The following is a 243,793-nucleotide window of genomic DNA, read 5'->3' as shown; positions in this document are numbered from 1 at the left end:
ATGCACACAAGTACAGTTATGTACATGCTATGTTGCATAAAAGTATAACAGTACACTTCCTATCTGTAACCTCAATTTCAGGGGCCTGTACCCAGATTCTCTTTTAAAATGAATGCATGTATAGTCATCTACACTAAAACATCTACATATGAACAGATATTTGAATGTAGGTATAACCATGTATGAATAGGACTTGAATCACTCTAATCTATCTCACAGGGTTGTTTCAGTGCTAAAATGTTGCTCTGGGCTTTTGGGGAGGTGTGGGGTGCAAATATCTCTGTGTTCCATGTCCATGATGTTCTGTCAGGATTTAGTTTACTGTATATCATTATGCATTATGTCTTTCTTCCTCTCCCCAACTCACATTCTCATACACTTACATCAACAGGAAGGGGGGGAAAACACTATCACTGCCATGAAAATCAGCTTTCAAAACATATTCTCATCTATTTTGCAAAATTGCTCTCATATTTCTAGTTAAGCAAGGTCACATATACTGCACAAACAGAAGCTTATTCTCCAGCATTTCACCAAACAATTTTGCCACTCAGCTGCAAAGAATAAAAAGCCATTCACTATTTTTAAAAAAATTAATTTCTTGAAGAACTAACAAATGGAATACTTTATTTCTGCTTTGGTCACTCTCTAAATCCATCTCACTAGTCCCTTCTGACCAGTATTTGACATTACATCATCATTTCCCTCATAATGCTAAACAATAATACCATACACAGTACACTTTTCAAATGGAAAATACAATACATACATACATACATACACACACATATCTCATTCATATATGAGAGATTAATTTTCTCTCACCTTCTATCGTAAAACAGATGCATATAATCTAAGAACAGACAGTATGCTAACACTAAGTTGACATATTTAAAACCTCAAAAATAAATAATTATATACAAGGGAGGTGATGCTATGCCAACAGAATGAAAGATTTACACTGGGGAAAAAGTGACAGAAGAAACAGCACTGAAAAATATATAACTGAAAGACATAGTTTAAGATTACTACATAGTAGTAAAAGCAAAGGATATTCTTAATTTAGTGAAAATATAAGGAAATTGTACATGAATTTGATGGATAGGCAATGGCTTGGATTTAGTCAGGAAATTTATACTTTAAAAAAAATCTTATTGAACTGCATTATTTTATTTCATAACAAAACATTTATGCAGAGTTTAAGAAAACATGTACTTCTCCTTCTTTGCCCCCCTATTGGCTGAAAAATATCTCACACTAAAACCCACATTTTGTAAGTGATTAAGAAAGAAATTATATATATATATACAAGTTGAGTCAACGTTTAAATATAAATGATCTTTCTTTATAATGAAGCTATTTTATCACATTAGACTATGAAATAATTTGAAGTCATCAGGTATCATTTAATTCATAAAGAATGATCCACGACCCATCTGAGGTGAAATACTTGATTTAGGTTAATTTAATCTCAGTGAAATCTAAACAGAGTCTCAATAGTTGGCAATTCAAGTACTTCACTGTAACTGGACAAAATTATTTGGACTATAAACATGAAGAAGTTCTTAAAACACGTGATGTAGAAGGAAAGCATTGCAACTAATTATAAGAACTTCAAAATGTATATTGAAGAAGCACGCATACATCATTTTTTGTTACAATGTGGTAGTAGTAGCAGGCAGTAGGGGATTCCATGACCTACCACTTGCAACAGGAGTCAGAAAAAGAAAACGAAAACTGGAGAAGGAATGGAGGAAGTTAAGAGGCAGGGTTATTGAAAGGGCAAGTGAGAAGCAACAACCACTGTTTTATGAGTGACGCTAATTTGTTTATATTTATTTTAACTACAAATTTTATCTCAGTGAAAAATATATGTATTTACAACATATTTCCCCTGTAAAGATAAGACATGCTGTCTCACATCCAGACTAATGCTGCACTTGTGTAAACAGCTTGTGCTAGCTCAAGGATGTTGCACCAGCTAGTTCCATGAAGTCAAAAGCTTACATGCCATACTTGTTTCATGCTAACACAATGCTGTTGCACTAGCACAAGGATGTAGCAGAAAGAAATGCACAAAGAAATGAATGTCTGCTCAGAAGATGTTAACATGCTACACAACACTGGCTGCCAGTCTATTTCTGGGCCCAATTCAAAGTGCTGGTTTTTAACCTTTAAAGTCCTAAATGGCTTGGGACCAGGTTACCTGAGAAAGCAGCTTGCCCCATATGTCCCTACCTGTACCTTAAGATTTTCTTTGAAGGCCCTCCTCCAGGTTCCCCTGTCAAATGAGGTGGGGTGGGTGGTTGCGCCCCATTTATGTAATAACCTCCCCAGTGAGGTTCACCTGGCTTCATCACGTTGTTCTTTTAGATGCCAGGTAAAGATCTTTTTGTTCACCCTGGTCTTTAAAATTTGAGTTTTCAGATTTGATCTGATTTTTAGCTAATTTTAAAATGAGTTTTTAAGCTGCTTTGTATTGTATTTTGTATTTTCACTTTTTTGTCTGTTATAATTTAATGTTTTATGTGTTTTTATTGTATGTTTTAATCCTCTGTTGTGAGCCACCCAGAGAACAATTTGTTATGGGGCAGCTAAAAAATAAAGTTTATTATTATTATTATTACAACTTTGTATATGTCCTGGAGAGGGTCTCCCTCCAGCGGTTGTATATTGCAAAGCACCACAACTTTGCACATATCTGCAAACTTTTATTTAACATATTTATATACCACTCCAAACCTATCTCTCTGGTCAGTTTACAATAAAACAGCCAAAATTAAAACTTTGTTAACATCTGTAAATCGAATTAAAAGCCTTATTAAAAGCCTGGATGGACAAATGTGTCTTAACTGCCTTCTTAAAAGTTATCAGAGATGGGAAGACACTTATTTCAACAGGGGGCACATTCCAAAGCCTCGGGGCAGCAATGGAGAAAGCCCATCCCTGAGTAGCCACCAGACAAGCTGGTGGTAACTGTAGACGGACCTCCCCTGATGATCTAAATAGGGGAGAGGCTCATAACAAAGGAGGTGTTCTCTTAAATATCCTGAACCTAAGCTGTTTAGGGCTTTATGGGTTACAACCAGCACTTTGTATTTTGCCCGGAAACATTGGTAGCCAGTGCAGTTCTTTTAGTATAGGTGTAATGTGGTCTCTTTGAGCTGACCCAGAGACCAACCTTGTTATGGCATTTTGCACCAATTGCAGTTTCCGGACTTTGTACAGAAGACCATAATCAAGTCTGGAGGTTATCAGCATATCCACTACTGTGTTGAGGTTGTTTATCTCAAGAAACAGATGCAGATGGAGTATCAGCTGAAGCGGACAGAAATAACCTCTGGCCCCTGCCTCAAACTGAGAGGTTTGGATCCAGAAACACTCCCAGACTGCATACCTGTTCCTTCTGAGGAAGTGAAACTCCAATCAGGATAGGCAATTCAAAGTTGTCTCCTGAGTTCTGACTCCGCACAATAAGTTCCTCCATCTTATTTGGATGGATTCAAATCCAAATTATTTGGATTCAGTCTCAGTTTGTTATCCCTCATTCAGCCCATCATTGTCTCTAGGAAGATATTTAGGGAACTTATGCCTTTTCCCTATGAGGTTTGGGTATCATCAGCATACTGATAGCACCCTGCACCAAAGTTCTGGTGATCTCTCCCAGCAGTTTCATGTAGATGTTAAAAAAGCATTGTGGGACTCCATACTGATGCTCTTGTTTTGAAGAGTAACAGTCTCCAAGTGATACCATCTGGAATCTGCCCGAGAGGTAGGAGTGGAACCACAGTAAAGCAGTACCGCTCACTCCCAACCCGCTCAGATGCTCCAGAATGTACCATGGTCGATGGTATTGAAAGCCACCAAGAGATCCAAAATGACCAACATAATCAATTCCTCTGCCAATTCCTAATAGGAGATAATAAATCAGGGCAACCAAGACAGTCTCAACCCCATAGCCTGCCAAAAAACCAGTTTGAAATGGATCTAGCCTATTGAGATCCATAGATACATGCATAACATATACATTTAACAATACTCTGTCTCCATAACAGTTTTTAGAAAGCATGTTAAATCTTAGCGTTTTACCCAGGCTTTTATATGATTGTCTCTGCTGCTGCTTCTTTGTATTTTGTGCTGCTTTTATGCTTGTGTTTTAAATTTTTAATCAGATTTGTTTTAGATTTTTAGCTTAATATTTTAATTGTGTCATTTTTACAATCTTGTTTTTAAATTCTGTGTAAACCACCTTGGGATTGTTTTAATGAAAGGTGGTATATAAATTAAATAATAAAAATAAATAACCCCTCTCTTTGTGCTAGCACAGCACTAGTCTGGGTGTCAGCCCTTGCTATCCTTCTTGCAAGCACAGCACTTATACAGGAGGTTGCACAACTTTACTACATTATCATCTTGCATATGCACAACATTTTCTGCTGTGCTAGCGCAGTGTTAATCTGAAGCTCCTCACTGGCTCTAAATGTGTGTATTGCAGCAACAGGCTGCAATTCAAAACGTTGTTAAAATCTGGAGGAGTAAAAATGTGAATGGCTGTTTAATGTTGGAGGATGGTGGTAAAAGTGTTGTTCTGAAAAATAAATAAAAAATAAAAGTGTGAAAACTCAGCTGCTTCTGTGGATTGGTGCATTTGAATAAATTTTTCAACTGATTTTATGCAACATGTCAATGAGCAGGATCCAGACTAAAATTCTGCTTGAATTATGTTCTGCTAGTGCAAGGGAGGAGGAGCGATGTTCACCTATACTCTTGTCTGCTGTCTCCAATGCCCCCTAAAAACATATTCCTGAGAGACCTTCAGGGACATAATAGGGCAAGGGAACACAGGAGGCTTCAGAGGGAAGCAGAGGGAAGCAGAGGGATCAGTGAAAGTATCCTCTCCCATCTTGTGCAAGTGGAACATACTTCTCCAAGCAACATGTTGATGCTACTTATTCTCTACACTGATACACACACATAGGCAAAATGCATAAATATGCACATGTTAACAACCAGAGGCTCTGATACATTGATGTAGGTGTGGTTTCATGCACACATGGAGCTCCTACATCAATAGGCTTCCCACTGACTTAAATTAGCTCTTTGGTCTGAATGCATCACAGAAACTGGCTACACAGTTGCTCTTGATATTGGAATCAATGGGTAAGCCTTGCTCATGCTCCATCCTGGCTATCTTATACATGTAAAGGAACTCTTGGATCAGGTAAACAATGTGAAAACTGTTGCATTTTCATCCATTATATTCAATTAATGAAAGTTTAACGATGATACTTTGGGCCTGGCACAGGAATTCACTTATCTGATAATAGATAGGAAAGGTGATGTGTTTTATTGGACCAATTCTTTTTGCTCTCTAACAGGGCTGCACAATCTGCCCTCCTGCAGATGCTTGCCTACAACTCCCATCATCCTTGACTACTGGCCACTGTGGCTGGGAATGATGAGAGATGTAGGCCAAAAATAGGTGGAGGACCAAAGTTGTGCAGCCCTGCTCTAGAACAATGCAAACTTTCAAGTTACACAAAACTCTTAATCATGCACCTCTAAAAGTAAAGAAGTACAGACCTACATGACAGCTATATCTGTCACAAAGTTATAAATGTGGCCCAGACTTAGCAAAGAAAATCAAGAGTGTATTATTTGAACACAGTTTTGCTTTGTGCCAACAGGTGCAATTAATTCACTAATGACAGGGTTTCCTTGTCTGTGGGGGGAAACCAGCAAAAAAAACCCCACCAAAAACTGTGGACGAAATACCCAAGAAGAAGGAATTAAAAATAAATATATAGCTTGTAAGTAAAGACATAATCAACTGAGAACTACTTCATCTAAAAATGTTGCATCCAAAATCTTGGTAGTATGCATTTAGTTTTCTTTCAGAGTTACAAGTCTCATTTTAGTGCTCTAGGATCTTCTTAATTTTTAAAAAGGTACAGATGGGATCAACACACAACTAATATGCTAATAGGACATGGCAGAAATCTGACAATTGAAGAAGGGTCAACCTATGTTAGTGGAGAAAACTAATTAGATGTTAGATTCCTGCAACAGTATGTGAGAGGGGGAAACCCTTTTTGATATGAAGTTGCTAAAGAAATGTTGATATAACTGGACAAAGCACAAGCCTTGGTAAATATTTATTTCATTATTCAGTTACCAAGTCCTTTCTCCATTCTGAAGCCTCAGGCCGTTTGTAAAATGATGATAAAAAACTCAAAACTTTGTGCTGTGGCTCAAGGTGTCCGACATGATAATGTTTTTATAGAAGTTGTCAGAATGAGTACTGTAGTACCCCTTTACTTTGTCAATAACCTGGTGAACTGGGATAATTGATGTCTGCTCCGTGTCCACTTGGATGTATTTTGGTGAAGACTTGTCATGAAAAACGTTGTCTAATAAGAAAAGGAAATCAGAAGTCAATAATTGCCAAAAAAAGATTCTTTCTACAGGCACTTCTATAGTACATGCCATGATAGATACAAGTTAAACTTTTAAACTTATCTCTCTCTTTTAATTATTACTAAGTAATAATTAAGAAATATCAATGGCCTATTTTCTGACTAAGAGTTGTGCATCGGGAATGCTTCCGTGTGTGCATTGAGTGAAGAGACTATTTTTACAATCCTTTTTTCTCTCTGCAGCTGCCTGTGCCTCCTGAAAATATGTTCCTGAAGCTTGCAGGGCCCTCAAGGAAGGCACAGACAGCTTTAGAGGGAAGGGGTGAATGCTGAAAATGGCTCCTCCCTTCCATGAGAGTATGGAAGCATTCTTCATATACTATACTAGTTTGGATTTGACTAATGGCTACTAGCATGACAGATATACCAGTGGAAGCAGGCTCTTTGTCTACATGTCCTGCTTCTGGGCTTCCCATAGGCATCTGGTTGACCACTGCCGAAAACAGGATGCTGGATTAGATGGACCCTTGTTCTGATCCATCTGGGCCCTTCATATGTTCTGCTCAATAAACTGACTTTTTTCTGCTGGAGCCGAGTTCTTATATGAGAACTTTTTTGCTTGAATTTTGGTGGAGGGGTTTTCGGGGGGGGGGCAGAAAAGCCAGACTGTCTCTTCATTGTTGTTTTCACCACTGCCTGTTTCATGATGACAGCACTCCTCTTAGCAGCTGTGGGGGGTGGCGGTGGCAGTGATTTCACAATTTCCCCCCAGAAGTGCAACATGTCGTAGAATTATTATTATATACTGCTTTCCCATTAAACAGTTCTCAAAGCGATTTACAAAGAAAAAGAATAATAAGATAATTCCTTGTGCTGTGCTGAGGCTGAATAGGGAAAGTTGCTCTTCCCCAGCTAAATATAAAGGAATCTGGAAGGTGCCTCTTGCCCAGTTAAGCAGAGGACATCGTGTTGGTCCAGCTCCTTGGGAGAAAAACATGGTAGGTACCAACCTGGTCACTTGGAACAACATGTTGCTGCTGTGAACACTAAAAATGCTTCTTTGCACCTACCTGTCTGCCCCCCCCCCAAATAAATACATGACCCTTTAACATATGTGAATTGGGCTTCACAGGTGTATGTGGGGAGGACGGAAACCTAAGTTTATTTTATCGTCCTTGGGTCAAGTCAAGTCAAGTCATGTTTATTTACGGTCATAGACCAAAATTTAAGGCATAGTCCTTGGTTCAATGTAGTTCCCCGTTCCTATGCTGACATGTAGCTACTGAGTCAGATACAGAGTGTGAATATTATTACTTTCGCTGAACAAGTATCCTCCAGTGCACATTTTTGGTACAAATATTGAGGATGTTTGTACACTGTTTGTACCCTTCCCAATGTCTGTCCTTTTAATGCCTGTTCTGCTGTTTCCCATACCATTTTTCCTTTTTGTTTCCCGAACTGTGATCCTTGCCAATCTGTAACCACATTGTGATTGAGAGGATGTCATGATTTCACATAATCAGTCAGATCTGGAGACATGGCAACATCATAAAGCCAGTTCAAAAAGATGGGAATACTACCTGCTTCCCTGAATTGGTTTTGTGACAACTTCACAATATTTTGAAAACCAATTCAGAATAAGAAAGAAAACACTGCTGGTTTTCTTGTTAATTCTGTCAGAGAAACATCTTAGTAGATAGCATCACTATTTCAATTTTCAGCTGAAATCACCTAGAGATATTCTTAGAATCACCAAGAATCTTAATCATTTTAATCCCATTACCTGTGTACAATTCAGAACAATGGCTGACATGTCTTGCAGGTGGTTCAGAACCACCTGTGCCACTGTGGGGCTCTAAAGTCCCCCCCCCGCCCGCTTTTTAAATTGTAGCTGTGTGTGTTCTTATTTTTAGGTTGCATTTATTGAATTTTTATTATTGTTTTTATCTTTTTGTTAACCACTCTGGGGTCTTAGGATGAAGGGTGGCATAAAAATAAATAAATAGCTTGGCTGCTTCCATTCCCAAGAGGGGCTGCCCCTCTTCTTTGGAACATTCTTCCCCCTAGATTTGTTCAGCTCTCGCTGCTTTTAAGGCCCTTCTTAAGACCTACCTGTTTCACCAGGTGTTTGCCCTTTAATTTATTTTATTTATATATATTTAATTGCGATTGGTATTATTGTTGTCCACCGCCTACAGCCTTTGGAGGAGGTGGTATATAAGAAAATTTTAATAAATAACTAAATTATTTATTCCCAATAGAAGTAGCGCATGACATGTGATCAGGCAAGAGTCAGCAGTACAGGTCATACTCTCTTGAGCAGCATCGTTGCTGGTTGATTTAGAGTCTCACAGTGGCATGGGTGGTTCTGTACTGCCTATGTTACACAGTAGGATGTGTCAGCCAATATTATACCGACTCAATGGCACACTTTACCTTTTAGAAGAAATGGCAAACTAGCAAGTGTATTTACTGGCATAAATTCTAACCTAAATATTGCCATTAGGTGGAGCTCAAGTAATGAGCATTAAGTATGTCAATTAAGCATATTATATTTGCAATCACCTAGCAAATAAGATCTGGCTTTAATCATTAGTTATGACTGGGCATAAGGCTTCTACAATAGATGCTATTTTTACCATAATGTATTCCCATGTTTTTACTGGGAAAACAATAATAAAATTATACATTTCCAAAAACATGTTCAGTTCCGTTTCCACATGTTCCATTTCCACATGTTCATAAGCTAGACAGGTCATTAGTATTTATTTATATTTATGTAAACCACTTTGAAAACTTTTGTTGAAAAGCAGTATATAAATATTTGTCATATAAACAAAAGAAAAAGGTAAGTTTATCAAAAAGAATTTATGATAATGCTGAGCTATAATGAAGCAGAATTTAAAATAGGCATTGCTTTTGATCTGCAAGTGAAGAAAAGAACAAGCAGCGCAGAATTTTATTTTCTTTTAGTTTCTTGATAGAAAGAAAAGGCATGCTGAAGCATAACAGAATTATGATTTTTATCAAGCAGATGAATATGTTCAGTGATACAGTACATACAAACCTATTCTCCTTGCAAACATTCAAATATTGCATGATCTTCTGGCTCATGGTCTATTTTTTCTCTCAGTTACCTTTGAAAAGGTTTGAAAGATGGATTTTTTCATCTCATGTGATTTCTGATATATCAAATGTGTATTTTTCACAAATAAATTTCTTTGAGAAATTTCTATTTGAAATCTACTGAGAAATGTGAATCTAGCCAGGAAATAGCACCATAGGAAGTACATGTTAAATAGCACCAGAAGAAATACATAGGTGCTATAGGTCACCATATATGACCATAGGAAATAGCACCATGTTTGCAATTAGAGCATCACTGAGATTTAACTGCTGCACTTGAGCTTTTTCACTGTATATAGTGAACTTTCAAAATATCTTGCTTATCCTTATGTTGTATATTCAATATGTGTTGAACCAACACACACAAGAAAGTACTCATGTTAATTAGAAATAAAATATCTAATTCCGTTTGTAACGGCAACTACTTTAAATGACTAGAAAAATATGTCCTTGCTAGAGAATTCAATGGCTCACATTGTTGCTACTGGTGCAGAAGTATAGTGTGCAAAGCTCCTCTGCAGCATTTAGTAATCCAGAGTTGTGCTCTGTACACAGGAGGGTGTGTATGCGTGTTTTTTAAGCAACCCCCCCCTACCCCAGAAGTGCTTCCTGTGACCTGGAAGTAGCTCCCTCAAGTTTGCACAGCCCTCAGGGATGGGGTAGCAAAAACTGTGTCTCCTCCATGCCTGCAGCTCAACTCTGAATTACTAAACAGTGCAGAGGTACTTTGCATGCTGCGCCTCTGCACCTTTAGTGACAATGTCAGCCACCAAGATTTTCTTGGCAAAGAATTATTAGGAATTATGTTTTTCCCTTTTGTCTTTGTTTTAATAAACTAAGCACATGTATTTTGAGTAAAAAAACAAAACCTGTGAGTGACACTTCTGAGAAAAAATGAATTTGTGTATTGATGGTACACAATATACCTTTCATGGTACACATTTTAGAAGAGTAAGCTGTTGGAAGAAATTCACATTGTTGAAATAAGAAACAAACTCCAAATCCAGTTCTCTTGCTGCATATTTGCAGAATACAAAACTGTCCTGAAAGTTCCCGAGATACATCATTCTCATGCACTTGACAGCCAACCAGAATCTGAAGCATCTTTGTGTGCTGAATCACAGTCAATCAGAATTAATGACAGAGGAAGTTGCACAGTACAAAATGAAGCAGTATGTATGAAAAGTCCTTTGTGCCAATCAGAACTTCATGCAAGTGTCCTCACACCAACTTTTGGCAATCATGCATTCAGCCAAGGTGATGTACACATTACCTTGTACGTTCCACCTCTGATGAGGAAATGTTCTTAGAAGACATTATCTATACCACAAACATGAGTGTCTGAGTCAATTCCAGGGAACAGAAACTAGTTTAACAACCACTATGGAGATGCAAACCTACTATATTGTTTAGTAAAAATGTGCTTAAATATTGGTTTTAAATCAATATTCAGCTGTACAAAGATCAGGATCAAAAATTATCTAGCTTCATATGGAATGAAATAACATTAAACGAAACAACATATTTCAGAAATTGTGCAAAAAGTTAAATAATAATAATATTTTTAAAAAATCTTGTGTGCACAATGCCAAGTGATGAGTGAGTGTTTTACATTATCCTATAATGTAAAACACTAAGCTATAGCTTAATTAAGAAAAGCATATAAACATATGTTTTAGTACTTTGGGATAGGGATGAACCCGGACCATTCCAGAGGACATTCTGAAGGCCTCCGGACTGGTCCGGACATGAGGGCGGTCTGGCGGTCCGGCATAGGTGTGTGCGGCTCTTTAAGGGTGGGGGAGGGTGTACTTACCCCCCCACCGCGTTTCCCTCACTGGCGCATTCGTTATGAAAAGCTTTTGGGGTGGCAGGATACCTCCCTGCCGCCCCTTCCCCCAGTCGTCGGCAAAAGGCTTCAAAAAGCCTTTTGTGCGTGTGCACGTCGTGCGCGCACGTCACGTCTCTGCGACGTGTGCGCACATGACATGGAGACGTGACATGTGCACGTGACGTGTGCACACTCAAAAGGCTTTTTGAAGCCTTTTGCCGACAACTGGGGGAAGGGGCGGCAGGGAGGTATCCTGCCGCCCCCAAAGCTTTTCATAACAAACGCGCCAGTGGGGGGGGGGTAAGTACACCCTCCCCCACCCTTAAAGAGCCCCCCACATCTGTGCCGGACCGCAGCTCTGCGGTTCTGTGCACATCCCTACTTTGGAATCTTTGACTCAGTATAAGACATATAGAATTATGATATATAAATGCTATATACAGTTTGGCTGCAATTAGTGGAATGAGATGGGGCAATAACTCTGATTTTTGAACTTTGGCACAGAAGGCTTTAACTTTCTTATTTATTTACAAAATAACATCAGCATTAGTCACCACAGCCCTGTTTAGTCATTTGTTTGTTTAGAATGAAGGCACATGGGGTGGTGGTGGTGGTGGTGGGCAGACTCCACCTCAATGCATGTGCATCCCAAATGCATACAGCTGTATGCCAAGCATCTCAATAGAGATATTCTAATGAATGCATGTAAGTTGAGGACTAACACTTGCTTCTACTATGCTAGCCCATTCCCCATGTGTATTCATTCTACATGGATGAATAAATGATGACTGCAATGGGCTAAAGTGATAAGCAGGAAAGTAAAAGGAGCAACTAGTAACATTTAGTCAAAAAGCCAATGGTATCCATCTGGTTTATTTGTTTAAGTTAAACCTGGAAATATTTATATATAAAATTAGTACTATTGAGGTCTAGATGCTCTCATGTTTACACACTTCACTTGCAGTTGCACTGTATCAGAGGCACCTTAGTTACATAGGAAATGACAGCACTACTGATAAGTTGGAATGGAAGGGAAGAAAATATCAGTAGGTTCCCCTCAAATTGTGAGGCCACCCAAATTGTCCAAAATTCTGCTTTAGGCAAAATTCATCAGTAATTATACTAATAATAGCTTTATCACAAAATAATGTCTGAAATATTAAGCCCAAGGTAGTAAGTGGAGAAGTACAAGATGTAATCAGTGATCGACATCCTGACAAAGTTGCTTGTCAGAAGCCCTGTTGAAATTATGTAGTTCTTTAGATTAGAGGACTAGGTTTTAAAATGTATTAAGCTAAGATTGTCAAGAATGGCACATTTTAAATTTGAAAAACAGAATTCTGGGCATGTGAAGAAGGTGGCTGTCTGCACACCAATCTTTCCACAAACAAATCAATTCATATACACTAGTGTGGAACACAGTATAGAACAAGAATGGTCCAGTAGCAAACAAATGCACCACAACAGGAGGTGCTTTTACACAACAATGAGGTTAATAAAACAAACCAAAAAGGTCAAACAGTACAACTACAGCCTTGTAATTAACGTACAGGAAAGTATATTTGTTATGGTAAAGGTAAACTTCATAACCTACTACATTATTCTTGATGACATTTTCAAATAGCAAATGTCAAATCAGCCTTATGACACAATCATTTCTGATATGAGCTCGCAAATCTCAGGAACTCTTGACTAGTGACAAAACTTCATTCTTATTTCCATTATTAAGCAGTAGATGTTAACAGCCGAAGTCAACTGTCAGCTTTTGCAACTGCATGGGAGAAGATCTAATGTCCTTACCAAGGGATATAATGAGACAACAGTGGTTGTTACTTTGGGGACATGGGGACAGGTCACAATGTATATCAGTTCTCATGCATTCATTTCTCCTTTCAATGCCACTGGTAAGAGCACTAGGTCAATGCAGCAGCACTCAGTGGCAGAAGCTGGAAGTCTGTCAACAAGCCACATAAATGTTAATGGCCTTCATGGTGCACAGCCTAACATGGGTGGTAGTGATCCACCTGCACTGCTGTGGGCTTCTGGTGAGGTGCTGGTGGTGTTGGGCATTTGTGCAAGAATGCAAATATTTCAAGAATCCCACAAGCTCTGAAAATATTACTTAACTCAGAAACATGTCAAGCAACATGTTTCTGATCTAACATGTTGGAAACAATGGATATAATGCTGTGCAACTGCCTGAAAGCAGTTTTAAGTCATTCAGCAGCAACGGCAGCAATGGTGCCTCATCAGCAACAGCGTTAAGATTGCCTTTCTCTTTACAAAGCAGCCTCAATGGGTCCCTAATGCTGATGTTCTGCTGTGCAGAATGTCAGCCATTATTTTCAGCCTTGCTTGTATGGAAACTGTTGAATAGCTACAAATAAAAATCTAAGTAACAATGGCAATGATAGTTAACATATAGTTCATATCCTGTATAAACAATTATCGTCCAGTTGTTACATTCTTCATAAACACTTTAAGAACTTCCACTACATTTGATATATATTCACATGCTTGCTATTCCTTTGTAGGGATGTGCAAACAGTTTTGGGGGTTCAAGGTTCTTTGAGGTTTTGGTTCAGGGGTTCGACCCTCGAACAACCACCCCCGGTTCGGTCCGGAGCCGGACCAAACATCTCCCATAGTTCAGGGGTTCATGGACTAAAAATGGTTTTTAATTTTTTTTAACCTTCTACTCCTGTCGGGGGAGTTCCTGAAGGTGGTGGTGGGACTCCACTGAGGTTCCCCATACCCCTTCCAGCCTTCTAAATCACCCCCTCGCTGGTGAATCACCTGAGCCATGCAGAGGCCATGTGCACAGGCGCCCAGTCCCCAACATGGCCACCAGACGCTGAGTGAAGGCCGAAAACTGGCCGAAGAGCACCCGAAATGGGCCGAGGGGGTGTTTTAGAAGGCTAGCGGGAGGAGGGGGGACCCCCGTAAACCCCCCTGCCTCCTTGAACTCCCCTGAGGGGAGTAGAAGGTAATTTTTTTTTAAATTGCGGTCTGCAAACCCCCCAAACCTGAACCAACCCGGAGCGGGGGGCGGTTCGAGGGAGTGCCAGACCAAACAGGGCCAGCCAGCTTTTTGTGCACACCCCTGTTCTTTGCAATGAAACCTTATCTACAATGTAAAATAAATGATCACAGGTTTGCCATATTTCAGAAATGACTTACCAGAATGGCTGTTCCTTTTAAGGAAGGTATTGGATGTGGATTTTGATTTAGACGTCAAATAGGTTGAATTGGAACCAATAGAACTGGAAGACAAGGATTTCCCCAGATTGTCTGAGCTCTTTTTAATAATGTTTGTTGCTGTTTTGCTCCAGTCTGAAAATAAATGAATACGGAAGCTGTTGGTAACTTTACATTTGCTTTGAATAATTTTCTGTGGATGGCTTTAGACATTACACAGAGGAAGAAACAGAAGTCATTTGCACTTTTTTCTAATTCTGTTTAACATCCAAAAGGGAAGTTGTGAATTTCCCCTTGGTGGGATGTGCGAATATCCAGGTGTGTATATTTGTCCACAATGCTTTGCGTGTTACACAGGAAGCATGAGTAACTTCTATTTAATGGGGCCAAAACTGACCTGATTGAGGGCAGTTAAAAGTAGAAATTTATGAACAAAAAGGCACACATAATACCATTAACTTGAGGTGAATTTCACTGCTTATGATAAACGTATGTAGACTTGAGCAAGATATTTTTTCTAAGATACTTCATAGCCAAATTATGTTTTCTAATCTTATTCCACACGCTCATATTGAAGGATATGGTGATCTTTGGTAAAAACCATTCCAAAATATTTCATGCCTCTTACTCATAAGCCAGACTCTCTTCTTTGCCAGCATTCAAACATGCAGAAAAAGCTATTAAACCACACAAAAACAAGCCAGAGGAAAATCTCTGTCTGTCCCAGTATAGAAAACAGGGGGGAAGCTCAGGGTGTTTAAACTTCTCTAGTATTTGGCGCATGGCCATTAGTTCCCCTGGATGGAATGAAGGCACAACCAGCATATTCTAAGCTATGTAAGCAGTTTTTAAGGAGTACAAGGCATAGTCTAGAGGCTCAGTGATGAGCACAGCCTCCTGGTAATAATACCACAACAGTGGGCCCTTTTAATATTGCTCACTTCTAATGATTCATCCCTTCCTGGAATTACGTACAACACCATTCTACTAACCAGTAATACCAGGCTTAATTAACAAACCATAAAAAACATTAATGGATTCCTATTGGACACAGGAAGCTATTTCTGCTTTCTCCATACAATTGCCCAATGGGAATTTTGTTGTGGACTTAAAATGAGGATCCAAATTTCACCCTCCAACAAAGTGCTTGGTCATTTAGGCTTTATTTTCCAACATCCCCATTGACTGCAAACTATGCAAAGAAACAAAATTTCTGGATATAATCTTATTCTCAGACTACAAATTATATATCTAGGTAACTAGAGATCATTTTTCAGTCACAGCCTTTACCTGAGTTGTCTGCCAGCCTGAACCTGCCACAGCAGAGATGTCGTCTCCACTGTTTCTGTACATTTTCTTTCATGGCACAGTGGAATATAAATATAAATAAACCTAAAAGCAGGGCAAAAGGGGGAAAATAAATTTAAAACTCTTAAAAATTGTAAATAAAATGATCTTTCCAATTGTTGCTATTTAACAAATAGCTTCCCAATGCTTCAAGCTCTAAATCAATGTGTATTTGTGAAGCATATGGCTGTGGCATTATGTAGCCTCTGTTTCTCTGATATTGATATTTGCTGCAATATAAAAATATTAATATCAAAATTCAATAGTTAAAATCTATGGAATGCTTGGGAAGACATGTCCTATTTACTGTTCAGTGTTCCAGCAGTTAAGAACTCAATTTTAAAAAGGTAGACAAGCATAAATATTTACTAAATACGTTTATACAGAATTTCAGGTGTCCACAAGTGTTTATGATTTTGGATATGCTTATAATACATGCTGATATTATTTAGTGATAGGTGAACTCCCCCAGGCCCCAAAATAAATTGCATTGGAATAAGGTGAACTATTAACCCCAAATTGAGAACTTGCTCAGTTTATTTCTGACCCAGTCCCATTTTATTTCTGAGCCCATACCCAGCCAGTCCCCAAACCCCCTGCTCCTACCCATCCATCCACCTCTAAACCCTAAGCAATTCTTTATTATCTTCAAACCTTGAGTACTGCTTTTGATTTTTTTCAGTGGTGGCCATGCAAGTGGAATGGAGGAAGTACTAGCAGGTCTGGGAAGGATAGTTTTCCAAGGGGCTACATTTCCCAGGGCCCACTTGTCCCTGGTGTACTGGCATAGCAACCACTTTCTTCCTCCTGCTTGCTTCCACCACTGCTAGAACACCCACATGAGTGAGAAAGGTTTTGAGGATTGTTGGTGAGTGGGTGGAAGTTTAGGGCTTGACTGGGTGAATGGAAGGGGAGAAGGATGGTTTCTGAAGCAAATAGTCTATGAGGCGGGTCTCACAATCAGTGAGACCCACTTTTGCCGGTTTTGCGGGGAGAGCGGGCTAAGCCCACTTTCCTCGCAGATGATCCGGGCAGGAGCCCTGGGTGGCCGGATTGGCCACCCACACAATTGCTGGCTCCATGTAGGAGCCAGCGGGGGCTGGGGGGAGCGGGATTGTCCCCCAGAAGCACCAGCATGCCCTGTACGAGCATGCAGGGCATGCAGGCGAGACCCCCGGATCCGGGAGGTGGCTTTTCGCCTCCCCTCCAGGGGTCTCCTCATGAGTAGCCGCGACGCGGAGCCGCACCGCAGCTACTCACGATCAAAGTAACTGGGTTTGCGGAGCGCTCGCTCTGCAAACCTGGTTTTAGGGGAGGGGTATTTAGGTGGGTTAATCGCCTGGGAGCCACCGGGCTCACTTGCAAGCCCGGTGGCTCCCATGATCAAGCAAATTCGGGCTCAGCTCCCCTAGCCCAATTTTGGCTGATTGTGGGAATAGCCCATATATCTTTCACAACAGCACAAAATTTACATTTTTGGAGCTTATATTATTTATTTATTTATATTAGTTATTTATATTATTTATTGATTATATTTTTATACTGCCTCATCCAAAGACTCTGGGCAGTGCACAAGTAAAATACAAAAACAAACACTATTTAAAACAAACAGATTAAAACAATATAAAAACAAATTTAAAATAGTTCAGAGCCATATAAAATCAATTTAAAATACTTTAAAAAAAATTTAAAAACTTTGGCAATCCAGGCCAAAGAAGTAAGTCTTTAGGGCCAACAATGAGTCCAAACTGCAGATATCTGCTGGGAGTGAATTCCACAGGCCAGGAGCAGCTACAGAAGGTTCAGCTCCAAGTTGCCATCAGACGCGCCTGTGGCAACTGGAGCTGGACCAATCCAGATGACCTCAACGTACGATGGGGATCATACAGAAGAAGGCACTCTCTAAGGTGACCTGGACCTAAGTTGTTTAGGGCTTTAAAGGTGATAACCAGCACTTTGTATTTTGTCTGGAAACATACTGGCAGACAGTGCAACTGTTTGAGAACAGGCATAATATGGTCTCTTTGGATCTCCCCAGAGACCAGTCTGGCTGCCACATTTTGAACTAACGGAAGTTTTTTTAACTACATAGTCAAGTCAAGTCAAGTTTTATTTACGGTCCTAGACCAAACAATCCATGCATGCAAACAGCAGAACAATTTATAGAAAACTCTATAGGTTCTCATTATACATCTTAAAAGCAATATAACAAAATTTGGCTACGGAGTTAAAATTTAAAACATTTTCATCAGAAAGTAAGTATTTAACAAGTTGTTCAGCAGATCGATCTGTCTGTTTACAGACCAGAGGTAAAATTAAGTGCTCCCTGGGTTGCCTATGTAATTTACAGGATAATAGAATATGCTCAATAGATTCTATTTCCCCACTGCCGCATCTGCAGTAGCGTTCTTCCAAGGGAACACTACTGTATCTCCCGGCTAATAATGCAGAGGGAAAAGAATTTGTTCTTGCCCTTGTAAATGCCCACCGGAATTTGCTGAGTGTAATATGGGACAAATAATTTGCTGGTGAAAGATCCCATCTAGTTCTTACTCCTTTGTAGAATTCTGTCAAAGAGGCCCGGTTATTTTGCAATTCAATATCTGTCAAACGCTGTTTTACTATTCTTTTCACATTTGACAAGTCTAACTCCAGCAGTTGTTCAGGGTCTATTCCTAGAGCAGCAAGCTTTTTGCTAACTACAGTGCACCACTGCGGTTGTGGGTTTAACGATAGAAACTGAGGAATTAGGCCCACCGGGCGTAGGTGGACTCTCAACCAAAAGTAAATAATTAAAAGCCAGGCACGAGATTCAATCTTTATGAGGCCGGCCTCCATGCGCAGTGTTACATTTGAGGTGCATCTTGTAGTCCCAAAGATAGCTCTCAAAAAGCCGGATTGAATTCTTTCTAGCATGTCAAAGTTTGCATAAGGTCCCAGTTGGATCCTGTATAAGAGCTGAGGGATAACCTTTGCTGAATACAGTTTTAAAGCCGCAGGAATGAAACCTGCTCCGTGTTCTGAAAAATCTGTTAATTGCCACCACACTGCGTTTTGCTGAGTCAGCTACCATTCTCATATGTGCCACTCTCCCAGCATTTTGTTGAAAAACCACCCCAAGATATTTGATTTGATTGACCTGTTCTAATTTGTGTCCATCCAAGGTCCATGTAAATATCCTTGGTTTATTTTTAAAGCACATAATTTTAGATTTATTATAATTGATCGTCAAGTGTTCCTCTTGGCAATAAGATGTTAGAACATCTAAAGCTCTTTTGAGCCCGACCCTGGTTTGAGATAAAATAACCGCGTCATCCGCATACATCAGGATCGGGATCTTTTTGTTGGCTAATTTAGGTGCGTGGATATCAACATTTTGCAGCCGATTAATCAGATTGTTAATGTACAGATTGAATAAATAAGGGGCCAACACACACCCTTGCCACACACCTTTCTCTGTTGGAATTGAATTGGTGAAATTGCCGGCAGTGTCCAAACGTACTCTTAAAGAGGAGTTCTCATGGAGCTTGATGAGCAATAATAAAAGCCTTTGATCTATAGATGTACTAGCCAATTTAGTCCATAGTAGACTCCTTGAAATTGAGTCAAAGGCCATTTTAAGGTCCACAAAAGCGGCAAACAGTGGTCCTTTATGGACCCTAACTTGTTTATCCACAAGTTGTTGTAAAATTAAGCAATGGTCCATAACCGATCTATTCGGTCTAAAACCTGCTTGCTCATCATGGATTATATGCTCCTGCTCCATCCAAGAGCAAAGTTTTACACACAGATGTTTGGCGTACAATTTACTTATTATATTCAAAAGGCTAATTGGCCTGTAGTTAAAGGGATCCTCCCTATTTCCTCTTTTATAAATCGGGACCACCATGGCTGAGCCCCACTCCTGAGGGAATTGTGCAGTTTGGTCTATATAGGTGAACAAAAGAGCCAGTGCTGGGGCCCACCAGTCTATATGAGCCTTTAATAGTTCTGGAGGGATGTAATCGTTCCTGGGTGTTTTTCCACCCTTCAGCTGCATAATTAGTTGTTCTACCTCATAGGTGGAGACTGTAGGCCAGGAAGGTAAAGTATCTATATGTAGGTCAATCTGGGGTTTAAATGTGTGGTTGCTATAAAGTTTCCGAAAATGTGATTCCCATAATTCAGGGGCAATTGGACAGGCCCGTTCAGAGTTCACCTTATTTTGGGATAATGAAATCAGCTTCCAAAAATTTGTTAAATCATTTTTCCTAGCTGCTTCTATCAAAGATAGCCATTCCTTTTGAGTTGCAATCGATTTCTTAGTTCTAAGAAGAGCTTTATACTCCTTTTTCTTTTTAGACAGTTCTAAATGTGTATGTGTAGATGGGCAGAGAATAGCATATTTTGAGAGCATGACAAGATGCCTTTTTGTCCTTATGCATTCTTGGTCAAACCACTTTTTGGTATGGCCAGTTTTCTTTTTAGGTTTGGCGTGATGATCTTTAATTAGTAGAGATTTAATTGATCTTGTGAGAACCTCATACTTTTCAAGAATATGGGCATTTTGGTCTCTTTTAATCAGTGCATCCAGCAGCCCTTCCTTAAGTGATTCTCCGTTCTTCGAGTTAAACCATTCGGAGAAAACTTGATTAATTTGGGAATTCCATTTGATTCTGGGAGTCCCATCAGTGGCCTGTTGTGTAAAGGGCATAACTCTAGAACTCATATCTTGCTTCATGAAGGTGTAATTTAATACTAAAGGATAATGGTCACTTTCTGGCCTAGCTATGATGTTAAATCTGGCTATTGCTTCAAATACATCTCTAGAAACTAATGCATAATCAATAGTAGATTGATTAGTGCCCCGTTGGAAGGTAAATTTTCCTGGGCAATCCCCAGACGCAGTGCCATTCAGAATTAATAAGTCCAGTTTGTTAGCCATTCGGGCTAAACATAGCCCTGCAAAATTGCACGTTGAGTCTAGAGAAACACGATTAGATAAACCAAGTTCTAACTCATCCAATGGGGGCCACAAAGAAAAACTTCCATAAAGTGAGACATCATTGTGACCTAGTCTCGCGTTGCAATCTCCAGCTATAATCAGAGGCGTATTAGGGTATTCATCTATGAGCTTAAAGATGTATTGTTCAATTTCTCCCCAGAGTGCCTCCGTCTGTGAGATGCAACTCTGCGTTGGGACATATAAGTTTACACACAGAAAGCTGGTTTTATGATCAGAGACCAGTATAGCCATAGCCCACTCCCCAGGACAAGATACCTTCACCACCTGCGTATTAAAGCGTGAGGTAATAAGTATACCAAGGCCTCCCAATGGTCTACCAGCCTTCTTACTAGCCAGAGCTGGCCTCGTGTAAGAAATATAGTTTTTGAGCTTTATTTCACCTAACCACCATGTTTCCTGTAAGATTATGATGTCAGACTTAGAGAGAAAGTTCAGGAGGTCACAATCTAAAAGTTTAAAGCCCCAACCATGAATATTCCAGACGATTATTGTAGCGGATTGACAAGCCAGGTGTGGAATAGGATGTCAGTTTTGCCTGGCAGTGTCCCCGACAGTGTCTCGTTCCACCAAAGTTTCTTCTCCTTCAGCGAGCCAGTCCCTCAAACCCAGTTTGGATGGAGATTGAAGTAGAACAGAGTTGAATTGAAATGAATGCTCTATAAGCGGAGATAGTAATTCCATAGAAACATTATCCAAGGGACTATTAGGCTGTCCAGTTGAGTTCCTGTTAATTGCACTCAGCGCTTCTATTTGGGTTGAGTTATTGGTTGAAATCAATGCATAAAACTCATCCAAATGTGGGTCAGATGATAGTGGTATCGCTGGAATAAACTTACCAGGATCCAGTGTTTTAATGGGTGTTCGTTTAGTGGCTGAGGATGTTATGTCCAGTTTATCCTCAGCCACAAGGAGTTGTATTTTCCTTGGTGTAGTTGTTAGATAATCACCAGGTTGTGATGGATCGTTCCTAGGGTTGGTGATTTCAGAATGAGGATGGTATTGAGTTCCGCTGTGTTGTTCTGAATAGGGAGTAAGTTGTGTACTTCCCTCTCTCAAAGGGGAGCTCAGCCTATTCACTGTTTCGTAACTCGTAGAACAGACTGCATCTTTAGATCTAGTAGGTACATAGGTACGTTTGGGGCAGCGGACAGTAGAGTTATTGAAGTTCCTGCTGTCTCCAGTTGAGCATTCTATTAAGGATAGCGTAATCAGTTGGGAAACATCCCAAGGTCCTGTTAGGTACTCAAGATCTCCTGTTGTCTCCGTTGCTATAGATGTAGAGGATGGACAAACTTGGGATTGCTTATCTACAGATTTTGAAGTAGATTTCCCCATCCTATGCTTTTTAACCTGAACAAAATATTTGTCCAAAGGAGTCGCAATTGAGGGTTTAGAAAATACTCTTTTAGGGAAGATTCTCCACTTATGCAGAAATTTCCTCATCCTTGCCAAGGATGCAGGAATTAGATCATTTTCAAAGGATAGTAGTAACTTCAGCACGAGGGGATTCCTTGTATGCTGCCTCTCAAATTTCTTAAGGTCCATAGATTCCTCCTCAAAACCCAGCAGCTGCGCCAAAGATTTTTTGATATTATGCAATTTATCCCAGCGACAAGCATTATGTCCATCCAGAATGATAATGAGTTCACTCTGGCAGGGTTGGAAAATATACCCTACACCAGGTTTAGCAAACAAATCATCAGCTATTGGGGAGCAGCAAGTGGTATCTGCACCAGTGAGTACTGTATGAGAACATGCTTCAGCAGTAGCAATGGGTTTAATTTGCCTTGTAATGTTATTCAATTGATTTACTTGTTCATTAATCTTATCCAGTTTCACATTTACTGTAGAAAATCTCTGAAATAGGCACAACAAGGTTTCAATCATTAAAATAAAGGATTTTAGACTGGGATCGGAGGCTGAGTCAGCTGCTGCCAGATTCTTTAGCATTGTATCCACTTCAGTGGTACCATTCCCAGCCAGTGGATTCGCCTGTGCGGGGGGCGTAAGTGATGAAGGAATTGAGATCCCAGAGATAGACAAATTCAAGGAATCCTCAAATCTGTTAACGTTTCTATTTCCTGGATTGATCTCATTTATCTCGTTTAACATACGTACTGGTGTCTGCTTCATAAGAAAGGAATCTAGCTTTGTTTGCGTATACGCTGTAGTTAGTTTGACTTCAGCTAGAGAATCGTGCAGCTGTTTCTTGTTAGATATGGAGCGTTTCTTATTACCAGTTATCTTCCTTTTAGTGCACTTCTTTCTCATTGTTTGGCCTCGCTTCATACTTGCTGTTTAATTATCTCCTCTATTGGTCATATGCTGTCAAGGTCAACTTTTTAAACAGTCCCAAATCTTATTCAGCCATCCACCGTCCACCTCGTTGAGCACGGCCCCCCCGGTAGCAGGCTGTCTGCCAGCCGGTCAACTTCAAACTTCGTATCTCAGCCTGATATTACAGTCTTCTTCAGAGTCCAGCCTCCTCAGCAACCCCAATTTGCTAATATTTACAGCAATACTGTTAAGGAGGATTAAAACCATAAATAAGTCTTTAAAAGATTAAAAAGATTAAAATACAGCTCACAAGACGCTGATGAGACTGGGAGGGAGCTGGAAGCCGGAACCGGAAGCATACAAAGGCAGCCCCATGTAGAGTGCATTGCAATAGTCAACCTGGAGGTTACCAGCTTGTCCACATCCTCAGGCATCACAGATTGAAACTGATCCAATCTAATACTGCAAGAGGGACCAAGTCAACCTGAATACAAGAGATTTTGTCCACAAAGAACCCATTAAAGGCATTACAACATAACACAGTCTCCAGGGACTGGTTCAAACTAGAAGGAGCCTGAATCAAGTTTCTCACAACCTGGGACAACTCCATTGAATGTGAACCTGCAGAAGCAATGCACGCAGACCAGGATTTTCTTTTGCTGCATGCACCGTTTCCGCATAAACCTTCAAATGGCTCTGTGCTGTGTCTTGTCAAATTCGAGCCAAGTTTTCTTCCACTTGTGTTCCAGTCACCTACCTTACTGCTTCAGACCTCACAACTCCTTTGTATACCAAGGGGCCATTTTTAAAGCAGATCAGATCCTTAGGAGCAATCATGTCTACTGCCCCGGTGAGTTCCATGTTCCTACCAGGGCATCGACAAAATCACTGGCAGCACCAGCATTGAAACCCTCCAAGGCTTTTTGATTCCTATTGGATCCAGCAGCCTTCTCAGGTGGATCATCTTAATAGGTCTACCACCTCTGTAGGGCTGGGTTGTGGGTGTAAAACCAAACTTAACAATTTTCTTCTATATAATTTTATACTATCCAAAGAGACAACATATTTGTCTCTTTGGAAAGACAATAAAAATCAAATCAAATCAAATCAAATAAATAAATATTTGCTTTTCTGAATTTCAGGGGTTTTGTTCATGACTTCTTTTGATTTTGTTGTTAAAAATGGGAACATTTTATAAATGATAAAAAAGTTTATGGTCATGTATAAGCATATGCAGGAATATGTATTTTGTTTTGGCATGTGTGGTCTTGCTTTTCAAAAGTTTGTATGTTGAATGTGCATATCCACAAATTAATCTAATTCTGCTTCTGCTGCCAAGATAGGCTGAAGGCTTGGCTTTAATTCAGCTGTGTTTGGCTCACACAGGGATAAACACAATTAACAAAAACCATAATGTTCCAGGCTCTTAATCTCATTAAACGGGCAGTGGTGGTGAAATAAGCTGAACACAGACATTTGCAATGTGGGAGATTAATGCAATTTGATCTGTATCAATTTGACATTGAAAGCAGAATATAGGTATACTTTAGCCTCAGAAAAATACTAGTTATCCAGCATTTACTGACAATATTTGCTTACGTAATATGGAGATGCCACATTCCAGCCCCACAAAACGATATTATGCAGTATTCAAATTGCTTATGAATACCTTACAGACAAAGTTTCAATTCAAGAATTCTAAAGTATACCTAGGAATTCTATACTACACCCCATAGCATTAGGCATTAAATTTCAATTATCCCACACACTGGCTAAGCATTCCACAGAATACCAGTAGCTGAAATTGCAATGTATGGAACTATTGGCATCTTAGACTACTGCAGTTTTCCAAGTGGAATGAAAACCTGGTTAAATTTAGCAGGAATTCCAAAATATATGGAATTGTTATTGTGATCTGTTGCTGAACAATCAGTTTGAAGTGGGCAAGGTTTTGTGAAACACAGGCTAAATGCCAAAGTGATAACTATCTTTTTGTGTTACAAATAACGTTCTATGACAATTTAAGTGCCGTTCAGGTTTGTCATGTTGTAATGAAGAATTAATGTTAAAATTAATACTGACTACATGGTTGTGGTTTAGAAAAGTACAAGTTATGCATTAATATAATTGATAAATAAATTGTTATTTTAATATATTTATATATTTAATAACTCCCCCCCACCCTGTTTTATTTATAGTAAACTTTGCCTGCTCCAATCCACATAATTTATAGGAATAACATACAATGCCTAGGGACACACATAATACCTTTTCTCATATTTCCTAAAACTTACTTAGAAATCTGTAGAATTCCTAAGACTTAAATACAATGCAACACACAGAATTCTATAGGATTCCTAAGACTAACTGACATACAACTAGGTTGATCACCTAATACAATTTTCAGTTGGACTTGTTCTCTGCTTAACACCATTCACCAGTTAACAGAATTCCTACACATCCCATAGAATACCTGATTTTTGTATTTATTTATTGAATACATTTGTATACCACCTACCACAAATAACAAAACAAAACAAAACACAGCCAAAAATTTAAATCATCCAAACAAATTCAATTTAAAACAACAACAAAAAATCAGTAAAAATTCAACTAAAAGCCTGGTGCATCTTTAATTCTTTCCTAAAAGCCATCAGGGATGGAGCAGCTCTGATTTCAACAGGTGTGTTCTGCAGCCCTGGTTCTGCAACTCTATAAGAGAAGGTTTGCCTCTTAGTTGCCATCAGGTGAACTGGTGGCACCCTCAGACGAACCTCCTTTGACAATCTTAATAGGTGGCAGGGTTCATAATGAAGAAGGTGTTCTCTTAAATACTCTGGGCCAAAGCTGCTAAGACTTTATAGTAATATAGGACTTTATAGTAATAACAAGCACTTTGTATTTTGCACAGAAACCAATTGGCAGCCAGTGTAGATCTTTCAAAACTGGAAATATGGTCTTTTGGGGACATCCTGGAGACCAACCTGGCAACAGTATTGTGCACCAACTGCAGTTTCTGGAATACATGCAAAGACAGCCCCACAGAGAGTGCACTGCAGTAGTCAAGCATGTGCACCACTGTTTCTCTTCTAGGAAATTGTGCAGTTGGTATATCAGCCAAAGCTGATAGAAATCACTCCTGGCCACTGTCTCCAGCTGAAGTATCAGAGAGAGGGCTGGATCCAGAAGTACTCCCAAACTATGTTTCTGTTCCTTCTGGGGGAATGTAAACCCATTTAGAACAGGCAGATCTATCCCATCTCCTGAATTATGTAAAAAGACAAGTTGCTTGCCTGTAACTTATGATCTGGAGGTGATCTGTTGCCAGTCATGAGAAATGGGTTACTGTGCCTGCACAGGGACCTCTCAGATGGATTAACTAGCTCCTCTTTGGTGCCCCTCCCTGCCGTGCACATGCTTTGTGCCTTCCTTTTCTCGGCAGTCGGGCTCCATTTTGTCCCAGTTTCTTGAAGATCCATCTGATGATAGATGATCCACGTCGAGGGATTCATTGACCAAGTAGGTAAGTCAGTCTTCTTGTTAGAATGCTGCAGCGGAGAGGTACAGGCGGGTCTCATGACTGACAACGGATCACCTCCAGATCATAAGTTACAGGTAAGCAACCTATCCATCTGGAAGTGATCCATTGTCATCATGAGAAATGGGTGACTAGCCAGCTTTATCTCCATGGCGGAGGATGCAGCCATTTCACCCACTATTGAAGGATTCTCTTGAGTACCTCTCTTCCAAAGCTGGCCTCCGCCACCATAAGTAAGTCTATGGCATAGTGCTTAATGGAAGGTAAGTGTGCAGACCATGTGGCAGCTGCACTTATTTATTTATTTATTCGATTTCTATACCACCGTTCCAAAAGTGCAAAAGGTGCAAAAAGGCAGAATGACTTTGCCAGCCATTATGCTACGACAAAATAGAGGCCAGGTGGGCCCGTAGGGACACATTAGCTAGGCCTGCTTCTTTCAGGCTGGTTAAATATAACAGGATCTGACTAGTAGAGGCTTTAAACGTATGGAAACCATGATCTGTTGCGTAAACAGCGAAGCGCTTCCATTTACTCACATAAGTCCTTCTGGTGGAGGCTCTACGAGACTGTTCTGCCTTTTTGCACCCACTGTGCCAGAAGTTCTTGTGGGGCATTTAATCTTTACCCCCCAATAAGACACCTGACTGAACAATGGAGCCTGTCTCTAGTCTTGGCCTCTCTGATGGAAGCCTCTTTTGAACCACTTTCTGAGGCAAGCCTACAGAAGAATATTTTTCAATAGACCTTCCACACCGTGAGTTGCAAGCTCCACGGGGATGGATGTAATATTTCCCCCCGTCTCTTGACAGTAGGTCGGGGTCCAATAGGAGGTGGCAATTGTCACTCTCCATCAGTCTGAGTAGCGACGCAAACCACGGTTGGCGAGGTCACCATAGTGCCACCAAAATAGCTCATGCATTGTCCTGTATCAGTTTTCCCACTACTCTGTTGATCAGGGGTTGGGGGTGGGGAGAGACATATAAAGAAGGCTTTCCCCCAGGGATCCTTGCCCAATGCCCGCTCTGGAACAAAATCATGGAAATTTCTTGTTGGCGGCCGAAACATGTCCACCTGAGGAACGCCCCATCTTTTTATCAGTTGGTCTAGGCATTATTGTCTCAGTTTCCATTTGTGATGTTGCTGGTTTCTGAAAGTCTGCTGAGGTCATCCACCAAGATGTTTTCCAGTCCCTTGATGTTGATAGCAACTAGGAAAATGTTCTTGGATATGCACCAATCCCACGACAATGCCAGAGCACACAGGGAACGCAACACCGTGCCACCTTGTCGGTTTACATAGGTGATCGCCATAGTATTGTCCATTAGTAACTGCATAATCGTGTCCTGAATCAAGGGAGCAAAAGACTTGAGTGCCAGATAAGCTACCATCAATTCCAAGAAATTGATGTGCATAAGTTGTTGTTGTATTGTCCACAGAACCTGTACTTCATGGGTCCAGCAATGGGTTCCCCAACCCAAAAGGGAGGCATCAATCGGGGAATCGAAAGCAACCCCACTCAGAAGGTTCTCTCTTATTTTCCACCATGCCAGAGATTTTAGAACTTGAAGAGGGATGTCCACCAGCATCCCTTGACCGTCAACGTTCAGTCGGAACGATCACAAGTATCACAGCTGAAGAGGGCACATTCGCAATTGAGTGTGGAGAACCATGGATTTGCATGAGGCCATTAAACCCAGCAGCCTCTGGATCTGATCGGCTCGTTACTGGGGGTGATCCTCGAAGTGGCATACAAGGACGCAGATTTGCTGGTACCTGTCGAGAGGTAAATAGGCCCGTTTTGTTTGAGTATCCAACATGGCCCCATGAAGTCTATCGACATGGTCGGTTGAAGTTTGGACTTGTCCCAATTGACTTGAAGTCCCAAGTCTTTCAGTAATTGTAGGGTGAATTGGATCTGAGATTGCAATTTCAATCTGTCGTGGTGTACCAAGAGCCAATTGTCTAGGTACGGAAAAATAGTGATCCGCTATGTTCGTAAATAGGCAATGATCACTGACATACACTTGGTGAAGACTCTTGGCACTGTTGATAAGCCAAAGGGCAGTACTCTGTATTGGAATTCTAAATTTCCTATTGCAAATCTCAAGAACTTGCAATGGTTGTCCTGAATTTCGATATGAAAATACGCATCCTTGAAATCTAACGTGGCAAGCCACTCCTCTTTGGCTAGGAGCAGAAGAATTCCCTGCAACGTTGTCATACGGAAATTTCGTGTATCCACATATTGATTCAGGTTGTGGAGATCCATAATAGCTCTGATTCTTCTGTCCTTCTTGGGGACAAAGAAACAGCATGAATAGAAACCTTTCAGTCGGTCTGTCCACCACACTATATCACCTTTTTTCAACAGGGCATGCACTTCATGCCAAGGCACAGGGCCAGGGTGTGTGTGTGTGTGTGTGTGTGTGTGTGTGTGTAGTCTTGATGCCCTTGAAACTTGGCAAAGTTATGAACTCAATGGTGTAACCAGTGTTGATAATCCTTAAGACCCACTGGTTGGATGTTATCTTGTGCCATGCTGAGGCATGACTGGCCAGTCTGATGATGTTGGGTGGCAAACGAGTTGGTATTGGAGGCATGCCATTGACCGTCAGTGCATTGGTGTTTAAGGCTTCGGCCGGCGATGATGGTGCAAGCAGTGGACAGTCTCTGAGGTCAAAGAGACTGTTTGGTACTGTCCTTGCCAGTACAAGGGCCTTGGTTTTTATTTCGTTGGGCATAATCCTTTTTTATGATAAGTTTTAAAAGGCTTCCTAAAGTCTTTTCGGTCTTGGTATTTGAAACTGGAATGCGGACAGTTGTAGGATTGATAATGGGAGGAGCCTTGGGACGAGTCAGCAGCAGTAGAAAAGCTCTTAGCTGTACATTTTGTTTTTTTTAGTGTTTCCATCATTGCATCTGTGGATTCGCTAAAAAGGCCTTTTCCATCGAATGGAAGATGTTCAATTCAAACATTGTAGATCGCAACCAGGCATGGCACCTGAGAGAGACCGCAGTAGTCATTGTTCTAGACTCAGTCTCTGCCAAGTGTTTGAAGATGCTTAATTGTTGTCTGGTGAGGTCACCCGATTTATTAAACATTTCATCAATTTTTTTAAAAAGGTCCTCTGCTTTCAGTGTGGTAAGGTCCTTGTGGAATGAGTCCCAAAGACAATAATTATAGTGGTCCATGCAGGCCGCATAATTCACTATGTGAAAAGAAAGGCTGGCCATGGAGTAGACACAGTGCCCAAGGTCATAGGTTTCCTACCCTCTTTGTCAGAAGGGGTAATATGATGTTGGCCAGATTCATTCAATCATTCATTCGATTTCTATACTGCCCTTCCAAAAATAGCTCAGGGCAGTTTACACAGAGAATCAATCAATAAATAAGATGGATCCCTGTCCCCAAAGGCCTCACAATCTAAAAAGAAACATGAAATAGACACCAGCAACAGTCACTGGAGGTACTGTGCTGAGGGTGGATAGGGCCAGTTACTCTCCCCCTGCTAAATAAAGAGAATCACCACGTTTAAAAGGTGCCTCTTTGCCAAGTTAGCAGGGGTAACTTAGAAGATGCACAGTCTATAACTAAAGAATTCGGGATGGGATGTTTTAATAAATAGGAATTATCTTCATCCTGTATGCGATAAAGAGTTTCTAAATGTTTTGATGTAGGAGTGGATGTTTGCAACACGTCCCACACAGTTTTAGGTGCTTTAGTAATAACCGGCAGCATCGTCAGAGCAATTGGTTGTGTAGATTGTACAGCTGCCATCATTTTATAAATGGGGTCTTCGAGGTCGGTAGTAGGGCACTTGACCTGCAGACCCAGCATTTCTGCCATTAGCTGAATCATTTTCTTGTACTAGTTCAGACGTGGAGGGCTTTGGTGCAACATCTGAAGGGGGATCGGAAGGATTTTGTGGGATGCCACTGTCACAATCCGTGTCCATTTCAGAGGACTCCGAAGAATAATATGAATCATCATCAGAAGATTCTAAGGGTGCACCCTGGGGAGGTGATTCTGCTGGGCAGGGTGGATCTTGGATAGGTTCAAGGGGTGCAACTGGATGTTGAGGAGGCAGCTCCATGGTGGCCATGGGCAGGTCCAAAGACACTGGCCGTTTGAACACACTGGTTCAGAACAACCAGGGCTCCAGACAGTTTAGGAGGTAAAGGTACCAAAGGTTGTACCGGGGGTACTCATTGTGGAACAGTCCCCGTTGGTTGATGTGGAAGCAGGCCCTGAAGTATACGTTGCGTCTTCCACAATTTGAACTCTGTCCAATCTAGTTGTGCCACTGGTGAGATGTTATGATGAAAACCACATGCATGGATGGGGTCTTTTTGAGGCACATTTTGTGCAGGGGAAACAAATGTAGGCGTTGGTTTCCAAGTCACTGTCTGAAATCTAAAACATTAAAAATCTGTCTGAAGTAACGTTTTCTTTTCTATAAACTGAGGAACAATGAACCAGAGGTCTCAATGCATCAGTGGTCAAAAAGAAACTGAGAAATAATGGTGCCCGGCTGCTGAGAAAAGGAAGGTACAAAGCACGTGCATGGCACGGAGGGGCGCCAAAGAGGAGCTAGTTAATCCATCCGAGAGGTCCCTGTGCAGGCGCAGTAATCCATTTCTCATGATGACAACGGATCACTTCCAGATCAGTGAGGTTGTTCTCACAACCAGCCTAACCCGGGTAGGGTTAGGTTGGTCCTGAGAAGTTGCATGATCCTCGTATATCCCTCTGCTCCCTGCCACCTCCCCCCCCTTTATGAACCCGGCTTTTAGTCAAGATCAAGTGTGTTATCGCAGTCGCACCCACATCCTGCCCACCTGCTTGTGGCAATCGTGTGACTTGCCCCAGGGCCTCCTAAACTCAGCCACGTCATGTGGTCCAAAGGTTGATGGTATTAAAAGCTGCTGAGGGATCCAAAAGGACTAACAGAGTCACACTCCCTCTGTCAATACCTAATTGGAGATAATCCATCATGATGACCACGGCAGTCTCCACCCCATAGCCTGTCCAAAAGTCAATTACTTTCCCTTTAACAAATATAGAAATTGCACACACTAAGTGGGCATATTTTATTTAAGTAATTGCCAACATTTCTTCAGGGAAGAAATGCATTAGCAACTATTCAGTTCTTTTTGAGCAGATTAACATTGGCAAAATCTCACAAAATATGGCATTGTGCCAGTCTTCTATACATGTAAGACACACCAGTGCAATTGTTTATAAGTTGGGCATCTTTTAAATTCTGCCATCTTTTGATAGATTCATTCAAACCATCCACTTGTTCACTACTTAAATACTTTTAATATCACTACTCAAAATATAAAGTCCTCTTCTACCTTAGTCCTCTGTACAGTATTAATTAAAATTGCTGCTAGGGTCATCTGCTAAACTGGGAACCTACTTCTTCTGAAGTAAAAGCTGTAAATGTTGAATTTGTTTTGGAGCTGTCCCTGGATTTCCAGTGCACATCCTCTAATAATTCTATGGCCTTTGGATTGGAACCCAGATTCCATCAGCCTTCCTCATAAACACTCAACAAGCAACACCATTAAAATCAAGGCTTTGGATAGCTCCTATGAATATCTTTTGGCTTATGACTCATTTCAGTGCAATAGCTTTTGCAGATTCGCCTTTTTAGCATGAAAAACTGTCTTGACTGCTTCACTCTCCATCTGAGATATCAGATGTGTTTCTGTAACAAGAATGCTGAGATGAAAGATTCTACATATTCAGATTTCAAATAAAAATATGGAATGGAATGTGTAGTGAAATGACAGTTTGGTGGCTAAACAGGGAAATGGGTAAATAGGCGCAAGAAAGGAATTGCTCAGACAGTGGATGAGAGGGCAGGCCAATGGCTGAAAAGAGGGATATAGAACATCATTTGCCATAAATATAAGGGACTTTTCTGGAATGTTCCCTCTTTCATGAGATACTAACTTTCTCATAAAAGAGATGCTGACTTTTGTGCCTCAGCCACATGTAACATAATCATGATGGCCTTTTTTCCATTGTGAAGAAACTCTGGAAAGTGGTATTTTGCAGCAAAGGAAGGATGGTGGTGGGGCGGTGGGGGGGACACTGCCAGATGTTATCTCTAATCCCTGCAGCTGCTTTCCCTCTTGTCACTGTCCTGGACAATGTTTACCTCACAAACACAGGCCTGGAACCTCACGGGGTAGTGGTGGTGGTGGTGGGGAGCTTCATGGAAAAAGTGTCTGGAAATGGAAAGTACTCTTATCCCACTGCAATATATATATCCACAGACAAAGTGGACATTAGACGGCAATGTCATTGCAGTAAAGCCCTAAAAAGCATCTGTTAAATAAACCAAATGTAAAATTTGTCAGGTCAACCTTGAAGATCCTTTATCATGGATGAAATTACTTTATGCTGCAAGTCATAATAATAATCACAGTACAGTAGAACATGGCCAACTGATTCAATCTGTTCTGATCCACATGTGCAGAAATGATGGTCAACAGGGATATTTTTATATCTGACATCTAGTAGGGCCAATGGCAGGTGGTTGAAGTGGGCCCTAGAGAAGGCCCACCAATATCTGGGCACAATGTACCCAAATATGGTGCCGGCTGAAAGTTGGGTATCTACCTAAGGTAGACTCTAGTTGGGTATCTACCTAAGGCAGACTCTATTCATCTTACTTAAATCACTCGGGAGTTCCATGTCCAAAATTCGTTGTTTAAAGATTTTCTTGGCCCTCTCAAAACCCAGGGATATCAAAAGATCTGATGAAAAGCCTCATATAGATAAGAACAGTCCTGCTGGATCAGGCCCAGGGCCTATCTAGTTCAGCATCCTATTTCACACAGTGGCTCACCAGATGCCTCTGAGAAACCCATAGGCAAGGGCTGAGGGCATGCCCTGTCTTTTGCTGTTGCTCCCTGCAAATGGTATTTAGAGGCATCTTGACTTTGAGGCTGGAGACACAAGCTTATTGTGACATAAGCTTAAAAATTCTGCCAGTTCTAATTCCAGAGTAGATGAGTTAGGTTTCTGTGGCAAAAACCAGAGTCCACTCAGATGCATGAAGCATTATCCTCAGTAAGCAGATATATGGATACATTACTGGGGCCAAAAGATCATGAAATACAAAAAGTACAGTAGGTCTATGCGATTTCTAAGGAAAACACAAATGTACAGAAGATATGAATAATGACAATTTACAACAGCAGTAACTGGTGATAATGCAAGCTTGGTATATTGTACTATCGGTCATTGTTGTTCTAAATGGTATATTGTGCTATCGGTTACTGTTGTTGTAAATGGTATATTGTGCTATCAGTTACTGTTGTTGTGAATGGCCATGGTTCTTAATATATAAATTGCAGCTTTGGCTAAAAACGTTACAAGCCTCTTGTACCTCTTGCATGTAATGGTCTTTTGTATTCACAATTTACAATGTTCTCTTTGTACCTATCTGCACAACATATTTTATCAGCTTACCTTGCAATGAGTTGAAAATACAGAAGAGGTACACAAATGGGAGATATAGTGGCCCCCAGGCAAAAAAAGCAAAGCCCCATGTCATGCCTAGCAGGAAGGTCAAGCTAATAACACTACGAAGATTCCTCAGTATCTCTTCCCGCATAGATCGATTGCTCCGTTTTCCATTTCTTCCACAGATTTGCATCATCACCACAACAAACATGGCAATGTTCATGAGAAACATGATTCCAAAGTAGCCAACACAGGTCACATAAAACACAATTCTGTCTTTAATCCAGCAGCTGTAAAGAAAGCAACCACTGTTAGTTATCTCTGTTTAACAAAATCAGTTGTCAACTTTATTCGTGCCACTGAGGCTGATGCATATAATATAGTGCTGGGTTACTGCTTCCTCATGGCTGGGTCCAGGAATGCAGCAAGACTGGAGTGGGCCCTGAGACAAGAAATCAAGCAAGCACAAACACCCCACCCCACCCCACCCCACCCCACCTTCTCCCCTGCCATGTCTTTGCTGCAGAGGAACTGCAAGGGCATGGTGAAAAACAAGACATTCTCAACATGGGCTTCCTTACACTAATATACAAATAATAGTAGACATTTCCCAAACATGCAGACACTTTCCCACACATGCACTTGTGCTCATGCATTCCCCTGGCTCAGAAACATTTTTAAAAACATATATACCCACTACAATCACTTCATTTTTAGATTGTGAGCCCTTTGGGGACAGGTAGCCATCTTATTTGTTTGTTTGTTATTTCTCTGTGTAAACTGCTTTGGAAACTTTTGTTGAAAAGCGGTATATAAATATTTGTTGTTCTTGTTCTTCTTGTTGTAAGAACACCCACAGTGAAGAGTGAGCTGTCACCCTGCCAGCGCATACCCCCTCCCTCAGGGTTCCAGGGACATCTGTCTGCCTCCTCCACCCCTGTTCAATAATAGCTACACCCTGTCTGGGTCCCAGAGTGATGCTGTTTGGGAAGTGACCTTTTCATGCATCAAATCCATGTGGTTTCTATATACAGGTATTACCAGTGCACCATTGGGATCAACTGCTGGGATGCAATGACCACATTACAATAACAAGAACTGAACCTAAAATGAACTTTGTGATCAGCAACTCAGTTCTGCAACATGTTCAGTGTCTAAGAATTGCTCTGAGCAAATACAATGGCATCTGAACTTTTTGAATCTTGATACAAATACAGCTGTTAGTCCTGACAGTTGCATTGCAGAAACTTACAATTCATCTCCACCTTGTCCCTTAGTGTTTTTGCTGTAAATACTATTTGCATTTGTGTTTGTGCTTGCTAGAACAATGATCACCACCACTGCGGGTAAGCCTGTAATAAAAAGAAATATAATAATATGAAATTCAAGAACATAAGAACTATTATGCTAGGTCAGAGTAGCAGTCAACAAGTTGGACAGAATAATTAAGCATTACAGGAATCAGTTTAAAAATTCCATTATCAGATGTTGTAGTAACAAGAATCACAAAATGATTGTTGGAAGGAACATTGGAGGTTTTCTCATCTCATCCTCTGCTCAGTGCAGGAAACTGGGTGTGTACTGTATTCATGCAGAATTCAGCAGCAGCACCCGCACAGTACTAGCGCTCCATTGGAAATGCTGGTGTGGCCTTAGTCTGTATATCGGCCAATGACAGTAAAACAGGAGCTCTGATGCATGTTTATGGCACTATGCATATATCTGACTCTCTTCTAGGAATGAAAAAAAGATCAAATTATCCAGTGGATCAGTCATCCTTCTACAGTAGTACTGTTCTAGAGCAGTACTCTGAGTTACTGTAGCTCTTCAGGGTTTCAAACAGGGGTCTCTCCAAGCCAGCGCTGTCCCTTGTGGGGTGCAGGGCTCAGGGTGAAGGGGCCCGGCCCCTGTGTCTGACATCAGACACAGCAGAGGATGTGGCCTTGCTCTGAAACGGGTTTCAGAGCAAATGCCAGACACGCTGCGAATGCAGCGCACTCAGAGCGAAGCGATGTCCCCTGCATCAGACGTGCCCCCTGTGTCAGGCCTACCTCCTGCCCCAGGCAAGTGCACATGGTGGTGGCGGGCAACCGCCATGGCCAATGCTCATGCAACTGCCAGGAGCTGAGGCGGGTGCACAGGCTGCCTGTGAGGCTGCCCTCTGCTCGCTGGTACCGCGGGGCCCCTCTAGATGCAGGGCCCAGGGCTACCACCCCAGTTGCCCCACCCTAAGAACGGGCCTGCTCTCAGCCTTACTTGGACATGCCAAGGACTGGGCCTTGGTGGACCTTTTACATGCAAAGTGGATTTCCCATTACTGCATGGGAAATCCCTTCCCCAATGCACATGCAACACACTTTCACAGAAGACATTCAAAGCTCTAAAGCAGGGAAGGCCCTCTCCCACTGGGCTACGTAAGTTAAAGGTCTCAGGTTTGGGGCCAGTTGCCAGACTCAAATATTAATGTTGTATTGCTCTATGGGGTGATATAATTTCTGGAGAGTGAGAAAGGGCGAGGGGAAGTGTCCTTTCCCCTTTTCTCCATCCTGAAATGTTTCCATATAATCCAAATAGAATTTCTTAACCTGGGATACCTTCAGGGTACTATAAGGTGTTAGGGGCTCAAGCAGCAAAATTCCCTCCCTTGCCTCCATTTTCTTTTTCAACCAACACTTTCAACATCCCATAGGTCCTGAGCATAGGTCCTTGTCAGGCCATGTTTTGTTTTATCCCTTTTCTTTTAATTTACAAACAAGCATACTTCTGCATAGTTGGTAAGTTCTCTGAGTATACAAAACCCACTAATTTGTCTGTGGGTGGTCCCATTTCACTGCCAGACTGATAGGCACGATACCACCCAGGATCAGGATTAACAGGGATGGTTAGATTTTTATACCAATATTCCACCCTGCCTTGCACCTGAGGTATGATTTTCCATTGCATTGTTCGTGAAAGGTTGCCTACTGGCACAGTACCTAGATTACTGTTCCCCTCCCCCTGCCCCTTTCTGTAAAAGAGTCTAGAAATGGGTACCAATGATGAGAGCAATTACAGTTTTGGCATTAACTGGATTACTGATGTATCAGTTTTGTTTATAAGCTTTCTATGGCTTTGCATTATTTTGCACATGATAGTTGCAGCCAAGCCTTCAAGGCTTTTTCCTGAAGCCAAAAGTTCTAGATGAAAAATAAATAAATTAAATATATTTTATTACTATTTAATAAATTAATAAATTAAATGAATAGGTGGCATGTTTCATGACTTGTGTAGTTATCAGTATTACCCTTCAGTGAAAATCAGTTCCTCCTTGCAACATGGTTGACATGAGGAACATTACTCAAAGTAGTCCCAATAAATTAAAAGAACAAGTTAGGTATTATCTAACATGTCCTTTTAATTTCAATGACAGTCATATGCCCTGGTTGGGGGAAAAAAGGAGAAACACCAAATGACTCTCAACCAAACTTTCATTTATTTTGATGTGATCCACAGTTTTCCGGATATGGAAGGAGGGCTGTGGGTACACAGGAAGCTTTTAGTGTCCCTGAGAAGGTTTCTTTGAACATTGCACCAGAACTGTGAGGAGAGTTCCCCCCGCCAGTGCCCCTTTCACTATTCAAAGATGCATTCAGTGCAGGGATTCTGAAGGCTAGGGTTTTTTTTTCCTGTTTTGTTTTTGGCATGAATCCAAAACACCCCCATTTTGTTCTTTGTTCAAAATCAGCCAGTCTGAAACACCCCAATTTTGTTCTTTGTTCAAAATTGCAAAATCCAAATCTGAAACATTTTGGATTTTAAAAAATGGCCCCAGGACAAAACTAGTGGGTGGGGTTGGTAGTGCCCAATGGGTGGAAGCCACCATCCAAATTTCAGAGGAACTGGGCAAAAGGGCTGATTTTTGGTGAATTTTTGAAGTTTAAGATTTTTCCCATAGGGAAATAATGGAAGTTTCAGCAAAAGAATAGCTTCACGTCGGAGGGAAAGGGGGTGGCCAAGAGCAGAGTAGGGTGGCTGGTAATGCCCAGTGGGGGCAAGGAAGCTGCCAGAATTATTTCAAAGGAATTGGGCAGAGGGCTGATTTTTAGAGATTTAATGGCGTTTACATGTCTTTAAGGTTCTTCCCCATAGGGAATGATGGAGGTTTCGCCAATCACATAACTGCACTTGTGGGGCATCGAGTTGGCCCAGAGCGAGTGGTGGTGTAGAACACATAGGGTACCAACCACCCCCATGGGTGGCTAACCCATGGGGTACTGGGTTCTGTTGTTTCTGAGGTGTTTTGAGTGTAGATTCTCTGGTAGCAAATGAGAGTGGATTCATGGTTTGTCGTTGAAAATCTCATATGCTACTAGAGAATCTACACTCAGAACACCTCAGAAACAACAGCACTCAGCAGCCTATGGGTTAGCAACCCATGGGGATGGTTGTCACCCTGTGTGCACTACACCACGACTCGCTCTGGGGCACCCCAGTGCACCCCAGGTGGAGTTATAGGGCTGCTGAAACCTCCATTATTATCTATGGGGGGAAATCTTAAAGATGTGTAAACCTCAAAAATTCCTAAGGAATCAGCCCTTTTCCCTATTTGGAATCTGGGTGCTCCACCCTCTTGGGGTACTGCCACCCTACCCACTGTTTTACCCCTGAAGCCCCACATAAACAAGTTGAAAGAGTGAAGAGAATGATGAACAACAATGACACTTAATTTTTTGGCAGTTATTTGAGAATTTTGCAGCGGGTGGGAGCCTGTCCCTGTGGCACTAGCACAGCAGCACAGCCCATTTGTGGATTCAAGCAATCTTTCAAGAAAAATTCTCCCTCCTCATGGAACAGTGACCACAGGTCACTTGTGATAACAAGATAGACCAATGACCTGCCTTGGTACTATGGAACAGCTTCAAATGTTCATTTAACTGAAGTGGAGTGAGCAGTAGCCCAAACAAATCAGCCTACTGTTCAGAATTGTTGAGATTTATCATCACTGCATTTAAGAAAGTGCAAAACCATGGATCATGGTTACAAGAAAGAGAGAAGCAACTAAGATTCCTGGGGATGTCAATAGACTGACAGGGATATCTCCCCCCTGCTCCTTTTGTCTCTTGTAGTCTCATGTAGATGACCTGTCCCTGCAATGGCAAAAGTTGTGAACCACTGGCTTAGATATCATGTCCCACCAAATTACATTATGGTCTAAATCACATTAGACTGCTCAACTTGGGCAACAAAACTTAGACACCACTATAACACATAAAAATCAGAAAAAAACAAAATAGCTCTTCAAAAGACCCCTGAACAATTCAAGAGATTCTTTCTAAAGCTTTGGAAAGAATAACCGGTGTAATTTCAGAACTTTCCTAACCAGCTTCTGAAAAAGCTTATCCATGCAACTTATACCATGGCTTTTAGCAAGAGCTTTGGAATTGCATTGAGCTCCCAAAGATATTTGGGTATTTCTGTCTCAAAATGCTGTCTCCCAAATCCCTTTGCAAGGTCAGTTTGCATTTCAATCACACTGAATACAACACATACTTTACTAAACCATTCATGCCCAACAGTTCTGCCAGCTTTTTGCATATCTTATCTTCTGCTAATCACTCAGTGCCTCAGCTGGAGTAGAGAGGAGTCACAGAAGTCAATTTCAATTGCAATGCTTTTCCAAAGAACAAAGCATTCGGTCAAAACAGAGTCACTTCGAATTGGAAACAAAAATCTCTGTTTTTTAATTCTTGATTTTGCTCTGAAATTGCCATTTTCGGGCACAAAACGTTTTGTACGGGAATTGAAATGCACAAGGCTTTAGAGATGTGATGAACAGCTCGTGCACAGGCTGGTGGAGCGGGGGAGGGGTTCTCCTAAAGGAGCCAGTAAGGAGCTCCTTACCTACTGCTCCCCATCCCATTGTAGTGGGTGGTACACAAATTTATTAAATAAACAAATAATAAATAAATACATCAGGAAAGTAGGGATCTTAGATTTGATCCCACAACCAAGGTTACAAGGTACACACTCCAGCCAACACAAGGCTAATATTTATCCCTTGTTTTCTGATCGATAGTCAGATTAGGAAGCCCTTCCTTCCCTTTCTGAGAAATCCTCCATCTTAATGTCTGGTTATTTTATCTCAATATAAATTTGCTAACAGTTACACAATAGAAACAAAACAATTCATCACATAAATACAAGGATGAAGTACATAAGCTTCAGCCTTCTATGCCCCTGAGACAGGTTTTGTATGATCTGCCTGAGTGTATGAGTATAAGTAGAATCAGCAGCCCTTCTACCATGAGTCTTCTGCTCACATAGAGGGATCTTTGAATCAAATCTTATAACTAGGGATGTGTGTACTGGTTCAGGGTTCAAGGGTTTGGATTAGAACTGACCACCCGCCCTGGTCTGCCCAGAACGAACTGAACCCACCCTCCCCAGCTCGTGAATTATTATTCTTTTAAAATTAATTTTTTTCCACCTGTAGCCCCTTGTGGGGGTTTCCTAAAGGCCGCAGGTGTGTGCATGTGTGTGTGTTTGCATAGGTTTCCCCTCCCCCGCTGGCCTCTTAATTCACCACCACAGCCCATCTCGGGCTGATTTTCGGACCCGTTCGGGCCTGCAAAGATCAGCACAGTTGCAATTTTGGAGCCCACCGCGCATGCTCAAATGGCCTCTGTGAGGCTTGGCAAGGCCTAGGGCCTCGCAGGGACCATTTGAGCATGTGTGGTGGGCTTTAAAAAAAAATTTTTTTAAAGAAAAAAATGGCTGCCGAAAACAGAATGTTCACTGCGCATGCTCAAATGGCCTCTCCAAGGTCTGACATTGCCTAGGGCCTCACAGAGGCCATTTGAGCATACACGTCAGCCATTTTGTTTTGGGTGGCCATTTAAAAAATTTTTTTAATTAAATTCCTTAATTTATTTATTTTTATTATGGCCACGGCTCCCGAAAATCAGCCTGGGACAGGCTGTGGTGGTGAATTAAGAGGCCGGTGGGGGAGGGGAAACCTTTGCAGCCCCCACGGCCTTTAGGAAGCCCCCCCCCAAGGGGCTACAGGTTAAAAAATTAAATAAATAAAAAATTCACGAACCCCCCCAACTGAACTGAATCGGGGGGGGGGGGGGTTAGGGGGTGCCAAACTGAACTGGCCCAGTCAGGTTTGGGTGCAGTCCACACCCAAACCGAACCAGGCCAGCCGGTTCCATGCACACCCCTACTTATAACTTTCCCCCTTAAAGAATGGACTAGCAACTACTTTTGAGAACCCCACTTTCCAATTGCTAAAAGACCAAGCTATTTCAACCAGCAATAAATATCTGGAACTAGGTCAAATTTCCAGTCCCTTAAAATTATTTGTTGAACAATTAGAAAACTACTGTGCAACCCACCTCTGCTGGCTCTTCCCAAATTCCATGTATTAGGAACGTAAAATCAGTTACACAAATGAATATGAAAGAACAGACTTAACCTGAAGGCAAATTGTTGTGCTTGAACATGTCCTACCAAATGGAATCAGAGCAATTCCAAAGTGTGTAGGCCCTGGAGTATTACAGCAACTAACCTGAATTGAATGCAATAAGATTTCTTCTAGCTAAACAACTGAAGTCCAACTTATTTATATTCTATAAAGATTAATCATTGGATTAATCTCAAATGCATATTCAGGGAATCTAACTGTACTGGCTGATCTTGAAGCAACACAGTCTTTTCTGAACCACCTGCATGGCTAATAGCAATAGCAATAGCAATAGCACTTACATTTATATACCGCTCTATAGCCAGAGCTCTCTAAGCGGTTTACAATGATTTAGCATATTGCCCCCAACATTCTGGGTACTCATTTTACCGACCTCGGAAGGATGGAAGGCTGAGTCAACCTTGAGCCCCTGGTCAGGATCGAACTTGTAACCTTCTGGTTACAGGGCAGCAGTTTTACCGCTGCGCCACCAGGGGCTCTTAATGGTGCTTGTCCACTAAAAATTGTGCAATCGCACTTCTGTGGCACCATGTCTTATTATTTCCGCTGGATGTAAGTAGTAGGGATGAGCCCCGTTCTGAAACTCTGGGTAGGGATGTGCACAAAATAGATTTTGCACATCCCTACCCAGGGTTTCAGCACAAAACAAAATGCAAAATGGCCAAAATGTTTCATCGAAACAGTGGTCGAACTGGCTTTTTCAAAATGTCAGAAGTATTTTGGCCACAGAGAACAATGTGGAAACACAAAACACCCCATTGTTCCCCATGAGTAGCTTGATGGGTGCTAACTACTACCCCATCCACATAAGAAATGTGCAAGCAGGTGATTTAATTCCCCCCCGCCAAACCCCCATAGGATCCTATGGGAGTTTGAGGGAAAGGTTAAAATTTGTTTAAAATCGTTCTCTTGGCCATCTCTTTTGTGGGTTCGGTAGTAGGTAGCACCCATCATGCCCTACCACCCAACCCACTTTGGGGTCCTTAGGAGCTACCTATGGGGAACAATGGGGTGTTTTGAGTTTCCCTATTGTTCCTAATGGTCAGAATAAGCTGCAGTCACAGAGTGCCCAAACAAGTTTTACATTGCATTTTACAATGCATTTTGCAACCCTGCCAGCCACAGTGTCTGTGCTGCACTAATATCATTGGTATAAGTTGCTCTCTCTCACAGAATTATGATTCCATATGTTACTTCCTAGCATTGCAACAGCTGCCACAGCAGCACCCTTAGCAGCAAGCATAGCCAAACATAGGGATGTGCAGATCATGAACTGGACTGCTGTAAACAGGGATGGTTTGAGCATTTCCATTGGTCTGGCTCATTGACCAGCCCAGGCCAGCTGGTTGGCTCAACTGAACCGGTTCACGTTCATGGAGTTTGGTCCAAATTCAGTTTGAATTTGGCCTGAACTACAGCAACTGGTCCATGCACACCCCTAGCCATAAGCTCAACTATAGCAACTTCAGCTACATTTTGATTGAGTAGTATACCTTGCGATACAGACTGCAAAGCAGACCAGAGCAGTGAGTGAAGCACAATTAGGCTCAAGGCCAGACATGGAGCTCATCACAACAATCACCATGAAATATTACACAGCGAGGGGTGGGGGTGGGGAGAGATGGATTGATGCCACTGTCCATTTTTCACCACAACACTACCTCACAAACCAAACAAACCACAATACAAGGAAGGCAAGCACCTAAGTTCTGCCTTTGTCAATCTGAGACCCAGCAAAACCAGATAGTTATTGCAGCAATAGCACAGCATATTATGCTCAGTGCTGAAAAAAGAAAATAAGAAAATAAAACCTTCCTTTCTCACCCCCTGATGATGTATCCTATTCAAGAGAGGCATAAGGGCTCTCTCTGCCTCCCAGTCCCTTTGAATACATTTCAAAATTCCCTTCTTTTGTGTTTCTCCCCTATCTCCTTCCTGCTTCCAATCAATGGGGGTACCAATCAATCAGTTGCCCATGACAACACTTGATTTGTATTATAACAAGCCAACCATGAAGCAAGGAGATCTCAAGCCAATTGCAATCCAGTGCCAGAAAACCAATCAGCAATGGAAAAATAGGCCTCCAAAATGGCACTTGAAATGTTGACACGTTTCAATCGAAATGGGTTGTTCTGTTCTGAGTGCAGAACAAGCCCAGTTTTAGTGGGTGTGATTTGAGCTTGAAATGGTCCATTTTGAGTCAAAATGTTTCACTGTTGAAATGTTCTGCACATCCCTGTGTGCTTAAGACACCTGCAGTGGTTCAGAAGCAACTGCAATGCCTGCATGACGAGATGAGTAGGTTTGCAAAAAATTGCAAAGGTCAGGAGCAATAAAGACTTCACATGTGTCAAGGCTAAAAAGATTGCAGAATAGATGTTTTATCCGTAGGAATTGCTATTCACAGGAAGGGATATGGAAAACCTTTTATTTTAATCCTAGAAATGATAGAGTATCAGTATTATTCATAAGATATAGTGAACATAAGTTTCCAGTATTTGTTCAGGACTTCCACATTAGAAACTTTCATAAAAATATTAAACACATAGTAAGGTCATTCTCATGATCAGAGGTACCTGGGTTAACCCCGTCTACCCAGGTAGCTCTGGTTGTCTGTGGCAGCAGAGCCCTTCCAAGCCAGAAGCTCCATCCCTGGGTAGCCCTGATCAACTACTCAGGTAAAAAGTGAGGTAGGAGGAGAACAAATCCCTTCCTACCTTACTTTCTGGCAGTCTGTGCCAGTCCAGGGGAAAGAGAGGCCAGGCAGAGTAGAGCAGCTGCAATGCTAAGATCAGCAGCAATGCTGCTAGTGCACTGCATTGTGGGATCCTGGAGAGCCCAGCACAAGTGGAGGGTCATGTCATGTGTGAACTCATGCCATGTGCAAGCAGGAAGGTAAGAGCCTGCCTTCCCTTCTGCCCCCTGCCATTTGGTCATGAGAATGACCTTAATAGCTGCCATTTTGATCTGAAATCTTCAAAACAGCTAGTATCAGTGTCAAATCACACAGCCTGTATACTCACAGAAAACCCACAGGGATCCTACTTATATTCAGTCTAGGCTCAATATGTGTAGAATGAACAAGTTGTTATGACTACAATGCCACATATCACCATCTTACACTGTTTGAGAGGTTTTGCTATTATATAAATTAAAATGGTAATCTGCAACCAATTGCACATGTGGTCAGCAGATCTTGACACAGGATTGAAAAGAATGAGGTTCATTGCCAGAACAAGAAACTGTGTGAATATGTCTTCAGTCACTATGTAAGCCAATGGCAGTTTGTGGAAGAGTATACGGCTGCCACTGCTTAATGACTCGGGAAGAAGCAGCTCAATACATTTACTTTTGGGTGTTGCTTGGTGGCAGTGAAAACAGCAGGTGGCTGAGGTAATTGTGCAGTAGCTGGCCAGCAGCACCTGTGATGTCAGCCAATGATATCAGCAGCATGCGTCTGTGCTAGGTGCTGTGGGCCATTCAATGGAGGCCTGTCTGCATGGTACTGCCCTGGCTGCTTCCTCGCTCTACTGCCACCAAACAAGCGCCCCTCCTCTCTTCAGTCACTATCCTTGAAACTACCACATGCTATCTTCAGCCCCACTAAAAAGCCACCACTGTATGTACTGAGAGACACTCTAGAAGCAACAATCCATGAGGACTTCCATTGTGGTGATTAATGTGAGCACTCTTAATATATGACCTAACCCCTCCCATTGTCTTTCCATGAGAAAGGCTCAATTCTAGAATATTCAAAAGCTGAGCGAATGAATGCACTGGGAATGACATTTTTACAAAACAAAATAACTAATAAAGAAATATAAGATTGTTTCTCTGTAGCATCACAGAGAAAACTCTGAAACATCCTGCATCTTTTAATACTGTGTGATCACATAGTATTAAAAGATGATCCTGCATCTTTTAATACTATGCAATCTTTAATACTATAACATTATGAGGTCATTCACACAAGCAAAAACTGTGTTCTATCAAAGTTTGGGAGTTGTGTGTGCTCCCAATTCTCAGCTGTGTGGGTGCAGACAACTAAGCTAGGAGAAGTGATTGTGTGGAAACAAGGTAGGAGGAAAAGCTGCCCAGGTTTTCCTCCTACCTTGCTTTCACACACTCACTTCTCCCTCTTCCTACCTAGTTGTTTTCACCCACACAACTGAAAATTTGGAGCATACATGCTCCCAAACCTGGGCAGAACACAGTTTTCGCTTGTGTGGATGACCTATATGTTGTATATTGGAGCAAGGGGGAAAAAAAGTAGGAAGAGAGGGGAAGCAGAGATGGCTAGAATACATACGATAAACATAAACCTAATACCTTTAATTTGGTAGTGGTTGCAATCTTGATAACAGTAGGATCTGCAGATATTTGAAAAATGTGATCAAGTCAAATTATTAATTTAAAACCACAGGCTGTATAAGTATTACTTACCCCAGCCAATGATGCAAAATTTTAGTATGTATCGACGAATGTAGGTATTGAACACTTTCACTAGCGCTATATACATGTGAACAGCTTCCAAGCCCATCCATGTAAAGGTTGCCAGAAGGAAATAGTGCAAAAGAGCAGCAATAGCGATGCATAGGCCTTCTATATCAAATGATGCAATCCAGCCATCGAGAAGGAAGACGAGGTTTAAACAAAGCAAGGCTGTGCTCAAATTCATAAGGATTTTGGAGGGATAATCCCTTCGCAATTTTCTGGTGATAAATGGACAGCAAGTTATGTTATAACCAATGTTATTTATAACTCTAGTGGGTCCAGTTTATAAAGATAAACTTTTGTCATTCTTTGGATTTTAAAATTGTTAGATGTACATGCTATTACAAAGTGGATTGCGCCTTTGAATAGGCTTAAGCTCTTCAGTAAAGACTTATGTACCTTTGTGATCTGTAATTTTAGTAGCAGGTTCTTTCCTTCGCTAATTCCTCCAAAGAACAAAATACTTATTCTTGAATTACTGTGTTTCTATTACCATCATAGGTAATAGAATTCCAAAGTCCACATATGGACACAACACAATGTAATGCACTTCAGAGGAGGGCCTTGTTTATGCAGACTGTAGATCCTCCTGATGCTCTATAAAAATGTATCATGCTGTTCATACTTTTTAATTATATGTAACTGAAGCTTCAAAATTGTGTGTGTTGGCAGGGGGAGGGCAAACCTTGCCTCTGCAATGCTCTCCCCACCTTATTAGCATTCACTGAACTTATGAAGCTCCATATGGAATGTCTGTACATGCATTGCTATTGTTTGGAAATAATTTGAATATTTTTGGTTTGTAATGCTAACTTTGGGTTGTATCCAGAGTTGTGTGAAGAGAAAGAAACTCCTGCAAGAAAACCTCTCTCCATAGTGACCCACTGCAGCCCGCCAACTCTCTTTTCTGAGAGTTGGATAACCTTCAGGAACGTGGTGCAGGATGCTACAGGCAGGATGGAAAGTGCAAACATCTGGCAGAGACACCCTTTGTGAGTCCTGCTATGGTCAAAGAACGAGTCTCCACCTGATTTTCAGCTATTCACCCTCTCCCTTCAGCTCCCCATGCCTCATTCCATCTCCTGACCCTCAGGAGGGTAAGGCTTTCCAGGGGAGATAGGAACGTGTTGTGCAGAGGAGGGGACGAGGGAGTTTCTTTATATAAGTGTCCTTTTCCTTATGCAACTCTGGATGTGACCCTTTAATTCATAAGCAACCAGTTTTGGTTTTGCTATTTGAGTTTGACCTTATTTCCCCAAACTAAAAGAAAGTTATTCATATTATCAACACTAATAAATGAACATTTATGCTTAAAGTGGCTGTTGGTATCACATGAATTTCCCAGGGAGGAGAGCTGGTCTTGTGGTAGCAAGCATGAATTATCCCCCTTTGCTAAGCAGGATCTACCTTGGCTTGTATTTGGATGGGTGACTATATGTGAGGGCTGTTAGATATTCCCCTTAGAGGATGGGGCCATAGCTCAGTGAAAGAGCATCTGCATGCTTACATGCAGAAGGTCCCAAGTTCACTCCCTGGCATCTCCAGTAGATCTGAGCGAGACTCAGCTGAAGGCAGTTTCCTATGCTCCTATGAACTCATGTTTTCACAGAGATGTATGTGTATTTTAAACCTTAATCCTAGTGTTCTTAAGTTCCTTGTTGGTTGTGAGTTATTTTGTTATCCTGATTCTATATTTGTTCTGGTTTATTTGTCTGTAAGATAGCATCTCTACGACAATGGCATAATCCCCCAGATACATCTTTATGCTTGTACAGATGTAGAGTTAGATGAACTATTAATTGCTTGGTGCAGCAAATTTTCAAATTAGGCTGCATACCCTATAAATTCAGAATACAAAAAATAACTGTTGAAGCCTGGTCCTCATGCTTGCTGACCACAATCTGCTCCTGATATCATGTGCTAGGAACATTTTGATAGAGGGGAAGCTCACAAATTGAGACTGGAAATTATTAATTTAATTAAAAATAATGATTGACCTGTTATGACAGCAGAACAAATACTTACTCAAAAGCAATGTATGTCAGAAGAGTTGCAGCTGAAAATATGGCAGATATTCCACAACCAATGTATGTTATGAAAGTGAGGACTTTGGTATTTTCAGAACTAATTTCTGAAGCAGTCCCAGGAAGGTCCTATATATAAAAGTGAGAAAGAGATGTAAACTGTTTGACATGCATTTTTTGAGAAGCATTACTATTTTTCTCTTGTGATACAACGAAGATGAAAACTCCAGAGAGTTCTGGCTAGAAACTGTAATTGATAGATTTAGTATACAGTTGCCACACCTCTAGTTTCCTTCCTTTCTCAGCTCCTGAGAAAAATGTAGAGGTTAACAGCTGAAATCTGCATTTCTGTACAAGTCTCTGTTCATTATATTTTCAGAATCCACTTTTCTAGGACCCATTTTTTGTGGGAAACCCTTTCACTTGCATTTTTCACTTTCTCAGAATTGCTTATGTTTAGAACCCAGGATTACCTTGCCTGTGAATAATGTGAGCAGGATCATGTTCCCCCTCCCTGCTTTTAAAGAAGCTTCAATTTAACTGGTTTAGACTGAGAAGGTACACAGGTTTCTGCCCACAAATAATCCTTACTAGACTGGATCTATATGATATTCCAAATTAAATCTCTGGAGAAAATGCACTGGTAATTTAGAATGCCAGAAAAGATGATAATTCTCAGGCTAGAATATTGCCAGGATTCAAAAGATTTTCTTCTTACCTCTGAATCCTTACAAAAGCACTCAGAACAGGAGAAAAGACACACTGATTGTATCTTAACAAATGCCCTCCCTGCTTTCCCACAAGTTTGTCAAAGTTTGTCAAACAACCCAGAGATGTAAGTTTGGGGCGGTATAAAAACATGTTAAATAAATAAAGTAGAACAGAACAAGCCTGAAAAGAGACAGTGAAGGAAAATCTGATCAGATTTGTGCACAGCTTAATCAACACATGTTAATAAAGTATGATAGGTGAAAAAAATCAACATACAAGTACACCTAGACCTTTGAACTATGCTTGCCCTGGTGAAGAACACTTTTCACATAACTGGGTGGAGGCAGAGGTATTCCACTGAAGCACAAAGTGGCAAAACCGCAAAGCAGGGGACTCCCCTGAAAAAGAGGTAGTTGTGATGAACTCTGGACTGGCTAGAAACCACAGGGAGCTGGGCATCTCTGAGGGGAGGGGGAAGTTGTGCAGTCATAAGATGTCATCCAGGATAGGGCTCTACATAACTGGGGGCATGGCTTAATTATATGATATCAGGTAGACCAATAGACACAGAATGGGGTGGACACAAGGAAGAACTATCTGGCTGGGATGAGCCAATCATAAAGGAAAATATAGTACAGGTCTGAATATGTTTTCATACTTTATGTTCTTATTTTCATACTTTATTTTCACACTTTTAAAAATCTATTTAAATCAGTTGAATAAAATCACATGTACCTGCACAATTTTCTTCTTCAATGGAAGAAGGCTGTAGTAGCCAGAGATTGTTAATATTAATTGAAAGTCAGAGTAAAATGGTTACTGAGAATGTTGTGTGTCAGGGCTGCACAACATTTGCCCTCCGGCAGATGTTGAACTACAGCTCCCATAATCCCTCATTACTGGCCACTGTGGCTTGGGATGATGGGAGTTGTGGTCCAAAAACAGAGGGAGGGCTGAAGTTGTGCAGCCCAGGTGTGTGTGAATGATCAGTTTCTAAAAACAATCAGGCTTTAAAAGAAGTTTGGTATTTTACAAGTTTCTTCCCTTCCCTTCCCACTTTAACTACAACTGCGTTCTGAGGAGCAAGCTTAAAAACGTTCTGAGGAGCAAGCTTAAAAGCTTCTGAGGAGCAAGCTTCAAAACAAAATTAGGAACAGCTACAGTCTAGAAATTACCAGGAACCAGAAATTCAATTGCCCAAAGTCAGCAATGGAGACTTACAGCAGGAGTCTCAGTGTTAAGACCCATTCTAGATTAGGATATTCTGTTCACACAATCTGCAAGTAAACAAGCGGTATGCCCAAGGCCTGGTGCATGGTGCAAATGGGCATGGTGCAAATGCACTCAATGGGCATGGTGCAAATGCACCCAAGTCCAGTTCCTGCGTGATGCTACCAAGTTTTTCCTGACTTCCATAAGCAAGATTTGAAGTTGGCAGAAGAAATTGGGAGACTCTCAGTAACACAGCGCAGGAACTGGACTTGGGTGGGTTCACATGATGTGTTCAGCATTTGCTACCAGTTCTCAAGATTTTCCCATCTTCCTCACTTTCAGCAGATTGTGAAAGTGATTGTGAAACCAGCACTGAACATTATGGATGGTGATATAGCTCCCTTGTGTCTTCCATTGGGAAGGTGCCTCTTGAGTACCAGTTGCAGGGGAGTAACATCCGGAGAGAGGGCATGCTCTCAACTCCTGCTTGTGGCTTCCAGCGGCATCTGGTGGGCCACTGTGTGAAAGAGGATGCTGGACTAGACGGGCCTTGGGCCTGATCCAGCACGGCTGTTGTTCTTTGTGGATAGGAAAGCACAAACATATCCACTATCTAGGGCAATTGAATGGGGTTATTACTCATAAATAATTTGCAAGCTGCTGGACACAAAATTTTCAGTATCCAAGCCAGTTTTTTAATTTTTAATTTTGAGTTATATGTTATATGATACACTACATATAAACACTAATATACACAAAGTGGTAATTTATCATAAAAGAATACATGTATATGACTAATAGTTAAATGTTGCACATATAAGAGTATATGTATGTGTGGTATGTGTGTGTATACATGTATTCAAATATAAAACCTCAACAGTTGCTAAATTACAATTATTTATTGTTACATTTACATTTATATACCGCCTTTCATTAAAACAATCCCAAGGCGGTTTACAGCAGAATTTAAAAACAAATTCTGATTGTAATTATGAAAATGAGTATTTTAACCGCGTAAAATTTAATGTGTGATTCATCATGCTCCTGTTTTAATGTGTGTGTTTTATTTATACATACCAATGAATAAGCATGACAAATAACATTTTATTAAATATTACACTGTAAAAGTACTTATTTTCATAATCATGATCATCACCATCTTTATGTGTCTCTTTAATATAATTTAGTACTGGTCTCCAGTTCTGACAGATCCCCCCTCCCCCCACCCCAATAATAACTTATCCATTCTCAAATAAGTGTTCAGCTTCCTTAGTTTTGATATATCCCAACATTTAGACAATCATTCAGATTTCCCTGGTAATATATCTGTATTGAAATTGGACCCTTGGACCTTTCCAGGTTTCCCTTTGACCTTTTCCAGTGTTTTATAAGCACTAATCTTGTGGCAGTTAACAAAGAACAGGTTCACAATAATCCACTGGTTGGTATGTCTTCGACCATCACTTAAGTTTTCACCTCTTTTTTTATATGAATGTGAAAATTTTCATTCAACACTTGTGTCACCATATACAGGTACCTTGTTACTCACAGGGGTTCAGTTTCTTGCCTATTACTGTGAGCAATGGAACCGTGAGTAACAAGTGCCTATGGAAAAATGGGGGTTAGGTTCCAGAATGGGGAAAAATAGTGAGAAAACAGAGGAAAAGTTAAAAATACAGAAATTTAACACAAAAATAAAAGAAGATATTTACAGTACTGTGCTCTGTGGGGTTTCTGTGTCAAGGAATGCCCCTTGCTCACAAACCATGAAAAATTGTGGGGGGAAATTTTTTTTTAAAGCAGAAGACCCACAAAACAGCTTCTCAATATGGCGGCTGGAAATGACCCTTGCGTGCACCACTATATACCATTTATTCACGCAGGAGCAATGTAATCACAGGTGTAGAACATTTCCCTTTTGATTACTACAATGCCAACACCTTTCAACATAACACTTAAAGATCTAATTTATTTTCCTATTTTCCACAGGCCCTTGGTATGCTATTTTTGCATAGTTCTTCTGCAATCATAGTGAAGTTGTAAAATTCATTCCCTGGCTAAACAAGTATAACTACATTTATTCTATGAGTCTCTCTCAGAGATATTTCTCCCCTTATAAAATGGGAGAAAGGTGGATATGCAGTTTCCCACAAAATATCATACATTACCATTAATAATTCTTTCTTTTGTTTGCCAACTGCTAAATATTCTAATTATGTTTTCTCTATTTCAACACAATTTCAATACAGATATATAATGTGGTAATTGGAGACACTGGTAAAATGTTGTTTCTGTCCAATACCTTAGGAACATAGGAAGCTGTCATACTGTATACTGAGTTAGACCATTGCTCTATCTAGCTCAGTATTGTCTTCACAGACTGGCAGCAGCTTCTCCAAGGTTGCAGACAGGAATCTCTCTCAGCCCTATCTTGGAGATGCCAGGGAGGGAACTTCGAACCTTCTGTTCTTCCCAGAGCGGGTTCCACTCCCTGAGGGGAATATCTTACAGTGCTCACACTTCTAGTCTCCCTTTCATATGCAACCAGGGCAGACGCTGCTTAGCTAAGGGGACAAGTCATGCTTGCTACCACAAAATCAGCTCATATTATTAACATATGATATATGTAATTATCATAATCGTATGATTATGAGCTACATAATCATATGGTACCATCTGTCTATCACTGAGTCATCATAATTATCAAAATCTATCTGCCGTCATATTGCAAAATTTCCCAAATATTGGTTAAAATTAAATTCTACAGAGTTGATTACTGAAGCACAGAACCAGTGTTTGCAATGGTGCACCCCAAACCAAGAGCTCCAGGAAAGATGTTGGAAGAATTCAGTATTTTTCCAGAAGAACCTGGGTTCCATTTATGAAAACTGTAAAATGAATTCAAGGAAATAGCAAATTGAACACATCCCTGAAATGTGACCTATATGAACAAATGGAACGCTTACCATCAGTACTCCAAAGTGTGTAAGATGATTGCATAAGCAAACAGTCTCATTCTCATTTGACTCTGTTTGTGCAAAGCAACCTGTATCATTCCACCCACCTTGGCCATCTAGAGAAATCAAGGAAAGCAGAAATTTATTGCAGTGATTTTTCAACTGTTAACAATAATATGAGAGGAGTATATTATGTGCAACCATGCAAGTGTCCAAATGTAACCCATTTATTCTCAGAGTAGGAACTTAATATTCTAAGAAATGTACTTAATTCAGTTCAAGGTAGTAAGTTTAAATGTACGAATAAAGATTTGTCAGCTTAAATGTAAGTTTTATAGACATCAGTGGGATTTTCTAACAGGCAATGTGCTTGGGTCCAAAAGCTCATCCTCCTATGTCAACTAGGGATATGCGAACCAGTTAGAATCTGAACCGGTTCAGATCCGAACCGGGGTGGTTCGGAGGTTCGAATTCGAACCAAACCAGCCATCAGGTTCGGGCTGCAGGTTCGAATTCGAACCGGGGGTGGTTTGGATTCGAACTGGTTTGGACCGGTTCAGACACCCGAAAATTGGTAGGATGGTAGCTGGCACCCAGGGGTACCTGTCACCCAAACCCCAAAGCAATCGGACACTCGTACGATTTTTTATGAATTTTTGAAAATTATTTTAATTTTTTTCTCATAGGATATAATGGGACTCAAACCAGGCCATTATTCCTTATTGTGGAGCACCCATGGGTGCCAACAACCATGCCAACCCTGAAGCAGTCAGACACCCCTATGATTTTTTATGAATATTTGAAATATTTTTAATTATTTTTCTCATAGAGTATAATGGGACCCGAACCAGTCCATATCCCCTATTGTGGAGCACCTAGGGGCACAAAAGCAGGGTGGTAGACAGACAGGGGTGCCTACCACACAAAAAATCCCAAGGCAATTAGACACTCCTCTGATTATTGGTGAATTGTTAAAGTATTTTTGAATTCCTCATAGAGAATAATTAGGATTGCAGCAAATGTATAGCTTCATGTCGGGGGGAAAGGAGTGTCGTAGAGTGGAGTGTGGTGGCTGGTAGTTCCTAGGCTAGGCAAGGAAGCTATCAGAATTATTTGAAAGGAATTGGGCAAAGGGCTGATTTTTAAGTGATTTTCGAAGTTTACGCGTCTTTAAGGTTTTTCTCCATAAAGAAGCATGGAGGTGTCAGCAAATGTATAGCTTCATGTCGGGGGCAAAGGGGTGGCCTAGAGCAGTGTGGGGTTGGTGGTAGTGCCAGGTAGGGGCAAGGAAGCTACCTGAATTTTTTCAAAGGATTTGGGCAGAGGGGTGATTTTTAAGTGATTTTTGAAGTTTACGCGTCTTTAAGGTTTTTCCTCATAAGGTATATGGAGCTTTCAGCAGCCCCATAAGTGCACTTGGGGGTGCTGGGATGGCCCAGAGAGAGTGGTGGTGTAGTGCACATAGGGTGCCAACCATCCCCATGGGTTGCTAACCCATGGCGTACAGGGTTATGTTGTTTCTGAGGTATTCTGACTTTCTGAGTGTGGATTCTATGATAGCAAATGAGATTTTCAATGAGACACCATGAATCCACTCTAATATGCTATCATAGAATCCACACTCAATACCTCAGAAACAACAGAACCCTGTACCCCATTAGAAATCCATGGGGGAGGTTGGCACCCTTAAAGACGCGTAAACTTCAAAAATCACTTAAAAATCACCCCTCTGTGTGGTAGGCACCCCTGTCTGTCTACCACCCACCCTGCTTTTGTGCCCCTAGGTGCTCCACAATAGGGGATATGGACTGGTTCGGGTCCCATTATACTCTATGAGAAAAATAATTAAAAATATTTCAAATATTCATAAAAAATCATAGGGGTGTCTGACTGCTTCAGGGTTGGCATGGTTGTTGGCACCCATGGGTGCTCCACAATAAGGAATAATGGTCTGGTTCGAGTCCCATTATATCCTATGAGAAAAAAATTAAAATAATTTTCAAAAATTCATAAAAAATCGTACGAGTGTCCGATTGCTTTGGGGTTTGGATGACAGGTACCCCTGGGTGCCAGCTACCATCCTACCAATTTTGGGGCATCTGAACTGGTCCAAACCAGTCCGGGTCTGAACCGAACCAGGGGGTGGTTCGAACAAAACCAAAACCGAACCACCCCCTCCTGGTTCGGACTCGGTTCGGATCAGAACCGAACCGGGTGAACCACTTTTGTGCACATCCCTAATTTAAACTCTATTAAAAGGTTATCTTATAAACATGGCACAAGTACACATCTATCCACTGCCTTCTTTTAAAGTGTTGTTTTCATTTGCTATTTTGTTTCTCAGCATGGATCCTGTTGAGTTTCATGTAGTGATTATGCAGTGCCGCAGCTGCACACTATTATGTAGAAAGTATCTGTGTTTCATCTTTCGTTTACTTCCTCTAACTAAAACTATGCTGTAATTTGATATACTTGTTAGTGGAAGAATTCTTATCTGATTTCAGAAGAGAGGCCAAGTGTAGTCTATCATCTAATACTAATTTCTAAATCTAATTTATGAACCAATGTGCATGACAGTGTTAATTGCGTTAGGTAAAAAGAGAATCCAAAAGTAAAATACATCACACTGGCTGACATCAAGCCCAACACTGTAAATGTTTCACTAGTGCAAGGTAGTTGTGCTAGCAGCTAGCAAGTTCTGCTAAGTCAGGAGCTTGTGCTCCAGACGAGTGTTACACTAGCATAATACTGATGCACTGTATTACAACTTGTACAACTTGTATATGCCCTGGAGAACGTCTTCCACGTGCAACTGTGCAATGCTGAAGAGCATCACAACTTTGTGCAGTTCCACAATCTTCTTAAGCATGTGCAACTTCTCTCATTGTGCTCGTGCAACAATAGTGTGGATGTCAGCCTCTGTTCAGTTTTGCTTGTTGCACAAGCCCAATATTTGCACAAATGCAAAAAGAGCTCAAGAGATGGTGAAACTACGGATATTTATATACTGCTCTTCAACAATTATCAAAGCTGTTTATACAGAAAAATAAATAATATATAAGATGGCTCCCTATCCCAATGGGTCTCACAGTCTAAAAGGAAATACAAGGTAGACACCACCACCAGCCACTGGAAGGACGCTGTGCTGGGACTGGAAAGGGACAATTCCTCTGTTCCTGTTAAATATAAGACCACTTTAAGAGTGCCTCATCGCTCAGTTAGTAGGTGTAAAGCTTTGGTAGTTTCTTGCATGTACACAACTGTTGCACTACCACAACATTGCCCTGCATGTCAGCCACTATCCTTCCGGTAAGCGAAATGCAGAAAAAAGGATAAACTTACTGTTTTTGTTCATATCCCAAAAGACACAGGTGGGTTGCTCAAATTTATAGAAGCCAAAAATATTTTGAGAGAGAGAAAGAGGGAGAAAGATATATATATATTATTTAAAAGGCATTATTATTTACAAGTTAATCATACTGCTTTTTCATTATTAGGGTCTGTACTTGAAAATGTAAAGTCCTATAAAACCTATCTATTAAGGCAATGTGAAAAATTTTCTATCCAATTGATTTTACAATTTACAGAGAACTTAGGACCAAATTAGTTAGTTATGCTATTAGCTCTACCATGCCTGCTTTTCCTGGTGCACAGGGGACATTATCTGGATTGGATTTATGAGAGGGCTCAAGGGGGCTTTAATCCTATTCCTTGCTATGATCCCCATCTGGATTGTTACCCTCCTCCATGGTTCAGGTTACAGAAGAAAAAGAAGCTTTTATTTGAGCATATGGGAGCTTTTTTCCTTGTGTAAACATGCACAAGAATGCTATTTAGATTGGGCCCTTGGAAAGTGTAGGGTTAAAGCTCCTCCAACTCCTCCCTACTATGGTCCCAAACCAGATCATGCCCTCTATGCACAGTTACACCAGAAAAAGAAGCTCTCGAGAGTTAATGAAATGACTAACATTACATAGCTTGGCCATGAGCCTATGAGAATTAGTCGGTTATAGTCATAGTTATATGTAAGGGCAAAGTTATAGTAAGGGCAAAATTAGATGTTCTCTTGCCAAATTATTGGTCCCAAAATATTTGTTTTAAAAAATGGAGGCAGAAGAATGTTTTCAGGAGAGAATCAGTGGATGGGAGGGTGGGCAGAAGGACTGTTCATGTTTCTGAAAATTTTTCTCTGAGATTGTCTCCCCCACCCCAAATGTATTTTTCAGTTTGGAACCTGGTTGGGAGAAAAGTGGCCTCAATATGGAGTTTACAGGGAAGAATCAGTGGACAGGGGTCTTAGCATCCCGTCCCATCTCTCCCCCTGCAAATGTATCTGTATTTTGAGGGGAAAACCTGCATTCGTATTATGAGAGAAACACAGGTTTTGTAATGATGTATTTCCTCATATCATCTTGTTCCAGCCTGAGTTCATGCCTAAGCAGAGATGTGAACATAGACTCGTCAGGTCCAAGTATAAAATGGGTAATCAAGGGCCAGTTCTGCCAAAAACAAGCCTGAGATTGGATCCACCGAGGTCTGTGGTTGGATAAGAAAGTTTTTTGAAAGGGAAAAACTCCTGATTTTTGACATTGCCTTGGTATTAATCTTAAATGTAATTGCTGTCTTAATAGCCAATGCAAGTGTTTTTTATTCAGAACTCTGCCTCCTGCATCCTGCAACCTAATATTTCTTACAAACACATTTAAATAGAAAGTGTGGAACTTTCATACTGTAAAAGCATCCATCCAGCAGGGTAATCACAATAATGATAATATATTAACAACTACAACCAATATAACACATACAGAATTTATCTTATATCAGCACAGAGGAGGCATTTCTGTTTGTAAAATATACATTTCTATTTTTCTTTATTTTTGTGCAGTGGCAGATGGTGAGGCCTGCCATGGTGATTGTGTGTGGTGGTGGTGGCTGAATAAAAGCAAACTCACCCGCCGCCAACACCCAGCATCTTATGGGATCAGCGCCCGGCCCAGCAACCTGCAGGGAGGTCACCATGCCCTTCTGCTGGCCTTCACATATGCACAGGTGCGATTTGAGGGGTCAGCACAGCAGGTTTTGCCATGCTAATTTCTCAAATGGTGTCGATACATGAGCAGAGGCCAGAGGAACAGCGGAGACAGGGCAGCTCCACTATGGAATGCTGGTCAGGTGCCACAGATTCCTGTAGGATGCTGGGTTCTGGCAGCCAGGGAGTTATATGCTGCCCCCACCCCAGACCCCATGCAGCAGGCCTCACCATCCGCCAATGAACAGTGGACAGGATCAGAAAGGTTAGTCATGACTAAGCAACATTTAAATAAATGGTACAAGCTCTATTAATTCAATGGGACTTAGTTATTACTAAGTCTGGATCCTACCTAGTAAAGTTCCTTTTGTTCTGATTTCACTTGGCTGTGGAAGACATCACTGTGCCTTTTTAAATGAAGTCACATAGGAGATCCAGATCTCTTACCTGGATTTTGGTATGTTTAATTGTATGCTTAATTGTAATCTTCACAGTATCCTGAAGATCATGGATAGTAATATTGCCAATACTGCATGCCACCACATAACTGGTTAAATTGGTGTGAGCTTCTGCATCCTTTGAAAAATTAATTGAAACATTACAGCAAAACCTGTTATTCTGAGAAGTCTTATCAGAAGTTGGGGTACATGGAGTTATTACTGCACACTGCCAGAACAAATTAGCATTGAGTTAGCACTTAACATCACTCAATATAAGAAGATCATGTTTCTATCATAAAAGAGACAACGAAGTGTTCTATGAGAAAATACTGCAATTTAAATGTTATAAACAGGATGTTTTTATGATGAGTGATATTCAGTTGCAGCTATCAAACAGATAAAGGCTGTTCACATGAGCAGCCTTACCCAGGCTTGGACAGCCCTACCTGGCCAATCCCGGAGCTGCCCTCGTAGGTAACCTTTACTTCTGCCCTCCCTGTACCATTTTACCCAGATACAGGGTTGGGTGAATGCTTGGGCCTACAGCACCCAACTCATGGCGGAATCCCTCAATGAACTGCACTCATCACATGGTGCACCGTGGGAATATCTGGAGGCAGGGATGCATTTTCCTGGTCTCCAGAACACTGTGTGGCTTGCAAAATTGCCAGTTGTGTGGGTTCACAAGCCTTGCAGCCTGGGACCATGCAGGATCATCGGCGGTGGTGGGGGAGGGAGTAGGTGCTATCTTGTCTTTCCCCCATCCTCAGCACTCTCAAAGGTCATATGAACGACCTTATAGTGATACAAAGACAGCTTGTATGGTAATTTCAATACCTTTTCCTGAAGCTAATCAGAGTTAAGCTTCAAACAATGTTGATTGATAGCCAGATCTAATTAGATCACTTCCTGAACAAAAATGTGCCACTTTTAAAAAAAAATCTTATTAACAAAACCGGCTCCAGAGGTAGGAAATAATCTTTATTGTTGGCATTAAATTGTTTCTAACATTTATTTGTAACAAGAAACCAAAGGGTTAGATCAAAGAATGGGGCACTTCTGCCCCTCCTCCCCACTGCTGTCCATGTTTCCCCAAGGCTTCTTAAGGGTCAGAGGGTATTTCAGAACAGTGCAGGATGGGGTGCAGAGGACTTCAGCAGGAACAGGGAACTGGCATAAATGGAAGAGCAGTATTTTGTCCAATCAAGTAACCTTGAAATACAACTTATTGGATAGATGAGTCACAAGTCCAGGCCAGGGAAAGCCCTTGCGCCTTTAAATATTACATTAATTAGCTAATTAATTAATTAAAACATTTTCAACCCACCTCTTCACTGTTTGAATGGTATATAACATATTAATGTTATTTTAATATAACATATTAAAATCCTAAAATGAACACAGCATACATGTTTTACACTCATTCCTATAAGGGATGGGCTCAAATTTATTCTATTCATCTACAGTAACTCAGATATTATTTCTATTGAAAGCACTGAAAGAAACTCCATGGCTGTTAAAAGTCTTTCTGTCAGGCAGTTTAAAAAGGCATAAGAACACTGTTCAAGGTCAAGTGTTAGAAACTTTAAAAAATTCCTAGTGATAACATGCAAAATAAATTGTCTACCTACAACTATTGATCTTTGAATTGCCCTCTCTACAGTGACATATTAGAGGATGTACAGGTCACTTCGACGAATGTTCAGAAATTCTAAGAAGAGTATTCTCAGAGGGGACAACCCTCCAATACAATTTATTTTTTTTGCTCCAAAACTGTGGGCCAAGGGATGAAAAACTGAGCCTTCATTCCCAGTTTCCTTTCTAAATTCCAAAGCTGCTCAGGCAACTGCTGTACTCTGCCTTCTAGTGGGGAAGGCAGAGAGGTGTGTAGCTGCACAAGAGAACCACTCAGAACGACAACAGTTGTAGGTAATCTACTTTGTTTTGTTAACTGTGGCATCTGTGCAGCAAATTAAAAGCAAACAGACAAGGGAAAGCCTTGCCTCTGCTCTTGTCCTGTTGTCTCCTCTATATTTCAGCTCTTAGGGCTGCATGAACAGTGCAGCTGGCAGTGAAAAACACTGAATCCAATCCAGTGCCAAAACAAATGGGACAGCTGAGAAGGCCAAGAACTGTCCCAAACAGAAAGGACTTTAATACACTGCGCCTTCATCCAAGACATAGCAAACAGTCAACTATTATACAGGGATCCAAGGCTTATTTTCATGTTGTGTTAATTCAGTAAATACATAGCATCATAAAAATCCATAGAATATGTAAACTTCTCCTATTACCCAAACTTCAAATTCTAATTTAGTTTACTCACAATCTGAGAGTCTGCTTTTTTCACATCACTAATAACAAAGGTTGACATCCTAAGGAAGCAAGGACACAGTGGAAGGTTGCACCCACACAATCATAGGCTTCCCCACTTCTGCCGTGTGCTGGGGGTGGGGAGCAAATTTAGCTGGTCATTTCTGCCTTTGATAATGCTCTGTGCCTTCGAAAAATATGCCCCTGAGGGCTGTGCGAACCTCATGGCCATGTTTTTGGAAGGCACACAGGACTTCCAGAGGCAGGGAAAATAAGCAAAAATTGCCCCCCCTCCCGCTGGCCACTACACATGTGCTGGGCGCTTTCCAGATTACCAGCTACAATGTATCTGCTAAGTGTGCTTCCGTATTGCCTGTGTTTCAGCATCGCAGTCCCTGCGCTGTCAGCAAGGTGCTTTTCACATTTCCGATACCCTTTTTGGGGTTTTATCATTGCGTTTTAGTGCTACATACTACCGAATCTGGTGGGGCAAAGAGAATTCCAAAGTGAAAGGGCAGCAACAGAGAAAGCCCTTCCATAGGCCCTAGTACAATAGACCTCTCTGAGACCGGGGACCGAAAGAAGGGCAACCTGAGAAGATCTCACAGGGTGGGACAGGGCTGGCCAGGACAGGCGGACCTGCAGGTAAGCAGGTGCTAAGCCCTAAAGGGTTTTAAATGTGAGAACCAGCACTTTGAATTGGACACAGAAGCAAATAGGTAACCAGTGCAGCGAGCGCAAGAGAGGTGTCACACTATCATATCTCCTAGCGCCCATAAGCAGGTGGGCTACAACATTCTGGACCAACTGAAGCCTCCGGGTCATTTTCAAAGGCAATCCCAGGTAGAATGCAGATGAGTGCTGACGAGTGCATGAGTTACTGTTACCAGGGCCTGCCTGTCGAGATAGGGCCACAACTGGCGGACCAGCCGAAGCTGGGCAAAGGCACCTCTGGCCACAGCCTCCACCTGCTGCTCGAGCAGGAGCCACGAGTCCAAGAGGACCCTCAAGTCGCTTCAGGACCACAGCAACGCCATTCAAAGAGAGACTCAAACTCAGCAATTGGCCAGATCGAGGAGTAAGCAAAAGCAACTCAGTCTTGGAGGGATTAAGTCTGAGCTTGTTTTGGCCTATCCAGACCCTGACAGCTGCCAGACACTGGGCAAGCACAGAAACGGCATCTCTTGAGTGGCCTGGGGTGGCAATATACAACTGAGTATCATTGACATATTGATGGAATCTCACCCCAAACTGATGGATGACTTGCCCCAGTGGTTTCATGTAGATGTTTAAAAGAATCATCTAGATGTTAAAAAGATATTAAAAAGAAGAACCAAGCCCTGATGCACAATTTGAAAAGCGCAATTTGGAAAGCACTCTGCAGAAGTTAGGAATCCTCCAGTGGTGTTAGCAGCAGGCTTCCACTGAATCCTTGCTTCCTTTCAGGATGTAAGCCAATAACACAGAATAGACAATAAAGAAAAACAATACCTTCAAAAGAAACAAATATATTTATTTTAGCACAGTTAGTACTATATAGCAAGAGGCAGGAGGATAATGAGAATGTAATGTCAGGGCTGTCATTTTAATGAAAATTGTATTCATTATCACAAAAAAATATTAAGCAACTAGAATGACTAAAGCTGATGCCATTAACAAGAGCAATCCTTGGATTTTGTGTCACCACTTATTGCTGATCACTGTATGTCTGATTTTGCTTCTTAGTACAAGCTTTCTTATTGTCATTACAAAGGAATTTTTTAAAATGCAGAGTCTAAAGGCTCTACAGAAACCGCAGGGGGGATTTAAAAAGACAGTGGAGGGTCATGGTGATTTGTCAAGATTTTGTTTACTATCTGGTCATGATGCCAATAAAGAAGTATAATATATGCCAGCACCATACTGCAGAGTTATGTAGATGCACTGGAGACAAAGGTCGCTTCTTTTTCTGCATAAGGCTTCATTACAATGCAAAAGAATATTTATTTATTTAATTATTTTATTTATTAAAACATTTTTATACCGCCCAAAACTTACGTCTCTGGGCAGTTTACAAGAGAATAAATAAAAACAAAGTAAAACATTCATTAAGACAAAAATGGGGAGGGGGGGGACACACACATTACAACAATTTAAACATTTTAAAATAATATTTTAAAACAGCATTAAAACCATTAAAACAACATTAATTAAAAGCCTGGGTGAAGAGATGTGTTTTTAAAGACTTTTTAAAAGCTGTCAGAGATGGGGAGGCTCTTATTTCGCTAGGGAGTGCATTCCAAAGCCTCGGGGCAGCAGCAGAGAAGGCCCGTCCCTGAGTGGCCACCAGACAAGCCGGTGGCAGCTGCAGACGGACCTCTCCAGCAGATCTCAGTGGGCAGTGGGGTTCATGCAGAAGAAGGTGTTCCCTTAAATGCCCAGGGCCCAAACTGTTTAGGGCTTTATAGGTTATAACCAGCACCTTGTATTTTGCCTGGAAACATATTGGCAGCCAATGTAGTTCCTTCAATACAGGAGTTATATGGTCTCTCCAAGATGACCCAGAGACTAGCCTGGCTGCCGCATTCTGGACCAGCTGTAGTTTCTGGACTACGTACAAGGGCAGCCCCACATAGAGTGCATTACACTAATCCAGTCTGGAGGTTACCAGCAGATGTACCACTGTTTTGAGGTCATTCACCTCAAGAAACGGACGCAGCTGGCATATCAGCCGAAGCTGACAGAAGGCACTTCTGGCCACTGCCTCAACCTGGGACACCAGGGAGAGGCTGGGATCCAGAAGCACCCCTAGACTGTGTACCTGTTCCTTCTGGGGAAGTGTGACCCCATCCAGAACAGGCAGATCAAAATCATCTCTCAAGTTCCGACTCCGCACAATGAGTACTTCCGTCTTAGCCGGATTCAGTCTCAGTTTGTTATTCTTCCTCCAGCCCATAACTGACTCCAGGCAGGCATTTAGGGAGGTTATGCCCTCTCCCAATGATGCTGACATGGAGAAATAGATTTGGGTGTCATCAGCATACTGATAGCACCCTGCACCAAATCTCCTCATGATCTCTCCCAGCGGTTTCATGTAGATATTAAACAACACTGGAGACAATATGGAGCCCTGGGGAACACCATACAAAAGTTCAGATTCTGAAGAACAGCAGTCTCCAAGGGACACCATCTGGAACCTGCCCGAGAGGTAGGAGCAGAACCACTGCAAAGCAGTGCCTCCAACTCCCAACCCCCTCAGACGCTCCAGAAGGATACTATGGTCGATAGTATCGAAAGCTGCTGAGAGGTCCAAAAGAACCACCAGAGTCACACTTCCTCTGTCAATTCCCAATTGGAGATCATCCATCAAGCCGACCAAGGCAGCCTCCACCCCATAGCCAGCCCGAAAGCCAGTTTGAAATGGGTCAAGATAATCAGTTTCATCCAAGACTGTCTGGAGCTGGGAGGCCACCACCCTCTCAATTACCTTCCCAGCCACAGAAGGTTGGAGATAGGCCTGTAGTTGTTCAAGTCCGAGGGATCCAGGGTAGGCTTCTTCAGAAGCGGTCTAATAATTGCCTCCTTAAGACAAGGAGGCATCCTAGCTTCCCTCAGAGACGCATTTATAATCTCTACCAGGCCTTCTACAACAACTCCCATGCCAGATAATATAAGCCATGTCGGACAAGGGTCAAGAGAACAGATGATAGGCCGCACCATTCCAATCAGCTTGTCTACATCCTCAGGAGTCACAAACTGGAACTGATCTAACCTAATCACACAAGAGGAGTCGCTGGACACCTCCACATCAGACACTGAGGTAATTGTGGAGACAGAGTCTAAGTCGGCCCGAATACGAGATATTTCCCCCCACAAAGAATTCATTAAACACATCACAGCGGGTAATTGATGGTTCCAGATTCTGATTCAAGGGAGGAGGGGCACATACTAGCCCTCTCACAACCCTGAACAACTCTGCTGGACGTGAACTTGTGGATGCAATACGGGAAGAAAAGAATCGCTTCTTTGCCGCACTTACCTTGCCCAGTCTTAATTCAATAAGAATCACTTATTTAGTCAGTGGCTGAGAACTTTCTAAACACCGGACCTTTTTATTGGAGTTGGAAGAAAAAAGGGAATGCAAAATGCCCCCTCCTTCTGCCTTGCCTTCCTTCCTCAGCCACCCACTTCCCACAGCCACTGAAGCAGCTCTTCTCCAAGAGCTGCCCTGAAATGGTTTTCTGCAGCTCCTGCTTCCTCCTAGCCCAATGCACACCCTCCTACCTCATGAAGATAGGAGGGTATGCTCCATGTACCTCATGAAGGCACATGGGGCAGGGAGTAGCATTTTCCGTCTTACCTCAGGCCACCACTGACAATCATATCCTAATCTAAAGCCCAGCACCACTCAGTTTTATTATCAGTTGCTAACACCTCATTGGCATGACACAAAACAATCTGCAAAGTGTGTATACAATTAAGATATTTTTAAAGGCTTATTTATAATGCAAACTAAGTCACCGAATACAATGAAGCATGTTCATGCTTACCTGAAAGAGACCATTTTTATTGAAAAAAGTAAACTGAGCCCTGGAAATAGCTTCAAGTTCTTCTTGACTTAAGTTCTCCAGTAAGCTTGGTGGCAATGTGACAGAAGCCAAGGAATTTCCCTGGTTTTTGTCGAAATCAATCTGCAATACAAAATGAAAAAAGACATATCAAAGAAAAATGAACTATCTTGCTCATACTGAGCAAGTATTCACCAAAATTAATGCATAATTATTTAGACAGTGGCCGACATCCTGACTAATGAAGGGCAGGTGCTATTTCAGAAGCACTGGTACTTGTGATGAGTTCCTCACTAATGTAGCAGTGGTGCTTGCACACAGCACCTCCCCTTCATTAGTCAGGATGTTGGCCACTGTCTAAATAATTATGCATTAATTTTTATAAAATAATTATGCAAGAATTCTGATGACCTACCTTTTCCCAAAAGCACTCTGTGCCACTCCAAAAAATAAATGTAATATAACAGTATAACCAGAATTTAATAAAACAGCACCTGCCCCCCCACCGCCCCGCGCTTTCTTTGAACCCTAGTTGCATTCATATAAAACCACAAATTATTCCAGTATGGATATTTAGGTTTGCACCCCAGCATACAAACAGGAGCTAAAAAAATTATCTAACTATTAAATATTAATGTTGTATTTAATAATAGAATGTTTTGTATTATTTGTGTCAAAACAGAATGAATAAAATTATGTTTTGTTTAGCAGCCTGTGTGTAACTTGCACATTACAATACTAAGTTAAAAACATGTTTCATCACTGAATATTTTTATACAATTTAATACATAGGAACAATAATGTGAGGCCAACATGGTTTTATTTTTCATTTAAAAGGATTATTTTTTTTCTCTTTTAAGAAAAGCTTATCAGCATCACCAGTTTGGGTATAAAACAATTTAGGGAAGGAAAAACCACAGATGTATCTGTTTTATAGGGAAATGCTAATTCCCCTAATTAGATAAAGCAAAGCTATAAACTAGAGTAAATGTTTACATTTATAGATAAGCTAGGTGCCATGGGGGGGGGCTATACACGTTTCACTAATGTTTTGCACATTAATGGGCAATCTTCAACTATTAAAAAGCACTGTACTCAGCAATGATAATACCTTTATATATAGTCTGACATACATCTAAAAAGATTCATTAAAAAGTCAGGCACATACTTCAGATAGCATAAATTCTGAACTCATCGTCCTTCATTTAAACAAAAGGAAGATCACACACACACAAACATTCCTTACTTCTTCTTTTGAAAGAGTGTTCCCAAGTGCCCCTCATGGTGATGCTTGTCAGAGAGGTGGCATTTGCAGGTGTCATTGGGGAAGGGAGGCATTAGTTCTAAGATTTTATGAAGCTTAGTGGGGTCTGGGAACTGAAACTGCTTGACATCTTATGAGACATGGCAGGGGCGTAACAGGGCTGGAGTGGGCCCAGAGACAAAATTTTAAAATGGGCCCCTCGATGATACACACACACACACTGCACAATATATAGTCATGTGACTTGCCTCTGGGGGGCCCCTCGAGGTGTGGGGGGCCCCAGGCAGCCACCTTCCCTTGCCTAATAGTAGTTACACCCCTGAGACATGGAACTTTGCCCAAGATTCCAAGAGATCAGATTTTATCAGCAGGAAATAGTTCTATGTAAGGACAGTTTCCACCTTGTTTCAGTGGCAGCTGGGGCAGGCAGGCAGTGCCAGCTTCTCTTGCTTTCTTTAGGGGATCATGGGCTTTGGCTTCTTCATGGCAGCCAGGAAGAGATGTTTAATGTCAGCTCAAACTGGCCAGGGACAGGGTGGAGCTGAAATGTCTTTCTCTGCATAGTGGTTTAATTTGGGTGTTCTAGTAAATTTATGCAGGACCAGTCATAATAAGAGCCTGGAGATAATCTCTTCTGAGATGAGGATGGCAGGAGGCTCACATGCTGGTACAGCTCAGATTTTGCTGCCAGCTCTGGTAGCGAGGTCTGGGATAACTCAACGGGACTCTGCCTTTCTCTCTGAAGGAGAAGGTGATACCTGGGATGGAGTTTAAAGGCTAAACTTAACAAAGAAGGCAAGACAGCTGGCTAGTCCATGACAGACCTCACTTGATTAGGAATCTTGATAAATTAAGATTATTCTCTGCATTGAATATGTTGGCTTGGGTGCTTGTAGCCTTTGAATCTTTGCACCCTGTGCCTTTTGATTTCAATTGCTTCTGCCATCCAAATTAAGTTTCAATCTTTTCTTGACATTAAATTTTCAATCTTTTAAAATTTCAGTTGCTTCTGAAAGCTCACAGTAGCAATGAAGGGCTGGAAGAAAAAGCTTGGCAGACAGGGCAAATTCCAAAGGCCTTACACTGACAACCTGAATATAGACCATTCAGTAGAGTCAATGGAATTTCTGCCAATACAGTGTTTATGATGGTACACATACTTTATTTTATACTTTATTTTATTTTTTAAAAATTTATTTATCAATCATATTTAAATAAGGTAAGCATACAGTGTATGCCTTTATTTAATGTGCCATGCAATTATGTGTCTTATACCTGAAAGTCTGAAGCATTGTTTTGGGGGCTGACACTGAAGGAGGAGCCACTGAATAAAGTTGAATTCAGAGAGGAAACACCAAGTGCCAAGTTCCGCGTTGAGATGCTCATGGATGGGCCTGAAAATTGAATCTTTAATGCTAAAGCGTCAATGGTCTTTATAGCTCTAAAATCAAGCAGAACACAATTCACTTTTGTAAAAAAGAAAAGGAAAGATTGTAATTAAAACAATTAGAATAAAAGCACCAAAGCAGACTCAAAAACACGCATTTTAAGCAGAAATGAAGACTGAGATGAATGTTTGCTGGTACTGGAAACATATGACCTTCTGAACTACTTTCCTTCTTCTATATATAAATTGTAGTTAATAAAGTTATACTGTACTGATTTAATTCAGTTAAGCTTTAACTCTTTTGCATCTGTATCTATGACCTGCGACTAAGCCAGTAACATTCCTAAAATACCCCAGCACGCATATCTCTGTCTTTTTTTACTTCCATTTGCCTTACCTAATGCATTTTCAGGCAAACATTCCTTAGGCAATATATAAATGTTCATTGTGTTAATATTCATATTAAGCATAAGGATAGTGGCCAACATTCTCGCTAACAGTAAATTTGTGAGTTGAGAAGAAGCATCCCTGTTGTGAAGAGCGGCCTAAGCTCTGCAGCATTTATTATTATCTGTGCAGTGTCTGCATAGGTTATAGCTCATTATCAAGCCTATTCTGTGGCAGTGATGGAACAAAATAAACTTTTTTCCCATCCACCATTGCATCCTCTCAATGTTATTCAGAGGGACTTTTCTGGGCAGTGCGGGGCCTCTTGAAATCTGGCTCTGGGCAAGATGTGTTAGAATCCTCAGTAGCATGCTGTGATACATTTGCACAGCACTTTGAGGGTAAAGCTGCTCACATTCGCCATGAGTTGGACTCTACACTTGATGCAGTGTCATTGGAGAGGTGACCAGAGTAACATCTGGTCCAGTTTTGCTAGAGGAGTTTCAATTATTGGTGCCCGAAGATGTGGACAAGGTGTCTAGTCAAGTTCGGCCGACCAAATGCGTGCTTGACACTTGCTCTTCATAGCTTATAAATATAGTAGGGAGGGCACTTTATCTGGGTCCAGTAGGTTCTAAATGCCTCATTGAGAGAAGGACGCTATTATTCAACCACTCCTAAAGAAACCTAGTCTGGATGCAGAGGATGTAAACAACTAAATGTCTGTGGTCAATATTCTCTTCCTGGGCAAGCTGTTTGAGTGGCTGACCACTCAAACAGCCACTGTTGTAGTGGCTGACCAGCTCCAGACACTCAGGGAAGCAACAGATTATCTAGATCCATTTCAATCAGACTTCAGGCCTAGCTTTGGAACAGAAACTGCTTTGGTCACCTTGTGGGAAGACCTGTGTAGAAAGAGGGAGAGTGCAACCCTATCAATTCTCTTGGATCTCTCAGTGGCTTTCAATACCATTATAATGGGGCTGCCTTTGAAAACAGTCTGGAAACTGCAGTTGGTAGGGGTGTAAGATTATTAAGTGGGAGTGGGTGTTTTGATCATATCACTGCAGTGCTTCTCAAGCTGCACTGGCTCCCAGTCCATTTCCTTGCCCAATGCATATCTATCTATCTATCTATCTATCTATCTATCTATCTATCTATCTATCTATCTATCTATCTATCTAGCCATCCATTTATCTATCTAATTTGTAGACTGCACCAAACATCTGTCTCTGGGCAGTTTACAGCAATACAAAGCAAATTAAAACAAAAATTAAAACCTAAAAACAATTCAAAACAGTCAAGTTAAAGAGCTTGAGCAAAAAAATAAAGTCTTTAAGGACTTTCTAAAAGTTGTCAGAGATGGGGAGGCTCTTATTTCAGCAAGGAGTGCATTCCAGACTCAGGGGGCAGCAACAGAGAAGGCCCACCCTTATGTGGCCACCAGACGAACCCGTGGCAACTGCAGACAAACCTCTCCAGATGATCTCAATGGGCAATGGGTCTCATGGCAAAGAAGACGTTCTCTTAAATACCCTTGACCTAAGCTGTTCAGGGTTTTATAAGTTATAACCAGCATCTTGTATTTTGCCTGGAAACTTATTGGCAGCCAGTGTAGTTCTTTTAGTATAGGAGTAATGTGGTCTCTCTGAGATGAACCAACCTGACAACCACATTCTGAACCAACTGCAGTCTTTGGACTATGTACAAAGGCAGCCCCCAATAGAGCACATTGCAGTAATCATGTCAGGAGGTTACCAATATATGTACCACTGATCTAGGATTGTTTAGCACAAGAAATGGAAGAAGCTAATGAAAGAAAACACCCCTGGCCATCACCTCATCCTGGGACACCAGGGAGAGGTTTGGATCCAGAAACATTCCCAAACTACATGCCTGTTCCTTCTGGTGAAGTGTGACCTCATCCAGAACCTGAAGACCAAAATTATCTCCCGAGTTCCAAACCTGCACAATAAGTTTCTCCAGAAGAAAAGCCAGTGTGGTGTAATGGTTAGAGTGCTGGACTAGGACCGGGGAGACCCGAGTTCAAATCCCCATTCAACCATGAAACTAGCTGGGTGACTCTGGGCCAGTCACTTCTCTCTCAGCCTAACCTACTTCACAGGGTTGTTGTGAAAGATAAACTCAAGTATGTAGTACACTGCTCTGGGCTCCTTGGAGGAAGAGCAGGATATAAATGTAAAAATAAAAGTATCATCATCATCATCTTATTTGGAAGAATGGGTAATGAGCAGCAGTGTTGTGAGCCGCTCTCCCCTCCAATGTTTTCTTGTTGGTTTCTCATCTGCGGACAGCCAAGGATACTTGTGAGATTTGATGGCAAAGGGATTCTGCTGTGCTTGTTTCTGCTGTGCTTTTGCCATTACTTTGTGGGCCACCTTCTGGCTAATTGTAACCAACATTTCACCTAGGTCTGCTGCTAGAAGGAGGGGCTGGCAGCCATTGCATCTATAAAGGCAAGGGCTGTGCCAAGGGCTCAGCCATCAGCTGCTGGGCAGGCCTCCTGTAGGTGGTCGCTGAAGCTGGCCGCCAAAGGGGGCCGGCCTTTGGGGCTGGGACAGAGGGCTTGGGCAAGCCATGCTTTGCTGTTGCTTAAAAAACTTCTCCCTTTATTTGCTAGATTTTATGCAGTTATGTGTTTGGGGGTACCTGGAGTTGGGGGGAGTATGTTCACTGTCCCTGGGGCGATTTCACTAGTGGTGGGGAACAGAGGAAAATGTGGTGTTGGGGTTATAGGGGAAAGGAGATCAGAATTTAGTAGCAGTTACCCCTTCTAGCTTCTGTGCCAGCTCTCTGACCTTGGGCAGCAGTACCAACCTCCCACAGAACCTCACCCTGCTTCTTTGTAATGCTAGGTCAGTTCAAAATAAAACAGAAATAATCCATGATTTGATTGTGAATGATGGTACTGACCTGGTATGTATTTCAAAGACCTGGATGGGGGAGGCTAGTGGTCTAGTTTGGGCCCAGCTTCTCTCAGCAGGGCCCAGCTTCTCCAATCAGGATACCCTGTTGTGAGAGGATGTGGACAGGGAGGAGGAGTGTCTTTGGTCTATAAGAATAATATCTCCCTTAGCAGGGTTCCTGTCAGAGAATTGGCCTATATTGAATGTGTGTACCTATGACTGGAGACCAAGGATAGACCAAGGTGTATACCAAGAATATACCAAGGTGTACCATTCACCCTGCTGCCAAACAGAGTCCCTAACTGAGCTGACTGACTTGGTTGCGGAGTTGGCATGGAGTCTCCCAGACTGAGTTCTGAGGGACTTTAATGTTCACTTTGGAATCAGTTTGTCAGGGTCCGCTCAGGAGTTCATAGCAACCATGACAACTATGGGCCTATCCCAAGTGGTCTTGGGACCAACACAAATTGCTGGTCACACTGTCAATTTGTTTTTTTGATCTGATCAGGATGGTGTTCCATGGATGGGGACTCCTGTGATTTCCCCATTGTCATGCATGAAAAACCATATGGTCCAATCCAAGTTTGGACTCACAGCCTCTATCTTCTGCAAGGGTGAATGACCTACTAGTATGGTAGAAGGCTATTGGATCCCAAAGGATTCCAAGAAGGTTTGGAAGGCTTTAAGATTGGTTCTGCCAGCAATTCTGTCAATGTCCTGGTTCAGACTTGGAATAATGAATTTACTCGGGCAGTAGACATGATTGTTCCTAAGCGCCCTCTCCGACCCGCTTCTAAATTAGCTCCTTGGTTTATAAAAGAACTACGGGGGCTGAAGCAGCACGGTAGATGGCTAGAACTCAAGTGGAGAAAGACTCAGTTTGAATCCGACAGGATAAAAATGAGGAATAAACAACAAAGACAGAATCCAAACAAGATGAAACTGCTCACTGTAGAAAATGGGATAGACCTGCCTGTTCTGGATGGGGTTGCCCTCTCCCAGAAAGAGCAAGTACATATTATGGGAGTACTTCTGGGCCCAAACCTCTCCCTTAACTCTCAGGTTGAGGCAGTGGCCAGGAGTGTTTTTTATCAGCTTCAGCTGATATGCCAGTGTGGTGGAACATATATAGGAGCTTGTGAGTGAGTTCGTATGTGTGGGTTACCCTAGTAACCAGGTACAGAAGGTTCGGGGGCGGGTGTTAAAAAAAGGCATTTGAGGCAGAGAGAAGAGAGGGATTTGTTTTTAGTTGTATGGGAGTAGGAGGTGTTTTTGAGCTGGGGGTTGAGAGTTTGGGGTGTTTGATCTGAACAGGAAAGATTGTTTAGGGGGGTTGTGTGGTACTTGAACGGTAAATGTGTGGAGCCTGGAGAACCAGCAGTGTTCTGGGCAGCTCCTAGTAACAGACAAGAAGGTCTGGAGGAATTCATTAAGTTCACATACCCAAGTTTAATTACCTCTGTCCCAGTTATCTCACCTCCCTATATGTTACATTTTATCCAGAACAGCTGATGTACCTAGTAATTTGGTAAAGAAGCTTGTGTGCCCTGCCTTGCAGTGACCTTTATTCTAATCCGTAAATAATAAACTTATTCTTGTTTTTCATTTTATACCTCAAATTTTGTTTCATTTTATATCCTGAACATAGACAGTTATCCTGTGCTCACGAGGCTACACAGCCAAAGGTTCTGGGTACTGAGAGCAGGGTAACAAAAATTTATATGGTGGCAGCAAGGGAAAGTAAAAACTGAATGAGTTCCCAGAACCTGAGGACAGAACTTTCATAGGACAATAAAATCAAATCACCTCCCTGAAATTCAGAGGGACATCAGGGAGGGACCCTGACAGCCGGCTATGCCCATTTCTGGACCTTAAAACAGTGGTGCATATGCTGGTAACATCCAGACTTGACTACTGCAATGTGCTCTACATTGGGCTGCCTTTGTATGCAGTCCAGAAACTGCAGTTAGTACAGAATGCAGCAGCCAAGTTGGTCTCCAGGGTTGCCCAAAGAGATCATATTACACCCAAACTATACTGGCTGTCAGTAAGTTTCCAGGTGAAATACAATGCTGGTTAATAGGTAACTATTAAGGCTTGGGTCCGAGGTATTTAAGAGAATGCCTTATTTTAAATTGTTTTAATCATATTAATGTTTTAATGGTTGTTTTGAGATTGTGAACCATCAAGGGACATTTTTGTATGAGGCGGTATATAAATTCAATTAATTAATTAATTAATTAATTAAAGTGTCTCAGTTTGTTATCCCTCATCCAGCCCATCATTGCCTCCAGGCAAGCATTTGGGGAGGTTATGCTGATGATGTTGACATGGAGAAATAGATTTGGGTGTCATTAGCATAACGCCCTGCACCAAATCTCCTGATGACGCATCCCAGCAGTTTCATGTAGATGTTATATGGAGTTCTGGGGGATGCCATACAAGTATTCAAATTTTGAAGAACAGCATTCTCCAAAAGACACCATCTGGAATCTGCCTGAAAAGTAGGAGTGGAATCACTGAAAAGCAGTGCCTCCCACTCCAAACCCCCTCAGATTCTCCAGAAGGTTACTATGGTCCAGAGTATCAAAAGCTGCCAAGAGATCCAAAAGGACCAAAACAGTCACACTCCCTCTGTCAATTCATAATTGGAGATCATCCATCAGGCCAACCAAGGCAGTCTCCACTGCATAGTCCACCCGAAAGCCAGTTGAAATGTGTCAGGTTTCTCCAAGACTGCCTGCACTGAAAGGCTACCATCTTCTCAATTACCTTGCCCAAACACGGAACGTTAGAGACAGGCCTGTAGTTGCTTAACTCTGTGGGATCCAATGCATGCTTCTTCAGAAGAGGTCTAATGATTGCCCCCTTAAGACAGGAAGGCATCCTGATCTCCTTCAGAGAAGCATTTATAACATCTACCAGGCCCCTCTATAACAACCCCCAATGTCTGACATAAGTCATGTTGGACAAGGGTCAAAGTGGTAGGCTGTACCATTCCAAGCAGCTTGTCCACATTCTCAGGTGTCTCAAGCTGAAACTCATCCAATCCAACTCCTCCACATAAGAGGAGTTGCTGGACACCTCCTCATCAGACACAGCAGTAACTGTTGGCCCAATTACAAGAGATTTTAGCCACAAAGAACTCCAGCACAATTTGTGTAGGCTGCAGTACTCAGGAAAAGTTGGAGCTGCTGCCTACTGCAGTGAGGGGGGATGCCCAGGTGAAGCCAAGGGCAGAATGTGCTGGTCTGTTGGCTGATCTTTTAACCCCTTGGCTTTCCTAGGATATGAATTGATCAAAGGCAAGCCTGAGCCTTTCCACCGTAAGAATGATATCATTCAGGGACACTATAATCATTATGAGAGATTCTGCGGACAGTAAACACGCATCACTTATGTACTGGGTGAGTAGGCTGTAAAGGAGATGCGATACGATGCTCTACTGGAAGATTCAGACTCTCCACTTTGTTGTCCCGGGGGTTGTCTCGCACCAGTCCATCTAGTTGACATGGAAACAGCCTGATTTAATGTTGGCTTCCTTGATGCCCTCTCCTTGTTGGGGGAGGGAGGGCTCGCTGGACTGTCAGCGATCAGGGCTCTAAATCTGTCCTTAGCAGAGGGATTCTTAGCAGAGAGTTAACTCACAGCTCCCTTCAGTCCTGTTGCCGGCTTATGTGAAGCAGCCTCCTTGGCAGAAGGGGAGAGGGTCTCCATGCCCAGAGCCACAAATCTGTTCTTGGTACTCACAGTGCACACTGGGCTCACCACCACTGGCTCTGCTGGTGGGAGAAAGGTGTCGCACCACATCTGCTTTCCAGTCTGATCCCTGCTGTCATTGAGAGGGCTTTTACGGGTTCTTTTCACTTGACAGGTGGCAAGCCTCTGAAGGGCATTATTTATTTAGGAGATGCTCCCGGGGGGAGGGGCGGGAATCACCAGGGAGGGGGTAAAATCTGGGTTGGGGCAGGAGCTCATGGATTGAGCTGTTAGCCCGGCACCATTTTGGATCCACCACCTTCCCCTGCCCCCAGAAATCATTAAAAATATCACAGAGGATAATTGACGGAACACTTGCAGAAGGAAGAGCAATCATCAAAAAGTTTCTCCCCTGGCATGATAAGTGTTTGGGAAGCTCTCCATGGCAGGGACTCTTCTTTCCAGCATACAGGTAAATGGATAGTGAGGATGTTAGCCAATGAATTTACTGTCAAGTCCACAAATTCCAATTTTCATATACTTGAATAAAAAGGGAGCTTTTTGTTTATTCATCTAATTTGGAAAGCTATTTCCACAAGGCAAAGGAATTATTAATTTGATTACTAGTGTTGGACATGGGGTACAGAAAGGAAATATTTTAGATATTCTTCAAACAATGTATTGCTTGTAGGTTGCTAAACATTCATGAAAGCCCTCTTCTGTTTTATTTCCATAAACACTTACTCTGAAGATGATGCTGCCAAAACACTGTCAGAACTGGTGAGAATATTGGAAAATATTGTAACCACAGTGGAACCCAGAGATTCATTGATTTCTTCATCGTTCACAATTTTTTTAAGTTTCTGGACAACATCGTTGACTTTGTCTGAAGTCAACTGCTGCCCTTCCCCAGTGAGATTTAGAAGCTGATTGGCTATATCAGCTGCATTTTCTGAAAGAACATGAACAAAACAAAATAAATCCTAATTAAAATCCTTGAAAGATATTCCTCTCCAACTGAGCTTAAATCATTATTCTAGGAAATACAAGAGAGTCAAATGTATTGAAAGGGATATAGACTGGGTATTGATCCTAGCTAGGTTCCAAATTTGCAACTGCTTATATTTTTGTAAGCTCAGTCGAAATCAGTGGAACTTCACTGTCTTGACTGGTGAAGTGTAGCCACAGACTGTAATCAACTCTAGAGTTAAATGAGTTCAAAGCAGTTAAAAGAACTGGCTGACATTCTCACTAATGGTACACTTGTGCAGGATATAAGGCTGCTGCACTAGCCAGTTGCACTAAGACTGGAGCTAGTGTTCCAGAACAGCGTTGTACCAGTACAGGCATGTTTGCAGTTGCACAGCAGGTGCATAAAACCTGTGGCATAGGTTTTAAAGGGTTTTTTTTTACAAGAGTGCAGTTTCAAAAATCCCCATTTGTAATGTTGCTATGCAATCTTGTTGCACTAGTGCAACTTTGTTCATTTTGCAAGCACACCATTAGTCAGGATGTCAGCCATAGGGCTTAAGCATGCCTAATTCTGTGATATACTGTAATATCTATTAGATTAGATAGAGTGTGTGATATCCTCCAAGAAAGCATCAGGGGACCAGCAGTAGTGTTTCACAATAATTTTGATCATGGAGCAAATGCTGAAATACTTGCCTGTGCAGTTTCTAAGGTCAGGAGCACCCCAGTACGATGTATAATTATGCAGGTCTAGAAAACTAAGAAGAAAAATGAAATAGGACTCTAACCACATTGTTTGGAATAAAATAGCACAGATGGTTGTATCCAAAGGAACTCAGTCATGGCCAAATCCCGTTTAAATCAAAGGGACTTAAGTTGGTCACATCTAATTTGCTTCACTGATATCAATAGTATATAGTCATGACTCCCAAATTTTTCTGCAGCTCTACCCATGCAATTTAAAAATCTTAATGGTTTGTCTGGCCAATTCTGGCACTATTTTCACATATACTATAGGGATGTGCACGGAACTGGGTGAGGGAAGCTCAAAGGTGGGGTGTGTGTGCTGCTTTAAGGGTGGGGAAGGGTACACTTACACCTCCTGCCGCTCTTCCCCCACCGGTGCTCCATTTTTAGAAAGTCCATTGGGGTGGCAACTTACCTCCCTGCCACCCCGTTTGCCCCCTTTACTAAAACTAATCAGAAGTATCGGACGCTGCATGCATGCCATGTGTGCTCTCCCATGCCCAGTGCACACAGGCACATCAGATCCTTCCACTTAGTTCCAGTAAAGGGGGTAAACGGAGTGGCAGGGAGGTACGGTGATGCCCCCAATGGACTTTCTAAAAATGGAGCACTGGTAGGGGAAGAGCGGCGGGAGGGGTAAGTGTACCCTTCCCCGCCCTCAAAGCACCACCCCTCCACCTTCTGTGTATTCTGTGTACATCCCTAATATACTATGCTACTTCATTCTTCCTGTTCAGTGCTAGAATTACAGGGGCCTAGAAGGAGGATATCCCTTTACCTTTTGAGCCATCCCCCCAGCTATTTTTTTTAGGAAGCTACAGGAGGATTATGATTACACTAAATTGAGGGGAGTCAATGTGTAGTGTTTGTGGATTTCATTAAGGGCTTCCCTATTTCTTTTCCTATTATCCAAGCACTACTCATGTTCCATCCACAGCTTTAAACTACGAGCTGATTCAAACATCATGTGGAGTCAAGGTTTATTGTAATTTAGGTTTATTTAATAAACTAGAACTGGTGCCACAGACTTGGTTTTTTAAAGTGATATTTCAGTATGTTTGGTTCTGCCACTTTCTAGTCTAGGAGTCCTACAAACAAGGAACAGCCATGCATGAATGTGCATTCCCCATGTTCCTTTGGATCTTTCCCAGCTCTTCTGCAGCTGTGATGCCTTTAGGCTGTCAAAAAGATATATGGAGCCTTCCTTTCTACAGCAGCGTTGCAACAGCCTCCCTTTGTAAGGGGGACCAGCAAGGCTTCATTGCACTAACAGACAAAAACACAAAAGAGGCTTTGCAGTTCCACTCTTGTTACTAAAAGACAGAGTACAAGACACAAGGATTGGGTTGGACAGGGATTTCAGTGTAACCTGTACCATCTTTATGGTTGCTGTGAAAACAGGTTGCTACTGAACTTCAGCACTGGGAAAAAAGCAGGATGACAGTAGCAAAAGCAGAATAGTAAGGGGATCAGAAAATGTTAACAGTGGGTTTCATAGAAGTGGGGCTGGATAGGAACATAGGAAGCTGTCTTACACCAAGTCTGACCATTGGTCCGTCTATTTAAGTATTGTCTACACAGATTGGCAGTGGCTTCCATGGAGAATGAGGGTAAATTTAACATGTTAACACAAATCAACAGAAAACATGAATTATAGCTTTCTGTAATGTTTTGCTTCAGAGCAAATATCACAATGGAACGATCCATCTGCATAGGTTTGCTTGTGAGCAGAGCTTTTGCCAAAATTGCCTTCTAATTTAAAAGGACAGGTGAATCCTTTAATCAACATTGCTTCTAGGAAAATGTGATGTAAAAAACTGCTAGGCAGACCAGGGGGATTTTGAACTAGCATCAATGAGAGATTCATTGGTCATGAATCTCTCACTACAGTGGCCATGTTTTGCGGCTGCTCTAGACTAGTGTCTCTGTGAATGACAGACAAAATATCAGATGAGAAATCTCTCTCTCCAGTAACGGAGCCAAATAAACTACAGCTTAATCTAAGGGCGGGTTTGGACATAATACAGAACTAAGGTTAAGCTTAATCTAGGTGCACAGCCAACTGCAAACCTAGGGTTCAGCTCTTAATTAGACAGCCATAAACAAACTGTAGTTAGTGCAATAGCATGGGTTCAGACAATAAAAGTAACCTAGGCTACCTGAAATAAACTGAAGTTCTGTGTGATGTCTGAACTAGATCTGTGATGCCCAGTTTGGAAAACTTTGACAAAAAACTGTGTGTCCACTGGTGTTCCACACCCATTTAGGCCCAGTATGAAAAAACGATGTCGCTAGTATGATAATATTAAGAATTTCTTTGAATTACAGATTTGGAAGGAAAACACCCAAAACAAAAATGAAAGATATGTTTATGGAGTTTGGAAGCTGTAAGCAATAATTTTATTAAACAAGATAATGAAGTCTGTGAATGAACTGATCATCACATTTTCATCATTTCATTGTTTATTTGAAAAAAAAGTAGTTGAATAACATGGCTGAAATAACAAAGTTCACGATAAGAAAAGTTGGCAATCGGGGAGATCAACCCAGTGAGTTGGCAGCAGCAAAGCCCAGCCGCTTCAGTTTCTATAGACCTTGCTGATCATTCAACAAAATGTGTTTGACACATATATTGGCTCCCTTACAGCAAAAGTTGTTCAGTCCAAGTGTATTATTTTTAAAAGATCAACAGACTAAGGAAGTAAGTTGTTAAACAAAAAACTCCAGTAGTTTTCCTGCCAGGCACAATATATTTATTGCAGCTGGAGTTCATGTTAATTTGTTTTCTCCTAAATTAAGATAACAATGTCACTGTTAGCACATTACTCAGATTAAATGATATGAACTGTGGCTGATTTTTGAAGGCATTACTAATGTACTAAAATAAGTTTTATTGTATTTAAATTAGTGTAATTATAATCAGTTGACAACTATAAATTATTCTTGCAATATTTTTAGTTTGCAAAGCTTATATAGTTTATCTCAAAGTAAGCCAGTGAATACGATATTATTTCTCTGAAGGAATGGGACTTCAATAGAAATATTAGAAGAGAAACTGAGGCTGAAAGTGCATTGCACAATGTTATTTTCTAAGGAAGGCTTAGGTGGGATGCCAGACTTTTCTCATAGCTTCTGAAATGTCAGGACTATGCAGAGTCAGCACTGAATAGTTTTACTTCATTGGTTATTATTTAGGAGAGATGTATATCACAGTACCTTTTGCAATCAGCTTTACATGAAAACAGTGGCACAGATGATAAAAAGCAATATGCAAGATGCAGACAAAATGTATATCTGTACTGCACTTCACATGTATCTCTGCTACAGTCACATTTCCCCAGGCATTCATCAATGCTATACAACTATATCCACAGAAGGCTAAGATATTTTTATTTTACAAATGCATGTATCACCCTTCATCCAGGAAAAAATCAGGGCAGTGGCCAAATCTCTCTCTCTCTCTCTCTTAAAGTAGCAGCAATTAAAATAAAATAAAATTAAAATTAAAGGCAAGCAGAAAAAAGGCAAGCTTTAAAAGTACTAAACCACTGACTGCAACTAAAACCCATTCAGAGGATAAAAGGTTCCTCAGGTGGGGCGCCACAGTTGCTAAAACTCTAGTCTATTAGCTCATCACCTCAATGCCAAAGGCAGAGGCTCCAAAGGAAGAGCACCAGGAAAGGAATTTAATTTGTGGACGGGTGAACACTGAAGCAGATGCTGCTCGGGTCCAAAGCTATATAGACCTTCCCAGGTAAGTACCAGCAACCCTTCAGCTTGGAAATAGACTTGCAGCCAGAATACTACATCTTTCTCTCACTATTAAGCATTTCATGATCTCTGAGCTCTTACCATGTTCTTGATGCAATCTGGGTTGAGCTACCATGGCAGAATGTATAGTTAGTCACTGTTGGTCTAGTATCTGGCCAGTAGTAGTTGTCAGGACTTTTCCCAGCTGCACATTTTTCTACAGAAACAATAAAACGAGAGTAAGAACAACAAAAAACCCACATTAGCTTCATTTGAAACATGGTTAGGCTATTCTGAAGCTCAGTTTAACCCAGGCTAGGGAAGCCCAACCTGGGTTAGGCTGCGCATGAGAACTGCTGTGATCAGGCCCAATCCTGGCAGGGCAGCACTGCCTAGCCTGGCTTTTCACCCTGGCTGTTAGCCAAGGTTAAGGAAGTGAGTACTTCCTTAACCCAGGCTATCTGCTCGTGTGCGAGCACGGGCTGCTTCCAGTCCAGCCATACACAGAGAAGAGCATCTAGAGCACCCGTCTCTTGAGAGAATCTCCCAATACCTTGCACGTGTCGCATGGTGTATTGTGAGATTCTTGGAGTCTGGGGCACATTGTCCTGGCCTCTGGAGCTGTGAGCTGCGCCACACAGCACTGTTCATCTGCGCTCACAGAACCATAACATTGCTCATCAACGGGGAAGGTGAGTAAAACAAGCCTTTTCCCACTTGGTTGTGTGAAAGACCTTGGTTTCTTAATCCCTTTATAATAAGCCATTTCCCATCCATATACTGTACGCCACTGCCTACTTGTATCAGTAGTTGTGAACCAATACCAGTCTGCAAAGGTATCAGAAGTATGCTGTCTCTGGCCTTTTCTCATTGGAGAAAGAAACCTTCTAAAACCTTAGTGAAATATATGTATTTCACTTAGTGAAATATATGTATTTCACTTAGTGAAATATATGTATTTCATATATGTATATATATGACCCCCCTCCCCCCCAAGTATTATAAACATCTGTAATCTGACTAATACTTTGCATATGGATTTCCTATACAACATTCAAAGTTCATCAAGTCATTTCGAAATTCATAATTCTGAATTCGTGATATTTTTATATTCTTTATTTACTACTTGTCATGCATGAGTTTGGAGAGAAATAACTGGTGACTGAGAATGTGTAACAGCTATTCATGAATAAAGCCCTGATTCACATGCATGGAAAACTGTGTATGCTGAATGTGCGGGGGGTGGGGGGGGATGCAGAGAAAACGCACTCTCCTTAGGGTCACTGTGATGTGTACATACCCATATATTCTAACACATATTTAGTACAGCAACGTGCGATGCCCATTGCATATTAAGTACAATGTGCAACACCCACCAATATGCAACACCCATTGCATATTAAGTACAGCAATATGCAACATCCACTACCCATCCTACCTCCCCCCTTCAAAATAAGGATAACAATTGCATGTACATGATGTATGCATACCATAATGTACATGCTGTTTACAACTGTGGCAAATGTGTGGCAAGCTCTGTATAAGGAATGCACGAATCCAATTCCCTCACCCCACAGTCACAGTTTGCTTTTTTGTTCTCTTGATGTGCTAGAATAGGTTCAGAGTGTCTACAAATTAACTTTTTGATTCGATGTTCAGAAAGCGGACATGACTGAACAAACACCTCTCTAGAAATGTAATATTTATTTTATTTTATTTTTTTGGAATGAACAACAGTTTTGTATAACTCAGTACTTTTGGTTCTAAGTAGACAAGTTGATTCTATTAATGGACCATCCCATTTTTGTTCCATGGGATCAACAGTGCTACTAAAACTCTGAACTAATTTGTTTGATAGTAGTCCATTGCTCAAAATACAGTGCCTTAGAAAACAGAACAATCTAAAATAGTTCAGAATATTTTTGTTTTAAAAACAATGCTTTTTTTAAGGCTGTGAAAAGAAGCACCCTGGGATAAGCATAATGTTTAATAAGCACATTAAATAAAGAGAACAATAAAGGTGAAGCTTCTATACTTACCAACTGGATTGACATCCACTGTATGGAGTTTCAACCCATCCCCCATTGTCTCATTACTACTTATGAGTTTGTTTCGGATTGTTTGCTCTTCTAAACTTATATTGTTGGTAGAATTGTAAACCAAAAGAGCACGGACATCAAAACTGGGGGGAGAAATTATCCAGTTACTAATCAGAATACAAATTAACAAAATGGCATCTTAATTATGGTGGCTCAGATGCATCAATCAGTTTATTTGTTTAGCCATAGCCATAACAAAATTATTTCATTCAGAAACTGGGTAGTTAAAACTACCTAAGAAAATCACAGAACACTCAAAAAGGCAAAAAATCAACTCAGAATAATTCAGAATTAAGTCAGATTGTACCAGCTTGCCAAATACTTTGGTGGTGGCAACAAAAAAAGCTGGCTATTTTTATTGTAACATGGAACCTGATGTTGGCTAGTAAGCAATTTACATAGAATCCCAAAGAACCCCCAGGATAAACGCTAAGCAATGGCCAAATAAATACATCACATAAACCACTGCAGAAATTACTACAAACAAAAATAAATAAAAATACAGGCTTCAAGTGTTCCATTTCTCCAGACACACATGGACACAGATGTTCTGCAGCCATATGGTATGTCAACACAGCTGATGGTAAGACAGTCTAGCAGCTGAAAAGGCATTCCTAAGCCTGATCTCTGTCAAGTTTAATAGACAAGGTTCTGGGAAAGAGGAGGAAGGCCAGGACAACTATAAAGAAGAGAACAACGTTAGGGATGTGCACAAAATGGATTTTGCTTTTTGTTTCGAGCTCGAAACAAAATGCAGATGGCCAAAACATTCAACTGAAAAAACTGGTCCAACCCACAGTTGTTTCAATGGAACAGACTCAAAATATTTTGATTGTTTCGGCCATAGGGAACAATGGGGAAACTCGAAACAGCCATGGTCCCCCCATGGGTAGCTCCTAGGGACACCAAAGTGGGTTGGGTGGTAGAGCATGATGATCCTATGGGGGTTGGGGGGGGGGAAGGTTAAAAATGTGTTTAAAATCACCCACTTGCCCATTTCTTTTGTGGGTTGGGTGGTAAGTAGCACCCATTATGCTCTAACACTCAACCAACTTTGGGGTACCTAGGAGCTACCCATGGGGGAACCATGGCTGTTTCGAGTTTCCCCATTGTTCCCTACGGCCAGAACAAGCGGCACTCACAGTGTGCACTGCACACAAGTTTTGCATTGCAATTTGTAAGGCATTTTGCAACCCTGCCTTGAAAAACACTGCAGAAGCACACAGTAAAAGGGAATCTGTTCCTCCCAACACAGAATACACATGTCAAACACAGTCCGGAAATAGCCAAAAAAGAATCACTGACCCCGAATCTACTGCCAGCCACAATGCCTGCATTGCAGTAACATTGTTGGCACAAGTTTCTCTCTCACACACAGTTCTGACACCTTACTTCCTAGCATTGCAACAGCTGCCATAGTAGCACCCTTAGCAGCAAGCATAGCCATAAGCTCAACTAGAACGTCTTCAGCCACATTATTACTGATTACACCTTGCAATGCAGATTGCAGAGCATTTCCAGATATAGGGCTGAGGGAGAGACTCCTGCCTATAAGCTGGGAGATGTCTGATTCTGGGTACGGTATACAATACTGAGCTAGGTGGATCAATGGTCTGACAATAAACAAAGCTTCTAAACTCTTACCATGAAAAGAACTCTTCTTTCTTCTCTTATTCTCCAGTGTATATCCCACAACACTGCTACCTACCTGCCTGTGTCTGGATAACACAATGGCCTCATATTGGTGCTGGGCCCTCGCTGACAGCCTGACACATAGGTCAGGGCACCAATACATCATCTCATCATTGGCCATGGTGATGGCATGCATGTCTGTGTCAGCAGCACTTACAAACAGGCTGTGACACATCTGGTTTTGGGTGTGGACAAAGTGGGGTGAACTGCCAGTTGTGCTGCAGTGGGTGTGGGTGACATGAGTCACTCACCTTCCATGGCCAGCTTGGGATAGTCCAGCAGTGGGGGGGAGGGTTGGTCTTCAGGAAGGCCAATTGCTCCACCAAATCAGCCTCCAAGTATGAGTAATGGGGTGTCATCACATGCCCAGTCATGAAGAACACCTTTTTTAGATATGGAAGTGCCTGGCGTGTGTGCACCCGCCCACCCAACATGCACTTAAACAAGTATGTTGTGCATGCACGTACCCAGCATGAGCACACGTGCCTGGCGTACATCCTTTTACTTCTGGTCAAGGAGGACACCAGGGCAACAGGGAGGTGTGCTATAGCCCCGATGGAAACTTTTTCAATGGCGCACCAATGGGGGAAATGTGGCGGGAGGGGTAAGGGCACAATCCCCTGCCCTTAAATGTATGCCCCCCCCCCTTCGAACCACCCTCCACTGATTCAGTGCATATCCCTAATCAGCACTGCTGCAGGGCTTTGTGGGCTCCTCCTGTACCCCTGGCGAGGTGCCAAGGAAGTCCTCGGTGAACCACAAGGTGGAACACTGAGGAGGAACTACCAGCTCCCTTGGCCCTGCCAGAGACACCATGCTGCTGAACCAGGAAGCAGTGGTGATGCCGCTGCTAAGGGTGAATGGCACACTAGTAATAGGTGCTCCAGCACCCTCCTCCTGGTTGCACCACAGCCTCCTCTCCTGGGCTTGCCTAACCTCTTCAGCTAGGAGGGCCCTCCACTTGGGCAGCTGGTCAGGGGTGAAAGCATTGCCTTTCATCCTTGGGTCACATAGGCAGCACAGCATATGCTTTGCCGATGCACTAAAGGCGTCCTCAGCCAATCCCCCACTCCAGTCAGCAGCTGACCTGCAAAGGCGATTGCTTCCTCACTGTTCATCAGTATGGACTGGACCTCACGCACTGTCTTTTCGAGTAGAAGAGCAGCGGGCAAAGCCTGGCTCAACACACAAGCTGTTCGTGTTGCTGTCTCAGCACACAAACTGTTTGTGGCAACAAAGAACGGCTCGAGTGTCAAGACACCTTTGAAAATGAGCACCCAGTCCTGGGTGAACACTTCCAAGCCATGCTGGCCACACCTGGAGTATTGTGTACAATTTTATTTATTATTTATTTATTTATCAAATTTGTATACCGCCCCAAACTTTCGTCTCTGGGCTTGTCTGTGCAAAACCTGTGCTTTGTGCCTGAGCTATGGGTTGTCCCTTTAAAAAGGAGTCAAGAATCCTCTAACACTTGGCTGATGCCTGCCGTTTAAAGATAAAACTGTTCTTAACCTCATCTCTATGATCCAAAGGCCGACATCCAGAGTAACAGCATGTGCATGGAGCATTTTCCGTGTGCAATACAGGAAAGGCTACTTTTGCCAATGACACCTATGCTTTCCAGAAATACATTCCCACACCCTCAGAGGAATAATTGATTCCTCTGTGTCCCATACTCTCAGAGGGGAATGCAGAGGAAGAAGGAATTGGCAGAAATTGCTTCCCAGCCCCCACTTGTATGTGCAAAATATTCTTTCATTACTTGACATTAGTCAGAATATCGGGCCAAGGATTCCGGCTGTTGATAGATATATCAAGGTCAGCAAGATGAGAGCTGAGGTCTGATCCAACTTTCCAAGGCTTTCAGCATTTTCCCTCTTTTCTCCCGAATGGCCAGATTATGCATGAGTTGCCAATGCAGCACTACAAGACACTAGCCACATTCGGATGTAACATGAAACCAGAGCTGAAGTGGCCTTCAGTTTCAATTTGTGTATGTCTGAATGTGTGCAACCACAGTTTTGCCCAAAAATGGACCTGTGGTTTCCCTCCTCAGACTCTGAACTGTATCTTCGGTTTGTAGCGAATTTCAACGCCTGTAACCTCCAGTTCTGCAGTGCCAGCATTACGTCCAAACACGGCACTACACTCTTTGCTGTCCGGCAGCCGAAACTGAAAGAGGAAGCTCCTCCCTTGTTCTGGCTGCTACTGGCTGCCGGGGCTGTACAATCAAGAAGGTAGCCCAGGCAGCCAGCCCCCCTTCCTCTATGCAGCCTCGCTGACTGCAGAGAGGAAGCTCTCTGTTACATCTTAATTTGGATGGGGGAGGGGAGGAGTGGTACCATGAGTACACTGGACCGTGGTTCTGCGTTATGCATGAATACGGCCTACGTGTGCTAAAGGCTTTAAACTGCCAATCTCCCAATCTATAAACAACAAAGAACAGAGAAGTAATTAGGAATACAATTCTACTCTCATTAAAATTAATGAGACATTTATATTGTACACAATAAAACTAATTCTACATTTCCCATTAAGCATTTTATTTTCACTTTGAAAGCAAGTAGTTTTAAGAAACTCTTTTTTAACAACTTGTTGATTCAACTTGAGTTTTATTTGAGTAGTTGCTGGTTAATCAAGAGTCAGAATGGTCATTCCTTATAGTGACATCAAACACAGACTATGGCCTAAAGTATCATAATTAAATAAGAAGTTAAAGCAAGCACATATTTATTGAGTTGGTAAGTGACAAAGTAGAAAGACTGCAAAACTGTTTGCAAAGCAAAATTTGGAATCCATACAGGGGCATATGATAGCCCTTAGTAAGGCATGTCTCTTACCCATGTGACCCAATCTTGGTCATATGGCTACACCTAGGAGCTGTAGGATCATTCAGGGAAAAGCAGCAGCAGCAGGAACAGAAATGTGTAGCATTACTGTGATGTCAAAAAGGGCACGGCATCAATGAATTAAGCCAATACATATGTAAATGGTATGTGTGTCTGAACACATGGAGATATAAAATTACCATAAACACAAACTACAATCCTTACTTTAATCATCCTCTCAACTCTGTTCTCCAGTGGACACAATTTAATTGGGAAACTGAACACTACTGGGATGGGGAAATTCAACACACACAAACATTAAGGAAAATGTCAATTTTTATTTAGTTAATAATCTAGCAACACAAACTGCGTTGTCACGCTTTGCTGTCCAGAGAGCTTTTTACACTGCTCCAGGTGCTGATAAAAATATGCCCTTTGAGACTTGATAAACATAGATTTGTCACTGGCATATATGACTAATATATTGGGAGCAGTGTGTACTTTGGATGGCTTTTGATGCAGATCGCTAAGTGATATAAGATTGACAAGCTACTTCATTTTCCTTTGCTCTTCCTGAGATTGTAATGTCACTTCTTCCACTAACTCTGTTAAAAAACCAGTTTCCAGTTATCTAGGTTTCCTCACTCAGAAGATGAATGGATGGGAAATCCCATGCTATTGGGGAGTCTGTGAATACCACAGCTGTGTGTGTTCCATAATGCATGGCTCTTTTCCACTCAATTGTTTCTCACCCTGCAGGGTGCCAGTTAGGTAGGAAAGGTCCACATGACTGGTCCCACCCACACACTTGTTCTACTTACAAGGATTTCCCAGTGACATGGGTGCAGCTACTCCATCCACCTAAACATTGTTCCACATCCTTCTCAGCAAGGAGACAACTGAATGAGAAGGACGTATGTAGTTGGTGCCACACACTTGGTTTCCCTGAACCCAAACACTTTCAGAGCAACATGAGAAGCCCATGAGGGATGTGTCTTTCTCAGCTGCTAGGTAATAGTGAATAGTGACAAAATGTTTGATGTGAGCAAGTGGAACAGAGAAATGAACAAGTCCAACATATGCAAGACAATCATTTCCACACATTATGAATGAACAAAATGATTCAAATTACTTCATAGCCTCTGTCATAAAACTATCTTATAACTTTACCTTTGACGGTTTACGTTTCTCTTTTCCCTCACCCCTTCTTTCACAGTGTTTGAATGAATACTAGAAGACATAAAACATGAAAATTAGAATAAAGTATCTTCCACAATTGATGTTAATTGTATCTTTTCTTCAACTGCATTGAGCATTTACCTGATATTGACAACATATACTGTGTAATTCCAATTCTGAAAGGTGTGATTTAGCTGAAAAATAGAAGGAAAAATATATACATATGAATAAATGAAGCGACTTACGTGGCACAGCGGGGAAATGCTTGACTAACAAGCAGAAGGTTGCCGGTTCAAATCCCTGCTGGTACTATATGGGACAGCAGCAATATAGGAAGATGTTCAAAGGTGTCATTTTATTATTATTATTATTATTATTATTATTATTATTATTATTATTATTTTGATTTCTATACCGCCCTTCCAAAAATAGCTCAGGGTGGTTTACAAAGAGAAACAATAAATAAATAAGATGGCTCCCTGTCCCCAAAGGGCTCACATTCTAAAACGAAACATAAGATAGACACCAGCAACAGTCACTGGAGGTACTGTGCTGGGGGTGGATAATCATCTCATACTACGTGGGAGAGGCAATGGTGAACCTTTCCTGTATTCTACCAAAGAAAACCACAGGGCTCTGTGGGCATCAGGAGTCAAAATTGACTTGATGGCACACTTTACCTTTACCTTATACCAAGTCAGACCATCAGTTTTTCTAGTTCAGTAGTGTTTGTGCTCACTCTACAGAGTTTCAGACTGGGATCTTACCCAGATCTACCTGAAGTTGAATTTGGCAACTTCTTCAGGCAAAGCATGTACACAGTAATTTTGTCCCAACTTTTAATGTGTATCTATAACCTTGTGTGTATATCCTCAAAGAGAAGGCCACACTTCTTTGCCTTGAGCAATGGGTCAAAAATAGCAGGAAAGGCATGGTTAAAAAATGCTCTTGAATTAATGTAGAGAAATCCATTCTCAGCAAATCCAGCAGGACAACAGTGAGAAAATGTATAATGAGTTTATATTCATTATAATGAGTCATTATAAAGGCGTATAATGAATTTTGCAGTGGTTCACGGTGACTCGTATTCAAGACCATGACCCACTTTATCATACTCATGATAGCAATAAAGTACTGAATCCAGTTCGGAGACAGGATACATCTCATAATCTAGCATATCAAGCTGGATCCAGATAGCATATGTACATGCCATTCCCACTCTTCTACAGTGCCCAACTAGAGTGATGAACACAATTACTCTATAAAATGTAGTTGCCTACTAAAATGTAGTTGCCTGGGTCAAGCTAGGGCTAACATAGAGGCTAACATCCTTTACAAAGTGCATACATTAGGAGGGTCTGTAGAGACATGCTGGGAGCAACAACTCCCCGAGACTTCCTGCATGCATGCTGTTGCACAAGAGGGCTAATACTTCCGAGTGCTGCTCACTCTCAGGAAGTGCTCCTGTAACAGTGGAAACACATCACTGAGCGTCAGCATTATGTTTCTGCTCTCTGAGTGTTTCTGGAATGTGAACAGCACTCGGAACATTTTATTTTATTTTATTTTATTTTATTTTATTTTATTCTATCTATCTATCTATCTATCTATCTATCTATCTATCTATCTATTTTGGAGAAGAGGCAGTAACGGATCATACAGTACTAGTATTAGGGGTGGAATTCATGAAGCTGTTAAATAACATTTTAATTTGGCCTTTATTTTCCATGGCTCTGACCATGGAAAATATTATATTTTTATTTAATATTTCTTCCACCATGGAACTAACAATGGCTTACATTATGTGCCAGGTTAGTTACCCATCCAGTCACTGACCAGACCTTGAAATGCTTAGCATCAGCAAGACTGTATCATTTGTCATCAGACCATGCCTGGGACCATGGCTGTCTTGGATAATTTCTAGACTGGCCTGTCACTACACAAACAGGGGAGAACTATATGGTAGGGATGTGCAAACTGATTTGGGTACAAATTGATTTGTACCCGAAGCTAGCTGATTCGGAGACAAAACAAATCACTCCTGTGGTCTATTTGCTAGATTCGAGTACAAATTGAATCACGCCTGATTCGATTCGAATTGATTTGAGATTTGGATCCCTCCTAATAATTCCCCAAGATTCCCAGCTTTCAATTTTTTTTAAAAAGCTAAGCTCTAGCCCAGACATCCCCAAACTGCGGCCCTCCAGATGTTGCTGAACTACAACTTCCAGCATACCCAGCCACAAAAAAATTGTGTCTAGGGATGCTGGGAGTTGTAGTTCAGCAACATCTGGAGGGCCGCAGTTTGGGGATGCCTGCTCTAGCCCTTGTAGAAGTGAAGTTATGGAGCAAAATGTGTGGTCACTGTATTTCAAGTGTTTGGATTCTTTGGTGTATAATAACTTTCCCTCAATGAATCCCTATAAGGATTCATTACACACTTTCATTTCTTCTATTCATTTTGACTGTCTTTTGGACCGTGCCAACTGTCAACTGCCATGTGCCAACTACACCCCACTCCGACCCGTAAGGCAGTGGGGTACGACTTAGTTTATGTTCTAGGATTGTTTTCAAGTATTTAGGTTCTTTGGTGTCTAATAACCTTTCCTCATAATGAAGAGTCTAAAAATTCCTAAAATATAAACTGAGTACCCAGTTGCTTGTGGGTTAGGGGGTAGCTGGAACATGGGATGCCACTAATTCTCCATCCCCACCTGCAAAGCAGTGGGGTCAAAATTTCGGGTCCCAAAATGGAAAATTTCCATTTTGAGTATAATGGAATATAGGAACATAGGAAGCTGCCATATACTGAGTCAGACCATTGGTGGATCTAGCTCAGTATTGTCTTCACAGACTGGCAGGGGGGCAAGGAAGCTGCCAGAATTTTTTCAAAGGATTTGGACAGAGGGCTGATTTTTGGTGATTTGTTGATGTTTACGGGGTTCTGTTGTTTCTGAGGTGTTCTGAGTGTAGATTCTCTGGTAGCAAATGAGAGTGGATTAATGGTTTGTATTTAAAATCTCATTTGCTACTAGAGAATCTACATTCAGAACACCTCAGAAACAACAGAACCCTGTACCCCATGGGTTAGCAACCCAGGGGGGTGGCTGGCACCCTATGTGCACTACACCAACACTTGCTCTGGGCCACCCCAGTGCCCCCCAAGTACAGTTATGGGGCTGCTGAAACCTCCATTACACCTTATGGGGGAAAACCTTAAAGACCCCTAAATTCAACAAATCACCAGAAATCAGCCCTCTGCCAAAATCCTTTGAAAAAATTCTGGTAGCTTCCTTGCCCACCCTTGGGCACTACCACCAACCCCACACCACTCTAGGCCACCCCTTTCCCCCCGATGTGAAGCGATACACCTCCATTATACCTTATGGGGAAAAACCTTAAAGACGCGTAAACTTCAACAATTCACAAAATATCAGCCCTTTACCCAATCCCTCTGCAATTTGGGTGGTAACCTCCACCCACTAGACACTACCACCCCACCCCACTCTTCTGCCCCAGATCCCACTTTATGCCCCAAATCTGCCCCAAAGACACTAAAACTTCAACAATTCACCAAAAATCAGCCCTTTGCCCAATTCCTCTGCAATTTGGGTGGTAGCCTCCACCCATTAGGCACTACCACCCCACCCCATTCTTTTGGCCCTGAGACCCAGCTTTTTTAAAATCCAAATTGATTCAGTTTTGGATTAATTCAGATCCGAATAAAATCTGGGGTGATTCGGATGGGTCAGATTCAGATCCAAAAACAAACTGGGGGTGTTTCGATTCAGATCAGAATTGAAACACCGAAAATCTGAATTGCACACCCCTACTATATGGATGTCCCTCACTCTGGTTTCAGTGTCAGGCTGCATACTTCACTTTGTCTCAGATTATGATTCTTTTTATATATTACTCATGAAAGTAGCCTACATATACAGGAATCAGTTGCTATCCTAGTGTATCTTAATACATTCAGTTTAGTTAAGCCTACATCAGTCATTCAGTTTAATAAAAATGAAACCAATTTAAAGGTATATTGTGTCACATATTTACACACACACACACACACACACACACACACACACACACACACCCCAGAAGAATGAAGGAAGAGGAGAAAGGACCAGAACCTAAGTCTTGACAAAAGTTCTGAAATCTTCATTTGATGACGTCGTGGATGAACAGGATTGTATATGCTGCATCTGCACATTCAGCAGAAGTGAGAATAAAGTTCTATGTGCATACAGTCAATTATCGAGACTCAAGGAGGTGATGTTAAGATGGAACTTATCCTGCTTGGTGGATAATAATCGAGGACATGCTTTTTATTTTAATCAGGCACGTTTTTAAAAGTGGAATATATCTCATATATAGAAAGCAGCAGAACTCAAGTTCTATACACATATATCAAATGCTTGAGCAAATAAACTTAGGACTTAATTGGTGCAGAACATTTTTATAAATATCTTTTATATTTTCTAGTTGTTATCTGAAATCTTTTGATGCAGGCACATGTAAACGGTATAGGAGGATACTTAAAGGAAAAGGCTTAGAAAGCATTCTAACTTACCCATTCTGCAATTGTACTCTGAACTTTTGACTCTGAATCAAGGTTGTAATTGTAGACTGTAATGGCAATTCTGTAGAATAATCCCCCTATGCATTAAAAAAGACACTGTAAATATTAGAACTAGAGTACATGTTTTATAACACTGTAAAATGCTGAGAAAGGATGGATGCCATTGTTTCACGCTATGTGTGTGTGTACTTAATCAGCATTTATATAAACAGAATGGCTACCTTTTTTGCATTAGCTCATATATAAATTTATTGAAACTGAACATTACTGAGTGGACTCACAGTTATACTGAGCTATTAATGAATTATATACATATTTCAATTTTAATACTTCCAATTTTAATACTCAAAGTAGACCCACTGAAATAAAAAGGAGCAGTTAAGCAATGCCTTTGTCCTTTTAATTTTATTAAGATTACCCTGAATAATTTCCCTCATGAAGTCAACCATGAAGCTGAACTTGAGGAAGTGATATCTTTAATGTTCAATAACAATAACAATGATTTTTATAATGAATAAATATACATCTGATGTCAATTTACTAAATTATTGTGAAAATTATGCTTCTCATTTTCAGAGATCATGCAGAGATTCATATTGAAATGACCTTCTATACTGTTATGCCGCTTTTCTGAAACAAGCAAAATTGTGTTGTACTTCAGTCAATACATGGCAATATGTCAGGTAACAATGTGAGTCCCCTGTTCTTCTGAATTCAGTCACAAAACATCTACTGATATCAGTGGAGATAGGATTTTACACTCAGGGCATGGTTCTATTGCCAGTAAAACTGGTCTACGTTCAGTGACTACAGCAGAAACCATGGGCAGGTTCAGATGACCAGCTGTAAGTACTGACAAAGTAGGTATGAGAGGAACTGAAGACGCTGGGGAGAGTAAGCTCCCAACGGGCATGATGTCTGAACCCACCACTTCCAGTTCCAAATCCTAGTTACCCACCTCCACCTTAGATATTTACCAACTTTGTCAAGCCAACTCAAACTCCTGTTTTCAAGTGGGTTCTGAAAGTTGGTAAAATCTAAGGTAGAACTGGGTAACCAGAATTGGGTACCAGCGGCAGGTTCAGATGTCATGCCTGTGAGGAGTGTGTGCTCCCCAGCACTTCTAGTTTATCTCATAAGTACTTTGCAAGAACTTACAGGCACCCTTTGAAAAGCTATAATATTGTAAGGGATCACATATATTAACAAAGATTGCATTACTGATACAGATTTTACTATTCCAACTTTCAGTGTCCATAACCATACACTTTTGCTACAGAGACTCTGGGGTCCAGGTACACTCTATACACTGGTCTTCAACTGAGAGGGTTATGATTCACAACCTGGTCATGCTTTGTTCTAAGGCAGGTTGCATCAGTGGTAAAACCACAATTTCTGGAGTTTTATGTTTTGTTTTGTTTTTTAAAAAATTTAGAATACAAAAGAGATGATGGGGGAGAGAAAAGAAATCATAGAAAAGAAAAGTGAGACCAATGTTACAGTTTAGGATTAGAAGTGGATCTCAGTTGCTCTAGTATATGCAACATAGGGAGTGGGAAAGATACAGCACAGAGATGAGGGTATGGGTAATCACCATCTCACTGGTGTCTGTCTTGTCATGCTATGTGCACCAAATTTCAGGACATGCCATTTGTAATAACTAGACTACATTAAATCCCAGCCATGAGCCACATAAGTGTTTGCTGCTGCACTCATGATTTACATGGAACAATCAAAGTGGAGAGCAGAAGTTTCTCACAGTCCTGTTTAGCTTAGATGAAAAAGGAATTTGAAAGAGAGGGTCCATCACAGCATTGGTGGTACAATCACAACACGCATAGGATTATTTGGACATTTATATGATATGTAAGTAATGACTAAACCAATTTCTAAGAGTAAAATCCCATTTCCATTTCAGTGAAAAGGAATTTTATAATTAGTCTAGGTGAAAATACAAACATATATTTTAAATTAAATCAAATTTAATGGAAAAGCTATAAAATATTGTCTATGAAAAAGAGGTAAAGAATACAATATTCACCACTAGATGGTGAATGAAAACATGATTCAGAAAGGTTAATAGAAGATTGTAGCTTTCTTGCTACTCTCAGGAGACTATAAAGTGCCAAAATCAAATGGATATCTTCTCATTCCAATCAATTTTCCCTTCAAAGCTATGTAATTATTTTTTTTCTTTTAGAAGGACAACTGTTGTAAAATTGAAGCAAGTTGAGAAAATTAAAAACTGGTAGGAATGTCTAGATATGATTCCCACTGTCCATACTGCTAAACCTTATTCTTTCAAATATATTCTGGATATAACCTTTAACAAAATAAAAATAACTGAAAAAATATGTAGCCGCTAAATAGGGGTGTGCAAACTGATTCGAATTTGAACTGAACCGGGCATTGAGTTGGACCTGCCAGTTCGAATTCAAACCAAACTGAGCATGATTCGTTTCAAACTGGTTCAAATTGGTTTGAGCCAGTTTGAGCCTCCAAAACTAGGCTGGGTGGTAGGCACCCATGAGCACCATCCAAACCCCAAAGCAATTGGACACTCCTATGATTTTTATTTATTTTTATTATTATTGCCCATTATTCCCTATGTGGCGTATGCTAGGGGCAAAAAACTGGGGTGGGTGCCCACCGAATGGCAAAGCAATCAGAGACTCCTGCGATTATTTTTTCTTTTTTCTTTTTTTTTCTTTTTTGATTCCTCCCATAGGCTGAGGATTATGGCAATTGTAGTCCAAAAACAGCTGGGGGGCCAAAGTTGAGCAGGCATGATTTCTAACCTAATATTTTTTACTGTGGTAGTAAGCAGTGGGGAAGTAACTTGCCTAAGGAGCAAGAGGTTGCTAGTTTGAATCCCTGCTGGTAAACACCTATAATGGGCAGCAGCGATTTAGAAAGATGCTGAAAGGCATCATCTCATACTGCACGGGAGATGGCAACGGTAAACCCCTCCTGTATTCTACTAAAGAAAACCACATAGCACTGAGATCACCAGGAGTCGACACCAACTTGACAGGACAACTTTACCTTTACTTTTAGTAGCTCTCCAGAGTCTCCAGCAGAGGTATTTTCCATCCCTTGCTGGAGGATCCCTTCCATCCTTTATTCTTTTTTTAGGCTGGAGGTGCCAGTTATTTAACCTGGAAAGTTATTCAACTAAAGCATATGCTTTGCCACTGAGCTATGACCCCTTCCCTCATGAACCTTCAAAACTCTCCATTCCAACTATCAGCAGGAAGGAAGACTGAGGAGGAAGACATATGTGGATCATGCATAGAAGCTAGAAGTTTGTTGTGTGAATGCAAAAAGTTGCACTCGTGCAAGAGCTGCTTTCCATGCTTTCCATGACTGCAACTCTCTTTCTGCCCAAGAAAGGAGCTTCCAATGGTGAAACATCTGAGCTTCTCTGAAGGCCTGGATGCTGCCCAGAATACACACAGACACAGACACACACAGACACAGACAAATAATGTCAGTGGAAAAAATAGGTATACCAATGACATTTGATTGTCCCAGTAGTCTCCTCAGAGTTATTGTGGTTAGTAAATGGAAGGGTAGTGATTAGAAATCACATACTAATGCTGCTAGTATTAATCATTTAATAAATGAAGTCCTAATCACGGTCAATTACTTTAAGGCTTATAATATTATGCATGAGGTCTAATCTAGTTACAGTTACTTCTACATCAATTCTACAAAATCTAGCAGATGAAATGGTATTCTCTTTCTAAAACAAGCTTCGTGTTTTGACATACTGTGGTTGACCTCAGGTCCACACGAGCAGCCCCATTCAGTGAAGGAGTTACATAAAAAACAAGACAAAACAGATTTGGGAGAGTTTGTATGAGGACTCAGTGTTGTGTTGGGCACAATACTTTGGCTTGCTTCAAACACCACATTTGCCAGAGGTTTCTCATGTTTTGACATTTCTGGTTCAGATGTTGAAGCTGAGCTTTGGGTTTGCAAGTTATGGTGATGAAATGTCATCCCAGTCATTATTTCTGTGCTGTTTAATGTGTTTTCATTAAAATGGCTAAGAGGTTCAACGAATGATGAGGACTGAATTATCTCATCAGAAACTATTGAATATGCAGTTTGTTCGAAAAGGTGAGAATATTTTGATATTTTTTCATAATCCAGGAAGTCTTCAAAAGATGGAGATATTGTCCACATGTATAAATCTGTAGCCTGGATTTTAGTGGTATTTAAGGAAGACAGATCGTTGTTAACTGAACTATCCATGTGCTTGTTGGAATCATGTACTTTCCAAAGTAGTTCATCTTCTGAAACTGTAACTTTAATATAAGATTTACTGCTTCCATAGTTTACATTACCATCAACCATTTCTACATGATCAGCTAGATGAAAAGAAGGGGTAATCTTGCTTTTTGTGTTTCCAACAGATTGCTGTTCATTGTCAGCTACATGACTTCCATGCAGTTCATTTGTGCGCATGCTTAGCTCTTCATTCCACAAATAGTCTGAGCTAGCAGAATTTTGATCAAAGTTACTTAGAAGACTTTGTGAGACTAAAGGTGCAAAAAACATCAGTGCTGAGTTGTTGCCAAGTTGTGCACTTGCTCCGATGTGGGGACCTATGCTATGAGCATGTGATATCTCCAAAGACTGTGTCCCTGTGAAGAGGTTTTGTTTTCCTAGAAAAATATTGTTCACGAGTGTGTGTCCTTTATTTTTTACATTATCAGAAGCACTTGTGATTTGATTACTCTGTATGTCCATATATATATTCTGAGACTGCAGTGGCTCCTCAGTATGTATTGGATTCTGTGCAAGCATTATGCAGGAATGATGAGTACTGTCTGTACATGAAAGCTCAAAAGATGGTGTCAGTACCTGAGTATAATAAGGATAGGTATCTATTACATAGTTAACTGATGTTTCATCCAAATTTTGATGTGTGGTTAAACTGGTAATTCTTTTCAACTCGTAAGTTACCCTTTCATGTAATATATCAGAAAAACTTAGCTGTAAATGCAAAGAAGGCTGAATCACAGGTATGTCCAGTGAAGTAAAAGTGAAATGAAGAGAAGATCTATCTTTTATTGGGACACTTATTTTAAGGGGAAGGTCTGTTTTTGTTTCCAATTGTACTGTTCTTTCCATACTTTCTGAAATCACTGATGAGGTGATTGGAATAACTGAAATAAACTTCTCTATATCTTTTTCTGACTCAGATGTAGAAAAGTTTGTTTTTTCACCTCCAAAGCCTACTGTGCTATTATTAGGGATTATTTGCATGGATATATCATTTATTTGTGTAGGGGTACTGAAAAAGCGCACTCTTTCTGTTGAGGAAGAAAATGGCTGACTAAATGAGTACCACCACCTTTCTGTAGATTCTTCAGAAGACAGCAGTGGCTCTTGCTTCAGGGTCCAATAATGTCTCGATGAAGATGCGCTATCTATGTATAGTGTTGGGAGGTTTAAATAACCTGTATTCCAGGACTTACTAATTTTAACCATGCTTTTAGGATCAACAGTTGGAAAAGCAACATCATTGTGTGCATTATCATATTTATTATTTTGGAAATACTCAGTTCTTGGAAGTTTATATGGCTTTAACTTGGTATTTTCCAAGGGAATTAAGGAAGGCAGCTCATAACTGATGTAAGAAATAAATTTATTTAGGAGTTCAAATTCATCTTCAGGAGAAGAGGCCTCTTCATCTGAAAGTTCTAGTTGTGCAGTTAGAGGTTTATGTGTAAATAAGCCACTTTTAAAAGAACCCATATCAAAATTTCCTTGCTGCAAAGATGAAACAGGAACAGTCGGTTGAATTCCTGAACTTCTGTCACTTTTTTGTAATGCTGCTGATAATACTTGCAATGCTGTACTGTATTCCACTGGCAGGAGAACTTCTGTTGGCTGGATGATGGGCATAACATCTGGAAACCAGGCTTTCATGTTTTGTAAAGAGCCAGAGGGATTTGCACTCTGTTTAAAAATTTGTTTTTTAAAATATAGTGAATTATAGCCTTTGATAAAATTAAATTTTGTAGGTTGTAGTTCACCAACAATATAAAATCCATTCCAAACAGAACCCTCCTCTAAAATTTTCTTAGTGGGTTCAAGGTAGACATTTTCAAGTGAGCCCAGTAAGTCCTGCCTTGTTTCTTTAGCTAATTCCTTGGGGTGTGTAGAATAAGAAAATGGGATAGAAAGAGAAGGATGGGTTTCTTCTGAAATTTCAGGAGTGACATGATTGTAAGTTGCAACTTCAGTCCATGTACTCAAAGATTGTAAGAAACTATAAGCATTCTTATTTGCAGAGGATAATGTTTGACTGTTAGGAGATAACCTCCCTTGATGGTCTTCTGTAGGTTCATAATGTGTATTTTTGCTTGTCAGAGAAGGAAATGCAGTATCTGATTTAGGATGCTCTAATTCAGCTGCCCAAGTCCATATTGGTCCTGTGTCAACATTTTCACTCTGCTGAAGAGGGAGTATCATGTTCCTGATATGATCAAGAGGGATAGTTGGTATTTCCCTTGGATTAATATTTTCACTTAGTAAAGTAACAGAGTGCCCTGAAACATTATTAAGGATTGGATGTGTCATAGATGAATTATTGTTTATGTTTAATTGTTCTGTAAAAGGACCCATGGTATTAACTTGGGTTTCCCCAGGAGCAGATGATGTGACTTCAGGGGTTGTTAGAATGAAATAATTGGGTGAAATTTTTCTCTCTGGGCTTTGCTCCTCAGATGATGAAGATTTACTAATGTGGAGATGCCTCTGCTTCACAGGCCAAACTATTGGGGTTGAAATAATTCCTATATGTTTGACGCCTCTTATCTTAGAATCTTCTTGCCCTTGCAGTACTGGCTGAGAAGAATTGGCTGCATTTCTCTTGGCTCTGAAGATCACTGTAGCAGGAGCTTTCAATTCCAACAGGTCTGTATATAGTAAGCCATATTGTTAATAGATGAAAAATGTCATTTATGAAAACTAACTTCCTCTTCCTAAGGCCTTGCTCAGAAATTGAGTAAGGTAGAATTTTCCATTTAAATAAATTAGGGGGAATTAGATTGGTTTATACCAAGCGTGATTTTACTGTGCTGCACAGAGACTTCCAAAACACAAAATTGGCTTTGAACAGCTTGACCTTACTCTGCTCATTGTGAACATCTACAATTTCTGTCGTTTATAGTGATAGAAAGCTATACAGGTAATGCATGATCCTTCAAATCCTATTATCATCTGTACAATTATAATTCTTATAATATAAGATATAAATTAAGTATATTTATTTTGAAGCCCATTCAACCTCCACACAGCAGAAACATTTTTTAAAAAACACAAGATCATTGATTTAGCTGTGTAAATTAAATAAATAAGGACAATGCCTTTCATGAGGTTTTACAAAAAAACTACTGAAGTTCATTACAGTTATTACCAATTCTACTTAATAGAACTACAGGAATTAAAGAACATTTATTATGAAAACTGACAAGGTTTGTTCCATCTGCTATCTCCTGGACAGTTTTTTGCTGTTCAAACTACGCAAGTTTCATAGAACTGCAAGCCATGTCCTGCTTGTGGAATGGCACTTTTGTGGTCATTCTTCCATGCAATCTGGTGAAAAACTGATTTAAAGTGTTAGAGGAGCCTTATTAATATTGTGATATGAAAGAAGCTGCCAATGGAAGGAAATCATTATTTCACTTGGGCAAACAGAAGTGCCTTCCCACTCACGCAACCCTTCTCTGAACTGAACCTTATATATTAGCTGTGGTGAGTTGTCAGAATTGTAAAGCACCCCTTTGAAATCTTCCATCATGAAATAACCACAGCTGAGTAGTCACCCTTGTCCTGTACTCAAATAACTTGCTCTTGTTTTGAACACGTAGCAGGAGACTTTGCAGATTTTAAATCTAGTACTGCTCTTGTACAAGTACCTTGACTTTTCCTCTACCAGAATGCCTTGTCATGCACGCTACTCTATTCCTGCATCCTTTTCCTCATCTAAAGCCTCTGTCATTATTCTGTATCCCAGACATGAATCCCACTGAGTTTCTAGCACTCACGATACTTCTTATTGTCCCAACCTTCCCTATTCTGTATCTGCCATCTATTCCAACTTTTCCATGATCTGATTCTGAAGTCTGCAAGGGTTACAATTATAATACCAGCCAATGGCTCAGAAGTAACCTAACATAGATTTAGGTAAGCTTTTATATGGATATGCTGAATTGCTGGTGGTTGTTTACTGTCAATTTTAAGTTCTGTAAGCCACCCTGAGAAAGCACAGGATATAATTTTTTAGAACATAAAACAACCCTACGCCTTTTTAGTGGTTTGTGTTTACCAACGTCACCGAAATCTTGGCCACAGTCTATATCTGCAGTCTTAAGAGATATGACATCTCCACTATTTACCATACAACTGAAACTATCCAGCTTCGAAGAAGAAAGGTGCCAATTAGTTTCAATGAGATTTGCTTTGCTCCTAATGATATTTCCACTAACGTTTACCCTCAAGATAGATCTGAACAATTTTGATGCTCTAATAAAGCTTTTAATAAGCCCTAAAAAGCAACAGTAATAAAATAAGATATCTCAAAGGTAAAACAGTGTCGAGAATGCCTTTTAAAACATAGTTCCTAACATTTAGCATTTAAAGATCACTGAAACAAACATGCCAGTAATGGGAGAAATGCTTGAAAAAGTATCTCACATATAAAGGAAATAGGAGTAATTTCCCTTTCCTGAAATTACACTAATTTGACACAAATTGCTAGCTGACATTTCCTACAGGGCTACAAACACAGAAGCAGCACTGCAGGGCTACAAAGAAGCTGATGAGGAGCTGTGACATAGTCTTTGTGGTGCATCCTGGGTGTGGGGGGGGGCAGGTTGCTGCTCGTCCCTTCATCCAGAAGGACTTTTCACTTCCAGGAACATGTCCCTGAAAGCTGCTGTGCAGCACTGCAGGGCATGTCAGTCACTTTCAACAGTGCTTCTCGAAGCAAGCCCCTTTATGTGACATATTACAATTAGAAACCTTAGTAAACAATAAAACGACTTAGTTAAATAACAAAGAAAATGTAACATTGAATTTCTTACCATTGTTTTGTTTATCAGTTCTATTAGTATCAGGCATGTTAGTTGTGACAGTGGGTGATGTAGTGGTGGAATTTACAGTAGCTGGTAACAAAGATGAGAAAGAAGTGACTTGTATGGAACATAAATGTTAATGAGGTCAGGCAAAATGGGAATAACGAATGAAGACACAAATGGGGAGGGAAGGAACTGACTACTGTACTACCAAACAAGCTACATAATGCACATATACAAACACACATCAATATTTTGTTTAAAGCATGAATGAGTTAAATAATCTGTGGTTCTCTGGACAATGTGCTAGACCCAAGTTCAGATTCCAGTTCATTCATATATTTTCCAGAGGACCTTCAGCAAACTTCATCAGATCACTTGTAAAATGGAGGTAGCATAGTTCTATCCCCATTATATGAATATAATGAAGAAATTTTACCTTAATAAGATATGCTAACATCTGACTCCAGTCCTAAACACATTATTTGTAAGTGTGTTATTAAAAATTGCACTTCTCACTACAGTCAGTGCAAATAACCAAGTGAACCCTAGACTGTGCTATAAATGGCATTTGCTGAAACAACAGCTGCAGTATCAGTCTTTTTATGAATACGCAAATTGTGAATCATCCTCTTTCAAGGTCCTTAAACAAAAACATTTGTTTGTGAACACCACAAAAATAGCATCTTCTGGGCACCCACGTAAGTATCTAATTAAATCATCTAAGCTCTCCATAATAAACAGAATTAAAATCATAAATAAATATATTTGTACAGGATACATTTTCAAAGTGTTGCCTGGAATTTCAGCTGTACAATTACCACAGGCATTCAGAGAAGTTACCACACATAAAGATTCAAAGGTTACCACAAAGGAAACATTCAAAAAGTGTTGTATGTTGAAGCCAACGCAGAGAAGGAATATTCATAAGAGCCTGATATTTGAGAATAGGAGTGTATACAGACATTTTCATCAAAGCAACCAAGAAAGTACCACTAAACAAGAGAAGGAAAGTCTTAAATATCAGCTGGGAGTTCTGTTGGTGTACCGATCTCCCTGCTGCCCAACAGAGTCCCTGAGCTGATGGACGTGGTCTCAGGTTTGGTGTTGGAATCACCCAGGCTTGTGGTGGTGGGGGACTCCAATGTTCATTTCGGGACCAATTTGTCCAGGATGGCTCAGGAGTTCATAGCAGCCATGACAACTATGGGCCTATCCCAAGTGGTCCCGGGACTGACTCATGTTGCTGGTCATATGCTTGATCTGGTCTTTCACTTTGATCAGGGTGGAGTTCCATGGGTGGGGACTCTTGTGATCTCCCCACTATCATGGATGGACCACCATCTGGTTAAGGTTGGACTCACGATCATGTCCCATCTCCACAGGGGTGAGGGGCTTATTAGGATGGTCCACCCATCCTAAAGGGTAACCAAAAGGTTACTGAATCCAATAGGATTCCTTGAAAGGATTTAGTGTTGGTGTCCCAGGTTGAGGTGGTGGCCAGATGAGCTTCGGCTTATATACCAGCTAAGTCAATTTCTCTTGATATACTATCTCAGAACAGTGGTGCATATACTGTAACCTCCAGAATTGACTACTGCAATGTGCTCTGTTTGGGGCTCCCTTTGTACATAGTCTGGAAACTGCAGTTGGTACAGAATGTGGCAGCCAGGCGAGTCTCTGGGTCATCTGAGAGAGACCATATTACTCCTGTCTTGAAAGAGCTACACTGGCTGCAGATAGGTTTCTGGGCAAAATACAATGTGCTAGTTATAACCTATAAAGCCCTAAATGGCTTAGGCCCTGGATATTTAAGAGAATGTCTTCTTTTTCATGACCCCCACCGCCCTTTGAGATAATCTGGAGAGGTTCGTCTACAGTTGCCACAGGCCCTTCTGTTGGCTACTCAGTGATGGGCCTTCTCCATTGCTGCCCGGAGGCTTTGGAATGTGCTCCCTGTTGAAAGAGGAGCCTCCCCATCAGTGTTCTATCCCCCCCCCCGTGCAGAGTTTTGTTCTGGGAGGCAGTATCAAGGCAATGTGTGTCCATGTGCATTCAGAATGGGACCTTCCTGATTAAAAACTGAGCAAGATCTAAAATTAACTGAGCAGACATTAAAAAAAAATGTGGGAGTACGGACACACATTCAGGTCTTAGAGGGAACACTGCTCCCCATCTCTGACAACTTTTAAAAAGGCAATTAAGACACATTTTTTCACTCAGACATTTAATTAGATTTATAGTCTTTAACATTGTGTTAAATTTTAAAGTGTTTTAATGTTTAAATTCTGTTTTAATGTTGCTTGCTGGTCTTGAAGAGTTGCTTGCTGATCTTGAAGAGAGAGGAAGCAACAAGCTTGTATTTCTCTCCTAAAGGAGACATCAAGCAAGGGAACACAGCAAGGAAATAAGATAAATAAATAAATCACCAAGAAAACAAGAGGGGAAGGAGAAGCTAAGTCTGCTAGGGTTGAAAATCTACTAGAGTTTGATTTCTGGCTGGCTTGAAGTGTTTGTGTCTTTGACAGAGGAGAGGCCTGACAAAATGGCAAATGCGGTTCAGTGTTAGCAAGTGTAAAGTGATGCACATTGGGACGAAAAACCCCAACTTCAAGTATATGCTGATGGGATCCAAGCTGTCGGTGACGGACCAGGAGAGGGATCTTGGGGCTGTGGTTGACAGCTCATTGAAAGTGTCTATTCAATGTGCAGCAGCTGTGAAAAAGGCAAATTCCATGCTAGGGATCATTAGGAAGGGGATTGAAAATAAAACGGCTAACATTATAATGCCCTTATACAAAACTATGGTGCGACCACACTTGGAGTACTGTGTACAATTCTGGTCACCACATCCAACAAAGGACATTGTTGAACTGGAGAAGGTACAGAAGAGGGCAACCAAGATGATCAGGGGCCTAGAGCACCTTTCTTACGAGGCAAGACTACAACGGGGGGCTTTTTAGTTTAGAAAAAAGACGACTGCGGGGAGACATGATAGAGGTCTATAAAATCATGCATGGCGTGGAGAAAGTGGAGAGAGAGATATTCTTTTCCCTCTCACACAACACTAGAACCAGGGGTCACTCCATGAAATTGATTGCCAGGAGGTCTAGGACTAACAAACGGAAGTACTTTTTCACACAACGCGTGATCCACTTGTGGAACTCTCTGCCACAGGACGTGGTGACGGCCAACAACCTGGATGGCTTTAAGGGGGGTTTGGATGACTTCATGGAGGAGAGGTCTATCAATGGCTACTAGTCAGAGGGCTGTGGGCCACCTCCAGCCTCAAGGGTGTGCCTCCGAGTACCAGTTGCAGGGGAGTAATGGCAGGAGAGAGGTCATGCCCTCAACTCCTGCCTGTGGCTTCCAGCGGCATCTGGTGGGCCACTGTGTGAAACAGGATGCTGGACTAGATGGGCCTTGAGCCTGATCCAGCAGGGCTGTTCTTATGAGTGGGGGATTCATTTCCAGGTGAGGACCCCAGCTTATTTGAGGGCTCACATTCCTGAGCTGCTGGTGTTGAGGAAAGGAGAGGAGGCTGCTTGCTGATCTTGAAGAGAGAGGAAGCAACAAACTTGTATTTCTCTCCTAAAGAAGATATCAAGCAAGGGAACACAGCAAGGAAATAAAATAAATAAATAAATTACCAAGAAAACCACCAAGTTTGGCTGGTGGTGGTGAATACAAGGCTTGGACCAGAGGAGCTTTTCTTCCAGGAGTTTTAAACAGATAATGAAGGAGTTTTGCAGGAATAGCAGGAAATTGGTGGGAAACTCTGTGGGGAGGCACACAATTAGGCAAACAGGGGAGACACCCAGTGCAAGAATAAGGTGAGTACTACCGAACTTTTGCAGTGGTTAGAGTGCTGGACTAGGACCAGGGAGACCTGAGTTCAAATCCCCATTCAGCCATGAAACTAGCTGGTTGACTCTGGACCAGTCACTTCTCTCTTAGCCTAACCTACGTCACAGGGCTGTTGTGAAAGAGAAACTCAAGTATGTAGTACACCGCTCTGGGCTCCTTGGAGGAAGAGTGGGATATAAATGTAAAAATAAATAAATAAATAATAATAATAACACCTGTTGACTGTGTAAATAAATAATAGTCGTCGTCATCATCATCATCATCATCATCATCATCAAACATCACCAAGACCTGGCAATGGCTTAAGAATGGCAACTTGAAGAAAGAAACTAAGAGTTTAATACTGGCTGCACAAGAACAGGCACTAAGAACAAATGCAATAAGAGCAAAAGTAGAAAAGTCAACAACAAACAGCAAGTGCCGCCTTTATAAAGAAGCAGATGAAACAGTGGACCACCTAATCAGCTGTTGTAAAAAGATCACACAGACTGACTACAAACAAAGGCATGACAAGGTAGCAGGGATGATACACTGGAACATCTGCAAAAAATACAAGCTAGCTGTAGCCAAAAATTGGTTGAACCATACAACTGAAAAAGTTGTAAAAAATGAAGATGCAAAAATATTATGGGACTTCTGACTACAAACAGACAAACATCTGCCACACAATACACCAGATATAACTGTAGTCGAGAAGAAAGAAAAACAAGTCAAAATAATCGACATAGCAATACCAGGGGATAGCAGAATAGAAGAAAAAGAAATAGAAAAAATCACCAAATACAAAGATCTACAAATGGAAATTGAAAGGCTGTGGCAGAAAAAGACCAAAATAATCCCAGTGGTAATTGGTAACCTAGGTGCAATTCCAAAAGACCTTGAAGAGCACCTCAACACCATAGGGGCCACAGAAATCACCATCAGCCAATTACAAAAAGCAACTTTACTGGGAACAGCCTATATTCTGAGACAATATCAATTCAATTCAATTTATTGCGGCCGTAGGCCACATACAGAAAATATACAAAATAAGAAAGATTAAAAACAAAATGGACAATATGTATAACAACAACAACAACATTGATAATAAAATTCAGCCATCCCAGGTCCTTGGGAAGGACTCGACGATGTCTGGATAAAACAAACCAGTCAATAACACCTGTCTGACTGTGTAAATAAATAAATAAATAACCCATTTATTATTATTATTATTATTATTATTATTATTATTATTATTATTATTATTATTATTTTATTCGATTTCTATACTGCCCTTCCAAAAATGGCTCAGGGCAGTTTACACAGAGAAATAATAAAGAAATAAGATGGATCCCTGTCCCCAAAAGGCTCACAATCTAAAAGAAACATAAAAGAGACACCAGCAACAGTCACTGGAGCGATTGTGCTGGAGGTGGATAGGACTAGTTACTCTCCCCCTGCTAAATAAAGAGAATCACCACGTTAAAAGGTGCCTCTTTGCCAAGTTAGCAGGGAGTTTTAGAATTAGTTGATAACTGTACCCAGTACCTAGCCCCATATACTCTAAATAGCCACTAAAACTAATTATGAAGGTAGAATGCCCAGCAGGGTGGGGGATAGTCACATGTATGACTACCTGCCTGAGGGGCAGAAGTTGTGGTTGTGTGCTCAGTGCAAAGAGCTATTGGCTCTCAGGGAACAAGTCTGTTCCCTTGAAGCCAAGGTGGCTGGCCTGGAGAAGCCAAGGGAGGCAGAGAGGTATGTTGATGAGACCCTCAGGGATGTGATAGAGGCATCCCACTTTCAGGCTGACAGTTCCTCTGCTGTCATAGAGAATAAGGGTCTTAGGGAAGGAGGACATCAGTCTGAGGAAGAGGGAAACATTCCCTTAGTTGGGACCCCTTCCTTGGGTGATATGCCAATATCATCTCGTACAGAGGATACTCCTCCAGGGAGTGGGGGCCTTCTAATAATGGGTGATTTGATCATTAGGTGCATAGAGAGATGGGTCAATGACCCATGTGTAGACCGCATGGTGATTTGCCTGCCTGGTGCAAAGGTTGCGGACATCACACTGCTTCTAGGTAGGCTGTTAGGCAGTGCTGGGGAGTCAGATTTCGTGGTGAACGTTGGCACCAACGATGTTGGGAAATGTAGTCGGGAGGTCCTGGAAGCCAAATTTAGGCTGCCAGGTAGCATACGGAAGTTCTGGACCCCCAGGGTAGCGTTCTCTGAAGTGCTACCTGTTCCATGCGCAAGGACAGCGAGACAGGTGGAGCTGAGGGGTTTCAATGCGTGGATGAGACATTGGTGCCAGGAGGAGGGGTTTAGATTCATTAGGCACTGGAAACATTTTGGGGAAAATGAAGACTGTATAAAAGGCTTCCACTTGAACCAAGATGGAACCAGACTACTGGCGCTTAAAATCAAGAAGAGATTGATTTTAAAATGACACCTGGGGGATTGCCCAGAGCAGAGCAGCTTTTAAAATGACACCTGGGGGATTGCCGGCGGTAACAGGGTGGCATCTGCTTCAGCCAGCAAATTCCCCTAAGGTGTGAGGGTGAATAAACCAGAAGGGGACAGAGCAGAGCGAGGAGTTGAGCAGAAGGAAACATAGGACAGCTTGCCAAATAGGTCAAATAATGGTAAGTGGGATAACACATGCTAACACCAGGTGAGGGACCAGGCGTATAGGTGTCTATATACGAATGCCATAAGCCTCTGAGCCAAGATGGGTAAGCTGGAGTACTTGGTTACTAATGAAAACATAGATATAGTGGGTGTAACAGAAACTTGTTCATAAACGATCTAGAAGTTGGGGTGACCAGCGAAGTCGCCAAATTTGCAGATTACACTAAACTATTTAGGGTAGTGAAATCCACAATGGATTTTGAGGAACTCCAAAAAGCTCTCTCCAAACTGGGGGAGTGGGTGACAAAATTGCAAATGTGGTTCAGTGTAAGCAAGTGTAAAGTGATGCACATTGGGGCAAAAACACCACCTTCACATATACACTGATAGGATCTGAGCTGTCGGTGACTGACCAGGAGAGAGATCTTGGGGTCGTGGTGGACAGCTCATTGAAAGTGTTGACTCAATGTGCGGCAGTTGTGAAAAAGGCTAATTCCATGCTAGGAATCGTTAGGAGGGGGGTTGAAAATAAAATTTCTAATATTATAATGCCCTTATACAAATCTGTGGTGCGGCCACATCTGGAGTACTGCATACAGCTTTTGTCACTGCATCTTAAGAAGGATATTGTAGAACTGGAAGAGGTGCAGAAGTGGGCAACCAAAATGATCAGGGGCCTAGAGCACCTTCCTCATGAGGCTAGGCTGCAGCATCTGGGGCTCTTTACCATGATCAAAGTGTATAAAATTATACATGAAGTGGAGAGGGTGGACAGAGAGAAATTTTTCTCCCTCTCACAACACTAGAACCAGGGGTCACCCCATGAAACTGAAGGTTGGGAAATTTAGGACCAAGAGGAAGTACTTTTTCTAAACAGCACATAATCTATGGAATTCTTTGCCATGGGATGTGGTGATAGCCACCAGCATGGATGGCTTTAAAAGGGACTTAGACAGATTCATGGTGGAAAGGTCTATCAATGGCTACTAGTCTGGTGGCTGTGGGACATCTCCAGCCCCAGAGACATGATGCCTCTCAATACCAGTTGCAGGGGAGAAACAGCAAAAGAGAGAGCATGCACATACCTCTTGCCTGTGAGCTCCCCAGAGGCATCTGGTGGGCCACTGTGTGAAACAGGATGTTGGACTAGATGGGCCTCGTGCCTGATCCAGCAGGACTGTTCTTATGTTTAAATTGTATGGTTTTTATTGTAAACCACCCAGAGACATAAGTTTTGGATGGTATATAAATTTGTTCAATGAATGAATGAATGAATGAATGAATGAAATAAGGGAAGGTACACCTAAGCTTCAAAGAAAGGCATGAGGCAGCTAGAATTTCCCATCAATTTAGATACACTGACTTGTGAAAATATCCACAGGTTTGTTTTAGTTTTTAAAAATTGATAATCCTAACACTAAACATCTGTGCATCGTTTCCATATTTCACATACTAAAGCATGAAGAGAGACCTGTAACTGTAGTAGTCTTCCTCAAGACACACTGCCATCTTAAGAGAAAAATCATCAGTCTTCCTCCATGACACTGTTCACTCAGTGATCAGCCAGAAACTAGGAAACCGCTGCCTGGATGGTTCCTAAATGTGCTGTGATCAATGTTTTTTTGATCAGTGATTGTCTGTAGCAGCTGTTAGGTGGGCACATTCAATGACAAGCCAGAAACTGAGAAACAGATATCTTGCTAGAAGAGTGCTACGATCACTGTCATTGGGTTGACATTCCTACATGACCTGCAGATTATAACCCCAACCTTCCTGAATGAAAACTACATTTTAAAAGATATACAAAGTAAGTGGTAGGAAGTAAGGATAAATGTAGTCAGACTGCTCCATAACATCTGTTGGGTAGGGTTTCATATAATGAAGACCCTATGGAAATGCTGTTATTGAGTGAGTTGTAACATTCTCTCTACATACAGCATTACTGTATATACCTGAACAGCTGATGACAAGGCCAAGACATCTACTCTCTGGTTATTTTATGTTTAGAGCTTATCCTTTTAACACTAAAAAGTATCAGTTACAACCAAAGTGAACTGACAGAATATTGTTGGCTTCTTACCTTGGCAAAGGCTTCCTAAGTTTGCACAGCTAGTTGGTTCAATTGTAGGCAGGGGAATGAGATAGGAACCTTTAAAAGGAGGAGATAGACCATAAGCAATACTTGTCTCCAAATATAATATCAAATATAGTATTCATTTCAAATAAAAGGAAAATCGTTCAGTGACACATCTTCGTTTTATTTCCCCCTGAAATACAGATTATTTGGATAACTCCCTTGATATGCTAATATGCCTCCATCTGCATTTTACCAACTGCCTGATGGTTCCACATTATTCCAGTTAAATACAGTAGTGCAACACATGTTCAATACTTGCAATACTAACATCTAATTGATAGCAGGCAATTTTTGAGGCAATTTGCTGGAGACTACCAGTGTCCACTTTTGTACGCCACTGACATTTGTCTTTAAAAAAGACATAAATTATTTATTTATTTATTTATTCAATTTTTATACCACCCTTCCGAGCTGCCTCAGGGCGGTTTACAATTAAAAAACAGAAATCATTAAAAAAAATTAAAACAGAAATACAAATATAAACACCAATTTAAAAACAGCTTAAAAAAACAATTAAACTATCAAAACAATTAAAACCCTGAAAACCAGGTTAACATTAAAACAATTAAAACTAATTAAAAACCCTGAAAGGCCAGGCCAAACAGATGGGTTTTAAGATGGGTTTTAAATTTGTCTTTACCAGAGATCATGCAAAGAAGTGGGAAAGGTATGGGAAATGTTATCTGCTGAGTGGCTAGCAGCATCCAGTGCAGGTCACTGATTTCATGGCCTATGCCCGTGTGGGTGCTGCTAGCCACTCAAGCAGCTGCATAACTGCACAGTGCTACGTTAACAGCCCCCATGCTTCTTCCTTCACTTTGTGACTTCCTCCGACAAGGATGCTAGGTTCCCTTCACCTGTGCAGCAACACTCAGCTGAGGACACCAATAGTCTCCGGAGAACCACTTCATGAACCACTAACTGATGAGGTGTAAATTACCTTACTTCTGGGAGACAGATATAATGATAGTTCATCCTTTTTAAAAATACAAAGGTCACAGTAGTTGTGTCCTTTGCAGTTGTGTTCTCCAAAACTGGATATGGGGGAGGATGTACAGTCTCCATACAGACAAAAGCAAAAGGTTTACAACATGCAAATGGGAAAGCGGCTACAGTGAGAGGGGAATCACTGATGTTGAAAACATTTCACTAGAATGGTACATCTGGGAGAAGGGGCATTAATCTAAAGCAGGCTTGATAAATCCCAGGTGCCATCGAGTCATGGCACCTAGAAATTAACCATGGTCTAAATTAGGATATTCAGAGGGAGAGTTATTTAATAAAATCTTTATTTGTGCCAGGCAGCCTTCTTCCTATTACATACAAAGTGGATAAAGAGAAGTCCATTTACTCTCCCCCTCCATAATGTCCACCTCTAAATCCAGTAACTTTGTCAAGTATCCAGTATTTGGCTCCTAAATGTTTGGGCCAGCTCCAGCATCCATAGAAAATCTGTCAAGGTCTAATTCAGCATCATATACCGTATATTTAAAAAATAAAACCCAGCAAAAGTACAAAATGGCATGGGCAGCAGGGATGAGAGGAAGACTGAAGTGGGAAATGGCATTTCATAGGAACATAGGAAGCTGCCATATACTGAGTCAGACCATGGGTCTATCTAGCTCAGTACTGTCTTCACAGACTGGCAGCGGCTTCTCCAACGTTGCAGGCAGGAATCTCTCACAGTTCTATCTTGGAAAAGCCAGGGAGGGAAGTTGAAACCTTCTGCTCCCAGAGTGGCTTTCCCTAATGTTGGTACACTGTTCCTTTTGTGCCTTTGGCCTAATGGAGGCCCCACTGCCAGCCCTCCTCAGTGTCATTGCTAGTGCTGCCACATAAGTTTGGATGCAAAAAGAAAATGTGAGGCACTGAAGAAGGTTGGTCCCAGTATGATTCCTTTACAGATCAGGATTGAATGTCAGTGGGATTTGGGCCTGATTCATAGTAGATTTGAAGAGGGAATTCTTGAGTTCCCTTTTCTCAATGCCTTTGTTCTGAGCCTTTGCACCATCACCAATTATAACTAACTTCTGAAACTCCTGTAAAATTATCCAGTCTGCCTGGAGAAAGACAAAACTACTGCACGGCATGTATGGAGCAGACCATGAGATCATGGACTAGGACAAAATAGCTGGTATTGGAAGCTGGACAGAAATGCGTGCCTAGTTTTCTTGCTTGCCGATATCTTGAGTTATATCTAGGTCAGCCCATGTGAATACATTTATGAAAGCCTACCTTCACCATACAGCAGCAAATCTAAGCAGCTAGGAATCCAATTTCAAATGGCATATTAAGCCAGAAGCAGACACTGTTCTCCCCAGAAAAGTATCTTTGCCAATATGTAAATACACTTATGCTCAGTAAGTCCATTAGCAAAATCAGTAACCTTATGTGAAAATAAAAGCTCTCTGTTGATGTGTGTCATCATGGTAGAAATGGTATATATTTGCAACATTAAAACAAAATCAAAATAGAACACTGTCTGCATAACCTAATTGGGTAAGGCTGTGACTCTCCCTCCTTTGGACTCCTCTTATGCCTCTGAATACATGTATATTTTTTTGTTGTACCCCATTTCTTTCAGCTTATTTCAAAACTTCTGATTAGCTTTTTGCTTCTGGTATCTTGTCTTGTTTAATTTAAGCACGTCAAGGGAGAAAGACAAAATACTGTAATACTTACTGTTCTTTCTCATAGTTATTTATTGATTCTAGCTTGTACAATACAATCAAATTTATGCCAATAATTTAATGAAGAATGCTAGCCATCTTTTGAAACATTTGAAGTCAATCTAGATATCACCATGCGTCTCTGCACCCAAAGAACAAACATATCCAGAAGAAAAACACATAGGGTGACATACTGTACAAGGGGACATGAGCAGCTTGAGCACTGCCTCTGCCTCTGCACGCATGTAAACACCTCTGATGGTGCACAGCAGAAGTACCTGACAGTAAGCACTCCATGTGTGCAGTCGCTTGACATGACATCCATTACTTCAACATAACTGCGTGCATGATGACTTACTACCAAGCACTGCTGTCCTGAAATGCAGCCCCAGTTGTGCTCAAGCCATCCATGTCCCCTTGCAAAGCACGTCAGCCATTTTTTGTTGGATAGAACCAACTAGCCCAGGAAAGAAACAGTATACTGAAGCTGCCCTGTGTGAAGTTTAGCACAATTTAACTATAAATTCAGTTTCTTTTTGACATGCAACATCTTCAAAAATTCAATTAAAAATGCTCACCACAACTCAAGTTGTTTTCTGCTTTCAGTGCTGATGTTGGGATACTCCAAAAATCATTTTCCCAGTCTATAATGTTGCCTTTCACATCACAGCTGAGGTTGGAAAGTGCTTGAGAGTTCATTGTGAAGTTCCAGAGGCGGAAGTTGTAAATATCTCCATTGAGAGGGTTTATTTCATTTTTGTCAGAGCCCAAAACCAATTTCCCATTACCTTGAATGACCTTTCCATACGTATCTAAACAGTATACTGTTTTATACATGTTGTTGACATGTACACCTATTGTGCCTGAGAAACTATCCCATATAATGCAAAGCTGCTCAAACATTCCTGTGAAGAAGTCTCCATTTGAATTGGTGTCAAGTGCATCACCTAAAGGACATTCTGTATCTGAGATAACTATGAAGTGGCCATTTTTTGTCTTTCCAAAGCTGAGGAGTTCTGTAGATGAAGGATCATGGTAGGAGAAAGCCTTCCAGTCACGACTATCATTACTGTTTTCTGTTGCTTCAAAGCACAGTGTGAATTGATTAAGTTCTGGTAGTTGTATAGAATTTGCCAGAGATACAGAATCAGCATCCTGGAACTGTGGGATAACGACTTTTTGATTCCTTAAAGACACAGCAACTAGAACATGGAAAGAAAATGGTTTTGAGAACAGACATGAAAGACATTGGACGACATGCCATGCAGTATATCACAGATGGTTTTCTACCACTTGTGCTGCTGTACACATCTAAAATATGGTTGTGCAAGAGTACACGTGCTAATACGTAAAATTGCATGATCGTGCTTTTGCGACACTACGGACATTTGAAATAATGACTATATCATCACACAATGTGATTACATATTAGCACAAGTGCTCTTGCACAGCAACACCAGTATTGTTTTAGATGCCCGCAGGCGGCAGTAGCATGGGTGGTGGTGCAGAACTACCTGCGATACATTGTGCTTATAACACAGCAATTGGCTCCCACAAGTGAAATAATAGCTATTGGAAAAAAGTTGTCAAAAGTCTCCTGATCTGAAGTGAGTTCTAGACAGTTTTGCTGGTTCTCACAACAGGGAAATCCAACTTTATTAAGAAAGTCAATATGTTATTAAAAGCATTATTTACCTCCATTCTATTGTCACTATTCAGACCAAGCAGAGCATACCTCCAGTGGTGGTTGCTGGTATATTTCCTTATATTTCGAAGCTATCTTCCTATATTATATCTATGTTCAGCTTTATTTATATTCACTTCACATATTAGTAGCTTTAAATTTTAGGAGGTTATATTATTTACTGTTGCACTGAGAATATATAAGATTGAGATCCTTCCCTCCAAAAGATGATAAGGGTTTCCCTGCTGCAGTGCAAATGCTGCTTCACCCTCCTTTAACTAAAAAAATCCCTCACAATAACTGCAAATATTTAAACATTTCAAAATGCATAAAGAAAACTTGGAATAGGAATCTGAACTTGAGTTCTGAAAACCAGAGATGTGGCGGGGGGTGGGGGGATGTGGCAGGGGGGAAACCAAATGTGGCGGGGGGGGGGAAATCACTTTAAAACATTGCAAATCTGTAATAATCTTACAACTGTTGAAAAATGGCGACTGTGAATTCAGGGTGGGCTCACTACTCAAGAGTGAGGCTGTTCTCAAGCACAGCCTAGCCCAGGCTAGAGAAGCCCAGCCTGGGTTAGGCTGCATGTGAGAACCACTAGGATCAGGCCCAATCCTGGTGGGGCAGCATTGCCTAGCCCCGTTTTTATACCCAGCTCTTAGCCAGGGTTAAGGGCTTGAGCAAGCCATTAACCCGGGCTCCAGGATCATGTGTTTGCTGGGGCTGTGTTTAGCACCAGCAGACACAGAGATGGGTTGCTAGAGCACTTGTCTCCTGGGGGAATATCCCAATGCATCATATGTGTTGCACGTGTTGTGTGGAATCCCTGGAGGCCCGGAAGCGCCATCCTGGCCTCCGGAGCTGCAGGCACGCAGTGCTGCTCATCTGGGAGCATAGTGCACAATCCCAGAAACAAGCCATTGCTCATCTGGGGTGAAGGTAAGCTTAACCAGCCTCTCCCCCCCACCCCGCAACGTGAATGACCTCGTTGTCTGTCTTTTGTCAGGCCTCAGAAAAATGTCAACAGTGACACATTTAGTAAGTTTGTAATAAATCATAGCAACTCTGTTCTGTTCTATAACATGGGCACCCTGGTCTAACAGTGGGTTGCAAGAACAGCTCATTGGGAGAAAAGACAAACATTGCATCAGTAAGTGGAGAACCACAGAATGTTGGTATCAGTATTATGCTAACTGGGCAAAGAGGCACCTTTTACCATGGTGATTCTCTTTATTTAGCAGGGGGAGAGTAACTGGCCCTATCCACCCCCAGCACAGTACTTCCAGTGACTGTTGCTGGGGTCTATCTTATGTTTCTTTTTAGAATGTGAGCCCTTTGGGGACAGGGTTCCATCTTATTTATTTATTTGTTATTTCTCGGTGTAAACCGCCCTGAGCCATTTTTGGAAGGGCGGTATAGAAATCAAATGATGATGATGATGATGATGTTATGAGCAGATTTCTTTCCTGGCTGCTTAATATGAAACTAGTTTAATCCATTTGTCACAAAGCTGGTCTTGTGGTAGCAAGCATGCCTTGTCCCCTTTGCTAAGCAGGGTTTGCATATGAATGGGATACTACATGTGTGTACTGTAAGATATTTCCCTCAGGTGATGGGGCCACTCTGGGAAGTGCACTTGCATGCAGAAAGTTCATAGTTCCCTCCCTGGTAGCCCCATCTTTTTACCTGGCATCTCCAAGATAGGGCTGAGAGAGACTCCTGCATGCAACCTTGGAGAAGCCGCTGCCAGTCTGTATAGTCAGTATGAGCTAGATGGAACAATGGTCTGGCTCTCAGTAAAATATAGCTTCCTAGGTTCCTATCTTAATTCTTGGTAAGTAAGAATTATGACCTATCTTATTTCTAACTGGGGCTACCTGATAGAGAAGCGCCAGGATTGGGACCAATCCTGGCAGTATTCATAACCAGGTCTACCTGGGCTGGGCTGCACTAGTCCAGGTAGACCTGGTTGTGTGAACAATCCCAACATTTAGTTAAACTCACATGCACCCTCCTACCCCACCGCTCGCTCGTGTGGGCACACGGGCTGCCAGCAGCCTGCGACTACAGAAACTCGTTGCAGGGGAGCAACTGCAGGAGAGAGGGCACGCACATACCTCTTGCCTGTGGGCTCCTCAGAGGCATCGGTTGGCCCAGGGGTGTGCCGTACATTTGGCATGGGGAGACAATTGTCTCCTGGCCTGGCTGCCTCAAAGGGCACCTCAAGTCTGGCCAGTCTCCCATGGTGCAGGCAGTGCACTCATTCTGTGGCGCCTGCCAGCCATGATGATTGTAGTGGCCATGGGCCACACAATGGCCAGAACTGCCTCGGCGCACTGCAGCCCAGATGGTAATGGTGGTGGTGGGGGTCTTTCCTTTGACTTCAAAATGCAAAGCTGAGCCTTTGCCCCTCTTTCCTCTGTCGGGGGGGGGGGGGGGAAGGTCAGCACCACCAGCCTGCCTTCCTCCTGCTGTGTGCCGTGAGCTTAGCCCACTCTCCCCGCAGATGATCACTATTGCAGCCTTTGGTGGCTGATCGTCATGTGGCCACCCACATGACTGCCAGTTCCCTCACAGAGCAAGCGGGGGCTGTGGGATTGGGGCCTGCACAGCCCCCGGAAGTTCCAGGATATCCCGCGCAAGCATGCGGGCATACTGGAGAGACCCCCGAGCCTGGGAGGCTGCTTGCTGTGTTGCCATAGCGCAGAGTTGCACTGCAACAATACACGATTAAAAAAACTTGCTCTGCTAACCCCGTTGAAGGGGAGGGGTATTTAAGCGGGTCACCCACTTTGCAGAAACCGGGCTCGCCTGTGAACCCAGTGGTTCCCATTATCCATGGAAAGCAGGCTAAGCTCCCTTAGCCCGCTTTCAACTGATTGTGAGAATACCCTCAGTGTATTGTGGGATTCCTGGAGACTGGGCTTTGTACTCCCAGGTCCCAGATTTCCATGCTGCTCACCATAGTGGTGATCATATGGTTGCACAAGAGGCACAGCTTGCCAGGAACCCAGAGGGCATGTGGGAGAAGGTAGGAATGATCCTGCCTCCCCACCCCACACATTCCCCAGCCCCACCTGAAGCAGTTGTATGAATGACCTTGATGTGTAAAGTACTTTCTTTTGTCTGTCCTGAATCTCCTAGCATTTATCTTCAACAGATGACCCTGAGTTCTAATATTATGAAAGGAAGAAAAAACTTATCTCTATCTACCTGATCCATGCCATGCATAATTTTATATACTTCTATCACGTCCCCGCTGATGTGCCTTCCTTCTAAACTAAAAAGGCCCATACTTTAATTCTGTTAACTACATTTACTATTGTTAAATTTAACCATTTAAATGCATCACATTAGGATGGCTTGACTTTTTTCATACTTCAAATTAGGGTATTTATTTCAACCGTTCTTTGATGTAGCAAAAGATGTATATTTCAACTTTTCTTAAAAATTTGCAGAAAACAATGAAAAGGAAAATAGCACAACTGTTCTACTAAAGTACAGTAGGTGAAAAATTATTTTATTGAATCTGTTCCTCAACTTAAGTCAAGAAAAATTTGCTGTTCTAAGGAGCTAACTTCCAACTACTACTATTGCAAATGCCCAGAGTGCATGGTTCCTCCCCACGAATCCCACGGAGAGCATATCACTCAATGTTTTTACTCTTTGACAGCAGTGAAAACCTGAAAAGTCAGAATACTGGCTGAAATCCAGACTGTGAATGCTGAAAAATATTTTGCACAAACAATAGAGAAAAGACAATTTTCTTTGATCTCCCCTTCCTTCTGCAGCCTATTGTGCTTCCCAAAAATATGTCCCTGAGGGTTGCAGAAGCTAGAATGTTAGTCTGGATACAGAATCACTTCTTCTAAATATGTAAGTATTGTATGTTCATTTCACAACATCAACATGGAAAACCAAAATACTCTTAACTGGTATGTGATATCAATTTTTTCTCTCATTTAAATGATTGCACCGGGTGACCCTGGGCCTAACTTACCTCTCAGGGTTGTTGTGAGGATAAACACAAGCATGTACACTGATCTGGGCTTCTTGGAGGAAGAATAGGGTAAAATGTAATAAATACATAAATAAAGTTTTTAATTGGTTTTAATATTTTAATGGGATTTTATGGAATTTTATTGTATTTTAACAATTGTTAAAATACAGCCTCGGGATGAGTTTTATGAAAGGCAGTATATAAATTGAATAATAAATAAATAAAATTGCTTCCAGAATAGCTCTAATAAAATAACTAAATAAAACTGGTGAGTAACCAGTTAGAAAATTTTAGTGTTCATCGTTAATAAAATGCATTTTTAAAACAGTTATGATTGTTTTTCAAAAGTATAAGCATCACATAAATAACACAATGGCTGAATTCAGACATAACATGATTTGGTAATTAAGAACCCACACTAGGGTTTAAACTTCCAGAAGTGCAGGCTCTGTTTCAAAGTTGCCTGCCTGCTTTTGTTTCCGCACTGCTCAGAACCTAGCTTTATAAAATTATTTTAACTCTGTCTCCATGGGGCAGCAACCTCTTAGGGTGAAGTAACAACCCTACTGTGGTAGATGCAACAAACTGTGGTTTGTAAATGAAATTCAAATTGTGGTTTCAGAATCTGGTTTATTAGCCTCAGACAATGCTTTGCGAGCAGGCTCAAATTCAGACATAATGCGGTTGTACACATGACCTGAAATGCAGCTGAGGGGAGGAGGGTTGGCACAGAGGAAGACGGGAGCCTGCTTCCCCACACATGATCCCTCCCCCACAGTTTGCCCTGCAGCTCGCCATCACACACAAGCAGTACTGCGGTGTGTGACAGGGAGACAGAGGAGTAAATCATCTGGTATCCCTTAATGCACTGCACTCCTGGTAGTGCACATCCTCCCTCAGCCGGGTGCTCTTGCTGCCCAGAATGCTGTATGTTCGGACAGCCCGAGTGTACATACGACCGTGGCACTGGTGTTAAGGCAAAAAGTAGGGTTAGGCAGGGTGAGAGCACCAGGATCAGAAGCGATCCCAGCGCTCTACATGAGCAGCCTAACCCAGGCTTCAACATATTAGCTTAACAAACCACTATGTTGCATAGTGTCTGAACTCAGACAATAAAGTAAGTTACAGAAATAAATGTCTTTCCAATCTGATATGTGCACATGTGATCCAATGTACGTCAATAGGTCATTTATGTAGGCCATTTTCGCACAACCATTTGAAACTAGATTTAATGTGGATTACTGACATTAGCATGATTGTGTGAAACCATACCAAACTGGGAATCTGAGATTCATCTTGGACCATAAAACAGCTTGGTGTGAATTCACACAATCACACTAATGTTGATAACCTACATTAAACCTAGATTCAAATGGTTGCATGAACCAGGTCCTATTGGATTTAAACTAATAACAAAACCAGACCTCTGTTCTCACTGTATCTGTTAGCTTATCAGTAACAGTTACACTTAGAGATATCAATAGCCATTCACTGATCGAGGGAAAATTAGAACTTTTCAAATCAACATCTTGCCCAGACAATTTTAGCTGCAATTAATAAATTCATGTAAGGATCATGAAGATCAAAGAAATTAAGTTCAAATATAGTTTGTAAAGACAGTACTGACAATCTGGATCCAAATTATCTGAGTTGTTTGACACCACCCACCAAATGTGCAGAAGTTATACCTCTGGGACAGAACATTTCCCATACCTGAAGTGTACAATTGATAATTTACTATTAAATCTGCCAATGTCATATATCAATGAAAAAAGGTACTGAGACTTCCTTAATTCCAAACTGATGGAGGAATTCTTTTTGGAGATGCAAATTCAATTCCATTGGATGTCTGCCGCAGGAGTAGTGAGGTCCCTTTCCCACACAGTCTCTTAAAAGCCTGTCTGCTAAGACTCAGATTTATTGGTAAGGCATATAATTTGGCTAAGTAAGTAAGTGAAACTTTTGCTTTCAACTTCTTTCTTAACTAATGCCTCCCAAGATGTTCTTTTCCTTAGCCTGATCTGGGGCCTGAGCTAACATTAGCTAAGGCTGAAATCCTATAAACACATACTTGAAAGTAATTCCCATTGAACACAGTAGGATTTATTTCTGACTAAACATACAGGATTCTGTTGTAGATGTAACAGATCTTAACTTCTGTTTCTCAACACAGATGCACTTCTTTAAATCCCAACTTCAAAAGGTACACTCTGAACATAAAAAGTCTAAATGCCTATGAATATAAAAAGGGGTGAAAATCTTATAGACACCTACCTCGGGTATAAGTGGCATTGAAGCCTCTCTTTTGGATACTAAAGTCACTTGTAAAAGACACAATCATTTCATTCCCAGATGAATTAAACGATAAACCTTTGGCAGTGACACCACAAAAAGGAAATTTTTTGTCTCCAGTGACTATTGTCAGGAAATCATACATGCAGTTTGGAGCTTCTTCGATCTCAAAATCAACAAAAGTTATCTGAATTATGAATCCAGAAGGAGCCCTGATGGTCCACTTGCATGCTTGACCATTGGGGTAATCATTAGGAAAGCAGGGAGAGGTAAAAATTCCTGTGGGGTTGGAGAGCACCATGCGACACTCAGAGCATCCAAGAACTACGGAATAAACAGAGAGAAATATATTATCAACAAAGCAGAGATTTGAGATATATTAGATAAATAAATAGTAGAATTTAGGCAACAGAATTTCAAGATCATTTTAGTGCAAGCAGACCACCAGAGAGCATTTTAAACCAAAGCATATCGCCACAACAGCCTGCATGATAGTACACATCTGAGGACACATGAATGACAAAACCCAGGGTCGGTTTCTTCAAAAGCAAGATTTATATAAGATTTAAACCGCCAACCAAAAGTCAGATTTGAATAACTTAATTTAAGCTTCTCATTTAGTAAACCAGCCGTTTCAATAACAAGCATGCCTTCTAAATGACTGCTAGAACAATTAAAATATATTTTTCTTGTAATCATTCTTATTTGTAATCAAATCAAATCAATTCAATTCCTTGATTACACTCACTGACCAGCACAATATACAAACAAAAGCCCAGCAAAATAAACCTACAAGGTTATGATACAGTAGTTATGCACACAGTTAAACACAGTTAACAATGATTCTCAATGAAATCCTGGCAAATTTTATTGGCTATTAAACAGAACTTAGCCACATTATAAGATCTCAGATTATTCTGGTCTGTTAAAAGATAATCAAGATAAAAAGAATCTGTACAGCTGGGATGGCAACTAATAAAAGGGGTTATATATTTATGCCGTATATCTTGATAAAACTGACAATAAAGGAGCACATGAGCTGTTCCAATATCTCCTGATTTGCAGGGACAAGTACGTTCTTTATAGGGGATTTTTCAATATCTCCCTTACAGGATTGCTGTTTGCAAGGCATTGCATCATGCCTGTGTCAAACCTCTGTGATATTTTGGCACAGTTATCTGGTTTAGGTATCTGGCGGGTTTGAAACTCAGAACTTGGTTGCCCAAATGGACACCAACAGGAATAGACCCCTGATCAATTTAACACGCCATGTCATATATTCTTTGTCTGAATTTGACCCTGGAATTTTCATATCCCAAAGTTATCAGTGTGAAAGGGGAGAAATCATAATGTTGCAGCCCTTCATCCAGCTCTCTTTTGCACCTGGAGTGCTAGATGTCCTTTAGCATAAGTGGAGCTAAACCTGCAGAGTGGAAAACCAGCTTCAGCCAGAATTCAAAGATATTGATCCATGCTCTGGCCTCTATTTCAAGCAGTCCTACTTCCAGACATAGGACAGCACTGGGCACACACTGGGGTACCTGAAAAATGTTCCTCAGGAACTTAGATTGCACAGTTTCCAGCTTAGAGAAGTTGGAGTACAGTATGTGCCAGGTTGAATGCCATAAAGGAGCTTTGCTCGTACTTTGGCCAAAAAGAGTTTTATTGCAGAGGGGATAAATTGGGCACCCATGGAGCAATGGAATGATTGGATTGCTTGTGCACTCTTGTGTGCATTCTGCCTTACATATTCTCTTGTGCACCCCTTCTGCTTGAGGACTGAAATATTATGCGAAGGTATTTGAAATACTTAACTTCTTCTAACCTGTGCCCATTTAGTGACCAGTTCTAAATGAATCTTTGGTCTCTTCGCAAACACCAGGATCTTAGTTTTGTTATAATTAATATCTAAAAGTTGTTCTTTGCAATAGGTAGCAAGAGCAATGTTCTTCTTAGACCTATTGGAGTTTGTGAGAGAATAACAGCATCATTTGCATATAGAAGTATAGCAAGATGTCTGTCTGCTAATTTTGGTGGATGGTGGTCTAAATTATCTAGATGGGAGACAAGAAAGTTAATATAAAAGTTAAATAGCAGTGGAGCCAGAATACATCCCTGTCTGACTCCCATAAGTATTGGTATTTCCTTGGTGAGGTGTCCCTGAGTGCTGCAACGCACCCTTACACAAGAGTTTTGCTAACAATACAAAAAAGTAAAACATCTCATGAAAACAATACTAACTTAAGATTTCAGTATTTCAGCAGTAACAAAAACAACCACGAATTAAAACACAGATAACCACCTACTAGAATCTTTAAGCTCATAACAGTTTCAGATAAACTCATCCCACATATTGAGGGTGTCTTGCATGTCCACAGCAGCCTGGTGCGATTTGCACCACAGATGAGACACTGCACATCATGTTGGCCACTGCCTGTAATGTGAGAACTTCTGGAGAATGGATGAGGCACCAGGAGACTGGAAATGTTGCCCCTACCTTCAAAATGAGAGAGAGAGAGAGAGAGAGAGAGAGAGAGAGAGAGAGAGAGAGAGAGAGAGAGAGAGAGAGAGAAGAGGAGCCAGGAAACTGCAGACCAGTCATACCTGCCATGATTCTAGAACAAATTATTAACTGGTCCATCAGTGGGCACTTAGAAAAGACTGTAAAGATTAGTAGAGTCAGAATGGGTTTGACAAGAACAAGTCATGCCAGACTAATCTTCTCTTCTTTTTTTGATAATGTTATTAGATTAGTAGATCATGGAAATCCTGTGGACACAGGATATCTTGATTTCAATAAAACATTTCACAAATGTCTCCTATGACATCCTTATTGACAAGATGGTAGAATATTGGCTACATGATACTCCTGTTAAATGGATTCATAGCTGGTTGAACAACCATACCCAAGTGCTCATTAAAGCACCACCTGGAAGAAGGTATTGAGTGGAGTGTCACAGGACAGAGGCCTGTGCTATTCAACATCTTTTAAAATAATTTGGTTATCCAATTTGCAGATGACACCAAGCCCTGAGTTTACATAAGAAAATCAAATGCAGAAGTACAAGGTGAAGAAGACCTGGCTTAGCTACAGTACCTGGGCAATACCATGAGTCTGAGCAAGCAGTGCGTTGCAGCTACTAAAAAAGGCAATATAATATTGAGCTGCATCAACAGACACATTGAATCCAGATAATGAGAAGTAATAATTTCATTGTATTCTACACTGGCCAGATGGTGAACTCACCTGGAATACTATATCATACTTTAGGATGGACACTGATAAACTGGTTCAGAGGAGGATAATAAAGATAGGGAGGAGTGTGGAAGTCATTTTCCTATGAGGCAAGTTTGAAAGACTTATATTTAGCCTGCAAAAGAGAAGAGGGGATATAATACAGCCCAATATCTGAAGGGCTGTCACACAGAAGGACATGCGGACATGTTTTGTGTTGCTTTTGAGGGCAGAACTAGAACCAAAGGATGAAATTACAAGGAAGCAGATTTAGGCTAGAAATTAAGAAGTGGAACAGTCTGCCCTGGGCAATGGTGGTCTTTCCTTCTCAAGATGTTTTCAAACAGCAGTTTCCGGCACGGAGTAGAGGGCTGGACTAGAAGACCTCCATGGTTCCTTGGAACTCTAATATTCTATGATTCAACTTTTGTGCAATTCTGACAAGAAACAAGAAGTTATTAAAAACCACAAAGGTTGAAGATTACTTTTACAGAATCCCCTCCCATAGCTGCCTGAAAAGTGGATGGTATAAGAAGAGGCTACCATATCTAGGCATGTGCACAAGCCGGTTTGATGCCTTCTGGGAAGTGTCGAACTGACTCAGACACCAGCATTTGAGCGGGCTCCATGGGGCAGGGAGCGGTTCCCCTAAGGAGCTGTTTACGAGCTCCTTACCTGTCCTCCTCACCCTGCTGCTTTTCTGGGCACCTGGTCCCCAACAAGCGGGACTGCAGCATGGCACCTGGTCCCCAACAAGCGGGACTGCAGCACTGTTCCCTGCAGCTTCCACATGGCATCGGCACGAACATGTCCGGCATGCATGCACACCTCCCATGTGCGTGCTGATGCCACACGGAGGCTGCAGAGAACAGTGCTGCGTGGCTGGCTGAGGAAAAGCAGCAGGGAAAAGCAGCAGGGAAAAGCAGCAGGGCGGGGAGGAACAGGTAAGGAGCATCTTACTGGCTCCTTAAGGGAATCACTCCCCACCCTTCCAGCTTGTGCATGAGCCATTCATGCACATCTCTAACCATATCTGAAATTTATGTTCCATTATGTCAAGAAATAAAATAAGTTAAAGGTATTTCAGTGATTACTTACTACAATCTAGTGAACTGTTTTAGCAGTAGTCTAGAAAATCCTTCTAGTGCTATTATGATTTTTTGCTACATCACTCATCTAAAAGAGCGAAAAAGCAGAAATATAACATAAAAAGCAGAAAATAATGGTCTCAGCAGCATAATCTATGCATGTTTACTCAGAAGCAAGTCCCACTATGTTCAGCGGGATTTAATTCCAGGTTAGTGTCCATAGGATTGCACCCAATTCATTATGGCAAATGTTTGGAAGGCAGGGGAATGACGGTGTGTAATTTAAGGAAGTCATCAATTAAAGATCAGCACCAGTGTCTAGAGAGCCAGAAGACACTTAAAACCAAATAAAACATAGAGGCGATTCACACACGCACAGCAGAAACTGGGCTAAGGGAGAGCGAGCGCTCTCCTAACCCTGTTTTCTTGACTGTGTGTGGACCACAGCTGACACACTCGGTGGGGGGAGGCACCCAGTAATGCACTGAGCACTTCGTTGGTGCATTATTGGGGCAATGGGGAGGGGCAGGGCACCACACAGCAGTGCAGCCGAGCACGGTGCAGGCCGGCCTCGCAGGACAGCCACCGCTCATCTGGGTGGGCAATCCACCCGCCACGTGACCTCGCTGTGATCATCTGCGGGGAAGGTAAGGTAAACCCTCCTTCCCTGCAGTTAGCCCCAAAGCTCTTCTCACTGATCATGAGAAAAGCTTCATAGTTTCTTTTGTCCCTTCTATTCCAAGCTCCATGGAAGTCTCAGGAGAAGTGGGTGGGGGGATGCTGCTAAAGTTCAATAAACTAGAAGTGCACAACATAATTTTATTTTATTTTTAAAATACAGTCTCAGTGGGGAATGTGGTGTTTTTTGTTAATCCATTCTCTTGATCCAAGCCAGCTTTTGAATGGGGCTTTAGTTACTTGTATTCCAATCCTGGAGTTGAAGCATGGCTATCAAACAGCCAGCAGAAAGAGCACAGAAAAGCAGTCTGCTCTTGCCTCTCTGTACATAATATCTATTTCACTAAACTATTAATATTCCTGATTCCACTCCACTGTCCTTGCATAGCACAACTCCTTCTCTTGGATTCCACAGGGAAGTGGGGACAGTGGGAGGTGCAGTGGAAGGAGAGGGAGGAGCAGATAATCAACTGGTATTCTACTCCCCAGTACAAACAGCAAGTAGTACCATGAGTACAATAACCCCCATGAGAATGTCTCTGTGTGGAAGCTCCATTTCTTCTCTGCATGCTGTTCAATTAGGAAAGCCACACAAATAAGCACAGAAGTTCTCCCTCTGGAAATAGCCACAGTAATCTAATCTGGGGCACATTATAGTAAACTAAATAGAAGCAGAGGCCTAGAAGTAGAGATGTGTGAACAAGTTCGATGCAGAACAGGTTCGGGTTAGTCTGATACCAAACTGAACCCCCACCCCACCCTGGGGCTTTCGCAATCTTTATTTTTTAAAAAAGCTCCCATCTCCAGAGGTTCCCCCCTTCCCCACCATCTTCCATTATATGGCCGATCGCCCTGTTTGGATGGTCTTCGTTCCGGACCTCACCCCCATTACAGTGCACATTTTGGAGGCTGCCGTGCATGCCCAATGGGCCTCTGTGTGGCTTGGGTCATGACGTCCAAAATGGTCACTGCGATGGGGGTGAGGCCTGGAATGGACTGAAGACTGCCCAAATGGCTATTTGCCACATAATGGAGGCCAGTGGGGGAAAGGGGGACCTCTAGAGACCCCCCGTGGCCTCAGATAACCCCCCCGGAGGGGGTGAGTATAATTTTTTTTAAAGATTGTGAACCCTCCGGACCAAATGGGGGGATTCGAGGGGTGCAGAACCAAACTGACCCAGTCCAGTCCGGGTCCAGTTTGGACTCGAACTGAACCAGGCCAGCCAGTTTTGTGCACACCACTACCTAGAAGCAAAATCTTTGATCATACAGCCCACATGTCTTTTGTACTACAGATTTATGTAAGATACATTACTGTGGCTCTCTAAACCCTAAATTGATCAGGTTTACTTGAAGCCCAAGGATAAAATTTAAAGAATAATGAAACTTGTTTCCTGAGCCCAATGTTGCTTCAGATCTGTTTTCTCAAATAACAAATCCTCCACCAATGCTAAATGGCAAATTGTTTTTCAAATGGAGGGGCATTTAGAAGTTCTTTGACTTGTGGCACATGGATCAGCTGTTTTAAAAAAAAGAATCAGAAGTGTAATTGGGCGAATAGGAAACTCTTCTATGAGTCTGAACAACTTCTTGCATCTAGGTTTAAGAGCCAAAAAACCTTCCAAAAGCAACTACTCATAGTAACTGGGACGACTCATTTTTCTCACAAGATGGAAAATTTATATCCATTTTGTGTCATTGGCAGAGTCACAAACATTCATCATTTGTCACAATAATAAATACAGTATGTTATATACAGCCGGTATACTGTACTGCCTCTTAGAGAGAAGCCAAGAAGGCCTTGGGATGGTAAAGGCCATGTGAAGAACTGGAGGGGACATTTTCTCTTTACAGCAGGTGTTTGTGTGTACAGTTAAACTAGCATGATCTTCTCCAAGCCTTGAACAGCACTAGGCCTGGATGACCCAGTAACCAGATACACCAGTGAAATAAGAAAGACAACTTCATCTTTTCTGTCCTAGGCTTTCCTGGTGAGTTGGAAGCCATAAATAAAATAATAATAATAAATATTTGAATTTACTTTGTCTACTTCAAAAAAGACGTAATTAAACCTTTTTACATTTTGTACACATTTTGTACACATTAACTTGGTAGAATAATCCATGTTAAGGTGCAAACGTGTTTTCAAGCAGATAACTACAGTGAAAAGCACATAACAAAATGTACATGATCAGAACCAGTTTTGAATTGATTTTTTTTCTTAATGGCACATGACAAATTTATATTTAATACCATCTCAATACAACCAAAAAACCCTACTCTGGCTTACAATCACTGAGAAGAAATATTTCATAACCCTGCTCACTCAAGCCAGTTTAGAACTATGGATACTGTCAGACAAGACTTTGCAAGGGACCCACAGACGGAAATGCATTCTGAATAAATGTGAACAAATTATAACATTCATGGTCAAAAATCATGTGGTTACAGACTTCAGAGCCTGACGTTCAACTCTTCCTCCCACCGCCTCTTTTTCCATCACTTCTGGTTAATATTAAGCCAGATTTTCCAGGGATGGAAAACATTAAATTTTAGGCCCTAATTCTGAAAATAATTACACACACACACACACACCCCAACTGATTTTGGATGGAATTTTGCACAAACACATAATAGTAGTAGTAGTAGTAGTAGCAGCAGTAATAATAATAATAATAATAATAATAATAATAATAATAATAATGTGGAAATCTCTACGAAACTGGGTTACCATGCAGAAGGGTGCTGAGGTAATCTGCTTCAAAAATTATCTTTACATTCTCTTTACACTTATTTATATATGTACGTCCCTACAACCATAGTTTCTTAAACTGTTGTATCCTCCCTAATTCAAGTGGGGAGGGGGCGGGATCTGCTTGATACTAGAAAAAAAAATCTGCTTTTCCTTGGTGGACACAGACACACAATCCCTTGTTTCAACCAAAGAGAGTCGGAAATTGCTGAATCTTTCTGTCTTGTCCAGCAGTAGATGCCAGGTGTGAAGGAAAAGTCTGACAAGGGCCTGAATGAAACAGCAGTCAGATAACCTAGAGATAGGCATGTGCAGAACTGGTTCAATTGCAAAATGGACCACCATGAACCGGGCTGTGAACCAAGCCTGTTCAAGCAGTTTGATTGTGAAACACTTCAAATCAGTTCAAGCTGGTTCATTAAACCAAATGGCCCAGCTGATCGGTTCGACAAAACTGGTTTGCATACCCACAGTTCAGTCCAAATTCGGACTGAACCACACCAAAGTGTCTGTGCACAACCCTACCCAAAGAGGGAAAGCCTTCACCTCAGTGAGCCGGGTCCCACGATCCGTGAGACCCAGTTTTGCAGGGTGAGCAGGATCGGCCGCCCACATGATTGCCGGCTCCAAGATGGAGCAGGCCGGAGCTGGGGGGAGCGGGGGCCAATTGGCCCCTGCAAGCTCCAACATGCCCTACGCTAGCACGCAAGGCATGCTGGTGAGACCCCCGGAGCTGGGAAGTGGCTTTTCGCCTTCCCTCCAGGGGTCTCCTCGTGACTAGGTACAGCGCGAAGCTGCACTGCAGCTACTCACGATCTAGAAAACCAGGTTTGCGGAGCGCTTGCTTCATAAACCTGGTTTTAGGGGAGGAGTTCTTGAGCGGGGTTAGGAACATAGGAAGCTGCCATATACTGAGTCAGACCATTGGTCTACCTAGCTCAGTATTGTCTTCACAGACTGGCAGTGGCTTCTCCAAGGTTGCAGGCAGGAATCTCTCTCAGTCCTATCTTGAAGAAGCCAGGGAGGGAACTTGAAACCTTCTGCTCTTCCCAGAGCGGCTTCATCCCCTGAAGGGAATATCTTACAGTGTTCACACATCAAGTCTCCTATTCATATTCATTTGGGAGTTGCACAGTTAGGGAAAGAGCATTGCTGTCCAAGGTTGTCAAGACTGCGGAGAGAATAATTGGGTGTACTCTTCCCACTTTAGACCAAATTTATGCCACCAGGTGTTTTAACAAAGCGGTGGAGATAGTGCAGGATCCCACGCACCCTGGAAACGATCTCTTTCAGCTTCTGCCTTCAAGAAGGAGGTACGGGGTCATAAAGGCCAGGACCAGCCGCTTGAGAAATAGCTTCTATCCAAAAGCGGTTTTAGCTCTGAATGCAGTAAAATACAGTTTCTGATGGGGTTTTTGTTTTCAGTTCTCAGTGTTTCTTAGTGTTTCTTTTTAGAGTTTTTTAGAGTAATAGGTATATGGGGGGGGGATATTGGGATATATTTAGCTATTTTTTGTTAGGTGCTGTAGGGGTTGTTGTAGATTCTTTCAATCTCGTTCTGTACAGGACAATGACAATAAAGATTTATCGTATCGTATCGTATGCATCCAGGGCGGACCCTGCTTAGCTATGGGGACAAGTCATGTTTGCTACCACACAAGACCAGCTCTCCGCTCAAGAGGGGTTACCCGCTCTAGAACCACTGGGCTTGCAGCCGAGCCCAGTGTTTCCTATGATCTGCAAAAATTGGGCTAGGCTCTCCTAGCCCGATTTTTGCAGATTGTGAGAATAGCCCCAGTGTCTTCCTAGGAGTTGTAGGTCTCAGGAGGAAAGAACAGGAAAGGGAGCATGCCAGGGAATGCTGGCTCTGCCCCATCAAGCAAAGAGACATAAAAGAACAAGGCCAACAGATAGGAGAGGTCAGCTTGTTTCAAAGCTCCTGAGAGCTTGCTGCCAATCAATAGTAAAAGAACTATCTTGTGACTATGTCTGGTAAAGCAATTAATTTTGCTGCTCAAAGTAGACTCAAAAACTGCATTGAACCAATGATGAAATCCTAAGGCAGTCTAACATCAAGCAAATCTTCCCTACAAGAAAGAAACCTTAATCTCTGAGGCAAAAATCTCCCCTTTCTTCACATCAGCATATGCACATGTAGCCATCTATTGTGGATGGGGACAAGCACTTCAATAACTGAGTTAAAAGGCACTTTTAAAAAGTGGTTATTTTTATTTAGCAGGAGGAGAGCAACTGGCCCTATCCATCCCCAGCACAGTGGCTGTTGCTGGTGTCTCTTATGTTTCTTTGTTTTCCCTGTGAGCCCTGTGGGGACAGGGAGCCATTTCATTCTTTCTTTCTTTCTTTCTTTCTTTCTTTCTTTCTTTCTTTCCTTTATATCTATGTAAACCGCTTTGGCAACTTTTGTTGAAAAGCCATATATAAATATTCGTCATATTCATAATTCCTAGTGAACACTGCTTTAGGAGCTGTGGATCTGCCCATGAGCTAGCAGGTGGCTATTCCTTCTTTATTTTATTTTAATTTGGTTGGTTGTTTAGCATATTTGTACACCCCCCAAAAAGTCATGTCTCTGAACAGTTTACAACCAACATAAAAAGAATTAAAACAGAAATTAAAACATTAAAACAGTTTATTACCACAATTCTAGTTAAAAGGCTTGGGTGAATAAATGCATTTTGAATTAGCTGATATCATGCATTTTAAAAGTCTTTTTAAAAGCTGTCAGAGAGTGGAAGCTCTTATTTTGGCAGGGAACACATTCCAAAGCCTTGGGGTGGCAACAGAGAAGGCCCATCCCTAAGTAGCCAACAGACAAACCAATTGCAGATGGACATCTCTGGATGATCTAAATGGGCAGTGGGGCTCATAATGATGTTTTCATAAATACCCTGGGCCTAAGCTGTTTAGGGCTTTATAGGTTATAATCAGCATTTTGTATTTTGCTCAGAAACATATTGGTAGCCAGTGTAGTTCTTTTGAACTACAAGAGAAAAATTTATTATGGGGCAGCTTACAAATAAAGATGATGATGATGATGATGATGATATAGAAGTAATGTGGTATCTCTGATATGACCTAGAGACCAACCTGGCTGCCATGTCTTGTACCAATTGCAGTTTCTGGACCATGTACAAGGCAGCCCCACATAGAGTGCATTGCAGTAATCAAGTCTGGAGGTTACCAGCACATGCACAACTGTTTTTAGGTTATTTTCTTAAGAAACTAATGCAGCTGTCATATCAGCCTAAACTGGCAGAAAGTGTTTCTGGCCACTGCCTCAACCTGAAATACCAGAGAGAGGTTTGGATCCAGAAGCACTCCCAGGCTGATACCTGTTCCGTCTCAGAGAGTGTAACCCCATCCGGGACAGGAAGATCATGGTTGTCTCCCAGGGGCGTATCTAGGGTGGGGCAGGCAGGGCATGTGCCCCAGGCGCCACTTGAAGGGGGGTGCCATTTCTTAAAATTTGTAAAAAAAATTTTAAAGGCTGCCGAAAACAAAATGGCCACCGCACATGTTCAAATGGCCTCTGTGAGGCCCTAAGCCATACCAGGCCTCACAGAGGCCATTTGAGCATGCGTGGTGGCCATTTTGTTTTCAGCTGCCTTTAAAAAAAATTTTTTTAAAAAATGGCCACCGCAATGCTTTAATGGTCCCTGTGAGGCCCTAGAGGCCAGCAGGGGGGAGGGGGAACCTTTGCAGACCCCCCACAGCCTTTAGGAAGCCCCCCGAAGGGGCAACAGGTAATTTTTTAAAAAAATAATAATATAATATGTCACTGTACACATATTCAGATATGTGACTTGTATGTGACCTTCAGACTTGTATTTTTCCACTAATATTATGGTAAAGTTATCTGAAAGATGGGTGTCAGATGTTTGGACAGGGGGGCGCAATTTCAATGCTTGCCCTAGGCGCTATTTTCTCTAGATACACCTCTGTTGTCTCCTGAGTTCTGATCCAGCACAATAAGTAAAAGTAAAGTTGTGCCGTTGAGTTGGTGTCGACTCCTGGCAACCACAGAACCCTGTGGCTGTCTTTGGTAGAATACAGGAGTGGTTTACCATTGCCAACTCCCAGGCAGTATGAGATGATGCCTTTCAGCATCTTCCTATATTGCTGCTGCCCGATATAGGTGTTTTCCATAGTCTGGGAAACATATCAGCGGGGGATTCTTACTTCCATCTTATTTGGATTCAGTCTCAGTTTGTGATCCCTCATCAAGACCATCTCTGCCTCCAGGAAGGCATTTAAAGAGGTTATGCCTTTTCCTAACACTGAAATGGAGAAAAAGATTTGGGTGCCATCAGCATACAGATATCACCCTGTACCAAATCTCTTGATGATCTCTCTTTAGGCAATAACATAACGATTTTCATGAACTGCTGTGATGGCATGTTCCATCTCATGTACTTTGATATGTACTAATCAGTGAATATATACAAACTTATAGACATACATATCACTTCTTTGCCATGAATAACCAAATTATGTGGCCTTTCCACACTTCTCTCAGTCAGTCTATAGTGCAAAGCAAACTGGCATGGCCCAGAAAGAAAAACTAGATTTTAAAAGTATATATCATTTGATGTTCAAAAACAGACAAGAGTTTTTTTAAGTACTTGTAAATTAAAAAGGATAGCATGTAAAGTAAATTCTATAGTTACTTATTGAACTACTGTACTAAAAGTAAATTCCTTGACACTCTAACCTTTTGGACTGAAGTGGTTATATATGCTCTGCAGCAAAAGTGCCAAAGCCACAAGTCAGAGGGTTTCTATGTTTAGGACTCCTAACAAGTGGATGGAAAAGGACAGTGAGGGCACACCTGCATACAAACAGGAGAAAGAGCCAAACCAAGCTGATGTATGTGGCCTGGACCGACTACAGGACAAACAAAACACTTCTTTTTCTATGTAAGTTGCTAAAAGAGATCTTAAAAACAGTTGTACTGTGTCAGATGCACGGACCATGGCAAAACTAATCTCTGCTAGACTTTCTTCATTTTTAGAAATGTTGGTGAGTAGAGAAAATGTGATGTGCTAATATCCATCTGACTCCAGAGAATGCAACGGCCATTCTGCATCATACAAGAAAATGCATCCCAATAGCATCTCATTCTTAGTATGATAATCCCACAAGCCCCACACAGTGCCAATGTCCTCACAAAATAAATTAGCAGCCTTGGCACAGAGAGATAGCCTTGTTACTATTCATTCATGCACACCCATGTTTTAAGGCAAAATGTGCAACTGAGCATGGGTGAAGAGGTGTCCATGACCTCTAAAGCATAAAATTGAAAATTAAAAAGTGCAAGGCATATCAAGTGAAAGGGCAGGGAAAAGGATAAAATTTCATTATTGGAACACAACATTTGATGGGGGGTGGGGCTTGTTAAATGCAGCTGAATGTGTGCTTTAGTACTGTATTTCACAATGGTGATGCACACAGTCACTAAGATATTTTTTTTAAAATATAGTTCCCTGAAACAAAAGATAGTATGTGTGCACTAATACTTCTTTTTAAGTATGTACCTCAGAACAAAGTGTGTAGAGTGGGGAAACAAGTGCTTTTGAACGAAAATAAATAAATAAATAAATGGATGGATGGGCTTGGGCATTCACAGCCATCAAGGACATCAACTTGGACATGTGGGCAAGGAATGCTTATCACAAATACGATCGCAGTATGTCATCACTTATCACAATGCTTATCACAAATGACATCACTACTCCTACAAGAACTGGAGGAGTCTTGTAGATGCTCAACTGCAGCTTGATACAGGAAACACAGAGATAGAGTATCCCTAACAGATAGCTGTTCAAATTCTGCGTGGAAGACCAAAGTAAGAGAGAGAGCCTCCTACCGGCAAATGGTTCTTTATCACAATCTAAAAAGAAACACAAGTTAGACACCAGCAACAGTCACTGGAGCTTCTGTGCTCCTTTAGCCTGGTTTTCTCTCACCATGAGAATAGCCTCAATATATTATATCTAACACAGACTCTGATATCCGGTCAAAACAAGTGTGCTTTCAAGAAGACATCTGGACTGTGCACAATACGTGATTAACAAATGTTCATTTATTATGTTTAGAATGCATTGTGTGAAAAGGCCTAGAGCAATATCCACGTAGGCAGTATTTTGGTATTTGTTGATACATTTTTTGAATTAACTTCTGGAAACCTTATCTTTATCATCAGAAAACATGTTTTAATTCTTACTTCTTAGACACTTTTGAGATATCCGAAGAGCTAAAATTCAGTGGTATTTAAAAAAAAAAAATATTGTTCTCCTTGAATCTCTTTCCTACACACTTAAAGTGGAACTATCAAACAACAACACAATATGGCTCTTCCATACTACAACAAGGAAACATAGGTACACTGATCTGTTGTGTCTCTACCCATAGTGGTGGTGGGAACTGTATTTACCATATACACTAATACATACATTCTTCTGCATGATCCCCACCACACATTAAGGTCATCTGAGGAGGCCCGTTTCCAGTTACCACCAGTTTGTCTGGGGGCGACTCAGAGGTGGAATGCGTTTCTTACAGAAATCCGTAATTTGAGTTCATTACTGGCCTTCAGGATAGCCCTTAAAACCTATCTGTTTGGCCTGGCCTTCCAGGGTTTTTAAATGGTTGAAAAGTGTTTTAATTGTTGTAAATGTTCGGCCTGGTTCTCCAGGGTTTTTTTTTAAACTGTTTGAATGTTTTAACTGTTAATTAGTTTTATGCTGCTTTATAGTTTTGATTTAAATGGTTAATTGATATTAATTGTTTTTATTTTGATGTAAACTGCCCTGAGCTGTTTTTGGAAGGGTGGTATATAAATCAATCAATCAAACAAATACAGTGCATGTTCAAAATAATGTTCCACTGAGGCTACAATCAATCAGGAACTCTACTACTGCTAGTCCTACTCCCAATAACATTTCTTTTTCTTTACTTGGGTTGTGATTTTGTATGCTATGTGAGATATGAAATTCAAAATCTTAGTTAAATCATATTTTTGGTCATTTCCCATCACTTCATCTGCATAGCAGCACTCCTATAACATGGGAAACGATGAAGCCTCATATTCTAGACTGGAAATAATGCACAAGCCTGCTGAAATCTTTTATAATTCAATGAAAGACAGAATTGTGCTCTCACACAAATTATTCAACAATTGGGTTTGGCCACTGATGCTAGGAGACAAAGAGAGTATTATATCTTCAGTCCTATCAGCTTACATTACGTCTTCATTTGCTGACACTTTTTTTCTTCGGGAGAACTTGTCCTATAGTTCCTATAGTTGAACTGGTTGGTGCACATAACAGAAAGTGGATTAATCAGAAGTCCTCTCTTCAGAGACTAATAGTTATGATCTTCTATTCTAAAGTATAATTGCAAATAATATAATGATTTTTTAAATATTTGATCTGTATAGCACTAGCCCAAAATAAATGCTTTGCTGAGGAAACTTTCTACTATTGTTTAATAGACCAAACAATAATATAAATTATTTGTATCACTGTTATTCCTATTATCGACAAATGTGTAGTCATTATAGGAGGAAGAAACAGAATTGTGTGTTACAAAATTGACAGTTAAAATCTTCTTGCTGAATATTTGGTAAATCAGATCTTGATTGGTCAAATGCCTTGTTGTTTTTAAAGACTTGGAAGCGAGAACTGAATGCCTAAGACAACAGAAATTTTACATGGAAATATCTCAAGGCATTTTTTTTTTAAAGGCACAGTTCTGGTTCCATTTAAAATCAACAAAATATTTCCTCACCAATTCTGGTAACAAACTGTGTGTAGCAGACAAGAATGTTAGACAGTGTAAATGTGCAAAGCCACATTTTAGACGCTCCAATAGACAATGTGGCTCTCAAGTGCAGAACCCACGTATACAGAGTGTATTTAGATTTCTGATTACAACTCCTTAGTGATTTGGGATGTTTTTGCTTTCAGAGGTCCAGATAACATTTTCAAAAGTAATAAGATAAAAATTCAATTAGATCATGTTGTCCTATTAATAAGTACTCTGCCAAACTCAACTTGAACTAGGTATCACAAAACAGCATTGTAATTTGTTTTCAGTTGCCCCTTCCCAGAATACATGATGTAATCTTTGTAGAAATGATGTGAAGAATCTAAAGCTCAGAATGAACCGAGAGGGATGCCAAAAGCAACTACAACAACAACAAAGGATATATTTTAAATAAGAGGAAAGTCAAGGAAGCAGCAGGCTCAATGCTCAGAGACGATGAGGAAATAGTAATGGGTGTTTGAGAGAAGACAGAGCTACTTATTTTGTAGCTATAGTAAAATAAGGGCTAGATGATACTACAGTACAGTTAGGTGGGTTCACAGCTGTCTGAACAACTGTACTCAGAAAGTGTTCATTAATAGCTCAAACAACACAGGAACATAAGATGCTTCCATATACTGAGTCAGATCATTGGTCTATCTAGCTCAGAATTGTCTCCATGGACTGGCTGTGGCTTCTCCAAGGTTGCAGGCAGGAATCTCTCTCAGCCCTATCTTGGAGAAGCCACAGAGGGAACTTGAAACCTTCTGCTCTTCCCAGAGTATCTTACAGTTCTCACACGTGGTCTCCCATTCAAATGCAACCAGAGTGAACCCTGCTTAGTTAGGGGGGCAAGTCATGCTTGCTAACACAAGACCAGCTCTCCTCTCCAACTTGGAAGGAGCTAATGAGGCAAGTCTCATGATCAGTGAGACCAAATGGAGGGGGTTCTGCTGGAAGAGCGGGCTTAGCCTGCTCTCCCTGCAGACAATCAAGGCTGCAGCCCTGGGCAGCTGGCTCGGCTGCCCACACGACTGCCGGTTCTGTCACGGAGCTGGCGGGGGCTGTGGGGATCGGGTGCTGCGCGGCCTCTGGAAGTTCCAGGATGCCCCATGCAAGCACGCGGGGCATGCTGGAGAGACCTCCGAGCCCGGGAGTCTCCTCACGTGTTGCTGCAGCGTGGAGTCACACTGCAGTAATACATGATTGGAAAACCTGGGTTAGCAGAGCACTTGCTCCACTAACCTGGGCTAAGGGGAGGGGTATTTAAGCGGGTTACCTGCTTTGGGGAAACTGGGCTTGCCTGTGAGCCCAGTGGTTCCCATGGTCTGAGGAAAGTGAGCTATGCTCCCTTAGTTTACTTTCCACTGATCGTGAGAATCGCCTACCAATACGTCTAACGAGCAAATTACGAAGTCCTGGTTAACCCCCGCTAACTGGGCAAAGGGGCACCTTTGAACATGGTGATTATCTTTATTTAGCAGGGGGAGAGTAACTGGCCCTATCCACCCCCAGCACAGTATCTCCAGTGACTGTTGCTGGTGTCTATCTTATGTTTCTTTTTATATTGTGAGCCCTTTGGGGACAGGGTTACATCTTATCTTATTTATTTGTTATTTCTCTGTGTAAACCACCCTGAGCCGTTTTTGGAAGGGCAGTACAGAAATCAAATAAATAAATAAATAAATAATCTATAAAACCCTTAATGGCTTGGGCCCCAGTTATTTAAAAGAATGCCTTTTTCATTATGAACCCCGCTGCATATTAAGATCTTCAGGGGAGATTCGTCTGAGGGTGCTGCTGGCTTGTCTGATGATGACTCAAGAGGCAAGCCTTCTCTGTAGTTGCGCCAGAACTGTGGAACACACTCCTTGCTGTGAGTAGAGTTGCTCCATCCTTGTTGGCTTTTAGGAGATAACTAAAGATACATCCCTTCAAACAAGCTTTTTAGCTATTTAGAAGTTTTAATGGATAGTATTTTAATTTGAACTTTTTATATGTTTTGTTTTAAAATTCCTTGGTTTTTTTAATTGTTGTAAACCACCTAGAGACTTCAGTAGTGGATAGTATACAAATATGTTGAATAAATAAAATAAATAAATAATCCCCCTGCCCTCCAGAAAAGAAACTAAATGCCAGCTATGGGTGTGTGGTTTGTTAAACTCTGAGGAACACTAACAACAGAAAAATGCAAAAAAAAAAAAATTAGATGAATGCTTCCAATTTTTTACTTCATGAAGCTTTAATTTCTTGAATATGCCCAAGGAAGTTATACCTTAAAAGTAAAGTTTCTTGAATAGTCCATGCTTCCTAAGCATGTGTTATCAACACAGACTTATATATGAAACTACCTTCTGAGTAATATTGGCCATGAGAGTTATATTACAGTGAAAATAATAATATGAGACTGCTATGAGTTGTTTTCTGCTTTCTTTCCTTCTTTTCCTCCTTCACTACTTGTTTCCCTCTATTTTTCTTCAGTCAGCCATTCACCTTTTTCCTTCTTACCGTCTCACAGACCCTGTTCTCACCTCTGAGGCTCTGGCAAGATGGGGGTGCCCCCTTATATCCCACAATCACCAACAATATTAATAAAAGTCATAATTTTTAATGAAACATATTGGGATTTGGTGTGCTTGCGTGTGTGGGGGGGGGGAGCATTGTTGCAAATGTATTACATGATTATAATATGTGTATGCCTGTGTATGCCTCTTGACACTCAGTGATTTAAGCAGTCACACCTTTAGAATGTTCAGATTAATCTTTGAAAGTCAAAAGGAACTAGATATAAAACAAGAAAATATTCTCTGAGCCAGGGTTGGGGCCCTGCCCTGCCTGTTTCCCCTTATTACTTGGGTTTCATGCCAGTGAAAATTCAAGGAGAAGCAAAATGCACTGACTGGCTCAATCCACAATCTGTGAGGAGGTCACTGTGGAACCAAAGTTATGCATTTCCCCCAGAGGAAGGAGTAGTGTGAAAATCCTGTGTTACGCCCAATGTAACTTAAGAATATTTTCTTTGGCAGTCCTGCTAGAAGCTTATACAAATAACAAAACTGACTTGCTAGTGCTGACCTTAGTTACATTTTTATAAAATAACTAAAACTGAGTAGACTGAAGAATATTATAATAATTTGCTACCTAGCAAATCACCAGTATCAGCAGAAGAACTAAGCATTCATTTATAACCATGCTTTTATTTCTCCATCTTTTCTTGACAAATCCGTTCAAGAGCAATTTAGTGTAATTTCTACCTTCACAGTTCTTGAAGAGAAAAAAAAGAGGTGAGTCCTTTGCTTACAATTCCCCTGACAAAAACCCTAGATCAGGCTTAGATTACCTTTATTACGTTACAGTCCCTTTCTCATAATTCCCTTACCTTCAGTCCCACTCTTTTTATTCAAAGCACAATGCTAAAAATGAATGACCTCATATGCCATTTGTATTCTGTTAGGTCTCTACTCAAATTTTCTTTTGCTTTTGCCTTCACTTTCTGTTGCCTTCAAAGCTCTAAATAATCTTTGCTACTCCATTTCAGCTCTTATTGTTTCACCATATTTCTGTATATGCAATCCTACACCCAGTCTCTTTCCTTGCCAATGTACACTCACCCCTTCCATGGACTAATTTTCCTTATTCTACTGTGGTTCCATCAACTTCTGGAACTATTTCCAGGACATAGGTTGTGCAAAGACATAAGCCCTATTCACAAGTTATGTTAAACATATGTACAATCTGAATAGAGTGTACACAGGTACAGATTTATACACAAGTACAATTATCCAACATATTGAATATAGGTACAGCAGTACACTTCCTAGCTGTATCGTGCACTTAAGGGGCCTGTAAGCAGGTTAATTTTTAAAATGAATGCCGGCACACTACAGTCATTTACACAAAATGGGTAAAGATATCTGAATGTAGGTACAAAATAATGTCTGAATAGGGTTTGAATTACTGCTCTTTCATTATTTATATATTTGTGCACACAGATTTAGAGACCAGCCCACAAAGAGCAGAGCAGAGATCTCTTTATTGTTGTAAAGATTTCCTGCAACATTTACATAGTCTGTTTACTCATATTGATTTGGATATACAACCTGTAATATATTGAGTATGTGGGGCCAGTTTCAATGATAGTGCCCAGGCAGCTTGTGCAATGAGGAATGTGTGTACCACATCTCTCCCCCACAACCTGGTTCACTCTCCTGCCACCACCTAATCATGTAGGGGTTGATCATCTGAACTATGCCCCAATCAAGTAATTTAAATTCTGCTTTACTACTACAGTTGCCCCCCCCCACCTCCCTTGATTATGCAGCAGTAGGACAACACACCAGGTGCACATTTGTCTCATTGCATGAGTTGGACCAGCAGTTGGACAGCATTATCCAAACCAGTATAAGCTATATCCATTATTTTGTATGCATCTAAGTTTTCTAACATTTTATTTGATAATGTTACTGGGGAATGCTCTTTCTCCTTTAGTGGCAGCACTTTTGCCACCAGGCATTTCTCTAATAACTCACTTCCTTCTGTTTCTGTTCACAGAAATAATGTAGGCAGGCAGAGATGTGCATGGAACAAGATTTGCATTCCACTCTGAGCTTCCAGAATGTTCCATCAGAACAACCAGTAATGCTGGTTGTTCCAACGGAACGAGGTTGGAATTTTTCGAGTGTTCTGAGCTGTTCCCAGAGCCATTTTGGAGCCATGTTTCCCCCTTTCTGACTGGTTTTGGCACTGGCTTCCGATTGGCTTGTGATCTCCTTGCTTCTTGGTTGGCTTGTTATCATACAAATCAAGTTGGTTTGGGTTGTTCCATTCGAAGCTCAAAACATTCTGCACATCCCTATATCCAAAAATTTTCAGGAGTAACTTAATCTTTGCCCTAAGAAAGCTCCCTGCTCCTTTCCTTCTTGTCTTTTCCCCATGTATCTAGTTAGATTCTTCTAACCAGGAGCTGAAAATTTTCTTTTTATCATACATAATAGTATATGTTTAGTATAAAGATGTTCCCTCTGCTGTATTAATATAAATACTAACTGATATGTCCTGCACCATGGCACATGCTGTGCAGACCCACTTGGACTTCTCTAATACATACAACGCTGCTGTGCAAGAAGGCTGTTGAGATGCTGTTCACCCTTGCAGTACCTGCACTGGGAACAGCACAAGTGACATCAAGCTGCAAAGGTAAGCCATACCAGAACCATCCTCTTGCACAGCAGTGTTGTGTGTGTTAGAGCATGCAAGTGGCTCTGCATGGAATGCATCACATTGCAGGGCATGTCAGGCACATGTCCTGCAATGTTAGAGCCCCGCATTGGTGTGAGCAGGTCTTTACCATCCACATTACACGGCAGGATGTGTGAGCCACTATCATCACTGCTGCAAACATCACTACAATACTACTTGCCAAAAGGAATCACATGGTGTGCTGGTATCTGACAGTGCCTACATCTGTTGCCAGGTTGACTGAAAACTTGGAATAATAGTCTGTTATGGCTAGCATGAAAAGTATGGTGAGAAAGGGATGGCTGCACACCATATGCTTGTTACCAGACTAGTAGTGCACAACAATAGTAGCTCTCAACAATCATGTTGAATGGAATCTTATCATAGTTAAAAAAAATTAAAAAAACAGTGTCTCTACTCTATAATGGCATCAGTTGTATTCAGACTCCTGACAAGCCAGAATGTACAGCTAAGGTTCTGTTGACTTGGAGATGCAATATCAAAGTCGTTTCTCTACTGAATTAGTGGGAATCCAGTACTGATTGGGAGTGGGGTATTAAATTGCATGGCTGTAAGAGGAATGCCCTTTTGGAACAGTAGGGAGCTAAGGGGAAAGAGCAAGAAATGGGGAAAGCATACACTGAGGTTGCCCTCACAAACAAATGGGGGTGGGCTAGTCAGAAGGCAGGATCCTATTTTCCTACTCTCAGGCAACCAGAGACTCTTCTTTGTCTCTGCAGCTCATGAATATTGCCACAGTGTTCTTCATAGTTGAAATCAGGAGCTGGGGCCTCCAGCTATCCCACAATGCATTGTGCTAGCAATGGAGAGGCAGTCCTCAGTACTAAAGCAGCTCTGTTCTGCCCAGCCCCACCCGCACTGTCCTCAGAACCCTTTGGTAAACATGGCCACCGGTTCCTGGGAGCAAAAAAAACCCAGTGTGATCATCCAAATCAGGGATTCTCAACGTTGGGTCCCCAGATGTAACTGGACTTCAACTCCTATAATTCCCAACCAAAGTCCACTGGAACTGGGGATTATGGGAGTTGAAGTTCAATAACATCTGGGGACCCAGCATTGAGAACCCTTGATCCAGATGACCAAATTCTGAGGTAGGGCACTGAGTATTTCTTTCCTACCTGAGTTTAGACCTGAGTTTAAAAGTTGGGCTACCCACTCAGGCAGGAGCTGTGTAGAAGGGATTCCCATGGTTCCAGTTGAGTCTCTGTACCCTGATGTCATGCCCAAAAACATCTGGTTGTGAGAAAAAGCTCAAAATCAACTCAGAATTACACAGCTCCATTGCTTCAGTCCTAAAATGCTTCAGTTTGACTTCACATTTTTTCATTATTACTTTGGATATCCACAGTCTTCATTTCTGGTCTGCTCCAAAATATACAGAAGTTATTTGGAATCTCTTCTCTGGTCTCAGTGAGTTTTGGATGTAGGCTTTAGATCTTTAAATATATTTATTTTTAAGAAGATGGAAGCCAGCCATGGAAATCACCTCATCTATCCCATTGTAGGATTTTCCCAAGCAGAATTGAATGATTTTTTCCAACCTATTTTGACCAAAAAGGGATTCCACGACTTCTTCGAGCAAAATGATTCCACTGACTGCACAGTAAGGTTAAAAATTATCTGATTTTTCTCCAAGTTGTCAATAAAGGCAACAGACATCCAGATTTGGAATGGACAGAACAGGAGTCAGCTTCCTAGCCTTGTTTCCAGGTCAAACTTCCATATTAGACATATATGTTCCAGGATTAAAATAGCATTCAATGAGTTGACTTCTGGGCTCTCTACTTTGTGTCTCTGTTTCCCCTCCCCCACTTATGGTCAGGGGAGCTAGAATATTAGAAGCTCCAATTCACTGCCTTGCTTGCCTTTTCCATCTTTACCTGTTCTCTTCAGCACCTATCTGACAAGTTCAAAAGAAGGATCCTTTTGCTTATGAATAATGTAATTAAAAATGACAATTATTTTATAAGTAGCCATTATATATTTTCTCACCTTCCAGGTCGGTGTGCAAGATATATTTTATTTTAAATACCCCCTTGTTTACAGGAATTTATGTTGTCAGTGACTGGAACTGAGCCATCAGTCATAAAACTACTTTCTTGCTTTTATTTTGACATCCAGACCCTCCCCCCCCCGACTCTTGTCAAGGAGCATTTCAGGAAAGATAATTCCACTTCCACATCAGTGACCATGCACCACATTCATTATCATATGTGAAATTATAATGTAGGAAACTTGAAATGGTTTACAAAAGAATACAAAACAGTACAATAGTTTTCCTGATCACACACCATTTTAGAATGAAGTAAAAAGTGAATGTATAGTTGGAGTTAAAAAAAATTGTTTAAAGAAAATTGCAGCTTCCTACCAGTGTTCCCTCTAAACTTTTTTCATCAGTGAGCGGAATGAGTTTTGTTCTGTGTGGCAGTATCAAGTGTATTATTATGTGCCACTATAGATACAAGACAACACAAAAACACACACCCCATACATATGGAAGGAAAGAAGTGTAGTTTACAATTCTATCCTATTTATCTATCTTCTGTTTTAATAGCAATCGTATTTGCCATTGCTGGTTAAAAGTGGCCTATAAAATAATAAAAATAAAATAAATAACTCCCTATTGTCTAAGTTTTGTTTATTTAAATTTGAATTCATCCTTGCTTTCTTGCTTTTATACAGTAAAATGTTGATTGCCTTCCTACCAAAAATCCCAAACAAGTTACATAAGGAACAGAGGAAAAAACAAGTTGTTTCAAATGGGCTTGCTTTAATATCTGAAAACTGCTGCACTTTTAATTACCCTCTGCAGTTGCAGAGCTTTACAATTGACCTGCTTTACAATATCTGAAACCAAACCAACACATTATCCAAAAGGAAGTCTTTTTCATGATTATATATTTAAAAGTAATACAGACAGGAAAAGGGCATTTTGTTATCTCTGGAGACATAGTTTTAAAAGGCTTGAAAAGATTTATGAACCAGAATGACAAGTGCACACAGATCTTTGAAATGAGATGGGAGGTGACATAAGACATTTTAAGTTTCTTTTTTAGATGGAATCAACTTAACAAGTTGTCTTAAAACTGACTGTATGCCTACATTCATCATTTAACATAATGTTCCTTATCTTGAACTTTAACGCAATGTACTGGGTCAGATTTTACTTCTGTTGCATTTTATGAGATGTATGGAAAAAATGGCAAATGTGGTTCAATGTTGGCAAGTGTAGTGATGCATACTGAGGCAACCCCCCCCCCACAACTTCAAGTATACGCTTAGGGAATCTGAGCTGTCGGTGACTGACCAGGAGAGGGATCTTGAGGTTATGGTGGACAGCTCGTTGAAAGCGTGAACTCAATGTGTGGCAGCTGTAAAAAAAAAAAAAGGCCAATTGCATGCTAGGGATCATTAGGAAGGGGTTTGAAAATAAAACTGCTACTATTATAATGCCTGTATAAAAAACTATGCTGCAGCCACACTCGGAGTACTGCATACAATTCTGGTTATCATACCTCAAGAAGGACATTGTAGAACTCGAAGAGATGTAGAAGAGACAACCAAGTTGATCAGGGGCCTAGAGCACCTTCCTTACAAGGCAAGGCTACAATACCTGGTGCCTTTTAGTTTAGAAAAAAGATGACTGCGGGGAGACATGATAGAAGTCTATAAAATCATGCATGGTGTGGAGAAGGTGGATAGAGAGAAATTCTTCTCCCTTTCATATAACACTAGAACCAGGGGTCATCTCATGAAATTGATTGCCAAGAAATTTAGGACCAATGAAAGGTAGTACTTTTTAACACAACGCATAATCAACTTGTGGAATTCTCTGCCACAAGATGTGGTGACAGCCAACAACATGGATGGCTTTAAGAGGGGTTTGGATAACTTCATGGAGGAGAAGTCTATTAATGGCTACTAGGATGAGTGTTATAGGCCACCTTCAGCCTCAGAAGCAGTATGCCTCTGGATACCAGTTGCAGGGGAGTAACAGCAGGAGAAGGGGCATGCCCTCAGCTCCTGCTTGTGCGCTTCCCAGCGATATCTTGTGGGCCACTGTGTGGAGCAGGATGCTGGACTAGAGGGGCCTGATCCAGCAAGGCTGTTCTTATGTAGTTAGGATGGGCACTTGTATTATCTTAGTCAGCCCCTGTATGTGCTGTCTGAACTGGCCCTTTATGTTAAGATCTTGATACCCTAAATCCCACTCACATTTTATATTGTTTTACTATTTAGTTCTAGGATCACAACACATTTTTTACGATAAAGAATTTTTCATTCTATGTTGAAGATCTTGGATGACATTCTCACTAATGGTGCAGCAGGACAGCATTCAAAATGCCTCTGCAATATTTAGTAATGCAAAGATGTGCTGCAAGGGACCAATTTTTGTTAATTCCCAGCTATGCAGCAGTGGGTACATAGCAGCTACTGCCACTTTCCAGGTGGCAGGAGGTGCTTACAGGGAGAGGGGGGGATTGATGAAAATTGCTCCCCACATACACAATGTGATTCTGCATTATTAAACAGTGCAGAGGCATTTTTCATGCTGTTTCTGTGCACCAATAGTGAGGATGTTTATTGTAGTGTCACGTTTATTGTTTCCAGAACTTCAGAGAAATACAGACATAAAGTGACACCCCCTTTTCAAACCACTCCAGCCCTGCAACACTTTATAAAACATGTATCTTCACTTTGCATTTCTGTAAAGAGCACCACTTTTTGTCCACTAGAACTTTGTAAATACATTTTCGTTGCCTGATTATATCATATGGATTAATGACCATATTAATAGCCCTTTGTCTTGGTATTGTGGTTAATCTCTGCAGTCTTTATCTTCAAAAAGTGTCTTTGGATGTCAACAAAGGGTATGCAAAGCTATAGTGAGGAGCTTGGTTAGAACAGTTTCTCAGACTCACACCCACAGAAAAACAAATTAATCATGCCAAAACATCGGATAAATTTAACAAGCTGTTGTTCAGCAAATGTGTGGTTAAGATATTTTATCAAGAACCCAGATAAGCTTTGAAAACAGGAATTCAATGCCATATATTTAAGGCACAAAGAAATGTATATGCTTAAGAAAATGACATGGATTTCCCTTTTGTATGTATTTGTTTCAGATCACTGCAGAAGGCTTCTAGCAATCTGAAGAATTCCTGTGTCAATTTTCATTATCCCCTGAAAAGGGTGGGGGGATCATTTCATTGTATTTGAGAAAGCAATATTTTTGAAGCCCTACCTAGGTATTTTTTAACTGTTTTGGTAGTTATTTCCCCTTATTTTTCTGAACAAGTGCAGATGTTTCAAATAGGGTTAACTCTGGAAAGTGCCAGCCACAATTAAAAATGGTGTCAATGGAAAGTGGGAGATATTTGTGTGCGAGAAGGGACTAGAGGGAGGGCTTACAAAATAAAAAATATATATCTATGATATTGGTAAATAATGCATATGCAAGCTAGATGTTTACTTTTACCATGGAATAATATTTGACTAAAGCTTTTAACAGTTACAATATTTTTTTATGGATGGATATTTCCCAAGGCTAATCAAACTAAGGAACTGTGTGCACTGTGCTAACCTTGCATTTTCCAAGAATGGAAAATGAAAGAGAAGAAATCATACCAAATAAAGCAAAATAGTCAATAGGTTATAACAGTTTACATTTACAAGACTTTTATCATATAATAATGTGCGTTTTTATAATATAATAATTAAAGTTCTCTCTGTGTGTGTACACACACACAAACACTTAATCTACCTGAATCCAAGACTAGCTTTTTTCCAAGTTTTTTTGGTATTAGAAATTAATAAGTCATCTTAAATTCAGAGTTCTGTACCTTTTTAGAAAATGCAGATATAACCTGTATTTAACCTCTACTTTTGAAGCGGGCCGTCTTAAATTCAGAGTCGACTTTGATTTCTGTAAATACAATAATAACGTTTTACCCAAAAAAGTGGCTATTACTAAAATCATCTTCTTTAGGGTTACATGACACAGAATCACAGCACTGCAGACTTAAAAGAGCAGAATACAGAAAGGATTTCTAAATCTTGAAGGAGTGAAAACAACTGTAACTAAGTATTACGAGGTGCTGTGGAATTTCACTGGCCACTGAATTATAACATCAACTTAAGTAAAGTTGTATTTCTTGTTTACACAGTCAGACAAGTGTTATTGACTGGTTTGTTTTATCCAGACATCGAGTCCTTCCCAAGGACCTGGGATGCCAGAATTGTATTGTCAATTGTTATAGATATCGTCTCAGAATATAGGCTGTTCCCAGTAAAGCTGCTTTTTGTAATTGGTTGATGGTGATTTCTGTGGCCCCTATGGTGTTGAGGTGCTCTTCAAAGTCTTTTGGGACTGCACCCAGGGCGCCAATGACCAATGGGATTATTTTGGTCTTTTTCTGCCACAGCCTTTCAATTTCCATTTGTAGATCTTTGTATTTGGTGATTTTTTCTATTTCTTTTTCTTCTATTCTGCTATCCCCTGGTATTGCTATGTCGATTATTTTGACTTGTTTTTCTTTCTTCTCGACCACAGTTATATCTGGTGTATTGTGTGGCAGATGTTTGTCTGTTTGTAGTCGGAAGTCCCATAATATTTTTACATCTTCATTTTCTACCACTTTTTCAATTTTATGGTCCCACCAATTTTTGGCTACAGGTAGCTTGTATTTTTTGCAGATGTTCCAGTGTATCATCCCTGCTACTTTGTCATGCCTTTGTTTGTAGTCAGTCTGTGCGATCTTTTTACAAGAGCTGATTAGGTGGTCAACGGTTTCATCTGCTTCTTTACAAAGGTGGCACTTGCTGTTTGTGGTGGATTTTTCAACTTTTGCTCTTATTGCATTTGTTCTTAGTGCCTGTTCTTGTGCAGCCAGTATTAAACCCTCTGTTTCTTTCTTCAAGTTGCCATTCTTAAGCCATTGCCAGGTCTTGGTAATGTCTGATTTTCCACTTATATTGTGCAAATATTGACCATGCAGGGGCTTATTTCTCCATTTTTCGGCTCGGTTCTTGACTTGTTCTTTCTTGTAGGCCTGCTTTGTTTCATTGGTGTTGAATAGTTTTGTGTTATTGACCATTTGAAGTGCATCTTCTTCACTGTCCTTGATATATTCTTCAAGGCCTCTTTTCTCCTCCTCTACTGTTTGATGGACTTGCAGCATTCCTCTTCCACCTGAGCTGCGAGGGAGGTATAGCCTATCTACATCACTGCGGGGGTGCAGAGCATGATTGATGGTCATGATTTTCCTGGTCTTACGATCTAGCATCTCTAGCTCTGCCTGGGTCCAGTCTATTATTCCTGCAGTGTATCTGATAACAGGTATAGCCCAGGTGTTTATGGCTTGTATGGTGTTCCCACCACTGAGTTTGGACTCAATGTTCTTCCTCCAAGGAGCCCAGAGCGGTGTACTACATACTTGAGTTTCTCTTTCACAACAACCCTGTGAAGTAGGTTAGGCTGAGAGAGAAGTGACTGGCCCAGAGTCACCCAGCTAGTATCATGGCTGAATGGGGATTTGAACTCGGGTCTCCCCAGTCCTAGTCCAGCACTCTAACCACTACACCATGCTTACAGTACTGCACCCTGTATTAGTGTAACATACTTGTAATTCCTTTTGAACATCCAAAAGCTGTAGAACAAACTAGGTGTGGCAAACAATCACATGTAACCTTTTATAAGATGCCCTACTCCCTGTACTGTAGGGGCAGTTCTCAGACATAGGAAGACGTTGGTCTTTTCTTTGCTGCACTGCAGTGCCATGGAGCTCTTCTCACAATCAGTCACCCTCCCTGCAGACGAACAGCTCTTCATCCCTGGGTAGGCAGATCACCCGCCTAGACAAGCAGCTTATGGGAACAGGGTGCCAGGACACACCACCGTATGTTGCCCTCACCCCCGATGCTCCAATAATGCACCACACAGTGCATGGTGCATTATTGGGTCGTATTTAGTTATTTTCTCCAGTTGTTTTTCATCAACATGTCTATGCCCTGGGATTGCAATATCAATTTTTTCGTCAACTTGTCTATGCCCTGGGATTGCAATATCAACCCGATTCTTCTCGATGACTGTCAGATCAGGCGTATTGTGCACTAAATGCCTATCAGTTTGTATTTGAAAATCCCGAAGGGTTTTAGCCTCTTCATTTTCTGTGACAAATTGAGCGGCTCTGGAAAAATAAAACAATAGTAGTGCCAATAGTTGTTGGTGCCCTTGGTGCAGTACCAAAAGAACTTGAACACCATCTCGACACATTGGGCATCAATAAAAATACAACACAACTACAGAAGGCCACACTACCTCAGGACAGCAGGAATACTATAACGATATCTTTAATTTTTCTTTAGTTATCCTAGAGCCTTGGAAAGGGCCCAATAATTAAAGTACCAAATCCAGTCAATAACATCTGGTAAACTGTGTGTAAATAGCATAATAATAATAATTTGTATAATGTAGTAACTAAAATCCTGCAACCCAAGGGATTTTAATTTTTGCCAGCACTGAAAGAGTGAAATGCTGTCCAATCAAATAGACCATGAACCACAAGTAGAGTGACAGGTGACCTCACAGTGGCCAACATCCAAATTAAGGAAGTGCAGCAGCAATACTGTTACAAGGAAGGTACAGTTTTCATCAATCTCCCCTTCCCTCTGAAGTCCTCTTTGACTCTCACAAATATGTCTCTGAGGTTTGCACAGTCATCAGGGACATATCTTCAAAAGTCAAAGAGGACTTAAGAGGGAAGGGGAGTTCACTGAAAATTACCCCTTTCCTGTAGTATGCACAGTGTTAGCTGCAACAGTATTAGCTGTTGCACAGTGTTAACTGCAACAGTTAGCTGTGACAGATTTTTTGTAGAGGAATTAAATTTAATATGCCTAACAAAAAATCAAAATACAATAGTTTATAATTTGAAGGATGATATTCTGGTGAATAGTTCAGATAGGCATTGTTTTTAGAAATACTTCTCAATTTCATTAGATTAAAAAAGTTAATGGTATAGGACATGGAAAGGGGAATACTACTCATATGTAATATTAATAATTATTAGGGTTGTCAGGTAAGATGCATTCAAATACCTCAGATTTCTGAGGAAGGGCCAGGTAATATCACAAAAATACAACTCTTGAAAAACACATAGAAGAATGGGCCTTGCTGAGGGAGAACCAACGTGGATTCCCCAAGGGTATCTGCAAGTTGCCTCACTAACTTTTTGGAGTTCTTGGAGAGTGTCAACAGGCATGTGGATGAAGGTGATCCAGTTGACATAGTATACTTGGATTTACAAAAAACTTTTGAAAATGTTCCCCACTAAAGGCTCTTGAGTAAACTTAGAAATCATGGGATAAGGGGAGAGGTTCGTGTGTGATTGGTAACTGGTTGAAGGAGAGGAAACAGAGGGTAGGAATAAATTGACAGATTTCATAATGGAGAGAAATAAGAAGTGGGGGCCCCCAGAGATCTGTACTGGGTCGAGTGCTCTTTAACTGGTTCATAAATGATCTAGAAGTTGGGGTAAACAGCCAAGTGACCAAATTTGCAGATGATACCAAACTATTTAGGGTAGTGAAATCCACAACAGATTGTGAGGAGCTCCAAAAGGATCTGTCCAAACTGGATAGTGGCCAACAAAATGGCAAATGCAGTTCAGTGTAAGCAAGTGTAAAGTGATGCATACTGGGACAAAAAAACCCAACTTCACATATATGTTGATGGGATCTGAGCTGTCAGTGACTGACCAGGAGGGAAATCTTGGAGTCATGTTGGACAGCTCGTTGAAAATGTCTACTCAGTGTGCGACAGCAGTTAAAAAGGCAAATTCCATGTAAGGGATCATTAGAAAAGGGATTGAAAATAAAAATGCTAGCATCTTATGCCTTTATACAAATCTATGGTGTAGCCACATTTGGAGTACTGCATACAGTTCTGGTCACCAAATCTTAAGAAGGACATTGTAGAACTGGAAAAGGTGCAGAAGACAGTAACCAAGATGATCAGGAGCCTGGAGCACTTTCCTTATGAGGCAAGGCTACAACATCTGGGGCTCCTTAGTTTGGAAAAGAGGCAACTTCATGGAAACAAAGGCCACCTAATGGCGCAGTGGAGAAGTAACTTGCCTAGCGAGAAAGAGGTTGCTGGTTCAAATCCCCACTGGTATGTTTCTCAGACTATGGGGAACACCTATATCAGGCAACAGCAATATAGGAAGATGCTGAAAGACATCATCTCATACTGCGCAGGAGATGGCAATGGTAAACCCCTCCTGTATTCTACCAATAGTTAATTGGTAGAAAGCCTGTGAGCTTTCCAGAGGCATCTGGTGGGCCACTGTGTGAAACAGGATGCTGGACCTGATAGGCCTTGGGCCTGATCCAGCAGGGCTGTTCTTCTGTTCTTAAATTGGTGGAGGGGATCTAGTGCCAGGGTGGAACTTGGCAATAAAAGAGCAAAGCACAGCAACAGTCCCTAAATGGCAAATTAACCTTTGCTGCCTGACTGGGAGAAGAACAACAACTACTGAATAAACAGGGTCATTAGGGTTGCTAGCAAACGAGCTACCCTAGTGATTGTATGAGAACATCAGAAATACATGCCAATTAGGCACGGGCTTTATTTTGAGGTGGAATTCATGAAGGACTGTTTACTTCAAGTTGGTTTAGGTTTGGGTGTAACATCCTACATGAACCATGATATAGCCTCTTCAGATACAAACTCTTATTTGATTTACAAATGGAAAGATTTCCTGTTCTAAGAAAACATTCACATTTCAGGAAATAATAATTGCAAAAAGTTCTTGGCACAACTACAATGTCATTATAACATTAACACAATTTATCTTCCAATAAGTATTACAAAGAAAATAGAAGACTCTTAAAATTATGGAATATTCCAGATCTCCAAAGAAAATATAGAACCAGTCATTTACTTAATTTGAGTCCCAGAAATGTGGAAAGGTTGCTACTCATTTTTATGTAAACTTGAAGAACAAGGTCAGAACAAATCCTAGTAAAAACCACCTAATGAAACATTTATTATTTGAAAAACAACAAAGCAAAATCTATATAAAACTTCTAGTTTTAAAAAGTGTGTACATCATCATATCCCAGTCAACAAGGCTTGACAACAAATGCTAATACATAAAAACAAACAATTTGCTAACAAATAATATGAATAGAAATATAAGTCTTGCAAATATAAGACACAGCAAGACTTAATCTATTTGTTGATGCTGCCCAACAGTGAGGTTGTGCACACAACCTTTATGTGGGTGAGGTGGTGGGCAGGGGGTGCGACAGGACAGCAGCTACCAGCTCCAGACAATCTGGTGTGGTACTGAGACCATGCAGCTCACATGCCCATATGACCAATGCTGTCGTGAGCTGTGCAGCATTCTGGAGACTGGGGAAATGCGGCCTGGCTTCCAGAAATCCCACAATGCACCATGCGAAGAGCACAGTGCTCTTCCCCATGAGTCAAGCACTCTAGACACCCAGCTCTGTGTCTGCTCAGGCTGCAGGCAGCCCAAGCAGATGCACAACAGGTGACCGTGCGCCCTCTTACTTCAATAAAAGCGGGGGGGGGGGACCCTGGGCTATCCAGCAGGGCAACTCAGGGATCAGCTTTGATCCCAGTGCTTCACATGAGCAGGTAGGTCTGGGCAAACCTGGGTAGGGCTGCTTGTCTGAACAGCCTTCTTGTTTTCCAAGTTTAGTTTGTATTAGTCAGGATCACCTTTTGTTTGGTTTAGTTTTTATTCATATTAATGTATTCATTGAAATATATGCCGTTCAAAACTTGTACACTGCCTAGAATTGAGGCTGACACCCAGAAAATTAAACACATGTGACAACCCACATTTCATATTTTGACAGGTTTAAAAGCCAGCAGATTGCATCTCTTTTCATATATCTAATTTTTCATCATACATTCTAAAATCAAAGTCTAATAAAGCAATAAATTGGACTGTGGACTCTTATCCTCCACCCAATCACACAAACATCAAGTACAGAAATATAAACCCACTAAAAGAAGGTTTATTCAACATTTGACAAAATTAGTCAATTGAGCTTGAACTTAAGTAGAAAGTAACTATTCCAAACACCATAGACATATTAACCAGACACACTCCAAGCACACCAACACCAGTGGAAGATGCTCATTTCCCCAGCTGCAAGTTGGATTAGATAATACTTCAGGCCAAGATCAGACCAGCCACTCCCCAACAGTGTTCTCTCTAATTTTTTTGATCTGTGTGCAGAATGCATTTTGTTCTGGGTGGCAGGATCAAGGCAGTATGTGTGCATGTGTATTCAGAGTGGGACTTTCCTGATTCAACCTGAGTCGGATCTAAAATTAACTGAGCATACATCAAAAAACATATGAGTGTGCACACACGCACCCGCCTTAGAGGGAACACTGCTGCTTAATCATGTCCGTGTCGGAGATGCAGCTCCTGACGGCATCAACTCTTAGCACCAGGAACCCTACTGACCACTAAGCACACTGAGGCAGAGATAGTGAGCAAGGGAATCCCTCTCTGACTACGCTTTCTCTATTCTACTTCCCCTTTGCTAGACTGATGGTCTCAGGTTTCATTTTCTCTCCTGGAGAGACAGACTTCCTTCTTCACCCTCTCCTCTTCCTGTATATAGCTATCAGCAAGGCATGTAGGCCTTAATCTATCTCCTTGATGGATTTCCAGAACAAACTATTTTATTTAAAACTTTAACTCCATGTCTCCAGACAATATTAATCAGCAGTGCTCTCCTTACCTGTGAACTCCCGCTGCAGCTGGGGTAGATAAAGAAATCTCCTTGCCAAGCTCCCCAACAGTCCCTACATATTACGGGGGAGAGAGACTGTATCTACCTCTGTCACCCCAGATTTCCATGTTCATGCAATGAGTGTTTTGGGGTGTTACTGTCCTAGAATCCTGAACAGCTATGCACAGTTATTTTTTCCAGTGCCCATGATAAGGAGCATATAAATATGATAGGCAGAGACTCTTTTTATAAAGTAGCAACAGAACACTTATATTTGCATGGGTTTCTTAATGCCTCAATTTTTTTCAAACTAGAAAATTGCCTCCTGTATTTGTTCTGTCATATAGTGATTACTTAGAAAGCATTCTTGGATCTAAAGGAAATTCTTTTCTCAAATCTGAAGTGTTTGAGGTCATAAACCTCACTCTTTTTGAAGATGTTGGAATTAAAGGTGTTAAGGAAGCAGAAAAGCTTGGCAGTGTATCACAGCTTTGTAAATAGTCTCTTTCATCTGGTCAAAGGCCTTCACATCAAAAGTATCCTATTCTGGATAGAATGTATTTGTTTGCTTTTTGGCTTATTAAAATATGCAAACACCTATCCATAAGCTCTAGGCATTCTGCCATTGGTTTGGTCTGCAAAGCCTCTCTATGGAGTACACAGTCTTCTTATCAATACTTTACTTCCACTACAAAAGATAGTGAACAATCAAGGAATAAAGCTATCCTAACATCATTTCATTTCAAGTGCTACTTCCCTGTACTGAACTATCCTAATGACTTTCAAAAATATTAATCGTTTTTAAAAAGGTTGCAGGTGTTTAAAGTTATAACAACATTTAAATGTCCCCAGTAAATGCAAATTATGGGGTAGTGAATTATAGGGAAAATTCATTCAGCGGTATATAAATATTCATCATATGCATAATCATGGGGCTGATTCCCACAAGCCAATAGATCACGGGTTGTTTGATCAGGACTATAAGCCAAGCTTCCTCCTTCCATCTCCCAGTACCTTCTTGGCTCTCCTTGAGGTTATTCTCTCGAGCAGCCAAACACAGGCTAGGGCAACCCAGCCTAGGTTGGGTTGCTCGTATGTTGTGCCGGGATCAAGGCCGACTCTGGTGCTGCTGACCCATCTAAACCACCTTTTTACCCTGAGCTTTAGCCAGGATTAAGGGCTTGAGCATGTCCTTAACCCTAGCGCTGGAGTCATTTGTGTGCATGGGTTGCAGGCAGCCCCCCCACACACAGCTGGGCGGCAAGAGCACCCAGCTCAAGGACGATCCCTCAATGCAACACACTCTTGAGGGATACCGGAGGCACTTCCTCCTCTGGTTTCCTGCTCTGCCACTTGCTGTGGCACAGCTCATGTGCTGAGCAAGCGATAGAGCCTGTAAACAAAAATCAATTGTGTGTGGGGAGTCAGGCAGGAGCCTGCCACCCCACCAGCATTTTTGGCCATGTGCATAACCTCGTCTCACCCCTGCTAACTGGGCAAAAGGCACCTTTCCAAGTAAGGGCTCTCTTATATTTAATAGGGGGAAAACAACTGCCCCTATGCAGCTCAGCATAGCAACCCTTCAGTGGCTGTTTCTAATGTTTCCTTTCGCATTTTTTGTTTTAAGATTATGAGTAGGGATGTGCATAAAACCTGCTTGCCTGGTTTGGTTCGAATTCAAACCGAGTTCAAACCAAGAGGGGGAGGTTTGGTTTTGGTTTTTCTCGAACCTCCCCTGGTTCAGTTCAAATTCAAACCGTTTCAAACTGGTTTGTACCAGTTTGAACCTCCAAAAGTGGGTGGGATGGTAGCTGGCACCCATGGGTACATACCACCCAAACCCCAAAGCAATCAGACACTCGTACAATTTTTTATGATTTTTGAAATTTATTTTTATTTTTTTTCTCATAGGGTATAATGGGACTCAAACCAGCCCATTATTCCCTATTGTGGTGCACCCATGGGTGCTAACAACCACCCAAACCACGAAGCAATCGGACACTACTACAATTTTTTATGAATATTTGAAATATTTTTAATTATTTTTCTCATAGGGTATAATGGGATGCAAACCAGCCCATTATCCCCTATTGTGAAGCACCTAGGGGCACAAAGGTTGGGTGGCTGGTAGGCACCCAGGGGTGCTGACCACCCACAAAACCTCAAGACAATCAGACACTCCTCTGATTATTGGTGAATTTTAAAAGTATTTTTGGATTCCTCATAGGGAATAATGAGGATTGCAGCAAATGTATAGCTTCACGTTGTGGGGAAAGGGGTGGCCTAGAGCAGAGTGTGGTGGGTGGTAGTTCCCAAGGGGGGCCAGTTAGGTATCAGAATTATTTGAAAGGAATTGGGCAAAGGGCTGATTTTTAAGTGATTTTTGAAGTTTACGCTTCTTTAAGGTTTTTCTCCATAAAAAGCATGGAGATGTCAGCAGCCCCATAACGGCACTTGGGGGGTGCTGGGGTGGCCCAGAGCAAGTGGTGGTGTAGTGCACAGAGGGTGCCAACCACCCCCACGGGTTGCTAACCTATGGGGTACTGGGTTTTGTTGTTTCTGAGGTGTTCTGAGTGTAGATTCTTTGGTAGCAAATGAGAGTGGATTCATGGTTTGTCATTGAAAATCTCATATGCTACCAAAGAATCTACATTCAGAACACCTCAGAAACAACAAAACTCAGTAACCCAGCTTGGCCATCCGAGATTTTCTGATTCCTATACGGAGTTCTCCCACCCAAAATTCAACAACCACCTCGACCCAGTGACATCCCACAGACCAGCATAAGTTCAGGGTCCTGTCATGGAATGTGGCTGTGTGGTTCTGTTTCAGAGGCAAAGACTCCACCAACTTCCTCTCCCAGTTCAAAATAATCTTTGTGTAGGAAACCTGGACAGCAGATGACCTTATGCTTAATGGATAGCACTCGTACAAAGTGGGGGCGGTTCTTGGGGCAGGCTGAGGGAGACTTAAAGCTGGCCTGGAGATATTTGTCTCCACTACCCTATGTGCAACAACATCACCCGTCACCCTGCTTAAACAAACTGCTATGGCTATTCTAATTGACCTGGGACCCAGCTCACTGCTGATCATCAATACGTACCTCTCTCCACAGTATCAAAATCCCAAAATCAGCTTTACATGGGCGGAACTCAAAGATTATACAGACATACTTGTGCTGGCCAATCCTGCAGCACTGTTGGTGTTGGGGGATGAATTCAATGCCAGCATGGGGCCTGATGACCACACCCTATGCTCCCAACACCAGCTTCAACCTCCCTGCTTGGAGTCCAAGCTACGAGTCCGGTACGAGTGCAAAGTGGACCAGTTCATTTCGGCCCCCACTTGAACCCCCACTGGTTTGGTCCAGTCAGGGGGGTTCATGGACCAAACAGTAAAATATATAAATATGTATTTCAACGTACCCCTCTAAGGCGGCAGTGGGGGACTGCAGAGGTTCCCTCTCCCCCCACTAGCCTCCATTATTGCAGCCATCGCGTGACAGGGGCCATTTGCACATGCGTGGCAGCCTCCAAAATGGCCACCGTGCCAGGGTAAAGGCATGGAAAGAGCCAACGACCTTCGTTCCAGAATGCATGAAGTTTACTCAAAACCACAATACTAGAAGCCCAGTTAGATAGATTGTATATCCAAAAGGAGGAAAGGTACCACTAAGTCCAGGAGGATGCCAGCGTGGCTAACGGGTACCTTCAAGGAAGCCATAAAAGGGGAAAAGACTTCCCTCCAAAATTGGAAGGCCTACCTAATCAGCTGTTGTAATAAGATCGCACAGACTGACTACAAACAAAGGCATGACAAGGTAGCAGGGATGATAAACTGGAACATCTTCAAAAAATACAAGCTACCTGTAGCCAAAAATTGGTGGGACCATAAAATTGAAAAAGTGGTAGAAAATGAAGATGTAAAAATATTATGGGACTTCCGACATAGGGGCCACAGAAATCACCATCAGCCAATTACAAAAAGCAGCTTTACTGGGAACAGCCTATATTCTGCGACGATATCTATAACCATTGACAATAAAATTCTGGCATCCCAGGTCCTTGGGAAGGACTCGATGTCTGGATAAAACAAACCAGTCAATAACACCTGTCTGACTGTGTAAACAAGAAATAATAATAATAATTCAATTTCTATACCGCCCTTCCAAAAATGGCTCAGGGCGGTTTACACAGAGAAATAACAAACTAATAAGATGGATCCCTGTCCCCAAAGGGCTCACATTCTAAATAGAAACATAAGATAGACACCAGCAACAGTCACTGGAAGTACTGTGCTGTGGGTGGATAGGGCCAGTTACTCTCCCCCTGCTAAATAAAGAGAATCACCACGGTAAAACCATAGAAGAACAGGCGCTGCTGGGAGAGAACCAGCATGGCTTCTGCAAAGGTAAATCTTTCCTCACAAACCTTCTGGAGTTCTTTGAGAGTGTCAACAAGTGTGTGGATCAAGGTGATCCAGTTGACATAGTATACCTGGACTTCCAAAAAGCTTTAGACAAAGTTCCTTATCAAAGACGCCTGAGGAAACTTAGCAGTCATGGGATAAAGGGACAAGTACATGTGTGGATTGCTAACTGGTTGAAAGACAGGAAACAGAGGGTAGGTATAAACTGAGCGTTTTCATAATGGAGAAAAGTAAGAAGTGGGGTCCCCCAGGGATCCGTACTGGGACCGGTGTTTTTTAATTTATTCATAAATGATCTAGAAGTAGGGGTAAGCAACAAGGTGGGCAGATTTGCAGATGATACCAAACTCTTTCGGGTAGTGAAATCCAAAACGGATTGTGAGGATCTCCAAAAAGATCTTTCCAAACTGGGTGAATGGGCGACGAAGTGGCAAATGCAGTTCAATGTTGGCAAGTGTAAAGTGATGCACATTGGGATGTATATAACTTCAAGTATACGCTGATGGGATCTGAGCTGTCTGTGACTGACCAGGAGTGGGATCTTGGGGTCATGGTGGACAGCTCGTTGAAAGTGTCGACTCAATGTGTGGCAGCTGTGAAAAAGGCCAATTACATGCTAGGGATCATTAGGAAGGGGACTGAAAATAAAACTGCTAATATTATCATGCCCTTATACAAAACTATGGTGCGAACACACTTGGAGTACTGCTTACAGTTCTGGTCACCACATCTAAAAAAGGACATTGTTGAACTGGAAAAGGTGCAGAAGAGGTTAACCAAGATGATCAGGGGCCTAGAGCACCTTTCTTATGAGGCAAGGCTACAACACCTGGGGCTATTTAGTTTAGAAAAAAGACGACTGCAAGGAGACATGATAGAGGTCTATAAAATCATGCATGGTGTGCAGGTAGTGGATAGAGAGAAATTCTTCTCCATCTCATATTACAATAGAACCAGGGGTCATCCCGTGAAATTGATTTCTGGGAAATCTAGGACCAACAAACGGAAGTACTTTTTCACACAATGCATAATCAACTTGTGGAATTCTCTGCCACAAGATGTGGTGACAGCCAAAAATCTGGATGGCTATTAAGAGGGGTTTGGATAACTTCATGGAGGAGAGGTCTATCATCGGCTACTAGTTGGAGGGCTACAGGCCACCTCCAGCCTCAGAGGCAGGATGCCTCTGAGTACCAGTTGCAGGGGAGTAACAGCAGGAGAGAGGGCATGCCTTCAACTCCTGCCTGTGGCTTCTAGCGGCATCTGGTGGGCCACTGTTTGAAACAAGATGCTGGACTAGATGGGCCTTGGGCCTGATCCAGAAGGGCTGTTCTTATGTTCTTAGGTAGGGTAGATCCATAACCAATCAATGCCTGGTGCTTCAGCACATCATCAACAAATATTCTTCCAGCAACACAACCTCCCTTTACACTGCCTTCATTGATCTTAAGGCTGCTTTGGATTCCATCTCCCAAGTCAAGCTATGGGAGAAGTTAGAAGCCTCTTCAATCAACCGTCATCTGCTTTATCTGATCCACACTCTTCATGTAGACATGACCCTCAAGGTAAGGTACAACCCACAAGGGCACCTCATGAACCCTTTCCCAACACAGAAGGGAGTCAAACAAAGATGTATCCTGGCCCTGCTCCTTTTCAACTTATACATCAATGACATGATGAGACACTTTAGTAGCCCAGACTTTCACCTTCCCAAGCTGGCGGATAGAAGCATTTCCTCCCTGCTTTATGCTGATGATGCTGCAATCCTCTCTAGGACCTCTACAGAAGAGCCCTGATGGCGCTAGCTCAGTACTGCAAGAACAATCAACTAGAAATCAACTATCAAAAAATTAAAGTTATGGCTTTCGCCAAAAGACTCAAGTCCCATCCCTGGAATATAACTGGCCACAAGGTCGAACAGGTTGCTTGTTTCAAAATATCTGTGGGTGGTCCTACATGCCTCTGGCTCAAAGAAGGCCCACTGCAACCATATCACCCTTACTGCTCAGAAGCCATTCTAAAATTCCTACAGACTAGAGGGGCCATTACATACCTGCAGTGCTCAAATTATTGGAGGCCAAGACGTTGGCACAATTCCTCTATAGTGCCCAATCGGGGGCCCCCTCCAATCTTGTCCCTTTGGAGCTGGTGCAGTCCAGATTTATAAGAGTGGCCCTATGAGTGCTTTGCTGTGTCCCAAATGCTGCACTACTTTTGCAAACAGGCATGATAAAGGTTGAGGCCAGAGTGTGGTTGTCTATTCTTAACCTCTGGCTTAAATTATACCTCAACCCTCAGGCCTTGGCCCCTCTAACCCTACAGGACAATTTTCAATCTTCCTGGAAAAGGGCCGTGTGGACTAAATTGTCACTACTGGGCTTAACCCCTGCTCTCCTACTTGCTATGGGCCATGACCAGGTGAAAACAGTCATCAGAGTATAATGGAAACTAAGCACCAGGATGGTCTAGGCAGGGTTCCATCCTTCCTGTCCTCATAAAGGCTCAGATACTCTGCCTCCCCCACCGTTTACCTGTCACAGTTAGAAATCCCAAGCCAGAGAGGAGCTTATACCCTCGCCCATTTTCATGTCCTTTCCTTCACCATACTGGAAGGCAAATAGAGAAAGATCCCAACTGCAGAGAGACTTTGTCCCTGTGACACTGGGAAGGTAAAAACCACAGAACATGTACTCCTCTTTTGACCCTTTTACAGAGACATTTGGGACAAGCTTATATTTCCAATACTTCTCAATATTGCTGCTTTTAGATGAAGTCCCAGCCTTCACAAATAACACTGCCAAGTTCTGCATGGCAGCAAGTAGTATCCATCGGATCGTGACTGCCAGGCCATTCACTTGCATCACCTATGCATAGTTTTAAACTGCTGACCATTTTATCTTTTTCTATTTTCCTATTTAGTCACCTTATTTTATATACCCTGTTTTAATTATGAACATATTTTATATGTTCATATTTTTAATACAGCTGTTTAATAGTCTCATAGATACTTTTTAAGGATAGCAGCCATATAGTATTATAATGTAGCTTTATGTTATTAGAGAAGTAATTTTATAGTAACATAGTTTTATGGTTCCTTAATTTTGCTTATATTATTGTATCATTTTGAATCATGCTCTACTGTTCTATTTTATGCTGGTCTTGGACCATAATAGAGATTTATATTATATTATATTATATTATATTATATTATATTATATTATATTATATTATATTATATTATATTGTTATGGAGCAAAGATGCTTTACTCCCGGCTTGTTAAGCATTGGTTCCATAGTTTGTGTGAAACCAGGAACTGTTGTATAACTCTAGCTTATAAATCAGGATGTGAAACAACAGTTTGAAGTTGGCATCCTAGCTCATAGGCCATAGCTAAACCCCAGCTTCACATGAGCGGCAGAGCCAGTGTTTAACAAGCCAGGATGTCTGAAATATGTAAAGTAAAGGAGGGACCACCAGAATAACAGAAATCAATTCTTCATGGAAAGCAAAAGCTGGCCAGCAAGTAGCACTGAGAAAATTACTCTAGAATTCTGCTGACCATATGGACAGAACATGAATTACCACTGCCTATAACTCCAGAAGTCTGAAGTGTGTAGCAAGAGAATGAAATCGTGCTTGGAATAGCCCTGTTCCAGCACTTTTTATTGCTGTCTGGAAGTGGCTCTATAATGCTTGTAAGATATGGGGAAACAACTACAAGGGAGGGTAAATATTCTCAATTACATAATTTTTATGGAACAAAATAAATGTCAGTATACTACAATGGGTCAAGTATATGGTACTATACTAATGATGCATGAAATAAAGACCATATACAATTAATATCACAATTAACATTAACTAATCATCAGTGTAAACAAACATAAAATTTACTTTTAGCAGGCTTATTCTAAACATAAAAATTTGTTCATATTATCCCTTGGAGCAAATTCCTTTAAACAGACAATAAACATGTACAATTAAACAGAAGTTAAAACATTGAAAGATTAAGAATTTTATTTTCTTTGGTAACATGTTTTGCTTCCTACTGAGTACAAGATGGCCATGAAGCATTTTATGCATCTGGATTGAACAAAAGCAGAATGTGATTATTTAAGATAAGAAGCATTCCACATGAAGTACCCGAGATTAGCATTTGGCCCAGGCGACAATACTCCTATCATTAAGAGCCAACACATCACAGTAAATTGATTGTAAAGCCACAGAGAATCTTTCACCACAATGTGAACAAAAATAATTGATGGTCAAGAAAACATTTTTCCCTCTTTGAGCTTGGATTAAAAAACATCCAGATTATACATGGATGGATAGGCAGCAACATGGACGGTTAACCAGATTCTGTTTACTGCTTTATCGGCTCTGAGGTTTACCAAATAGGGGCCGGTAGAATGCTTTAAGGTGTACTTTGAAAGAAAAAGTGGTTACATAAATTAGAAAGTTAATTTGCACATCACCAGATTCAATTGGGGAAATACATTTACCAAACAAATATGAAAACAAATGTCTGGTCTTATTGTTGGCTTGATAACAGAGCTTCTGAGCCAACATCTGTCCCACTGAAACCAGTGCAAGATGCAGAAGTCAGCAAAAAAAATACTCATTGCAATATTCAAGTTTATTTAGGATGCCTTTTACTTAGCATTAGCAACACTGAATAAAAACACTTGATACCAATGGCCCCAGTGGGACTTGGCCTTTCACATCTCTCACAGAAGGGGAGTTAAATCCTTGCTCAAGTGCCACTTCATTGTCACCATTTGACATGGTGATTACACAGACGAAAAGCAGACTTGAAAATCCCTTTGCCTTTCAAGCTCTGTGACTTGAGAACACAATAAGCTCCATAGAAAAACCAGAAGTGGCAACACACTGAATTGCCAAATGTGCATAAGTTCTTTTTTTCACATCCAGTAAGCCTCTCACATTATGAAAACTGAATAGAAACACTATAGTGGCACAACTAAGTCCTTTAAAGATTTAGAAGAGATCTTTGTTTCTTCTGACCCAGTAACATCATTTGACTCCAACATAAACTAGAAATGGCTTCCAATTGGATTTAGGAACCCCACCCCCACCCCGAACTCCAACAAGTGTGCTCAGTACTGGTTTAGCACAGATTCACCTATTCCTGACAGAATAGCAAAGATTCAAGTCAAAACTGAAAGCATCTAATATTCCAGCACTTGGTAAGTAATGGACTTATTCCATCATCATCATAATTTATTAATCATCATCATCCATATTTATATACCTCATCATTAATCATATTTATATACCGCCTGATATATGTATCTCTAGGCAGTGTACATAATCCAAAATACAATATAAAAACAGAATAAAAAACAAGTTCACAGAATATAACAATTAAACAGTTTAAAATTAGTTTTAATCAAAAGCTTGAGAAAACAGGTGCGTCCTAAGGGTCTTTTTAAAAGCAATCAGAGGTAGAGAATTTTACCAGGGAGTGTCACTCAATGTCCTTTTTTCATACCGTGTTATAATGAAATGCTAATCAGCAAGTCTTGTTGAATTTAATGGTGCTCACTATCTTGTAGGAATAAAGGTTAATTTTTTTAAAGAAAGTTTAGCATCCTTAATATTAGTTTACTTTCTAGCATCTACATGAAAGTCATGCCAGTCACCTTAATACTGTCTCCTTAGCAACTCTTTCACAGTCTAAATAGTTACCTTGGGTGACATCTTAACTATTGTAGCGGGCACAGAACATGAGTTCCATGTCCACTGCAGAGGACTTACCCTAACTTCATACAGTGCAGTATGCTCTGGGGAGGGCAAATTTTGGGGATCTTTCCTTCTCTTCAAAGCTCCCTGTGCTTTCATAAATATGTTGTACAGCCTTCACAGTTGCACATCCTTCAAGGACATATTTGAGTGACGCAGAGCACTTTCAGGGGAAGGAGGGGGGATAATTTTGCCCACCCCTTCTTCCCCCCGTAAGCACTCTGCACCACCCAAAATTACATCCCTGAGGCCTGCACCTCCCTCAGGGGATGAGGCCTAGCATCTGTCTTGCATACAGAAGGTCCTGGCTTCAGTCACTGGTATCTCCAGTGGTATCTGGTAAGCACTCTGCACCACCCAAATTACATCCCTGAGGCCAGCACCTCCCTCAGGGGATGAGGCCTAGCATCTGTCTTGCATACAGAAGGTCCTGGCTTCAGTCACTGGTATCTCCAGGTACAGATGGAGACATCTGCCTGAAACCTTGGAGTGTTGTTGCCAGTCAGCGTAGACAGTACTGAGCTGGATGGACTAATGGTCTGAATAAGTATAAAGCTGCTTTCTCTGTTCCTATAGTTCTGCAAGGCACAGAGCAGTTCTGAAGAGAAGGAAGGCTCCCCATAATTCACCCTCCCCACTGTGCACTGCCTTTGTGGGAAAGGCCTCCACAGCAGGTACAAAGCTCTCAGTTCTGCACCTGCTGTGGTAATTAGGATACCAGCCCTTATATAAGTAGAACATGGCATCTCATATAAAATCAAAAATATGTCCTTGATATGTTTAAGATTCTGAATTTTCATTTTTAAAAGGGATCAGGTTTCTCATTATTATGGAGGGAAAGTGTGTGGCAATTTCCAATAACTATTCTGAATCTTTAAAAAGATGTGAGTAGTCTCAAAAATTCCGTGGTAATCTAAAAACCAGGAGCAATACCTCCTCCTCTGGAACAAATCTCAGAAGCCCTTCTTTGCTTCCTAATCCCTGTCTTGTCCTTTTCACATTTAGGCCACCTTGTTTGTTGAGGCAATTTTTGGTTTTCTGGGTACTGGCTCTGGCCTCTTACTGCCTAACAGGTAATGAGAAAAGTATTTCGCTCCTGGGAAGGAATCCTTGAACATTATATTTGATCATAGTGTTTTATTTTGTTTTAAATCACTCCCACAATTAGTATAGCTAGAGAAAACAAAACATGGGATAGCTGTGTCCCTCAATGACCCCTGGATATTGGAAAATACATTAACACTCCCACCTTCCAGATTAGGTATGCTGATGTTCCAGATGCACTAATCAGGAATTTTTTAGGTTGCTTAATGCTACCTTTTCTTTTTCCTAAACTGGATTGAATACAGTTCAAAAGAATTCAACATAGACTGAATGCCTCCATTCTTATTAAAAATGTTTATTTCTGAATATTCGACGGTATCTATTGTTTAGGTATTCAGACATCTAAATGCAAAAAGCACAGACCTGCTTCATGTGCCACTGGCCTCCACAATCCCTGCCTGAAGGTCCAAGTATTTCCTTCAGCACCTGAACCTGCCACTATGTTTGTTTAAATGTGGTCGATAGTTTTGCATTTGTGCACTGCATACATTTATTTATGTATGCAATGCTCTCAGGGTGGTTACAATCCTTCAAGATGATGAAGAAGAAGTGACAGTAGATGATGGTGGCAAGAGTATCTTATGGATTAGTCAGGAGGCATCAGACCGTGGTGAAAACATTTCTCAATCAGTTCCTGAGGTGGTTTGCATGACTGGTATCCCCACTTCCATTCCCATCCCCCAACCCCGCCAACAGGCAACTCTCCTGCAGATTATAAAAATTAGCCTTTGCAAGTATTATTGCATAAAGTTGGCTTCCTGTTACTTAAGCTGTTTGTGGCATTGAGTACAATTGCAGCATTTGCAGTAATGAAACTACTACTTCATTAGCCATTATCTCTTCAATATCAGAGCTAAACTATCCCAAACTATTTTATTTATTTATTTATTTATTGTTAAATGTGTATACTGCCTTTCATTAAAACAATCCCAAGGCGGTTTACACAAAAATTAAAAACAAGACTATAAAATGCATAATTAAAATATTAAGCTAAAATATAAAACAAATCTGATTCAAAAGATTTAAAATACAAGCATAAAAACTGTACAAAATACAAAGAAGCAGCAGTAGAGACAATCATATAAAAGCCTGTGTAAAAAGCCAAGATTTAACACGCTTTCTAAAAACTGTGATGGAGACAGAGGAGAGAATAGCCACCAGGAGAGCATTCCAGAGTCTGGGGGCAGCAACAGAGAAGACCCTGTACCGCGAGCATGACAACCGAGCCTCCCTCATTGTCAGCACCCAGAGCAGAACCCCCTCAGATGACCTCGTCAAGCAGGCAACAACCCTTGGGAGCAGACAGTCCTTCAGGTATCTTGGGCCCAAACTGTTAAGGGCTTTAAAGGCCAAAACCAGCCCCTCAAATAGTATCTGGAAACAAACTGGTAGCCAGTGCAGCTCTTTCAAAATGGGTGGGATGTGATCCCACCGGGTAGCTCCCTAGCTAAAAACCCTAGCTGCCCCATTTTGCACTAGCTGCAGTTTCCGGATATTCTTCAAGGACAGTCCCACGTAGAATGCATTACAGTAATCCAGCTGTGACGTGACTACGGCATGGGTAACTGTGGCCAGATATGCCTTCTCGTGAAAGGGACACAGCTGGTGCACTAGCCGAAGCCGGGCAAAGGCTGATTTTCAGGGCTTTTAGCTGTTTTATTGGTGTTTTAATAGTTTGATTTTAATTGTTAATTTGTTTTTAATTGTTTTTATCATGTTATGAACCGCCATGAGCCATATCGGAAGGAATTTATTAAATCTAATAAATAAATAAATAAATAAATAATAAAGGCACCCCTGGTCACCGCCTCTACCTGAGCTTCCATACTATATAACAAACTGAGCTTCCAAACTATGTAACACTGAGGATTCGTAGTTATTTTTTCACACATGCACTGATGTTTTACAGTATCTTCATGGGCAAAAGCCATACACAACAAAGCCTAGTGAATGTATTCTGCACATATCTGATTGCCTTTCCACCATGTCTCAGAAATTCTAATTTGGATTCTTGAATTATGTGTGGTGCTGGAGCAGCCAACCTTGTATTAAGCACACTTTCAAGATTGGATTTTAGTCAAGTTCATCCTAAAACAAAGCAATTTTAGTGATTTACAGCATAGAAAGTACCAATGCCACACTTCTGGCAAACCAGATGAATGAGTTACATATGAGAGGGCAAGGTAAACTGGAGGGTGTGAACCCTGACTTGCAGCCCACAGGAACACTTCATAACCACTTTTTCCTGTAAAATACCATGCATACAATATTTCAGAACACTTGAATTTAAAAAATGATATATGAAGTAGCCAATTCTCTCTCGTAAGTCTGGAACAGTCTTTCCCTCTACTTCTGAACCCTTATAAAAAGCAAGTACTAAGGGTCCTGTTGCTTGCTACAAATTCCTCTGTGACAGCTTAAGCCATGAGCTCTTTTTCTCCACCTAATAATCACTTGACAATGAAAGATGACTTCAGCTTGATAGTATGAGCTTGTCACTGCACCATTAATTAGGGGAACAGAAACACTGAACAGTCAGGGCATGTACTTGAACAAAACCAACTCTGTTCAAGAATGGTTGCTGCAGTCAGTCTGAACACACATACTGAGTTCATAAAAGGAAAAACAGGAATCACTGAAAAGCTGTGGCCATACTTCATCATCCATGATTAAGTTAACTGCACTCATATCTAGCTATAGACCCTCTGCAGTTTCCATCCTATACAAAAGACTAAATGCCATGTAAATTATCAGGGAGTGCTGATAATTATAAGGGAGTGCTAAGGCTATGGGCAAAAGGAAGGAAGCTATTGAGAAACAGTGAAAGGATCACTGAACTGTGGTTTCCATTCCTTCCTTCCACATTAGTAAGTAGTGCTTCTTTAAATCTGCTTTCTGCAAACTATTTCTCAAGAAATTAAATAATTATGCAGAATTATAACATCAAGGAAATACAATGTACGCTTCTAAGGAATTCGTTTATCATTGTTAAGCCTCCCAGTAGATTGATTGATTGATTAAGTGCCGTCAAGTCGGTGTTGACTCTTAGCAACCAGAGAGATAGATTCTCTCCAGGATGATCTGTCTTCAACTTGGCCTTTAAGGTCTCTCAGTGGTACATTCATTGCTGTCATAATTGAGTTGATCCACCTTGCTGCTGGTCAAACTCTTCTTCTCTTTCATTCAACCTTTCCCAGCATTATGGACTTCTCAAGGAAGCTGGGTTTTTGCATAATGTGTCCAAAGTATGATAGTTAGAGCCTGGTCATTTGTGCCTCGAGTGAAAATTCTGGATTGATTTGTTCTATGATCCATTTGTTTGTTTTCCTGGATGTCCATGGTATCCTCCAAAGTCTTCTCCAGCACCAAAGTTCAAAAGTGTCAATGCTTTTTCTGTCTTGCTTCTTCAAAGTCCAGGTTTTGCATCCACAGAGTGTCACAGGGAAAACTATTGTCCGAACGATTCTAATCTTTGTAGGTACAGACACATCATGGCATCTAAATATCTTTTCCAATGCCTTCATTGCAACCCTACCACGTGTTAGTCTGCAGCGTATTTCTTGACTGCTGGATCCTTTACTGTTGACGGTCGATCCTAAAAGACAGAAGCTATCCACCAATTCAATGTCTTCATTATCAATTCGGAGGCTGGTTGCTGTGCCCATTTTCATTAATTTAGTCTTCTATACATTTAATCATAGTCCCATTTTTTGACTATGCTCCTTGACTTTCATCACTAGAGCTTGTCTTACTCCTTTGCCGATCTGGAACCAGTCTGTTTCACCATGTTCCGTCTGGACTGTGGCTTCCTGCCCTGTGTATAGGTTTCTCATGAGAACAATGAGATGTTCTGGGACACCCATTTTCCTAACTTGACATGGGTGATGCAATCAAAAGCTTTTCTGCAGTTAATAAAGCACATATTGACTTCTTTTTGGTATTATGTGGCTTTCTCAATTATCCACCGTGAATCAGCAATGATGTCTCTTCTTCCTCAGCCTTTTCTGAAACCAGCTTGAATATCCCGCATTTCCCTTTCGACATAGGGCTCTAATCTGTGTTGGATGATCCTGAGCATTATTTTGCTAGCATGTGAAATTAAGGATATTGTGTGATGGTTTGCACAATCTGTTAAGTCTCCTTTCTTTGGTATGTAGGCTGACCTCTTCCCATTTGTGTAGCCACTGTGTTCTCCAAATTTGCTGGCATAGTTTGGTTAGAGTCTTGACTGATTCTTCTTCTGTTGCTTGCCATATTTCTGTAGCTATCCTATCAATTACTGTAGCCTTCCAACTTGGTAATGACCAGAGTGTTGACCTAACTTCATCTTCCCGTTCTTGCAGGTAGGGAATATCTTCTAGAGTATCTTGTATGTTGAAGTCCCTGCTGTACAGATTTTCAGTATACTCCTTCCATCTCTGTTTGATCTTCTCTGAATCAGTTACTATCTGTCCTTTGGCATCCCTTAACATACCAATTTGACGTTGGAACCTCCCTCTGAGTTCAGAGATCTTTTGGAAAACTTGCCTTGTTTTTCCATGTCTGTTTCCATCCTCAAGGTCTTTACAGATGTCATTGTAGTACTGCTCCTTGTCTCTTCTATCAGCTTTCTGAAATTCCCTATTAAGTTCCTTCCTGAGGTATTTATCTTTCTTGGCTTTGGCTTCTCTCTGCTTCTTGGCAATTTCCACCATCTGTTCTGACATCTATTTTGCTTTTGTCTGATTCTTTGGCAGTCTCTTTTCACATTGTTCCTTAACAATTTTTTTGATTTAATTTCACAGTTCCTCTGGTTCCCTATCAATTAGGTTCAGAACTTCAAAGCGGTTCCTGATGTTCTCCTTGAAAATGGTGGGTACATTCTCAAGATCATATCGGTGAAGCTGGGTAGCTTCGTTTTTCCACTTTAGCTTGACTTGGAACTTGCACATGAGCAGTTCGTGATCTGTTCCACAATCGACTCCTGGCCATGTCTTTGCTGTTATAACTGAGCTCTTCCACCTCCTTGCACCAATAATGTAATTCATTTGATTTCTGTGTACTCCATCTGGTGATGTCCATGTGTATAGGCACCGCTTTGGTTGTATGAAGAATGTGTTAGCAGTGAAGAGATCATTGCCTTGGCAGAAACTAATGTCATTCTTCTGCTTCATTTCTGTTTCCTAGGCCATACAGTCCGACTGTGTTTTCCTCCTTGCCATTTCCAACATTGACATTCCAAATTACTGCATATATTAGGAACAAGTCTGAAGGTATGTTTTTTACATACATGGGAGTCATTTATTCAATATAATATATCACAGGGTTTGGTTCCTCATCCAAGATTTGGTTTTTCTTTGTAGAGAAATGTGATGCTGATTGCTTTGTGTAGATAATGGGGGCATTAATTTTGTTATTGCTCTTATTGTTAATTTTATTAGACTTGTAACTATTTCTCTTTCAGAGTGGAAGAGGGAGATGGTGGTGGTGGAAAGAACTCAGGTGGGGGAATATAGATTGTAATAAGAATAACTGTAATTGTTTTCTTTGATTAGGTCTTCCCCCCCCCACACACACACACCTCTTTTTATCCTTGTCAGACTCCAAGGGGACAAAGTAGGCTCCTAGCCCTTCTTGAACTCCAGAATGACTGGCACACCCCCAAAAAGGTCAGCCTTGGGAACAGCCAGGGGAGGAGGTTAGCTTGTCACCTGAGTTCTCCTCCTGGCTTGCTCCATTCAGCCAGTTCCCTATCCTGGAGAGCTCCTGGCTCCCATACTCAGAAGCAGCTTCTCATCAGCAGCTGCCTTGTCTTTAAATACCCCAGTGCAGAGCTGACAGGGCTTAAAGCCTACTTTCAGCCCCTCCGCCTTCCTGACCTTGCTTCATGTTTCCTGCCACACACAACCTAGCTGTCTCCCTAGAGCTGTTTCCTGCAGCTCTCCCTGCCTTGCCCTCTCAACCTCACTGGGATCCAACCAGCCTGGGCCCTTCTCATCCCTACTGCCCCCCAAAGGGAACAAAAGCCTCAGAGGAGGGATGCCACGCCCTTCTCCAGACTCCACAGAGTCACCCAAGTGACCAGGTAACATGGCATCCAGACACCTTCCTTTTTTCCTTTCTATTTTTTTCTTGTTTTTCTGTTCATACTATAGATAATAATAAAAATTTTTTTTTAAAAAACAAAACACTTTAGCATCCCAGTCTTCAACCACAAGCAGCACATTTTGCTTGCAAGTTCTGTCAATTTCAGATTGAACTTGAGCATAAAACTCATCCACTTCCTCATCTTCTGCATCAGTCATTGGGGTTTAGACTTGAATAACTGTCATGTTAAAGAGTTGTCCATGAAATCTAATTGATATTTGTCAGTCACTGACCACACTGCAGTAAACAGCACAATTTTCTGCCTGAAAGTGTCCTATTCCAGTCCACTTGAATTCATTGATGCCCAAGATGTCAATCTGTAGTCGATTCATTTCATCTTTCACTGTGTAAAGCTATCCCACATTTATGCTTCTTACGTTCCATGTTCCCATTGTAATTCTGTCTTTGAAGCTTCGGATTTTCTTTTCCTGCATGGAAACATAAGCAGCTAGACATCCAAAAGGCTTTAGTCTAACCGTGTCATAAATACCATCGGTACTCTGAGAGATCCTCAGCTCTTCCTCAGTAGCATGTTGACTGCCATCTGACCTGAGGGGCCCATCATCCAGCACTACATTGACAACCATTCTATTTTGTCTATCTATGTGGTTTTCTTGGCAAAATACAGGAGTGGTTTACCATTGCCTCCTCCCGCGCAGTATGAAATGATGCCTTTGTCGTTATCACTGAAGTGATTGTCCACCTCCAGCACCTTCCTATAGCGCTGCTGACCAATACAGGTGCATGCTTGCTTTAGCTGGGCATCTGGGATGACCTTTGCACTCTGCGTGACTCTACTAGGAGTATAACTCCTAGCATACTTCGCTCATCCCTCCCAGTTAGGGGTGGCTTTTTCAGAATTGGAATTTGAAGATCAATGCCTTGAATTAAACACAGCTCAAGTGGCCATGAAGAGGCACAAGAATCATCAGAGAGGAAATGTACATAATATAAAGGCTAGGAATATTTAGCAACCACTAAACTGTTCTAACTAAAAACCTTTGAGAACATATTACTCATCTTGCTAAGAGGCATCAAATGGAAGGATCAATATAAAAAAGAGCCCTGCTGGATCAGACCAATGGTCCAACATCCCGTTTCACACAATGGCTAACCGTACATTATTCTAGGAAGCCCACAATTAGAGCATGAAGGCAATAACATCCAAGCTTTTCCAGGAGGAAGGAGCTACATCTCCCAGGATGTAGGAACTCTAGAGGAACTACATCTCCCAGGCATCCCTGCATTTGGTTCCTTCCTTCTGAAGAAGCTTGGGAGGAACTACATCCCACAGGCATCCCTGTGGTTTCCAGCTGCCACATGCGGGTGACGGGCTTCCTCTTCATCACTTCCAGCTTGCCTCCTCACCTGGACTCTCCCAAGGAGCACTGCGGCTGCCCAGATTTCTCTGCACTGGTGTTGGGCAGCTTTTAAAGCACAATTACCCCCACCACCACCACCTCCCAACTGCCCTTATCACCACCCTCTTACCTAGGGCAGTTGCCCCATGAGCGGCTACCTCCTTGCGGTGGAGGCTGGGAATTCAAAAATGGAATTCTGACCATTTACCAAAATGCAAAGTCCTAGTTGCAACCTCTTTTTATTAGTTTTGAAATAGGGTCACCAATATATAAAACTGTTCATTTTAATTAGCAATATCTTCTTGTTTCTGCCAGATATGAAAGTTTGGGGCGGTGTACAAATTTGATTAACAAATAAATAAATAAAATAAATCTTATCCCGGATCCTACCACAAAGTTACTTCTTCTTATTCTGTTTGTTCCTTCCCAGCCTTTTTTCTACCATTAGGGAGACAGCTATTCAATGCAAATATGCCTTGTTGCTATGCACTTGTAACAGGTTATGGAGAGTGGGGTCCATTTATCAGATGATACTTCAAAACTTCTCATATATACAAATATGCAGTACAAAATTTTCATCACTCACTTTGCAGAACAAATATGTGAAATGTGCTTTCCTTTATTTAACAGAGCACATTTTAGCAGGTGCTTAAAGAAAACACTAGCCAGTGTTCTTGAGTGATGCTCTCACTCTTGGTTTATTTTTTATAAATACCCCTTTTCTGTGAAGTTCATATTGAAAAAAACAAATTACAAGACCGTCAACCAGGGGCTATCATTGGTAATTCAGTTTGGAATTCGTTCAACGTCTGATTGCATTCCATTTTCTGTGAAGCAGCCTAATACTGTTGAATTACAGCTGCAGACGCCAATGCCATACCCTGTACTGCTCATGGCACTCTGTCCCTACCAAGCAGAGCAGACCCTTCAAGGTCTCCTACCGTGCACTGCCAGCCAGTATATAAATTCTTCTTTCAGCTCTTTTCTGTGGTCACGACTGGGTTGATCAAAGGTCTCACAGTTTACTGTACAAAGGGACAACTGCTGAGTCCACATTTTCTATCCTTGCAGTAGCACAATGCAGATACTCTTAAACAGCACTGCTGAACCACTTTGGAAGCAAAAGGTAATTGCTGATGCAACAAGGCTGATAGCACTTTCAGATTCTGAAGATTAAAGTAAATTTTTAAAATCTCCTATTAAAGTGTGTTCCACTGAATAAACGGACACCACCATTTTTTTCTATGAATATGTGCTGTCATGGTGAACTGGTGAAGCACTGCTAGAAATAATAAAACACCATTCTAACAGGTCCACAGTGATAACAATATAATTAGGAGAATTTCATGTTTTGGGGCAAACCATAGCACCCATCAGTCCCAATGTACAAAAGACAAACAATCATATTAAAAGACAGAAATAATAAGAGGTGATTTCACAGACTAATCTGAATTAGAATGTGAAAAAGAAGCCATTCCGAGCATCTCCTCACTACTTCTGCTTACAAATTTGCTTTCAAAGGGACATAATCGGTACCCTAAGATATCAGTTCTCAAAACAGTCACATTAATTTCAATAAGATCTCTACCCTATGAGGGCATTAGGATAATGACCATAAAGCACTGATGTAGTTTGTAATGTGTTGACTTGTGAATGGAGAAACCAAGAAAATAATCCGTAGTAAGAGGAACGACCTCATTCAATGGGGCTTTTTGGTAAGAATGTATATTATGAATATATTACATTTTACAAGAGGTTTTATATCTCTTCCATGCATGTGCATTTGCAGTTCTAAGAGTTGTACACTCAGTTGTACATGTGCTGATGTTCTTCCTGCAACAATTCAAAACAACAGAGTTGCAACAGTTCATGAGAGAAAGTTTTTTTTTAAAAAAAATCTGTTGCTTCTCTCAAGATGGAAACAAGAAGCAAACAGCTCCTTTAAGAGCTGCAGAAAATATGTTTTATTTTCAAGATGATTGTAGAGACACAGCAGGTAATAAAAAGGAAAACATATTTCCATGAAGGCCCTCAAAAAGGAAATACTCTTGAGAAGAGTTATAAATCTTGAAATATCTTGGACATTTTAAAAATAAAACTGCTTTTCTACAGTACTTTTTCCTTTTCTTCTTGCAATAAGCAAGGAACTTTTTTTTAGCAGTCTTTTAACAAAGACTAGGTTTTACCTCTCTAAAAACCAAGCATGAGTCAAGAAATATCACCCTCATTTATGCATAACATACGCACACCCATCCACACCCCAATGACACGATGAGAGACTTATCACAAAGCATAAGCAAAAATGCTATATAAACATCACCTGTCTCTTGGCACCATACTTAGGATTGCAGTGACTGTTGCACTGCGCTCTGACTTCATGCCACTTTCATGGCCTGAGGATGAAAGATGAGCAGTTCCCTAATTATTTACTTACTACTCATCCATTGTTACAATTTTGGCACTTATTTAAGGCTCATAATTTAAGAACACCTGCAAATACATACTTGTTGAGATATGACTGTTTGATAAAGATAAAAGTGGAATAAACTTTAGACAGCGAGTTCCTGGACTCTCACAATTCTAGCATAACCTTTTCATTTTTCTCTCAACTGACTCATATTTAAGGGAGAGTGTTTTAATAATGCAGTCAATTCACAGAGCATGTTATACTTAACTAATCCAGCATACCATCTTTGGCAGGGCCTTCAGTGACAGGTATGAGAAACCAAACACTATAGGTAGTCCCCAACTTAATATGCTCTGAGTTAAGGTGAATGGCACGTAAGACGTTTGTAAACTGCCACCTTGTTTCAGCTTTACAACACTCACCATAGGAAGGGAAGCTCTGTTAGACAGCTGCTAGTGTGTGGGCTAGAGGAGGAGGAAGTGACAATGGCAGCTCAGACTCACATAGTCACTGAGACTGGCACTCTTGGTGGCAGCTGCTGCTGCTGCAGCTGCATCATAGGCTGCAGAGTGATTTGGCCAACTCCTATATGCTCTCCCTGGCTGCTGCTGCTGCTGCCACTGTTGCTGCTTCAGCAACTCCTCCTCCAGGCTCTGTTGCTGTGCTGTGTTGCCCAGCAGGAACAGAAGTGAGCTACCCATTTGCCTCCCTTCCTTCCACAGGAAAGTGAGAAAGAGCCAGGGAAGAAATGGGAAGGGTGGCAAGGATGAGCAACTTCTGATTCCCCCATCAACTTCCATGCTGGTTACTGACACACCACCAGCTTTTGATAGCTACAGGAAAAAATAGGGCATCCAGTCTTGGTTCAGGAACCAACTCCCATTCATAACATTGTTTCCTACCAATCATGTCTTAAGTCTGACAACTTCCTGTAGTGTCTATATGGAATACAGTCCTTTTCCTGGTTTTGAATATAGCTAAACATTTTCAAATTGCTCATTAGTGGGTGATTTTTAAAAAGATATTCTGAACTCTGTAGGAAGACCAAAGAGCTTAAATAAGTCACATATAATACATGGTATACACTGATACAACAATACTTAGGGACCAAAAATTAGAGTCATACTTAACTTCATTGCTTATTAGTGTCAGCACAATCAGCTCCAAATGTGTTCTGCACAACTCAAGTAACATCAACACAACTGCATTTTTCAACATCTCTCACCACTTCAGCAGAGTTCACGAGAGAAGTACACAGCAGACTTCGAAAGAAAAAATGCTTTTCTTACCTGAGTATTGTACACACAGAAGACAGAGAGTGAATAAAAACAGCAAATGGAGCTTCCACTTCCATTGATAGCACCACACTTGGCTTTCATAAGACATCCTATGAAACAAGAAATTAGACATCTGAAAAAATGTAGAGTACGCTATCCCTTTGTATAACATTTTAGTGTAACAAGTATGAACCCGCAACAAAATGTTGCAGTATGTCCCTGGTGTGCATGTGTTATGTGAGCCTGTTCCTGAGTATAGTGAAAATTGTAGGCACCTTTCCCATTCAGAAGCAGAATAAATTGTGACTGTCCCGAGGGAGTATTTTTCAAGCTGAAAAATTACCAACTATTTTTGTTCAAGCCCTCCTTCCTCCATTTGCCACTGAATACAATTAGCTCCACCCACCTGGTTGTCTGTTCTGCCCCTCTTAGTCCATGAACATTCTGCTCCAATGAATTACATTGGAGCAGTTTACCACTAATTTTAGTGGTAAACTAAATTAGTAAATTAGTTTACCACTAATTTTTCTTCTTCAGAATTTTGTGCAACCAACATATCTGCAAGTTACCAGTTACCAGAGGGGGCAGTGAGGACAAGATAGCTCCCTCTCACCTGCAGGTGCTTCAGTTATGCAGCCATAAGGATCATCACATTTCCAAAGGGTCAATAGACTGTATCATTCCACTGGAAAGAGGCAAATCAAAAGCCCTATTCAGACTATATTAAAAATCTGTACTCAAATACAGCTATTGAAAGGGGTGGCAGAAGTCCCACCCGCAACACGTCAGTCTTCCCCATTCCCTCCCGCAGCACTCATGATTACTACGGTCATCTGAAGACGCGACCATCATAAGTGTGATGGCCAGTGATTCCCTGATTGGCAGCCTGGAGCACCCCAGGCTGAGAATCGCAGAAGCGCTTGCCATCACACTTATGGTGGTCACCTCTTCAAACAACCACAGTAACCATGAGCACCATGAGAGGGGAAGTGGGGGGACCAACTGGTACATCAGGGGGTGGCATTTCCGCCCCCTTTCAACAGCTGTACACAAGTACAGATTTTTAATATAACATCTGACTAGACACATTAATGAAGCTAAGTCTGAATCTAAGTCCGTCAATTTCAGTTTATGTATACTGAAAAGCAGCGCATTTGTTTATTTTTATTTAATCACATGTTTATTTTTATTTAGTCACAGTAAGAACAGACTGAGTCCAAGGCCTGCCATACTGTTGTAGTATGTGTCATAAAGTGTCATAACCTCTTTCTACACATTGCAAAACTGAAGGTCACAATCCAGAAAACTACTTTAGTAATGTGCAAGTGCTTATGTACATCCAGCAGGACTTTTTCCCCCCAATTTGAAATGTTTGAAAAATGTATAACAATCCCATTCTCTTATCATTTCACAAGCTTCTTTTAAAACTGCACCAGACATGAAAGCCATTTGGATTATTTTCTCAGTTGCAATCAAAGAAAGAACAAACTGCAACTATAAAGGAAGGTGTGATGGACACCTTTAGATATCTACCTCTGCCCTTGACTTTGATAAGGTGTAACTGACTAGCAGTGTTAAAATTACATTTTCTTTCATTACAATCATTGTGTCTTTCAAAGAAAAATTACATTTCATGGAGTAGATTAATTCTTGTTACTGGTTAAGCTTTGTAATGACTTCTTATTCTACATAAATATATAAGTAGCTGATTATGAAACACATCTTTATTGAAGGTGTTTTTAAAATTATGAACTTGAAAGTGATTTCACTTTCTGACATGCAGTAAAATTAAACATAATAGCACTGGTGATCATCTACTACTTGAGGCCCTGAAACATTAAAAGCTCTTTGATGAAGTCAGACACTCTAAAATAACCAGATTAGAGCACAACAAAATGAGTGTCCTGCAACTCAACGCAACTGTGGCTAAAATATCTGAAAATAGAATGCCAGAAGTCTATGATGAATAGTTAATAAATGAACAAATATGCTAGGTTATTTATTAGACATAAAAGTTTTCCTATGATTCTCACCCCTCAGTTCGCATTCTGTAACATAAGGATAATACTGAAGTACCTCACAGGTTTTCAATGAGTAGAATGTAGGAAAACATGGTGATCCTCCTGAACATTAGGGGCAGGACTCACATGAATTTAATTCATCACACCAAAGTATCTTATTCTCCTGAACACACATAATTACTCCTGTAACTACAACAGCTACAACACTGTGGACTGTGTAAATACAGACTCTATCATTAATATCACAGTGAGAAATCTATACTTCCATATCCAGTCAGCCTTACCTTGAGAGATTCTCCTGCCTTGAAAAAGAAATGAGAAAGAGACTATATATTATTCTGACTTATCTGCATCCAGATATGTCTATAATGTGTGCCTTATTAAACACTGCACAACGTATATGCAGAAAATATAAGAATTGAGCTCTATTTTATAGTTATTGGAGAGACTGAGTTGTCTTCAAATAACAAGCAATTCCCTTACTTAATCTATTACTTAATCTAGCTTTCAAGCTTGTATTTGCTTTAAAGTCTGTTTTTATATAGAAGCTTAAAACTTAGTATGTGCTTGGAACTACTCCAGATACAGAGGCAAAGAGGAATGAAGAGTACTAAATGTAATACTTCTGTCCCACTATTTCTGGACTCCTCTTTCTCCCCCTTCTTTCTTATACACTTTTTAGCCTCTTCTTCATAACAGTCTCCCCAAGTTGGTGTGAGTGGGGGAGAGGGAGTGCCACTCTGCCCAAAAATATCTCTTGGAATAACATATGACAACTCCTGTGTTGTAAAAATGGAATAAAAATGCCCCATAATTTGAAGTCTCATTACCTCAGGCCCGAGACATTACATCGTTCAAGCAGACCTGCCAAGTTTGGTTTCTGGAGTTGGGACCTACCAGCCTTCATAATAGCCTCCTACAGAGCCGATCTTACTTCTTCCTCCTGCTACCACTGACTCCTGCAGATGCCAGTGCAGCTCCCATTCCACCAGTTCACAGCAATGGTTGCCATATTGTAATACTACCTCACATGCACACATCTGCAGTTTTTTCTAACCACCTAAGGTAAACAAACACAGTGACAGCCAGAAGGAAATCATTACTGTTGCGCTAGTTTGGGCAGAGTTGAGGTAGAAAGTAACCACAGCTCATATCATACTCCTGCTGCATTTCTGCAGAGAAAAAGAAACAAACCACACGGTGAAGGGGAAGGCAACACCTTGACAGATTGTATGCTGTCCCAAAAGGGCCTCAAAATTAAAAGGATACACAAGGGAGAAACCAACGACAGCTACTGGGAGAGATGTTATGCTGGGCTGAATAGAGAAAATGTCCATCCCCTTGCTAAATATAAGAAAGTCAGCACTTTAGAAGTGTCTGTTTGTCCACAAGTTATCTTTCACAAACCCATCCAATTCTGGGTCGATCCTGCAAATATTCTGCTCTCAGTTAAGTAAGAAGGTCAATGAGTGATATAGATTTCAAATTACCATGGCATTTCTTCTCCAAGACAGCACAAACATGGAAGTCTTAGCTGGAGAGCTCAGGATACTGGGCAAGAGGCAATAGGACTGCTGCAGTAATAATCAGGTAGAGTCTTAAGAGATCTGTGGGTGGGACAAGATCTCCCTAGTTTAAAGTAATTGACAGCAGCAGAGCACTTCTGCTGTTGTTGCACTGTTGAGACATATATGCTCCATGATATAGTGCAACAGGGTGGAACTCAATATGACCCTCTAAAGCATCATTACTCTTGACTTTTAAGTAATCAGTAAAATGAGTCGCTTCTCACAAGCACTGTGAAGTGCCGAGAGGAGGTTTGCAGGGAGAGCAGTTTGACCCACTCTCCCTGCAGATGATCGCTCACCTGTCACCTGGCATGTGGACTGCCCACCCAGACAAGCGGTGCTCCTTGTCTCCAGTGCTCCTGCTCCCAGCCACAGCTCATCTGGTAGCTCCGGGGGTTAGACGCAGGGAAGTGCTGCCATACAGTGCCCCACCCCCCAGAGCCCCACCCCCCAGAGCCCCAGTAATAAACCATGTGAGTGTGCAGTGCATTTCTGTGATCCCCCTCCCTCCCCCGTGAGTGTGTCCACCACACCTGCAGACGCACGACCAGAAAATTTCATTTATTCAATCATTCATTCAATTTCATTCATTCGAAAAATGAGGTTAACTGAGTGCTCACTCCATTGACTTCATTTAAGTGGGTGGATAATTAGGCGGGCTTGCTACCGTGGAGCCACCGGGTTCACCCTCGAGCCCTCTGGTTCTCACGAGCGAGCATAAACGAGCTGGACTCCCCTAGCCCTGACTTGATGGCACTTCATCCATCCATCCAATCATGTAAAACGATTTCTTGGCTTCATTCATGTAAATGTGACCCTGAATGACTACCACTCAGAACAAGTTACTGGTATTATCTATGCTAAAAGGAAGTTCCATCATGCAAATATGGAATTTAAGTACTGAAGACTAACTTTTGCTGATATAGAATATTTTGTAGAATAGATATAGAAGGAAGAAACTGCTCTGTCAGATGCTTTTTTAAAAAAATGATGGCCTCTCTCATTCCCAGGCTACTTTGGGACAGTTCATTAGGAAATGGAAAGCAAATGTTAACAGTAGCAGATTATATTCTGTATTCTGGAGCATTTCTGTATTCTGGAGCATTTCTGTATTTTACATGTTCTATATAATAATATACTGAGAGAAGATGGATTGGAAGAAGATGAGTTGGAGAAGATGAGTTTTAAAGTTGGAGAAAGAAACATCAATAACCTGCGCTATGCTGATGACACCACTCTGATGGCTGAGAATGCAGATGATCTGCAAACTCTAGTAATGAAAGTCAAGGAGCACAGAGAACAAATGGGTCTACAACTAAATGTAAAGAAGACTAAACTAATGACAATGGGTACAGCAACCAGCCTCAAAATTGACACTGAAGACACTGAGGTGGTGGATAGCTTCTGCCTTTTAGGATCGACTGTCAACAGTAAAGGATCCAGCCAGCAGTCAAGAAATATGCCGCAGATTAGCACTTGGTAGGGTTGCAATGAAGGCCTTGGAAAGGATATTTAGATGCCGAGACATGTCTATACCTACAAAGATTAGAATAGTTTGGACCTTGGTTTTTCCCGTGACACTCTATGGATGTGAAAGCTGGACTTTGAAGAAACAAAATAGAAAAAGCATTGATGCTTTTGAACTTTGGTGCTGGAGAAGACTTTGGAGGATACCATTGACAGCCAGGAAAACAAATGATCATAAAACAGATCGATTCAGAATTTTCACTCGAGGCACAAATGACCAGGCTCAAACTATCATACTTCGGACACATTATGCTAAGATCCAGCTCCCCTGAGAAGTCCATAATGCTGGGAAAAGTTGAAGGAAAGTGAAGAAGAGGACAACTAGCAGCAAGGTGCACAGACTTGATTACAACAGCAGTGAATGCACCACTGAGAGAGCTTAAAGGCCAAGCTGAAGACAGATCATCCTGGAGAGAATCTATCTATGTGGTTGCTTAGAGTAAACACCGACTTGATGGCACTTAATCAATCAATCAATCTAAATAATAAAGATAAACATTCCTGACTAATCTCCCAATGTTAACATTTTCTCTCAGTACTTTACCTCTTCCCCAAGTGCCCCCTTTCCCACATCCCATCATATCCCACCTACTTCCATTCCTCTGCATTCTGTGGCAATGTAATATTACCTGTGAGTGCCATTATATTTCTCCAATTTACATCATTGTTGCTGTCTGCAATGGCAATGTAGCACCACAGTTTCTGAAGTGACATTATTTTACAGCAGCCTTGCACAACATATAGCCCATGGGCGGATCCAGTCTTCAGCTAATCTTTTTGCTGGCCCTCATGGGCTGCACTGTGAGTAACTGTGCAATCAATTATTACTGCTGCTGAGGCTGCCCCCTCCACCTCATCAGCCCATCAGCAGTCCCACAACGTAACAGACCACTCGCCACCAAGAAACCTGTCATTCATGGGCTTCTTTCCCTCCCTCTCCTAGAGTACATGCTCACACTAAAATCCCTGACCACAAATTGGGAAACACATCACAGTTCAGGGACTGAAAGAGAAGGGGAGGGATTTCTGAACCCAGAAAGGGCCACTTTGCTTCCTATGTTGACTGCAGAACTGTACGTTTCATCACTGAAATCACTAGGGATAGAGATGGGCCCACTTCCATTTGGGGATCTCGAATGCTGCCAAAGAGTCATAGGGCAGTCAGGTATTGAGGAGGATTGTTTTGGAAGGGGTTTGGTTGGGTTCTGTCATTATATATCCTGTGGGACCTTTTGGCTGGCCTGTATGGGTCTAGCTGAGGTTCCCTCATTTTTATCTTCACACCCACGCTGTGAGGTAGGTGAAAAAGTGAAGCTTTGCCAAGGGATTTGAACACAAGTCCCATCTCCAAAACTCACACTATGAGTAAAAATTCCCACTAATTTTAGGATTTATTTTGTTCTATTAATGTATTTTTACATTTACATTCCACTCTTCATCCCAGGAGTTCAGAGTTATGTTTATAACTTATATTTATAAATTATAAGGAGTTCATATATTTATCCCAGCAATGACAACCCTGTCAGGTAGGTTAGACTGAGACATCTGACTGGCCCTGAGTGAGTTTAATGTACGAATAGGATTTGAACTTTGGTCTTCCCAGTCCTAGACTAACACACACACTAACTGAAACACAATGCTGTATCATGCGGGATACAGAAATTAAATTTTATGTGTCTCATTTTCTCTGTCTTTATGTCTTTATTAAATTATATATTTTAATAACTGCTTGAATTAATTATTTTTTACCTTTGAGTCCTGCACACTAAGAAATGGTTGGTTCTGGCCCACCAAGGCAATTGAATTGATTGCTTTAAAGCAATCAACTTTTAGCTTTGAGCTGCCAGTGGCAGGAGAGTATCAGCAACTCTAATGAATTAAATTCTTAAAAAGTTATAACATGTTCTGTGTTGTACATGATACAGAATAAACTTTCTTAAATAGAATAAATATAATTTTCCTGTATGCTAATTAAAATGAAATTAAAAATGATATTAATGATACAGTATCTCTCTTCATCTGCTTAGATTCCTAGCCCAAAGACTGCGTAGCCTGTAGTGTACTCTTAGAAAAGTCTACTTAAGATACCATATTGTATTGTTGTTATTAACCATGTCAAAGATTCCTAAGAATGATAACCAAAAAATGAGCTTTTTTAAAAAGGAACATTTTGAAATCAATGTTCTTTATTCTGAACCATCTTCACCCAAATAAACAACTCCCCAAAACTCTTTATTTCTGCTCATAACTACTGGCTTTTATGTCTATTGTCTAACTGCAGTAGTATAGTATAGGTTGGTCATATTTTTGTAGCTGTGTTATTCAAATGTCATGAAGTACATGTAAAAAAATCAGGTAGCACTTGGACTAACTGGGGAAAAAAAAGATAAGACAGTTTAATATGCAATGGCATAGCCTTAACAAGTGTCAGGCAGCCAAGACAAGCTGAGTGAAACACTGGGCTTAAACTATGCATCTACAGAAATATGTTTTAGCTGTATAAGCTGAAATTCATGAACCACATGCTTATTTCAGCTATGACTATCGCCCTTCTACAACAGTCACAGTGCAAAGTGTGCAACCAAGCATCAAACTTTGTAAAGGAAACGTAGTTAAACATCTGGCTCCCATACACCCTTGGTGCTCTATTGATTGTATACAAGTTCTGTTAATCTTTTCAGTTACATTTTTAAGATCTTAATTTCTTTTTGTTGCTTATTTTGCATGACTTTTATGGGGGGGTGGTTTTCCTCTCTAAGGACCTTTTGTGTACTGCCTAAAAGTGGCCTAGAAACAGTTTAAATAAAAATAGTAGAATATACGCTTAAAACAAAACAAAACACTACCACCACCACCCCATTGCCTTTGAAAACAGCAAGAACAACAAAATGCCAACCCTGCTCTCTTCTGAAAACCCACCCGAGGTTTGGGGTTAGGACGTGTCTTACCTGCTTTTCATGAGAGAGGGCTTCTTCCCCCTTCTTCGGACTCTCCCTACCTTTCTGCCCAGAAGGGACTTGAGAGAGTCACCATCACTACTAAGGGAAAGGGGGAATTATTCTGTCTGGCCTGAATATTCAGTGACACCAAACATGTAGACAAAAGTCAAACCGGTTTATTTGGTTCGCAGGGGCTGGCACGGCATCAGAGCGGCATTCGCAGGGCTCGAGGGGGGCGGGGGGAGAGAAAGAAAAGAAGAGGAAAAAGGAGAGCTTGTTCCCATCCAGTGGAGAAGCGCGTGCTGAGAGGAAACTTACATGTTGACGTTACTTGGTCCGAGTAACCATCCTTTCCTGCTGACTGGCGGGCGCTGCTCCTCTTCCCCCCACCCCGCGCTCCTCTCCTTCACGGGGTGGCAAAGTTCACGAGCGCCCGTCCATCACCCGACGTTTCTCCACCCCTTCCACGCGCGAAGCTGGAGCCCTCCGGCTGGTGCTTGTCCCGCTTCAAGGGAAAGGCACAGAAGACACGAAGAAAGCGGCGCGTCAGCTGTTGCAGAGTGTCTTCCAAACTTTTGAGCCCAGTTTGTGCGAGCAGCAGGCGGCGGCTGCAGCTCGCCTTGCTGCGGCTCGCTGAGCGTGGAAAAGACCCAGGACAAGCAGAAACCTTCCTTCAGGAGCCTCGTTCCCGCCCAGCCCGGCGAATCCGCGCAGGGGGCAGGAGGGGAGAGACCTGAGGCTGTGGGGCTTTCAGGTGGCTCCGCCGCCTCAAGAGCGCCCGTGCGGCTCCTGGGCTCGCTCAGCTGTCCGCCTCTCGCCTCGGGAGGCCGGGCTGCAACGCACAGCCCCACCCTGCAGCGACGGCGGGGGCGGCTGTGCGAAGGAAGGCACCCAAAAGGGTTGGAAACCCTATCGCCGCCTAGTTTCGCGCACACGCACCTTGTTGCTGTCCTTTATGAACGCAGAAGAGACGATCCTCTCCCCTCCTCTCGTTCACTCAGCGGGTGCACTAGAATTTCCTTTTCACCGATAAGGACGCACTGAAGGGCCGGCGGGGGGTGAGGGCCGCAGGCGCGGCCCTTTCTTCCAGGGATTCATCTTCCACCGTTCAAAGGGCTGTTAAACTGTGTGGCCTCTGGGGAAGGGGGCTTGTGGAATATGTGCCCCCAAAAGGACACTGTGGCACGATGCATAGGTTATGAAAGACGTAGGCTCACAGCCAGAAAAAAGAAGGGGCAACTACACCATTTATGAATGGCACATTCCATTCAAACATGCATATTCATAAGCTCCAGCACGGCCATTTCAAGTGAGGACTTGCATGTGTGAATGAAACAATCCTCAGAGATGAAACACCAGATGGTGAGATTTCCATACATGGTTCTGGTACTTTTCAATGGAAGGCAGCCTTTGATTTCAGGCATCCAACAGCAAGTCACTGAGTGATGAAATAGGAAGTAGTTAATATGCATGCAAGAATCAGCCTTGATCAACCTTGATTTCACAATCACTGGAGGGCTAGAGGTGGGTCTGTGTGGTCTGACTGCTTTGAGGACTGAGGCATCCTACAATGTTGCAGTACAAAGGTGTACTATCCTCAGCTCTGTCTCTGTTATTCTGGGATCACAGCATGGAGACTGACATTCTTCCCCTTGGTCTATACATACTGCCTGGGACCCTGAGATCTGTCACATACTGCTTCTCTGGCTGTCTTCTGAATTTGCTTCTACACTTCTGAATTTGCAACTACATCTCTGATCAACATCCATGCCATGCACTGCTTCAGAAGCTGACATAAGATATTGTTCCGTGGTAATAGAACTTCGTGGCTATTTATTCCAAAGATTAAAACATGAGAAGAAAGGTCTATGAAGCATTAACACCATGGCCAGCAGAATATAGAATACATAGTAAATCAGTCTATCACTGTTTTCCCAACACACACAAACTCTCATCAGAGTTGACCCAAGGTATTGTGGCACATTAGGCGAGGTACCAAGTGCACCCCACCCCCGCAAGGGCCATCCCTCTTTCAGAACCATTTCATTCAGAGGTGCACCTAGGTAATTTGGGAGTCTGGACCTAAAGACTTTTGGAGCGCCCCCCGCCCTGCAAATCATCACCATGCTCGGCTGGGCGACCACACCACCATGGACAGACTAAAGAGGATTTGGGAGCCCCCAGGGGCTGTGGAGGCTCTGGGCTTCAGCCCAGAAGTCCAGGGGTAAGAGCGCCTCTGATTTCATACATAAGTGTGAGTTCCCAAGCTTAATTTGCTGCAGGCTAATTGGCTTCTATCATGCAGTAACCACACTGTCATTCAAATAAACAAATGTACAAAGAACAAACCAGTACAAGAGAAGGATTGTTTCCTCCCTTCTCTTTCATAGCAAGATTATAGGACACTTTTACAATTCTCTCCTATTCAATGGCTGTTGTTTTCCTTTTAAAAAATATAGGAATCCTATAATAGGATTACTGAAGCCAGGATTTCCTCACAAGTATCAAAACAAAGACAAATCTTCATGCTTTAAATGGAAGAGTGGGGATTAACTCACACTACCAAGACATAGGAGCTGTCTTACATATGTTAAATGTCACCTAAGGCAGTAGCAATAGCAATAGCAATAGCACTTACATTTATATACTGCTCTATAGCCGGAGCTCTCTAAGCGGTTTACAATGATTTAGCATATTGCCCCCAACATTCTGGGTACTCATTTTACCGACCTTGGAAGGATGGAAGGCTGAGTCAGCCTTGAGCCCCTGGTCAGGATCGAACTTGTAACCTTCTGGTTACAGGGCGGCAGTTTTACCACTGCGCCACCAGGGGCTCTTTAGGTTTTTTCTTCAGAACTAGGACCCACTTTGACCCCTAAAACCCTGAATTTTTTACATGGCATCTTTCTTTCTACATTTTTTCCCACCACTTCTCCCTCCTTTCACCCCTTCTCTTTCCTACCTTTTCTCTTTATCCACTTAAAAAATACCTCCTTAAAAGAGATAAAGGTAAAGGTAAAGTGTGCTGTCAAGTCGATTGAATACACATAGAATACAGGAGGGGTTTACTGTTGCCTCCTCCTGCGCAGTATGAGATGATGCCTTTCAGCATCTTCCTATATTGCTGTTGCCTGATATAGTACAGTGGGGATTCAAACTGGCAACCTTCTGTTTGTTAATCAAGCATTTCCACGCTGTGCCACTTAAGGTAACCAAAAAAGAGAAGACAACAACAACAAAATTAAGGTTAAGGTAAAGTGTGCCGTCAAGTCGATTTCGATTCCTAGCACCCACCGAACCCTGTGGTTGTCTTTGGTAGAATACAGGAGGGGTTTACCATTGCCATCTCCCGTGCAGTCTGAGATGATGCCTTTCAGAATCTTCCTATATTGCTGCTATCCCATATAGGTGTTCCCATACCAGCGGGGATTCAAACCGGCAACCTTCTGTTTGTTAGTCAAAAGCATTTCCAATGGTGCTCCTGATTCATTGCTGCTATTGGAGTGTGATCCAGTTTTGTATCCTGAGCCACCAGCAGAAGACAATTGACCAGGCATGTTTGTTGATTTTGAAAATGAACTTGAAGGGGGGAGTCTTCTTCTCATGAGTGTTCAAAATGCTGCTTGTGTGTAGAGTCAGATTAGTAGTGCCACATTCCTGAGCAACCAATTACCTGAGACCACAGCATTTTAAAAGCCTGTTAATCATAGGCATAGGTTGTACTCCTAAAGCACTCCTAAGCCTCTCACAGCGAGACCTACTTTCAAATCAACATGCATAGGATTCCTCCATTAGAGTATTTCCAGATGATTTCCTTCTTTTTCTTAGCACTGTGCTTGCACTAGCCTAAGTCCAGCACAACGATCTGTATGTCATCATCATCATCACAGAATACAGGAAGAGAGTTTAGCCTTGATTGCAAATAAGATATCCTAGTTCTGTTTCCCATTAACACATTTATAAGATGGAGTGATGTATGTTCCACTACTGAAAGGTGTACTCAGTACACTCTGTTCACAGTGCTCAGGAAAATGTAACAAAAGGTTCATGGAAGGGCATTTCTTCAGGATGAAACTCCTACTTCTGTTTATCATTTCCCCATTGTTAAAGTGGTAAATGAACACACCATTCATTTAGTCATTCTATACTGTGGCACCATGTGGACTGACTCCACAAATCTTGCAAAAATTCTTTCTGCTTCTCCTGCTAGAGATGTCATGCTATGAGATTGTCTGCCACTTGTGCTATTCTGGCAGGAAACAAGTCACAGACTTAGTTATATGTTGCAGATGCAATGGATGTAAAGCATCTGTTCTGTCACATACAGAAGTCTAAAGTTCCCACATGTGTGTACCAAATGTGGGACATAATGTTGGACTTTTAAAACATGATACATTTGTGGAAGTGTGGACTACCACCTAGGAACATTTTGTGACACTCTTTGTTCTTGGAAGTTATAATGAGCAAAGAGTTTGCATTCACCCATTTTCATTCCTCTGGATGTCATCAAGGGCTGGTGCAAAAATCTTGGCAGTGATACAGAGGTTCACACTTCCAAAGAGTGTGAGAGCTGGTTCTGTTGATCAAATTCATGTTTAAACAAACAAACAAACAAACAAACAAAAACTGAATGGTACAGCGGGGAAATGACTTGATTAGCAAGCCAGAGGTTGCCGGTTCGAATCCCCGCTGGTATGTTTCCCAGACTATGGGAAACGCCTATATCGGGCAGCAGCGATATAGGAAGATACTGAAAGGTATCATCTCATACTGTGTGGGAGTTCACCCCCCACCCACCCATCCCCGGCTGCTCACAAGGTGGCTAAGAAGTTAAGAACATAAGAACAGCCCTGCTGGATCAGGCCCAAGACCCATCTAGTTCAGCATCCTATTTCGCACAGTGGCCTACCAGATGCTGCTGGAAGCCACAGGCAGGAGTTGAGGGCATGCCCTCTCTCCTGCCATTACTCCCCTACAACTGGTACTCAGAGGCATCCTGCCTTTGAGGCTGGAGGTGGCCCACAGCCCTCCGACTGGTAGCCGTTGATAGACCTCGCCTCCATGAAGTTATCCAAACCCCTCTTAAAGCCATCCAGGTTGTTGGCTGTCACCACATCCTGTGGCAGAGAGTTCCACAAGTGGATCACACGTTGTATGAAAAAGTACTTCCGTTTGTTGGTCCGAGACCTCCTGGCAATCAATTTCATGGAATGACCCCTGGTTCTAGTGTTGGTGAGAGGGAAAAGAATTTCTCTCTATCCACTTTCTCCATACCATGCATGATTTTATAGACCTCTATCATGTTTCCACGCAGTCTTCTTTTTTCTAAACTAAAAAGCCCCAGGTGTTGTAGTCTTGCCGCATAAGAAAGGTGCTCTAGGCCCCTGATCATCTTGGTTGCCTTCTTCTGTACCTTTTCCAGTTCTACAATGTCCTTTTTAAGATGTGGTGACCAGAATTGTACGCAGTACTCCAAGTGTGGTCGCACCATAGTTTTGTATAAGGGCATTATAATATTAGCCGTTTTATTATAAGAGAGCAAGCGTGGTGTATTGGTTAGAGTGCTGGACTAGGACGAAGGAGGCCCGAGTTCAAATGGGGATTCAGCCATGATACTAGCTGGGTGACTCTGTGCCAGTCACTTCTCTCTCAGCCTAACCTATTTCACAGGGTTGTTGTGAGGAGAAATTCAAGTATGTAGTACACCGCTCTGGGCTCCTTGGAGGAAGAGCGGGATATAAAATTTAATAATAATAATAATTAATAAATAATAATAATAATAAATAGAGCTATGCCAGAGGTCCAACCATACTGGACAGGTCTCACCGGAGGAGCCAGACAAAGAGTGCCTCTCCCATCAACAATATGATGAGACGTAACTTTAATAAATCTATACCGGATCGGTCGTCGCCCGGGTCAACAAGGACTGCGCCAGGTGCTATAGTCCCTGGACATCTGGTGGCAAGTGGGCAACAGGACTCAGGATCTTCAGTTGAGCAACCAGGGCTGAAGACAGCAAAGTTACTGGAAGAAATGTCACTTAACCGAAAAAAATATACAAAAAATGCCAACAAGGAAATAATGATCTGCTATTACAAGTCTAGTCCAACTAGAAGAGGTTATTTAAAAAGAATGTACCAAATTTGGAAAGAGAAGCATCCAGATACAGAAATAACAGAACAAAGGCTAGCAGACCAGAGAAGATACATAATAAGAAATAAAGTATTCACAGGAGTTGAGCTGGAAGAACTGCAAAGAGCAACACAGGCTCAAGATATGGAAGAAGAATTACCACCAACTGAAGAAGTGGCTCAGGCGCAGGTGGAGGAGGTGTTGGAAATCGAGGATGCCACTGTTACTGAACTGTTTCAAAATCAAAACCAGGCAACCACCCCTTTGTCTTCACCTCAAAAAGCCAAATGCCATTTAACAGAAAAGCAACAAGAACTAAAGCAAAAAATAACTGAGCACATGAACCAAACAACCACCAGGGTTCGACTTCCAGCAATGAGTATGTGGAGTACACAGTTAACAATCAATGGCGAGACACTTGGACAGGTTAGCATTAGAAGAGGCATTTTCCAAGGGGACTCACTATCCCCTCTGTTGTTTGTAATCGCCATGACCCCACTTTCACAAATACTAAACAAAACAGGCCTCGGATACCAAACATCTAAAACATCAAGTAAAATCAACTGCTGTACATGGACGATCTGAAGTTGTATGGAAAGTCCCAGTCAGAAATCGAATCACTACTAAACACTGTCCGTATATTCAGTAGCGATATAGCAATGGAGTTTGGACTAGACAAGTGTGCTGCATTAATAATGAACAGAGGGAAAATAAGAAAAACAGAAGGAATAGAACTGCCCAATGGAAGCAAGATCAAGAACCTGGAAGAGAAAGAACATTACAAATACTTGGGCATTCTCCAGGCTGATAACATCGCACACACTGAAGTTAAAAGAAAAATTGGAAGTGAATACATCAGGAGAGTTAGAAAAATCCTCAAGTCCAAACTCAATGGCGGGAACACCATACAAGCCATAAACACCTGGGCTATACCTGTTATCAGATACACTGCAGGGATAATAGACGGGACCCAGGCTGAGCTAGAGACGCTGGATCGTAAGACCAGGAAAATCATGACCATCAATCATGCTCTGCACCCCCGCAGTGATGTCGATAGGCTATACCTCCCTCGCAGCTCAGGTGGAAGAGGAATGCTGCAAGTCCATCAAACAGTAGAGGAGGAGAAAAGAGGCCTTGAAGAATATATCAAGGACAGTGAAGAAGATGCACTTCAAATGGTCAATAACACAAAACTATTCAACACCAATGAAACAAAGCAGGCCTACAAGAAAGAACAAGTCAAGAACCGAGCCGAAAAATGGAGAAATAAGCCCCTGCATGGTCAATATTTGCACAATATAAGTGGAAAATCAGACATTACCAAGACCTGGCAATGGCTTAAGAATGGCAACTTGAAGAAAGAAACAGAGGGTTTAATACTGGTTGCGCAAGAACAGGCACTAAGAACAAATGCAATAAGAGAAAAAGTAGAAAAGTCAATAACAAACAGCAAGTGCCACCTTTGTAAAGAAGCAGATGAAACAGTGGACCACCTAATCAGCTGTTGTAAAAAGATCACACAGACTGACTACAAACAAAGGCATGACAAGGTAGCAAGGATGATACACTGGAACATCTGCAAAAAATACAAACTACCTGTAGCCAAACATTGGTGGGACCATCAAATTGAAAAAGTGGTAGAAAATGAAGATGTAAAAATATTATGGGACTTCCAACTACAAACAGACAAACATCTGCCACACAATACACCAGATATAACTGTAGTCAAGAAGAAAGAAAAACAAGTGAAAATAATCGACATAGCAATACCAGGGGATAGCACAATAGAAGAAAAAGAAATAGAAAAAATCACCAAATACAAAGATCTACAAATAGAAATTGAAAGGCTGTGGCAGAAAAAGACCCAAATAATCCCAGTGGTCATTGGCGCCCTGGGTGCAGTCCCCAAAGACCTTGAAGAGCACCTCAACACCATTGGGGCCACAGAAATCACCATCAGCCAATTACAAAAAGCAGCTTTACTGGGAACAGCCTATATTCTGTGACGATATCTATAACAATTGGCAATAAAATTCAGCCATCCCAGGTCCTTGGGAAGGACTCGACGTCTGGATCAAACAAACCAGTCAATAACACCTGTCTGACTGTGTTAATAAATAATAATAATTTTCATTCCCCTTCCTAATGATCCCTAGCATGGAATTGGCCTTTTTCACAGCTGCCGCACATTGAGTCATAATTACTGGCTAGAAGAATTACTGGCAAGATTGTCAGTTCGCTGTTGTGTGGTGGCGGCAGAAACTTGCAGCGGCAACAGAGCCCGCCCTACCCCCTGGACCTTGAAGGCCGTGGACTGGGGCCCCAAGGTCTGGGGGTAAGAATGCTTCTGCCCACAATGCTTAGGGTATTGTCTACACTACACTGACTGACATCAGCTCCTCAGGGTTTCACGCAGGGCTTTTCCTAACTCTGCCTGGAGCTTTCCCAAACAGCAGGCTTTACTGTCGGGTATTTTAAGCAACTTTGAACTTGCAGTAAACCTTGCAGAAAACCCACGGTAAAGTCTGCTGTCTGGGAAAGCTCCAGGCAGAGTTAGGAAGAGCCCTACCTGAAACCTTGAAGAGCTGATGTCAGTCAGTGTCTAGACAATACTGACCTAGATGGACTAGTGGCCTGACTTTTTTCGATGCAGAAAATGTTTGCTGGAGAGCTTTAAGTTCAGCCCTAGTAATATGGACAAGTGAATTGGTGGTTGCATGTGGGAACCAACTGTGCCAAATTCCTCTCTTCCTCTCTTCATAGATAAAATATCAACCCACATATCTCAAGTTAGGTTGTAGGCATTTGCTCGGAAGGACTGTCAACCTACCTCTCCTTTCTGTTGGAGTTAGCTCTATTAGCAACATAATAACAATTAGATTGATTTAATTATATAAACAATTGCTGTTTAACTGAACATGTTTAGCATAATTATAACTCATAAGCAAACATATAATTATATTAATGTGATAGTACATATAGAAACATGCAATTAAATTAATGTAATAATGGACTCTTCATAAAGGTAGCACCCTCGCCCAACTCCTTAGTACTCTTTTAATACTGCTGCTCTTGGACTATGGGGCTATTCTCACGATTGCAGAAAATCGGGCTAGCCTCCACTAGCCTGATTTTCTGTAATCGTGAGAACCACCAGGCTCGGCTGCGAGCCCGGTGGTTCTAGAGCGGGTAACCCGCTCAAGTACCCCTGCCCTAAAACCAGGTTTGCGGAGCGGGTGCACCGCAAACCTGGTTTTCAAGATCGTGAGTAGCCGCGATGCGGCTCTGTGCCACGCCTACTCATGAGGAGACCCCCAGAGGGGAAGCAAAAAGCCGCCTCCTGGCTCCGGGGGTCTCCCCAGTATGCCCTGCGTGTTTGCGCAGGGCATTACTGGAGCTTCTGGGGTCCACGCGGCCCTCGAGTTCCCCAGCCCCCGCTGGCTCCATCACGGAGCCAGCAACCGTGTGGGCAGCCAATCCGGCCACCCAGGGCTCTTGCTTGCTTCTGCGTGGGGAGAGCGGGCTTAGCCCGCTCTCCCCACTCAACTTCACAAACTGGGTCTCACTGATCGTGAGATCCGGCCCTATGATTTTTTTATTTTAATTGACTCTTGCTGCTTATCCTACAACTAGTTTCCACTGTTCAATGTTCTGTTACTCACCAACTATGCATTCACTTGTGCCAGCGGAAGTACATCTCTGCCCTTACAGTACTACCAAATTAAAACCTTTTGCTCTTTCCAAGTCCACCTCTGGCCTTCAGGTGGCCCTCTTCTATCCACACTCTTTCTTCCTTTTTAATTCTTGCATCTTCCAAATACTACCTCTTTTACAACCTCACTTACAGGCAAAGTCAATAAGAAGAAAGGGAGAAATTGATCCCTTGAGGCTCCGCTGAGAGATTCCTGCTGCCACTGCCACCTTGCACCTTCTACCTTCCATTCACCCACAGCTGGGTTTTCTCCCAGAGGCTCCTGCAATGGTTTCTACTGAACCAAAAGAGTACTGTGAAGATAAGTGGCATTGGCAATGCTGTCTTTATGAACTATGCAGGGGAATCTGGGGAATGCTCCTATTTGCAGATGGGGAAGCTGGGAGTACACAGTAGAAGCACAGCTCTTTCAACTGGGAGAGTTCCATCACTGCTGCTATACCAAGGTGGGCACAGGGGCCTCAGGGGTTGATGATGGGTCTTTAGTCCTGAGCTTCTGGGTGTCCCTTGATGTCAGGCCTGGCTGTGGATCACCTGAGAAGCAGATGTTCCTCAATGAGAATGTTAACAAATGAGATCCCTGATTTCCTTAGATTTGCTTCAAGACAAAATCTATTTAAAAGGTACTGAAGTAACCAGGTTGAAACTATAAGGATTTTTTCTTTATTTTTTCTCATTGCATTCCCTGTAGTGTTTTCTCCAAAATTCAATAGAGGTTAGGGAAACTAGTTTGAACATTTTTATATGTAAACATTCATATATATCATGACTGGTGTTATAATGTTGTCTTGAATATGGAATTAGCTTCTGCTCATTGAAGAATTGTTTTTATATTCCCTGTTATGTACCTTTGATGTTATTGTACAAGATTGGGGTCAAGAAAATCTTAGTTGGTCTTTAAAATGATGAGAGTGTCTCCAGCTAGTTACTTTATTTTATTAGTCATTCTGCCCCTTTTTTATTAACTATTTTTTACCTTTTTTGTTTTGTTTCTGCACAACAGGCTTTGGATACCAGTCATGAATATATGTTAATTATTATGTAACTGGCGTATAAGTGCTGGGAACTCCATCATAGCTCTGTGCTACTGGCAAGAAGAATTTACATTTAAATATTATGTTTTCATGAAGTTGGCATCTTCTCTCTCTATGAGCCATCTTTTCTTTACCACTCTAATATTTAGATACTTTGGGGAGCTAGACGAGAGGTTCAAAAATTATTTCTCCAACATTATATACTAGACTCCTAGATATATATCCCTTTAAACACTAGACCCCAGACCTATTTTGACTTTTTGGTTTTAATGAGATCTTTACAGTTAAGAGTTGAAATGTTTTCTTTGCATCATTACGATATCATAGTTTTTTTTGGTGGGGCAGTGTTATGTAGGGAGGAGAGCCAAATACGAAGTGATAATAGATATACATGAAGATTTTGCTGCATGATTTGGTGCTAAGCTTTACATTTGGGCAGACTGTTGCTCTGCTCTGAGGGACCCCTCTAAGTACTCTACTGGAGATATAAAAATTATATTTTCATATTATTATAAAAATAATATCATATATTAATTTATTATTTTTATATTATTATTTTGGAGTTTCTATCTAGAACTCATGGCTTTTATATATCTGCATAGAACTAATAGCTTTCACAAGTCAGGTAACAACCAACGTTTTCTTCATCTTCCGTTTATATAACATAACACTGAAATCCAATCTAGGAATTTTTCTCCATACTTTTTTATCTGATATCATAGGCCTATTGAATCTATAGTTCCTTATAGGAGAAGCTGTACTATGTGTTAATCAGAAGAATTGGGATGAAAGAGATCAGAAAGAGACTTGTGCAGTTAGAACTTTATTTTGAGAAAGCTTCTGGACAATTTTTATATAGGCTTTCGAATCAAAATAAGGATGACATTTATGCAGGGGAACCATATTTATTGAATTCATGGATCTTAGTGAGTTACATTCATGAAGGTTCTACTTTTTGCTGGGTTTGAAGTCCCCCCCCGCTTTTCTCTCTCCTGGTTAATTATAAGCTTTTATTTATATAAGATTAATTAATAATATGTTTATCGATATTTTTGTGTTTGTAGGTATGGGATGGGACCCTTGTAGTGGAAGTTTTGTTCTGCATGAATTAATCATACTATTCATGTATATGTTGCTGCCTTTTTTCTCTTTGTGGTTGTTCATTTTGGCTTTCCCCTCTTTATTTTCTTTAACTGCTAGATTCGTAATTTTACTGATGGTAAGATTGAGTCCTATGTCAACATTTCTTATTCTATAACTATATAACTATAACTATAACTATAACTATATATACACACATATACATATACATACACACACACACACACACACACACACACACAACTACTATTTGTATCTTACATATAGAGGAGGTTTTTTATTATGGATATGCTTCTGTGTGTAATCATGTATACTTTCAGAGATGTAACCTTTTCTGTTTTTTACTTAAACTAACAATAAACGCATTACAAAATCTTAAAAAAAAGAGAGAGAGAGAGAGAATGTTAACAAATAGTGGACAAGCTTCTCTGAAAGGTAGCCTGCCCATCACTACAAAACTTCTTTTACAATGTGCTACTTCAAAGGAGTGATAGAGGTACTCTAAGGTGCATTGTCAGTTCACATGAATGAAGCCTGGCCAGTGCCATGCAGGAACTGAGCATACATGCCCTAGAACAGGCTCCAGAATTCCTTGCAATGCACAGGAGTTCCATGGTAGTCAAATTCATGTGAAAAATGCTCCCTGAAAGTTGAGGGTGTTCAGACTGGTTGGCAAGAGGTGCTGTTGATATCTCACCTCTTGGGCTAGCCCCACCAGGCTAAGCATGCAGCCAGGCAGCGCCAGAATCTGCAGCGCCGTCAGAAGACCCAGGGTTGTCCCAGGCTCCTACAGTGCCATGTAGCCACTACCCCACACCTCCTGTGACCATAGCACTACTCTCATTGAGCCCAGTGCTGGTGGGAAGCAGCCTCCACACCAGAGCTTCACTTGCACCCACCACTCCAGAGCTTCACTTGCCTCCAGGCTCAGCCTCTGCTTCCTGAGCCCATCACTTCCAGCTCCCCAACTGCCTCCATTCTCCCTAACCCTAACCCTTGGATGAGTTCCAAAATGTGATTGGAACCCTCAGAGGGGATGTGACCAGGTGGACCCAAAAAAGCATGCGCCAAACAAGTGAGCCAATAGAAATAAGCAATTGTACTTACACTCCTCCTTCTGTCTAATTTGGCACCCCTTAGACCTTGGCACCCTGGGCGATTGCCTAGTTCACCTATATGGACAGACTGACCCTGCTTCTGAAGTCTTAAATGGCTTTGAACTAGGGTCCATGAAAAACTAGCTCCTACTGTATCAACTTTTGAAAACATTGATAAAGTCACTTATCAAAGGCTCTTGAACGAGCAGGATAAAAGGAAGAGTCACGATTGATTTGGAACTGGTTAAAGAAAAGGAAGCAGAGGGCGGGTGGGGGAATGGACAATTTTCACAATGGAGGGAAGTTTGAAGTGGATCCTTCCAGGATCTATATGGGACAGGATCTATGTAGGGGACCCTATAAGGGACATTAAGAGTCTTTTCTTTTTCATTGTCTTTACAGCAGCTTTTAAAATAGTTAATAATTGATATGGAGTTAGGGGTGAGCTGTAAGGCAGACAAGTTTGTTCAATGATAAGAGTTATTCAGGGTGGTGAAAACCAAACATGGATTGTGAAGAGCTCTCCAGATTGGGTGAATGGGCAACAAAATGGCAAATGGGGTTGAATTTACAGTGCGTAAGGGTAAAGTGATACACAATGTCCTATTTTCACATATATTCTAGCTGGTGGTAACTAACTAGCAGAGAGATCTCGAGGCTATGATGGATGGCTCAGTGAAAATGTCCACTCAGTGTGTGGCAGCTGTGAAAAAGGCAAATTGCATACTAGGGATAAGTAAGAATTGGATTAAAAATGTAACTGCTGACATTATGATGCTTTTATACAAAGAATGCTACCCATCTTTATCTTCCCTATTTGATCTCCCCCTCTCATACACACCTGACCTGATGGTTGTGGCAGTGGCAGCAGCCACTCCTCCTCCTGGTGCTCCACCTACTCCTCTTCCTCCTCCTGCTTGTCCCACCCTACTTTTTCAAAACACAGAAGGCAGGGGATGGAGTGGAGGGAAGTGTGTAGGAGTAGGCTGGTGGGCTAAATAGCCAACCTTTCTACTCTTTTTCACACTTTCTGCTGCTCCATTTCCCACCTTTTGAAAAGGCAGGGAATGGAGTGGTGTGCTAGGAGTGGGAGGAAGAAGGAGCAGCAGCAGCAGCGGGATTCCTACTGGCAGACAGAGTAGGGGCAGTGCAGCCAGCATAGTGGTGAAGCTGCTGGCAGAGGCAGGAGTGGGGTTCCTATGAACTCTGGTGGCCACCTTGCTGCACGTCAATGGTGGGTGTTGTTCTTAACTTGCTTGCTCCCTGTGGTTATTGGTGCCTCTTACATGCGCTGTCAATTTCTATGGGATGGAAATGTGAGACAGAGCTTTCTCTTTTGCTGGGCCCTGGCTTCAGCATTTTCTCTTCTGGGAGATCCAGTTAGCCCTCTTCCTGTAGGCATTAGAATTCAGGTTAAAAATGTATTTATACCAGCAGGCTTTTTACCCACTGAATTCTTGAGTATATTTTCCTAGAGTAGAGTAAATTTTTCTAGATTTTAATTTGCTTGCCTGCTTTTCCGTGTGTCTGTGTGTGTGAGAGAGAGAGTGAGAGAGAGAGAGAGTGTGAGAGAGAGTGTATATATGTATCTATATATTCTTTTCTGATGATATTTCTGTGTTGACACTATTTTGGTCTACTGTGAATTTTCTTGAGAGAAGAGAAATATTTTAAGTAAATAAAAATGAGTAAACAATATGCTATTTAAGGAAAAACACTAGTGCCACATTTCCATTTTAAAAATGTGACTAAGTTTGTATCCCATGTTAATTATGATTTCTACCAGGAGGTTTTTCACGCTTGGCATTTAGCCCACATCCCCTCCTGAATGGAGGCTGTGAGTCCACATATCAGGTGGATTAACCCCTGAAGTCCCTGTGAGCTATCGGGGACCAGTACACAACTGACTCTGCTTTTCCCCGAATTACTGTTAAAAATTACTGTGCATTCTAACTTGACTCAAATTATGTCAGGGGTAAAAAAAATCCTCTATTTGTGGAAGCTTTTCTTTGAAAACCCAAGCTTTCCTTGAATGCTGATACTCCTCACAGCCTCCCCCTGGCCTGGAGGGTCAGCAAGTTGCCTGCCTGCATCTCTGGTCTGCTGTGGGGAGCAGAGCCAGCCCCTCCGTTGCCATGTGACCCCTTTCCCTGATCGCCCTTGTGGGGGAGGGCCATGCCTTTGGAGCAAAGTGCCTCTGGGCTGTGAAGACCTCCCTGCATCCCACCCGCCTGCCTGCCTGCCTTCCCTTCCTCGCTCTTGCCCGTAGTGTGTGCCTGCTTTGTTTTTCTGGCTGACTGCTGTGTCGGATCATGGGCTGGGGAGTGATGGCAGCAGCAGTGATGAAAATCACTAGTGGGGCACAACAACCAGGAGGATGCTGGGCATCAGCTCTCTGTGCCGAGCAAGAAGCACAGGGAGCCGCAGTAGCAGTGGGAGGGGGTGGGTGCCAAGTTGAAGCAGAGAAAGTTCTGCAGCTATCCTCCCTTGCTGCTGGGGGTCCCGGGCATGTTCTCCCTGCCAGGCAACCCCCTCCCCATCCACACCATCACCCCTCTGGCCAGAGAGACTCCAGGAGCACCACCGGCTTCTCCAAACATCACCCAGCCCCAGCCCAGACATGAGAAATGGAGGAAAAAACCCAGAGCAGTCAGTGAGAATGTATAAAGGAGAAAGATCGCAGGGAGTGAAGGGGGGAGCTGATGGCTATGTGAACTGTCCATCTAATTCCCCAAATTAAGCTGCCTTGAAGCAGCTGCGAAGTAGATTCGCTCCTCAGATACCCTGAGGCATAAAGCCATGTGTAAAAAACCTCCTGTTTGGCTAAGACAGGTTTAACCAAGCCCTGGTTTATGTATTCAGCCAGGGCAGCGAAGGGCTTGGAGGATGAGTGACATATGGCTGACCTCTCCCTTTTACCATGCAAAAGTGTGGCCCAATCCCACAATATGAACATTCAATCATGTGGAGGCCCAGTTCATTTGACTCTGCTTTGTCAAAAGTCAGGAGATTTTGTGAAATGGAACATTGTCAACTGGACTTCTTGGCAGTTGGGTATTCATGCAGCAGACACAGTATACACTGAATGCTGCCTGCATGGTTCAGGGGTGAAGTTTATGCCATTTCTCCTCCATGCTCTTACAGCTTCACCCCAGCTGAGTGCATGAACTGGGACTAAGTGTAGTACTGTTACTTATATAAGTTAATTGCATTCTATTAGAATTCTGAGATGGAGAGTGTTGGCATTGCTTTTATTTCTAAGATCTAGAAACAAACTGCATAAAATAGCTTGAGAAAAGGTTAAAAGACAGTGCATCTTCATACGTTTTGAAAATAGGAAATTAGATGTATTCCTGAAAGTTTCATACAATCTCCTTTCCACATAAATGTCTTCATTTTCCATTTTCTGAACAGATGTGGAAGTCTAGAAATATGCAAGGAAGGCTGACCTCAAAATATTTCCATCAGGGGTACATTAGCAGAAGTGCTGGAAACCTCGTGAGGAAAAGTCTTCTCAACTCTAAGTTTTCAGCCCAGTTTAGCAAGCTGGGGAAATTCGGAAAGTCTGGATAAGTTTTAAATAAGCAACTCTGAATTTGGGTGAATATGCAAACCAAAACTAAACTCTAAACCCTTTGAAGTTCCGTCATCAGCTATATTTTTGTTATAACTGTGCTTTGCTTTTATGTGTATATGGTGGCAAGAGCCTACAACTCCCTGAGTGATAAAGAATGTTATATTATAGATTTGTTTCAGTCAAGTGATTTCAAAACATGACACAGACACAAAATTAATGATCTACTTTTCTATTGTAAAATGGAAACTAAATGCCACATGTTAACACAGTAGTAGACATATAAGAAAAAATAATCAAGAAGTAATAAAATCTTCTGGCAAGAAGTAATAAAATCTTCTGGCTCACAGTGCTTCATCTTGAAGGCAACAGAAGTAGTCCATTTTGGTTGCTCTTAAGTAAATCCCTATTAGTAGTTTATGATATCGTAATGAATAACTCTTATGAAGCAATCCCAATCCTTTGAAAATTATTGGAGTCTTTTCAGAAATTTCAGAAGGTCAGAATTACAGCTTTTGACTTCATTAGCGTGTACCTCAGACTCTCGTTCTTCGCTAGATGCACTTTATGACATGATGTTTTTATGGCTTGGGGGAATCCTGCCTCATTGTTGGAGAGTGGATGAGATAACCCTCTGGTCCCTTCAGACCTATACATTGATCCAATACCTGCTGATCTCAGTGCATGTGGCTGTGGGATCATTTCATAAGTATGCAGCAGTTTTCCACATTTCACATATCAGACTTCTAACATTTTGGAAACAAAGCTCAGCAGGGAAAAGAAAAGAAAAATATTCAAGAGGTGAGGTTTGTGAATGATAATATTTGTGCTAGTTATAATGAAAAGCAATTGAATGTGGTGAATGGATGAAAGCCATTATTTTCTTTAATAACAGAACTGTGTTCTAAATTTCAATAGAAATAGGCTTTAAAATAATAAAATAATAGTGGGAAACTAAACAAACTTGTAATATGTCCATGTGTGGAAGATTGCTTAATATTAGCTTTGTAATTGAATATATTGATGAATAGGATAACAATGCAAAAAAGTAAGAGGCTCCCCACATGAGCAGTGTGGAGAACCGAGGAGGGTTTGGTGGGGAGAGCGGGCCTGGCCCGCTCTCCCTACACATAAGCACTTCGCCCGGCCCCTGGGAGGCCTGTTGTTGCCTCCCAGTTGGGGGTCTCCTCATGAGTCCCTGCAGCGTACAGCCGCGCCACAGTGACTTATGATCTGGAAATGCTCATTCCACTAACCTCATTTTAGAGAAGGGGGAATTAAGCGGGCTAGCCACTGGACCTGCTCGTGAGCCTGGTGGTTCTCATGACTGCTGGAAAGGAGGCTGGGCTCACTTAGCCAGCTTTCTAGTGGTCATGAGGATAGCCTCTATGTGTGGTGCAGAAACAAGCCCTAATGACTCAAAGCTGTGGCAAAATGATGCCATATTTGCAGATTTCAAAATGTTATGCATGGAATGTATGTTCTACATGAAGAAGGACAAGAGTTTGCTGCTAGACACTGAGGCTGTTCTCACGAGCAGCCTAGCCCAGCCTAGGGCAGCCTAGCCTGGGCTAGGTTGCTTGTATGGAGCTCCAGGATCCATGTGGATCCCGGCGCTCCCACCCCACCTAACCCCACTCCCAAGTCTGGCTCTTAGCCGAGGTTAAGGCAGGAGGCACTCCCTTAACCTGTCTGCTGGGATCATGTGTCTCCTCAGGCTCCATGCAGCCTGAGGAAACACAGAGAGGAGCTCCTAGAGCCCCCGTCTGATGGGGGAATCCCACAAGGGATAACTGGAGGCTGGGAAAATGAATTCCAGCCTCTGTTGAGCTGTGCTTCTGGGAGCTGCACAGAGAGTGGTGCACGCTGCTCCTGGCAGTGTGGGTCCTGTGGGCATGCTGCTCGTGTGCTGAAGAATCAAATGTCGATGGTCTGGGGGAAGGTAAGTTGAACCCTGCCTCCCCTCTGCCACCCACTCATGTCGTCATTTGAATAGCCCCACTGGCTGATATCCAGTGTGTGTGGATATGCCTCTGCGGAGGCATGCTTGGAGCCTACCTGCAACTCCCCCACTCCTCTGTGCACTTGCTGCTGTACCAGAAGGCTAATACTTCAGGGGGCTCCTTGCACCCTGGAAGCACCCTGGAAGAGCAGAAAGACACTGCTGACTCTCAGCAAGGCCTTTGGGTTGCTGAATGTATGTGTAGGATAGATGTAGGAACATAGGAAGCTGCCTTATGCTGAGTCAGACCTTTGGCCCATCCAGCTCAGTATTGTCTGCACTGACTGGCAGCGTGTCTCCAAGGTTTCAGACAGGAGTCTTCCATAACCCTATCTGGAGATGCCAGGGATTTAAACTGGGACCTTCTGCATACAAAGCAGATGCTCTACCACAGCCCCTTCTCCATACATGGGTGTCCCATCCAGGCACTGACCACACCAAGACCTGCTTAGCTTCCACAAGGTGGCAATATTGTGTGCCCTTAGACCACACTCTGGGACACAAACATATGTCTCCAAACATGTGCTTGTTACACTTTATATTTTAAAGTGTACATTTTTACATGTCTTGTACATGTCTAAAAATGTAATGTGTGAAGGGGCCCTGAGAATCAAGTTAATGTGGGTTTTTTCCCCTGGGAAAGTTTTAATACAATAGCACTGTTGCCCACTGATAACTTGTCACTGTGATGAATCACTGGAATGACATACTATGAAATATAGAAGTGTGCTTGGCTTGTGCTATTGCATGTCCCATCTTGGCTCTAAGCTGCTTCCGCAAAACCTACGTCTTTTGTTTAGACTACAAGTTAGTGAAATGCCAGAATGAACTTTCTTAGTTTCCTTATATGTGTTCATTGTTTTCAAACCACTTCTGTTGTCCCTGGCTGTGAAGCTAGATATTCCTGACACCTTCCCTGCCTCAGATGTTCTCAGCTAATATTGTTTTATCTAATTATAATGTGGCAAAAATCCTTTTTGTTTGGTTCTAAACCACATGCTGCGATGGAAGTTATTCTGCACAAAATGCCAGGGGTTTTCTTTTTAAATAAAAATGTTGGGCTCATCCACTTATTTATTTGAATGTGTAGAGAGATATCTCTGTACTCAGAGGAATTGCCCACAATCTTCCAGGCATGACCTTTGAACATAAAAGCTGAAAATAGCCTTTTGTGATTGGGAGGGGGGCAGGGAGGAAAAGAAACAGAATGGGAAGCTGAGATTCTGTATGCAAACTTTTAGATGCTGAGATCAAACAATCCCTAGATATGTTGAATAATAATCCATTAAATTTCATATTGCCAAACAAACTCCTATCTTCTGAGGACAATCAGTGGAAAGTATGCTTCTTTTATTTTTCTTGAATTCTTATGAACAATGTAGAAATATTGTGGTGCTTCAATCCATTTTACATAATGTCAGGTGCCATCAAGGTCCCTTGGCTCAGGAGGTTGCTGCCTTAGATGGTAAGACACAAGAGCTTTGCTTTGCTGTATCTTCCTGTGCAGTGAAGTGAAGTATTCTCAGAATCACATCTGCAATTCCACTGCTCCCTCCTCCTGCTTTTCTGTCCAAATTTGGACATCACAGAGAGCGATCTCTCTGCAGTCAGCAAGACTGCAGAAAGGAGGGGAAACTGACTGTGTTTCTGACACAACTGCATGGGATCAGATAGAAGTGTTAAAAATGTGGCTCTTACCCTAAAAAATAGACATTGGCCAAAATCCTAACTAACTCACTGGCAGTGAGTCTAGCAGTGCTCTGTTGGTCCTGTGCAGGGGGCATAATTTCCACCCATATCCCAATTTAATCCACTCCCAGAAGCATGCACTGCAATCCAGAAGTGAGTTCCTGAGGGCTTCATGACCCTCAGAGATCCACTTCCAGGTCTCAAGGAGTACTTCTGGGGGTGCGGGAGGGTGACGAAAATCCCACTTCCTCATGAGCACATGTGCAACCTTCGTCTAGACAGGGCTGTGCAACTTCGGCCCTCTTGCAGATGTTGGCCTACAACTCCCATAATCCCTAGCTCTTGGATACTGTGGCTGGGGATTATGGGAATTGGAGTCCAAAAATAGCTGGTGGGGGGCGAAGTTGAGGAGGCCTGGAGTAGCAGCTGTGCACATGAAATGCCAGCATTTCATTAGGATCTTCAATAGGATCTTCATTGTGTGATCACAGGACAAAGCTACATGTTGCATTACTAGCATTTTAACATAACACGAGCCCATCGCTCACTGAGATCATCTGGAAAAGTTCATCTGCAGGTGTCATCAGCTCATCTGGTGGCTACACAGGGACGGGCCTTCTTTGTTGCCATCCCTGTTGAAATAAGAGCCTCCTCATTTTGGACAACTTTTTAAAAGTCTCCGATGACACATTTTTTCACTCAAGCTTTTTAACTAGACTTGTGGTTTTAAATCATTTTAAGTTTTTAATTTCTATTTTAATTTGTTTTATGTTTTTGAAAACCACCCAGAAACATAAGTTTGAGTTGGTGTACAAATCTAAAAAATCAATAATAAATAAAGTTCAGTTCAGTTCAGTTTATTGTGTTTGATAATAAATAAATAAAATATCTTTCTTTATAATAAGCAGTTGTAGGGACCTGATCTGTGTCAGGACAGTGACACATGAGGAAGGGTGTGCCACATTTTCCCACTACACTGTTTCCCCTCTGAATCACTACTTGCAGCAGCTTCAGGGGTAAATAGCAGCTTCAGTGGTGAAAAAGAGCATGTGGGAAAGGGTTAAAAACAACCACATTTTGCACTATGATTCCATTTTGGATCATGGCCACTTGTGACTTGTACAGATGTACAAGAAATGTACAGAAAGAGACATTTCCAGTCTTAACCACGCTATTAAAAAATGCTATGATTTTAGCATATAGTTTGGCTTTCAGCCAATCAAGGACTCACATCCAGACTAATGCTCTACTAGTGCAAAGAAGCACCCATGGAAGAACTCTGAAAGCTTTGGTTATTTGCACAAATATTCAGGTTGAACACTTCTTAGTACATCAAAGAGGCGAACTCCTAATCCTGAAATGTTGCAGCTATCTGCCTTAGCCGGGGATCTGGTCCAGTCCTCCGCTGCCTGTGGCCGCCATTGCAGTGGTGGATAGGGGCCAGGCAGGAGTGGGGATATGGAGTGGGGATGCTGTGTTGCTGAAGCTATGCTCCACTCCGCCTAGAGTGGGACTTGGGAGTGGCCGCTGGGCTCGACCTCTTGGTCCAGCGGCCCTTGAGAACTGCGAGCAGCTTCCTCGCAGTTCTCACAAGGTTCTTGGTGAGAACTGTGAGAACGGCGAACTCGCGAGACCTGCGAGGAAGCTACTTAGCCCAGTGGCCACTACTGGTCACACTTTGCCTGCGCGCCCACCAATGCCACACCACCAGGGACATGTGGTTGGGGGAGGCCTGCTCAGCTCATCCCCACACCCCAGCCGCAGGGACGTAACTAGGGGGGCAGGTAGGGCATGTGCCCTGGGCGCCACCTGCTGGAGGGCGCAAAAAAGTGCTATGACCAAAATCTATTTTTTTTACTTTTATCAATAGCTACAATAGGCAGCACTAGCAGCAGCCGCCGCGACCGCACAGCGCCAGCGCAGCGCCTCTCTCCCCCAGCGAGTGCTAGCCTGGACGACGACACCTGCCTAGAGACCCGCGGTGCTGACCACCAAATTTAATTATCTTCTGAGCGGCCGTGGGGGCACGGCGCCCTCCCAGCAAGGGCTCTGGCTGACCGGCGGCGCCCTCACTGCCTGCCACGGACCTCCTCGTGCACTCCCCAGTCCCCACCCACCCCCACTCGCGCATGCGCGAGTTTACCTCCTGCTCTCGTTGCCTCGCCTCTGAGGCGACGACGAGAGAGCGAGAGCGTGCTGCTTGGGGCTCCTGCAACAGGACTTCAGCGCCCAAGAAGGAACCAGCAACACAAAAATATCAACAAACAGAGACATCATCTCCAAGGAAGGACCACTGCGCAATAAAGTGTGCAACGGAAGGACAAGGTGTGCGTGTGTTTTTAAAAATTCATTATAATGTTTTATTTTCATAAATTAAAATCTCTGGGCTGAGCAGCGGCGTGGTGGGCTAGGCTTGCAATGCTGTGGGTGGTGGCGCATGGCCGGGGAGTGGGGGGCGGGCGGCAGCGGTTGGCGAGGCGTCCGACTCACGGCCCAGTTGGAAGAGGCGGCGCCGCGGCAGCAGCGGCATGGGTGGCCCACGCCGGGCAGGTTGTCGTCAGGCTGGGCCAGCCGGCCGTGGTGGCTCAATCCACGCCGTTGTGCTGCGTGCAGGAGAACTGAGGCAGAGAGAGTGGCCGGATTCCCTCCCCCTGATCCCCTCCTCCCTCTGGCTGCCCTTTCCCTGGGCCGTGCAGCGGTGCCACACGCCCAAGCTTGCCGCCGCTACCTGGCCAGCCCAGCGGCCCGCCGTACGGAGTCATGTCTCTGTGTGGCTGGTGGGAGTGAGCACACTAGCCCCCCTATCCTGGGCTGCGGCTGCGGCTGCGGATGGCCGAGAAGTACAGAGCGATGCCGAGGCCTGCTGTCCGGCCCGGCGTCGCTTCCAAATTGCGAGGTGCGCCTGCGCAGTTCAATCTATTAACTGCACGTGCACAGTTAATAGATTGAACTGCGCAGGCGCACCTCGCAGTTTGGAAGCAACGCTGGGCCGGACAGCAGGCCTCGGCGTCGCTCTGTACTTCTCGGCCATCCGCCGCCTGCCGCAGCCGCAGCCCAGGATAGGGGGGCTAGTGTGCTCACTCCCACCAGCCACACAGAGACACGGAGACAGCTGCAGCAGCAACATCCTCCCAGCCAGTGATGGGAGCCCAGTCGCAGCCACGGTCCAGTCCAGTGGCTAAATTAGGGGGGCTAATGATTGACGTCCGGACCTTACCTTGGTGATCACTCCCCCACCAGCCATCCCAAGGCATAGTATGCATTGCAATTTGCTGCTTGTAAATTTAAGAGACATCTGAGATTTGATTTCTTTGCATTTTACTGTATACTTGTGTACTGAAAATGTGACCAGATAACACTTGGGGGGGGCGCGGTGGGGCGCAATTTCAGTGCTTGCCCTAGGCGCCGTTTTCACTAGTTACGCCTCTGCCCAGCCGTGCACATGGCGTGGCTTAAATTTTTTATATTTTCACAGGGGAGTGGGGCAGTGGTGGGGTGGGGTGGTGGTAGGCAGGAGATGCCCTGGACCTTGGATGCCCCCCTGGAAATAACTCTTAATTTTAACATGGTGGGGGAGCTCTGAAGCCCTTCAGGCCCAGGCACTGAAATTACCTAGGAGTGCCCCTGGCTTTAGCAGCCCCATCCCAAGCTCTCTCTCAAATCCTTCATTCAGTCTGTCACTAGCCGTGTGTCTGCTCTTTTCACACTAAGGTTGTTCACAATATAAGAGGTGGTGTACAGACTTGCCAGTTCTAAGCTTGTTACTTGGTCTCAGAAACCATTACACATTTGACCCTACATTGTAGTGAATAAGAAACCACTGAATCTATTGTACAAGAATAAATCATTTTCTTTGGTTTAGAACTTTAAAACTGTTTCAACTGTGTCTATTTACTTCTCCCTACAACACCACTCAGGCAGAATACTAAAGTTAGTGTTAGAAACCCAAATTAGGATTTAATTTGGTAGTGGCAGCATTCATGCATGCATGCATGCATGCATGCATAAAGGAAAATAAAATAAAACAAAATTTAAAAGGGTTTTAAACAAATCAAAAAGATCACAAACATATTGTTTATTTTAACATTTATATATTTAAACACTAATCTCTCAGTCCCAGCCTCAGGTCTTGACAAGCCCTACATGGGCTAGCCCTGACCTACCCAGGTGGGGCTGGTTGTGAGAATTTATTTATTATTTATTAGATGTATATACCGCACTTCCAAAATGGCTCAAGGCAGTTTACAGCACAAGTAAAGCAATTAAAACAAGTTAACAGTTAAAATCAAACCATAAAAACAGAATAAAACCAATTAAACAGCTAAAAAACCCATGGAAATTAGGGCAGCATTTTAAAACAATTTAAAACCCTAACCCTAACTCTAACCCTGGAAGGCCAGGACAAACAGATAGGTCTTAAGGGTTCTCCTGAAGGACAGTAATGATCTCAAATTATGAATTTCTGCTGGGAGTGCATTCCACAGCCCAGGAGCAGCTACAGAGAAGGCCAGCCTCTGCATCACCACCAGACAAACTGGTGGCAACTGGAGACAAACCTCCTCAGATGACCTTAACATGCAGTGGAGATCATGTAGAAGAAGGCGCTCTAAGATAACCCGGACCTAAGCTGTTCAGGGTTTTAAAGGTAATAACCAGCACTTTGTATTTTGCCCAGAAACATACTGGCAGCTAGTGCACCTGTTTGAGAACAGGCATAATATGGTCTCTCCGGGTTACCCCAGAGACCAATCTGCCTGCCGCATTCTGAACTAACTGAAGTTTCCGGAGTACATACAAAGGCAACCCCACGAAGAGCGCACTGCAGTAGTTGAGCCAGGAGGTTAGCAGCTGATGCACCACTGTTTTGAGGTCATCCTCTTCAAGGAATGGGCTCAGCTGTCGAATCAGCCAAAGCTGTTAGAAGGCACTCCTGGCCATGGGCTCCACCTGAGATACCAGGGTGAGGCCTGGGTCCAGGAGTACTCCCAAGCTGCGCACCTGCTCCTTCTGGAGGAGTGTAACCCCATCCAGCACAGGAAAATCTAACCTACCCCTCAGATTCTGAGCCCCCACAATGAGCACCTCCATCTTGCTTGGATTCAGTTTCAATTTGTTATCCCTCATCTAGCCCATTACTGCCTGTAGGCAGGCATTTAGAGAATGAGTGCCATTTCCTGAAGATGAAAAGGAGAAGTAGATTTGGGTGTCGTCAGCATACTGATAACACCCAGCACCAAATCTCCTGATGACCTCACCCAGCGGTTTCATGTAGATATTAAAAAGCATTGGTGACAGAATGGAGCCCTGGCGGGGTTCAGCTCCCATTTTGAGAAGCTCCCATTTTGAGAAGCAACTGTCACCAAGCTCCACCATCTGGAATCTACCTGAGAGATAGGGGCGGAACCACTGCAAAGCAGTGTCCCCTATCCCCAACTCCCCCAGGCAACCGAGAAGGATACCATGGTTGATGGTATCAAACACCACCGAGAGATCCAGAAGAACCAGCAGAGTCACACTCCCTCTGTCGATTCCCCGGTAAAGGTCATCCATCAGGCTGACCAAGGCTGTCCCAACCCCATAGCTAGCTCTAAAGCCAATATGAAATGGGTCTAGATAATCAGTTTCCTCCAAGACTTCCTGGAGCTGGTCGGCCACCACCCTCTCAATCACCTTGCCCAACCAAGGGAGATTGGCCTATAACTGTCCATCGCTAAGGGATCCAGGGAAGGCTTCTTTAGAAGTCGTCTAACCAATGCCTTCTTCAAACAAGGGGAACCCTACCCTCCCTCAGCAATGCATTTATGATATTAACTAGGCCATCTCCAACAAGCTCCCTGCTAGATAGAAGCAGCCAAGTCGGGCAAGGATCCAGAGAACAGGTGGTAGGCTGCACCGCCCCAGGCAGCTTGTCCACATCCTCAGGAGTCACAGATTGAAACTGATCCAATCTAATACTGCAAGACGGATTGCTAGACACCTCCTCCATAGACCCTGCAAAAATAGTGGAGTCCAAGTCGGCCCGAATACAGGAGATCTTGTTCACAAAAAAACCAATAAAAGCCTCACAGCAGAACAACCCCGGGGACTGATTTGAGGTAAAAGGAGCAGAAATCAAACTCCTCACAACCCGGGATAGCTCTGCTGAGTGTGAACCTGCAGCCCCAATGCACGCAGACCAAAAACTCTTTTTCGCCGCATGCACCGCCACTGCATAAGTCTTCAAATGGGTGACATGCTGTATCATGTCAGATTTGAACCGAGTTCTCCTCCACTTGCGCTCTAGTCGCCTACCCAACAGCTTCAGCCCCCGCAGCTCCTCAGTATACCATGGGGCCATTTCTGAAGCAGGTCGGAAGGGACACTTAGGAGCAATCATGTCTACTGCTCTGATGAGTTCCTTGTTCCAGGTTCCTACAAGGACATCGACAGAATCACCAGCTGCACCAGTGTCAAAATCCTCCAAGGCCTTTTGAAATCCCACTGGGTCCAGCAGTCTTCTAGGATGGACCATCTTAATAGATCCACCACCCCTGCAGGGGTGGATTGCGGCTGTGAGACCAACCTTAACCAGGTATTGGTCCATCCATGACAATGGGGAAACCACTGGATCCCACAACCACAGAACACCCCCCTGATCCGAACAAAAGACCAAATCTAGTACATGGCCAGCAACAGAATTGGTTCAGAAACGAATTGGGATAGGCCCATAGTTGTCATGGCCACTATCAACTCCTGAGCCGCACCAGACAAGCCAGCCCCAAAGTGGATATTGAAGTCCCCCAGCACCAAAAGTCTAGGAGACTCCAACACCAACTCTCGACCAGCTCCGTCAGCTCAGTTAGGGAGTTGGTTGGGCAGCAGGGTGGACCGTACACCAACAGAATCCCCAGTCTATCCCTAGTTCCCAGGCACAAAAATATGCACTCAGTATAAGTCAGCTGTCTCACAGGGGCCCTGGTAAGGGAAATGGTATTCTTATGGACCACAGCCACTCCACCCACTCCCCACCCACTTTGGCTTGCCTGCTCCACAACAGAGTAATCTGGTGGGAGAAGCTGAGCTCACACTGGACTAGTCGCCTCCCCCAACCAGGTCTCAGTTATACATGCCAGGTCTGCTCCCTCTTCCACGATCAAATCGTGGACAATTTTGGTCTTATTCTGAATGACCTTACTGTCTTAACACACAAGCACCAGGCAAGGTAGCAGGGGAAGAGAACTGAGTGATGACACCTTCAGCCCCTCCTTTCAGGTGAACCCTATGTGATTTTTGTCAGACCCATGATGACATCACTCATTCAGAGTCATTAGCAAAACATCTTCTGGGCCTCTTTGCCCACCACTCAGTGAATAATTCACAAGTCAAGTCAGCTCACAAACATATCCATGTTTTATATGTGCATTGGGATACCATGAAACACGTTGCCCCTCCTACTGCCTCTGTGCCCGGGCCTGCTTCATGCAGGATTGCATTACCCAGGAGCAGCTCACAGTACTACACTGGCCCCACAGCCTTTGGCCCCCCATGCTGGGCCTCCTTTATTCCCTACATAAGTATGGCTCAGCTCCAAGATTGGACAGAAACTGAAATCAAGAATTGAGGAGAAAATATTCAATATCTAAATATTTGCTACTTACTCCCAGCAGCTCTTTTCACCAGGATTATGCCTTGCGCTTTTTCAAGACTGTGTTCCAATTCAATCTGACAAACACAAAAGCTTACATTTGCTTCCTGTTCTGAACGCTGGGATACATCTCCTGGGGCGAAATAGACATTGCCTGCTCCTTTGGAAACTACACACTATATAAGAAGCATTGTCTCACAAGATGACCCAGCCACTGCGGAACTGTGATCCTTTTCTTAAAAGAGAAGACCCAGAGGGATAGAAAAATAGAGGACCCAACAGAGTAGCTGGACCAGTGTGGGATGGAGGGATGGATCCTTAATTCAAAACAAAACAAAAGGGAGGCTAGAAAACAGGGGAAGGAGAAGAACAGGGTTGCTCCCTTTACAATGACTATATTGTGTCAAACAGATGCTGTTGAAAAGAGCTGGTAAAGGAATGTATATTGAAATGTTCCAAAATATCCACTAGTATTGCCTGTTATGCTGAGGTGTCCAAAGAAGTTCAGTCTCTTTTCACAAGATCCCAGTTGTTTGGGCAGTGTATATGTTCGCGCGCGGAGGGTGGGGGTGGGGATCTACGTGTAACATTTGGAAACTCAAAGAACTCACTGTCTTTTTTCTTTCTTTTCTTCTTTTAACAAAAATTAAAGGATATGGTTCCAGCCAAAGTGAAGCACTTTTAAATGACTTTGATTTCAGTAGAAGAAACTTAAGCATAGGTTTAACTTTCCCATTAAAATCTTTGGGATTTAAAAGTGCTTCACTTTGACTGGATCATGCCCATATTAATTTAGGAGTAGTGAACAACCAATTTTTTATAATGAAAAAAGTCTCAACCAAACATGAATTATACATGTGTCAGCGGCACCATATAGGGTTGCCTGGGAGGTAATTGCTTCTCCCATGTGCCTTGCCTTGGGTTTCAAAACTCGTATGATTATTCCTCAAGAGCACCTATATTTCTGTTATTATGAGGACTAACAAGTGAAACAGTAAATGCTCTTGACTCACAATGCTTCATTGCAGTTTAACTTTCACTCTGCCCAACAGCAGAGTAAAGAGTGACCTTTATTGTGAATCTTGACATACGTTAGGAAAGTATATATTTGTTGAACTATAAGAAATTAGCTGTTTCAAATCCTCATGAAATCAAGTTCCAGTACAATAAAAAGGGGGAGATGGGTGTATGACATGTTTATATAGCTTTCCATAGCTTATTTTATCTGTGAGGGAACATGGGGGGGGGCAGGTAATAAAAGGCACAAAATCACCTGCCACAGTCTTTTCCAGTGAGGAAAAAGCAGCTCACAAAATTATCAGCTACTAAATAAACTTAAGGTTACACATAAACATGGTATTGACGTATTCTATAGCCTTCCAAAGCTTACATTTTCCCACTTTATATCCATGTATAAAACAGATATACTGTATGAAAGTGTCGTGTTGTGTCATGTCGTGTCGTGTAGTTATGCCCCTGTATACTTGCTACAGAAGAGCAACACTTCATGCATCTAATAAAGTGAGTTTTTGTCCACAAAAGCTAATGCTACAATAAATGTGTTAGTCTTTAGGGTGTCACAAGACTCTTTGTAGGGATGGGCCCGGACCGGAGGCATTAAAATAGCCTCCGGACCAGTCCGGACCGGTCCGGACCTGGGCGGTCCGGTTCGGGTGGGGGGGTCCCTTTAAGAGCGGCAGGAGGGTTTACTTACCCCTCCCGCCGCATTCCCACTCTGGCGCCCGTAATCCATAGAGTAATTGGGGTGGCAGGACACCTCCCTGCCGCCCCTTCCCCGACGTTGCTTGAAATCCCAGGAGTCCTTTGCTCATGCTCGTCTCTGTGATGTGCGCGCGTGCGCAAAGGACTCCTGGGATTTCAAGCAACGTCAGGGAAGGGGCGGCAGGGAGGTGTCCTGCCGCCCCAATTACTCTACAGATTACGGGCGCCAGAGCGGGAAAGGAGCGGGAGGGGTAAGTAAACCCTCCCACCGCTCTTAAAGGGGCCCCCCCACCCCAGTGCTGGACTGCAGTTGGCGGTTCTGTACGCACCCCTAACTCTTTGTTATATTGAAAGTCTTAGAGCACTGTGAGAACACTATGGGCACTATGAGGAGAGCTGTCCCCTTAGCTAAGCAGGATTCACCCTGGTTGCATTTGAATGGGAGACTACATGTGAGTACTGTAAAATATTTCCCTCAGGAGATGGAGCCACTCTGGGAAGAGCAGAAGTTTCCAAATTCCCTCCCTGGCTTCTCCAAGATAAGACTGAGAGAGATTCCTGCTTGAAACCTTGAAGAAGCCGCTGCCAGTCTGTGGAGACAATACACTACACAGACTGTGTAAATACAATATTAAGCTAGATAGACCAATTGTCTGACTCAGTATATGGCAGCTTCCTATGTTCCTATGAGAACAATCTAGCCTCATTAAATACTTTAAAGTCCTACAGATTTCAACTGGAGAGTGTTAAATATGTGATGAACTCTCTCCTATCAAAATCAATGATCATCAGATGTTGAACTTTGGTGCTTCATGACTGCAAAGCTATGAAATGATGCCCTTCTGCCAGAGGCAATCAAAGGAGCAACCAACACCTACTGAGGTTTCCTGAAGCCATCATGTCTTGCCTTTACTAGTCCATACCCATCAATTTCTGATAAGAATATCTTTCATTTGGATTTGTCTATCTGGTTTTGATCTATTTCTTTTTATGCCTGTACTTAGTAGGCAAAATAATTTTGCAGAGTTATTAGGGAGAGTGGGAGGGTTATTAGGGAGTGTTATTATTAGGGAGAGTGGGAGGGTTATTAGGGAGTGTTATTATTAGGGAGATTATTAGGGAGAGTTATTATTAGGGAGTGTTATTATTAGGGAGAGTTATTAGGGAGAGTGGGAGGGATCATTTTATAAGAGTTTTTTTAATTGGGGGCAGGTGGTGATTGGAATATGTATAAGGCTGAAGTTGGTCAGTTCTACTGATTCCACTGATTTTAATATCTTCTTTATGTGACTTTACTGCACAAATCTTGCTACTCTTGCAAAATAGAGATACATTGTATTTAAACAGACGTGGGGTGGAAGAGGGAAAAGAAGGACTGGTGGGAGGGACAGGGTGGAAAATAAGACTAGGTCAAGAGGTCAGGGCTATAAGGTCAAAGTACTGGCAGGAAATGCAAGCCATAACCATCCATCTTGTAAGTGGATGCATGATCTGGCACATGTGAAAGTTAAACCACGACCACAATAGAGCTCCAAGTCAAACAGCTCCAAGAGGAGAGTAAATAGTATTGTTTTTAATCACATTATTTCGGTATGATTTGGATGTCAAACATTATTATAAAACACAAACACAGCTATGGGAAATGAAATGAAATGAAATGAAATGATAATAATCTACGCAATTTGTTTGGAACTTAGCATTACTATTTCTATCTTAGTATTCTTGCTTAGTCTGTTGTTTAAAGTGTTCCCTTCACAGAAGTCACACTGATCTTTCAAGGAGGAGCAAGGAAGGATCTGTTCGCCGTACAGAAGTGTCCTCTCCCCCCACTTTTTTTTGCAAAGTAGTTTATACTTATGAGACAGTTCTTGAAGACACATCTATTTGGCAGGCTTTGAATTTAAAACTTTAAGAAAAAAATTAAACAGGGGTTACATTATTTTATTCTGCTGCCAGTTTTATTATGGGCTGTTGCTTTTTTCTTTTTAAATTACTGGATATTTTTAGGTTTTATTGTGAACTACTCAGGGGCAGTCCTTTCATGAGGCAAGATGAGGCAACTGCTTCAGGTAATAGATTATTGAGAAAGCAGCAGGGCAACAAGATGGTCCACTACCACTACCACTGAAGTAGCTCTTTGGGACTGATCTGAGCCTTGCAAGTTTTGTGAGAATTGCCAGTCAGGCAGGGGGAGGGGGAACCTCCATGGAACCACCACCACCACCCCGCCGCCACCTCGAGTGTGTGTATATATATATATATATATATATATATATATATATATATATATATATAAATAATCATGAACGATCGGGTGGAGGAGGTTCAGTCCAGGGTCAGGGGTGGTTCAATTCAACCCTGAACAGTCAAACTGAACCCGTTCAACGTTGAAACACGTTCCATGTCAAACCTGTTTGCACATCGATAGCCATTATCCCTACCTAAGTGCAGGTATGAAAAGAACAGAATGAGACCAAACAAGACAGATAGATGCAAATCTATCTATCTATCTATCTATCTATCTATCTATCTATCTATCTACATGCTAAAGTAGTACGTGGCAAGCCCCTCCCACACAGTGCTTTACCAATCAGAGGTAACAGAACAGAAGCACTGTGGTGGTTAGGCAGTGGGGATTCCATATTTAGATAGGGAGCAGCATGTGATGGTTAAAGTCAGTTGGAATGCAACTGTTACTGGTCGGAAGATGTGCTTGATTGATTAGGAGAGAATAATCTATATATGTAAAAGGATAGTGGGCAGGGGTCTGGGAAGAGAGGGATCATGAGGGAGTAAAGAGCCCTTCAGGAGTAGGCTGCCACTGTGCAAATTAGATGAGGACACAAGATGAACAAGATCTGTTCACTCAGGAAGGAAAAGAGAGGGGGGAGAGGGGGAGAGAAGGGAGGGGAAGAAAGACATGGGGGGAAGTGTGAGAGAAGAAAGAGAGAGAAAGAAGGGAGGGGGAAAGAGAAAGAAGGGCAAGGGACGGGCCCAGGCCTGTCAGTAACTTGAGGGGAGCATGTGGCCATGGTGGCAGCAGCAAGGTAGAGTTTGGTCAACTGCTGCTGCTGCTGCTTGGAGCTACCAAGGCCATTGGAGGAGGCAGGCAGGCAGGTAAGAACATAAGAACAGCCCTGCTGGATCAGGCCCAAGGCCCATCTAGTCCAGCATCCTGTTTCACACAGTGGCCCACCAGATGCCGCTGGAAGCCACAGGCAGGACTTGAGGGCATGCCCTCTCTCTTGCCATTACTCTCCTGCAACTGGTACTCAGAGGCATCCTGCCTTTGAGGCTGGAGGTGGCCTATAGCCTATTGCTCTTGAAGGGAGGAGCAGGAATAGGGTGAGGGTGGGGTGGTCTCTGAGGTTAGGGGACTGCGGCTTGGCCAGTTGGCACTGGCAACGCTGCAGCCGCTAGTAGGAGGGGTGAGGGGGTGGGGCAAAGGGATGGAGGAGCGACCAAAAGGGGTGACAGGGTGAGGGGGGTGGAAGCATCGGGATGGAGGAGGAGCTGGAGGAGCAGGAGTGTGGCTCAGGTGAGGGTGGAGAGATCTCTGAAGTGAGGGGGCTGTGGCGGGGATGAGGGGAGCAATCAGGTACTAGCATTCAGATACTCTGCACGGGTTAAGCTAGTATATTTGGGCTTTATTTTTGGAAATATTTGAAAACTAGTATCTCTCTCTCTCTCTCTCTCTCTCTCTCTCTCTCTCTCTCTCTCTCTCTCTCTCTCTCTCTCTCCAAAAATAGAGACCAAATATTCCAACATTTTTCACTTTTCCTAGGCCTATTTTCACTTAATAGCAAAATATAATATAGTTTCTATGTGCAAAAAATGTACACTTCTCCCTACAAAGCCTGTGATTAAAATGTATACACTGCATATATATACATTTAGACATATGTATAAATGTATACACCCCTTATTAGGAATCAGAATATCTGTATTTGTCATCTTTATTTTTCACCAACATTAGTGGGAAAGACTGATGGAATCAGAAACAGGGGTGGGTGGGGTCAGGGACTAGAAGGCAAGAAAGGCGGCAGTCAAACTGTGGAGGGGGGGCAGGGAATGGGTATATTGACATATTAACAGCTCTTTGATTACATTGAAATTTCTTTTTCAGTCTTGGAACTGCACATCTGCCAGTTCTGCATCTCTCTTTATTCCAGTGTAAGCAAAAGGCTAATGATTAGCTGTTGATCAAGATCTTGTGTTGTGGATGGTGACATTTTCTAGAAAGATGCTTCACACTTGCTGTCGTTTCCATGGAGAGGGCCCTTTTGTGCTAACCACTCACCCTGTCCCCTTCTTCCTGTGCACAACAAATGGAAAAGTCATACCCTTTCCTCAGTTCTTGCCAGAAGAGCTCCTATCTTAGGAGGAAAGAAGAAATAAAACTAGGCATCTACTGCAACTGAAAATGTTATATTCTTGCAAACAAGTCAGAGGACTTGGAGTTCCAAGACTGGCTTTGATGGTTACTGTGCCAGTTCTCATCACCTAGAACGGGACAGGCTTGTAAAACAGGTCAAATATTGCTTTTGGCTTGTTTATAGCAGTAAGTTGTCAAATTTGTTACACTTATGAGATGCCCAAAATAATTTTATCCCTCTATTTTTTAGTTGCATAAGTTTAAATTAGGTGTGTTCACTATGTAATGAAGAAAGTAGTGCTTTCATTCTCTCTCTCTCTCTCTCTCTCTCTCTCTCTCTCTGTGTGTGTGTGTGTATGTGTGTGTACAATATTACTCTGGATATTTTAAAAAATAGGTTTCCTTTTCAAATTCACTTTAAATGATTTAGCGGAAAAGTTAAGGGGTGTTCAAGCTGATAAGCACACACTGTTCTTGAAATGAAATGAACCTTTGTTCCACATTCCTGTGAATGGTGGAGATCTTGGGAGCTAAATTTGAATGGCTCCCTTTAGACAATAAACAGCAATATGAGCAATGTGTGCACTGCGGATACCCAACCACATAAATGTGTTTTAAAGTTTTGCAAACAAATATGATATCCTCCAGTTAAATGCTTTGTAAACAGCCACTCTGCCCCTAAAATGTTTTCTTCCTTCAGCATAGTCTAACATGGAGGGATGGGTAGGGTTCAGGTACTCTGGATTGTACAGGCAAAAAACCAGCCTCCATAGAAGCATTGTGTTTTATTTGCTGTGTACCCTGACTATCATTTTAGACATTGCCTTCATGCATGTTCGTCTTGTGGGAGGGAGGTCTAAGTAAATATTTGGACTTATGAATCATGAGACAGCAACCTCAACCAATATGTTTCTCATTCTCTGACGTCTGATTCACTAGTACCATGAACCAAAACTGCTTACATTATATACCTTTAACTGCTTTAAGCCATCTTATGCTTTGGGGCAGGCATCCCCAAACTGCGGCCCTCCAGATGTTGCTGAACTACAACTCCCAGCATCCCTAGACACGGTTTTTTGTGGCTGGGTATGCTGGAAGTTGTAGTTCAGCAACATCTGGAGGGCCGCAGTTTGGGGATGCCTGCTTTGGGGGTTCAACTGATGCCCATATATATTAGAAAATGTAAAACCTTTCCCCCCAACTTGTTCCATTTCCTATTTCAGGTATTCTCCTACAAGCAAGGGGTCATCTCCCACAGTAATTTCTTCTAGGTTTTAATTCAAATGGCCCTGGAGTTTGACCCCAATTAAAGTAAGTGGTGAAAAACCAAACACTGCATCTCCAAGGTACAAAGGGATCTGAATGCACAGCATGGAGAAAACTCAAGATATATACTTTATGCAGCAATTAAGATTAGGAAACATTAACCATTCAGGATTTTAAAAAATACATATCTCCAGGAGCCTTTGAAATGAAAGGGGAAAAATGCATGCACAATGTATCAAGGATCGTCACAATCCTACTGGAGCTTTTTCATACAGGGCTTTTGGTTTGCAATTCCTCCGGAATGGAAGGTGTGTGTTCACATACCAGCCAGATTTACCCTGAAGTCCCTGTGAGCTATCGGGGAACACTTCACATTGATTGCACGTCAGAGTGTAGCCCAATTTATATCTGGGATTAGAAAATTTACTTTTTGCATTACTTTAGGGGGAAACTTCAAACTCACAGTAAAGCCTCGCAGTAAACTCAACCAATATGTTTCTCATTCTCTGACGCCTGATTCACTAGTAATGCCTGCTGTCTGAAAATGCTCCTGGGGTTAACACCATGGAATATTAAGACTCCAGATACTGCCTATAAGCACACCCTTCCCCACTAATACTCGAACAAGTTGCCTTTAGATATGCAAGACTTCGGTGTGATGCGGTTGCCGTTGCATGCACATTCATACCAATGCCATTTGACTTCTTACATTGGATAACATGAATTCTGAACTACATCTTCTGTAAACAAAATCACAGTTGTTCACTTTTGGAAACATTTTCTTTTTCTTTTTGACAGTTTTCTTTTAAGATATCATAAGATATCATAAAATATTTACTTCGGGCTCAAAAGGACATCATCATCCAAAGTTGAGCATCAACCTTGTTATCAGCAAGATTGAGAGACATGGAGCCAGGTCTCACGATCAGTGAGACCCGGTTTAAAAGGGTGAGCAGGGAGAGTGGGCTAAGCCCGCTCTCCCTGCACACGAGCAGGGAGGGAGCCCTGGCTGGCCGGATTGGCTGCCCACACGATTGCCGGCTCTGTGACAGAGCTGATGGGGGCTGGGGAGCTCAGGGGCCGCATGGCTCCTGGAAACTCCAGTATGCCCTGCACAAGCATGCAGGGCATACTGGGGAGACCCCCAGAGCCGGGAGGCAGCTTTTTGCCTCCCCTCCGGGGGTCTACTCATGAATAGCCGTGGCATGGCACTGCGCTGTGGCTACTCACGATCTTTAAAACCAGGTTTGCGGAGCACTCACTCCACAAACCTGGTTTTAGGGCAGGGGTACTTAGGCAGGTTACCCACCTAGGAACCACCAGGCTCGCAGCCGAACCTGGTGGTTCACACGATGGGGCAAAATCAGGCTAGCCTCCTGATTTCGCCCCATCGTGTGAATAGCCTCATGGATTAAATGTAAAGGGGGTGCATATGAAAAACAGAAATAGACAGGATCTGGACAAGTTAAACACTTTAAGCATGCCTTGTGAAGGTTTATTGCTTTGCAATAAACTAACTACTACTGTGTGTACCTTGTGGCCTAAAGCCTAAGCTCAGGCTGTTATCATTATCCAATCTCAGGCTTCCATTTAATAAACGAAAATACTGTCTGGGACACATCAGAATGTGTTCTGGAAATTAGAGAGGACAATAAACTGCCCACATTCAAAAGAGTTATCTCAGACAATCATGGAGCCATCTTTGATTTTTTCTTCTTCTTAATTTATTTTCTCCAATTTTTCATATCAGTAATGCAAGATCAGGGCTGTATGTGGGCAGTGTATTGGTTCCTGCATCACAGTAACCTTCCATATTTTGACCAGAAATGGTGCCACATGCTCAAGAAGATGTCAAACTTAGCTGAAAGGTAAAGTTGTGCTATTGAGTTGGTGTTGACTCCTGGTGACCACAGAGTCCTGTGGTTTTCTTTGGTAACATACAGGAGGGGTTTACCATTGCCATCTCCTGCACAGTATGAGATGATGCCTTTCAGCATCTTCCTGTATCACTCACTGATGCCCAATATAGGTGTTTCCCATAGTCTGGGAAACATACCAGCAGGGATTCAAACCAGCAATCTCTTGCTCCCTAGGCAAGTTACTTCCCCGCTGTGCCATTAAGTGGCTGCCAAACCTAGCTTAGGCTCTGGGTATTTAAGAGAACGTATTCTCCACCATGAGCCCAACTGTCTGTTAGGATCATCTGGAGAGGTTCATCTGAGGTTGCCACCAACTTGTCTGGCAGCTACTCAGGAATGAGCCTTCTCTGTTGCTGCCCCTGGACTTTGGAATGCACTCCTTATTGAAATAAGAGTCTGCCCATCTCTGGCAACTTTTAACAAGTTGTTCTAGTGAGAACTAATCAGCCTACTTTTCTTTCACTGTCTACATCTGGACTACATTTGGTGCAAATTAAGGTCCACAAATTAGATACCTTGTGCCTCAAATGTTCATGTGCCTGCTATCTTGGATCAGGGTGGATGTCATCATTACAAATGCACCATTGAGGTGTCCCTGTGTGTCACTCATTACAGCTGTTCCAAATTTGGTTCAAATTGGTAAGACAGTTCTCAAGTTAGTGCACTTGCGCCTCAAACATTTACTTCTCTGCCATCTTGAACTGGGGTGGATGACATCATCACAAACTGTGCCATTGAGGTGTCCCTATGTGTCACTCATTGCAACTGCATCTAATTTGGTTTAAATTGATTAAACAGTCCACAAATTAGCCTGCTTTGTCACAATCTTCACCATTGAGGTGTCCCTATTGTCTCTAAAGCTTTAGCAAATTTGATTCAAATCAGTTAAGCAGTTCACAAGTTAGCTCACTTGCACCTCAAACGTTCATGTGTCTGCCATCTTGGATTGGTTTAGATGACATCATCACAAACTACACCATTGAGGTGTCCCTATTTTTCCCTACAGCTGCAGCAAATTTGGTTCAAATCATTTAAGAGGTTCCCAAGTTAGCCCACTTGCGCCTCAAAGGTTTATGCATCCGCCATTTTGAATCGGTGTGGATGACATCATCACAAACTATGTCATTGAGGTGTCCGGAGGTGTCCCTACAACTGTACCCAATTTGGTTCATAGTCCAGGCATTGCAAAGTTGAAGGGGGGGGGGGAGACACAAGGACGGACACATGGACACACACAGAGAATGCCAGGTAATCTCATAAGTCTACTGGAAAGTAGGCTAAAAAGGCACTGAATACACATTTATTCACCCAGGTGTTTAATTAGATTTATAGTTTTAATATTTTAATGTTGGGTTTTAAATTATTTTAATGTTAATGATTTTAATGTTTAAATGATTTTAATTGTAAACTGCCCAGAGATGCAAGTTTTGGGTGGTATAGAAATGTGGTTGATAGATAGATAGATAGATAGATAGATAGATAGATAGATAGATAGACCTTAAGCCTCCCTGTCTATTTATTCAAGTTACTCATTATAAGTGTTAAAGCAATACAACGTTCATTACACTGAAGTTTATTCAGAATTGGTCACATGAGAATTTGCTATGAGTGTAATTGTTTTCTTCCCTTGGCCAAACTCATGAAAAAGTGCAAATTCACAAAGTGAACAATGCAGATTACTGTGAATGCTCTATGCAGTTTTGTGTTCACTTCGCAGCATTTCTAATGCAGCCATTATTAGCCTTTTGGAGGCGTTTGTTCTCACTCCAGCTCAGGATGTGGATATGGAAGGAATCCAAGAAACCACACAGCTTAAGAAACTCTTCACCCCAAAATTGGTAACACTGACTTTTCTGTTCTAACATAAGGGAAGATAGGATTTTGCATGGGCCCAGCTGTGATTATGTGATTATGTGTCAGGGCTGAGCTGTAGGCAGCTGTCAGAGATGAGCCAGGAGGTGTGCTATGGTGTCGGAGCTAAGGAATACACCAAAACACATCAGAGAGCCAAGAAGGCAACTGTTGCTCAGGCAAAGTTCCAGTCTAATCAGGAAATCATTCTAAAACCATTCCTGTCTAGAAGGACCCAATACCAGCCTACATACACAGAGCCAGTGCAGAGACTGAAGCCCCATTTGTACATAATGCGGAATCGGAATTTTGGGGGCAGAGGCTTTCTCACCATGTCGTCTGAATGCTTGCAACGCCAGTTCCGCAAGTTGACGTACCCTTAGCTCCAATGTTGTAACAGCAATCTGAACAACCTTGAGTTGTAGTAAGTTTCTTCGCCCCAACTCGAGGTTCCACACAGTCTGCGTGTCATCTGAATTCAGAACCACAGGCTAAGTTTGCCATAGCTTGAGTTGAGGGAGGAAGCTCCTCCCTCCCCCCAGCCATGACTGGCTGTGTGGGCTGTCCTTCATGCCACAAGGAAGCCCACGGACGTTTTTAGAATAGCCTATGAGGAATGGTTACAGGTGAAGACACCTTTTATCCTAACAAGCTCAGTAGCTGAGCATTAAGACCAGGGGCGTAACTATAATAGGGCAAGGGGAGACAGTTGTCTGGGGGCCCACTGCCTTGCCCCTCCCCGAGGCAAGTCACATGACTGGCTCCCCCAGCCACGCACCCGCCTGGGCTTCCTTCAGTTGTATTCATCCTCTAAAACTGATGTGGGTGTTAAGACCTGGAGCTACCATAACAGCATGTCTTTCTCTAGTACCATTAAATGACTTGTAATTTAGGATGATGTTCTATTGTGGCACATAGGTTATATCTATATCTAATCTAATCTAATCTTATCTAATCTATCTATAAAAATTTTACTATGCTTTTTGTTACCACTATTCAGCTTCATTTAAGATTTCTTTACATCATGAGCTGAGCTCCAGTGAGGGGGGCATTTTAAAATCTTGTCTCTGTGCCCACTCCAACCTTGCTACGCCCTTGATTAAGACAAGAGAGAAAGAAGGGGCGGGGGAGTGATCCTCATCTTGATTGTACATGGCTTTCTTTTTTTGCCAGACTTTGTTCAATAAAGAACCTCGGTCAGTTTATTGGATTACTTTTTTCCAGGATTCTTTCTAAATTGCAGATCAAAACTCATTACCATTAATAATTTTGATGGTTTTGCAGCTAGGTGAAAAGGAGGTTATGGCAATACATGCTGTTTACCAGCCTATTAAAAATTATCCTTTGGTATCAAATTGATCTGAAACATAAATTAATAATTGTTTATGGATCAGGCACACAAAACTAGATTTACAGGCCATGTGGTTTTCCTTGCTCCACTGTAAAAAGCTGTATTCCCACAGCTGTCCCACAAGACTTCTTTGGCATAAAAACATCTTTTAACTTCATTGCTAGTATATAATGTTTTTGTCATTTGTTTTCTTCTCTCTGAAGCATGTGAAAGGGGTCTTCCTCCATTTTTGTTAAAGAAAAGATGTTTGTGAATTTGTTTCAAACCTGTAGAGGCTGTTTAAGGCCGTGGGAAAGTGATATTTTCCAAAATCCCTAATGTGAAGATGTCTGCATTTCTGAGAAGAAGCATTTACGTGTGTGTGACTAGAGAGATGAGCAGGGAATATGTGCATAGCTTCTCTCCCCCCCCGCCCCCACCTCCAATTATTTTTTATGCATACCAGCTGATCCTCCTGGCACTCTGTTTAATAACTGAAGTTTCCTTTGGAAATAATTTGTTTATTATAGGTCATTGCACCACACACCATTCTATTCTTAGAACTCATTTGGCTATTGCCCTTTGCCAGTTCACACAAAGAAGTAGGAAGTTTTTCTACTATCAAGAATGTCTGGTTATAGGTGGTTTCCCCTTCTTTTTCTAATTTTATACTTTTTACAAAAGGATTGTAAGTAGGGATGTGCACTAACCGGTTTGCAGGTCCGGTGTTCAGACCGGATCAGTGGTGGTGGGGTTACCTTTAAGGAGCAGGGAGGGTGCCCTTACCCCCACCCCACACACACACATTTCCCCCACTGGTGCTGCTGCCAAAACTGCTGGTATCGGGCTGCTGTGTACCTCCTTGCAGCCCCGGTCAGCATCATACCAGAAGTTGCACACACACTGGCCACTTCCAGTACAACACTGACCGTGGCTACAAGGAGGTACGCAGCAGCCCGATACCAGCAGTTTTGGCAGCAGCACCAGTGGGGGAAATGTGTGTGTGTGGGGTGGGGGTAAGGGCACCCTCCCTGCTCCTTAAAGGTAAACCCTCCCCTGCCACTGAACCATCCACATGCCAGTTTGTGCACATCCCTAATTGCAGGTGGTTTAACACCTTTACTTATTTTGGAAACAATCTAGTCAAAGTTAAGTTCCTTTGAGACTGCAAGCCTAATCATACCTACTTGAAAATATAGTTCCCAAAATAATTTAAGGCATTAAAAATTGCACCATCAAACTTCTTCCACCTGAAATCCTTTTTTAAAAGTATAAAATTAGAAGGAAGAAGAAGAAGAGCGGTGGGGTGGCGGGGGGAGACCCTATGTAAATAGGTATTGGTGTGTTTTCTTTTTGCTGGTTGATGACTGAAATATAGTTTCATCTGATCTGAACTTTAAAATAAAAACCATTACAGTCAAGGTAAACATGAGAAGTCCCCCTGGTTTCATTTGGAGAGATAAGCATCTGCATAAATGTTTCCAGTTGAATTTAACTTGAACTTTGATTTGCCCCACTGTTGAATTTATCAAGGTCTTTTGGAATCATAAGATGAACATTCAGTAGTCCTGTTAGGTTTAACAGTTGTACCAGTGTACACTGTACATTTGTACACATCTGTACCCAGGTAGTTATTTGCACATGATGCTGAACTCAGATACATCAGTTATACTTCCTATCCATTCTCTGCATTTGAGGGGCTTTTGACCAGACATCTGTCTGAATAGAAGCAGAAATTATGTTGTACAAGTGCACAGATGTCCATACACTTTTACAAATTTTTATGTGATCACTGTACTGGCATTCATTTTAAAAGTGAACTTCGACACATGCCCCTCAAAGGCACTGTACAGATAGGAAGTGTACTGTTGTACCTGTGTTCAACATAACATGCAGGGGCGTAACTATAATAAGGCAAGGGGAGACAGTTGTCTGGGGGCCCACTGCCTTGGGGGGATATCATTACTGGGTCCCCGGCAGCCAGCGGCCATGTTTGTCATAGAATGCTGTAGCTAGAGGGGCCAAGCAGAAGAGAGCTGTTGCTATATTGAGGTCTGCATCTCTACTGTGAGCGCAATGCATTATAGGATACATTTATTTGTTATTATTTTATTTATTTATTTGAATTCTATACCGCCCTTCCAAAAATGGTTGAGGGCAGTTTTCATTAAAATAAATTAAAATAATTTAACTGTTAAAATAAAAAACCCTATTAAAACATATTACCATTATTAAAACATTTTAAGTAATTTTTAAAACCCTGGAAAACCAGGCCAAACCTTGACAGTTTTAAAACAGTTTAAAAATCCTGGAAGGCCGGGGGGGGGGGGGCTGGTCTTAAGGGCTCTCCTGAAGGCCAACAATGAATTTAGACTATGGATTTCTGCCAGGAGTGCATTCCACAGTACAGGAGCAACTACAGAGAAGGCCCGCCTCTGAGTCACCAGCAGATGTGCCAGTGGTAACTGAAGACGGACCTCCTCAGATGACCTTAACGTGCGGTGGGACTCGAGCAGAAGAAGTCAATCTCTAAGATAACTCGGACCTAAGCTGTTCAGGGCTTTAAAGGTAATAAGCAGCACTTTGTATTTTGCCCAGAAACATACTGGCAGCCAGTGTAACTGTTTCAAAACAGGCATAATATGGTCTCTCTGGGATGCCCCAGAGACCAATCTCGCTACTGCATTTTGAACTAACTGAAGTTTCTGAACTACGTACAAAGGCAGCCTCACATAAAGTGCATCTTAATAGTCAAGCCTGGAGGTTACCAGCTGATGCACCACTGTTTTGAGATCATTCTCTTGAAGGAATGGACGCAGCTGTCAAATCAGCCAAAGCTGATAGAAAGCACTCCTGACCATGGGCTCCACCTGAGATACCAGGGTGAGGCCTGTGTCCAGGAGTCCTCCCAAGCTGTGTACCTGCTCCTTCCAGGGGAGTGCAACCCCATCCAGCACAGGAAGCTCTAACTCACCCCTCAAATTCTGAGCCCCTACAACGAGCACTTCTGTCTTGCTTGGATTCAGTTTCAATTTGTTCTCCCTCATCCAGCCCATTACTGCCTGTAGGCAGGCATTTAGGGAATGAATGCTATTTCCTGATGATGAAGATGAAAAGGAGAAGTAGATTTAGGTTTCATCAACATACTGATAACACCCAGCATCAACACTCCTGATGACCTCACCCAGCGGTTTCATGTAGATATTAAAAAACACTCCTGGATCCTGGAGGACCCAGAGCTCTTTTCCAGGAATGGAGCCTTCAGCTGCTGCAATAACTTAGTGGTGAGTTTACAGAACCAAACAGAGGCTCTACTTGTCTGTGAGGATCAGGGCAGGGACTCTTCCCTCCCCCAAACCATTGTGTGAAAGACCTTACCAAATTGATCATTAGCTGAGAGGAATATTAGAAGCAGGGCTTAAATGTTTATATGGCCTCACCAAGGATTAGTCTTGGACTCAGTCCTGGAACATGGTGCGGGGTGCTGTTAAGTGTGTTCATCATCACTGGGTCATTTCTAACCAAAACCTATACCTCAGGAATCCAAGAGCAGCTATTTTAGGTGAGTTTGAACATCAGCACTTCTCTCTTCAGCATTAAATCTCAGTCTGGAAACTTGAAACAGTCCAATTACTCCAGGCCAAACCCAGGCTGAATCTGGGACTAATCTGTTCCCTGTAAAACAACCTGGCAGTGTCACAGTTAATACAATAGCACATTCCAGACAAGCCAATTCAACCAAATGCTAGCTTTAGCAATTTCATAAACATCCACTTATTTAATCATTACCAGTACCATTACTCATTACATGCTAATAAGTTACTCTAGCCAAAGAGTGTACTATCTCTATTAGACAAATACCGTGTTTCCCCGAAAATAAGACAGTGTCTTATATTAATTTTAGCCCCCCAAAATGCACTAGGGCAATTAGCGGTACATCAGAAATTACTGCTAGGTCTTACTTTTGGGGAAACAGGGTAGGGCAGGCATGAGAAGGAGTGGTCAAGATATGAATCTATGGAGCCTCCATTTTCAGAAGTAGTATAACTTTGCAAACAACAGCAGAGGGTTGTTGTTTTGTTGCCTGTCTTGTGGACTTTCCAGAGGCTTTCTATGTTTGTTGGTCACAGCAAAAATGGCAGTTAGGGATGTGCACTGAACCAGGCGGGGGTGGTTCGATGGCGGGGGCATGCATCTTTAAGGGAGGCGGAGGGTGCACTTACCTCTCCCACCACATTTCCCCCACCGGCACTCCATTTTGGTAAAGCCCCTTGGGACGGAAGCATACCTCCCTGCCGCCCTGTTGCCGCGTCTCCTGGAAATGACTGGAAGTAACAAACGTGCCTGTGTGCACCGGGCATGGGTGCACACACATTGCGCACATCACGTGCATATGCACACCATGTGCACACCTGTCTGTAATGTACGCATGCCTGTGCCCAGTGAGCGCAAGTGCGTCTATGACTTCCGGTAACTTCTGGGAGATGTGGCGACGGGGTGGCAGGGAGGTATGCTGCCACCCTGAGGGGCTTTACCAAAGCGGAGCGCCGGTGGGGGAGATGTGGCGGGAGGGGTAAGTGCACCCTCCCCCTCCCTTAAAGATGCACCCCTGCTGTCGAACCAGCTGAACTGCCCACCAATCGAATCGAGTCAGAGGCCCATAAAGGGCCTCATAACGTGTTCCATGCAAATCCCTAATGGCAGTAGATTAGGTGGGCCCTTGGTCAGAGCCAACAAGGCTCTTGTATTTTTAATTTAATTAAAAAATATATCCCACTTTCTCCACACATTGTGGCCCAAAGTGGATTATAATCCTACACAATTTAAGAGAACTATACAATATAAAATGAGCAAAGAAAATTGCTCATTGTCCTTCCAGGGATAAGGTGGCATATGGTACAGGGGGCTGCTGAAATCCGGCTTCCCTCTTGTACAATCGGAAGTGGCCCTCCACTCAAGCAAACACTAGTCAGAATCCAATCCAATATGTTTTCAACAAACAAAATAAAGGGATACTGGACATTGGTATACCTGAAAGTGTTACATAAATGCTTGGGTTTTTAAAATCCATATTAACAATAAGCAAATTTAGATGTATTAAATTATATTCCTTAAATTGTGTAACAATAAATTGTGTAATTTATAACTTGTATATATTAACAATAAATTGTGCAATTTTTAAATTACACAATTTATTCTACTTCTGCTGTCGTGGGGAGGTTCAAGGCCCTGTTCACTTGAAGACCTGAGTTTCCCTCCAGCTCCAGAGATTTCACCAGGCACTGTTCCCACCACCAAGCTTACCTCAGAAACAGAAACCAAACCAAACCATATACAGTAGATCAAAAGCTGCTTTTCAAGAGAATGAAGCCTGAAATTCTCAGGATTCTACATTTTGGGCCCAATATCAAATTTTGCATTTCCCCCCTCCCTTGCACTTGTGTGGATGCACACAATGGATGCCTTGCATTCAAGGATGCCTTGAATGCTGCTGTCTTGCATTCAAGGATGCCTTGAATGCAAGGCGGCAGCATCTGTGTGTGCATGTGGGCACATAGATGGTATATGGATGGCTTTTCTGTGGTATGCCGAGCACGCAGGGCATACTGGAGAGAGACCCCCCCCCCAGAGCCGGGAGGCGGCTTTTCACCTCCCCTCTTGGGGTCTACTCGTGAGTAGCCATGGCACAGATCCGCGCTATGGCTACTCACGATCAGAAAAACCGGGTTTGTGGAGTGCTCGCTCCACAAACCTGGTTTAAGGGGAGGGGTACTTAGGTGAGTTAACCGCCAGGAGGCAATCGGGCTCGGCTGCGAGCCTGGTGGCTCCCACAATCATCCAACATTGGGCTAGGCTCCCCTATCCCGATTTCGGCTGATTGTGGGAATAGCCTCATTATGTTTTTGCAAACCTTGCTCAGACTACCAAAAGAATCCCAAACCCTGTAAAAAATAGTTACTTCCTCGGAAAATTCAGAAAAACTCTCCCATTGGAAAGCATGGGGAAATGATACCTCACAGAGCTAGGAAAAGAGCCACACACCAAGATAAGAGGTTAATATGCTTGCTGCAAACCCTCACTGACTCATCACTGGCTGACATGAAACTCCCAGCCCAAATCACAAAAGATAGAAACATGCCGTTTTTGCAGGTATGTTCCTGACCTCACCCAGACTAGCACAAAAATCCAACCCCCTGGAAAAATTTGTTAATGTCCTGGGAAATAACGGCAAAACATTCCCATTGGACAGAGTGAGGAATGAGATCTCACAGAGCTAGGAAAAGACTAGAGTCACAGCAAATTGAGCCATTAATATGCTTGAAAACTGAAAGCCATTTTACGAGTATATGCATATATATGTTGGGTCTCACTCCATGTAGAATGGGAGGAGAGGTCACACTGTCATTAAAATATACACACACGCACACACACAGTTTGAAGTGCTGAAAGTGCAACCCCACTTCTCCCCATATAAGTATCAAGACAGAGAGCAACATTATGAAATAAGGATTGTGACTTGACCAAACGGAAAACTGGATTTTTGTGGCAAATGCAAAAGGAGAATTTGGGTAATGTTCTTTGGGAAACTCAAAGACATAGCCCCTCTCCCATCCCTGCAAGAGCAGGCTTAATTATAACTGCATATGGATCTCAGCTTGAATGTTATTCTGAATACATGAGCTATAAATTAGTTCCAGCTATCACCATTGCTGAATGCAACATTTTTACTTTAAATTAGCTATGGACTGAGAAAACAATTTTGTAGAAACTATAAGTATTTGAAATATCAGGCACCAGCATAAAACCTTTCAAGCTTCTGGAAGGTGTTAAAAGCAGTGACCTATAATTTAGACTCTATTAACATCCGCAGCAACAAAGTTACTTCAAAACTGGGCTCATAGAGCTGATTTTATATGGTCAAATTGCTGCATAGGTGAAGCATGCATAGTCCGGGTTAGAATCTTTAAGGATGCTCCTTGCCATGCAGCATCAAAGCACAATTCCTCTGGGCCACAACTGGTGATAGAGGTTATTGCCAGTGTAGCAGCAGTAACAGCAGCAATGAAGTCAACTTGATTCATACATAAGAACAAAATAACCCCCTCTGGATCCAGCATCCTGTTTTGGACACTGGCCAGCCAAATGCTCTGGGAAGCTCACAAGCAGGAGATGAAGACACGGGACTAGTTCAGACGACTGATCCCATGTCAGTTAAATGAAAACCAGAGTTCCCAGTGGCTCATGCACTCTCACAGGGTGTGTGGTAGTATGAACTCAGGATTTTTCAGTGAGCTCAGACTGGTGCTGTGCCCAACCAACGTTAAGTCAACACTGATGAAATGAGTTTAAATTTCAGATTATTAATCTTGGCTTAATGTCGGTTTGGTGTGGCACCAATTAGAGCCAACACTGATAAGCTGAGTTCAAATCTAAGATTATAGGTCAATGTCAGTTTGGCATGGCTCCAACTGGCATGGTCAGTTTGGCATGGCTCCAATATCCTGAAGTTCATATGACATGCTCTGAGGGAATGCATGTGCTGCCAGGATCTCTAGTTTTCCTTTAACTGCCATATTACATGGATAGAGGAAAAAAGAAAAGAAAATCGTAATCAATGGATTCAAATGGTTGTAAAATAAAAAAGGTTCAGTCTGTGGTGATACTGTAGGCTACAATGTGAACCAGCCCATTCCTTCCTCCCACCACAGCTCAACTGCAATTGGGTGTTGCAGGCATCCTGCCTCTGAATCTGGAGATAGCATATAGCCATCTAGGCTAGTAGCCATCAATAGATTTGTGCTTCATTAAGTTGTCTAATCCTCCTTTAAAGTGATCTTAGCTGTTTCAAGCCATCTAATTGCCCAACTCATGTTTATGCTGCCATGACTACTCATTCGGAAGAACAAGTTTGCATCACATGGTCTATCCCATTTCCTTCTCTCATTCAATTTCCCCCCACCTAACTAGCAAGTCTGCAGACTGCAGTGCAAGAAACCAAATTAGGATTCGAAATGCAATTCAGCCTCCAAGTTACAGCACAATCCCTTTAAAACTGAGGACTTCCACAGTCTCTTTAACACGGAAGAGATTAAGTCCATACTTGCTCCTCCGCTCGCTGCCACTTCTGTAATCACAGCACTCCCTCCAGCTAGGATTGTGTGTTGGTGGGGCATCTCCCAGCTGCCCTGCACAACACTTGTATGCACATGGCCTCCACACATTCGGTTGCTGACCACACAAATGGGCATGTGGTCATGCGGCTGCTGACCACACATGGCAGAGGCCATGTGCATGCCAGCGTCTCACAGGGGCATTTTGAACACATCCCTGATTTAAATGTGTCAATACTGTGACAAGTCTCTTAGTCTATTCTTTCCAAGAGCAGTTGCCATTACCTTCCTAGGTATTTGTATATCTGCTCAGTGATAGTGTTCCCATTTTACCCATTAACCAAAGATTGCTCTGTGAACTCTATCCCCTTTGGCTTATACTATGGTATTTCAGGTCAAGTCAAAATACCACATTAACGGATTGTACTAAAGTTTGTGACTTTTTCCAGATTTCTTTTCAGTAGATTTTTCTGAAGTCACCCATATACAATAGATGGGCAGAATGATACAATTTATTCCAGTCCTGGAGAGATGCATGCAATGACATGTGAGGGCAGAAGCCACAGAGCCATATGGGAATTGTATGGAAATGATGTTTGTGTCAGGGGAATATACATAGTCACAAGACAGATGTTCTCAGAGCTATGAGAGAACTCACAACGAGCCCTGCTAGATGAGACTAAAGGTTCATTAAGTCCATTAAGTTATTATGTTTATCACATTGACTGCTAGATGCCTCTAGGAAGCCCATAAGCAGGGCATGGATGCAATAGCACTCCTCTGCTGTTGTCCCCTCACCCCACAACCCAGCAACTGGTAGTCAGAAATATACTGACCTTGAACATGTAAGTTCCACCAACACATCATAGGACCTTGGTGGTAGAGTTTTGGGTTGTTGTTGGTGGTAAAGGGCTCTGACCATGGTGTCCACAGATGAGCAGATCCTCTATTTGAGTCTGCAATCTCAGCACTCAGACAATTCAGGCAGCCATAGTCTCCATATTTGAAATTAGGAGCTGGGTCCTCTGAGAATTGAAAGAGCTATCCCAGTATGCATTGTGCTACCAGGAGACTGAGAACCCTCAATACATCATCATCTGTCCACTGACTGGCCATGAAGGGGCAGGAGGTAGGACCAGCAGTATTAAAGCCATTGCAAACCAAAGAGTGTGCTGTGCAGAATGGCACATAAACAGATGATAGTCACTCTATCCACAGTCACTCTATCCACATTTACAAACATGGCTGCTCTCTCCCAGGGAATTCTGCAAACAACAAATGGTCTCACATGATCAAAACACTGAAGCTGGCCAGCTCCTCTTTCCCTCCTACTTCAGTAAAGAATGAGGTACAGAAGCTGGAAAACCTATATTTGAGTGAGTGGGGTTGGAGTCATTTGCATGGGTCTTCATGAGCCTTAGTAGATGGGTTTCTGCCTCCTAACTTCATGTTAATGGTTGTGTGCATAGCTCCCATGCCTAATAGCCAGTGCTAGACCTCTCCTCCATGAATTGGACTAATTCTCTTTTAAAGCCATCCATGTGCTCATGGTGTCTTTAATAGAATTAGGAGACAGCTTAACATTTTTTTAAAAGGACATATATTATTATTATTATTTCTTGCTTACACAGTCAGACAGGTGTTATTGACTGGTTTGTTTTATCCAGACATTGAGTCCTTCCCAAGGACCTGGGATGCCAGAATTTTATCATCAATACTGTTGGTTATTATAGATATCGTCGCAAAATATAGGCTGTTCCCAGTAAAGCTGCTTTTTGTAATTGGCTGATGGTGATTTCTGTGGCCCCTATGGTGTTGAGGTGCTCTTCAAGGTCTTTTGGAACTGCACCCAGGGCGCCAATTACCACTGGGATTATTTTGGTCTTTTTCTGCCACAGCCTTTCAATTTCAATTTGTAGATCTTTCTATTTGGTGATTTTTTCTATTTCTTTTTCTTCTCTTCTGCTATCCCCTGGTATTGCTATGTCGATTATTTTAACTTGTTTTTCTTTCTTCTCAACTACAGTTATATCTGGTGTATTGTGTGGCAGATGTTTGTCTGTTTGTAGTCGGAAGTCCCATAATATTTTTACACCTAATCACCATCATCATCATCATCATCATCTGGAAGCAGCCTGGTAGCTACAGCTACAGCTACAGCTACAGCCTCCACTGTAGTGGAGAAGAAAGAAAAACAAGTGAAAATAATCGACATAGCAATACCAGGGGAAAGCAGATAATCAGCCAGTTACAAAAAGCAGCTTTACTGGGAACAGCCTATATTCTGCGACGATATCTATAACAACTGACAATAAAATTCAGCCATCCCAGGTCCTTGGGAAGGACTCGATGTCTGGATAAAACAAACCAGTCAATAACACCTGGCTGACTGTATGAACAAGGAATAATAATAATGATAATTCGATTTCTATACCGCCCTTCCAAAAATGGCTCAGGGTGGTTCACACAGAGAAATAACAAACAAATAAGATGGCTCCCTGTCCCCAAAGGGCTCACATTCTAAAAAGAAACATAAGACAGACACCAGCAACAGTCACTGGAGGTACTGTGCTGGGGGTGGATAGGGCCAGTTACTCTCCCCCTGCTAAATAAAGAGAATCACCACATTAAAAGGTGCCACTTTGCCCAGTTAGCAGGGGTCAACTAATAATATAATTATTAGTTGTCATACATGTACATCAGTCATTAGGCTATCTTTGCCTTGAAAAAGAAAATTCAGACCTTTGCATTCTAGAGAGCCCTCCTTCAGCATAAATGAGAAGTAAACTTAGAGCTGAAGAAAGCTCAATAAGCACTTCCACACTTCAAAGCTACTTGTTAACACTAGAAACGTAAAGATGGAGTCAGGCCCTCTTGGAAGTCCAGAGAACCCCAGGCTGCTTCCAGATTTTGAGGCCCCTAGCCATAATGAAAACAATGTCCAAAATTTTCAAACACATATCCTCACACAACCCATAGGAACATAAGAACATAGGAAGCTGCCATATACTGAGTCAGACCATTGGCCGATCTAGCTCAGTATTGTCTTCACAGACTGGCAGCTGCTTCTCCAAGGTTGCAGGCAGGAGTCTCTCTCAACCCTATCTTGGAGATGCCAGGGAGGGAATATAAAACCTTCTGCTCTTCCCAGAGAGGCTCTATCCCCTAAGGGGAATATCTTGCAGTCCTCACACTTCTAGTCTCCCATTCATATGCAACCAGGGTGGACCCTGCTTAGCTGAGAGGACAAGTGATGCTTGCTACCACAAGACCAGCTCTCTTCTCACATTCATGTGAGAGAATATTTATGAACTCTTTCATATGACAAAATCTATATCATTTAACAAAAAAAATCATGTCTTCCACGAAATCATCTCTCTTACCTGTTTAAATTTGCAGCTTTAACTTGAGAGGGTGTATCACATTTTGGTCCGGTGGGGATGCCCATAAAAACGATTTGTGAAACGTTATCAAATGCCAAAACATTAACAAGTGTCTAAATCCGAGGCCCCTTTCCCTCTTGAGGCCCAGGCGAGCCAAGTAGCCCTCCCCCACCTCTGCTGATTGGTCCTGGAAAGAGCTCTGAAGCCAGCTCTAGTTCAGCTTTATGACATGCAATTAAAACCAATATTTATAAACTGCTTTTCAACATGTTCCCAAAGCAGTTTACATAGATGGATAGAAACAAAATGAAACAAAACAAAATAAAATGGCTTCCTGTCCCCCCAAAAGCTCACAATCTAAAAGAGGAACATAAGACAGACACCAGCAACAGCCACTGGAGGGATGCTGTGCTGGGGATGGATAGGGCTAGTTGCTCCCCCCCCCGCTCAATAAAAAGAACCACCACTTTTAAAAAAGGTGCCTCTTTGCTCAGTTAGCAGTTAGTGACTCCAGAGGAGGATCGAGATCCATATCTGCCTCAGACTGGATGGACATTGTAATTGGATGGATATTGTAATGAACACATTTATATTGACCACAAATGCAGATTTATCTTCCTGCTGTCTAATTATTGCAGACCATTCAATATTCATATTTATAGTGATTAAGAATTTATGCCATAATGTCCTCTGAATAGCAAATTCCAGAATTAGGGAGTAAATTTTGTACCGGAGCTATTCACACAACATGTTTATACGTCATTGGTGAGCAGAACGTAACAACAGTCCTGCTGGATTAGGCACAAGGCCTATCTAGGCCAGCATCCTGTTTCAAACAGGGGCACACCAGATGCCTCTGGGGAGCCCACAGGCAAGAGGTATGTGCATGCCCTCTCTCCTGCTGTTGCTCCCCTGCAATTGGTTTTGAGAGACATTGTGCCTCTGAGGCTGGAGGTGGCCCATAGCCACCAGACTAGTAGCCATTGATAGACCTGTCTTCCATGAATTTGTCTAAGCCCCTTTTAAAGCCATCCAAGTTGTTGGCCATCACCACATCCCATGGCAAAGAATTCCATAGAGTAATTATGTGCTTTGTGAAAAAGTACTTCCTCTTATTGGTCCTAAATTTCCTGACCTTCAGTTTCATGGGGTGACCCCTGGTTCTAGAGTTGTAAGAGAGGGAGAAAATTTTCTCTCTCCCTGCATAATTTTATACACCCCAATCATGTCTCCCTTTAGGCAACTCTTTTCCAAAGTAAAGAGCCCCAGATGATGTAGCCTAGCCTCATATGGAAGGTGTTCCATAGGAAACTGCCATATACTGAGTCAGACCATTGGTCTATCTAGCTCAGTATTGTCTTCACAAACTTGCAGCGGCTTCTCCAAGGTTGTAGGCAGGAATCTCTCTCAGCCCCATCTTGGAGAAGCCAGGGAGGAAACTTGAAACCTTCTGCTCTTCCCAGAGCGGCTTCATCCCGAGGGGAATATCTTACAGTGCTCACACACCAAGTCTCTCATTCATATGCAACCAGGGCAGACCCTGCATAGCTATGGGGACAAGTCATGCTTACTACCACAAGACCAGCTCTCCTCTCCCTGATCATCCCCTGATCAGGCCCCTGATCATCTTGGTTGCCCTCTTCTGCACCTTTTCCAGTTCTCCAATATCTTTCTTAAGATATGGTGACCAAAACTGTGTACATTAGTCCAAATGTGGCCGCATCATAGATTTGTATAAGGGCATTATAATATTAGCATTTTTATTTTCAATCCCCTTCCTAATGACCCTTAGCATGGAATTGACCTTTTTCACTGTTGCTGCACACTGAGTCAACACTTTCAATGAGCTGTCCACCACGATCCCAAGATCCCTCTCCTGGTCAGTCACTGACAGCTCAGATCCTATAAGCGTATATATGAAGTTGGGTTTTTTTTTGCCCTAATATGCATCACTTTACAATTGTTTACACTGAACCGAATTTGCCATTTTGTCACCCACTCACCCAGTTTGGAGAGATCCTTTTGGCGCTCTTCACAATCTGTTGTGGATTTCACTACCCTAAATAGTTTAGTGTAATCTGCCGTTTTGGCCACTTCACTGCTCACCCCAACTTCTAGATCATTTATAAAGAGGTTAAAGGGCACTGGTGCCAGTACTGGTGCCTGGGGGACCCCACTCCCCTCTATTATGAAAACTGTCAATTTATTCCTACCCTCTGTTTTCTGTCCTTCAACCAGTTACCGATCCACAAATGAACTTGTCTCCTTATTCCATAACTGCTAAATTTGCTCAAGAACCTTTCATGGGAATCTTTGTCAAAAGCTTTTTGGAAGTCAAATTATACTATGTCAACCAGATCATCTTTATCAACATGCTTGTTGATTCTCTCAAAAAACTCCAAAAGTTTAGTGAGGCAAAACTTGCCCTTGCAGAGGTCATGCTGGTTCTCCTTCAGATGGCTTGCAGTGTGTGTTTAACAGAGCAAGAACAGTTAGCCTGAGTGGGGGATTAGTTCCAGGTGAGTGACTAGAGCTTGTGGAAGGGGTCACATTCCTGAAGTAGGTCAGATTGCCAGCAGATCTTGAAGACAATGTTCAGACCAGAGGAAAATTGCGAATAGGAGTTTGCAAACAGGTATCAAAGGAGTTTTGTAGGAATTTAGTGGGGATTTGGCAGTAAACTCAGTGGACAGGCACACAAGTGGTCCACCTTCAATAAGGTAAGTAGTACCCTACTCCAATTTTCTTGGAGAACAATTCTTACAACCTTTAATTAGCTGACAACTGCTCCCAATACTTAGTTTCTAGTTAAAAAGCCCTATATATTCTAAATATCAGATCAAATCAGTTATGAAGGTCGAATCAGTAGGGGAGGGGATGCTTCCTAGTGTATTGCAGTGTTGCATGTATGACTATCTGCCTGAGGGGCAGAAGTCCTGGGTGTGTGCTTGGTGCAAAGAGCTCCTGGATCTCAGGGAACAAGTTCGTTACTTCAAAGCCAAGGTGGCTGACCTGGAGAAGCTTTGGGAGTCAAAGGAGTGTGTAGATGAGATCCTCAGGAATGCAATTGAGGAATCTCACTTGCAGGCTGACGGTGCTTTTGCTGTCATGGAGAATGAAGGTTGTCCTTGTTCCTCTCAGTTGTTTAGAAGAGGTCCTTCCTAAACATGGTCCTTCCGCTATTGTGGCTGAGGATGATGGGAGTTGTAGTTCAACAACAGCTGGAGTTCACCACTCCTGTTCCAAGTGAATTCCATTATGGGAATTATACTCTCTATACTCTCCGCCTCATAAAAAGCCATCTGGCACCAGACACTATGACCCTTACAGAAAATCTGTCAAATGTGACCATATGTACAGTGGAAACCTTAACATCACTCCAGTCTCTTTCACGTTTTTGCAACATGAGTAGCAATCTGGGTAGTGCTGCTCATGTGCTTTGGGATCAAGGCCAATCCCAGTGCTGCCTCCCTGGGTAGACTGGCAATTTACCCCAAGCTTTTACCTGGGTTAAAGGGTGTGAGCACACCTTTTTACCCAGTTCCTGTTGTGTGAATGCTCGGACTGTACACAGTCTAAGCATAAACAGAGCTTGGTGTCTAGAGCACCTGACTCACAGGATACCTCAATGCACCGTGCTCGTTGTGCAGTGCATGGTGGGATATCTGGGGCTGGGATGCATTTTCCCAGCCTCCAGAATGCCACATGGCTCGTGGCAGTGCGTTGTTTGGGTGTGAATCGTGTAGCTCAGATTACCTCTGGATAGTCTATGGAGAAAGTAGGTGTTCTCCTGCCTCCCCCCAGCCTACTCTTCCTGGCTCAGAAGGTTGTGTGGATGACCTTAGAGTCTCATGAAGTGAGGAGTGGATCTGGATTTGTAAGAAAGAGTATTAAGTAGAGTACTAGGACTGGGTGGTGGTGGTAGCAGCACCTCAAACCCAAGGACAGGAGTAACACCTTCAGTTCTAGACCTTTGTGAACTCCACTGAACCTTCCTTTTGGCTTTTGGGGTCATGCTTTTACAGTATTATTTATGGATATAATTATACAAATTATTGCTAACATACCCCAAGTGGAATGCAATGTAATTCAATTCCGCTTCCAAATTGAAAAGCTGTTAATATTCCAAAGCAATTGGAAGCGAAGAAACAAAGCTGTGACATTTGTTCAAATATAATTGCATGGTAACACCTCATTGGTTTCCCTCTCTTCCCCAGCTTAGTCCAAATGCTAGCTTGAACACGCATGAGTGGGGAGGTGAGTGACGGGCAGGGTCAGGACTTCCAGACCCATTTTTGATGCTTGTACTCAGGTACAGCTTCTTTTTGGATAATCTCTGATTAGGGCTAACGTGTGAATAGGACTTCTGAAAATCCTCATTGTATCTCAGAGGCCTACCCTGAAGCACTTTCCCTCTTTGCCCCTCAAGGTAGGGCTGCCACTGCTGCAGGATCAGGAAGCCTGGATGACAGAGCTGAGAGACCAGCCCCACCTAATCTCATCTAACCAGGTCTCTGTCACACATACCAAGTCAGTATGCTCATCCAGAATCAAATCATGGATGAGTGATCTTTTAGCATTTACTGACCCGGCATTCAGCAGGCACCGCCTAGAGGGACTGCTCCCAGAACTCCCTAGGCCTGCAGTTTCGAGAGAAGGGCCAACAAAATGCCTCAATTGTCTGGACATTTTTTCCTGGGAATGGCCTGCCCAACTGCCACCACCATGTCTCCCTCTCTCTGCCTGCCCCCCACCTTCCTCTACTGCCCTAGAGACATTCCTCAGCCAACTCTACCTCAATCTCCACCACCTCAAAGGTGACCAGTTACAGTTTGCACAGCATCACACAACAGGGCAGATCCACCCAAGCCCAGAAATGCTCTCGGCACTCCTGAGCTGAGTGATCCCTCCAATAGCAAAGCACCACAGTCACTCCAATACCTCATCCCTCAAAATACCATTCCTCTTTGCCAAAAAGGGAAACATATTTAAATGCCCCCTCACAAGAGGCAAGTCCAGAGCAAGTGCTGCTCTAATGCACCCTCACCTCACACTACACACACCAACTTGATATTAGCCAAAACAGGCCAAGGGAGCGGGGGAGCCTCCGCTTCTCTCCCCTCACCACAGGGCAATCATAGACACACACCTCAACCCCTTCAAAAGGCCCACTGACCCTCGGCACAACCCAAAGGTGTAATCCCCTTTGGAGTCATTCCCGTCAGAGGTGATCCATCACTGAAGTAGCCATGGAGCCATATACCCAGGCCCCCAGGAAAGAGTCACTCTAGGAAGTAGATTTCACTGTCCTTCCAGGCAAGGCTGCTGCTGTTGCTACTACAGCTGCTCTAGGCCTCTCCATCTGGCAGCTGCTTTAGGGGATGGAAAAAATGAAAATGAAACCCATCCCCCACCCCGTGCTGATCTTAGTTGCTGCCCCGCTGCTTTGTGCTGTCACTCTGGTCAAAGCAGCTGCGGGTCCAAATATGCAGCTCCACACATACACACCCCACCCCAGAAAATAGCATGCAAAAAGGCCATACAGCTTTGCATCCATTCCTAAATGGTCTAGGGAGCCAGTTTTATCCTATGGAATTTTGGAAAGTCACGCTATGGTTTAATTTGATTCTTTGAATATGTCATGCTCCTTTCCTTAAGCCGTTTATTATTTTGAAATTTCAAAAGGCATAGTCTGTTTTCCATTATTTTCAATGAGACACAAACATATTCACTATACTGAATAGAACTGCAATTCAGATGACACTTGAACCATTACAGTACATCTTAATCTTATTATATCATGCACATGGCAAAAAAATAAGTGGAGCATCTCATAACAAAAGTAAAAGAGAAAATGTAATAAGTAAACAGGAAGGAGGAGCGCTTCTGGTCTCTACAACACATGAACAAGCACAGGCAGGGGGAGTGTACAGATTGCAGTGTTGGGACACCCTTTACTCTTTGCTTTGGGGCAAGCACCATTTCTTAGATGGTGGAGAAGCATTTGCATTGTACATTTCTGGTTCTGGTAGCAGTCATGTGCACTATTTTATGTCATACATGATGGCAACCCTATAACAGAAAAAGGAAACATTAGGGCAATCTTGGATCAAAAATGGATTTTTACAATGACAGAAAAGTCAAACTGTGTTGCAAGCTTCATCGCTGTAATCTTTGGACATTGTTATTTCAGTGATTCCAGCCAGGCTGATTCTGTGCGAACAGCACACTTTGGTAGTAAAGCCACATGGACATGTTTCACAGTCTTATGCCTGATTACTTAACAAACTTTAGGAATACATTCCACTGACTTGTTTCCAGTCTGCTTCTCACTTCACATTTTTGTGCTCTCAACTGAAACAGATGCTCAAGTACAATAGTTTTTGAACAGAAAGGTTCCTCCCCTTGGAAACACTTAACTCCAAAGAGCAACAG

General features: G+C 42.1%; 1 protein-coding gene across 7 annotated transcripts; it reads right to left on the bottom strand.

The window, feature by feature from the left end:
* Positions 1–607: 607 nt before the first annotated feature.
* ADGRG6 (adhesion G protein-coupled receptor G6) lies at positions 608–186,411 on the bottom strand. Of its 7 annotated transcripts, none has more exons than XM_053290074.1 (26): positions 186,376–186,411; positions 185,755–185,941; positions 177,394–177,491; positions 121,275–121,616; positions 113,892–114,515; positions 110,588–110,656; positions 102,037–102,117; positions 92,924–93,009; positions 88,492–88,544; positions 88,342–88,401; positions 82,589–82,731; positions 80,652–80,766; positions 76,749–76,810; positions 75,825–76,032; positions 67,956–68,121; positions 65,399–65,539; positions 58,564–58,692; positions 56,430–56,466; positions 53,097–53,203; positions 48,209–48,336; positions 46,133–46,401; positions 35,477–35,576; positions 34,231–34,514; positions 15,862–15,963; positions 14,554–14,706; positions 608–6,410 (listed from the first exon to the last, which is right to left on the bottom strand). In XM_053290074.1, coding segments are annotated over exons 2-26 (3,738 nt in total). In that variant the 5' UTR covers positions 185,757–185,941; positions 186,376–186,411; the 3' UTR covers positions 608–6,231. The 7 variants fall into 7 exon arrangements, with proteins under 7 accessions (XP_053146049.1, XP_053146039.1, XP_053146029.1 ...); XM_053290113.1 differs by lacking the exons at positions 185,755–185,941; positions 186,376–186,411 and adding exons at positions 10,816–10,862; positions 185,446–185,471 and having other exon boundaries at positions 6,273–6,410; XM_053290064.1 differs by lacking the exon at positions 186,376–186,411 and having other exon boundaries at positions 185,755–186,343.
* Between the last annotated feature and the right edge of the window lie 57,382 nt (positions 186,412–243,793).

The sequence above is a fragment of the Hemicordylus capensis genome, chromosome 1 (assembly GCF_027244095.1).
Source record: "Hemicordylus capensis ecotype Gifberg chromosome 1, rHemCap1.1.pri, whole genome shotgun sequence".
Classification (NCBI taxonomy): Eukaryota; Metazoa; Chordata; class Lepidosauria; order Squamata; family Cordylidae; genus Hemicordylus; species Hemicordylus capensis.
This window is presented reverse-complemented; position numbering and strand designations above follow the sequence as displayed.

Excerpts from the sequence above, each read along its gene's own strand:
- ADGRG6 (XM_053290054.1), bottom strand. Across the intron at positions 88,402-88,491 it reads GTATATGTTGTCAATATCAG|TATTCATTCAAACACTGTGA; the intron begins GTAAATGCTCAA and ends TATGTCTTCTAG. Across the intron at positions 76,811-80,651 it reads CAGATTGCATCAAGAACATG|TTTTCTAGACCTGCATAATT; the intron begins GTAAGAGCTCAG and ends TTTTCTTCTTAG.